General features: G+C 44.1%; 2 protein-coding genes across 3 annotated transcripts; one reads left to right on the plus strand and one right to left on the minus strand.

Annotated features, from left to right (window-relative positions):
- Positions 1 to 34,386: 34,386 nt before the first annotated feature.
- LOC129336735 (60S ribosomal protein L13-like) lies at positions 34,387 to 35,126 on the minus strand. Its single transcript, XM_054990038.1, has one exon. The coding sequence runs from the start codon at positions 35,077 to 35,079 to the stop codon at positions 34,444 to 34,446; it is 636 nt and encodes a 211-aa protein (XP_054846013.1). The 5' UTR covers positions 35,080 to 35,126; the 3' UTR covers positions 34,387 to 34,443.
- A 34,509-nt stretch (positions 35,127 to 69,635) lies between these two features.
- Positions 69,636 to 210,517, plus strand: GABRA2 (gamma-aminobutyric acid type A receptor subunit alpha2). Of its 2 annotated transcripts, XM_054989924.1 has the most exons (10): positions 69,636 to 69,719; positions 73,864 to 73,976; positions 149,980 to 150,047; positions 177,083 to 177,303; positions 182,631 to 182,713; positions 193,205 to 193,348; positions 194,283 to 194,435; positions 201,125 to 201,327; positions 204,433 to 204,441; positions 210,137 to 210,517. In XM_054989924.1, the coding sequence occupies exons 1-10, from the start codon at positions 69,649 to 69,651 to the stop codon at positions 210,443 to 210,445; spliced, it is 1,374 nt and encodes a 457-aa protein (XP_054845899.1). In that variant the 5' UTR covers positions 69,636 to 69,648; the 3' UTR covers positions 210,446 to 210,517. The 2 variants fall into 2 exon arrangements, with proteins under 2 accessions (XP_054845899.1, XP_054845898.1); XM_054989923.1 differs by lacking the exon at positions 204,433 to 204,441.
- The last annotated feature ends 77,841 nt before the right edge of the window (positions 210,518 to 288,358 follow it).

The following is a 288,358-nucleotide window of genomic DNA, read 5'->3' on the forward strand; positions in this document are numbered from 1 at the left end:
CTATTCTGCTGTATCTGGAAAGAAATGGGTGAAAAGGCAGCTTCGTGGCTGCAAGAAAGGGGAAGAAAGAAGGGAAATTCTGCCGTAGCATACTATACTACATTAACTATAATTAACATACTGTAGCCACACTATTGTTCACCCCATGATTGGCTAGCTTCATTCTCGTGCAATATGCAATATGCTCCACCTAAACCCAACTGTCTCCTGGTCTTGCTTGGCTTGGACTAAGTGGGTTTGTGCTAACTATAGTCCTGGCTTATCCCTGGACTGATCTTAAACGTATTTAGAAAATATAGTCATTTTTTCAGGGCGCTAGGGCTGATAAAAAATGACCACGTGGAGCTCACGTTCGCAAATGAAAGGCAGAAAGAGCTAAGGAGCAAACGAAATAAAACGGGTTCTTCTGGACACTTCCAGTGTCAATGGCAAGTAGAGATGGGCACGAACAGGGGAAAAAACCCCAAACACGATGTTCATTGTTCGTAGCCATCCAAAAACAGGGGTTCACGAACATCGACGGACATGACATGTTCACGAACATGTTTGTAGTTGGAGGTTCATGGGAGCCAGAACAGCCCCCTTGGGACTTAGCTGAACTTGAGTAACGGAAAGGGGAGTCCGTGGGTCTCCCCCTTTCATGTCATGTTCTCTTCACAGTGGCAAAAACTGGGCTGTCTGCTGGAAGCTACTTTGAGGGGTTACAAACTGACCTTCCCAATGTCCAACACCCATTCTGTCCTCTGAATGCCCTCAAGCATTATAAATTTCAAAAACAATAATACACGTATTTGTAATTAAAAAGGAGCAAAAACGGTTAACTCACAGCAGCCTATTAAAAAGCTCAAAACCAAAAATGGTAGCAGCCACTTAAAACAAAATAAAAATGACCAGTGAAAACTGAAAAAGGGGAGAAAGAGTGACCAAAAATATTGATCAATAAATTAAAATCCAGCCGAAAAAGCAAGGTGGTTTTGGAAAGCATCCATGGCTGCGTGATGGCTTTGCTTTTGAACTGTCTTCAGTTTTAATTATTCAGATGTTACCTTCTGAGAAAGAGGCAATCACCTCTGCCAAGCTTGAAGGTTCCAGAAAATCGTAAGGAGGAAATTCAATTCCCCCTGTTTTCAAAGTATTTACAGCAAAATACCTTGAGGTCTGACGTCGGAAGATCCCTTCAGACCAAATAGAGATGCATAAGCCTGTACATTTTTTCTATCCTTTTAGGGTCCACTTATGTTCAAGGAGCCTGCATTCTTCTGGACTGAATTCTTTTAAAATATTGAATTTTTCTGTTCCACCAATTTTTAGACAAGTGTTTTTTCCCCTAGATACATTTCATGCCTTACCAGTTTATTGGAATGTCTCCTGATACGTAAACTGTGCCTTATAAAGGGTAATGTGTTACCAAGCGATTATCTCCTTAGAAATCAAGATAGTTGGATGCTGAGCGGTTCAGAGCATTTGCTTTAGAAACAGCAGGCCTGGGTTCAACCCAAGGCAGTTAAAAGTATCACTTCACTGAATGCAATATTGGAATGGGCATGGCACGTTCTTTAGGGCTTTCTCTTTTAGGTGCATAGATTTTGCTGTGTCAAGTGTTTCCTATTTGATACTAATGATGCTAGGAGGTTCAATATCCATGCCCTTTCTCAGAAGCTGAGACAAGATATACCATGGTTCTCTTCCAAAAAACCATTAAAGTCAACGGAGAGACATAATGGGGATTTGGATCAATCCACAGTAGTGGGTTTATATATACCTGAGCTTTGTTATCCATTTTACAGGCTTGATATTCTACCAACATTTCTCAGCAATCCCATTTACAGAGCAGAACATTCTAAATGGAAACATTCTCTTTTTTTCCTGAAAGAGTTGCGAGAAGAAGTTTATGCTAGTAAAAGAGCATACTGGGGACTTGGTTAATTAAAATATGGCTCTGTTCAGACCCAACATGGAACCATGTCTTGTTTTAGATATGGTTAGCTTGTGAAAACCAGGACACAGCTCATAGACAATCACACAGACTCTGGTTTGCTTCAAGATATTCAGGGCTTTATTTCCTTCATTCTGTAGGCTGGTAGGATGTCTCCAGAGAACAAACACAGATTAAGCCAGGTAGTCTGCACTCAGACATTATATGAAACCATTGTTAAAACTATACTTAATAAACTATATTCAAATTCTGGCTTGATGACCCTAACTTACAATAGTTAGTGGAGGGGTCTGCATTAGAGGTGAGCACGAATCATAATATGAAGCAAAAAATGCATGAACCAGGCCGATTCATGGTTCATGAAAATGCAGTTTGTGGGACCACGTTTTCCATAAACTCCACGACTTTTTTGACCCAGTTCATGCGAGTTATCAGCGGTTTGTAAAGCCAGACAGGCTGACGCTGCTGATCGTGTGTGAAACTGTCTGCCCCATTCTCCTGCCACTCAGGCGGCGGGAGAATGGGGCTGTCAGTTTTACAGACCCGGTGCGGGCTGAATGAAGCTGACAGCCCCATTCTCCTGCCGCTCAGGCAGCGGGAGAAAGGGGCTGTCAGTTTGACAGAACCTGCGCCAGGTTCAGCCCATGGGCTGAGGCCAGTGCAGGGTGAGTGAAGCTGACAGCTCCCATTCTCCTGCCACCCTGGGCAGAAGGCAAATGGGGACTGTGTTTGACAGACCCCATGCCAGGTTCAGCCCATGGGCTGAACCCGGCGCGGAGTGAGTGAAGCTGTCAGCCTCCTCCTGCCTCCCGGAGCTCTCAATTTGACAGACCCCACGCCAGGTTCAGCCCATGTACTGAAGCCCGTGCGAGGTGAGTGAAGCTGACAGCCCCCTTCTCCTGCTGCCCAGGTGGCAGGAGAACTGGACTGTCAGTTTAACAGACCCTTTGCCGGGTTCAGCTGATGGGCTGAAGCTGGCATGGGGTGAGTGAAGCTGACAGCCCCATTCTCCTGCCGACGGGGCTGTCAGCTTCACACACTCTGCACCAGCTTGGGGTGTGTGATAGTGACAGCCCCATTCTCCTGCTGCTGTGAGTAGCAGGAGAAGGGGCTGTCTGTTTCAAATGCCCAGCATCGGCTTCAGCAGCCAGCATTGGGTGTTTAAAATTCCACGAACCGATTCATGACTTGGGAAAAGGTCATGGAAGTTCATGGTTTCTGGTTCATGGAAAGTGACGAACCACGAATCACATGGTTAGGGGTTTTTTTTGGTTCATGCTCATGTCTAGTCTGCATTCAGACAATCACACCAACCAGAGTTAGTTTAATGAAACCAGTTAGAACTGAACCTATTTCTCCAAAAAAGAGAAAGAGGAAGAGGAAGATTCACATGAGGACTGAGAAGATTTACAGCAAAACTGCTTTGCAGCAAGGAACCGAATTTATGTAGGATTGGAAAATTTATTGCAACAGTACTGGAAAGGCATTTGGAAGGCGGGGTAATAAAGAATACAGGGAATGGACAGGGTACTGACAATGGGAGCTAACAATACAAAAATAATGTTACTCCTTCGTGCAAGTGGTTTATGACACAGAATAAGACACAGAATAAGACTGATCTATTAATTAGATTTCTGTCCTGCTTGTCAGCCATAAGGTCCTCCATAGAAGTTTTCAGTATTTTGACAATCCAGTCCCTTTATTCTTTTTTCCTACTCACTTTGACCCCATATATTAGCTCCCTGTTTTACTGCCTGAGATGTTATCCCATTGGTGGCTTCAAGACAGAAGCAGCAGACTGCCAAACTTCTTCTGGCCAAGCGTTGAGGTCTTGAATGTTGTGGAAACCCAGTGTCAGGTTCTGGCAGTTAGATCCCCATAGTACTCCATTGCACACTTTTGAGTGCATGGCTTAAAGTTACTTTATTAGAGATCCATCCACATCAGCAAACACAGACAAGGGCATTGGCAGAAGTGATGTGTAGAAGTTTGGAAGGGTTAGTTATAGGGCAAGTTCCTGCCTGTAGGATATGGACGGTTAGTATTCTGGTGCGAAAGAGCCAGAAAGAGGGGGAAGGGGGGTTGAGACAGGAGGAAAGAAGAACTGGAGGAGAGAAGCAAATACTGAAGTCATTTTTAGTTCCCAGACTCAAGACTCAAGACTCAAGACTCAAGGACACATTCTCGAGCGGCTGCAAAAACAAAAGTAGACACCACAGTAGGCACCTGTAAGATAAGCAACTCCCAGCCAAACAGGCCACTGATATGCAGCTTCATATACTCTCAGAGGATCAGTACAGAGCACAGAATACAGAAAAATACTCATGGCAGATATGAAGACAGACATATATGACATACTGCCTCCCTGAAGATGCTCCCCCCACCTCATGAGGGGCCAGGTTTTTCAGGGTAGGCTTTATGAAATCTATGTACAAGATTAGGAGCTTTTACATTGGAGGCTTTTACCCATTCCACATTACTTTCATCCAAGTGAACTCATTGAATCAAGTAAAAAAGTTCTCCATGTTTCAATTTAGAGTCCAGATTATGTTTGACTTCATAATGTGGTTGTCCATTCACCAGGAAAGGGGGGCCAACTCGTCTGTTCGGGTGCCATTTGTCAGGGGTGGGAGCTTTCTTCAGGAGGCTGAATTGAAATACGGGGTGAACTTTTCTCAGGTTCTTTGGTAATTGTACCTCTACAGTTAACCTCATTGATTACTCGCTTTACTGGGAAAAGCCCTAAGAATTTCCAACCATTTTTTACTCAGTTGCTCCCCCCTCAGAATCTTTGTAGATATATATACATAGTCCCTTACATGCAACGTCCATGGATTAGACCTCTTTTTGTCCACTTGTTTTTTATAGTCCTCTTTTGCTTTATCCAGAGTTTTCTTTATCACCTCCCATTGGTTTGTTAGTTTGGACTACCATTCTGAAAAGTCTCCAGGATTCGTGTTAGGGGGGTTCTTGACAAACGGCACTGCGGTGCCCTCATAGCCCTGAGCAATCATGAAAGGGGAAGCCCCTGTTGAACTATGCACTGAGTTATTGTAACAATATTCTGCAAAAACTAGGAAGTCCGTCCAGTTATCCTGTTGGTAATTGTTATAGCAATGCAAGAACTGTTCTAACACTTGATTAACCTTTTCCATTTGGCCATCGATCTCAGGATGATGGGTAAAGCTAAGTCCCTGTTCAATCCCCACCACTTTCATTAGCTCCCACCAAAAGTTGGCAATGAACTGTATTCCCTGGTCAAAAATTACTTTCTCTGGAAAAGAGTGCAGCCTGACTACGTGCTGCATGAAGAGGGTGGCCAGTTTCTGGGCAGTTGGGATTTTGGAGCATGGGATGAATGGGCGTGCTTGGAAAATAAATCCACCACCACCAGAATCACAGTTTTCCCCTTAGAAGGGGGGAGATCAGTAATAAAGTCATAAGAACATAAGAACATAAGCAAAGCCATGTTGGATCAGGCCAGTGGCCCATCCAGTCCAACATTCTGTCACACACAGTGGCTAGAAATCCAGTGCCATCTAAAGGACTGTCAGTGAGGCCAGGACACCAGAAGCCCTCCCACTGCCTTCCTTCCAGCACCAAGACAACAGAGCACCACCTCCCCACAAAGAGAATACCATCTATCTCCTGTGGCTAATAGCCACTGATGGACCTCTGCTCCATATATTTGTCCAGTCCCCTCTTGAAGCTGGCAATGCTTGTAGCTGCCACCACCTCCTGTGGCAACGAATTCCATGTGTTTATCACCCTTTGTGTAAAGTAGTATTTTCTTCTATCTGTTCTAACCCGACTGCTCAATAATTTCATAGAGTGCCCACGAGTTCTTGTATTGTGAGAAAGGGAGAAAAACACATCTTTCTCGACCTTCTCTAACCCGTGCATTATCTTGTAAACCTCTATCATGTCTCCCCTCAGTCGTCTTTTCTCCAGGCTAAAGAGCCCCAAGCGCCTCAATCTTTCCTCATAGGGAAAGTGTTCCAACCCTTTAATCATTTTAGTTGCCCTTCTCTGTACTTTTTCCAGTGCTATGATATCTTTTTTAAGGTGTGGCGACCAGAACTGTACACAGTACTCCAAATGAGGCCTCACCATCGATTTATACAGAGGCATTATGATACCGGCTGATTTGTTTTCAATCCCTTTCCTAATAACCCCTAGCATAGCATTAGCTTTTTTTATGGCAGTCGCACACTGTGCTGACGTTTTTAGTGAGTTATCTATCATGACTCCAAGATCTCTCTCTTGGTCAGTCTCCGCCAGTTCAGACCCCATCAACTTGTATTTATATTTTGGATTTTTGGTTCCAATGTGCATTACTTTGCACTTGGCTACATTGAACCTCATTTGCCACATGGATGCCCACTCTTCTAGCCTCGACAGATCCCTTTGGAGTGCCTCACAATCCTCTCTGGCTTTCACCACCCTGAACAATTTCGTGTCATCTGCAAATTTAGCCACTTCACTGCTTAATCCCAATTCCAAATCATTAATAAACAAGTTAAAAAGCATTGGACCCAATACCGACCCCTGTGGCACCCCACTGCTCACCACCCTCCACTGTGAGAAGTGCCCGTTTATGCTCACTCTCTGTTTCCTATTAATTAGCCAGTTTTCGATCCACAAGAGGACTTGGCCCTTTATCCCATAGCTACTGAGCTTACTTAGGAGCCTTTGATGAGGAACTTTGTCAAAAGCTTTCTGGAAGTCAAGATAAACAATATCTATCGGGTCTCCCTTGTCCACTTGTTTGTTCACTCCCTCAAAGAACTCTAACAGATTGGTGAGACAAGATCTTCCCTTACAGAACCCATGCTGAGTTTTCCTCATCAGCTTTTGGTCATCAATGTGCCCACTAATTTTATTTTTGATAATAGTTTCCACCAACTTACCCGGTATTGACGTCAGGCTGACTGGCCTGTAATTTCCCGGATCTCCCCTGGAACCTTTTTTAAAGATGGGGACAACATTAGCTACCTTCCAGTCCTCAGGAACATTAATACTGTTTCCCACTGTCTGGAGGGGGTTTCCAAGCGTCATGGTAGTCCGGGCCCAGTGTTGCAATCGAGGGGCCGCCATAGTGGTCACAGCTTTATTTTCATTCAAGAGTCCAATTAATAGTTTATGATCTGTGACAATCACGAAGTTTCCCATACAGACACTGATGGAATTTTTTTACACCAAAGATAATGGCTAGGCCCTCTTTCTTCACTTGTGAATAGCCTTGCTCTGCTTGATTGAGTGACCTTGAAGCATATGCTAGAGGCCGTTCATTGTTATATCCCATGTTGTGTGACAATACATCCCCACGTCGTAAGGTGAAGCATCACAACACAAGATCAATTCCAGTGTAGGGTCAAAATGGACCAGTACAGGGGTGGGCAATTGTTTTGGCTCTGGGGCCACTTTGTGGGAGCGGAGGTTAGCGGAGGGCTGCACCTTTTAAAATGATTGCATTCATTAGTTAACTTTGCATTTCAGAAAAGGTATAAATTGTATCATAAAAATCAATAAATATAAATTAAGTAAAATAGTGGTCGTTTTATTCAATTTATTTATTGTGCTAATTTCATATCATCTATAGCTGCAAGCACATTTAATTTTAGAATAAGTTTAATGAGACAAATGTACCCTATCACACTTTTCTACTGTCTTGGTGGGCCACAAAAAACTCTGTAGCGGGCCGCATGTGGCCCGCGGGCCGCAATTTGCCCACCCCTGGACAAGTAGATCTAAAGATTTCAGCAGCTTCTTAGATTTTTGAAAGGCTTCTTCTTGCCTCTGTCCCCAGTGCCAGACAGTCTCTTTCCTCAAGAGAAAATGCAAGGATTCAAAGATGGATGAGAAGTTTGGAAGGAATCGATGATAATAATTCAACATCCCCAAACAGGCTCTGAGTTCTGTTGCATTTTGTGGTTCTGGGGCCTTTTCAATAGTCATTACTTTATCAGCCAGAGGCTGCACCCCTTCTTTGTTAATTGTATATCCCAAATACTGTACTTCAAGCTTCATAAAAAAGCATTTGTTCTGTCTTAAGCACAGGCTGGATTCCTCCGATCTTTGAAGTACTCGTTCAAGTGTAGAAAGATGTTGTTTATAGCCTGGGCCAGTGATAAAGATATCATCAATTCTAACCACTACCCCAGAAATCTCCTTCAACAAATGTTCCATAGCTTTCTGAAATATGCCCGGGGCTGAGAAAATGCCATAGGGTAGTAGGTTGTATTGGTACAAGCCTTTATGAGTATTTATTGTGGTGAATTTCTTGCAATCCTCTTCCACTTCCATTTGTTGGTAGGCTTTGGACATGTCCAAGTTGCTAAAATATCGACCTCCTCCCAACACAGCCAGTAGGTCCTCGGGACGTGGAATTGGGTAGTTGTCTAATTTTGAGGCTTGATTTGCCATAACTTTATAGTCCCCACAAATGTGAATGGTTTTATCTGGTTTGACTGCAGGGACTATGGGAGTTGTCCTCTCTGAAAACTGCACAGGAGAGATGATGCCTTCCTTCTCCAGCCTTTCCAGTTCCACCTCAGTTTTGTTCCAAATTGCATAAGGAACAGGCCTAGCTTTAAAATATTTTGGCTGAGCCCCCTCCTTTATATATATGCTTGCTTTAACACTTTTTAAGGTCCCCAGTCCTTCTTGGAACACTGCTCACGACTTTTTGTACTGCTGGCATTCCCTTCAAGTCCAGTTGACATAGTTCTTCCCAGTCTAATCTTAGTTCTTTTAACCAGTTCCTGCCTAGTAAATTTGGTCTATCACTCTTTATTACTCTGGCCTGTAAATCTCACCATTGCCCTTTATAATTCGCGGGGATCCACACTGACCTTACTACTGGAATATTTTCCTCAGTGTATGTCTGCAATTTTACTTTTGCATTTTCCAAGGCGTTGGAGTCTATTTTACTCTGTTGATAAGTCTTTTCATTAGTCGTTGTCACTGAAGCTCCTGTATCTATCTCCATGCATACAGGTTCATTATTCAGTTCCATAATGACTGTATAGGGTCCCATTGTCATGACTGTGTACAGCCCTGCCATGATTGTTATGTCACTAATGCCACAGTATATTGAATGTCTAATGCTAACCTGTTATATTCTCTCCCTAGCCATGTTCTTTCCATATTATAACTGTTATTCCTCCAGACAAGATGGGCCCCCTGTTATCTCACAGAACTCTAAGCTAGATGACCTTGGAGACGCCAGGCACCTGCATTTGTTACTTTACCCAGATGGTGGGAACTTAGTATTGTATACTCACTGCATAGTCATAACTCGAGATGGGCACGAACAGCAATATGAACAAAAAAAAGCCACGAACAGCCCAATCTGCTGTTCGCAAGCTAGCTGTTTGTGAGGTCCCGTTCCTGGCGAACATATGTTCGTTCCAAGCCCTCTTCATGGCGTTCATCAGCCATTCATAAAGCCAGACAGTCTGGCGCCTTTCAATCAATTCCCCGGGCAACATAGGCATGGACTGTCTGAACTTTGTCTGAACTCCTTCTGGCTTTCCTTCTGGCTTGTAACCCCTCAAAGTAGCTTCCAGCAGACAGTCCAGTTTTTGCCACTGTGAAGAGAACATGACATGAAAGGGGGAGACCCACGGATCATGGTTTTTCCAGGGTCCAATCTCTCTGAAACTTGGGGGGTCTTCAGAGGACAGGGAGGACTATGTCCTCTGCAAATTTGGTGGGTATTGGACATTGGGAAGGTCAGTTTGTAATCCCTCAAAGTAGCTTCCAGCAGACAGTCCAGTTTTTGCCACTGTGAAGAGAAAATGACACGAAAGGGGGAGACCCACAGACTCTCCTTTCCCCGGCTCAAGTTCAGCTAAGTCCCAAGGGGGCCGTTCTGGCTCCCACGAACCTCCAACTTCAAACATGTTTGTGAACATGTCATGCCCGTCGATGTTTGTAAATCCCTGTTTTTGGATGGCTACGAACAATGAACATTGTGTTCGGGTTTTTTTTTCCTGTTCCTGCCCATTTCTAGTCATAAATATAATGGGTTCTCACAGAACCAGAGCAATCCTGCGTGCCAAAATGTAACCGTTGCTGGAACGTGGGAAAACTCAAGTATAACATTGACCTTTTGTTTTGAACTGTTACTTCTATCAAGCTCCGTGATGGAGTTCAGACTTGAACTGTAAAATCCTGAATAAAGCCTTTTCTATTGGAACCAATGCGTGTTCACTGGGGACGGAGGGATCTACCTGCCAGGAACTGACACCCTTTATTCCTCCCTTTATAGAATACATTGTGTGGACAAGGCTTTCTTCCCGTTCTGCCTCTTCGAAATGGCAAGCTTCCAGCTTCTTTCCTTTGTCTTTAGGAGGATGTGTGTGTGTCTCTCTGGGCCTTCCTGCAAACTCTGATAATTGCCTCTACATTTTCTGGCTAAATGTCCCACTTTTAAGCATTTATGGCATTGAGATCCTTTATGTCGACAAACCGAGGCCAAGTGACTGCCTCCACACCTGTAACATCCCTCTAGGACTGGAGTCGTTTGCTTCTGGCTTTGGATTTTATTTAAGGGGTTCACCTGAATGTCTTTGGTGTCTAGTTGTAAACCTTTAACCTTTTTCACTGCTGCCTCCATGGCTGTCACCAGTTTCACAGTTTTGGCCCAAGTCAGGTTCCCTTCTGACAATAACTTCCTTTGAAGTTATAGTAGAGTAGAAGAATAGTAGAGTTCTCTCTACATCCGTCTCCCCTAAAATTCAAATTTTCCAATCCGATTCAAAGTTATTAGCCTAGATCCAATCCTGTTGCATCAGAGACGCTGTCCTCCTTTCAGTGCAACTAGAGGTGCATAAAAGCCACCTCTCAGCCCCCAAACTTGTCCTATTTCCCCATTTTCTGCCACATTTATACGGCTCCATTTGGAATGAGAATCGTTTGGGTTGATATTTTCTGGGTGTTGTTAGGAAATGCGCTATTTGCTTGTGCTTTGTTTTAGTGCCTGCTAGTATTTACTTAGAATAAGTTCCCCCCTTCCTAATATTGTACCCAATCCCTCAATAAACTCCATATTTCTCTCTAAACCTTTAACATCTGTTTCTGTTGTCCATTTTCTGCTGAATCACTCTCCTTACAGTTACTCACAGCTACTCCTGGTTCCCACTCCCTGCACAAACTAGCAAACTCCCTGCACAAACTATCCCAGTTTGAATATGCATGTTCATATCTGTGCCGGGATGTGCTTAGGTGTTTTGGTGGAGGGGCAGTATGCAAAAGTCTTAAATAAATAATCAGTATTTGCCTTGGGCTGTATTAGGAATATTAAAAGCAAAAATTCCTCTCTAAAACTGCCTTTCCAACCCTCCCTACAGGGCTGAAGCTATTAGTTGTGAGAAGGGAGATATCCATCAAGGTTGTGGTAGTGGACAGCAGTTCTGAGGCTCTTTACTATACAGGTTTGTAAGCCAGGCAGTCTCTGGAGTAAGCATCAAACCTGTTGAAATAGTACAACATGAAATATTTTGATGAAATTATCCTGACAGAAACCCCACCATTAGCACCATTTTATTTTTACAAATTGTTTCATTATATCATGTCTGGGCCCCATCCATGCCAATGCTAATACTGAACCAATGTTTCATACTGTAACTTAAAGTCATATTGTCAATGCCATAATTGTTTCTTTCACAGACTTCGTGCAGATGCTTATTTAACGGACTGTAGAAACGTTCAGTGCTCATGACCTTGTAGACTACTCACTCCCAGGCATTGCTATGTATCGACTTTGATCTTTTGCTTTCTCAGTGACTCTAACGGATAGTACAAATATGCGAGATGTTCTCACATAAAGTGCCCACCAAAATTATGTTTATTATTGGGAGGGGGAAGGAGAAAACATATGTGTTGAAAGGAAGGGTTTTTCCACAGATTCCCATTCCTGCCAATTTCTTGCTCTCACTGCTTAGATGCTTACCTTGCTTCTGAGTAACCCTATGGACATATCTGTGGAAATGATTTGATTTCTAAATAAAACCATTTAACCAAGAGCCTGGACTTCTTGCTGCAATGGTACAGGGATCTGTCTGCCATATCCTGTCATCCATAGACTGACACATTAACTTAAAAAAAAATCAAACTATGGAACATTAGCTGTTAAAAGATGTGCACTGCAAAGTTGTCATTTTCGGGGTGATTTATACTACTGGGATGAATGTTAAATTAATTGTTGTCACTTATAGAATAATTAATAGATATTTTCCTTGTAACACCTTAATCAGTTCCAGCACAGTGATTATCATTTTAATGTGGATTATTCTAATTATCTTTTAGAAATACTAAAATATTATTAATCCATTATCATTAGTGATGGCATTTATGGCATGTATGTTTTCTCTTGGGCTTTAATGTCTGACTCGCTCAGAGGAATTCAGAATTGTACTCCCACCTGATACACAGTGCCATATAAAGCAGAATTATGCCCTTCTAAATACATTAAACTTCCATGGACTTGTATAGAACTCTGCTTAGTATAGAGATTTGATTTGTCCCACTTACTGTAATTGCCAACCCAGATGCCTGGATAAGAGATCCATGACTGGATTTTCCACAATTTTAAAAAAAAATGAACAGCACAAAATGCAAAAGTTCGACTAGAACGCTCCTCTCTGATACGCTATTTGTTTAATCACCGGGCATTCTTTTACATGGAAGAGTGTTAAAATCATGACTTGTTGCATTTGTAGTTTGTAATGCCATCCTTCCGTCTCAATAGGGTTGCTGGTCCCCCGGTGAGGGTGGGGGATCCCCTGCTCCCAGCCTCCGCCTCTCATCCGTCACCACTCACCTGGCTGGTAGGGGAAAGGGCATGGGAACAGGCCTCCTGGGGCCAGCTCCTGACACAGCATGACAGTATCACGCCCAGGAGTGAAGGCATTGTTCAGGCCCCAGGAGTGCTCCCGGGCTTCATGCTGGCCTGTTTTTAAAGAGTCAGCCTATTTGGGGCCCATGTAGGCCTGGTGCAAAGTCCAGGAGCACTCCTGGGGCCTGAACAATGACTTCACTCCTGGAAGTGACATCATCATGCTGTGCCAGGAGTGGGCGCATAGTTTGACTGTACATGAGGAAGTCATAGAGGTCAGTTCTGTTTCTCCCCACCTGCCAGGAGGGTAAAGGGATCTGGCAACCCTACATTGCAAGACTTTACCACTGCATTCTGCTGCATATGTAGACCAGGCCACAGTAAGATTAAAGTCACATTTTAAATTCTGAGTTCTGGTCTATATCACTTGTGATCTACCAAGCCAAGCACATATACAAAGGGGCCATATGTGATGACTATCAGGGTTTCAGTCCCTTGTCTGTCACCCATCTGGGACAGCAAACACAGAGGTGTTGGCAAGCATCCGGCAAAACACAATATATGGCAAGTAGATTATTTTAAACTCAGTGTGTTATAAATTGTCCAGAATGGCACTATTGTGAACTTTTTACATAAATTTGAACCAACCATTATTTAAATAAAAGCCTTTTAAGATCCTACTTTTGTCACTAGGAAAAGTGTTTTGCACTGCTGCACAGGAATAAATTAATATCATTCTTACTGGGATTGATAATTTCTCAAGGTTAAATTCTTCCCTTGACTTAGCAGACTCTATAGCTTACTTTGTGCAAGAAATTTATAGCATGCCTTATCAGGTCTCTGATTTGCCCTTAGGTACTGAAACATAGAGGAAAGTAAATGTTACCTTTTTTAAAAAAAGGAAACAACCTCCCCCCCCCATGTCTTCTAGCCACATTTTAATTATAATTTTGAATTTAAATTTAAAATACTTTACATGCTTACTGTAATGAGAAATTTTAATGGGAAACACTTTATACACTTACTGTAATGGGGTTTAAGGATGAATTTCTTCTCTCCTGCGCTGATATGAAGTGTGATAACTTTATGAGGAGAGAAGAACTCAGTTTAAACTTTCCTTTGCATTCTCCCTCAGTGTTCACTTGTCTAACAGGTGGGCTATCATATTTTTATCCCACCTTTCCTCTAAGGAACTCAACATGGGCTGTTCCCTCCTCCATTTTATCTGCACAATGATCATATAGGGTAGGCTGAGAGAACGAGAGTGGTCCAAAGTCCCCAACCTTCAAGTAGAATCTGACGTCCCGGAATTAAAATTGATTTCCAGATAACGGAGGAGTTAGCCGTGTTAGTCTGTAGTTACAAAATAGTAAAGACTCCAATAGTATCTTTAAGACTAACCAACTTTATTGTAGCATAAGCTTTCGAGAACCACAGCTGCCTTCATCAGATGCCGAAAACAAACCATCTTGCATGCATGCCTCTGACAAAGAGAGCTGTGGTTCTCTTTTATAATCCATGTTTCCTACGGAGACTCAAGTCGGATTACAACATTTAAAAAAACCAATTTAATCAGACAAGAAGTTCCTTCAATAAACAATGGATCATTCTCTGGTGGGGGAGGAAACCTTTTCAAAACTCACCTGCCGCACTCCCCCTCCCCATGATCAGAACCACCTGCATCCCTTTAAATGAGATCAAATTTGACTCACTTGTAAAATGAGAGTTAAAGGAAATAGAATCTAGCTTAGACTCTGGTTTACATGAAATTATTGAGGCCAACCCAAATGACACAAAGCATTCTATAGAATCCTTCATCAGGCAGATGTTACAAAAATTTAAAAAATGGAGGAAAAAAGCAAATGTTCCAGGTACAGAGCTGACACGGCCAATACATATTGTCCTACGGGGTCACCACAAATTGCTGGTGGCTGCTCCTGCCAAAGAACAAGGGCGCTGCCCATCAGAGTGAAACACACTGCCAGACAAACATCATCCTTGTGAAGTAGGCATGGATCAGCTGAGTTCTGCAAGTGGCCAGACAGACTCTTAACCTTGCTCCCTTTGCTCTAACTGACAGTGGCTCTTTGTTCTAATGCAGATCTTTGCTTTCTTGGGAGTCTTTTTAAGTGGAGAGGTCAGAGTTCATGCCTATGCCTTTGATATGCAAATTGTGTTCCCCAGCACTGTAGCTTGGCTTCTCTACTTTTTTTAACAAAAGTCATCTAATGTATAGGTTGTATTAATTCCCCTTAGACAGCAGCAATGCTTTATTTAAACTATTGACCTCACAGGTACAGAGATAATGGGGCTAAATTGCTGAGGATTTCTGCGACAAAAAAGTTTCTTTACCTCTTAAGTTTTGTGAACTCTCACTTCAACTATTCTTTTTCAGATGTAAATTACTTTTTTTGCATATCCAATGGAAAACAAGCTCTATTATACTTTATGACTTGATCCAGCTGTAAACATAACTCAGATATTCAATATAGATTGCAATTACTCTTACACAAGGGAAGAGCTTAGCCCAGAGGCCAATCTGGTGGCATATATCTGTCGCCAATTATCAATTTTTCTTTATAGTGTATGGTTAGGAGCTGAAGGGAAGCTAATAAGATGTTAGAAAGCTGAGAGAAATGCAAAATATTAGGCCATTCAGTTTCATTTTCTCAGGAACTGAACACTTGATAACTGACAAGTTCACATGTCCAGTTAAATGAATCTTTCTCATATTTGTTTCACAACTACTACTACTACTACTACTACTACTACTACAGCAGCAGCAGCAGCAACAACATTCAATTTATATACCACCCTTCAGGACAATTTAACACCCACTCAAAGCAGTTTACAAAGTATGTTATTATTATCCCCACAACAATCACCCTGTGAGGTGGGTGGGGCTGAGAGAGCTCTGAGAGAGCTGTGACCAATCCAAGGTTACCCAGCTGCCTCCAAGTGGAAGACTGGGGGATCAAACCTGGTTCTCCAGGTTAGAGTCCCACCACTCTTAACCACTACACCAAACTGGCTCTCAGTTTGGTGTAGAATAGAATCTTCAATTGAATAGAATCTTCAGTTATGGTTTCCATAACTGCTTGTCATTTAAATTCACTCTGTTTATTTCTCATATTTGCATTTCATCTTTCCTCCAAAGTACTCAGAGTTTCCACCACAATCCTGTGAGGTAGCTCAGGTTAAGTAGGTAAGTTACAAAATTTAGTTTTTGAACAATTTGAACTCACAGCTCTCTATTCTAAATCCAACAGGAATATACCAGCCTGACTCTCCATTTGGATGGGAGCTAGTTAAATAGTACTCTTGTTTTCCAAACCTGATGATCACCTAATTGATTTTTATGTAATATATTCAGTGCTAGCCTCTTTGCCCTGCTGCAGCCATTCATAAAATGTTGTAAGCATTAAGCTTTGATTTAAGGGATGTTATAGTGAACATATAGATGCTTAGCCTTTGTATGACAACTTGTGAAAAATCACAAGTTGTTTTATGTCTCTTTAGCCCACAGATTAATGGACAACATCTTAGCCCATTACTCAACAATTAGACTGTTTAGGATCTGGACTTTTATGAGAGTTATTAGGCTCTGAAAGATGTTCTGGTCCTTACTGTGAAAACTTTAGTCCTTGGCTATTAAAAGCAGATTCACACATCCATCTTCATCACTGGATAACTCATCAATTGAAAACTCCCAACTGAATATGTGAAATCACTCCATAATTATTCCATTACCTGTGGGCCTAAGTTATCATCATGCACAAGAAGGTTGCTACACATGATTAGCATTCTGAAAGGCTAAACTGGAAGACAAAAACCTCCCATCGGCCTTTGAAGATAGATGAGCGTACAGAACTCCACCCCACACCTGCAACACGAAAAGGATATTGTTTACGTACCAGTGCACATTCAAGTACATCTACATTCACCTCCTCTTAAAACTCTACTTCCGTGCATAGATCTCCTTTTCTTGATCAGAACCAGGGTGTTGTAGTGGTCCGTGGACCCGATAGGACAGAGAGAGACTCAGGTTTGAATGCCAACTCTACTATGGAGGCTTGCTGGATGATTTTAACGCCAGTTGCGTTCTCTAGGCCTAATCTACCTCACAGGGTTGCAGTTGTTATGAGGATAAAATTGAAGCAAAGGGAATAACATTGTGTGACTATAAGCCTCTTTGAGTTCCCATTGGGAACAAAAGAGGGGTATTAATAAATGTCCTTATCATGAGACAACATGAAACCTCTGTCTATAGAGTTTGATTTTCTGAAAAACTGTTTTGTTTCGCCTAACCAGTCATGACAAGAAATCAAGTCATGAACAAGTGTAAGGACAACCAGGGCTTTTTTCAGCTGGAATGTAGTGGAACGGAGTTCTGGAACCTCGTGAAAATGGTCACAGGGCTGGTGGCCCCGCCCCCTGATCTCCAGACAGAGGGGAGTTGAGATTGCCCTCCACACCGTGGTGCGTCACAGAGGGCAATCTAAACTCCCCTCTGTCTGAAGATCAGGGAGCGGGGCCACCAGCCATATTACCATTTTCTCCGAGGGCAACCCACTGAGTTCCACCACCTCTTTTCCCAGAAAAAAAGCCCTGAGGACAACAAGTCTTTTTCTTAATCCTCTTCATGTTCTTGTCCAGTCACTTTCTACCAGGGGGCTCTCTTTTGCCATCTTTCCTCTCACCCTCATTCTGTTGGCTTCTGTCAGGCTATCCATATTGGCTGAAATTAGGGGTCTTATTAAATTTCGTGAACACAGAATTTGACAATTTGAAGCCCCAATTTCTGATAAGCTTTATCCTGCTCAAGACGAGCCTACAGTCAGCTTCCTCCACCCCCTGAGATAGCAAGTGAAATTTGATAGAATGATTATAATTAAAAGTGAATGTTCAGGAGGGCACCATTATAAAGGTAATATGATAATATACTAACAGAATTACAATGATATATGATAGTGATGATATATAATAATAATGATATACTGTATAACGGAACAGTTCAGAAAGCAATTATAAAGGGAAAGGAACTGTACTGTTTCTACTGTATGCATTTTCTGCAGCACATATTGTTCTTTTCCTGTCATTGGAAAAAGAAATAGACAAGCATAGCTGGACAAACTCTGACATTATTTATGCATGGTCAGACTGACTTACTTTTTGAAAGTTAAAAGCTTGACTGGTATGGATGATTGGAGTCAAGCTTTGGAATGTATATTAACTCTATACTACGTATGACTTGATTAGGATTTAATCACTTGGTTTTTTCCCCCTAAGTGCTTATTTATTTGAATAAAACAAAATTAAAAAATAAAATAAGGGAAAGGGGCTGTGGACTGTGCATAGGATTCATTATCTGAAGAGCGTATTCATTTCAACTTTCCACGAATAATCCTCATCCCCCCTTCCTTTCCCTCCTCTGTTCAGTCTTTCTTCAGAATCCTCTTTTCTCACACAAACCCGTTCCTGAACTACCTCTCTATCCATATCACCTAAATCTTCTCTATTTTCTCTACAACCCCTGTACTATTTTTGATGTTGTTTAATTGTCTTGTGGTAGCTTATAATATACATTTATGGTGTTTTGATGTATTTTTAAAAATATTTTTTATTGAAACAGTAATAAACATACAAAATATCAAAAAAGATTATTCCAAAATTAAATCATAAAGTAATAAACCAGTTATGAAAGGACTAATCTCATACTTTATCATTCAAAGTCATGGGCAGCTCAATCCTAAGGGAGGGGTGGAAAGCACTCAGGGAGTGAACCTGATACCACACCCATTGATACCACACCCATTGGCCACTGCCCGCAGGCCATGTGCTTTGCCCCGCCCACTAGGCTTTTTGGTGCTCCTGCTTCACAAGTCTGCACCGTAGCCACCACCCCCGCCTCAACAGTAAGTGGCTGCAGGTGCCCATCCAGCGGCGCCTCTGCTCCGCCTCCACAACCACGCTGACGTCACTGCCGAACATAGGATTGTGCAGTAAAAACAATGATTATTTCTCAAAAAACTTACCTGACAGTGCATTAACATCTCTAAAACTTCTACTCGGGTAAGTTAATTTGGGCTGAAGAGCAACTGTCCAAATTCTCTAAATTTGATCATTTATGGAAGGATTTCCATGTGATTTCCAGCAAGACACAATGCATTGTCTGATGGTTGTTAACAAACAAGAAATGAATTCCCTCTCGGTAGCATATACACAATCAATATAATTTTTAGATGTAATTTTACGATGGGTTACGACAGGCTGCAATTTGAAACAAAGGGCTCACATGTATTGCTCACTCATGCTGTGTTGCTTCCTTCACTGTTCAAGCAATCTGCAGTTGAAATGATAATATAATGCAAGAATCTCTCCTGATGTTAACAGTGTTGTTGGATCAACAGACATTACCTGGTCCTGACAAATTGCACATCCAATTAACAATGTTAGTCATCATTTATAATCAGAGTCCCATTTAATATCCTCTTGAGGCAATACTGTTTCAACTTGGAAACCTTGTCTGTGAACTCAACGTTGTATGCATTAATCATTTCTCTTTAACCACGCTTTTGGATAAGTGAACATTGAACCAAATAGGTGCTCAGATGTTTTGCCAATATTTTAAATTGGTTTGTTCATTAGGAAATATGACAACACTTTACAAATTAAAAAGTTTTACTACTGCTTAGTATTTTTTTTTAATGTTTAAAAATTATTTATTAGTGAAAAAAGAAAAAAAAAACAAGAAAAGCAATATATTGTCGAAGGCTTTCACAGCCAAAGAACATTAGTTGTAGATTTTCCGGGCTGTATGGCCGTGGTCTTGGCATTGTAGTTCCTGACGTTTCACCAGCAGCTGTGACTGGCATCTTCAGAGGTGTAGCACCGAAAGACAGAGATCTCTCAGTGTCAATGTGTAGAGAAGATGTTAGCAGGTAATTTATATCTATCAGGAAGGTGGGTTTGGGCTGAGTCACCCTGTAAGAATTTCCTCGGGTGTAGAATGCTAATGGGGGGAATCTTCACTGTATCCTGAGGAGGTTCTTTTGCATATGGATTGGTGGTTGATATGCTAATCTTATCTGCAGGGCTATTGTAAGATGTGGAGTATTTTGTTAGTCTGGTGTTTTTCAGGACTGGAAATCATGCCCTATTCATTCTTAAACTCTCTTCTTTCCTGTTGAAATTGTGCTTATGCTTATGAATTTCAATGGCTTCCCTGTGCAACCTGACAAAGTAGTTGGATGTGTTGCCCAGTATTTTAGTATCCTGGAATAAGATACTGAGTCCTGTTTGAGGTAGGCTATGTTCAGCCACTGCTGATTTTTCAGGTTGGCCAAGTCTACAGTGTCTTTCATGTTCTTTTATTCTTGTCTAGATGCTAATCATCTAAACCAAGCACTTCAAGCAAATGGCTACTCCAGAAATGAAATCAGAACAGCGAATACTGAATACTGTTTGTAGGTTGTGCTTTTTCATAAGTTTCCCCATCTGATCAGTGATTCCTTTGATATATGGCAAAATGCTTTTCTTGTGCGGGACTGTTTTTCCTTAGTTGTTTGATTTATCTTTGGTTTAATCGCTCTTCTGATTTCATTTCCGGAGTAGCCATTTCTTGAACTGCTTGGTTTAGATGATTAATTTCCTTGTTGAGAAAGTGCGGTTCACATATCCATCTTGCACAGTGAAGCTTCCCCCCATTAGCATTCCACACCCAGGGAAACTCTTACAGGATGACTCAGCCCAAACCCACCTTCCTGAGTAGATATAAATTACCTGCTAACAACTTCTCCACACATTGACATCGAGAGATCTCTGACTTTCAGTGCTACACCTCTGAAGATGGCAGTCACAGCTGCTGGCAGAACTTCAGGAACTACAATGCCAAGACCACGGCAATACAGCCCGGAAAATCTACAACAACTAAAGAAAAACAATGCTGGCAACAAAAACAAAAACACTGTTAGCAAATCTATACATACACATCTATAAAAGAGTTCCAAATATTCCAAAAAATAAGTTAATATGCAATTACCATTTATAGGTGATATGTTCAAATAGTGATAAGTTTATAAAGTCCTTAATCCAATGAGTTGCAGGGAGCTTTTTTCTTTCCAATGTTGTAATACAAGTCTTTCAGCAAGTGTAATGGCGTAGAGGTTCCATTGCTGTTGTCCATCAGTTAAGTTCCAAGAGTCAGGCAAATAGTTTAAACTACATTAACATCCTCAAAAATAAATTAGTATTCTAAAACAAAATCAATATGAGTATTGACTTCCTCCCAAAAGGGCCAAATATCTGAACATGTCCAATACATATGCTTACAAGACACATCTTGTAAGGTACACCACCAACAATTAGACACTGTACTTAATCCTTTAGTATAAAGGCACTGTGATGTCCAATATTCCCTAAACATATTTTTTTGCTGAATAACATGTAGTTTAAGCAAGAAGTATAAGGCTTAAAGCCGTATCCTATTGCTTTAACAGAATTGAACAGTCTAGGTCGTCATTTCATTTATCTCGGAGGCTCTGAGTATCATATTTATTGACATACAGCAAATATTTACAGGAAAAAATTGAGGTTTCATTGTCTGTCTTGATTCAATAAGAGTTTCCAAAAGTGGAGAAGATTCTAAAGCACTCAAAGCTGCCAGACCATATATGAACACCAATAAATGTTGCAATTGTAAATACTGCCATTCAGCAGAAGTTTATATATGAATATAATGAGGGAGTCATGGTAAGAAGAAGAAACAAAAGGAATAAACCATTGTCATAACAGACTATAATAGATAGTAACAACAAATAACAACAATGTAACTTATAATAACAAAATAACAAGGTTATAATTAGAAAGTTACATAATTCTCCCCATTGTGCACATTTATTACATATAAATATTCCTAAGTACATTCATAATACAATAGTTTATAACAATTTCCGAAACATGAATACAATTGGCAAAAAAACCCCAAAAAACATGGCCAAATGAAGGCCGGAAGGGCTCCAAAAGACCCTTTTACAATGAATCCCAAACCACAAAACCTCGAGTTATAATAAACATAAGCACTAAAGTCACTGCCAAGATATCCTAAGCCTCACACAGGCAGCTGTTGATTGTAAATGGCTGTGCAAAATCCCCAAAGCCTGCTCTGCTGACCTTATGGTCCTTCTAACTGAAAAATCTAAGCGAGAAAGAGATAAGATTAATACAGAAATTAACTCACTTGAAGGTACTCTCAAAGCAGCTAATATACCAGATCAGTTTACTAGTTGCCTGTATGAAATAGAAGCAAGTGCACAATGTTTTGAACAGGAAGTGAGAGAGGTGACGATTAAACCCATTTCTCCAGATTAGAGTCCTGCCACTCTTAACCACTACGCCAAACTGGCACTCACACCAAACTGGATACACATGCATTGCTATGGAGACAGAGTACACTTGAATATATAAAACCATACAGAAAGGAAGTCACCTGAGTGTCCCTGTAGAGGGGCTCATGCGCTCATCCAAACCTACCTCACAGCATTGCTGCGAGGATAAAACGGAGAAGGGGAGAATGTTGTGAGCTCTTTTAGGTCCCCACTGCGGAGAAAAACGGTGAACAGGATTTGAGCTGAACCAACTGATGTTCATTCCTAGGATTTATAGATATCTAGCATTATTTAGGCACGGGCTGCATTTCACAGCCACTTCACACACTTTGCCGAGGGAAACCCAACGTTGCAATTAGGCTCCACGGAGCCCCTTCCCCTGGATCTCCCCATCCCTCCCTTTCCTCCCTTCTGGCCTCATGACCCACCTGTGAGAGAATCACAACATTCTTTTATGTTCTGGCCCGCAGTTTGTTTATTTAATAAGTTTTGCTCAACCCTTCCTCCTCGGAGCCCAGGAAGGCGTACATCAGGCTCCCTGCCTCCATTTTACCCTCACAACAGCCCTGCGAGGTAGTTTGGGGAGCTTCATGGCAGAGTGGGGATTTGAACCTGAGGCCCCAGATCCTAGTCTAACACTTTTGCCACTGACACAGATGAACAACTTAAACCTTTTTACCTTTGTCTGTCTGTCTGTCTGTCTGCCTGCCTGTCTGTCTGTTGGTCGGTCGGTCAGATGGTTGGTCGGACGGTTGGTCGGACGGTCCGTCCGTCCATCTAGTTTGTACAGCTCATATGGCTGTTGACTTAAGCAGAAATTAAAATGGGAAGAACCTTACTTAATGTCAAGTCTCTTTTATTTAATTATTTCCCCTATATATTTTGCCACAGAAAGAGTAATGGAATCATTTGTATCCGATAGCAACCATGTCACCTGCACTCTCTGAACATCAACAAATAAAATATCTATCGTCAAAAGTTGCAATTTTTACCCCAGTACCTGTGGGGTGAGGTGACATTTTGCCTCATCTGCTTTTTATTTTGCTACCTGCCTGAGTCTGCAGAAATGGGGCAGACCACAGGCTGTGTTTGACTTGATGGGTCACCAATTGTGCAGACCAGCTGTTGAAAGATGCAATCGGCCTGGGGTGCAGTTGTGTACTTTGATGCTGGTGTGATGGCATATAGCTCTGCAATGCCTTAAAGGAAGAAGGGATGGATTTTTGCCGAGTCATGCTTACTTAAAATCTTGGAGCATCTTGCAGCCAGTGAATTACTGAGCTTCAGTTGCTGGATGTGCTTTGATACCATATCTTTGCCTGAATATTGGAGGGTTGGCAATTGGAATGCAGAGTAATCAATTACTGGAAACAGAACAGATGCATCAATGCAAAAGAGACAGTTCTTTGAACCTAATCTTGAGTCAGCTCACCTCCCCCCAGCCCCACTACAGCCAAATTAAATCTATGATGGATAAAGACCAATAGACTTGTACACTGGACTTGGAAAACAACGGGCGGAAAGGCTAAACAACTGGCCTCTCATTCTTGTGAAGGCATTAACACATGAAGGCAAAGCAAATGCAAAGAAAATGAAGTAGAGACTGGCACCAAATAACTCCTTTACCTAGAGGTAATTTTCTTGGCCAGCTTGGGGTACTGATTAAAGGGCTGGTCTAGGATCTGGGAGACCACGATCCAGGGTTAAATGGGAGAAGGGAGACCAGTATATGCCACTCTGAACGTCTTGACGGAAGTGTGGGATAAATATGGTGGTAGAGAGTACCCTCAGGTAATAGCTGACTTATGGCGACTCCTCTTATTGCAAGAGAGCAAACAGGTAGTTTGCCATTACCTGTCTCTGCAACCCTGGACTTCATTGGAGGTCTCCTATCCAGGGCTTTTTTTCAGCTGGAACGCGGTGGAACCGAGTTCCGGAACCTCTTGAAAATGGTCACATGGCTGGTGGCCCCGCCCCCTGCTCTCCAGACAGAGGGGAGTCGAGATTGCCCTCCGTGCCGCTCAGCGGTGCGGAGGGCAATCTCAACTCCCCTCTGTCTGGAGATCAGGGGGCGGGGCCACCAGCCATGTGACCATTTTCAAGAGGTTCCGGAACTCCGTTCCAGCACGTTCCAGCTGAAAAAAAGCCCTGGTGCACCTAGAGATACAGTGAAAATCTGGCTCCTTCACATTCCTATCAGTTCCTTATGACACTAAAAGTCTGTTGAATGTCCTTGTAAATGAGGACATATTGAAAAAGGAACCGGCAGGCAGTGTATCACTCCTGGACTCCTATTTTGTTAAACACAAGGGCACGAGTTCAGGAAAGTAAGGGAAAGGGAGGTGATTTCTTTTTAATTGAGACAAAGCTGAAGGCAGGGCTTTTATGAGGCTACTGCAGTTAGAGCCAAAGTAGGAGAGGAGAAAGGAGTTGTCAGAGAGTGAAGGAGGATAATAATCATCCTAAGTGCAACAACAGGAGTAATAAAATGTATTTGCCATAGTCAAGAGGATGGTAATTCATCCTGAGCTCTTGGAAAAGTGAATGCATCTGAGTCATGAGATTAGCACAAATTATCCTCCAAAGACCATCACATTGAGAGCTTGCATTTAAGTGGGAGGACGTTTTCTGCCATACCCTCTTCTTCAATCACTTTAACACTAGTCCTCAGAACAGGGTAAGACCCCAGTGCTGCTACAACCAGTCTTCAGAAGATCACTGGATATGTTGGGGTGGGCTTGCTGCTCACAGAACTTACGACCTACCAAGCGATATGCAAGCCAATAGCCAATAATGGTGGTGACCTTGCAAGTTAAAGAAGAAATCTCCTCTTCTTCCTTCCCGTGTTAAACATCCCTCTCCCCTGATTCCATGAGCTCTAGCACCAGCCATGCAGAAGAAATGACCTTTCTTTTATTGTGCCTGTGATCGTTGAATGTGTAGATTTAGGACCAAGCTACATATCGTTGTGACTGGAACTTCCAACATGTAATTTTGTATTAAAAAGCAGAAGCAGATTGGAGAAAGGAGATTACCAACTCTGTACCCGTTCACCTGAGATGCTTCAAACCCTAGAAGGAGGGAAAAGACACATACATCTAGGATTACCAACACTGCTTAAGCAAATGCGGGGGGACAGTTCCTGGGGCAGGTGGAGTTTGGGGAGGATGTGATGTCATTTCTGGGTGATGCTATAGGAATTTCCCCTAATATTTGCTGTAAAGACCATAGAGACTAGGGAAAATTCTTGGACCATCCCTATGGAGATAATTTTTTCTCCCACTGCTCAATTGCTTAAGGAAAGGAGACTGGAGCTGTGGACAGGGAATTCTCCACGGGGCTTGGGCAGTTGGGAAGCTGAAGTACATGGTGTGCAGAACAATATTACTTATCAAATAAAAAAACAGCCTTATTCCTTATTATCAAATAAGGAAACATTACACATTAAAATTGTCAAAAATTATCTAAAAACAGAGGGGTAGAGGAGATAAAACTGGGCTGCTCAAGTTTCTCATATTTTGCATAGTTTGGATGCACACTGTTTCTCCAAACTTTCCCATATAGGAGAGGAAGAGGAGGCTAAAAGCTCTCCTTTTTTGCACTGTACCGCTCAGGTTTGGGGCTTAGAGGAGTGGTGGTGGTGGAGAGTGCCCTCAAGTCAGAGTTAACCTATGGCCACCCCTGGTGGGGTTTTCATGACAAGAGACTAATAGAGGTACTAGGAGTGTGCAAAACAAAATAAGCAAGCTGGAAATAAACATATAAATTGCTGTTTTACTTCATTAAAGCAGCTTCCAAAATGGAGAACCAAATCTGGGAAACCAAACTATAATGAAACTCTCCTACCCAAAAGTTTGTGTGTTTTGTTTCAGTTCTTACCTTGCAATGGTGGCAGAGGCAGGCAGGCAAGCGCTGGGCCCCATAATCTAGAGAGCTGGGCTTGATTCCCCAATCCCCACTCCCCCACTTGAAGTCAACTGGGTGACCTTGGGTCAGCCACAGCTCTTTCAGAGCTCTCTCAGCTCCACTCACTTCACAGGTTGATTGTCATAAGAATAATAACGACACACCTTGTAAACCGCTCCGAGTGAATGTTAAATTGTCCTGAAGGGCAGTATATAAATTGAATGCTGCTGCTGCTGCTGTTGTTGTTATAAAGCACAAGAAAACATGGCTCCAACAGCCAACAGCAAGAGACAAAGGTAATAATTTATTGGCACTATAGAAAAAAAGTGAACATAAAACAGGATTGTTTTTAATGCCACAGCTGACCTGCTACCCCTTTGCCAGCCAGTTTCTCACCATAGGGTGCACCTGCCAATGCTCACCTTCTTCGGGGTCTGTTGTTGTGTAGATGTGTAGACGAGTAGCTGTGTTAGTCTGTCTGCAGCAGTAGAAAAGAGCAAGAGTTCAGTAGCACCTATAAGACTAACACAATTTGTAGTAGGGTATATGTTTGAGTAGAGTTTTGAGCCTCTCCAGTCCTAGACTAACACTCTTAACAACCATACCATCCTTGCTTTCGGTGCTACACCTCTGAAGATGCCAATCACAGCTGCTGGCGAAACATCAGCAACTACAATGTCAAGACCACGGCAATACAGCCCGGAAAACCTACAACAACTAAAGAAAAACAATGCTGGCAACAAAAACAAAAACACTGTTGGCAAATCTATACGTACACATCTATAAAAGAGTTCCAAATATTCCAAAAAATATCAAGCTGATCAAGCAAGTATTTACTTGTAATTAACAGAACAGAAGATATCGCCTCAACTAGAACCAGATCCACAATATTGGTGCATGCCATCAAAAACTGTTCTATCACCATACACCATATTAAGACAGGAACAGTGGCCAGGTAAAAATTGGTGCTGCTTGGATAAAAGTAACTGCTTCTTGAAAAAGAGAAACCAAGCTACAGGTTGCTTGAAAAGCAGCTTGTTTATTCTTTCTAGCTGTCTATGGTACTAGAGGCATGCATTAAAAAAAATTTCCATTTCAGTTTCAAATTTGGGATTTCCAAATGAACCGTGTACCATTATTGTTTTTTTTCCGGGTGGGGCATTGCTGGATCAGATCTAATCTGTTTGGGTTTTTTTCAGCCTTGTTCTTTGCAATGAAGGCTTCCAGGCTCTTAGGGGCAGCTTTTTTTTGCACTTAATGGCACCAAAATCACACAGAACACACTCCTCTCTCTAAACCATCAATCCAAGGAGTTTCTCGACTTCCGGCTTGGGATCCATGGAGGTCTAACGCAGCTCTAAGTGCAGAGCTGACCGGGCTGCCGTTTCAGCGGCCGGAGGGGCACAAATAGCCCCCGGCCACCTGCTCTCAGGTGGAGAACAGGCAAAGAACGCTCAAAGACCTCAGGGCGCGTTGATCTCGGGCGAGGGGGGGGTTCTGCGCTAAGGATTCTCTCTCGACCCTTGAGGTCCCACCCTTTGACAGGTGGGCATAGATCTCTGCGACAGACCCGGGGCCAGTGCGGCTGGCATAAGACCTTCGTGCCCAAGCTTCAACAGGGGGAAAACAAACGGAAAGAGAACTTAAGATTGAAGCAGTGATTACAACCCAGAAAGACGTTTGAAAAGGTAAAGATCACTATCTCCTGAATTGGGATGGATTGTTAAAAGTAACGAAGTTTTAAAAGGCCTTTTTAAACTGCAACAGACTTACTATAAGGAGGGGGAAACCCGGCAAGAAATAGATTCCAAAAAGGACTAAGTAAAAAGAAGTAATTTCAGAAAAGAGACATTTGTTTATCATACCTGTGGTTGAGAATCGATAGCAGGCTGTGGGAAAACTTCTACCATCACGAGAGCTGCAGCGGAGAGTCGGGAAACAGGAAGTACGTAATAGTGATAGAGTCGCCAGAAGGAGACGGCCCCTACTGGAAGACAGGAAGAAGGGCATCGCCATTTTTGAACAGGGAAGGGCTTTGGCTTCAGCAAGGGCGGAAGTAGGACATCTTGGATTACAAAAGGGTACAGAGAAACCATAGAGAAAAGACGCCCGACATTTTGGATTTTTGAAGCGATTTTTGTTCATTTAAAGGACCGGGACTTTTAAATTAATTAAAAGGACTACCAATTTGGACACCACGGAGCTAAGAAAACGTGCAGACTCGTGGGAGCGAGGTAAATCAAGCCCCACGATGTCGAAGAAAGAGTGGCAAGCAGCCATAGAGAACTTGGACAAAAATTTTTGTGAAATGCTAAAGGAGCTTAAAGAAACAAAATTGGAGTTGGTGAAAGAAGTCAAAGATGTCAAAGAGACAGTTAAAAATGAGCTGGCAGAAGTAAAAAAGGGAATGGAGACGATACAAACCGACCTGCAGGCAGCGCAGCAAAAAGTTAACGATGTGGAGAAGGCGATGGACAACCTTACAGAGACGCAGCGAACGGACATGAGAGTAATGAGGGGAAGAATGGCAGTTGCGGAGAGTAAATATATGGAAAAGCAGCTGAGGTTTCGAGGTTTGTTGGAAGTAGAAGGAAAGACAGCACAAGAACAGGTGACTGAAGTGTTAGCTGAATACCTGGAAAAGGAGGAGGAGGAGGTTGTGGCTTTCCTAGATGTGGTGTACCGAATAAATTCCAGATTTGCGACCCAGAGAAAGGTACCAAGGGATGTGATAGTGCAATTTACGACAAGGAATGTAAGGGAAATGATAGTGACTAAGCAATTTCAAGATCCATTGATAGTTGATGGCAAGACAATTATCATCATGAAGGAGTTACCCAGATCGGTGCTCTTGGACCGGAAAAAATACAAAGTGTTAGTCCAGACTTTGAAAGACATGAAAGTAAGATACAGATGGGAATTACCGGAAGGGATATCTTTTGAATTTGGAGGGGTAAGAAAGCGCATCAGATCTGAATTGGAAATGGAAAGGTTCATGATGGACAATGAAAAAGACTTACCAACAACAAGGCTTTGAATATGGAGTGCAAAGTTTTATCGTGGAATGTAAATGGACTTAACTCACCTAATAAGCGAAAAAGTATTTTCCACTGGCTATTAAAACAGAAATGTGATATAGTTTGCTTACAAGAGACTCATATTAGAAATCAGGATGTAAAATACCTTAAAGTAAGTAAATTGGGCATTGAATTTGTAGCGGCCTCAAAAAAGAAAAAAAGGGGAGTGGTACTATATATAAAAGAAGAGCTGCAACCAAAGGTGATAATTAGAGATGGGGAAGCCAGATTTATAGCAGTGGAATGCATTTGGAACTTAAAGAAAGTGTTGGTGATTGGAATATATGCGCCTAATGGAGCTAAAGAGTGCTTTTTTGAGGATTTAAAGAAGCAACTAGATGAACTTTCATATGATCAGTTAATACTTGCAGGAGACTTCAATGGAGTTACGAATTTGGAACAAGACAAGAAATCAGCCACTACACAAAAGAAAAGAGGATTATTACCAAAGACTTTTTTTGGATTAATGCAACAGGAAGCGTTGGAAGATGTGTGGAGAACGCAGAATCCCACAATCAGACAGTATACCTTTTTCTCTGCAAGACACTCTACCTTATCGCGTATTGATATGATCTGGGCCTCAAAGGACTTAGTACTTTGGACTAAGGAAGTAGAAATAATGCCTATGGTAGGCTCAGATCATAACCCAATTATGTGGAAATTTGGAAAAAGAACTAAGAGAAAAGGATGGAGAATAAATGAGGATTTGTTGCAAGAGGGAGAAAATATGGAAATGTTGAGAAGGGAGACTAAATTCTTCATACAGTACAACATGAATCAAGAAGTACCAACCAACAAGGTATGGGACACGTACAAGGCAGTAATCAGAGGTGTATTAATGGACTTAAATGGAAGACTCCGAAGGAAAAAAGAGGAGAAGAGACAGGAGATTATGGAAAAAATAAAAGCCAAAGAAATCCAGTTGAAGAAAAGACCAGGGAAAAAGAAAATATATCAGGACATTAAAATCCTTCAGGAGCAGTTGACGGCCATGAATAATAAAGAATTGGAATGGAATCTGAAAAGACTGAATCAAAAGTCGTTTGAAGGGGTGAACAAACCTGGGAAATTTTTGGCATGGCAATTGAAGAAAAGAAAGGAGAAAAAGATAATAAATAAAATATGTGATGACAATAAAGTACACCTGGAACAGGTCGCTATTAGCAGAGCCTTTTATAAATTTTACGCTAAATTGTATGATAAGAAAGAAGTGAATAAAGATGCGATAGCCGCATATCTGCAGAAAATGAAGCTGCCAGTAATGTCCAAGGAGTGGAGAGTTAAACTAAACAGTGAAGTAACAGAAGAAGAGATAAGGAAGGCAATACAGTCAACAAACTTGGGAAAAGCGCCAGGGCCTGATGGACTCACAGCTAAGTTTTACAAGGCAATGGCCAATGAACTGGTACCGTTTTTAAAAGAGGTGATCAATGGTGTTATGAGGGACCAAAGGATCCCAGATACCTGGAGTGAAGCAAATATATCATTGATCCCCAAAGAAGGACAGGACTTGACCAATGTTAAAAACTACAGACCTATCTCTTTACTTAATAATGACTACAAGATTTTTGCAAAGATCTTGGCGGAGAGAATAAAGGGGTGGCTAGCCGAAGTTATTGGAGAAGAACAAGCAGGCTTTTTACCAAATAGACAAATCAGAGACAACCTAAGGACAGTCATAAACGCTATAGAATACTATGACAGGCGATGTGATAAGGAGGTTGGTTTCTTTTTTGTAGACGCTGAAAAAGCATTTGACAATTTGAACTGGGACTTTATGTTTGCCACCATGGAACAGCTACAAATGGGGGAAAGGTTCATAAGAGCAGTGAGAGAAATTTATAGAGACCAGAGTGCAGCAATTGTGGTGAATGACGAGCTGACTAAAAAACTGATTATTGGAAAGGGTACAAGACAAGGTTGCCCGCTATCCCCATTGTTGTTTATTTTGGTTCTTGAAATTTTGATGATGCAGATTAGAGAAGATAATACAATCCGTGGTATAAAGATAAAAGACTTTTCCTATAAGGTCAGAGCGTTTGCAGATGATATAATGTTAATTGTGGAAGATCCAATTGAAAACATGCCTAAGGTAATAGAAAAAATAAAAGAGTTTGGAGACTTGGCAGGTTTCTATGTAAACAAAAAGAAATCAAAGATTTTATGTAAGAATATGATTAAACAAAAGCAACAGTTATTAACGGAAATAACAGACTGTGAGGTAACAAGTAAGGTGAAGTACTTGGGAATTGAATTGACTGCAAAAAATATAGATCTATTTAAGAATAACTATGAGAAATTATGGACTCAAATATAGCATGATTTGATCAAATGGAATAGGCTGAACTTGTCATGGTTGGGAAGAATTGCAGTAATCAAGATGAACGTGTTACCAAGAGTTATGTTTCTGTTACAGACGATACCAATCATTAGGGACTCCAAGCAATTTGATAAATGGCAGAGGAAAATATCAGAGTTTGTGTGGGCAGGCAGGAAGCCTCGAGTGAAAATGAAAGTGTTACAGGATGCAAAAGAAAGAGGGGGAATGCAACTGCCCAACTTGAGACTTTATTATGATGCAATCTGTCTGGTATGGTTGAAGGATTGGATCACATTGAAAAATCGCAAACTGCTGGCCTTAGAGGGATACAAAAAATTATTTGGATGGCATGCATACCTATGGTATGATAAAGTAAAAGCAGATTCTATGTTCCTGCATCACTATATTCGGAGAAGCCTCTTCACAATTTGGAAGAAGTACAAAGAATACCTGCAAGAAGGAATTCCCTCCTGGGTGGTTCCATATGAAGTAATAGATCCAAGAACGGTCGATAATGAACAACAGTGTTTAACGTATAAGGAGATAACTCAAAGAGAATCCTTTAAAATAAGAATAAGAACGCAACAAGAGATGTCTCCAAACTACGACTGGTTTCAATATAGACAAGTTAGAGATCTTTATTACTCAGACTGTGCGAAGGGAGGGATAAGGATGGAAGACTCAGAATTAGAGAAAGTAATTTTACAAGAAGACCAAAAGGAAATTTCTAAGGTCTACAAAGTGTTGTTAAAATGGTATACTGAAGATGAGACAGTCAAAGTGCAAATGGTGAAGTGGGCTATAAACTTTAACAAAGAAATAACAATGGAGGCGTGGGAATACTTGTGGAAACATACATTGAAAATCACGACATGTACCAATATTAAAGAGAATATTTACAAAATGATTTACCGTTGGTATCTGACGCCAAAGAAGATTGCGCTAGGGAACTCGAATATGTCTAATAAATGCTGGAAATGTAAAAAACATGAGGGATCAATGTATCATATGTGGTGGACTTGCGAGGTAGCTAGGCAGTACTGGGGGGAAATAATAAGAGTAATGAGTGAGATTTTACAATTTCAAGTTAACAAGAACCCAGAACTCCTGCTACTGAACTTGGGAATGGAAGACATCCCAGCACAACATAGGACATTGATATTCTATATGACGGCAGCAGCCAGACTTTTGTATGCGCAGAAGTGGAAAGTACAAGAAGTGCCAACTACTGAGGACTGGATTTACAAATTGCTGTACATGGCGGAGATGGACAAAATGACAAGAAAACTGAGAGACCTTGATCCAGGGCAGTTTAACACGGACTGGGGAAAGCTGAAACAATATTTGGTGAAAAAATGGGAGGTGGGAGGAGAACTGTGGCAGTTTGAAAATTATTGAGGTACACAGGAGGAGAGAAGTGACTATACCGAGGGGGTGGAGAGTTAATGGAAAAATTCTAAGCAACTTTATATGATTTTTAAGTATTATATTAAGTAGCAATAGCGTTGATACTATGAGAATTAATGGGATAGAAATTAACTAATCTATATTTTTTGGAAAGATAACCGTATAACATAGAGTGAATATATACATACATACGTAAATTCAAAGATAGGTCTAATTGTTAGACTTATGGTATATGTATAGATAAAGAACAACATATAGAACAGAAGCCTAAGCAAATGACAATAAGTGTGTATAATAAGTATGTGTATAGAAGTATTGGAATTGATGTATAAAGGGGGGCAAATTGTTTGTCCCATATTGAAGAGAATAGAAGGAGTAAGATAAAACACAGGTTATCAAAATGAATATTATTAGTAGTTTTAATGAAGAAGATAGATTAAGAGGATTTTATTTATATGACAATTTATATGACAATTTATATGTGAAAGGAAGTGGAAATAGTGCTTAGAAGAATCTGAAAGTATATTATAATAAACAAATAAAATAAATATGAAGGAGTAGAGCGAAAGTGGATAGGGGGCTGGAAAACTGTTGGAAGTCAATAAAAAGGGGGGGAAAGGGAGGGGGTTAGAATTAGAAAAAATTAAAGAATGTGATTATAATTGTTATTATATGTTTCTAATCCAATAAAAATTCTTTAAAAAAAAAATCCAAGGAGTTTCTCCCTGCATATACAGCAAGAGATACGAGCAAAATTTGTGGGAGGATATGAGCTTTTGTGAGTCACCACTCACTGGTATCTGAACTGGTCACATCCTCCCGGCTTCACCTGCCTCCATGCCTTATTGTGCAGATAGCATCAGTAAAGGGCCATGTAGGCCACCTTGAGAGTCTAAGAGGAGGGGAGGGATAAAGTTGCTGTAGACAGATATGCCATAGAAAGGCAGCTTAACTTCAGTACTACTTGAGAGAAAATGTGCAGTACTATTTTAAGCAGAGTTACATACTTGTAAGTCCACTGCTGTCAGGTGTTCACCTGTCATACCCAACAAGATGTTGTGTAATGATTGTTTGTGCTCTGATGCTATGGGCATAACTAAAGGCTGAAGCTACTTCTTGACTGTGATATGAAAGTATGCAAGGGAGGGGCTGTCTCTACTGTTACCTGAAGGTTCTCCTACACTCCTCTTGCCTGAGCTTGGGAAGAGGTGCTTGCACGGACCCCCACCACCCTGAGACTTTTCCCTACATCAGCTCTGCTCTTTCCTGCCTAGAGGCTTCCTCTTGAACTTAGCTGACCGTAACCTCAAGGGGGTGAGGATTTGGGAATTCACCCACGCTTAGAATCCTACATATGTCCTGTGCTTGTAGAGAAATGCCATTCCTGTCAAAGATGGAGTAAGATCCTGAAACGTAGCTTATAAATAAAGTTCTTTAACTCACGCAGTGGAGTCTTTTTGAGAGTTATCTGGCAGATCCTTACAACTGCTGTCAGTGGGCTTGGAAGACAATTTATTTATTTATTTATTTTTTCAATTCTAGCCTCCTTTATTGAGAGAGCAAAAAGTTTATTTCTTCTTTTCCACATCTTGTTCGGCTGCTTCCTTAGCTCGCTTAGCCCAGATGCCAAAGAGCCGGGCATTTGCCCGGGCCATGCGCAGGCTGGCAAAGGCTTTGAAGTTCTTCTCTTCCTCGGAGATAACCCGGGCCTTCTCCTTTTTGTAAACGTTCCTGATGGGCATAACTGGTCCAGAGAGCTGTGTGGCCATTTTGAGCTCTTCTGCTGAACTGTCCCCTTTCTTAGGAGCAGAGGGTTTCCGGGGAAAGAGGATGAGCTTGGAGCGGTACTCCTTCAGCCGCTGCACGTTGGCTTGCAAGGCTTCCGTAGACTTGTTACGCCGCCTGGGGTCCACCGAAATACCGATTGTCCGTGCAAACTTCTTGTGAATGCCAGCCATTCTCAGCTCCTCTAAGCTGAATCCTCGACCAGCGCGGACTTTTGTGTGGTATCGCACGGTGGGACATCTCACAATGGGTCGGATTGGTCCAGATACCGGACGGGGAGCGATACGCTGGGCCTTTGCCTGCCGGGCCTTCCTCCTGCGGATCTTCCTGGCAGGCTGGTTAAACCACGTAGCCACTCGTCGTTGCCAGTCTTTGTGGAAATGGGGCTTTAAGATCATGCCATTCCGGCTGGGCGCCATGGCTGCTTAGGGCCCTCCCGCGACAGAAAATGGCCGGCCGGAAAAAGAGAGAGCTTGGAAGACAATTTATGACTTCACTTAGGATGGCATCTCTAGTCATTTATATATGGAGTTCAATGGCCTTGTGTTGGAGGGGAGGGATTCCCAATTATTTATTGTTCAGGGTCCCTGAACTTGTATCTCTCATCATACTTCAACCCATCACAAGCCTAGAGGTTTCTGGGCATACGTGAACATGGGAAAAGGAAGTAGTAAATGAAACCTCAGATTATTTATTTATTTATTTATTTATTTATTTATTTATTTATTTATTTATTTATTTATTTGTTTGTTTACTTCATTTATACCTTGTCTTTCTCTCCAGTGGGGACCCAAAGCAGCATACACTGTTTTTCTGTCCTCCATTTTATATAGTGAAGAAAGCCATCAGGTGAGGTGATATCAATGGATCTCATGCAACAGCTACTCAGCCTGCAAAGACCTGTGCTGGATGGCATTGAAGTCCAGTGCTAATGATTCCTGTTTTCTCTTTTTCAACTGGTAGACAGAATAGTGTTGCCTTCGTGGTGCTCCCGGATGCCACAGTGAATATATAGTCTTATTCTCTTGTGCATTCAATGATTAATGGTCTCCCTTTGCATTTTGCAGGTACGCAGGATCCAGGAGAATCTAGTAAAGTCTGCCCAACAGGCTGCTAGCCGAAAGCCTGTTTCGCTAACCCTTTTCAAGGCTGTCTCTGACTTCAAAAAACATCAACTCTCTTTCCTTGGGTGTGAATGCCACCTCTGAAGCTGTTGGTGACCAATTACCGTTATCATTAGCATTGGACTTCAGGGACACCATTTCATTTGCCTGGACTGACTTTTTGATATTGTACTCATTGTATTTCAGGTTTTTATACTGATGTATTTAATGTTATTTATTGTAGTTATTTATTGTACTTGCTAGGAAGGGTATTTTCCATTGTGAATGCATATTTATCGCACCAAAGCACTTAAATTTCATTGCACTATTATATGAAAATACGGATATCTTATTAGTCATATTGTTGATTGACTTTTTGACTTACACCACAGGAGGGTTTTATACCCTTTCGTAGAGGTTGAGTTTTACCCACGGTAGCCTCTCTTTGCATTTTGTACTGGATAGCATTGAGTCTGAAATGCCACCATTTCTGTATTATGTTCCATGGGTGTTTCAAGCTGGTTAGTTACTGTTTTTATAACTGTTCCCTGCAGTGATGTTGAAAATCTAGTTGCAGTGTTAAAACCATTTCATTGTGACCTAAATGTTGCTTACTTCATACAAAATTATGTAATTTCTATATTAAAAAGGCAATCTCATTTTAAACGGTTCCTGTTCAGTAGGAGGTCAATGTAATCTCTGAACAGCTCAACCGAGGAACATTATACTCCATATTACCACATCCTAATAGCAAACATGTTCGCCAAAGAGAATTGCAGCAATTTCTCTGGATACTTGAGGGACAGAAGATGCCTGCTGGGTCACTATGACTGATTTGGCCAAATGAACTTATTCAGACTTAAAGAGAGAAGACACAAAATGTACAGCATTAATTCTCTCTTTTTTTTTTTTGCATTGGGTTGTATCTTTTCTCAAAGGAGATCTCATGATATATCCAAGGATACCAAATCAATTCAGATATTCTAGTGAATCATCCTGACTCTGAATAATCACTAATAATTAAGGAAGAATGAAGAGGGGAAAACTGGTGACTGAGCATACTAATATAAATCTAGATGCTCGTGAAATAACCTTATAAATTAGTGGTTTGTGTGTTGGAAGACCCCAGGTTAGGATTCTAACTCTGCCTTGGAAGTTCACTGGATGACCTTGGATTAATTACTCTTTCTCTCAGCCTAACCTACCTCACAGGGTTGTTGTTGTAAGCATACAATGGAGGAGGGGAGAGCAATGCTGTAAGCCATTGCAGAGAAAACTTGGGTATCAATAAATGAATGAATATATACACAACAGGGCTGTCCTTTGCTCTCTATATTAGATATTTTCTTACCCTTATTTTCAAAAATATGACTCTACATGTTAATAGATAAATCCTTCCCCTCAGGTGTGTACAATGTCTACATGTTATAAAGAAAAACCATTCTAACTTAAACATTGACTGGATAGGAAGGAAATAAACCTTAAACGGACTATGAATGATAGCTTCTTTGATAACTTCTGGAACAGTTAGTGGCTGGTTGGCACCTCTTTTGTGATGCATTGTGTGTGGTGACTGCATGGCTTGGGCTGCCACTGAATTTATTTGTGGCATGGCCCTGGTGTGTTAGAGGCAGGAGAACTGAAGATAAAGCCCCCCTGGACTGAATGCTCTTCAGTGACTCCTGCACTCCGGTCTCTACTTTCCTTCCGTTTAAACTCCAGCCACCACAATATCCAGAAAAAGGGGGAGACAAGCTTTTATTTACTGGCTGGTAGTGTGTAACTTTGTGTTCCCTAAAGGGCTTTTATTTGAGCCCCTAGTAATGTGGTACTTGGTACTGAGGCAATCAGAAACCCCTTTCCCATAGTTATTTTGACTGGACAGACACCACACAAGTGAACCAGAACAACCAACAATTTATTTACAGAAAATAAGGCCGTTTCCACATGTCCTAAAAAGAGTGCAAAACTACCTGCATCCATTTTGGAAATGGAGACGTCAGAAATCCCACAAAAAAGCTCCCAGCATTCGGTGTGGGATGCTCTTTTTAGGGCCTAAGTTACAGAAACAAATTACAGGTTTTTTGTGGAATAAATAATAAGACAGATGTACAACTGGTTTGCGATCCCACTCCAGAGAGCTTATGCTTCCCCCGCACTGAGTGTTAACTGGTCGAATTGAAGCCTAAATTAACAACACAAATGCTGAGGGGAAAAATTAATGATTTCCCCCCAGACAGGGCTCTTCAGCAAGTAAGTTTCCTTTGTAACTACTTTACCACAACGAACATGCTTTTTATCAAGTACTAGGCCACTCTTTTAAAACTTCAGAGAAAATGCCAAAAAAGTTAGATTTTGAACAGGTCCTTTATGAGATGCTTGTTTAATTCCCTACCCCCACCCCAATATTCTGCTCCCAAATCCTAACCAAAAAGCTCAAACAAGAAAACCTAATTCAGCTTATGTTCTTATCCAGGGCTACCAAAAGCCCTGTCCAAAGACAATGTATTATTTCTCTCCTTTTAAAAGCTGAGGTTGCTGACTCCCCCCCCCCCAGGGCTCTGATTGGCTGGGTAGGGTAACCAAAGAGATTGGGACAAAAGAAAAAAAATTAAGTATTGTCATATCTCTATACCTTCTTGGTGTTTGTGGGGAGAACTAGGCACTTACCTAAGGGCAAAATCTTGAGTGTGCATGAAGCACACGCATGTACCTGGTGCCAATGTGATGGCATCACTTTTGGGAAGTAACTTCATCGCATTGGCACCAGGCTTGCTCCTGTGCTTCATGCAGGGACAATTCAGCCCATATGGGGTCAAAATTGGACCTTCTGAAGTACTGGAGCATACCTGCCAAATCAATCTCAATAAAAAATTTATCATGAAAAAATATGTCAAATTGAAAAAAAATAATATCTAAAATATTTACCTCACATAGCCAGGTCAAAAGTGGACAGATTCAAGATGGAGTTCGGAGCACCAACCAGAAATGAAACAGTGACATCCTCACACATCCCAACTATGTACTGTGGAAGGGGGGGGGGGAGAGCATTCTGCAACAGTAAAGAGTTACAGTGAGGTAGTGGCCAGCCCCTGAAGAAAGACTGCATCTGCTCAAAGAGATTTCACCCTGCTATTTTGCAGCCAACTATACCCAAAACAGATGTCCTAGTATATAAAAGGCTTAGCATGTTCCAGACAACTCATGTCCTACCCTGGTGCACCACCAGAGGGTGTTGCCATGGAGGGAAGATCAGAAGAGGCAGCCCGTGCCTCCAGAGAGCCTCCAGGAAGCCCACGGTGGGATCAGGCACGAAGAAGGCGGCAATGCCCACCCCACACCTTGACCTAGCTGGGATCAAGAGTGGAGTAGGTGGCAATGCCCACCCCCTGCATTCACCCAGCTGGGATAAGGAGTGGAGCAGGTGGCAATGACCGCTCACCAAATTCACCCAGCTGGGATCTGTCATATATGCCTGTCTGCATATCTGCCATGAATGTATTCTGTGTTCTGTACTGGTCCTCTGAGGGCATGAGAAGTTTCTTATTGATGTTAAGGCAGTAAGTTATCTCGCAAGTATTTACTTTCTCTTTCCCCGCTGCCTCCAGCAAGTGTCCCTGAAGGCTGGCTGCAGCTGGCTTGAAATGTATCCTTCTTGGGAACTGAGATGATTTCATTCTTTGTTCTGTCTAGCCTAAACATAGCTTCTCCCTTTCACCCCCCCTGCTCCTTCACGCCCAAACTTTAACGGTCACTATCCTGATGGCGTTAACCTCCCCTATAACTAACACTACCGACCCCATCTACGTCACTTCTGCCAATTCAGTTGTCTGAGCACCTTAAACCTGATGGATCTCTAATAAAAGGAGCAGAGCAGGTGGCAATGCCCGCCTCCAGACTTCACCCAGCTGGGATCAGGAGTGGAGCAGGTGGCAATGCTTGCCCCCCTATTCACTGTCAAATGCTGGCAGCACCTGCCATACTCATGCCTGAGGGCCGGGGGCTGGATGTTATGTTTTTCTGTTACAGTTAAGCTGTATTGTAAGCTGTTTCTTCACTCTCATGGAATGTGAATATGTTTGTTCCTGAAATTATCTCTCCTAGACTATGCTTGCTTCTAGCCTCTGAGAAAGGAGCCCACATAACCTTGAAACATTGTATGTCCTCCCCTGCCTAGATGTTTTCCAGTGGAATTACCCAGCCTCTAGGGAAGGGGGGGTGGTGCTAGCCCATGAATGATATATGTTCTTGATATTTGCTTGTACCTCATTCCTGACAAAGAAGCCAGGAAGATCATGACACTAGCAACTTTTCAGTAAAGCTTTACTAACCACAGTGGAGTCTTTTGGAAAGTCATTTGGCAGATCCTTACATTCACCTAGCCGGGATCAAGAGCAGAGCAGGCGGCAATGCCCACCCCCCTTCACACGGCTGGGATCAGGAGCTGAGCAGGTGGCAATGCCCCCCCCCCCCATCTTCACCAAGCTGGGATCAGGCACAGAGTATGATGCAATGTCCAACCCCTCTTCACCCGTCCGGGATCAGGAGCGGAGCAGGTGGCAATGCCCCCCCCCGACCTTCACCCTGCTGGAATCCAGCACAGAGCAGGAGGCAACACCTTCCCCCCTCCACCGGCCAGGATTAGGAGCTGAGCTTGAGGCATTTATTTATTTACTTTATTCGATTTATATTCCGCCCTCCCTGCATCAGCAGGCTCAGGGTGGATTACAATTAGTACACTAATATAAAATACAAACACCTTTAAAACCAATAAAACTCCTTAAATATTTAAAAATACACAACAAACAATGCAGCAGCAGATTTTAAAAAGATATATAGCAGCAGATTCCTCCAGGAACCACCACCCAACCACCTCCAGAAATATACGGCAAAGGCTGGGTGGTAGATACCCTTTGTAGGGGCACAGTTACCTCTAGGTGGCCGGCAGGGAGGCCCAAGGCATCAACCATATGCCTGGCGGAACAGCTCTGTCTTACAGGCCCAGCAGAAGGACAGCAAATCCGGCTGGGCCCTGACCTATTTAGACAGAGCGTTCCACCAGGTTGGAGCCAGGACCGAAAAGGCCCTGGCTCTGGTCGATGCTAAACAGGCCTCCCTGGGGCCAGGGGCCAGTAACAGCTGTTTATCACTGGATAAAAGCATCCTCCGGGGTTCATACAGGGAGAGGCGGTCCTGTAGATACGCTGGTCCCAGTCCACATAGAGCTTTATAGGTTAGTACAAAAACCTTGAATCTGATCTGGTACTCCACCGGTAACCAATGCAGCTGACACAGTACCGGTGTTATATGTGCAGTGCAAGGCCCTCCGGTGATGACCCGCGCCACCGCATTTTGGACCAGTTGCAACCGCCGGATCAGGTTCAAGGGAAGCCCTGTGTAGAGTGTGTTACAGTAGTCTAGCCTAGAGGTGACCATTGCTGGGACCGCTGTAGTTAAGTCAAAAATCGAGAGATAGGGGGCGAGTTGCCTGGTCTGTCGAAGATGGAAAAACGATGACCTGGCAACCGCCATGATCTGGGCCTCCATTTTCAAGGAGACATTCAGAATCACCCCCAGGCTCATACAGGGAGAGTTGGTTAGTCTTGGTTAGTCTTAAAGGTGCTACTGGACTCTTTACTATTTTGCTACTACAGACTAACATAGCAAGTACAACAATGGCCGTTCCCGCAACTACTGGCTGAGAAAAAAAGGGGGGAGGGAACCCCACAGGAACAAAACAATGCGTGCTCTCTTCAACAACTTATATATTAAAGTGCAAGTGCTAATTAATTTATCACTGCTAGAAATATCAAAAATACAAAATTCATAGTAATTGTATTACAATAGCATAACACAGTGATTCTTATGCAATATTGGCAGCAATCCAATCCAGTAAAGTCCAAAGAGCAAGATACAGCTTATTGATATCCTATAAACATCCGGGTGTAATAAAGAGTCCTCTCTATTTGAATAGTCCTTATTCTGTTCCTTTACATCATCCTCCCTCGACGTACTCGAAATGTGGAAGAGCCGTGAGTGTGTTACAGTAGTCTAGCCTAGAGGTGACCATTGCTGGGACCACTGTATTTAAGTCACGAATCAAGAGATAGGGGGCGAGTTGCCTGGTCTGTCGAAGATGGAAAAACGATGACCTGGCATCCGCCATGATCTGGGCCTCCATTTTCAAGGAGGCATTCAGAATCATCCCCAGGCTTATACGGGGAGAGTTGGTTAGTCTTGGTTAGTCTTAAAGGGGCTACTGGACTCTTTACTGTTTTGCTACTACAGACTAACACGGCTAACTCCTCTGGATGTATGAAAGTGGTTTACGTCATTCTCCTCTCTTCCATTTCTTACTCACAACAAGTTTGTGAAGTACATTAGGGTGAGTGTGTGTGACTGGCCCAAGGTCACCCAGGAAGCTTGAAGGCAGAGCAGGGATTCAAACCTAGGTCTCCCAGATCTTAGTCTGACGCTCTAGCCACTACACCACACTGGTGATCTCTGGTGGCTAAAGGGGAAGCTTCATACTCAGAGGCAGTAAAGCTCTCAATGCCAGTGCTGGGAAGCAAGGCCAGAGGACAGCCTTGGCCCCTACGGTCTGTTCATTGGCTGTCCAGGGTAAGTGGATGGTCAATGCATAAAACAGGATGCTGGACTAGATGGACCGCTGGTATGACCCAGCTGGGCTCTTCTTATGTCCTTAACTGGGTGTGGTCTAGGAAGAGAAAATAATCATAGATCTCAACATCATTCACTTGTAGCTTCATCAAGGGAACTGGTAAATCAGAATTTAAAAGATAGGATAGTAACATTTTAAAAAGCTAAAACAGCAGTTTAAAAATTTAAAAATAATGTACCATCAATTATTAAAATGCTTGTCGATTACAGTCCTGAGAATGTTATGAGCAGGTGCACATACACAGGAAATCTTTTCCATTTACAAGCCCGCCTCCACATATACCCCACCTGTCATAATAACTAGGACCAGGGCTTTTTTTCAGCTGGAATGTGGTGGAACGGAGTTCTGGAACCTCTTGAAAATGGTCACATGGCTGGTGGCCCCGCCCCCTGATCTCCAACCATGCGGCGTGGAAGGCAATCTAAATTCCCCTCTGTCTGGAGATCAGGGGGCGGGGCCACCAGCCATGTGACCATTTTATCCGAGGGCAACCCACTGAGTTCCACCACCTCTTTTCCCAGAAAAAAAGCCCTGACTAGGACAGCTAACCTCCATACAGGCAAGGATACAGGAGCACATCTTTAGGATTAAAAATAAGGTGATGGATGCTCCAATAGTAACACATTTTGTGAGCACCACTCTAGGGAGAACGAGTTTGGATATAGAGTTCTGCAGGTAGCGAAATGTGGTCCTAAACAAGCTGTACAGTGATATTTATTTCAGAAAGAAGCACAATGGATTATCTGAATGCACTCCCCAACTCCTGAAAGGCTAAATAATGAACTAGATTTTGCCGGTTTCATATAATAATAAGGGACTCTAGTCAGTATTATGTCTTTAACAACAGGTATATATACAGCTAGACATGGGCATGAACCTCATTACGAACCAAAAAAACCCATGAACCTCCTGATTGTCTGTTCGCGATCTGGCGGTTCGTGAGGGTCCATGGCCAACGAACCAGTGAACCCTCCCTGGGGGGAGGGAGGGGAGGTGGGTGTTCTGTAGCCATGGGCACTCCAATCTCACCCCTGCAAACCCTGATAGGCAGTTCTGATGTCCAACCCCTTGTACACTGGGCCAACGTCAACTGGTGGCTCTAATTGTATCGAGTGGGAGTTTACCTGGGGGCCTCAGATTGAAGAGGGTATAACTCCAAGATCCCTATTTCAATCTTGACCAAACTTGGGTGCTGGCTGGAGGAGAGCATGCTAAACACTCCCTGTGAATATGGGCTCTGTAAGTGCAACGGGGGGGGGGGCGTTCTGACGCCCACGAACCACGAACTGTGAACCGGTTCAGTAACAGGAAATGTTCATTATGGTTCGTTTGTTTGGGGTTGTCGGTGGCACCGAACCATGAACCCCAGGTTCATTAATTTTTTTGGGTTCGTGCCCATGTCTATATGGAGCTATGTCTTTAAGAGTAGTCTGCAGCTAATTGAGAAGATGTTTAAATGTTGCACAATGATATGGGATAACGAGGAGAATGGTTGTCATATTAGTTCTTGCTGGAGAGTCATGAGTGTGAGACTATTTGGGTTGGGGTGAGTAAATGGACATGTTTATAATGCAATATCATTCTTGATATGGTGGACATGCAATAAATGTTGTTGCTATATATTTACTTTATTATTACAGGATGTATATACACTCTTTTTGCCCTTGAAAAAGTGGAAGTGATTAAACAGGTTGAGTGAGCTGGCTTCTGTGTTGGGCATTTAGGGGATCCATGCCCCTGGGATGAAGTATCCGACCTGTCAAGAGACAAACACAAAAAGAGGACATTAGCAACTACTTTGAATTTAAATGTATTTACCTGGCTTGTCCACACTTTATCTCCACTCGTCACTTTAAGATCTTATCCCGAGGGCTCTGCAAGAGATAAAGAAGATGGGCTATTTATTCCTATTGGACAGTGAATATTACATTTGGAATTATTGGGTCATTGTAATGTAGTTGAAATGTGGTGATTGTAATGTATTTATATTTATATTTATATTTATATTTATATTTATATTTATATTTATATTTATATTTATATTTATGAAGATTGTATGAGATTATATATTGTTGATATTTATTGACTGGGCACTTTAAATAGATTGTTACTATATTTTCAACACTGTGATTTATTGTCCCCTCCTCCGGTGCAGGGGGCACCTGCTCTTTGCTTAATCTCCAGGTGGTGGCTGGAGATCTCCTGGAATTACAATTGATCTTCAGGAGAAAATGGCTGCTTTAGAGGATGAACTCTATGGCATCATACCCTGCAGAAGCCCCTCCCCTTCACAAACTCCGCCCTCCCCAAGAATCCACCCCCAAATCTCCAGCCCTAATAGTAACAGATAATTTCCTCATATTCAAATAGCAGCCTCTCTCAAATATCAACAAGACTGCAATCCTATAGGGGTGTGTACTGAGAAAATTTTCATTTCCATTTTGAATTCGGGATTTCCAAATGAACTATTTGCTGTTATTGGTGTTTTCCAGGTGGATTGTTGCCAGTGTCAGGCTATGGATGACAGGATATGGTAGACAGGTCCCTGCACCATCGCAACAAGAAGTCCAAGCTCCTGGTTAAATGGTTTTATTCAGAAATCCAAACTTTTCCATATATATTTCCATAGAGTTACTCATAGGCAAAAAAGCATCTCAGCAGTACATGCTTCCTTGATAGGAATAGAGACTCGAGGAAAGTACAACTCTAAATACCCACTCATTTCCCCTCTCCCAGCTAGACCACAGGTTTGCGTGGGAAAGGGTCTGGGAATGCATGAGAGTAAACTGTAACATTTCAGACAGTGCAAGGTCACTTGCTTCAAAGAAACGAGATAACACAGCTGGGTTCTCAGGCTGTTAGAGAAATGGAAGTGTTGGTTAGAGCATTTGCAAAATGCAAACAAGGTACAGCGTTAGCAATGGTTCAACACATAGAACAATGTTATGATGTAGGGGTACAGACATGACAGCCAGTTCAGATCTAATCCTTTTGGGGCTTTTCAGTACTGTGAGTTTTGGCCCCATTCTTTGCAAAGAGACATTCAAGGCTCTTTGGGACAGCTGTTTTTGCATTTAATGGTGCAAAGATACATACGCCCCCTGAAACAGGTCTACTCAGATGAAAGTCCCATGTTATTCAATAGTGCTTACTCTCAGGGAAGTGTCTTTAGGATTGCAGCCTATGATTGAAGTCTTCCAGGGCTTTTAGCAAGTTTAATTGATTGTACTCTGCCCAGCGACACTTTTCTTCACAGTGATCGACCGTCCAAGTGTTCTGATGGGGGTGGGGGAGACACACCAGTGCCTGGGTAGCACTACCAAAAATCCCAAGCAAACATGATGCACATTTCTCCTCTCCACCACCAGAGTTAAATGAACGTTTCCAAAACTAAGAGGCAGGGAGGGATCTCCCCTTGCAAAGACCCGATTGGTAGGGAGAAAATGCCATTATCTGGGTAGCATTCCCCCACCCTAAAAGCACTCCTTCACATTCTGCACATTCCCACTTCCCAAAGTTAATTAGGTGGTGTCATTGCCTGGGTAACACGGAAGGCGGGGGGAGATGCGCTCATATACGTTGTGCACATTCCAGCCCACCGAGTTAATTGGGTGCTATGAAATAATGTAAGGGCTCTCTCCCTTTGGGATCCAGTTGATGAATGCTATTAAGGAAAACAGGATGCTGCCTGCCAGCCCAGAGCCTGCCTGCCGCTGCTGCTGCATAGTAAGAACTGAAACTAAACATGAAATTTACAGCTGAAGGGTGCCATATAACTTGGTTTCCTGGATTTGGTTCACTGTTCTGGAAGCCACTTTCAGGAAACAAAACAGCAATTTCCATGTGTATTTCCAGCTCATTTGTTTCATTTTGCACACCTCTATAATCCTACACATACTGCTGGAGCCAGGGTTTCTGGACTGTGTGATGACATCACATCATCATGTGATGACATCATCATGCAGTAAAGGCGGGGCCATTGGCTGGCAGGTGGCTGGGGCGGCACGAGGAGGCTGCCCACACTCCACACACCGCCCCGGCCGCCTGCCGTCCCTGGCCCACGGCTGCTGCACCTGGCCAGGGGCGTGTGGCAGCGGCGGCGGTGGTGCGGGGCTGGCTGGCGGCAGTGGTGGCATGAGGCAGGCATGCCAGCTCTGTGGCACATGCCTCCGCCTCCGGCACCCCGTCCGGTGCCCCCTCTGGCCCCGCAGTGCCTGCAGCCCCCGCCTCAATGGTGGCGCCAGCCTTGCCTACACACACTTACTGGGACGGAAGCAACACTCCAACTCAGCAGGAGTTACTTCTGCAGAAGTATCAGAGGAGTCCGTCTCCCATCACATGCAGAGCTGGTTGTTTGGCCCAGTTCGACATGGTGGGTGTGTGTGATGGAGGAAGAGGTTTAGGGCAATCTCCATTTCAAGGATGCCACTTCTGGGCAACATAAATTAAAAGTTTTTTTTATCTGAGATGCATGCAACAGGCCTGATAAAAAGAATGTATCATTATGACTTTGCTTCATTTTTGGTGGGTAATCTCATTTTTTTATATAAAAAAGAACACAAAATTAAACACAAGTTAAATTTCATACATATTTTCTTCCTGGTGTCATCACAAAAATCACTAGTGATGGTTTGTTGCTTGGACATCACAGAAGGTATAAAATCCTGTCTATGAGCCAAGCTACAAGTGACGCCTGACACAGGTTGGACACTTGTCAGCTTCCCTCAAGTTTTGATGGGAAATGTAGGCGTCCTGGTTTTACAGCTTGGCTCTCCATTACAGCTGCAAGACCAGGACGCCTACATTCCCCATCAAAACTTGAGGGAAGCTGACAAGTGTCCAACCTGTATCAGGCATCACTTGTAGCTTGGCTCTATGTTTCCTGATAAGTTTTAAGTGTGACCCTCACCCTCACATCTACACTCACACAAACCCATACTGGAGTCTGAAGTAAAATGGGGGAGACGATGCACGGACCTGCTGTGAAGGACTTTCTTTCCCGTTCTTTAACCCAGGGCTGAAAGTTTTAATCAGAAAAGCCCAGAAAAGACTGAAAGTCTTCCTGAACATGGTGGAATTCCTCTTGGCCACACATACTGGGGTCCTCCTCAATGCAGCTCTCCTTCAATAATTCTTTATTAATTCAAATTTTCACCTTAATTTGCAAAATCTGAGCAGCCAGGGATTTGGATGCTGGAGGAAACCCCTCCCTTCTCAAACCCGTATGTGCATGCCCCCATGGATGTTAGTTGCTTGCCAGTCTTTCCTTGCACTGTGTGTAAAAATGCACAGAAATGGATTGGTGACACCAAAGGCCCCATGCCTTCCACTGCTTCCCTTCTTGGCGCAAAGCAATCTTTTTGTGAATCAGTCCTTACTAGTGACTCAATGCCAATGCACAGGAAGCTCCCAAGACAAAATGCACGCGTGCACGATGCACCTATCCCCCTTCCTGCCAAAGGAATTATGTTACGCTAGGGCTCAGTCTCCCCCCTTGGGATCTGATTGGTTGGTTGCCGTTAAGGAAAACAGTTACATATGCTGCAGCCTGTTACTGCTGTCCCAGTGCCTGCCTTCCTGTCTTCACTGCCACTGCTTGATAAGAACTGAACCAAAACACACAAACTTTTTGGTTGGGGAGAGTAATGGTAATAATAATAATAACATTTGATTTATACACCGCCCTTCAGGGCAACTTAACACCCACTCAGAGCTGTTTACAAAGTGTGTCACTATTATCCCCACAACAAACACCCTGTGAGGTGGGTGGGGCCAAGAGAGCTCTGAAAAGCTGTGACTGACCCAAGGTCACCCAGCTGGCTTCAAGTGGAGGAGTGGAGAATCAAACCCAGGTCTCCAGATTAGAGTCCTGCCACTCTTAACCACTACACCAAACTGGCTCTCTTCTGGGCAGACCTACTTGGGGAACTGCACAGAAGAACACTCGATGAACAACAGTTACAGGCAGGTGCAACCCTGTTATCTGTGCCAAAAATAGTATGGCAGTCTGTGGGGTGTGTGTGAACCTGGATCTCCAGATTAGAGTCCTGCCACTCTTAGCCACTACACCAAACTGGCTCTCACACCAAACTGGCTCACCAAACAGCATAATTACTTGGATTTGTTTCAGTATTCTCGAAGCTGCTTTAATGAACCAAACCAGCAATTTCCAGGTGTATTTCTGGAAATTTGTTTCATTTTGCATACCCCTGATCAAGATGCATATTTTCCTCCTACCATTGGTTCATTGCCTCTATTAGACTGCAATAGAGTGTAATATTCCTTTAATTTACAATGAAAACATTTTGCATGGTAGGCCGCCCTAGATATAAGTGCCAAGTAAGCATCATTCTTGAATCTAGTTCACTGTGGTACTTAAAAGAGCTTTTAACCTGAACTCAAATTCCCAGTTAGGATTTTCTACAAGACATTTTACAGTATAAAGCTTGTCATCTCCATGGTCAGACTCATTTTCAATATCAGCTCAAAGTCCCCTGTTGATAAGAGAGATTAAATAAACTTGCAGCATATAGGATTTTTATGTAAGGCCTTACTGTTATTATAGCTACAGTGTTAATGGTTTGTAACTAATCAGTTTTAAAATCAATCACAAAAGTGACACAGATTAAGAAACTGCAATGTTCATAATATTGGGAAGTTCTTTCTACAGCACTTATTGAACTGTAATAGCTGTTTTCTAAGGGAAGAATGTAATGATTTTATAAAATTTTGAAAAACCTTGTAATGATATGCTGTTTGTTTTAACTTTAAACCTTTGGCTTTGGACATTAAATTCACCTCCTCCTTACATTACCTTAAATTACCTAAAACTCAAGAGGACTCCAGTCATAGCCAACAAACTTTTAAATTCCTCTCACGCAGAGCTTCAAGTGTTCTTTACTTTACCCGAGCTTTTACTTCATGAACACCTTTCCTTCTGTGTTTGTGTGACCTGTATATGGCTCCCTCAAAAAGTTTTTGCCGCACCGAAGGCTTTTGCCTTAGACCCCCTTGGTTTAACTTGTAATATAGGAAGCCTTTTTATAAATGGTAGTTTAACAGAATGCTTAGCGAGTGAGGGTGGTTGTAGGGTTAAAGAGGGATTTTTTTTCTTAAACAATAGAATGCATTTGTAATTACATAAGCTTGATGGTTGCAGAGCTTTGATAAGTGTATTTGCAATAATAACATAGACAAAACGGTCATCCCATTTACCTATGACTGTACTTTTACTGGAGTGAGAAATATAAGTGAGCCAGTTTGGTGTAGTGGTTAAGAGCAACAGGTCTCTAATCTGGAGAGCAAGATTTGATACCCTACTCCTCTACTTGAAGCCAGCTGGGTGACCTTGGGTCAGTCACAGCTCTCTCAGAGCTCTCAGTCCCACTCATCTCACAGGGTGATTGTTGTGGGGATAATAATAACATACTTTGTAAACTGCTCTGAGAGGGTTTTAAGTTGTCCTGAAGGGTGGTATATAAATTGAACGTTGTTGTTGTTGTTGTTGTTGTTGTTGTTGTTGTTGTTGTTGTTGTTGTTGTTGTTGTTGTTGTTGTTATAGATTGGCTTTTGTCTGATATTCCAAGATGTAATTCCAACCTTCTATTTACTTTTAAGAGAGCAAAAAAAATCTTTAGTATATGCTGTTCATGAGTACACTAAAGGAACGTACTTTAGATAATACTTTTTTTTAAAAAAAATTTTTATTGGTGAGTATAACATTCAAATTTAATACATACAATCACTTAATAACTAATTAACCCTATCCCCCACCCTTTTCCTCCCCCCTCCCTATCGACTTCCAACAGCTTTCCAACCCATAACCCCTCTTATTACTTAATAAAATCCCTTACTCTAAGCACATTCAAAATTTTTTTCCCAGATATTCTATCATTTATATCAAATATACTATCAATATAGTACACATCTATCAATTATACTATCAATATAGTATATATCTTATAACCCTTAATATAGCAGACCAGTATAATATAGCATGACATATAACAAAAATCTTAATTTAAACATATTCTATTTCTTTTAAACTTATATTCTATCAAATATACTACTATCAATATAATATGTATTATAAAACCCTTACTGTGTGCCATGCCACCAATGTGGCACAACACACAACACCATATTACATAATCATTATATATTATACTTTAGATAATACCTTGACTGGGGAAAGTGGAATTCCAAAAGGTAACTTTTTGTGTGGCAGTTATACAGTATGTGGTCTTTGTCATCAGAAAAAAATGTTTCAAAATTCTTCAAAGACCAAAAGTTACTATATTAGATCTTTTGTTAATTGTAACTCCAAGGGTGTTATTTATTGTATACAATACATGCAATTTGCTATATGTAGGACTTACAACGCATCCAGTACAGATAAGGATTTTGAACATAGAAGCTGCATCAGGTAGAAGAAATTACAGTCTCCACTGGTAAAGCAGTGCCCTTGGGACACTCTGGGACACTCTGAAAAGGAATTTAAGTTCTGGGTCATAGAAAAACTACTGGTGTGCTGTTCACAACAGTTTCAACTTCTTAGGAAAAGGGATCTTCACACTGGAAACCTTGGTGCTAATAATAATATAATAATAATAATATTTGATTTATATACCACCCTTCAGGATAACTTAATGCCCACTCAGAGAGGTTTACAAAGTATGTCATTATTATCCCCACAACAAAACACCCTGTGAGGTGGGTGGGGCTGAGAGAGCTCCAGAGAGCCATGATTAGCTCAAGGTCACCCAGCTGCTAAAGGTCCAAATGAAGAAACTGGTTATGTGTATGAAGGAAATAGTTGACAGGTTCTTTTGGTGTTCATGGCATATTTTGTTATTTTATATATTACTAGTAACATAGCCTGTTGTGGGAAAAAATGCAACGGGCTCTAGAAAGGCGAGGGCAGGCGAGCAGGCATTGCCGCCACCGTCTCCATGACTAATCCTGGCCAGGTGAGGGGTGGGCAGGCATTACCCACTAGTATGTGGTGTACCGCAGGGGGCAATACTCTCCCCGTTATTGTTCAACATGTTCAGTACGCTGATAACACCCAGCTATATCTGCTGATGGACGGCCAGCCTGGATCGGCCCCGAAGGCCCTGGAGCATGCTTTTGAGGCCGTGGCTGGATGGCTGCGGCAGAGAAGGCTGAAGTTAAACCCCTTGAAGACGGAGATCCTGTACTTGAGTCGCGGGAACGTGGATTCAGGACTCCGGCTCCCTGTACTCGATGGGGTGGTGCTTACACCAACCCCAAGAGTGAGGAGCCTGGGGGTTAGTCTTAAAGGTGCTACTGGACTCTTTACTAGTAAACCACTTTGGGGGGGAAAGGCAGGATACAAATGAAGTAAATAAATAAATAATGCCTAGCTGCCATTGAAGTATCATGCATCTTGTTTAACCCTCATTTCAGAATCACAGAATCACAGAATGGGAAGGGGCCATACAGACCTTCTAGTCCAACCCCCTGCCCAGTGCAGGATCAGCCTAAAGCGTCCCTGACAAAAATTCATCCATTTCCTTTTTCTCCCTTAGCTTATTCTGGAGCTCTCTGTTCATCCACATCGGTTTCTTGGAGCCCTTCCCATGTTTCCATCTTGCTGGAATAGTGAGGGCTTGAGCTTGCAAAAGCTCATGTTTGAGAAGAGCCCGCCTTTCACTCGCTCCTTTCCCTTCCACCCCACTCCCCCATGGAATGACTCTCATCAAGCCTCTGAGTTCATTGAAGTTGGCCCCCCACAGCAACTGGAATTCAAGGAGGACATGGTCACTTCCCCCTAAGGTCCCCATCACCTTCACAAGTACTTGTAAAATACTTGTGGCCATTACTACCCCCGCTGGTAGCGGATTCCACCATTTAGGGAGCAATCCTAAGCATGTCTACTTAAACGTAATTCCAAGTTTATTCAGTGGAACTTACTCTCAGGGAAGTGTTATGATTGAGGTCTTAAATACTTATTGAATGTGTGCCTGTGAGCTCCTTTATTGATCTGGGTTGAACTTGCCATGCCTATTCTTCCCAAAGGGTTGCTATTTGGATTGGACCGTTTTCATTTGGTTGTGTTCTTTATTCCTTTGTGCTCAGCAAAGCAGTGTGATGTGCCTACCGCAGAGTCTCCTGCATCATTTGCTTTTGTGGCCTCATTTTGTTAAAAAGACAAAACAATTTTACTTTTCCTCCTTTTCTCCCAGTACCGTAAATTGGCAGCCTCTCAAGTTTTGCTGTAAGGAGGCACTGGCAATAGCTGCTCTCAAAGAAATAATTATCTGTTTGAAGGTACTGTTGGAGCAAACTACTGCTTTTTTAAAAAAAAAATTGATTTTGACCTGCATAAGTTGTTATATCTTAAGCACAATAATAAATTGCTCATTAAATGATCAAAATACATGAACTCTATCAACTTAATTTTGTTATATTGTTGTCCGATAAACGTAAACCAGAATTTCTCAAAGAGGTTTACTTTTGGTCCCCTTTCTTTTACCAGCATCCCCTACCTACTGGTTGGTTTTCACATGGGTCAAAATGTGTCCTTATCACATATGGAGGAATCAGAAATGGCCCTCTACACCCTGAATGCAAAGCATAAGCCCTGGAAAAGATCATCCCTTGCAAAGATGAATTTTAATGAAGGCTGATTTCGCACAGGTTGGATAATGCACTTCCAATCCTCTTTATAGGTCATTTAGAACGGATTTTTTTTGTGTGTGGAACAAAAAATCCACCTCAAACGATTGATAAAAGTGCATTGAAAGTACATTATCCAACCTGTGCGGAATCAGCCAAAATCTAGCAAGAGGAACTGCTGGGAGTGGGGGGCACTGAGTAAGAAGCTGGCTCAGCTCCACCACCTCTCCTTGTGAACCTACTTTACTGCTCCAAAAGCATTGCTAGAGCTCTTTACTTACGTTAGCACCTGATGAGTAAACATCTGAGAGTTTCTACTCCAGTTTTGAATGGTTAGAACTCTGACTCTGAATGGTTATACCAAATGCCATAGCATTGGAATGAACTTTGCATTTCAGACAAATTTATATTCCAAGTCAGGTCATTACAAACTGTTAGTGTGTGCATGTGTTTGTGTGTTTCCAAATAAAGGAAAGGAAAATGATATGAGCCACTGTGGATCCCCACTGAAGAGAAAGGCAGGATATAAATGAAATAAATAAATATTCTACAGATACAACTTAAAACCTGGGCTCCCAGTCTTGATGTCCCTCTAGGATGCTACACCTGCAGCCAAAATGAGATGGAATGACAGAGAGCAGTCCTGAAGCAGTAGAATAGACTGCCACATCAGACCACTTGGAATGCTCCTCTAGGTACTAAATCCTGAAAGTTTTTTCGGGCACCTTTCTCCCTGACACAGTAATTTATCTTCGTGCAGTTCTTTTGACCATTGGAGATCATTTATCTATTCTACCACTCAAGATTCTGCCTCATCATTCTGGTCTCTGCCTAGAGAAGACCCATTAATGGGCAGCTGATCCTGGCAGAACCGGTCCCTCCATTCTTCAACCTGTCTTAGGTGCTAAATAGTTTTGCTGACTTGAGAGATCTTATCAAAAGGAGATGGAGTGGTCTGCAGACCTTTAAAGATGAAGCTTTTTAACCTTACTGTTCACAACACGGATAGTGAGCAGCACCAGATGTCTGGATTATTAGATTGCTTCCAATTTCTCCTAATATTAACATATGCTAGTAATATGGATAATAAAATCACTTGGAGAATCACAGAGTTGGATACAGCCAGCTTTTTCACTCAGTCTCACTCAGTTCCCTACGGCTTCCATCCCATGTAGCTTTTCTCCATGCAGGTCCCATCATCCGTAGCAGAGCCTTTTTGATAGTCGTCTTTTTTTCACCAGTGGAAAAGTTGGTTGGGTCCAACCAATAGTGAGGAAGCACATTCCTCTGCACTAGTGATGCTAGGAAGTTAAAACCATATGAATGAGAAATTCCAGAAGTTCAAGCTGGATGCCGAAGAGGCACTAGAGATCATATTGTAAATTCAGAATGGTTAATGGAACACACCAGAGAATTTCATAAAAATATCAACCCGTGCTTTCTAGATTACAGAAAAGTTTTCAGCTCTATGAATCATAAAAACCTATGGATGGTATTAACAGAAATAGATCTGCCACAGCATCTGATTGTGTTGATGCACAACCTGTACTCTGGATAAGAGGCTACTGTTAGGACAGAAAATGGGGGAACATAATGGTTTCCCATCAATAAAGGTATCAGACAATGATGTATACTATCTCCCTATCTGTTCAACTTATATGCAGAGCATATCATAAGGAAAACGGGATTCGATTAAGAAAAAGGTAGAGTGAAATTGGTGAAAAGAACATTAACAATTGGAGACATGCAGCTCATACCACATGACTGGCAAAAAACAGTGAAGGCTTAAAACGACTACTGATGAAGGTTAAGGGAGAAGTGCCAAAGCAAGTTTATAGCTGAAGATCAAAAAGACAAAAACAACAACTACTGTAGAATTACACAATTTTCAGGTCAACAATGAAGAAATTGCAATTGTTAGATTTTCTATTCCTTGGCTCAATCACCAACCCGAAGAGAGGCAGCAATCAAAACATCAGAAGGAGATTGAGACTTGGAAGGGCAGCCATGAAGGAACTAGAAAAGATCCTTGAGGATATGTCACTGGGGACGAAGATCAAGATTATTCATACAATGGCTAACTTCCTGACAGTTAGAGCGGTCCCTTAGTGGAACAGGCTTCCTTGGGAGGTGGTGGGCTCTCCTTTCGAGGTTTTTAAGCAGAGGCTAGATGGCCATCTGACAGCAAGGCTAATTTTGTGAGACTGGGCAGATCATGAGGGGGAGGGCAAAAGGGGTTGCATCAGTGCTTGGTTTTCATGCCCAGGGTGGTGCCAATTGCTACCTTGGGGTCGGGTGGTGGTTTTCTACAGGCTGGTTTGGCTATGGATCCTGGAGGTGTTTCGCCATCTTCTGGGCATGGAGCAGGGGTCACCAGGGCAGTTGGGGGAGGGTGTATTTGTGAATTTCTTGCATTGTGCAGGGGGGTGAACTAGATGACCCTAGAGGTCCTTTCCAACCCTATGATTCTATGGATTCTGTAATTCTATGATTCTCTATTACTATGTTAAAGTTGGACGATGAAGAAAGCTGACAAGAAAAGTGTTGATTCATTTGAAATGTGTTACTGGAGGAGAGTTTTATGGCCACCACAGATGGCCGAAAAGACAAATAAGTGGGTACTAGATCAGATCAAGCCTGAATTCTCCCTAGAAGCTAACATGATGAAACTGAAGCTATCACACTTTGGTCACTTCATGAGAACACAAGACTTATTGGAAAAGACAATAAGTCTAGGAAAGGCGGAAGGCAGTAGGAAAAAAGCAAGATCCAAGATGAGACTTAACTCAGTTAAGGAAGCCACAGGTGCCAGCGTATAAGATCTGAGCAAGGCTATTAATAATAAGAAATTTTGGAGATCGTTAATTCATAGGGTCACCATAAGTCAGAAATTACTTGATAGCACATAACACACACAAGGCAAATTTCCCCTGCTTGTTCTAATTCTTATTGTTATAGTCAGTCAATCCTCCCTTGTCCTCAAACTATTATTTCGTTGACAATTACAATAGTGCATATTTTGAGCCTTTTTGGTGTCTGCATAGCTGGTATTCATTAGCCTATACTGGTACCCACTGCTGGTACATGCTCAGAAATTACTTTAATCCTTTACCAGGTTTTCGTCAAACTGATCAGAGAGCTGAAACTGAAGCTTGTAAATATAATTGTAAGTTGTAAATTCTATTGACTGCTCCTATTGCTTCTCCCTCCTGCCACTGGGAGATCCTTGCTTGGCTATATGAATCATAAGGCCTTAGTGAAGCATGATGTATGCAGAAGGGAGTATTGCCGGGACAACGGGCTGTCTTCCCCCACATGTGTAGTTTCCAAGCTGGAATGCAAGAATGCACATGTACAAAGGCAAAGCAAGTCAAATGACAGCCCTTGATAAAAAAAGACACCACCACCCCGCCCCCGTGTCCACAGATGCTCATAAACTGAAGGCAGTTCACATAATAATATCTGGTGTTATGTTTTGGTAAGCTTTCCCTGTAAGATTACAGACTATTCTTCCACCCAGGTTTGTCAAACCAGCGAAAACCCACCAGACTCTAACAGGAAATCACAACAAATATGTGAACCACAGCTCAGAACACATGATTTGCAAGAAGAACCCCCTAATTTCAATCCTTGGTACCTTCCAACTTGGCAAGTTGGAAAAGACCTTTGCCAATCCGAGTCGACAGCACTAGGGGAGATGGGCTACTGATCTGACTTCAATTGATATCACAGATTACTAAGTACATACACATCAGGAGCCTGGCACTGCAAAGTTAGTGCCCTTCCATTAGCAAAACTCTTCCATTAGCAGAACTACATAATTTATCTCTTTAAACACAAAGTGGCCACTGCTTTGGCTGTTGCTGGGGGTGGGGGTAGCAGCTTTTACCTCCTGGCACCGTGACGTAGGGGCAGGTGGCCCAGTTACTTTACTATAGGCCATCATGAGACCTGGCACTGCTGCTTCCAGCACAATGCAGCTGCTGAATGGTTGCAGGCTTTGGAGTGAAAGCTGGTTGGTCATCATGGGAGCTGCCATTGCCACCATGTTGAGGGTGTGACCATGGCCATATGGAACTTTATTGCAAACAAGCGTTCCAATTGCCAGTTTGGTGTAGTGTTTAAGAGCAGCAGGACTCTAATCTGGAGAACTGGGTTTGATTTCTCACTCCTCCACTTGAAGCCAGCTGGGTGGCCTTGGGTCAGTCACAGCTCTCTCAGAGATCTCTCGGCCCCACCCACCTCACAGGGTGATTGTTGTGGGGATAATAACAACACACTTTGTAAATCACTCTGAGAGAGCATTAAGTTGTCCTGAAGGGCAGTATATAAATTGAATGTTGTTGTTGTTATTATCATTATGTTGAACTCTTTAGGTTCAAAGTAGAAAAGCATACAAAATTGCCATGAAGTGAGTGAGTTTTTAGATGCTTTACACATATGCTGGTTACCTATTGTCAGACTATGGCATTCCAGACACGAGAGTCTGCCTTACTCCCTTCTGCAAGAAGACAAGGTCTTTTGATTTCCAAAGGTTTTATTTTGAAAGACAGCATTCAGGCCCAGACGTCCATATTCCAGGATTAGAGATCCTGGCTGAAGAAAGCATTGTTAGGAATGAGATACAGAAAAGAAGTTGTTACATTTCACACTCTCAGAGCCCAGCCTCCCCCCAGAGTTCACATAGCAGGAGAGTTCTCGGTGGGAACACTAGTCAAGGTCGACTCGGCTTGCAGAAAAGATAAGACAGTGTCTTCTCCCATGGAAACGGCTCCTCGCAGGTGGGGCCTAGACGGAAAAGAAGACTAAACAACGAAAGAATTAAACATGGCGTTACTCAGGTTGCTTCCTTTCAGGCAACATACAAACAGACCCTGACACCTATGATCTCCCCGAATCCAACAAATAACATTATGGAACAGATGCCCACAACCAAAGATAGGAAATCTATGTCAGGACTGTACCACTTGACATGGGAGCTCACATCTGGCAAGACTACCTACGCAAGCATTCCTTCAGCATAGAAACTAGAGTCAAGAGTAAAGGGTTTTTAGTATTAGCTTTTCCCTAATATCTATGTGGAGGGGTATTCAGAACATATAACCTAAACACAGGTATAAAACCTCAGTAAGAGCGAAGCCTTAAACCAGGCTGGGCTCCATGTAAGTGAAACTCTGACAACACGAAGAGAGTTTAGAAGCAGGATAAGATTTCATGATGGCCCCCAGATGAGGTAGTGGAAATAATGAAATCACAGATAACAATGGAAGCCATTGGTCTCAAAATACATCATGGGTTTATTTCCACCAGGGAAAATCCTCTTCCTAATGCTGTAGTATTACACTGGAATATCTTTTTCTGTATGGGCTGTTTAATTGCAATTCTCCACCTGCATTTGCTATGCAGGTATGAAAAGTAAACCAAGAAACATTTAAAGGAAAAATATTTAAAGAAAAAAACAGATCCGCATACTCTCCCCCCCCCACCCCCCTGGTGCCTTACAGTAATTACATTTGCAAAAATCTAAGAGTTTCAGCCAATAATATTTTACTACACTTCACAGAGGGGTGTGTGCATTTGTTGCAGCACCCTCTACTGCACCGAAGTTTCATGATTTTAATTCTATTAACACTCCTTGGTAACCTGCACACTGGAACGTCTTATAAGTCTCTTTACTGATAACTGCCAATGAAGATTCTCTCTTGCCTCGAGGTAGACATGTCCAGAAGAGATGCTGAGCCTTGAAAACATTAATAATGTGCAATAACGCATTATACCTTCTGAACTCAAGAAGAATGGATTATTTGTTGTAGCAGAACCGACCTCAGTAACGTCATTACATACATATGTTTTATTTCTGGAATCAAAGATTTAAAAGGGAAAAAAACCACCAGGATGCCTATACAACTGAGAAATTTAAATGTTGCATTTATCATCTACCCGTGAAGCTAAATACGCCCCAAACCAGAGTCTGGTAAACTTTTCTTTTAAATTGCATTTTAGTAATATAACAGGCCTATATAATTTAGCATCAGTATATAATTTAGCATTAGTAATGTATTTGCTTGGATCCAGTGGAGTATTTCCACCGGTGGCCAGACAGTTTTCTTCCTGCAGAACCTGCCCCTCTTGCTGCAGCCCAAATCCCTCCTCCCAACGCCGCCTCTGGGAGCAGCATTTTCAGGGGCATACGGGACTGCTGAGGAGGGCGGAAGGAGAAAGAAAGCCAGACTCCGCAGACAGAAATACTTCCACCCATGGAAGCACACCGCTGGATCCCAGCCAACGTCCAACTCTTAGAAGTTCTGATGTGTTTCATATATGTTTTATTTTTCTGCCTTTTATTCCACTACTTTTTTAAAAAGTTGTATCCAGACTGTTCCTTGGTATTTCATAAGAGCTTTAAAGAAACCCATTGATTTGTTTAGGAATCTTTGTAGTTGTATTGATTCTCCTTCACTCCATTATGTTTCATATATATTTTCTACCTGGCATAAAAGGTTTTGTAAAAGATGGGAACAATAGCCGTACCATTTCCAAAGTTTTAGTCGAGTTAATTATAGAGCATTTCTTTTCTACCCAACATTTTGGTGTGTTTTGCACAGTGACGTACGATGTCAGGCTACAGTTGAAGTAATAGTAGTAATTGAATAGTACTAACAGTAATAATTGAAGTACTAACAGTACTAAGAGTAACTGAAGTGCTAATTGAAGTACTACCAGTACTGAAGTACTAATAGTACTTGAAGTACTAATAATACTTCATAGTATTTTGCCTAGTCCCTAATACTGGGCTCTAACCCAGTTATAAGGACCTCATTGTAGTACAGAATGGAGAGTTCACTACTATTAAAAGGTCATAATAGTGGTTCCTTTCTGTCCCGTGTTAATACATCATCCCCTTCACTGGCAGTTTTCAAGAAGAGGCTGGATGAATATTTGCCAGGGATGCTTTAGGCTCCTCCTGCATTGGGCAGGGGGTTGGACTAGAAGGTCTGTATGGCCCCTTCCAACTCAGTGATTCTGTGATCATCCATAGCCTTCATGTCTCTGTGCCATAACCAATCCATTGAATAACTGGACAGGCTCCGAATATTCCTCCCCTCCACACTCTTAGATTTCAGTGCCTCACCAATTCAAAAGAATCATCCTAACTTATCAGAATGTTGCAGTGAATGGCAAACATGTTTATTTCCATTTTTCAACTTGTCTTTTCACTCGAAGGGCACTTGAGGCAGCTAGTTATGCAAAGCATGAAATATTCTTGAGTCTCTTGCCTTAAGTGCCAGCAGCAGACATGTTGTTCTCCTTAATTTTTTAGTAAGGAATGCTTCAGTAACAGGAGCAGCAACAGCGAGGGTTCTTTGGAAGAGGCCTCTAAAGTAGAGTTGGGAGAACAATGGCCCACGGGACGACAGGCCCAGGAAAAAGAGTGAATGAAAACTAAAAGGTATCTCAGAGCTGGATCTGCAAGGATTGTGTAGGGAGGCTTTTGAACCTGCTGCCAGTGTTTACGCAGTCTTGCCTATATTCAGGGCTTTTTTTCTGGGAAAAGAGGTGGTGGAACTCAGTGGGTTGCCCTTGGAGAAAATGGTCACATGGCTGGTGGCCCCGCCCCCTGATCTTCAGACAGAGGGGAGTTGAGACTGCCCTCTGTGCCGCACCATGGCGCGAAGGGCAATCAAAACTCCCCTCTGTCTGAAGATCAGGGGGCGGGGCCACCAACCATGTGACCATTTTCAAGAGGCTCCAGAACTCCGTTCCACCCTGTTCCAGCTGAAAAAAAGCCCTGCCTGTATTGCCAAACAAGTTACTCCTAAAACTCAGGAGCGCTCAGGGAGTCTCCTCTAACTACATGTTATCTTTCTCCCGGGTCATCCCTGGCAGAACAGTGCTGTGGCTCGGTAAAGCCGTTGTTTGGCACGCAGAAGGCCCTAGGGTCAGTCCTTGGCATCTCTTGTTAAAAGGAGCAGGTAGCAGGTGACGGGGAAGGCCTCCGTCTGAGACCCTGGAGAGCCACTGCCAGTCCGAGTAGACAAGACGGACCTTGATGGACTTATGGTCTGATACAGTATAAGGTAGCTTCATGTGTTCATGTACGCCTGGAGTTCCATGCTGGGAACCCAGTCCCATATGGACCTCATGCATATCAAGACCACGGTGTGTGAGAACAAAGGGCTTCAGCCTTCCTCTGGACTCTGTTTTCCTAACCAGAAACAGCCCCAGCGGCCCAGCTGGGGAAACTTCGCTGTACCCCATCAGTGCATGTGGAACTCCAGTTGGGCAAATAGTGCCCCCCCGGGCCATTTATGGTGTATTTATTTATTTATATATGTATTTATTTTGATTTATACCCCGCCCTCCCCACGAATAGGCTCAGGGTGGCTCACAACATTCATAAAATCAGGGCTTTTTTTCAGGGGGAACGTGGGGGAACAGAGTTCCGGAACCTCTTGAAAATGGTCACATGGCTGGTGGCCCCGCCCCCTGATCCCCGGACAGGGGAGTTGAGATTGCCCTCCGCGCCGCTCGGCGGAGGGCAATCTCAACTCCCCTCTGTCTGGAGATCAGGGGGCGGGGCCACCAGCCATGTGACCATTTTCTCCGAGGGCAACCTACTGAGTTCCACCACCTCTTCTCCTAGAAAAAAAGCACTGCATAAAATACAATGCGTTAATCATAAAACTATAAAATCAGTAATAATCTTAAAACAATAATTAAAATAGTCCAGGCGCAGGCTACTTAAACAAACAGTCGGGAGTCCGTATATGGGCATGTATATGGGCGTAGTGCATGGGTGAGGGCAGTCCCAGAAAAAGTGGTGGTCTTTGGTGGAAGAAGGGGGACACCCGCTGCCCCTCAGCCAAAGGCCCAGCAGTTGGGAAAACAGCATGGGGGAAAGACTGAAGGTCTCCCCCCTCTCCCTCGCAGCCATGACGAGTTGGATCTGCACACATCTAGAATCTGAGTCCTAGCATGAACTCGAAACACATATCTGTGAGAAACTGGCGGTGGGGGAATCTAAGGTCATTACCCCCCCCCCCCAATGAGGCTGCAGTCAGAGAGAAAAAGGTGAGTCCTCAAACCTGTGTTGAAATGCTACCTGTTTTGAAAGAACTCTTTGGATTCTGGCCATTGTGGTCATATATATATCACTTAAGAGTTTTTTTGTTCATTCCCTTTTGTAAGTGGTCTATTGACCACAATATACATATGTAAAAATCAGATTGCATCATTATATCCCACTACATTTACTTGGAAGTAAATGCCATAGTTTTCAATGGAACTTCTAAGTAAGGCATTCAGGACTAGGTGTGGAATCTGCTAGAAATGTTTTCTAGCTGGCATCAGAAGCTGTTCATAGTAAGCGTACATAATGCTAAATGGGATTTTGTTGCCATTTCTGTTCTTAAAATCTTGTCGAAGAAAAGGCACTTTTGGGGTTCTTTTCAGACATCTAAAATGCCAGTTTAATTGCCATGCATACACATAGCTGTTTAGTCAAGCTATATGCCTGCACAGCAATTTCTATGCACTCGGACAGAATGGTTATTCACAATCCTCTTAAATAGCATAAACAGGGTGAAACCAAAATGAACCCATTTTGCTTGAAAACAATTATTCCCCCCCCCCTTACCCATGTGTAGTTTCCAGAGCTACACACATGTGCCATGGAACCCTTCCTTGTTCCACACAGCCAAACAAAAGGTAATTGCTACCCTAATTATCTACTGCTAAAAGCTCCCTATTCATAAACACGTCATTGTACTTGATTTCGTTTTGGTCACAGCTTAATATCCTTAATATCAAAATACAAGCAATAAAGCTCCTGAAGCCGTACGTGGCATACAACCACCACTTCTCTACCCCCCTAGAACCCCTCTTGGTGCAACCGTCAAGAACCACACACCAATGCCAAGACTGCAACATCCAGAATTTATTTATTAATATGTTTATATTTGTGGATATGGTAATCCTTGTCAGGTCAGAAGTTTATGGAAATATGGTTACCTTTTATTCACCATTGGAATTAGCATAATTTGCCCTGTGGGGATAGAGCAGCAGATGCTGGAATGTATTTAGATTTTTTTTCCCCCTTTGCTGGTTTTGAATGCTTTTAAAATGATGTCTTGGGTAGTCAGTGTTGAGAGAATAATACACTATTGATATATTAAGAGAGTGTTTCATTTCTGCAAAAGTGGAATTAAAATTTTGAATTCAGAAGATAAAAAAGTCTAAAGTGTATATTTATGTATTAAACATATTGATACCCCACCTTTTCCATGTGGCTCAACACGCAGCAACTTAAAAAGAGGGCCTGACCGGAGTCCCTTTACCTGAGGTTTTTCTCCTGAGTTGCCAGGATACAAAGTCCCATTTAAAAGGACACACTTTTTTGAATGTCAATTAGACCATGATAATAGGCAAGCAGGGGAAGGAATATTAATAATCCAGGAGCAAAATCAATGAGGGACGTATTATGTATAAAGCAGAACAAAAGCAAAAAACAAAAAAAGTGGAAGGAGGAGGGTTTTTAAATGTAAGTAATAGCATTTTGGACATTTATAGCCCAATCCTGATAACATAATTTATTTTGCACTTTTACTTACTTCATTTGTACTCCACTTTTCTCCCCAATGGGGACTCAAGGTGGCTTACATAATTCTCCAGTCCTCCATTTTATCCCACAGTCCTCCGATCTACCCCTGTGAGGTACATTAGGCAGAGAAGGTGTGACTGGCCCAAGGTCACCCAGCAAGCTTCCATGAGAAAGAGGGAATTCGAACCTGGTTGTCCCACCATCTTACGCTCTAGCCACTACACCACACTGATTCCCTACTGCACCGGACTGAAGATCTGTCTAGGCTAGTATATTGTTTCCTACAGTTGCCAGCCAGACTCTCGTAGGAAACCCAGTATCAGGACAGGGAGGCACCAGCCCCCCTTCCACTTTCTCTACAACATTTAAATTTAACAGCGGCGTGGTGTGTGTTTTTGAGTCTCAAGATTCCATTCTGTTATCATGACTAACAAGCCACTGATGTATCCTCCATGAATTTGTTCGTTCTTTTTCTAAAACTTTACCAGTGGCCATACTAGGGGATATGTACCTTAAAAAAAAATTGGTATTTTTGGATTCTGGTTCAGGAAAGGCGGTTCCATTTTGGTGTTCAGAACAGGGCTGTTATTTTTTTCAGAATCCCAAGATTTTGGATTCAATTGTTCCCTACGGAGGATCCTTTCTGGAGGACACCAAAATTGTAGGGAACTTAGTTCCGCCTGTCCTCTAAAGACTCCCCTCCCCAGTTTCAAACAGATTGGATCAAGGGGTCTAATACTTCAGGCCCATGAACAAGGTGCCCCAGCTATCCTATTTGTCTCCATTGCTTACTATGGTGAAAACAATTCCATAGTTTCTCCAAGGTAAAGAAGCCAACAGCCAATCACTGGCCAAAAACCTCAAACAGAACCAAAGTCAAACCAGAGAATCTCAGCAGAATCACAGGCCAATGTGGCAAGCCCAACACAACCAATGCCAAACCAGAGAATCTGACTTAAGTAAGGGATACTGTTGCAATGCCAACATAACCAACGTCAGACAACAGAATCCAGCAGAACTATGGGCCAATGTAGCAAGCCCAGCAGAACCAATGCCAAACTAGAGAATCCAAGTCAAACCAACTTAAACAAGGCATGCTTTTGCAAGCCCAACAGAACAAATATCAAACCAGAGAATCCAAGCAAAATCTACCTGGCAGGCCTGTTTCAAGACCTGGAAAGAAAACACTGACACAGACACACCACAACAGTCAGAAAAACAGTCCTGGGAACCTTAAAATGCCAACCCTGAATATTATTGTATATTCCCAAATATTTCCAGAATTTTTTGGGACCTGTTTACCAGTATCCTGAAAAATCCCAAATACCATCCAGATCCCTGAATATATCCAAAAAATACCAATAATTGTTCATATATATATTCGGGCCAGAAATATCCAAACCCACATCTCTAGGCATCAGTATATTTGACAGTGAATTCCTTAAGATAAACTTGCACTATGTGAAAAAAGCATTTCCCGGTCATATCTTGAATCTACTGTACATCAGTTTACAGAATGACCCCAAGTTTCACCATTATTATGAGAGAGGAAAACATTTCTCCAACCACTTAAGTCTCATCAGCTTTGTAAACATCAAGTCCCCTCCTTGTCATCTTTTTTTTTTAATGAACTGAAACACTCAAACACTCCAATGCCTAGATAATTTTGTTGGTCCTTTTCAACACCTTTCTTGCTGTATGGAATCAGTAAAAAAGTTGAGCAACTCTTTGATCTTCACAGAGAAGTATGAAAAAATTAGAAATATATTCCCTGCCTGAAGCCAAATTCAACAAGTCTGGGGGTAGGAAAATGTCACTGAACAGAATATATGTTTGAACTGTTGGAGGTCAATGTTACAGACTGCAGAATGAGGCTTTCCCCACCACGTCTAGCAGCACCATCTCCCCCCGCCCCCAACCTACTATAAAGAAGAGTTCTGGTTAGCCTGAATGCATATTGAAAAAGATCCATAGTAAATAGAGGGGTAACATCATACAATATGTCGACAGACATATTGTATGATGTTACCCCTCTATTTACTTTGGATCTTTTCTAATGAACAGATCTGGCTACTTGCAAGTTTTGTCTTTTTGTATGTTAAGTTAGGATCACCATAAATATACACAGTATTCCAAACGCAGCTGGTTTATATAAAGGCATTATGATATATACCATTTTTTCAGCACTTTTTCTAAGAATCTCTGGCAAGGATTTTCCTTCCCCACCAAACACTAGCATACATGACCCCAAGAACTTTTTCTGGGTTAGTTTCAGGAAATTCAGATTCCATCAGAGTACATACGAAATAGGTGTGCGTGTGAACTAATGTGGATCACTTTATACCTATTTATATGGTATCGCGTTTACTATTTATTGCCTTTTCAAAATATCTTTGAGAGCTTTTAGCCATCTCTTTGGCCTTTCACAATCCTGAGTATTTTGATGGCACCCACAAATCTGATTAGCTGCTCAGTCCTGATTATTTATGAATGTCAAATAGCAACAGTCCCCATACTAATCTTGATGGGAAGATATTACTTATTCAAATTGTATTTCATTTATTTATTTCATTTGTACTCCATCTTTCTCCCCAATTGTAAAAGCTGTCCATATGTTTATTAAGTAACTTTGAGAAGGGACTTGCCATTTTTGGAATATAATGTCTGCTGTATTGCCCTATTTGTAGGCTTATTGAGACTGTCAAAGAATTCTAAATTATTTGTAAGGCAGGCCTTCCATTTGCAGAAGCCAAGTTAATTCTTCATCCACAAGGCTTATTCTTCATTATGTTTAATAGTTCTAGCTTTAAGAATACTTTGCAATAGTTTATCTGGTTCAGAAACTGGGTTAATTTCTCAAATTACTTTTTAAAATGTGCTGTTATGTTGTTGGCTGCCTTTTCCTATCCACCAGTAAGGACTTCAGTGACACTGCTTATTTTTTAAAAATTATTGTCTATTTCAGATTTGAGTTATTCAAGAATTCTTAGATCCAGAGGAGTTAGCCCTGTTAGTCTGTAGTAGTAAAATAGAAAAGAGTCCAGTAGCACCTTTAAGACTAACTTTATTGTACCATAAACTTTCGAGAATCACAGCTCTCTTCATCTGATGAAGAGAACTGTGATTCTCGAAAGCTTATGCTACAGTAGAGTTGGATAGTCTTAAAGGTGCTACTGGACTCCTTTCTATCAAGAATTCTTAGGTGTATGCTTGCTAAACCCAGCAGCTTGTTTACTTGTCCTTCAGCCATTAGCCTTCAGTTTTTCTGTGCAACAATAATCCAGTGCAATTGTTTCCAGTGCATTAATTTCCTAGGCCCTTATTTGACTTAGTTTTTCATATGCCATCCTTAAAAGGGTGGGTGGGTGCAGAATGACTCCCTTCACAGTGATGACCAATACAAATAATTCACAGAACGTCTCTGCAGTCTCCCTGGTCGTCTTTAACAGTCCTCTACACATTTGTCTCTTTAACATCATAACAACCGTGCTCATATACTGTTCAATAGTCTTGATTTCAACAGGCTTAGACTGGAGTAACTCTTCATAGGATTGCATTGATAATCCCCTATACAAAATCTGAAGATATTTACTCAGCAGTAAATCTTACTTCTTGCCAAGTTAAGTGTGATTAGGAGATTGCAGCCTAAATCCAAAAAGTGGTAACTGAAAGGTTAATAAAAAGATATTCAAAATAAAAGAGAGTTCATATATAGGTAACAGTAATGCTTTATTTATTTACTTCATTTATATTCCCTGTTTCTCCCCAGTGGGAACCTGAAACAGCTTGCATTATTCTCCCTCCTCCCTTTTGTCATCACAACAACCCTGCGAAGCTGAGAGTGAGTGACCTGCCCAAAGTCACCCAGCGGGGGTTTGAACTTGGGATATTCCAGGTTCTGCCCTGGCCTGGATAGCCCAGCAGAGCCTGAACTTGCCGGATCTCGGAAGCCAAGACGGGTCGGCCTTGGTCAGTAATTGAACGGGAGACCTCCAGCGAAGACCAGGGCTGCAGAGGCAGGCAACGGCCAACCACCGCCGTCAGTCTCTTGCCAGGAAAACCCCGCCGGGGTCGCCATGAGCCGGCTCTGACTTGAGGGCAGGGTTTCGGTTTTCACCCCCGACTCCGGCGGGAGGTCCCACCCGCCACCCTCCCGCCGGTCCTCAATCCAGCAAATCAGGGGCGAAATGGACCGGCGTGGAACAGAACTTCTGTCCTGATGCCCATTCTCACGGCAAGGCTTGTCCAAAGACGAGCACGTCCCACTTGGGCAGTTGGCAGCTGGCCGGGCAGAGGGGAGGGCCGGGCCGGCGGGAAGGCTCACACACACACACACACACACACACACCGCGCAGCGCAGCGCAGCAGGCGCGGGGCCACGAGCGAGCCCCGGTGGGGCGCCGGAGCGCGGGGCGGCCGGCGGGCGCGGCAGGGCGGCCGGAGGAGGAGCGCACGTGGCCCGCCCGGAGAAGCGGCTCCCTTCAGCCCGGCTCGCTTCGCCCGCAGCCTCTGCGAGCGGCCGGCGCGGAAAGTAGCGCGCCGGCCAGGCCTCTCCGCTCGCCCGCGCAAACTTCGGGAGGGGAAGAGCCGCCGGGGAGGCGCCGCGCCGCCCCCGGCCCTTCTGCTCGCGGGCGCGGCAGGGGAGGGGCGCCCGGACCCCCCGCGCCCCAGGCCGCCCGCGGCTCGCAGGCCCTCCCCGAGCGGGCGAGGCGCGCGGTCTGCTCGGCTCGGCGGCTCCGCGAGCGGCTTCTGCGGCGGCGGCTCCCCCCGCGCGCTCCCTCCTTCCCGGAACCCCCGGGGCGCGTGCCAGCCGCAGCTGCTGCCTGTGCGTGAGGGCGCGCGCGTGCGCGTGCTCTCCCTCCCCCGCTCCTCGGCACCCGCGCAGGCTGCCTGCCCGCCGCGCCGCGCCGCGCCGCGCCTCTCCGCTCGCCCCGCCTCGCCTCGCCTCGCGCGGCTGCTCTCCCGCCGGCGCGCGCTCCCGCCCGCCCGGGCACACACCCGGCAGACCCGCTCCGGCCCGGCTCCGGTCCGCAGGGCTGCTGCTGCTGCTGCTGCTGCAGTCGCCTTTAAGCGCCCCCCCTCCCCCGCTGCTTCCCCCGCTCCTCAGCGCTTGGCGAGGGAGGACTCCCTCCTCCCCGTTTGCTCCGCCGCCGCTTCGTTCGAGCGCCTCCTGGTGCTCCTCAGGTAGGCACCCCGCTTCCCCATCGCCCTCGCGGGCAGCTCCCGGGCGCCAGCGGCTTGGCTTGCCGGGCTGCCAAGCGCAGAAGGTGGGGTGTGTGCGTGTGCGTGTGTGGATGTGCGCGCCTGTGTGTCGAGGGGGAGCGCTCGGCATCGCCCCCCCTCACCCCCCAGCCGAGACCAGCCGCCTGCTTTTTGCCTTCCGAAAGAAAAAATAATAATAACAATTCTGCAACTTTGCACGGCGCCCTGACTGGCTTCTGGTGGCGATTGTGTCGATCTGCCTCTGTGGCAGTTCTTCTGCCTCAAGCACTGCCAGACATGCTCAGCATTGGGAAGGAGCTGGACCTGCTTTGCTTCACAGCAGTGTCCAGGAAAAAAAACCCTCCTTCCCACATTTGGCATTTTAGAGGATGTAGCAAAACCGAGCAAAGAATAAGCAACAAACTGGCTGTCTTTTTTTTTTAAGGGTAGAAAGAGTTGGATTTTATATATCTGTATCTATATAAAAATTGGGTTGGAGAGAAAAGAAATATTTGATGCATCTGCTCATCTGTCAGTTTTGCCTATCAGTTTTGTGTGTTGCATATAGAACCCAAGATCTGGGAAGATTTAATAAGTTGCTAGTTTGGGGGAAACTGCTTCAGAAACCCAATGCTTTAAAATAATGTAAGTGACATCTTACGTTGGGTTACAGGGAAAGTACAGGTCAGTGGAAAATGACTCTGAGCTGAATGTTCCCCCCTCCCCTCTTTGCATCATTAGATTTTTCAACGAAGCAGCTATGAAGAGGAAACTGATGTCCTGCGTGGTGCAGTTGGTTCTTCTTGTTTTCCTGATGTGCCTGCCCGCAAGGTGAGAGAAAGTGCCGCTTTTGGGTCAACAGCAATAGAGATTTAGTCTCGCCTGTTCGTAGTTAATTCCCTTAGTAGGTTTATATACGTTTGGTATATGCACAAAACCTGTTCTTTAAATATTGCAGTACTCAGAACAAGCAAAGTAAAGGAAGACGTCTTGAGGTTGGTGAAATGGTGAAACTAATCCAAAAAAACTTTTCCAAATAGGTTTATGTTTACCACTAAAACGGGGGGGGGGGGAGTATTTTCCTGCCTTCTATATAACCCTAGAACTATAACTATTTGTTTTTATGAATTACGTCTTTGTCTTTTACATTGTGCCTGCTCACTCAGTGAATAAAAAATAGGCACTTCCAAAGTCTAGTAGTAAACCAAAACACTGGCAGCAATGGGGTATTTTTCATTTGGATTTCTGTATTGGGCAGGGGATGGTGGGGGGAGTATTTTTGGCCAACATAATAAAAACTTGAGACACTTAATCTTTAATCCTCTAGGTGGGGATAGTATACAGTTCCACATTCTTGTAAAATAAAAAAATAACCTGATTTATTCATCAACTTTTTAATGTTGCTTGTAGAACGGTGTTTCTAAAATGACAGCATCACAGAAAGTAACTTAAGATGCATCACTGGATTGTGTTAGCTGGTCTCCATCTTTCTGCATCCAATTAATGGTGATTTGTAGCATCATTTCACCTGTAGCCTGGTAGTTTGGGTCCCCTGGCCAATGTTTCTGTATCTTCTTTTCCTCAAAATGACCTGAGTCCCAAGGCTTACAATGTGAAAAAGCGAAGCAACTGAATATTTGGGCCAAGCAGCTGGCTACGTGTTGCAGAGTGACCAGAGCTAAATTCTTTAAAATGTGTTCAGTTTTATCTAACCCTTGTGAATGCTGCAGTAGTAGGTGAATCGCTGTGGGCCTGGTCCACTATTCTTACTTAAGTGAGTAACAGTGTGGTCCTAAGAATGCTTTACTGGTGACGGATTCTGAGTAGACCTGCTTATTTTTGCTCTCCTAAGCGAATTTACTGAGGTCAGGTTTTCCCCCGGTTGTTTTTACTTAGAGGAAAGCGCTTTAGGATTGCGGTCACTCTTTCTTTTAGCATAATTTTCATGATGAGGCTGAAAATGATAGGATGGTCAATGTTGGGGTTTGACTACCATTTTTGGCTACAAACGTTGGTTTTTCTTTCATACTTGCTTAAATATCTGGTGTTGTGTATCATGCAAGTATGGAAAAATAGTATTTAAACCCGGAATGACAGGCCACCTCTGATTATAGATTGTGGGAGACACGTCTTCAGATCCACAGACTGCAATAATTTACATTTAAATGTTTTGTCCGTACTGTCAAGTAGCCGGACAGAAGGAACGTTCTGGTTTTCTTAATTGTTTGATCCTTTTTTCCTCACTGTTTAAAAATATTATCTCACACAATGATTTCTTTTTGTTTAGTTCAAACCATGACCACATTATAGTAATTAACCTCATGGAAGAGCAGCATTTATTATTCATTCTGAATGCAGATCAAAAATATATCTGCAGATGGTTTGAGAAAATTGACATTAATAGTATATGCTTTTGTTATTATAATACTGTTTGTATAAAAATTGTTTACTGTCATATGCATTGCATGCATTTCTGCACAAAATTTGGTTGCACATGCTAAGTAAGATGAGAAAGGTACGTGCAGTAGAATTAATTCCCCAAAAGAAATACTTGAAGGCCTAGGTAGGATTTCTCTAGCTAGGTGTAATAGCTATCCAGCAATTCAGCTTTAGCTGGGCAGCAGAATATTTGGTGCTTTTAATAAAAAGGGTGGAGGAAGAGAGTTGAGTAAAGTCATTTTTTCCCTCTCTGGTATCTTTTAAACTAAATTTTAGATGACTGTTTTAGTAAGTTTCTACCCTTGCCTATCTTTATATGATATTTCTTATTCTGGGAAATTGGTTGAAATAATTGTTTGCATTCCTGTGATTATTGCAAGATATTTAACAGGAATTGTTATTATAAGACTGTAAAGCGATGAGTTTTTAAACAAATATTTAAGATTGGGAGTCTACTGCTTCTCTGTTTTACCCAACATGCTATTTGCAGATATATTGATCGTGATAAATTTCCCTCATGGCTTATAAGTCCCAATGTCTATGTAGAAGAAAGCTGCCCAAGATGGCAGCAATGAAAAATTTTACCTCCTGATACTCATCTCTGTGCAAAAGTTAATTTCTAAAGCAGTAGTAGTAGTAGTAGTAGTAGAAGTAGTAGTAATAATAAAATTAATCGATTTATATACCGTCCTTCAGAACAACTTAATGCCCACTCAGAGCAGTTTACAAAGTATGTTATTATTATCCCCACAACAACAAACACCCTGTGAGGTGGGCTCCAGTTCTCTCCAGAGAACTATGACTGACCCAAGGTCACCCAGCTGGCTTCAAGTGGAAGAGTGGGGAATCAAACCTGGCTCTGCAGATTAGAGCCCTGCCGCTCTTAACCACTACACCAAACTGGGTCTAATGATGGCCTCCAGAATTGAACTATGTTGCAGAATTTCAGTATTTTGAACAGGGCTGCCTCTGCCAGTCCAGCTCCTGGTTACCCATGTCTCCTCTTGATCACAATATACTATATGCTCACATATTTTAATTCTGCTTTATTATCTGACATTACTGCCACCAGTTGTGTAAATAGGTAAATTTATTAGCCCATCCCATTTATACAAGATTATTATCTAAATGGCAGGTCACTGGGATAGGTGAGTCTGTAATTCATAAAATTAATGACGGGCAACTTACTCCTTGCTCTTGTTGCAATAGACTTGTTTTATTTGAGCTTTCAAAGAGAACTCTTGGAAAAACCCAGATTGTTGTTGGGAGTTATCCCAGAGAGGCACTGGAATGTCGGCAGCCCTGCCGAGCTCCTTGCCAACCCTTTCAGCTCACACTCCCTTTTCCAAACAAATGTACGGTTATGAAAAGGGGAGGGAAGTCATAGCAAAGAAAGCTGGCTAGTGATAGTAGAGGCTATCAAGGACGTGAAAGCTGCTGTCATGGTCGAGAACTGTAGTTTCTTGTACCTTCTAATCGAGTTGTTCATTGAACCACTGGAAGCTATATGCTGCTTCCATGCATCCCTGTAGCAACGGATGAGTCTGCCAGTTAGATTTCCCTGCTGTTTATTCCCCCTGATCATAAGGGCAAAGAGCCCATTCTGAATTTTTATGAAGTTGTAGACTTCTTTTGATCACAGTATGCTATATTTTTATGAAGTTGTAGACTTCATTCATAATAGGTTTGGAAAGCAGAGGCAAACTGTTGAATTTGCTATTATGAGCTTTCTTCTTACAAACTTAGGCGAAAAACTGCAAAAACCAAATAAAACTCTGTTTTCCCTAGTTTGTTTTCAACATGTCAATGGCAGTCTCTGTAAGGTGGAGGAAATTGAACTGGGGCTGCTGCTACCTGTTTTTTTAAAAGCTATTTTTTAAGGACTTAAGAACTGAAGTTGAAGTCTTGTTTAGCAACGAATGATGAGAATCTCTTGGCTAGGCAGAAGTCCAGAGAGGAAAAAAGAAGAATGGGGAAAAATCAGGGCTTTTTTTCAGGGGGAACGCGGGGGAACGGAGTTCCGGAACCTCTTGAAAATGGTCACATGGCTGGTGGCCCCACCCCCTGATCTCCAGACAGAGGGCAGTTTAGATTGACCTCCGCGCCGCCAAGTGGCGCGGAGGGCAATCTCAACTCCCCTCTGTCTGGAGATCAGGGGGCGGGGCCACCAGCCATGTGACCATTTTCTCTGAGGGCAACCCACTGAGTTCCACCCCCTCTTTCCCCAGAAAAAAAAGCCCTGGAAAAAATAATATTGATGCTTAATGGTGAGGTTAAGTGGTAGGTCCCAGTCTGAAAAGCTGAACACAATTTATTCAGTAAAGGTGGTATCTTTAGTGCGTTAACAGTAGCATCCTAGGAAGGTCTACTCAGAATCCTACTTAAGTCTATTCGTTGGGGTTTATTCCCAAGGTGTTTTTAGGATTGCGCTGTAAATCTTCATTGAATACTCAGAGGCAAGAAATAGTATTATTTGCTTATTAAAAGCATGTACAACACATTTATCTAATTTTTTTTTAAAACAATGTTTGTTTAGATTAGTGTTGGCTGACCCCAGTGAAGACGAAGCAAAAAATATCACCATCTTTACAAGAATTTTAGACAGACTTCTGGATGGTTATGATAATCGTCTAAGACCTGGATTAGGAGGTAATGAATAAAATTTGATTATGTAAAGAAAGAAGACTCCAGAATATTTGAATGTCACATAGGTACAGACTGATAACTCTGCATGCCTTTCCTCAACTCTGTACAGGATTAGAGTCTAACATTTTGATCCTAGCTTCAAGAAAGTTGATTCATGCATCTAAAAATGCGAAATATCGTCCTATTCATGATAATGCGAACTTAGTTGTGTGGGGTTTTTTTTCTTCATGATGGTCATTATTTTGATTGGCTCTTTTGGAATGGGTTTAATAGTATGTCTGAGGCCAACAAAGCTGCATCATCCTATACAAATAGTGTGTTAGTGTGTTCACTGGAAGGGTCTGGTGTAGTTTCTTTCAATTCTGTCGGTTATAGCTTTATGATGAGTAGCCTACCACTGAGAGATTCTCAGTGACCTCAGTGGAAAGCGTTGGCATCCTTTACTGTATAACTACCTTCTGTCAGGGCTAAAGGTAGCTCCTCTTTCATGAATTACCTTTACTGGACCATAGGTAGGTCTTGAAGATAAACCCGCACAAGCTTTTTAGATGCATATCACTCAGGTCTTCCAAAATGACTTTTTTTCCTGCTTGTGCTAAACTTAGATTATTACTGTTTTGCAGTATCCTGCCTCATGGAAAAGAAATGGGCTGGAGTAGCCAAGCTGCTTGGTTGGGGAAGAGTAAATATTATTTTAGCTGCATCTTGTGGGATAGCCGTTCTTGCTCTGGAGAGTGGGATTGCCCAGAAACAAAGCAAATTCAATTTAAAACACACACAAAGAGACAAACCATCTAGCATGATATCATGGTTGGGAAAGTTAGTTTGCTGCTAGGTTCCTCTGGTTTTGTAGTTGCATTAAGGGCCATATAGTAAGGGCTACAGCAAAGAAGTGGTCGGCTGCTAAAGCATTTTAAATCACTGAATAACGAAGGGGGAAAAAATCACAATGTGATTTGGGAGGACTTGTTGCCCGTGATGCCACAGTCTCTGTCCATGATTTTCATACCATCGCATTCCATGTAGCACTCCCAAGCAGAAGGGATTCAGTAAGCCAGGGGTGGTGAGAGAAGCCACAGAGTTGCGGTGCTAGCTAAGTTAAGGGATCCCCTGGAAAATATCTGACTATCTGGATCCCCTGTGCAGATAAATAACAACCATGCATTTATCTGGAGGTGGAGATGATACAGAAATCACTTGTGGTACACTCCTTCACTTTTTAATTTATACCCGAAAAAGACAAAATATGGATAATCTTCACTAAGAAAAACTCACCGTACTGGTAGATCCCAAATGCTTCTGACACGTGAAGGGAAGGAGTCGTGGAAGGCTGTTTGCTTTTGTGTATCGGCTGATGGACATGGGCAGAATGGACTCTTGAAAAAACCAACAGATTTGGGGGCAGTGACTGAGACAAAGACCGATGGAGCCTAGACTGGCTTCTCTTTCTATGAAGACTATGTAATAATTTCCTAAGTGGCTTAGACTGGAGTAACTCTTCATAGGATTACACTGTACATCCAAGCAACTGGAAAAAAACTTTGTGTGTCTGTGTTATGTGTTCATGCTAGGAGTTTTTCATTTGGTTTGTTTCTCGAACCCAATTTGCAGGGAGGTTGGGGTGTTTCTTGATGACCTACGTAATTAGCTATGCAAATCATTGAATGGGAGTGTGTGAAGAGAGAGCTCCTTTGAAAAACACTTAATATGCCATTTATATTTTCACTTCTCATTAATCTGAGGAAATAATTTTTCATTGAGCATCACCTCACTGCAAAAAAAAAAATTATGGAAAATGATAGAAAGTGTTGCTCCTTGTCAAGACCCCACAACTCCAAGGGGCGTTTTCTATGTTAACAGAGAACCAAGGGAAGTGGAAGGGGGTCTCCTCTTTTTCCCTGCTTTCCTGAAAGTTATCACCTGTCTGTAAGACTAGTTAATGGTTACTGATGTTTCGGCATAACAGATCTTTAGAAGACGCTTCGATTTCTCATTTTTTGAAATTTTATATATTGTTTAAAATGTTTTGAGGTAATGTAAAGTCAATATAGTCGAGATACCATTTAGTATACTCAATGCATGAAAATATCTAATGCGGAATCAAAATGTTTCATGCATATACCCAAATAACAATAATTAACTAGGGGTGTGCACCAAAAGGAAAAAAAAATCTGGGAAATCCAGATCTGAGATTTGGGAATCCCGCCCCCCTCCCCCGGCAAAAAACCCCTTGAATTCTCAAAATTCAGGAAAGATTCTCTGATCCGTCTCAGACAGATCAGAGACTCTCTGATATATTTGGCCTTTATTCCTTATGAGGAAAACTATCGGGGGGCTACCCAGGGGACTAGGGCTGGCACTTTTCAAGCAAACTCCACCAAATTTGAAAGCAAACTACTCGTGTGTGTGTGTGTGTGTGTGTGTGTGTGTGATGTGCCGTCAAGTCGCCTCTGACCTGTGGCGACCCTATGAAGGAAAGACCTCCCTAACATTCTGTCATTGCTCAGATCCTACAAACTGGAGGACGTGGCTTCTTTTATTGAGTCAAGCCATCTCGTTTTGAGTCTTCCTCTTTTCCTACTGCCTTCCACTTTTCCTAGCATTATTTACTTTCCCAGAGAATCTTGCCTTCTCATGATGTGACCAAAGTATGATAGGCTTAGTTTTGTCATTTTAGCTTCTAGGGAGAATTCAGGCTTGATTTGATCTAGTACCCACTTACTTGTCTTTTTGGCTGTCCAAGATATCTGCAAAACTCTCCTCCAGCACTACATTTCTAATCCATTTTCTTCCTGTTGGCTTTCTTCATTGTCCAACTTTCACATCCATACATAGTAATGGGGAATACCATAGTTTGGATTATCTTGGTTCTCAGAGAGACATCTTTATCTTTAAGAATCTTATCTAGCTTCCTCACAGCTGCTCTTCCACGTCTCAGTCTTCTTCTGATTTCTTCATTGCAGTCTCCCTGTTGGTTGATGACTGAAAGCAAACGATTCTTGAATGTCCTATAAATACCACCCAAGGTTCAGGAATATTGGAACCTGGAGTCCGATTCTATGGGCCCCTGATCAAGGTGCCCCTAGCTACTCTATTTTTGCTTCTGGGGAAAAAGTCAAAGCGAAATCTCACTGCAGAAACACACTTGGGCAAGGTTGCCACAGCTAAGGCACACTCCCAAAATCAAGCTCCACACACAGAAAGCCAACAGAACCAAACTGAATCAAGGGATTGGACCCCTCCCCCCAGAACCAAGGTGAAGCAAGGAGACTAACGTCAAACCAGAGAAGCAAATCCATTTCACCCAAATCAAACTGAAGCAAGGCACATTTTGACACTGAGAGATCTGTGTCTTTTGGTGCTACACCTCTGAAGATGCCAGTCACCGCTGCTGGCGAAACGCCAGGAACTACAATGCCAAGACCACGCCGATACAGCGTGGAAAATCCACAACAACCATAGTTCTCCATCCTTGAAAGCCTTTGACAATATATTGAAGCAAGGCACATTGTTGCAACGTAGCCGAATGGAAGCAGTGTCATTAATGGCAGTCAAGCAGAACCCCGAGCCAGTGGGGAACACCGCAGAACAGAACCAAGCAAGTATCCAGCTGCTAGCACGAGGCAACAGCGAGCAAGCTCAGTTGCTGTAGAAGATGGATCCTGCTTGACCTTATGCTGAAACTGAGAGTGAGGGGTTATTTTGGGAAACCCAAGTTCTCCTCTCTCTCCGCAGCCACTCTCACAGGGTCAGAGGAACCTTGAGCTGCAGGCTATGGCAGCCCTTCATCATCTCCCCAAGAGCCACATGAGGGTAGCCTGCTGCTCTACAGAGTGCTTGAGAATGGCATTGTCGTGTTTGACTGTGCCCATTAAATCAAGCCAATATTAGATGCTTAATTGCCTGGTATAATTCCATTTCCTGTTGCCAGTGTTCTAGTGGGTTCTCACACGTTCCCAGGTGGCTGTTGTCTGTTTACCACTTTGAACCTTTCTTCCGGACTGTGATGTGTCTTCTCTCTTCGTGGTGTGATAGCACAAATATGCACAACGTTCTCACACAGAAAAGAACAACAATGAATTGTTGGGCATTGGGAGGGGGAAGGAAAGTCAGGTAGAAAAGGGATGTGTTTTTCCCATGTTGCCATTCTTGTCAAATTTCTACTAGCACTACTTAGCTGCTTACTCCTAAGTAGACCTTTGGACCTGAATATGGAAAAGAGCTGATTTCTGAATAAAAGTCATTTAACCAAGGACCTGTGTCTTGCTACAATGAACCAGGGATCTGTCTGCTGTATTCTGTCATCCAGAGCCTGACAGGCATGGGTGGAGTGACATCATCATGAGTGATGATGTCACTGACCAGGTGACGCTGCTGCATGCCTGTCCTGGCCTGCAGTTGGTGAGTTGCTTTGACGCTGAGCAAGAAGTGACACACGAGGCACTGGCACTTCTGGAGGAGACACTGGAACTCACTGCTCATGGGATCCTCTGCAGGTTCCTCAGAAGAACTCAGACCCAGTGCATACTTCACTCTGAGGTGAAGTTTGTGGGCCATGTCGTAAATGCTCTTGAGGCCTGCTTGTGCTGCTGCCGCCTTCATTGTATATGCTGCCACCTGTCACCATGTATCCCTTGGTGATGCCTCTGTCTACTCAGTCCGATAAGTGTATCTCGATGGTGGCAGCGATGTTGCCTGCGATGTGTATCTCGTCGAGAACCTCGGTGTGGGGCAAAGCCTTGCCGTGAAGTGCACACTTCTCCCAGCAGCGCAAGAGAACTGTTCCTGTACATAATCCTTGGCAGCCCTGTAAAGGGAGTGCAGCATGTTCCTGCTCAACGTGGTACAAGCAGGGGGCATATTTCAAGGACGGACTTCTTGGAGAAACCCATGAAAGCCAATGTCTTTAATCTTGGATGGTGTCCATTTACAGAAATAATCTTGGTGATGCACCAAGGGACGTTCTTTGATGCTCTCTGGATCCCCCCTTCTTGGCCACCAACGCCAAACATTTTCATCAGAGATGCTTGACATTCCTTCCCTATGCAAGACCTGAGGGGAGAGCGCCAGAAGTGTTTATGGAACAACCTCCTTGCTGGCTTGCTGGCAGCTGTGCCATGGCAGTCTCTCGCTTCTTCAAGTGAATCCTGAGGTTAATAATAATAACAACATTCAGTTTATATACCGCCTTTCAGGACAACTGAATGCCACATTCAGAGCGGTTTACAAAGTATGTTACCCTGTGAGGTGAGTGGGGCTGAGAGAGCTCCGAGAAGCTGTGACTGACCTAAGGTCACCCAGCTGGCTTCAAGCAGGGGAGTGGGGAATCAAACCTGGCTCTCCAGATTAGAGTCCTGCCACTCTTAACCACTAGACTAAAAACAGAAGGGGTTCCCCCCCCTTGCCAGGCCTATTACATAGCTGAACCACAATCAATCAAAGCTAATATCTCAAACCAATTAGAAATTTATAAAGATTTTTATAGATTTTTATGGTATGTAAACAGTGCAATAAAGTGCAAAGTGCTCAAAGTGCTCCTACAAATTTCTATGAACAGGAATTCCAAATCACATTACAAGAGTCTCACAATAAATATTTTAAAAACATCATTTCAATATACATTTCAATAAATATAACAAGAATAAATTCATAATGGCCACAAGAACGGCCATATACCATCACGGTATATGTCAGTAGGGGATGCACCCTTTTGAATATTGGAAACAGTCAAGGCTGAATTAAATAAAGGATCAAATCTTTGCCTTTGATAAAGCTGACACGCGAAATGAGTCACTTCTGCTGGCATCTTGTTGGGAGGGGCTCTTGGCATCGTGCCCCAAGCATTTCATTTGTGATCCTACCTGAGAAGATAAGGAATAAGTTAGATTGTTACCTGAAGTTGGAATTTTGACGACTGGGTTCACACTTACCTTCTGCTATCGCAGTCTTTCGAAGAACAACTTGTTTTGGCAGACCTGCAACACAAAGATGAATGTTGATTGGTGTCAGTGACATTATTATTATTGCTGCCATTATGAATTTACTCTTGTTATATGTATTGAATATAGGATATAAAATAGGGCTATAGGGCTGGCTCCAGAGACCTGGCATTTGCAAAGAGAGGCTGGCAGGACTTGGCATTTGCAAAGGATCTACTGCCCCAACACTGCTGCTGTTCTTATTTTCATGGGGAAACTAGTTAGAAGGCTAGAGATAGTATAGAAGAATTTTTGGTTTATTCATTCTGTCTCTTTCAGGTTAAAGGGTTTTTTGAGAGTGCCTCGTCTAAGGCCCTCCAAAATCCTTTTGAATTCTTAGCAGACGAGCAATAGAAATTTAGTGGAAATATAAGAAATTTAGCGGAAATATGTTCTAATGAATATTTACTATTTATTTTGAGTTCTGTGTCTAAGTAATGTGTTTAAGAGCATTGCATAAATTTATATTCCAGAAAATGGCTAGTAGAACACAAAGTTGACTTAGAGCTACCTTGAATTCTTCATTGCGCACAGAGATCCATGTAACTCAATACTTTCTCATCTTCGTATCAATAGTTTTCAGAGAACCCTTGAATTCCTCTGAAGCTTCTCAGGAGCTTCTCAGTAAGAAAAGCCATAATGGTGTACAAGCATCTTTGAAAGACAAGTTATCCTCCAATACTGATACTGCCAGCTGGATAGCTTTGGCCTATTTCAGTGTGTTATGGGGTACATCTCAGGTGTCAATGGGCAGCAGTTAAGTATAAAGAATTTGGCCAGCACCTCCATTGAACAGAATATGAGGATTTTCAGGACTCTTAAGAATCCTTTGATATTTAAGGGTTCTCTGTAGATTATTATTATTATTATTATTATTATTATTATTATTATTACATTTCAATTTATAAACCGCCCATCCTCAGGGGCTCTGGGCGGTGAACAAGTTAAAATCAATAAAAACAAGAAAACAACAATTCTAAAATCAACATACAATAAACAACAATGAAATAAATTAACCAGGTGCAATGGTGGGGAGAACCCCCCCACCCCAAAGGTGGGAGGCTGACATGGCACCGCCCCCTTCAACCACCGAATGCCTGGTGGAAAAACTCTGTCTTACAGGCCTGGCGGAACAATAATATGTCCCGCTGGGCCCAGGTCTCCATTGACAGAGTGTTCCACCAGTCTGGGACCGGGACTGAAAAGGCCCTGGCCCTGGTTGAAGCGAAGCAGGATTCCTTAGGGCCGGGGACCACCAGTAAACATATATCTGCTGATCAAAGCGGTCTCCGGGAAACATACAGGGAGAGACGGTCCCGAAGATATGCCGGTCCCAACCCACTCAGGGCTTTAAAGATAAGAACCAACACCTTGAACCTGATTCATAATTAAACCGGAAGCCAGTGCAGCTGGTGCAGGACAGGTTGATATGTGACTGGTAGGATATACCAGTCAGGACCCGCGCTGTCGCATTCTGGACCAGTTGTAGTTTCCAGATCAGGCCCAGGGGGAGCCCAGCGTAGAGTGAGTTATAGTAATCTAGCCTGGAGGTGACCGTTGCATGGGTCACTGTAGCCAGGTCCTGGGGCATCAGGTAGGGGGCAAGTTGCCTGATCTGACAGAGATGGAAAAATGCAGACCTGGGCCTCCATCGACAGTGAGGCATCCAGGAGCACACCCAGACTCTTCACCACTGGCAGAGTTGCCAGTGGTGTCCCATCCAGGGCAGGGAGCTGGATCCCAACATCTGGCAGCCCCCGTCCCAGCTGCCGGACCTCCGTCTTCACCGGATTCAGTTTCAGCCTGCTCTGTTTCAAGCATGCCGTCACAGCCTCCAGAGCTCTGGCCAGATTGTTTGGGGCCGTGTCTGGCTGGCCGTCCATCAACAGAAAAAGCTGGGCATCATTTGCATATTGATGACAGCCCAGCCCAAACCTCCACACCAACTGGGCGAGGGGGCGCATGTAGATGTTAAATAACATCGAGGAGAGTATCGCCCCTTGCGGAACCCCGCACACCAAAGGGTGACAGGGTGATAGATCTCCCCCGAGCGCCACCCTCTGTCCCAGACCCTGGAGAAAGGAGACCAGCCACTGTAAGGCTGTCCCCCTAGTCCCCATGTCGGCGATTGCATTATGTGCATTATGTACCTTAATAGACAAGTTGATAAAATGGTTCCCTCAAAAAAGAAAGTTAGAAAAATATGCAAATTCTTATACAACTAGAGATGTGCGATTCGGGTTTGGTATTCTTTTTAAAATACCGAATTTTACCTGATTTGGTAAGATTTGGTATTACCAAGCTCAAAAGGGAATACTGAATCAGATTTGTTATTCCTGAACTCAAGTTTAATAATATAATAATAATAACATTTGATTTATATACCACTCTTCAGAACAACTTAGCACCCACTCAGAGTGGTTTACAAAGTATGTTATTATTATCCCCACAACAACAAACACCCTGTGAGGTGGGTGGGGCTGAGAGAGCTCCTAGAAGCTGTGACTGACCCAAGGTCACCCAGGTGGCTTCAAGTGGAGGAGTGGGGAATCAAACCCGGCTCTCCAGATTAGAGTCCTGCCATTCCTAACCACTACACCAAACCGGCTCTCAAACTGGTTTACCAAATTAATAGCAGCTGGGTTGTCTCTTCGGTGTCCTTTTGCTAAGGAACAGTAAAGGAACATCGTTTCTCACCTTTTTTACCAGATGAGAAGGGGGAGAAGGGAGGGAGAGTGAGGCGGGGGGAAGGGGGAAGGGAGTGGGGAGTGACTGGCTAATCCTTGCAGGGGCTCTCCTTTTCTGGCCGGTAGGATTCTCTGGAGGGAGAGAGACTTCTTAAAACTTCCCTGGAAGGAGTTAAATAGGCAGGCTTGTCTCAGTAGGCTCCATTTTGTGTGGTGTGTGCGCTCTGGCTGCCTGGAGAGATCTGAGACTCTGCCTGCTGCTGGATGTGGACTCTCTCTCTCACTTGTCTGACCTGGGCCTGGCCTGCTGTGGACCCGAGGTGGACAACTGGCTCCTGCTGCCCAGTGCATTCCTACTGTTGCCTGCTGAGGCCTGCCGCAGTACGTGGAGGACTCCTGCTGCTGTCTGATTTGAGAGCTATATAAACTCACGGGGTTTGTTCTCTCTTTAGGGGCAGGGAGTTGGCCTGGTGTCTGGGAGGGATAGAGTTGGGGGGGGGGGGGGGAAGGGAAACGATTTTTTTTTTTACTTTGCATTTTAAACACTTTTTTTTTTACTGTGTGGGGGTGCTTTGGTTGGGCTTTTGTGTGTGTGTGGGGGGGGGTTGGTTTGAAGTGGGTTAAACCAAAATGGCTGCTTGTTCTTCTTTGTTTTATCCTCTGTTGTGGGTGATTTGTTATTTGGTGGTATAGTTCCAGTTAATTTTATTAAATTCTCCTGTTTGGGGGGGGGGCAGCTGTTTTCCCCTGTTGTTGGGGCTTGAGGTGCTGTTTCTTTACAGCGTTTTTTGCTTCATGTTTTTTTCTGGGTTCTGGTTTTTGTTGCCATAAGTTTGGTTTGGTGTTCAATTGTTGTTTGTTGTTATTCTTCTCCAGCGGGGAGGGGGGGTGTTTGCTGGGGTGCTTGGTTTAGTTTAGTTTAAATTACCTAGTGATGTTTGGTTATAATTTTTGGGTGTCCTGAGAGGGTTGTGAATTTTTAAAAAGTGTTTTTAAGATAAGCTAGTTGTAGGTCTTGTAAAGCAAAACTTAATTGGTAGCTTTTAGGAACCAAACAGTGCTCCCCCCCCCCCTTTAAAGGCCTTTTGTAGGAATTAAGAAGAGTTCAGGTTCTACTCAAATTCTATACATAAATAGGCTGTCCATTAGTGACATTTAACTAAGCTTTCCCTGTCCACCTCTGGCCCCTTGGATCCAGGCCAGGCACATTAAAAGTAGATTTTTTTGGTCATAGATTGAAGTTCTGTGTCTTCATCTCCAGGTTTAGACCCCCAAAGCAAGCTTTCAGAGTGGGTAGGTCGGTATGTTTTAAAAGAAACTCTCATTTTTGGCTAGTTGCTTTGTGTATGTTGGTAAATTAACTTTTTAATAAGGTAAGTTACTAAGTGTAGGTCACAGGGGGCAGAAAAATGAGTGATAGGAGACCAGAGACAGGCCCTGTGGTAAAGAGGAAGGATAAATCTAGAGGGGTGGAGGGGAGGGGCAGCTCATCCCCCACTTGAGCGGAAGAGGCCTTTCCCAGCACAGCTGGCATTTACCAGCCTGGCTTCTGGTGACAGCAAGAGGGTTCGCAAGGTCCTCTTTGCCGAGGCAGCTGTTGAAGTGCCACCCCCAACCCAGGTGTCTGAGGCAGGGGCTGGCACTGGGCAGGGGCCTGCTGCTGAGGCTCCCTTCCTCCAGCTGTTGAGACCCAGCAGTGGGAGGGGGGGCAGCATGAGGAGCCTTTTGAGATGAGCTTGGGGAACGTGTGTTTTCCGTCCCTCACTCTCACCCCAAAGACTCAGAGGATGTTGGAGGGCCTGGGGGAGAGGTCCACCATTGATGAGACTTCCCCAGTTTCCCCTGAGGCCAGCACCAGGCCTTTCAGAATGAGTCAGGAGGAGAGGATGGTGGAGGAAGAGGAAGAGATTGTGGACATAGTGACCCCCACATCTCTATCTCTTAACCCTCAACCACTTTCAGAGTCCTGTGAGTTGCTTTCCACCAATCTGCTGAGCTACTGGGCCAAGAAAGAGGCAGTCTGGGCAGACCTCTCCCTTGAGGCTCAAAAGCTCCCCTCATGCCCTCCAGTGAGAGTGGAGAGCAAGCACATCTTTTCCCATGTGAGCAATGTTGACTGCTCACATTGTACTCACCTGTTCCCCTGGAGAGTTGAGCAGTTGGTCTCCCTGAAGGTCAACTTGCCTCTCTTCAATTTTCCAACTTTGGACTTCCAGAGTGAATGAGGTGAGCCCACTTTGTGGCCTGCATCCTCTGAGAGTCTATGAGGTGGGGATAAATGATCTTCCAAAGACTTAAAAGTTAGGTAGAAAACCAACAGGAGAAGGATAGTTGATTCAGTTGGCACAACAAATGCACATTGCAGTTTGGACCTCCTCCCTCCACACATGGCAAAACCACTGGCCAGTGTTAGCTCAAATTTCTGCAGATAATTAGGAAAAGGGCCCCCATTTCTCTTGCTGCTGGGATGGGAAGAGTCAGAGAGATATTAGGGAAAGTAGGGAATGACACACCACGTGTCACAGAGGGAAACCTACGAAACACCAAATGAAGCTACAGAATGCTCTTATGTATAATGTATGTAATATATTGTTCTAATGTTAACGTTCCTCATTGCAGGGATGGGAGGTGGCTGATGATGAAAGTGTCACAGAGAGAGGATTACTTGGGTTTCCCAAATACCTCATTGTCAGTTTCAGCCTGAGGCCACATGGGTGGGATCCATCTTATGCAACTGTGCTTGCTTGCTGTTACTTTGTACAGCTGGGTACTGCTTGGTTCTGTTCTGCAGTGTCCCTCCATTGGCTAAAACTGGTGCCTGGCTGCTGTGAATGACACTGGTTCTGCTGGGCTAAGTTGCAAGAGAGTCCCTTGTTTGGTGAAATGGGTGTGATTCTCTGGTGTGATGCTGGTCCCCTTGCTTCACTTTGGTTCTGGAGGGATTCCATTTCCAGAGCCAGTTTGGTGTAGTGGTTAAGAGCGTGGGACTCTAATCTGGAGAGCCGGGTTTGATTCCCCACTCCTCCACTTGAAGCCAAGGTGACCTTGGGCTAGTCACGGCTCTCTAGAGCTCTCTCAGCCCCACCCACCTCACAGGGTACTTTGTTGTGGGGATAATAATGACATACTTTGTAAACTGCTCTGAGTGGGCATTAGGTTGTCCTGAAGGGCAGTATATAAATAGAATGTTGTTGTTGTTGTTATTAATATTGCTTCAGTTTGCTTCTAGTTCCCATAGCACATATTACAAAGATAAGTTTCTCACCTAGATCTTCGTGAAATTTATTTCCATTCAAAACCCTGATTTACTCTCTGGGTTAGTCCTTTTTATATGTTATCTTATGCAGAAATCTAAGATCTTTTTCATGTGATAGCATAGATAAACTATGATTGGTTTAAGATTGAATTAATTATTCATATTTTCAATCATGTGACATTCCACCTTGCCAAAACGCAACACTGTGTCCTGCTGCAAGATGAGAAATATAAAGATGACAGGTAAAATTAAGCGAGCAGATTATCGTTGGTCCATTCTATGATTAGAGAACATTTATTTGATACTGTCCACTATTTTTAATTAACTGTCAAAGATGAAGGAGCACCTGTGTAGTTATACAATTATGCTATGAAAAAAAAACTACAGTTAAGTTCATACAGAGTTCATATACAGTTCACTAGAATACATGAGTGTCACTAAGTATGCTGTACTCTAATCCATATTTCCGTGACCAGGAATACTGAATATTTTTCCATTTCAGTATTACTGAACTGAATTTAATGATTTTTTTTCTTATGCACACCTCTAAATACAACAAAGCAGAATTGGGCAGTTCCTTCATGTGGCCTCTAAAATTAGGCACGTGTCAACAGGGACTTCATTTTAGCTCTTTTAATTTTTGCACATATTTGGGAAAATTGTTTTTTAATTACTTACTTTCTTTGGCAAATTTTCTGTTTTCATTCGTTTTTAAAATAGTTTTTAATGCAGTTGTTATGTTATCCACCGTTTATATACTGTAGCATTATATGCCACTTTTGTACTATTAATATGTAACTAATACAAAAAAGGCAGTATTTCTATCACATTTTATGAATATTGTTGGGGGAAGGAGCAAGAGTAGTTTTGTCCTGAGTCTCTAGAGAAGCCGCAAAGGAAACTTTGACTTCTTAATCAGAGTTGTTACAAATTTCAGTAATGTCCCTATTTAAAAGCAATTATCAGCCAGCACAGGCTTATGTTAATGTGAGGAACTCTAGGCTCACATTGCAGGATGGGATCATACAAAAGTCTGTAGAGTAATATTCCTACTTACCCCCTTACCCCATTGCAAAGACTTCCTGATGCTATCTCAAAACAGGAGGCGGAATTAGGAATCAACATGACTCGTTTTCCTTATGATGCAGTTCTTTTTTTTTTTTTTTAGCCCAACAAAAAGAGATGATGTGAATAAAACAGGAGATTAATGGTCAGTACAATAATTTCATCTTTGGTTTGGCTGGTGGTTTGAACATTTTAAAATATGTGGATAACTCTTCCAATAATACATTTATATAGGTTTTTAAAAATAAACTGTTTACTGTATCATCTCGTTAGTATCTCCCTGATACATAGTGGTGTACAGAGCTTTAGCAACTTTGTTCTGCAGTTGTCTTTTTTTTTCTGTTTGCTATTCTGTTTTGTTGTATTTCTGCACAAAACTGAATCACACTGGTAGAAATGCGAGTGCATCCTACAAAATATGTTAAGTGAATTTTAATAACAAAGTTATAAGACTATGGAAGTTTAAATTAACAGTGAATTTACATAGATTTATAGGTGTAGAGAGATAACTGAAGGCTTTATGTTGTGAAGGAGCATCAAATCATTACAGGAGTGAGACACACTGCTTTACTGTAGAGAGAAGTGTTCGGGTTCCTTACCGGTGTCCCAAGATTCCCACATCATCTCAATCAATTCAAAAAGAGAAAGATGATATGATGCCACACTAGATAGAGGCAGACTCCACTGGGCAAAGGGGTACTCTTAATGTAACCCCCTGCTGCTGCCTCAGCTGCAAGGAACCAGGTTGAGGGGCAGCTGAGTGGGATGTAGAATAACTTTTCAGCCCTAAGCCAAGGCTCTACCATGAATTTTCACCCAGATGGGCAAGTAGGAATTTGACAGAAAGAAGGAATCAAAGGATGTGGATGACCATGGAATGGTGGAGCTACATACGAACAGGGGTGCCGTTGTGCTGGTAAAAATTTTGTTAATGAACTATCCAACAGTAACCACAATACAAGTTCTTTAAAATACATAGTTAAGTTGCAAATATATCCAGGAGTAGATCTTCAGTCCTTGCAGAGAGCTTTGCCTTGCTATTCCCTTGAAGTCTGAAATGTATTGAGTTGCGCAGTAGTATTTCACTAAATGCTGGGTGAAGTGTAACACAAAGCTTAGAAAAGGTCCATAAAATCACTGGGTGATCTTTTAAGTCACTCTCTCTAGCCTAACATACCTTACATGGTATATTATTATGAAGATATATTTATTTACTTTATTTATATGCTACGTTCTCCCCAATGGAAACACAAAGTGGAATGCAGCATTCTCCTTTCCATTTTATCCACACAAGAATCCTGTGAGGTAGGTTATTAGGCTGAGAAGGTGTGACTGGCCCAAGGTCACCCAGCAAGCTTCCATGGCAGAGTGGGGACTTAAACAAGATGATAGCCCACACTGCCCTCAGTTCCTTGCAGGGGAAAGATGCTTTTCAACAACTACGTAAAGCCTCTGGGAGAGGTCATTTGGAGATTTGGGATGAATTGCCACCAATATGCAGATGACTCTCAAATCTATCTCATGCTTCCAGCAGACCTCAGGAAGGCTGTGGAAACTGTGAAGAGTTGCCTGAAGGTAGTTTTGGATTAGTTGAGGGTTAACAAGCTGAAACACAATCCTAACACAATGGAGGTACTACTTGTGGCAAGGGGAATGGGGCTGCCTCCTGTTCTGAATGGGGTTGCATTCCCCCCAAACGAGCAGGTTCATAGCTTGGGGGTGCTGCTGAATCCAGGCTTCCTGCTGGCTTAACAGGTGGCAGCAGTGGCTAGAAGTGCCTTCTACCAGCTCCAGCCCCTGGGCAGGAAATATCTTGCCACTGTGGTGCATGCCTCGGTAACATCTAGGTTAGATTACTGCAATGCACTCTATGCGGGTTTGCCCTTCAGAAGCTACAGTTGATACAGATTCAGAATGTTGAGACCAAAATTTTGACTTGAGTGGGTCATAGGGAACGTATCACTCCAGTCTTGTTCCATCTACAGTGGTTCCCACTTTGCCTCTAGGTTCAATTAAAGGTGCTTTAAAGCCGTATACAGCTTGGAGCCAGCAAACCCATATGGGACCGCTTTCTCCCATATGAACCTAGTCACCCACTCCAGTCATTTTGGGAGGTCTTGCTTCATATGCCTCTACCGTCTGATGCTTAGATGGGTGGCAGTCTGAGGAAGGGCCTTCTTGGTCATCATGCCTAAACTTTGGAACTCCCTCCCCAGGGAGATTAGTAAACTCTTGTTGTAATGGCCTTCCTCCCTGGTTGTGTTGTGTTTCTATGTCTATATGTTATTATTTTCTTGGTAAATATTTTACATACACATTTTAAACGTGGATTTAATGATTTAAATGTTTTAATGCCTTTGTGTTGCTGTCTTGAAGGGACCCTATTTGAGTGGAAATGAGGCATAGAAATGCGTTATATAAAATAAGATCACGTGTGTGTGTGTGTGTGTGTGTGTGTGTGTGTGTTATGTGCTATCAAGTCACCTCTGACCTATGGCTATCCTATGAATGAGAGACCTCCAAAATGTCCCATCATTAACAGACTTAATCAGATCCTGCAAACTGGAGGACATGGCGTCTTTTATTGAGTCCAGCCATCTCGTTTTAGGTCTTCCTCTTTTCCTGCTGCCTTCCACTTTTCCTAGCATCATTGGCTTTTCCAGAGAATCTTGTCTTCTCATGATGTGACCAAAGTATGATAGCCTTAGTCTTGTCATTTTAGCTTCTTGGGAAATTTTAGGCTTGATTTGATCTAGTACCCATTTATTTGTGCTTTTGGCCATCCATGGTGTCCACAAAACTCTCCTCCAGCACCACATTTCAAATGAATCAATTTTCTTCCTGTCAGTTTTCTTCACTGTCCCGCTTTCACATCCATACATGGCAATGGGGAATACCATAGTTTGGATTAACTTGATCTTTGTCCCCAGAGAGACATCTTTATCTTTAAGGATCTTTTCTAGCTCCCTCACTGCTGCTTTTCTGAGTCCCAGTCTTCTTCTGAATTCTTAATTGCAGTCTCTCATTTGGTTGATGATTGAGCCAAGGAATAGAAAATCGTGAACATTTTCAGTGTCCTCATTGTCAACTTTAAAATTGAGTAATTCCTCAGTGGTCATTACTTTTGTCTTCTTGCGGTTCAGTTGTAATCCTGCTTTGGTGCTTTCTCCTTTGACCTTCCTCAGTGGTAATTTCAAGTCTTCACTATTTTCAGCCAGTAATGTGGTGTCATCTGTGTATCTCAAATCGTTCATGTTCCTTCCACCAATTTTCACTCCACTTTCTTCTAGTTCTAATTCAGCTTTCTTTATGATATGCTTTGCATAGAGGTTGTACTGATAGGGAGATAACATGCATCCTTGGCTGATTCCAGACAACTAACCTGAAGGCGCTGCATGCCGCCATGTTCCAGATCGCGACGGGGAAAACGCGAAATATTGCGTTTTCTCACGCGAGTTTGGCGCGACGTCACGCCAAACTCGCGCGAGAAAACGCGATATTTCGCGTTTTCCCCGTCGCGATCTGGAACATGGCGGCATGCAGCGCCTTCAGGTTAGTCATCTGGAATCGGCCTTGTCTGACGCCTTTGCCAATTGGAAACCATTTTCTTTCCCCATATTCTGTCCTGACACTAACCTCTTGTCCAGAATACAGGTTGTGCATCAAAACAATCAGATGTTGTGGCACCTCCGTTTCTTTTAAGACTTTCCTTAGCTTTTCATAATCTACACAGTCAAAAGCTTTGCTGTAATCTATAAAACAGGCTGATTTTTTTCTGAAATTCCCTGGTTTACTTCATTAGTTATCGTAAATTTGCAATGCAATCTCTAGTGCCTCTTTCTTTTCTGAATCCAGCTTGAACATCTGGCAAAATCACTTATTGTGTACTGACTCTTAAGATCAATTCATTGCTGCATACAGGCGGTTTCTATCTCAGTAACCTTAAATGCTCATTTGGAATGATCCTCTAACTCTGTAAGGGTGTGTGAATTTATACGTACCTTGCAATATTCTAGGTGGAAATTATTGCTATAAAACATCAACAGAAAAATGTAGTCTTTTATCCTTAATGAAATAAACAGCTGTAGGACAGTTCAGCTAGATTCATTCGCTAAACATTAGTCTTTATGTTACTACTGGACTCTTGGTTTATTTTGTTGCTTCAAAAGATACTACTATTCAGAAATTATCATCTTGTTGGATAGTGTCTTCTTTCTCTGATGAAACTTTGTATCAATAGGGTTGCGAATTCCAGATTTGGAGGTGGAGCCTGGAGAGGGCAGGTTTGAGGGATGGGAGGGGCATCAGCAGGTTATAATTCCATAGACTCCACCCTCCAAAGCAGCCATTTTCTCCAGGGAAACTCAAGATGAGATGCAATTCTAGGAGATCTCCAGGCTCCACCTAGAAGCTGGCAACACTATTTATTTTTATTTATTTTATTTATTTCAAATTTCTATTCCGCCCTCCCCGTGAGCGGGCTCAGGACAGATAACAACATTGTCTGGGGTCAGCAGCCCAGCCCCCGGACTTGCTGACAGGCAGCAGCGGGGGGCAGCCAGGAGACAGTAGTTCAACCGCTCTGACTGGCAAACAGAGCCAGAACCTGCCTACTCCAGGGGGAAGGGGCGAAAGGCCAAAGCCTCAGAAGGCTGGAGGGAGCAGGGAGAAGAGAGGGGGCTAAATAGGCTAGAGGGGGGCTAAATAGGCTAGAGGAAAAGGGCCAAGGCAGGGGGAATAGGGACCCAGTAACAGCCCAAACAGAGCCCTTACCAGCCAAGGAGGAGAAGCAGCCACTACAGCCCAGAGCCACACCCTGGCTAGAGGACAGCAGCCTGGCTCAGGAGTGGCTAGGAGCCAAGCCCCTCCAGGTGGAGCTGCCACAGGCATTCTGGGGGAGGAGGTGGGTAGCCCCGCCCAGCAGCAATGATCAGGCAGCCCAGAAGCTGGCCAGGGCAGCTCCTCACGAGCAAGGCCAAGGAGACCTCAGCTGGGGATGGCTTGCATTCAACCCCACCCTGCCAGCAAGGCAAGGAAGCCAGGAAGGGATTAGTGGTAGGAGGGAAACACCTGAGGGAAGGCACAGCTGGGCCAAGTCAGGAGAGGGAACGAGCCTAGAAGAAGGGTGGGGCGGGGAAAGGAAACCCTATATAAGGTGGCTAGGAAGAGCTCTGAGGTGGTGGGTGTGAGTAAGGAGTGATGGTGTGGAGTGAGAGCAGTGCAGTGCAAGAGTGGAGGCTTGGAGGAGAGCTCTGGGAGGAGGAGATGATGGAGGACGCAGAGGGTAAGCAGGCCAGGTTGAGCAGGCCAGCGAGTGGACTGAGAGGGAGTCTGGGTGATGTATACTGCCTCTCCTTCCACAGAGCAGGGTCCTGCAGTATCCCTGGTGCCCCTCTGACGTCAGGGCCGGCTCAGCTGGGGCTCCGCCCAGCGGCGGCAGCGACAAGCCCTGGCAAACATATTAAAATACAAAATACAATAAAAACAACATATTAAAATCCATGCACATTTAAAACAGGATGGTGGCCAGCCTTCACAGGGAGGGTTAAGATTTTATACACCCCTTTTTGTTTTTTCAGGCTGGCGGAGGCCCAGACCTCAGCCATATGCCTGGCGGAACATCTCTGTCTTGCAGGCCCGGCAAAAGGATAGTAGGTCCTGCCAGGCCGTGATTTCAGCAGACAGACTACCTATAAATTAAGTCAGAGTTATAACTATGGAGGGAAATCAGAGTACGAAAAGGCATGTGTGTGAGAGAAACAGATTTAATACAAAACTCACTGTTTACATTTTGAATATTCTAGATACTTTTTCTGATCTTTGAGTACCATATAATAGAAAATGTCTTCCACCATACTTTTGGACAGTCTCTTACTGTGATTTTCTTATGTGGTTCCTTAATTGTGTGAGTTAATACACATAATCCACCGAGGTAGAGAATAGGAATTTGTACAATTGTATGTGTGGAGGATTGTTCATTTTATATTTTTAAAATTATTTTTTTCTTTGTTTCTGTCTGGGGTCTGAGGCTCAGCCCCCGGACTTACCAGGAGGAGGGGTCAGGAGACAGCTGGGAGCCAGTTACTCAGCTGCCTATGCCAGGACCCCGGAGACCCCCCGGGCAGAGGGACAGAGCAAGGCTGCCACCGCCAATGTGGCGGAAGTCAGAGGGGCGGTGAAAGAGGGCAACGCCATGGCCAGAACTGTTTCTGACAGGGGTGCCCGGCAGCTGGATTGCGCCGCTGGAGCGGGCCCCGGCCCTGGGGCTCTGCCTATCTCGATAGCCAGGGGAGGGAAAGAGATGCCCAAGCCACAGTGAGTCAGATGAGGCAGGTGGAAACCAGCCAGCCCCACCCTCCAATGGGATACTAAGAGCCCAGGTAGGGCGAGAGAGGGCAGCCAACCCCAGGAGGGGGCCAGGGAGTCGAGGCAGTTGGCCGTCAAGCCTGAGGAAATGGGCTTCCTTGGGAATAAGGCAAGGCCAGGAGGATAGGGCAGGCGCCCCTCCCAGAGGCCCTCATAAAAAGGTGGGAGAAGAGGAAGATGGGGTTGGAGAGGTAAGGAGCAGATAGAGAAAGAGAATGAGTAGTTGAAAGCGTGAGAAGAAGAGAGAGAGGAGGAGGAGGAGGAGGTTGCTTCATATGGAAGGGAGTGGGAAAGGAGGCAAGAGGCCAGTGAGGCAGAGAAATGGACAAGAGGGTGCAAGGGTGATGTATACCCCCCTCCGACCATGGACCAGATGTTGGCAACGAGCCTAAAGGCAGCCTCCCAGAAGCATTCACTAGTCGTTAAGGCGCCTAGGGACAAGAGTCCAGCAAGGACGAGGAATGGACGATAGAGTGCAAGGGTGATGTATACCCCCCCTCTGTCCATGGATCAGACGCCGGTGATGAGCCTAAAGGCAGCCTCCCAGAAGCACTTGCCAGTCATTAGGGCGCCAAGGGAAGAGGTCCTCCCACAGCCAGGCAGGACCGCTTACCAGTGTCAGACTGTGGTTTACCGAAAGTTGCAACTTAGCCCACCTCTTGCAATAAGACAAAAGTCCATTGATTTCAAAAGGCTTTACTGAAGAGTGTCAACGACTGGAGTACATATTCTAAGATACATTGATCTTAGCTGAACTGTAGAATTGTTAGGAATGCCAAGCAAAGGAATAGGTACAGAATATGCATTTCCCCTCAGGCCCCATCGTCCCCCTTAGTTCTCAAAACAAACGGCCTGAGGGTGAGAAAAGGAAAGTTTCCCAAGGGCGGCAGGAAGGCGGAGGTATGCAGACGATAACAATCCCTCTCCCTCTGCTAGGCTCCCAGCAGCGGTCTTCCCACCTGCAAGAAGCACACTTGACACACTGACAAAGTTAAAATGGAGTCTCTTTGGCCTAAACTGAACCAGAACCTGACAACCAGAAGCCCTCGCCAAGCACGAGATCCTCCATTCCAAATTTGATGCAGATAGGAGGAGGAGGAGGAGGAAGCACCTGCATTTTATAGGCAGTTAAAATTCTCTTTTCAGAGTAGGCGCAAGTAATTTTTTTTTTAGCCAAAAAATCAAGTGGACACAAATACAAATTAATAAATAGTGGGATCTTTATCCATGCAATCCACCTATTCACATCTAAAGTGTGTATGTGTGTGGGGGGGGGTAGTGAGTCCAGTTTTAGACATAAACAGCGTGCATACCAGGGTGGATAAAAATAAATGATTTTTTTAAAACAAAAATTGGATTTTTTAATTTAAATCAGATTTTTAAAATTTAAGTTGGATTTTTTAAAAAAATTTTTGAGGAAAAATTTATCTAAAGATAGTTTTCTATTTAAGATACATTATAGTCCAAAGGTAATCATCATGAAATTAGGATTAGTTTTTAATTATGTAGCATGAGGATGTATATTCGTGCAATGTTTTAAATTTTTTGGTAAACGAATTCCATTAATCCATTCACAATGGCCGTTTTCACACTGCTCATCTTCCCTTGCAACGACCCGGAACATTGCACAAAAGATGCAGAAGATCGCATTTTCTCATGCGAGATTTGCGTAACGTGAGAAAACGCGATCTTCTGCGTTTTTGCGCAATGTTCCGGGTCATTGTGAGGGAAGGTAAGCAGTGTGAAAACTGCCAATGTCATGCTTTTCCAGAGGTTTCTGTAAGATTATTGGACATTTTTTCTATCTAGAAGATATTAATCACAGATGTTTGGTTTTACAGTTCTCAAAACTGTGAATTTGTGTCTGCAGAGATCATGTCTCTTCACAGCAAAAAGGTTATAAAATAAACATACCCAGCTGAGAAAAAGGCCTTAATCCCCTTGTTCCTTTGCACATCTTTGTACACAGAACCAACCCCTTACCTCTGAAGTGCCAAGTTTCAGAAAATTCAATGAATAGAAGATTGTTGGGAGTAGAATAGATCTGCACAAGAAGCTAAGTGTGAGGAGACTTTATGTAGAAAAGAATGAGTCTTTATGTAGAAAACCATGATTTAAATCTAGTCTTACTGATAAGTTATTTAAATCGATTTGATTTAAATCAAATCCACCCTGGTGCATACTAAGTCCTGTGCCTTTCCTTGGTACACTGGAATGTGAAACATCCCACACCTTACCCCTTTCACCCCCTCCCCCCCCCCCCTCATACCCCTCACACACACACACACTGCAATGACTGATTTGAAATGTAATTGAAGACTTAGGAAAAAATTTAAATCCTTATTACTGATTCCTTGCATCATACCTTGCGTCTTCATTTGTCATCAGCTCTGTATGGTCTTCCAAACAGCACAGCAAAGGAACATATGAAGCCACAACAGTGTTCTTTACCATCCCCACCCTACCATGTCAGGTTGTTCAGAAGACAGAAATGAAGGTTTTTGTTTCTGCTGCTACAGACAAACACGGTTACCCATCTTGATCTATGTCATCAGTAAACTTCATATGAAATTGAACAAATTTATGATATGCCAAACCTTACAGCAGAGGAATAGTTTAGGTATAGTGATACATGGATCTTTTCCCCCTTGGTGTGTAACTGCGGGCCTTTAAAGCAGAGAGACGGGTTCTGTGTTGTCTAATTTGTGCCACCCCCAGTGGAATTTCACCATAAAAAGCTGGTTTTAAAAAAACAGTGACCCAGAATAGACTTTGATGAAAACTGGTTTCATAATGAATATGTACAGGTTACTGAAAATGGTAAGGTGTCCTGGTGTGTAGAAGATTTGAGTGGCTGGCATGACAATTTATGCGGCCATGTTTCCAGAGTTACAGACAACCTAACTGGGGCTTGATGGCAGTAGCATTTGCCCAGTGCCGCTAAAACGATTCATTTGCCCAGTGCCGCGCCACTAAAACGATTCATTTGCCCAGCGCCGCTAAAACAATTCATTTGCCCAGTGCCGCTAAAACGATTCATTTGCCCAGTGCCGCTAAAACGATTCATCAATATCTTCAGTGGTTTTGATATTTTCTGAACAATCAAAACATTTTCTGAACAATCAAAACAAGGTCCTAGAACAAGACTCATGAGTATTAGTATCAGTGAATAAAGAAATGCACACATTAGATCTGCATGTGGGAGGTATATATTTTTAACTCCTCTACTAATGACCATGTTCTAAGAACAGAAATGCACACTTCTTAGCACAAGTGATTAATTCTGGCTCATTTAGAAACTGAACATTTTAATAAATTTAGGTTCCTTCTACCTTTCGTTGGATACATAAAGAAACTGCCTTATTTCTAAATAGCAGTTAAATTATCAGTGTTATCTTAAACAGATATCTATGTCTATCTATGTATTGCAATCCATATATGTGGTGCTTTATCTATGTATTGATCTATGTACCTAACCAATATCTATGTATTGCAATTCATGTACGTGGTGTTTTAACAACAACAACCTCAACTGTGCTTACGTACCATTCTTCTGGATAGGTTAGTGCCCCACTCGGAATGGTGAACAAAGTCAGTGTTATTGTTATTGTTATCCCCTAGTGCCCCACTTGGAATGGTGAACAAAGTCAGTGTTATTGTTATTGCCACAATATAGTTGAGGAATTGGGACTGAGAGGAGTGGCTTCCCAAGGCCACCTGCTGAGCTCATGGCAGTAGTGGGATTCGAACCAGCTAAGTGCTGATTCGCAGCCCAACCTCTTAACCACTATGCTACAGCAACAGAGAGGCTCTCTACATGAGACATCTTACATGGAGATGCTCAAGTGTAGGGAGAGGCAACATTAGCCAGGAAGTGTAGTTTAAAAGGCCAAAGGCTCTGTCAGTTTCACCTCTCTACATGAGGGTAGTTTAAAAAGACAGAGCTGACAGAGATCGCTCCTCCCAGTGTTGGTTAATTTCATCTTCACCCACCCTCCTGGAGAGAGATGAAATTGACAGAGCCTTTGGCTCTCTTTTTAAACTACGCTTCCCAGCTAACACTGCCATCTCCATACACTTGAGCATCCCTGTATTATTATTATTATTATTATTATTTATTCAATTTATATACCGCCCATCCCCAGGGGCTCTGGGTGGTGAACAATTAAAATCGATAAAAACAAAAACTAAAATCAATATACAAATAATAAAAAAAATGAACAAGGTGCAGTGGTGGGGAGAACCTTCCCCACCCCAAAGGTGGGAGGCCGGCATGGCACCGCCCCCTTCAATCACCAAACGCCTGGTGGAACAGCTCTGTCTTACAGGCCCGGCGGAACGATAATATGTCCCGCTGGGCCCGGGTTTCCATTGACAGAGCGTTCCACCAGGCTGGGGCCAGGACTGAAAAGGCCCTGGCCCTGGTTGAAGCGAGGCGGGCTTCCTTAGGGCCGGGGACCACAAGTAAATATTTATCCGCTGATCGGAGCGATCTCCGGGGAACGTACAGGGAGAGGCGGTCCCGAAGACATGCTGGTCCCAACCCGCTCAGGGCTTTAAAGGTAAGAACCAACACTTTGAACCTGATTCGGAATTCAACCGGAAGCCAGTGCAGCTGGCGCAGGACAGGTGTGATGTGTGGCTGGTAAGGTATACCAGTCAGGACCCGTGCCGCCGCATTCTGGACCAGTTGTAGTTTCCGGATCAGGTCCAGGGGTAGCCCAGCGTAGAGTGAGTTACAGTAATCTAGCCTGGAGGTGACCGTTGCATGGATCACTGTAGCCAGGTCCTGAGGCGTCAGGTAGGGGGCAAGTTGCCTGATCTGACGAAGATGGAAAAATGCAGACTGGGCAACCGCCGTGACCTGGGCCTCCATCGACAGTGAGGCATCCAGGAGCACGCCCAGACTCTTTACCACTGGCAAAGTTGCCAGTGGTGTCCCATCCAGGGCAGGGAGCTGGATCCCAACATCTGGCAGCCCCCGTCCCAGCTGCAGGACCTCCGTCTTCACTGGGTTCAATTTCAGCCTGCTCTGTTTCAACCATGCCGTCACAGCCTCCAAAGCTCTGGCCAGATTGTCTGGGGCCGTGTCTGGCCGGCCGTCCATCAACAGAAAAAGTTGGGTGTATAAGATGTCTCGTGTAGAGAGACTCAGAGTAGCATAAATCAAAAGGCAGATCTCTGTCCTGAGCCATTTAAATCTAAAGAAAGAAGAAAAGGAAGGAGGAACAGATAAGTCAAAACAAAGATGGAAGAATATGAGCAAATATTCGGACTTTCGGTAGATTAAGTGTTTGATGGTGAGGCATCTGCATTACTTGCAAGTTCAGTCCCTGGCACCTCCAGATAAAAAGATCAGGTAGAAGGGAACGTGAAAGCCTGAGACCCTGGGGAGCTGCTGCCAGTCTGAGTAGACAAGACTGACCTTGATCATCCAGTCTGGTATAGGGCAGCTTCATGTCTCCATGTGACTTGTCTTATGCTGAGCCAGACCATTAAGTCTTATCATGTTCCAGATTCTCTTCTCTGGTGGGCAGTGGCTCTCCAGGGTCGCAGGCGGAGTGGTCCTTCACATCACTGTCTGCTGGATTCTTTTATCTGGAGATTTTGGAACAGGTGGATGGGAAGCTAAATATGAGCAGTCAGTGTGATGCAGCAGAAAACAAGGCAAATGCAATCTTGGGGGTGTATCAACGAAGATGTAGCATCCAAATCACAGGGTGTCATTTCCCACTATATTTCCCATTGGTCGTGCCCCACCTGGAGTATTGTGTGCCGTTCTGGAGGCCATGTGGATAAAATGGAACGGGTGCAGAGGAGAGCAACCAGGATGATAAGTGGCCTGGAGACCAAGCCCTACGGGGAAAGACTGAGGGGCCTGGGGCTGTTTGGTTTGGAGGAGAAGAGGTTGAGGGGAGACATGAATGCTCTCTTTAAGTGTTTGAAAGGCTGTCACTTAGGGGAAGGAAGGGAGCTGCTCCTGTTGGCAACAGAGGATAGGACTTGCAAAAACAGGTTTCAACTACGGGAGGGAAGGTACTGGCTGGATACGAGGAAAAACCTCTTCACGTTAAGAGCAAATTGAACAGTGGAGTTGACTGGCAATGGATGTGGTGGGTTCCCACTCAATGGCAGTCTTCAGGGAGTGGCTGGACGAATGCTTGTGTCAGGGATGCTTTAAGCTGTTCCTGCATTGGACCAGATCATCTGTGAGGCCCCTTCCAACTCTGAGACTGAACCTTTGAATGCAAAGCAGATGCTCTGTCAAGGAGCCATGACACAACAGAGGTAACCTTGGCAGCATATTGAAATATATGCTAGCATGTGCTTTACATTCATCTAGATGGTCTTAAATAAAAGTGGCATGCGTATCTGCTTAACTATTAGTTAATCATCATGCCCTGAATCCTTTGACGTTAATGAGAGCCCTTCAGATACACAAACACAATAATAGCCATCAGCCTATTGTATGATTTAGCAAGCACATAGACCGAGATTCTTTCTGACCGAATAATAGTTTGAGTCCCCAGCATACGCCGTTTCAACATGGTTTGTGTGATTCAGAGATGGGAAAAATAAGAAAAGAGTCTGGCTGGATTTTTTAAAATGTAAATTGTAATTTGTGACAAACATTAAGCATAAGGAACTTGACAGCATCAGCCTCTGGCTGTAACCACCAGTGAAGTCTGAGGCTCGTTTCCTCCAAATCTGTTTCCATTGAAATCTGCCAAGAACAAATACTTCAGGATATGTTAATTTACATTAAAACACAACTGCATAATGAAGAACAAATCAGGAAAGTAGTGGTGAGTTAAGATGGCAGTTTGCCAGCAAGTGAGGTTATTTATTTATTATTCGTTTTATTTTAAGTAATTATATCTTAAATCCCTCAGTCAGACTTGATTCTCAGGGTAACAGCGTGAGTGGCTAAATGCTAAGCAAGATTTACATTTGCAGATTGGTTTACATGTTGCTTTCTACGTATCTGTTTCTCCAAACTCAGCATTGCATGAACCAACCTGATTCATTATCAAGAAGTAGAGATGTTTTATTTATTTATTTAAAATATTTATAAGCCACTTTTCTACTTTACTGCATTCAAGGTGGCTTGTCCAATGTAAAAATAACAAAATAAATAAAAATCAGAATTTAAAAATTACAATTTTAAGATTTCCAATAAAAAGAAAAACCAAATTAATCAAATGCAAACCTAAATAAAACTGTCTTCAACTGCCTTCTAAAAACTGATGTTGAGTAGACCGTGTGCACTTCCCTGGAGAGGCCCTCTCTTATGGATGCACCAGACAAGCTTCTTTGGTGGATCGGACAGTCAAGAGGGCCCTCTTCCTGTTTTCCAAAGGAAGGCACATGCTATCTACTATGTAAACATAATTTTAAACTACTGTTTTGTGCAATTTATATTCTCCCAAAGTAGTACTCTAAGCTTGTGAAATTACGTCTGTAGAAATAATTTTGCTGAAACTCTGGCTATTTGAATATAGAGAACATTTAAGAAAGGGTTTTCCCATTTAAATTAGGTAGAGATGCCAGGTCCCCCGACCCTTACCTCTTTGTTGTTCCTGTAGACTAGAGGCGGGGGGGGGGCAGAGGGAGGGAGTGGGGGATCCCCCACCTCAAGCAGGGGAATGGCATTCCTAAAGTTGGATTGTCCTAAAACCAAGTCACTTCCCATAGATAGTCCTTCTAAAGGGACTTCAGGAAAAATATCATGTATAAAATATGCCCATTTAATAGGAATAATTTAAATTTTTCTCAGTCTCGCCCATTATTCTAAACAGCTGACTTTACTGATTCTGACTTCAAGCTGACACCTTACTTTCACAATGGGTACAGAAAATATTATGTATTGCTTGAGTAGAACGAAGGCTCCTGAGGCCTACAAAGCTATTGGTGCTTGGGTGCCGGCACGGCCAATCAGAACTGTTGCTTTGTAGTCCAGTCGCTGTGCTCAAAAGTAGATACTTGTATATAGTTCATGCAGACGAAGGATTCGAGCTGCTTACATTGTATTGGTTGTTGTAAAAGTGGGAGTGGTTTCTACAAGTATAAATTGGTTACTGTTGAGCCTGAGTCTTCAGTCTGTCTGCTTCCAGTCTCCAATAAAGATGTTTATTATAATAAAGAGCTGTTAATCTCAATATATAATAGAAAACATTCTGGTTTCTGGATACCGTGGGTCAGTTTAGGTCCCAAATGGGCCTGATTCGGCTCCAAACGGGCAGAAATTGGCCTGCTGCAGAGTGCAAAAGCCCTCCCAGGGACAGCACAATGTCCTAGAATCATAGGGTTTGAAGGGACTTCCACTGTTATCTAGTCCAAATCCCCTGCACAATGCAGGAAATTCACAACTACCCCCTACACCCCCAGTGACCCCTGCTGCATGTCCAGAAGATGGCAAAACACCGTTAGGATACCTAGCTGAACTGGCCTAGGGAAAATTGCTACTGACCCCAAGGTGGTGATTGGCATTACCCTGGGCATGTAAGAAGGGGCCACAAGAACTAAGCACTGTTATAACCTTTTCGTGATCTGTGTGATCACATCCTAGAAGTGATGTCATCATGCAGCCAGGGAGTGCTCACGTGCGCATGAGCACTACAGAAAAGGTGAGTGCCAGGTCTCCCGCCTCCTGCTGGGAGGGTAAAAGGACCTGGCAACCCTATCTATAGCAGACCCCCACCATAATATCACTATTATTTCTTACTCCTTTTATTGTGCTGTACACAAGTGAGTCACTCAGTGTTCACCAGAATGTCATGGATATATCTAGAACCAGGGTTTTTTTCAGCGGGAACACGGTGGAACGGAGTTCCAGAACCTCTTAAGAATGGTCACATGGCTGGTGGCCCCGCCCCCTGATCTCCAGGCAGAGGGGAGTTTAGATTGCCCTCCGCGCTGCTGCAGCGGCGCGGAGGGCAATCTCAACTCCCCTCTCTCTGGAGATCAGGGGGCGGGGCCGCCAGCCATGTGACCATTTTCTCCAAGGGCAACCCACTGAGTTCCACCACCTCTTTTCCCAGAAAAAAAGCCCTGTCTAGAACTATAGGAGAACAGTTGCTGTATCTGGCCAAGAAAGTCCTAGAAGATACCTTTGCACACTGAAACAGGGCTAACCCAGCCCCATAACTAGATATGACACAAAAGGAGCCTAGAGGCCTAGAATAGGACAACCTTGGAGAGGAGCATGAAATGAAGGAGTAACACAGGTGTATGGCTTTGTGTAGATTAGAAGAACCTTGTATCAACATATACCATGTATTACGGCCCATGTGCGGAGAGTATCTGAGAATGGCAGTATTGTTTAACTTCACAAAAATTAGAGATATTACTCAAGGAGGAATGTATTGGTTGAGAAAATTTGTATTGGTTGAAAAATTTGTAATCCTTAATGCTACATAGCCTTTGTTAAGATAAGAAGTAACAAGAATGAACTATTTTTATATATTTTAAGAAGATATTTCAAGTAGGGATAACCTTGTCTGGTATTTGAAGTTGTAAGATATTAAGTTAGCCAAAAAGGTATGCCCCTTTGATGCAGGAGAGGGTTCTGAAAGCCTATAAATAAGACAAGCTGAACTGATAGGGAGATTCTTCCTAGTTGGGGCTACTTGCCTGTGACCTTCATATCTTTGGGTAATTGCTCTCCTTCATGATGTGTAGTTATACTGACTAGTATGATTTTCTGTTGATTGAGCTGATACGAAGAATGCTGAATAATTACATTGTAATAATAAAAGCTTTGAATGGAAGCAGAACTTTTCTGTAATTGTGTACAATATTGGTAACAAACCTAAAACGTTATCTGCGGTGTACCTCCTGCCGTGAGTTAAATGATTTGATACAGGAAAGCTACTCGGATGCTCAGGGCATCTTAAGTGCATCCCTGTACAACAGGAGACTTTAGAAGATGTATGGAGAAGAGAAAATCCTAAAAGTAGACAATTTACTTTTTACTCTTCAAGACATTGTACACTATCGAGAATTGATATGATCTGGGCCTCAAAAGACTTAGTGTTATGGACTAAGGAGGTAGAAATAATGCCGATGGTAGGCTCAGATCATAATCCAATCATGTGGAAATTAGGGAGGAGGAGAAAAAGGAAAGCATGGAGAATAAATGAGGACTTGTTACAGGAAGGAGAGAACGTGGAGATGTTGAGAAGAGAGACAAAGTTCTTCATACAATATAACGTGAATAAAGAAGTACCAACTGACAAAGTTTGGGATGCCTACAAGGCGGTAATAAGGGGCATACTAATGGACTTAAATGGCAGAGTGAGAAAAAAGAAAGAGGAGAAGAGAAAAGAGATTGAGGAGAAAATAAAAGCCAAAGAAATACAGTTAAAAAAGAGAACAGGGAAAAAGAAATTACATCAGGAAATTAAAATACTTCAAGAACAGTTGGCAGCAATGAATAATAAAGAATTGGAGTGGAACCTTAAAAGACTGAATCAGAAAGTGTTTGAAGGAGCAAATAAACCTGGAAAGTATTTGGCATGGCAATTAAAAAAGAGAAGGGAAAAGAAAATAATAAACAAAATATGTGAGGACAATAAAACGTATCTGGAACAGACTACCATTAGTAGAGCCTTTTACAAATTCTACGCTAAGTTATACAATAAGAAAGAGGTGAATAAAGAATCAATAGCGACATATTTGGAGAAAATGAAACTCCCAGTAATTTCGGAAGCTTGGAGAAATAGACTGAATAATGAAGTAACGGATGAGGAAATAAGTAAAGCAATACAATCTGCAAATCTAGGAAAGGCGCCAGGGCCAGATGGACTTACGGCTAAATTTTACAAGACAATGGCCAATGAACTGGCACCATTCCTAAAAGAGGTGATCAATGGAGTTTTAAAGGATCAACGGATTCCAGGTACTTGGAATGAAGCGAATATATCATTGATCCCTAAAGAAGGCCAAGACTTGACAAACGTGAAAAATTATAGACCTATATCGTTACTTAATAATGACTATAAAATCTTTGCGAAGATACTGGCGGAGAGACTGAAGGGGTGGCTTTCGGAAGTTATTGAGGAGGAACAAGCAGGCTTTTTGCCAGACAGACAAATTAGAGACAACTTGAGGACAGTGATAAACGCTATTGAATACTATGACAAGCGTTGTGATAAGGAGGTTGGTTTCTTCTTTGTTGATGCTGAAAAGGCGTTTGATAATTTAAACTGGGATTTTATGTTTGCCACTATGGAAAAGCTACAAATGGGAGAAAGATTCATTAGAGCAATAAAGGAAATTTACAGAGACCAAAATGCAGCAATTGTGGTGAATGATGAAGTGACTAAGAAATTAGTTATAAGTAAAGGAACAAGACAAGGTTGCCCGCTGTCTCCGCTGTTGTTCATTTTGGTATTGGAGATTCTGATGATACAAATACGACAAGATGAAGAAATCCGTGGAATAAAAATAAAGGACTATTCTTATAAGGTCAGAGCATTTGCGGATGACATAATGCTAATTGTGGAAGACCCAATGGAGAACATGCCAAAAGTGATAGATAAGATTAAGGAGTTTGGGGACTTGGCAGGTTTTTATATCAATAAAAAGAAATCAAAGGTATTATGCAAAAACATGACTAAGCAAAACAACAATTGCTAATGGAAATAACGGAATGTGAAGTAACAAATAAGGTGAAATATTTGGGAATTGAACTGACTGCAAAGAACATAGATTTATTTAAAAATAACTACGAAAAACTATGGACTCAGATAGAGAGAGATCTGATCAAATGGAACAGATTGAATTTGTCATGGTTGGGAAGGATTGCAGCAGTGAAAATGAATGTGTTACCAAGAGTAATGTTTTTGCTACAGACAATACCAATCATCAGAGACTCTAAGCAATTTGAAAAATGGCAGAGGAAAATATCAGACTTTGTATGGGCAGGCAAGAAGCCTCGAGTGAAAATGAAAGTTTTACAAGATGCAAAAGAAAGAGGCGGAATGCAACTGCCCAATCTAAGACTTTACCATGACGCAATCTGCCTAGTGTGGTTGAAAGAGTGGATGACGTTAAAGAATAAGAAATTACTAGCCCTAGAGGGATACAAAAAAATATTCGGATGGTACGCATACCTATGGCATGATAAAGTAAAGGTGAACTCGATGTTCCTGCATCATTATATACGGAGAAGTTTATATACAATCTGGAAGAAGTACAGAATCTATTTACAAGAAGGAACCCCTTTGTGGGTAGTTCCATATGAGGTGATAGACCCGAGAGCTGTTGATAATGAGCAACATTGTTTAACTTACAAAGAAATAACTAGAACTGAAGCATCTAAACTCAGAATAAAGACTCAGGAGGAACTATCACCTTATTATGACTGGTTCCAGTACAGACAGATTAGAGATTTATATAATTCGGACTCTGTAAAGGGAGGTATACGAACAGAGAATTCGGAACTAGAGCAGACCCTTCTTAAAGAGGACAAGAAAAGAATATCCAAGGTATACCAAGTACTGTTGAAATGGTATACTGAGGACGAAATAGTTAAAGTACAAATGGTGAAATGGGCCATAAACTTCAACAAAGAAATAACAATGGAGACATGGGAATACTTGTGGAAGACAACAATGAAGATAACGACATGCACCAGCATTAAAGAGAACATTTACAAGATGATTTATCGTTGGTACATGACACCAAAGAAGATTGCGCTAGGGAATTTGAATACTTCTAATAAATGCTGGAAATGCAGGAAGCACGAGGGCTCCCTCTACCATATGTGGTGGACTTGTGAGGTAGCTAGGCAGTACTGGGGGGAAATAATAAGAGAAATGAGTGAGATTTTACAATTTCAAGTAAATAAGAACCCAGAACTCCTGCTACTAAACCTGGGAATGGAGGGAATTCCAGCCCACCATAGGACGTTGATATTTTACATGACGGCTGCAGCTAGACTTTTGTACGCGCAAAAATGGAAAGTACAAGAAGTGCCAACTATTGAAGATTGGATTTACAAATTGTTGCATATGGCAGAAATGGATAAAATGACAAGAAAACTGAGAAATCTGGACCCAGGACAGTTTAACACAGACTGGAAGAAGCTGAAACAATATTTGGAGAAGAAATGGGAGGTGGGAGGAGAACTGTGGCAGTTTGAGAACTATTGAAATATAATAAAATGTAGAGGGGGGTGACTTTACCGGGGGGGAGAAGAGGTAAAAATGAATCTCTAAGCAGTTATGTTACTAGATTGATATATATAGAATAATAAATAGAATATTGATAGAAAATAACTAACCACAAGGGTTAACTATAAGGATTGACTAACTAATAATATTTTCTTTTTGATTTTGTACAATGTACCAAACTGAATATGGTAATATGAAGGTATATATGAGTCAAATTGATTGATATCATATATAAAATATTAACGTAAACTAATATAATTAAAACAGAAAGAAGAAAATAGAATGAATAATATATAGAGTATAAGTTAAGTTGGTTGATATATATGATTGTATGGCTTATATAGTTTATATAGTTTATGTTATTCAGAAATATTTGAAAACGGAATTATGGGATAAATTGTTTATCTATTATGGGTACAGAGTATTAAAAATAGTCAAAGAAGTATTGCTTAGAACAAAAGGAGAATACATATTTGATTAGATAGAGGAATATATAAAGAGTAAGGGAAAAGGGACAAAGGGCTGGAAAACTGTTGGAAGTCAATAAAAAGGGGGGGGAAAGGGAGGGGGTTAGAAATTGGTAAAGGGGAGAATTGATTGTAATGTGAAAATAATTGATACTAACCCAATAAAATTTTTTTCAAAAAAAAAAAATTAAGTGCATCCCTGTATCTGAATCAGACCTGACCGGAGTCATCTGGAACTGGAAGGTGGCAGCTGGTGCATGAAATGGCTTCTTGTTAACTTAAAATTTGTGTATTGTCGAAGGCTTTCACGGCCAGAGAACAATAGTTGTTGTGGGTTTTCCGGGCTGTATTGCCGTGGTCTTGGCATTGTAGTTCCTGACGTTTCGCCAGCAGCTGTGGCTGGCATCTTCAGAGGTGTAGCACCAAAAGACAGAGATCTCTCAGTGTCACAGAGATCTCTCAGTGTCATCTCTCAGTGTCACTGTGACACTGAGAGATCTCTGTCTTTTGGTGCTACACCTCTGAAGATGCCAGCCACAGCTGCTGGCGAAATGTCAGGAACTACAATGCCAAGACCACGGCAATACAGCCCTTAAAATTTGTGGTTTATATTTTACTAATTGCTTGGATGGGGGCTCACTTCTTTTTATTGTGCTTTCATGAGTAGATATTGGGGGGCAATTCCTGAAGGACACAATAACCACTTTGAATTTATTTTCTATACTATCTATTTTAATGCTTCAGAAGAAAAGTTCAGTGTGTTCTCCAGATGGCTAATAATCATCACTTGTTCCTTATATCTGTAAATGCGTCCTGTTCCTTGCCTATAGTTGGCTACAAAACAGTTTTTTCTTCAGCAAATGAAAGAGATCATGCTTCAAAGTAAGCAGCTGGAAATGTCAGATTAAAGCAGTTTAAAGAATCTACCATATGTACGGGTTATAAATTTATTTAAATGTTTTTCTGTTAAGAATTTTGGACGAAGGCTAATCAGACTTTAAACAGTTTGGTCAGATATATATTGGTCTATTCTTTGGTTTGTTTGGCAGTTCACTGACTTGGCATTTTGGAATAAAAATACAAAATAGTTGAATCACTTATAATGATAAGGAGCCCAAGGTCTGCCTTCTTCTATAGTTTAAAACTGGATTTTGAGAATCAGCTATCTGAAGGAAGATTACTTATCCTACTATATACAGGAGTAAGCGTGTTCCAGACGATTCGCTTCCTACCCTAGTGTGCAGGGCTTTTTTTCTGGGAAAAGAGGTGATGGAACTCAGTGGGTTGCCGTTGGATAAAATAATCACATGGCCGGTGGCCCCGCCCCCTGACCTCCAGACAAAGAGGAGTTGAGATTGCCCTCCGCGCCGCTCAGTGGCGCGGAGGGCAATCTCAACTCCCCTCTTTCTGGAGATCAGGGGGCAGGGCCACCGGCCATGTGACCATTTTCAAGAGGTTCCGGAACTCCGTTCCACCGCATTCCATCTGAAAAAAAGCCCTGCTGGTGTGACACCAGAAGATGCTGCTGCAGAGGGAAGCCCAGGCAAGGCAGCCTATCCTTCCAGAGAGCATGCTGCGGCAATGCCCGCCCCCTGCCATCAACCAGTTGAGACCAGGAGCAGAGCAGGTGGCAATGCTCGCTCCCTTCACTCAGCTGGGGTCAGGAGCGGAGCAAGTGTCCATGGCCATTCCCTGCCTTCACTTGACCGAGATCAGACATGGAGCAGGTGGCAATGGCCACTTCCCTCTTCACCCAGCCGAGATAAGGAGTGGAGCAGATGGCAATGCCCGTCCTCTCATCCCACCAGAATCAGACTCAGAGCAGGCGGCAATGCCCTCCCCCCTTCACCCAGCCAGGACCAGGCACGGAGCAGACAACAATGCCTGCCCCCCTTCACCTGGCTGGGATAAGGCATGGAGCTGGAGGCAATGCCCACTCCCGTCTTCACCCAGCTGAGATCAGGAGCAGAACAGGTGGCAATGCTCACCCCTCCTTCACATGGCCAGGATCAGGAGTGGAGCAGGCGGCAATACCACCCCCACTTCCACCTGTCTGGATTCAGGCGCAGAGCAGGAGGCAAGACTGCCCCCCTTCACCTGACTGGGATCAGGCATGGATCAGGAGGTAATGCTCATCCCTCTTTCTACCAGCCAGGATCAGGAGTGGAGCAGGCGCCAATGCCACCCCCACCCGGCTGGGATCAGGTGCAGAGCAGAGCAAGAGGCAAAGACTGCCCCCCCTCTCCCAGCCAGAGTCAGGCACAGAGCAGAAAGCAATGCCCACCCCCCTTGACCCATCTGGGATTGGTCACGGAGAAGGATGCAATGCCCGCCTGCCACCCTCCCCTTTCTAGAGCCCATTGTATTTTTTTCCCACAACGGGCTCATTTTCTAGTTTCCATATTTTTTTTTATCGTTTCAAAATCCAGGTTTGTTAAGCAAATTAATGGTGCTAGAGATGCCCCAAAGATTATTTGAAGGTGAATAACATCTATGGCTTTAATAGCCGGTTAGAATGTGCACTTCCCAGGGAGTGTTGTTGGCCACTCTCGGAGATAGTGCTGAACTCTTAGTTTGGTCCAGGGTGGGAATTCCTTGTATGTTTCCCAGACCCTGGCAGATGGTAACCAGTTGTGCACCTGGCACTGTGCATGAGGATTTACTTGTTAAACATGTAGTTGATGTTGCCAGCTCAACAGGGTCTGTTGCTTGCAAGAGGAATTGGGTGCCTTTATTAAGAGCTTGCAATTTTCAAACAAATTAGCAATACCAAGTCAAAACTTGGCAGTTCATATTCAGCAGGAGGACGTAACTTTAAAGAATCCTGCAATTTGGATCCACTAGAGAATTTTATTGTGCAAGGGAGCTATTTCTGCCGCTTCCCCCCTCCCTTGGCTGCTATCTGACTCCTCACTCATGCTGCTCCCACGAGTCCCTTGTCTAGGATATTTGGAGGAACATTTTGGACCGCAACGAGAGGGGGAGATGGGGAAGTTGCTCTCCATGGATGGAAACCTCTTCTGTTCATGAAAATCTTACAAGGACCCAAGCCTGTAACTTCCACCCCTTTTGTACATGTGAATCGCATCTCAGCATTCTACAAGCACTAATTACTGCCCTGGGGTTACTGTATCTTGTGATCTCCCCCCCCCCCCCCAGTCTTGACACTTTTAAAATCCTTTTCTTGGTATCTGTAGAGCGAGAGGTGTAGCATGCCATAAAAGATGGTCTTCTCCTGTTAACTGGTCAGATTTACAAAAGGTCTTTGCCAGTATTTTCAGCTGTCTTTGAGCTGTTAAATACATTCCACCTTGAACTTCATAGTAAAGGTCTGGGACCTTTATTCTTTAGAGAAGGACTGTTCGGCAATAATCAAAATCACATCAGAATAGTAGTATTGCCTGCAGCCATTAAGCGACTAAAACACATAAGTAAAACATAAACAATAAGTGATAAAACTACAATGTTAAAAACACAGAAAACAACGCCTTTGATATACACAGATAAAGGAGTCTCAGCCATTAAGCACAGCTTGAGTCCAGATTTTATTAGCTGCCAGGGCAAACTGTGTTGCTCTGTAAGAGATGTATGGATCCAAATCGTGTTAGTTTTTCCACTACAGGAGAAGAATCAGTGTTTTTAAAGATTTCATCAAGAAATTTATTTCTGGGCTCTGTACACAGAGAGCAGAACAAAATATAGTGTGGAAGGTCTTTGAGGACTAAACCTCCACAAATACAAAAAAGGGCAGCATTTGTGTATAATGACTGTCTAGAATGGCTGAGGGCATGGTTTGAAACCTCAGAGAAGTTAAAGCCATTCTAAAACTAGGAAAGGCTCCACCACAGTCCCTCTGGAACAACTTGAACCAGAGAGAATATTTGGAACAGAAGTATCCCACGCAGCATCGATCTTAAAGATCCAGTCTCGTATATTGAGACCAGTAATAGCCAGATAATTTCAATGGATGAACTGCATGTTTGTAATTACAGCTGTTTGCTCCCATAGTTGACTGAGTTCTAAATAATTTAAATACCGTTTTAAAGTGAAAAAAGACACCTGAGATGGCAAGGTGTTGTTGCAGTAGGTGAATAGTAGAATTTATAAGTTCTACTATCCACCTACTATCCATAGTAGAACTTACTACCTTTAAAATTTACTTTTAAAAAGCTAGTTTTAGGTAGGTAGCCGTGTTGGTCTGCAGTAGAACAGCAGGATTTGAGGCCAGTGGCACCTCGGAGACCAACAAGATTTTTCAGGGTATAAGTTTTTGAGAGTTAAAGCTCCCTTCTTTCTTCAAAAACTTATATCCTGAAAAATCTTTTTGGTCTCTAATGTGTCAATGGACTTAAATCCTGCTGTTTAAAAAGCTAGATGGATTATTGCATATAGCAGGTCCAAGGAGATGCCTGAGGTAAGAGCCCTCTGTGAAAAGGCTCAGTTATGTTGACAATTTCTGCTTAAATGTCCGCTGCAAAAAGTAAAATAGAAGAGTCCAGTAGCACCTTTAAGACTAACCAACTTTACTGTCGAATAAGCTTTCGAGAATCACAGCTCTCTTCGTCAGATGCATCTGACGAAGAGAACTGTGATTCTCGAAAGCTTATGCTACAGTAAAGTTGGTTAGTCTTAAAGGTGCTACTGGACTCTTTTCTATTTTGCTACTACAGACTAACACGGCTAACTCCTCTGGATCTATGATTGCAAAAAGTGTAGCTGTTCTCAACCAAATGTTTCATTTGTCATTACAAATGCTTGATTAAAGCAAGACAAGTTTTGGAAATACTTATTTACAAAAAAATATGTATTCAAAGTTTCCCCTGTTCTTTAACAGTTATCCTTCCAAATAGTTCATGATTTTTTCTTCCCTCACTTTTGAGATGCCACTTCATAAACAGTCTTCATTGATCTCAGGTTTTTTCCCATCAATGGCATCCCACAACAATCAGACACTTCTAGACTGGGCTCTGGACAGAACATCCATAGTCTAAACAAAGGGGTTTTGGTGCCATCCGACAATGGAAATAAAACCTCAGAAGTTGCTGAGCTGAATCAGATCAGCATTTCTACTGATGAAAAATATGAATGAATATCAGGCATGTCTCTGGAGTAGAGATGGGCACGAACTGCAAGATGAACTAATGTTTGTTACGAACTGGGCTGGTTTGTGCTTCGCGAACTAGTGGTTCGCGGAAGCCCATTTTCCATGAACTTCCACGATCTGCAGACCAGTTCATTTGGTTCGTGTAAAAGCTCAATACCCCTTTCCGTGCCGCTGTGAAGCGGCACGGAAAGGGGCATTTAAACCCCCTGATCAGCTGTTTGTCAGGGATCTCCCCAACAAACAACTGATCCAAGCCGGTGGGGGGTGAAATGCCCCTTTCCCTGCTGCTGAGAAGCAGCACAGAAGAGGCATTTAAACCCCCGTACCAGCTGTTTGTTGGGGATCACCCAACAAGTTTCTGACAGGTCATGGTTCGTGGTTTGTACCCTGAAATTTTAGTGAATAGATTTGTAAATAATATGACTTACCATGACTGGGTTGTATGCTATTATTGTGTGGTCTGTGACCGTAATAAAGATTGACTGACTGACTGGTTCGTGGTTTGTGAAATGGGACGAACCATGAACCCCATGGGTTTTTTTCCTGGTTCGTGCCCACCTCTACTCTTGTGTAACCCTGGGATAGCCCTCAGAGTGGAGCTAAATCAGAGATCTCTGGAAGCTTTAGCATGGCAAAGATCATTTCTGTTAGACTGAAAGATTGAAAGATTAATGAGGGGCTGCTAAGTTTTATTAGAAAGGATCTGTCATTGACCTCTTGGAAAAAGGGCATCGAAAATAGGATTCAATTTCTGGGCTTTAACTCTAGTAATGTATATGATACAAAAGAAATAAAGTTAACTCTGACATTAGGGTTGCCAGGTCACCTTACCCTCCCAGCATGAGGTGTGGGGAACCCTCACACTCACCTTTGGAAGGTTTTTGCGAGTGCACAAAGTGCATGTGCGCTTCCGAGGTGATGCAGTTACATGACTTCCAGGAGAGACATCATACAGGCTGTAGGAGTCCTCGCTTTGCGGCCAGTGCAAAACGTAGGAGCGCTCCTGCTGTGCTGCACTGGGAGCTCACCCCAGGAGACCTGTTCCCCCGCTTTCCCCCCTTTCCAGTCAGGTGCCTGGTGGCAGAGGGTGGAGGATGGGAGAAGACGATCTCCCGCCCCCATTAGGGGAATGGTAACCTTATGTGACATCCTTAGATTTTAGTAGCACGGCATGTATGCTCAGTGGCTGCTCATGGCTTAAACCCCTTCAATTCTATTCCACAATATGTTTTTTACTTAACAGTGCCCCACTATGGAAGGGCATTTATGCAGGGCTAGGCTAAACACCTTTCCATGGTTCTGAGGGCCGCTATGCTGGTATCCCTTATTCGGATAGATTGTGTAAATGTGGAGATGGTCAGATTGAGACTTTGGAACATATTCTGTTTTTTTGTTGCTTTGGGGAGGACGAAATATTAAGGGCACTTTATATTTTATAAATTATCTCTTTCATGGCAGAGATTAATTCAGATATTATTATTAGGTAATGATAAAAGGATTAAGTTGTTGGTTGCAAAAATTCTGTTGGTTGTAATTAACAGGGGATAATAAAGGGTTGGTTTTGCGTGATGTTGCTTGTGGCCAGTTGTCTGTCAAAACAATATCTTTTAAGTAAGTGAAAAGAAAACCTCAGAAATTGCTGGGCTGGATCAAATCTGCTTTTCTACTGCTGAAGTGAAAAGTGCTAATAATAATTGATGCCAAAAATTAGAGTTTGGCTCTTCTCTTACTTTGTTCTTAAGCTATATTTAAAAGAAAAAACCCCTGGGTAAAGATTACCATGCTGTGCCTAATAGTTATTTCAACCACTTTCAAGTGGATTAAAAAGTTGTTTTAGTAGGGACTACTGCCAATATTTTATGATCTCCATCTTTTGCAAAAATGTTGTACATATAATCCCCCCCCCCAGTATTGCCAGTATTATTTTTAACAGAAATGAAGCTAGCTTTAAAGGCAAATGTTTTAAAAGCCTAATCAAAATATCCTTGTACGATGATAATATTGAATACTGTGTTGAAATCGCTTTCCTGCAGCTATGCAACTATCTCTGAGTTTTGATACACTGGCCAGAACAGCGTCCATTTCTGATATGTACTAATTAAAATCGTTTGATTTAAAGGACCTGTATCATCCCCCACCCCCATCACTGGGATTACTTTAATTAAGTAGGATTTTTCATCTTATGTTTGCAGAAGGCTTTCTAATGGTGGCTTTATGTCTGGAAAGGCTGTGCCAATTGCTGTGCTGACCTCTAGTGACAGGAACTCCTACATGTGAATAGTTATGATAAGGCAGTACGGGGCTTGTAATAATAATATAATAATAATAACATTTGATTTAGGTACCGTCCTTCAGGACAACTTAACGCCCACTCAGAGTGGTTTACAAAGTGTGCTATTATTATCCATCCTCAGCAGAAAGTGGCACAGCTATAGAGAAGCTATGCCCACTAACAGCCACCAGATAGCATTTACATTTCCTCCAGAGAAAGACCACCAGTGAATTGGCCGTCTTGCGACTGCTGCAACCTGATTGATTGCTATATTGTTTCGAAGCTCTGTGCAAAACTCGACACAACGTTTTTTAAAGAGGCTGGTCTGGGTTTCCTGGACCCAACTCACTTTCCCCGAAGATACACAACAGCTGCAGAGAATGTCATTTTAAAAATCAGCAGGAGCCCAATTAGGCTCAAGACTACAGTGTGGGGGGAAGACGGGCCTCTGCGCCCCCCCCCCATTTCCCCTATCCAAAACAGTACAGGAAGGAGTTATTTTCCCCTTTGGCAGCTGCATGTGCAGTGCTAAAAAACATCAGGTGTAGTTTGGCCCTATGATCCAGGCCCATTTAGTTCTTCTTCCTTGCTTTGTGTGCTTATCTGATATTTGTTGTACACTGACCCCATGTCCAGATATCACCCCCATGGAACACCAGCTGCTCCTCTCAGTTGTCGAATGGGAGGCAAGAGGTACGCAGAGGGAACGAGGGAATGGGACGTGCTGGTAGTCTACTTTGAGTGGGGGGGGGCATAATTATTGCTCTTACCCTAAGACCTAGAAAACTGATTATTTGGGGTGGTTTTATTTTTTTAAAATAAACACATAAAGCCATAGCTGGAGAATTTGAAAATGTGGATAGATTATTCTGATCGTAAAATAATATCTTTTCAATATAAGTACAATATAAAGTAAGACATGGTCCGTGGCTCAGAACACCTCCGTCCGACTCTGTTGAAGCATCCCTGTTACTTCTGAAATTCCAGTGTGGCAAAATCGTGCATACTGAGCCCTGGACAAATCTGCTTTCAACCATCTCGCTGCATCTTAGATGAGCTGAAGTTTTGATTTCCAAGTCAAATCTGACAAAAGACCATATAGCAGCAGGAGGAATGATAAATGTTTGGTATACGTCTCGTTGCACAGGTACCCACCATGAGCAAATACATTTCCACGTATATTATTTGTTTGCCAGTCTAAAGTTTCATTTAAGAAGGGCGATGACATTCCTCATGTTGCCAACAGAGTAGACACACTGATTTGTAAATGTCATACTTGGTGGAACTCAGATTTATTTCAGATTTACACCATGATCCTCAATGCATTTACTGGAGTTTAAGAAGGTGTGTCTGATCAAATATTCTTATTTATTTAAAATATTTATACCCTACCTCCTCTCTCATACAGATCCACAGTACAACTTAAAAAAATCATTTCAAGTCAAGGCTATGTTTAAGCAGTTAGGAATTTCTCGAGTATGAATGCACCTAGCTTACATATCACACAGCATCCCACTACCCTAAACACCTTTCAGGAACATGCTTTAGCAGAGGAATACCATCTTCATCACTAGTATAAACTATCCTGTTCACTTCATATAATGCTTCATTTGCTCGCTGTTCTCTAATCTCAAATGTTACAAAGTGATAAAGATGTCATTTGAGGTTTATTCTGGTATTCTTTGATCTTGGGCCTCTGCCATGTCATGTTTCTTTAATTAACTGTATTCACAAATTGATCAGATGAGAGAATTGCATGGTGATGCAGGAATGGGTGTGGGTTGGTACGGATTAAGCTTACGTCACTTCATCTATGCAGTTCTGGAGTTTTATTTTGGGCAAAAATTTTCACTGCCTTTGAACCTAGTAAAGTGCAGGGCTTTTTTTCAGCTGGAATGTGGTGGAATGGAGTTCCAGAACCTCTTGAAAATGGTCACATGGCTGGTGGCCCCGCCCCCTGATCTCCAGGCGCGGAGGGCAATCTGAACTCCCCTCTGTCTGGAGATCAGGGGGCGGGGCCACCAGCCATGTGACCATTTTCTCCGAGGGCAACCCACTGAGTTCCACCATCTCTTTTCCCAGAAAAAAAGCCCTGGTAAAGTGTATTTCTGGAGATCACCTGACAATGCTGGAACAGTGTCACAGCAACTTAAATCTTCACGCAAGTAAAATGGCATGAAAATTGGGAGTTTCTGCAAAAGCTTGTAAGTTTGATTAGGTTTCTCCAGCAGTCATGTTTTTCAGAATTCTGGTTCTGTCAAATGAATTAAAAGAGCCTTTCTTACCAAGTTGTAGTGTCAGGGTCACGGCCCCTGCCATAAGCCAAGCTTCTTGGTCACTCCCTGCTGTGCTTTAGACTTAATGTTAACAAGTTGGGGTTTGATATTCATTGACATGCTGAGTAAAATCTTGTGTGTAAAAGATTCTGTTAGCTGACACTGCTCCTTATCTGCAAACAGGCAGAGAAACTATGTTGAACTTTTAGCAAGAAAAGAACCGTTGTCATAGATGCATAACCTTGCATTCCTGTAGCTATCTACTGTAGCTAGATTCCTTCCCATATTCACTGTAGATAGAAGAGGGGTTGGGAGGGGGGAACGGGGCTGTGCTTAAATGTCTATATATGTTGGGTGTTGGGAAACAGATTTTATTCCTAACAAAGAACGTTTTGGGATGCTGAACTGGGGATCATCAATAAATCTTTAAATCATGCAGTCTTGGACTCTTGCAGTGAAGTTATTGAGATTCAACTGGCAGATCCTGACATGTAGCTCAGAATTCTCCCATAAAATAATGCATATTGGGGAAGGGCCCATAATGTGCAAGCTGTAATGTAAAGTCTCTGCTTATAAACAGAATAGTAAAGAGTCCAGTAGCACCTTTAAAACTAACCAACTTTATTGCATCTGACGATGTTATAGGATGAAGTCCCCACCCCCAACATGGAAACGGCTCATGAGGAATTTTGGCAGGTAAAGTTTGAGGAAGGAGCCCCGTGGTGCAGAGTGGTAAGCTGCAGTACTGCAGTCCAAGCTCTGCTCATGACCTTAGTTCGATCCTGGCAGAAGCCGGGTTCAGGTAGCTGGCTCAAGGTTGACTCAGCCTTCCATCCTTCCGAAGTCGGTAAAATGAGTACCCAGTTTCCTGGGGGTAAAGCATAGGTGACTGGGGAAGGCAGTGGCAAACCATCCCGTAACCAAAGTCTGCCAAGAAAACGTCGTGATGCAACGTCTCCCCATGGGTCAGCAATGACTTGGTGCTTGTACAGGGGACTACTTTTACCTTTACCTTTAAGGTTTGAGGAAGGCCTGGGAAGAAGGGAGGAGGGGAAAAGGAGTTCAGCTTCTCCAAGGCTGAGTTCCCAGTGTGGCAGGAGCTCGAAATGAAAACACCTCTCCTGTAAGATAAGCCATTAGTCACAGCACATTAGAAATCCGCTTCACTCTGCACTTAGTCAGGAACCCATTACCACAGCAGAACAATTCAAATGCAAATGCAGCTACATGGCAGATATGCAGGGCATATCTGACAATTAGGTGCAGAGCAGGTGGCGATGCCTGCCCCCCGCCTTCACCCAGTTGGGATCAGGAGCAGAGAAGGTGGCATTGCCCACCCCTGCCTTCTCCCAGCAGGGATCAGGCATGGAGCAGGCAGCAATGCCTGAACCCACCTTCACCCAGTTGGAATCAGGAGTGGAGCAGGTGGCAATGTCTCGTCCCCCCCACATCACCCGGACGGGATTAGCAGTGGAGCAGATGGCAATGCCCATCCCCACCTTCACCCAGTTGGGATCAGGCACAGATCCGGTACCAATGCCCACCCCCTGCCTTTACCCTGCTGGGATCAGGAGTGGAACAGGTGGCAATGCTCACTCCCCGTTTTCACCCATCTGGGATCAAGCACAGAGCAGGTGGCAGTGCCCACCCCCCTCCATAACCTGGCTGGGATCTGGCACGCAGCAGGAGGCAATGCCTGTTTGCTCCTTCATTCAGCCAGGATCAGGAGGCATTGCCACCTGCTCCACTCCTAATCCCAGCATGGTGATGGCAGGGGGTGGGCATTGCCACCTGCTTTGCACCTTATTCCAGCCGTTTGAAGGGGTGGATGGTGTTTTTGTGGAACACTCTGGGCGCTTTGCATTGGAGGATCGACATGGACATTATGATCCTGAAAATTAATAAGAAGAGCACATTTGTGTGTTTGACTTTCCATCATTTGAATTTCCCACACCAGCAAAGACTTTACAACTCAACACCCCTTATCTGAGCCAATATTATTGCCCAGTTTGCATACTTTTCTTTTTTTTTTTTTAATAAAATTTTATTGGAATTAGAATAATATAATTTCACATTACAATCAATTCCCGTTTCCCAATTTCTAACCCCCTCCCTTTCCCCCCTTTTCTTTTGACTTCCAACAGTTTTCCAACCCTTTGTCCCTTTTCTCTTACTCATTTTAAATTCATCTATCTAACAAACATATACTTTCCCTTTGATCTAAGCAATAATTCTATAACTATTTTTAATACTCTATACCTTATCTTTGAGTCCCTTCTTCCATATTAGACAAACAATTTGTCCCTTTTTAACATAATTTCATAGTTTCCTGGTTTCAAATATTTCTATAAACCATATACCATATAAACCATATAACCCATGCTTTTGTATAAGTCAACCAATTTAACTTATATTCCGTATATTGCTTTGTATAACTATCCTCAAAAGTTATCAATCAATTTGATCCATATATTTCTTCAGGTAGGCTCATTCAGTTTAACATGTTACACATTTATACCAGAAACAATGTTAATTAGTTGGTCCTTATAGTTAATTATTTTCTATCCATTTTCTATATATTTTTCTATATATAACACTCTAACAAAATAGCTGCTTAGACATTTTCATTTCTCTCTCTACCCTCCGGTAAAGTCACCCCCCTCTACATTTTGTCATATTTCAGTAGTTCTCAAACTGCCACAGTTCTCTTCCCACCTCCCATTTCTTCAGCACATATTGCTTCAGCTTCTCCCAGTCTGTGTTGAACTGTCCTGGGTACAGATTTCTCAGTTTTCTTGTCATTTTGTCCATTTCGGCCATATACAGCAATTTGTAAGTCCAGTCCTCAATAGTTGGCACTTCTTGTACTTTCCATTTTTGCGCATACAAAAGTCTGGCCGCTGCTGTCATGTAAAATAACAGTGTTCTATATTGGGCTGGAATGTTCTCCATTCCCAGGTTCAGTAGCAGGAGTTCTGGGTTCTTATTAATTTGAAATTGTAGAATCTCACTTATTACTTTTATTATTTCTCCCCAGTACTGCCTGGCTACCTCACACGTCCACCACATATGGTACAAAGAGCCCTCATGTTTTTTACATTTCCAGCATTTATTAGAAGCATTCAGATTCCCTAGCGCAATCTTCTTTGGTGTCATGTACCAACGATAGATCATTTTGTAAATGTTTTCTTTAATATTAGTACACGTTGTAATCTTCATTGTGTTTTTCCACAAGTGTTCCCATGCCTCCATTGTTATTTCTTTATTAAAGTTTATGGCCCACTTCACCATTTGTACTTTAACTATTTCATCTTCAGTATACCATTTCAACAGTACTTGGTATACCTTGGAAATTTCCTTCTTATCCTCTTTTAAAAGTGTCTGCTCTAGTTCCGAATTCTCTGTTCTTATGCCTCCCTTTGCACAATCCGAATTGTAGAGATCTCTGATCTGCCTATACTGGAACCAATCATAGTTGGGTGATAACTCGTCCTGTGTCTTTATTTTAAGTTTGGAAAATTCTATTTGGGTTATCTCCTTATATGTTAAACAGTGTTGCTCAGTATAGACAGCTCTTGGATCTATTACTTCATACGGAACTACCCACATGGGGGTTCCTCCTTGTAGGAAGTCTCTATACTTCTTCCAGGTTGCATATAGGCTTTTCCGTATGTAATGATGTAGGAACATAGAGTTCACTTTTACTTTGTCGTACCATAGGTATGCATGCCATCCGAATATTTTTTTATATCCCTCTAGGGCCAATAATTTCTTATTCTTCAACGTCATCCAATCTTTCAGCCACACTAGGCAAATTGCGTCATAGTAAAGTCTTAGATTGGGCAGTTGCATTCCACCTCTTTGCTTTGCATCTTGTAAAACTTTCATTTTCACTCGAGGCTTCTTGCCTGCCCAAACAAAGTCTGATATTTTCCTCTGCCATTTTTCAAACTGCTTAGAGTCTCGGATAATTGGTATTGTCTGTAACAAAAACATTACTCTTGGTAACACATTCATCTTAACTGCTGCAATCCTTCCCAACCATGACAAATTCAATCTATTCCATTTGATCAAATCTTGCTCAATCTGAGTCCATAATTTTTCATAGTTGTTTTTGAATAGATCTATATTCTTTGCAGTCAGTTCAATTCCCAAATATTTCACCTTGGTTGTTACTTCACAGTCCGTTATTTCCATTAACAGTTGTTGTTTTTGCTTAGTCATATTTTTACATAATATCTTTGACTTCTTTTTGTTAATATAAAACCCTGCCAAATCTCCGAACTCTTTGATCTTCTCTATCACTTTTGGCATATTCTCCATTGGATCTTCCACAATTAACATTATGTCGTCCGCAAATGCTCTAACTTTATACGAAAAGTCCTTTATTTTTATTCCGCGGATTTCTTCATCTTGTCGTATTTGTATCATCAGTATCTCCAGTACCAAAATGAATAACAGCGGAGACAACGGGCAACCTTGTCTTGTTCCTTTACTTATAGTCAGTTTCTTGGTAGTCTCATCGTTCACCACAATTGCTGCATTCTGGTCTCTGTAGATTTCTTTAACTGCTCTTATGAATTTTTCTCCCATTTGTAGCTTTTCCATAGTGGCAAACATAAAGTCCCAGTTCAAATTGTCAAACGCTTTTTCTGCATCAACAAAGAAGAAACCAACCTCTTTGTCACAACGCTTATCATAATACTCAATAGCATTGATCACAGTCCTTAAATTGTCTCTGATTTGTCTACCAGGTAAAAAACCTGCTTGTTCCTCCTCAATAATTTCCGAAAGCCACCCCTTCACTCTCTCTGCCAATATCTTCGCAAAGATTTTATAATCATTGTTAAGTAAGGATATAGGCCTGTAGTTTTTCACATTAGTTAGATCTTGGCCCTCTTTGGGGATCAGTGAAATGTTGGCTTCCTTCCAGGTATCTGGAATCCGTTGATCCTTTAATACTCCATTGATCACTTCTTTTAGGAATGGTACCAGTTCGTTGGCCATTGTCTTATAAAATTTAGCTGTAAGTCCATCTGGCCCTGGTGCCTTTCCCAAATTTGTTGATTGTATTGCCATTTTTATTTCCTCATCCGTTACTTCATTGTTCAGTCTATCTCTCCACGCTTCCGAAATTACTGGGAGCTTCATTTTCTCCAAATATGTCGCTATTGATTCTTTATTCACCTCTTTCTTATTATACAATTTAGCATAAAATTTATAGAAGGCTCTTCTAATGGATGTCTGTTCCAAATACATTTTGTTATCTTCACATATTTTGTTTATTATTTTCTTTTCCTTTCTCTTTTTCAATTGCCATGCCAAATATTTCCCAGGTTTGTTTGCACCTTCAAACCCTTTTTGATTCAGTCTTTTGAGATTCCACTCCAATTCTTTATTATTCATTGCTGTCAGCTGTTCTTGTAATATTTTAATGTCCTGGTAAATTTTCTTTTTCCCTGGTCTCTTCTTTAACTGTATTTCTTTGGCTTTTATTTTTTCCATAATCTCCTGTCTCTTCTCCTCTTTCTTTTTTCTGGCTCTTCCATTTAAATCCATTAGTATGCCCCTAATTACCGCCTTGTAGGTGTCCCAAACCTTGTTGGTTGGTACTTCTTTATTCATGTTGTATTGTATGAAGAATTTTGTCTCTCTTCTCAGCATCTCCATATTCTCTCCCTCTTGAAGTAAGTCCTCATTTATTCTCCATCCTTTCCTTTTGCTCCTTCTCCCCAATTTCCACATAATTGGATTATGATCCGAGCCTACCATCGGCATTATTTCCACTTCCTTAGTCCATAACGCTAAGTCTTTTGAGGCCCAGATCATATCAATTCTCGATAGTGTAAAGTGTCTTGCGGAGTAGAACGTAAATTGTCTGCTTTTCGGGTTTTGTCTTCTCCATACATCTTCTAAGGTTTCCTGTTGTATCAGTTCAAAAAACAACTTTGGTAGCAATCCTCTTTTCTTTTGTGCAGTTGATGATTTTTTGTCTAAATCCAGATTTGTCACTCCATTGAAGTCTCCAGCAAGTATTATCTGATCATATGAAAGTTCATCTAGTTGCTTCCTTAAGTCCTCAAAGAAGCTTTCTTTTGCTCCATTAGGTGCATAAATTCCAACTACCAGCACTCTCTTTAAATTCCATACGCATTCCACTGCTATAAATCTGGCTTCCACATCTTTCATTACAAACTTTGGCTGCAGCTCCTCTTTAATATAAAGCACTACTCCTCTTTTTTTCTTATTGGAGGCCGCTGCAAAATCATTGCCCAATTTTTTTGATTTTAAATACTTTACATCTTGTTTTTGAATATGGGTCTCTTGCAAACAAACAATATCACATTTTTGTTTTAATAGCCAGTGAAAGATGCTTTTTCTCTTATTCGGTGAGTTAAGTCCATTTACATTCCAAGATATAACTTTACACTCCATACTCATAATCTTGTTGCTGGTAAGTCCTTTTCATTGTCTCTTATAAATCGCTCCATCTCTCGTTCCGATCTGATGCGTCTTTTGGCCCCTCCAAATTCAAAGGACACTCCTTCTGGTAGTTCCCATCTGTACCTGATTTTCATGTCCTTCAAAATCTGAATTAGCGCCTTATATTTTTTCCGGTCCAATAACACCTATCTGGGTATTTCCTTCATAATGATAATCGTCTTGCCGTCAATCTCCAATGGATCTTGAAACTGTTTAGTCACAATCTTCTCTTTCATATTTCGGGTCGTAAATTGCACAATCACATCTCTTGGTAGTTTCCTCTGGGTCGCAATTCTTGAATTTACACGATATTCCACGTCCAGGATAGCCACAACTTCCTCCTCCTCCTTCCCCAGGTATTCAGCTAACACCTCCGTCATCTGTTCTTGCGCTGTTTTTCCTTCCACTTCCGGCAAACCGCGAAATCTTAGCTGCTTCTCCATGTGTTTGCTTTCCGCAACCGCCATTCTCCCCCTCATCAGCCTCATCTCTGTTTGTTGCGTGTCAGCTAAATTCTCCACCGCGCCTTCTACTACTTTAACTCTCTGCTGTGTTCCTTGCAATTCATTTTGCATTATTTCCATACCTTTCTTTACTTCTGACAGCTCACTTTTCACTGTCTGTTTGACCTCTTTGATCAGCTCTGGTTTCATGTCCTTAAGTTCTTTAATCACTTCTAAGAGTTTTTTGTCTAGGTTCTCTATTGCCGATTGCCACTCTTTTTTCGACATCGTGGGGCTTGCCTTGGCTCGCTCCCACGAGTCCGCCCTCTTCCTTAACTCCGTGGCGTGAAATTAAGCGTCTTTAATTTTTAATTTAAATGTCCCAGTCTTTTTGCAAAGAAAAAACTTTTAGAAAATCCAAAATGTCGGGCGTCTTTTCTCTATGGTTCTTCTATGGTTTTTGTAATCCAAAATGGCTTACTTCCTCTTCCGCTGAAGCCGCGGCTTTTCCCCTTTCAAAGATGGCGATTCCCTTCTTCCTGCCCTCCGGCAGGGGCCGCTTCTCTCCAGCAACTCTATTGTTATTACGTACTTCCTGTCTCCCGACTTCCCGCAGTAGCTCTCGCGATGGCAGGATTTTCTCACAGCTCCATAACCGCAAGTATTCAAAACAATAGTCCAAATTCTTTAATAACTTCTTTAAACTTAGTCTTTTTTCTGTTTCGACTCTTGCCGAGTCTTCTCCTCGTTATAATTAGCCTGTTGCAGTTTTAAAATCTACTTTTAATCTTCTTTACTTTTAACAATCTGTCCCGTATCAGAAGATAATGATCTTTACCTTCCCATTCACTTTCCGTGGGTTGTAATCACTGTTTCAATCTTCGTTTCCCTCCACTCCTCTTTCCCCTATTGAAGCTTGGGTACGTAGGTCTTATGCCAACCGCATTGGCCCCGAAACTGCCGCAGAGATCTTTGCCGACCTGTCACAGGGTGGGACCTCAAGGGTCGTGAGGGGGCCCGTTGCGTAGAGCCCCCCCTCGCCCGAGATCAACGCACCCTGAGGTCTTGAGCGTTCTTTGCCTGCTCTCCGCCTGAGAGCAGTCGGCCGCGGGCTATTTTGCCCCCGCCGGCCGGTTAAAACGGCAGTCCGGTCAGCTCCGCAGTTGGAGCTGCGTCAGACCTCCATGAATCCCAAACCGGAAGTCGACTCAGTTTGCATACATTTCTATGGACTGAATTTTGTTAATTGGAAGGAATATTCATTGTACCATTGAGTTACAAAGTACCTGTATTTCTATATATACATATATTGTCAATGAACTTGAAATAATGATGTACGATATAGTTATAAAATTTAACTATTTACAAGTAGTCACACCTCTGGCTAATTATAATACTATAGTTGCTGTTGATAGATGTTAAAAAATTTTGTATTATAGAAATGATATGATGCGCTTAGATTTTTGAGCACCTTGCATTTTAATTGAAAAACTAAAAAATATATTTTTGATAATATTTATAGAGTTGATATTATTTACAGGGACGTAAATTCATTAGCATGGAATTAGGAGCAGAGCAGGTGGCAATGCCCGCCACCCTCCATAACCCTGCTGGGATTAGGCATGCAGCAGGAGGCAATGCCCACTTCCCCCTTCATCCAGTTGGGATCAAGAGCAGAGTAGGTGGAACTGCCCACTCCTCCTTCAACCTGCCAGAATCAGATGTGGAGCAGGTGGCAATGCCCGCCCCTTTAACCCAGCCAGGATCAGATGTGGAGCTGGCAGCAATGCCTGCCCCCCTTCACCTGGATGGTGTCAGGTGCAGAGCAAGAGGCAATGCCTGGCCTCCTTCACCTGGCCGGGATCAAGCGTAAGAGCAGGTGGCAATGCATGCCTCCTGCCTTCACCTGGCTGAGATCAGTCACAGAGCAGGAGGCAATGTCCAAGCCCTCTTCACCTGGCCTGGATCAGGAGTGGATCAGGTGGTAATGCCCATCCCCCCTTCACCCAGCCAGGATCAGGTATGGAGCAGGCAGCAATGCCCACCCTCTTTCACTTGACCAGAATCACGCCCGGAGCAGGAGGCAATGCCTGCCACCCTTCACCCGGAGACCCGTCTTCATGTAGTGGTTAAGAGCATGGGATTCTAATCTGAAAAACCGGGTTTGATTCCCCACTCCTCCACTTGAAGCCAGCTGGGTGACCTTGGGTCAGTCGTAGCTTCTAGGAGCTCTCTCAGCCCCGCCCACCTCACAGGGTATTAGTTGTGGCGCTAATAATAACATACTTTGTAAACCGCTCTGAGTGGCTGTTAAGTTTTCCTGAAAGGTGATATATAAATCAAATTTTGTTATTATTATTTTTCACCCAGCTGGAACCAGGCATGGAATAGGAGGCAATGCCCGCCTCCCTTCACCTGGATGGGATCAGGCCCAGGGTAGGTGACAATATCCACCCCTCCTTCACCCAACCGGGATCCAGAGCAGAGTAGGTGGCAATGTCCACCAACCGCCTTTACCCAGTCGGGATCAGGCATGGAGCAGGAGGCAATGTCCAACTTCTCTTCACTCGGCCAGGATCAGGCGCAGAGTAGGCAGCAATGCCTGCTCCCCTTCACCTGTCCAGAATCAGGTGCAGAGCCGGTGGCTATGTCTACCCCTCTTCACCTGGCTGGAATCAGGCCTGGAGCAAAAGGCAATGCCCACCCCCTTCACTGACCAGGATCAGGTGTGGATCAGGAGGCAATGCCCGCCCCCCTTCACCTGGCCAGGATCAGGTGTGGAGCAGGCGGCAGTGCATGCCCCCCCTTCACCCATATGTAATCAGGTGTGGAGCAGGCGGCAATGCCCATGCCCCCTTCACCCAGCCGGAATCAGTTGCGGAGCAGGTGGCAATGCCCACCCACCCCCTTCACCCAGCTGGAATCAGGTGCGGAGCAGGTGGCAATGCCCACCCACCCTCTTCACCCAGCCAGGATCAGGTGTGGAGCAGGAGGCAATGCCTTTCCCCCCTTTATCTGACCAGGATCAGGAGCAGAGCAGGTGGCAATGTCCGCCCCCCCCCCCGCCGCCTTTACCCATCTGGGATCAGTCATGGAGGAGGAGGCAAGGCCTGCCTGCTCACCTTGCGTTTTCTAAAGCCTGTTATATTTTTTCTCACAATGGGCTTTGTTTGCAGAATACGATCTGGGATGCTACAATCAAACTAAAACGTAATCAGATTGGGATCGCCCTTGATGATTTAGCTTTAGCTGACAAATCTTACATCTTTAAATCAATCAAGAAATGATTTATAGATACTGAGCAGCAAAAACTGTATCCAGCTCAACCTAGTATTTGTTCACCCGCCATGCTTGGCCTTGTTATTCTTCCAAGCAGGATGGCTTATTATCTTCATGCTCTTGATATTCCCTCTTCTTATTGGCCAGGGTTAATACATTCCCTTCCAGGATGCTGTCCGGCAGGTATCTCTGGATCCCGAGGCAAGAGCGTCTATGTCCGTGTGGTCTCAGTTCCTTAGACACAATTGACCATATAATTTTAGATTGCCCTTTTTATGAGTCTGCTCGGGAATGTTCGCTTTCTGATTCATTACATTCTAAAAGACATCTGAGTAATAACCTTAAATGTCAGTTTCTTCTAAATGATTCGGTTCCTGAAATTACTGAAGCAGTTGCTAAATTTCTTGTGGGAGTTCTTAAACTTAAAGGTAATTTAAATTAGTAGTTTGTATAGATTTTTATTGTTGAAAGTTTTTGTATGTTATGGATCAGATACCTTATCAATCTTGTGATTGTTGTTATGCCAATAAAGGTATATGGAGATGATAATAATGGGCTTTGTTACTAGTGCTACAATAAAGTTAGTTAGTCTCAGGGCTTTTTTTCAGCAGGAACGGGGTGGAACGGAGTTCCGGAACCTCTTGAAAATGGTCACATGGCTGGTGGCTCCGCCCCCTGATCTCCAGACAGAGGGGAGTTTAGATTGCCCCCTGCGCTGCTGGAGCGGCGCGGAGGGCAATCTCAACTCCCCTCTGTCTGGAGATCAGGGGGCGGGGCCACCAGCCATGTGACCATTTTCTCCGAGGGTAACCCACTGAGTTCCACCACCTCTTTTCCCAGAAAAAAAGCCCTGGTTAGTCTCAAAGGTGCTACTGGACTCTTTGCAACTACAGACTAACATGACTAACTCTTCTGGATCTATGCTTATAAACACCATACTTCATTAGAAAAAAAACCAGTGACCCAGTGTAGTTCGGTATAAAGAGAGCCTGTATTATAGTTTCCAAAGCTCTATTACCTGTGTCTCATCTCATACCAAGAAAGGTGGGAACAGTCTAAACATTGATATGAAAGCTTTTCCTCATCAGCATGAGTATCGAAGAGGAAGAATACAAATGGACAAGGAAAGGGATCCACAAAGGAATTCAATTATTCTTCCCCGTTCTAATTTCCTGCGGCTGCAATTCTTCTCCCTCCCGTGGGTTTTCCCAGCTTTTTTCCTTCCAGGGCTCTTCTCTTTCCTCTCTCCTGACCTGTACTGCCCCCCTCCCTGCCCGCCCACCCAAGCTGTCCTTTTGCCATCACTGAATTGGCTTCCCCTCCTTCACCTCAGCCAGTATTTGCATGATATTTGGGTTTCCTGCACTGCCAAATTCTGACCTTTTCTTAGCATGACATCTGCACGTATTCAAATACCATTATCAACTTTTGGGGACTTCCACTTAAGGATTTTTTAAAAATGAGATTTTTCTTCCAAAGCCCTGTGGGAAATGCCGGGTTTATAGAACCTTAAATCATAACACAGGCTGATTTTTTAAAATTGTCTTTTTAAAAGTTCGCTTCTAGCCTGAGAACTGTTTTATAAGCCTCATTTTAGGATGATTAAATATTTTATGCTGTATTTATGCTTTGGTTGGGTTTAAAGTGTTAATTTTTGAAAAAATTATGGTGTTTTATGTGTGGTTTTATTAGGTTTGACTTTTTAATCCCTGTTAAGGAAATTCTCTGGTGAGGCACTATATAAAATTAGTAGAGAGGTAGATAGATATGGCAGTCCCTGTACAGATTTACTTATCAGTTCTGAGGCCAGCCCTTGGCTATTGCTTTGTTGAGTGATATTTGTGGAATATATTGGTTGGATCCAGACTAAATTCACAATTTTCACTGATTTACAATCATAGGAATATACAGCTGGAAGGAACACCAAGGGTCATCTAGTCCAACCCCCTGTGCAACGCAGGAAATTCAGCTATCTATCCCTCCGACTAGCCCTAGTGACCCCTGCTCTGTGTCCAGAGGAAGGCAGAAAGTCTCCGAGAGCCATGACCCATTTGGCCTGAAGGAAAATTCCTTCCTGCCCCCGAAGTGGCAATTGGCATTACCCTGGGTATATAAGGAAGGGCTGCAAGAGCCTAGCATAGCTTTTCCCTTCCTGCCCTCCTTCTCCCGATCTACATACATTAATATTGAGTCATAGAACCATCATTGCAGTCAGGTGGCTATCTAGCCTCTTCTTAAATATCCCCAAGGAAGGAGAGCCCACCACCTCCCGAGGAAGCCTGAGGAAGCTTTTTACCTGTCAGGAAGTTCTTCCTAATGTCTAACTGAAAACTGCTTTAATTTTAACCCGTTGTTTCTGGTCCAGCCCACTAGGGCAACAGAAAACAACTCCGCTGCATCCTCTGTGTGACAGCCCTTCAGATATTTAAAGAAGGCCATCATGTCGCTTCTCAGTCACCTCCTCTGCAGGCTAAACAGCGTGGAATAGAGACAGAGTCTTAAAGCAGTAAAGAGCACACACACACACACAATTACAAGGTGCAAGGCAAAGCAGTGATGGGAAAAAAATCAAATTGTATCACTGTACAACAGAACTGCAGAAATCTTTATTTTTAAAACAGTCAAGATAGGTACCTTCATAAGTTTACATATAAAATTGGGGGTGGGTGGGGGAGTGATCCTACTTTTAAACAGAACTGGAGCACTCAGCCATGAGGAGCTTATCCTCTTCCCTTGGTCTTACCTTGCTGTACTCTCCTCTTGAATGCATATTTTCACTTGGCCTGGCTTTGATAAGAAATGTCAGCTAGACTGGGAGAGAAATGCAGAGGTCAATGGAGCATGGACGTGTGTGTGTGTCTGTGCGCGTGCATATGCGCATATGGGGAATTTGGCTCCCCTGATCTGTGCTCTAGTTTTTTGTAAAAGAAATCTGGCTCCCCTCTCCCCGAAGAATCCCAGGAAGGAGGGGGAAAGCTGATTCCCGTGCTTGCCCCCACCTCCCACTGGGCACAGAATGGGCAGCGAAAAGGAGGATTTTAATTGTCTGTGGGACACAGATGTTTGTTTCTTGTTTGCCTGAAATCTGAAAGGGCAAATTCCTTTGATGAAGAATACAACCACTGAGGATTTCATCGCAAGTGGGAGGGATGGGGGAAAAGTGATACCCAGAAAATGTTCTCTCAGGCTGCTTCTATACCAGGGTGATTTTCCATGGTAGTTTGGTTTCTGATGTGATTCTGTGTGAAATTGCCTTCGCAGTGAAGGTTCCAGACAGCCCAGGGTAATGTGTTTTCTCTTCAACTTCAGCAATGTTTTCCCTTTCAGACCTAATGTGCTTTGAAGTCCCCTTGCTGTGTTCTCACGTGACCCTCAGGATTCTCCAACCAGTTCTTTTTAATTTTTTAATAGCATGAGTAACACAGTGCTGCATAGAAATAATGTAATAATACTTATTTTTTTTTAAAAGCCTCTGCACGTTTGTCTCCAACGATCCCCTCCTCTACTCCCTAAAAGACAGGCTGGGCTGTGAGTTATCATCTTCTTCTTCCTTTTTAAGGAGCATGAGTAACGCAAGATAGGAATAACACAATACTTTTAATATCCTTTTTAAAAAAACATTTGCAGAGCCTCCAGTAACCCCCTGCCCTCTTTCTAAAAGAGACGGTGATTCTCTTTTATCATGCTAATTGCTGCAATTGCCCCTTGCAGTCATAAACAAATGGAAAAAGTAATTGACTAGCCCATCAGAGAAGACCTACAATTATACTGGTTCCCTTTCAGACACCAGAAACCACTCATGCTGATAGTGTCCTGCCCAGGAAATACCATTTTTAGGGGTTTAAATTAAAGGGTTTTTCTTTTTCTTTTTGAGGACAAATAGAAGACAACACCGTGTGGAAACATGGCGGCGGCGGGGGAGGGGGCAATACCACTTGGTTGGCTGAGACATGGGAAATCTTTGACAGCATCGTCAGTGGAAACTGCTGTTGGGCTGATTTCCTAATAGCTTTATAATTTAATTAAGGAATCCAACTCAAGTTTTTAAAATGGTAGAACCACCACATCTGGATATGAGTTTTTATTCTTGCACATCCTAGTAGGGACTTCAGTGGTATGAAATCCAGTAAAAGAACACTTAATAAAAAGAAGGGAGGATAATAAAGCCAAGAAAAATGATATTCCTAACTACTCCAATCATTTGAGAACTTTTACAGATATTCCTGAGGACCCAGACATTCAACATGGACACTTACGGTACTCTTCCAAATGAGATGTTAGGAAAATGCATTTGTGATAGGAAAGCCAAGAAATCGTTTCCATGCCTCAAAGTCTGACGTGCAAAGGGTTCGCCCATCTCTGTTTCCATTCCCAACAATATGTGGCCTTTGTGTTAGCTTAACAAGCTTTCCTCCTTCAACGGCCGATGGTGCCTCTTGCAAAAGGAGTAAGTACAGGTAGGACCTTCTCACTTGCTTACTACCACCTACTGAGGGCCTGAAACGAAACAATAAATATTCAACTGGTGGCTATTAATCATTACTGTCTCTTTTTCTCTCTTTACTCTTTGCAGGCAGACTTTCAACAGGTGCCTCCCACTCCTAGGGGTGACCATAACAACAAGCTGGAAAAAAAAAACAAGCTGAAATTTCACACAGAACTTACTGTTTCAGCTCAGTCATTAAAGCAGCTTCAGGAATGCTTTACCAAATCCGGGAAATGAGGCTGTAACAAGTTTCTCCTGCCAAAACGTTTGTGCATTTCATTTGGGTTCATCCAGTAGCAGGGAGGCACTGGGCTTCCTTGTAGATCCCACACCAGCTCTGGATCTACTGCAGCTCTCATTCTAAAGTTCTCATCATATGGTAGCCCTGTGGACCCAGCATATTTCACATAGGCCTGATGGATGATATCCTGACATTTGGCTAGTGCAGGGCTCTTTTCCAATTTGTCTCTCACTCTGTCTCTTTTGAGGCAAATAGGTGAGGGGGGATGAAATGGTTGGGGGGGGGGTCGCTAGCTAAATGACCAACTAAACCTGGACTAAAACAGCCAAATCTCCTCAGCCTTTCTCACTCACAGCACCTCAAATTACACAAAGCCCTGCACAGTTGCAATCTCAGAGGCTCCCAATCTCTGTGGCAAAAGCCTACAGACAGAAGGGGGCACCTAGAGACATCTCTTGCTGCTAGAGTTTTTAGGTCTCTTGAGTCCCCTGGTGGGAGATTGGGAGCCTGGCACGTGCCTTGCTGGGTTCCTTGGTTGATTCTTTGCACGCGCATGCTCCCGGCTTGCACGATGATGTCATCATGTGGTCAAAGGGCAGCCCTGTGGGTCAAGGGTGCTCCCCGTACCCCCTGAGGGGCTGAGTGGCCCACTGCGGGGCATGATTCGGCCTGAAACAGGCCTGCTGTGAGGCACGATTCAGGCCACTGTGGGTACAGGGGTGCACTGCACTGCCCAGGGGAGCACCCTGGGAGCATGCCCCCCCCACCAGCCAAGTAAGCGTGTGCGGGGGAAGGTGGTAGCAGGGGATTCCCCGCCGTGGGCAGGGGAATGGCACCCCTGAGTCACCTCTTCCCTGTCAGTCAGGCCTCATGCCATATTTAGTCATGTGGGCTGAGGCAAACTGGTCCATGGCTTAAGCCATGAACCTTACTTTGAATAAGACTTTCTGAACAGCCCCAAAAGGAGATTCTTATTTCTGAGGAATTCCTTGAAATATAGAGTGGAAGGAAGCAAGCCTTTGTCATTCTTTTGGTCATCCTCAATGCTTGTTGAGGGAAGGATAATCTGTCTCCAAAAAGGAGATGTCTGACATCTTGCATGTTTTGGGTACCAAGAAGACGTACTTTCATTTTGGTTTCTGCAATCTGTAGTTTCACTTCTTAGTTTCTTCCGTTGGCTTATTTGCATGTGTGTTAATTAAAACCTTTTTTCCAATTTTTGTTCTTTTACTTCTGAGGAACTTTCTTGTATTTTTTGGTTTTGTTCTGATTTATTTAAATTTTATCTTTCTGTTTTGTAAGCCACTTCGAACCCTCACTAGGGTTAAAAGCATGGTAAAAACAATAAATTATTTCATCACGTGTAGGCTGTTCCAGCCACTCTGCCAAACTGAGTGAAAAAACAGGAAGGCCGGAGCCTTTTTAAATCTCACTCATGCACCGAGACTACATTCGAGAGGAGAATCATTAACAACAGTGACTACACCTGAGAGGGAATCCCACAGAAATAACCTTAATACAAACATGGGATAAATGTGATCTGTAACTTGAGTTACATTTGTTCTGGTGTGCACCTGTGATCCATAATGTAGATTTTGAAGAAGCAGTGACATTTTAAAGCTTGAATATATAAGGCTGTTGGATTATGTAAGGGGACATAAAATGCTTCTGTTTTTAGAAATAAAAAAGGTAGGAGAAGTTTTCTTTCAGGCATGCCAATCTGCTCAAACTAATTTTTAAATCTATTTTAAACAATGCCAGTTGGACTTATTCTGCCCTTTAACAAGATAGAATTTATTTTAGTTATACCTGAGACTCAAGAAGTTCTTGTTGCTAAATTGCGTGCTATTTTGGCTGGTTCCAAGATAAAAGATTATACAACCAAAATCAACCAGGGAAGATATTTATTAGTTGAGATATGATATGAGACATGGTTAAAAACACATAGGCACATCGCAAACGTTTCAGTGAATTTTTGGAAATGCTCTGAACGTGATGCACAGATGGTAGTACTATCTAGTAAGATTAGCTAAAATTTCCTTAACAACTTCAAAGAATTGTTGGGGATGTAAGGTAGCTTTAAGTGGAGTTGGTCTGCATTACAACAGTAGGATTTGAGACCAGTGGCACCTTGGAGATCAACAAGTTTTTTTCCCCTCCCCCTCCTTTTTTATATTAAAAAAATATTAAAAATAATAATAATTTAAAAAAGAGACCAACAAGATTTTCATAGTGTCAGCTTTCAAGAGTCAGAGATCCCTTCTTCAGATACTAATAGGAATAGAGATCCCTGAGCCTTTATATCCTATCCAAAAGATAAACAAACTACTCTATGTGTGGCGAAGTTTTTGGTAGCTGTTGTTCAGTTACATGATAATTAATTTTTAGGGTTTTTTCCTGTGGGATGAGGTTCTGGTGTTTATGACTCAACGTTTAAAGACAGTAAGAAGTAAAGTGATTACTATAGGCTCTGTAGACCTCTAGAGTGTTTTTGACTCAGTGAGTAGGACAAAGCTTTGGGAGAAACTGGAGGGCTCGGCAATTGATGAAAGACTACTCTGGTTAATCAAGATATTATATACTAACACCACTGTTCGGGTTTCTGTGGTCGAGAAGGGCAACTTTCAGAAAGCTTTAGCTTTGATGGGGGTGGGGGTAGACAAGGTTGTTTGTGTGCCTCATTTCTTTTTAACCTATATTTAAACGATCCGACATTGCCGCTTTCATCTCCAGATATTCATGCCCCCACACTGGCATTGAAGGAATTATCATTGTTGCTGTATGCTGATGATTCTGTCTTTATATCCCAAACTAAGATTGGCTAAAGAGACTATTGAGACATCAAATTATTGCCTAGGTGGATGAATTACAACAAATTCTAAAATCTTGGTTTTCTCCAAAAATAGCAACTGAGGTCCAAATGGACTCTAGCAAATTTTTGATATCGAGCAAGTTAAGTGGTTTTGTTATTTGCTAATTGTTTTCTCCTTAAACTATTCTATGCTCCCCCAGTGTAAGTTTGCACTGAATAATATTAAGCATATGGCTAGAGCGATATCACAGTTCTTTTTTATGGGGGGAAGGAAGATATATTCCAGGTATAATTCAGGTGTTTAATTCAAAGATAATCCCATGGCTACACTATGGTTGTTGCTATTTGGATCTCAGTGATTACAGAATCTTTCAATTATCCCCATTTGACAATTCATACATGGGATAATAGGCATTCCTCAATGTGTCTTAAATGTATCTCTTAGGGCTGAATTAGGCCAGGAGTCGCTGGGAGCTAGAGCATGGCGCAGTGCTTTTAAATTAAGAAAAAAGACTATCTTCACCACAGAAACAGGTGGTTTGCTGTTTTTTCTTAAACAAGATGTTTACTATTCTGTTTGGATGAAGATTGTTGATGCCAGGTTATGACAATTGGGGCTCACAACTGAAGACATTCTTGTGCTCGGTAAGGCAGAGACCCTCTCTACTGTTAAGGTCTTATTGACCTTGATTATAATAGTATAGTGATACGAGCTCATAGAGTTTCCTTGACCCAGTTTCTTGAAATCTTACCTCCATGGTTCTTACCATCCTACATGAGAAATTTAACGGCTTTTCATTATGTTCAGCAGGGCTTTTTTTCTGGGAAAAGAGGTGGTGGAACTCAGTGGGTTGCCCTTGGAGAAAATGGTCACATGGCTGGTGGCCCCGCCCCCTGATCTCCAGACAGAGGGGAGTTTCGATTGCCCTCCCTGCCGCCAAGCGGTGTGGAGGGCGATCGAAACTCCCCTCTGTCTGGAGATCAGGGGGCGGGGCCAGCAGCCATGTGACCATTTTCAAGAGGTTCTGGAACTCCGTTCCACCGCATTCCAGCTGAAAAAAAGCCCTGATGTTCAGGCATTTTCCCTAGCTCGATTGAAAGCTAACACCTCTGAAGTACTAAATGACAGATTTTATCATACTCCATACTCAGATCGCCTTTGTTCTTGTGGTCAGGGTTAAGATTGACACTTTGTCTCGGAAAATATTCGAATAGCCACTTTTTACTGTTTTTAGGAATTGCTGAATTTGTCTTTTTAAACTTGTGCTCTGATTAATAATTCTCAGGGGGAGAGTCTTCCCTATCTGATGCTAGATAGTGATCCAAATATAACGTTAGTTGCTAAATTTCTGTTTAGCATATTTTCCTTTAGAAATTAATTAATTATTTTTTTTAGTCTTTGGCTTTGCTCAAGATCATTTGGTCATAGGAGTTCTGAAAAGAAAAAAAAAGAAAGACAATAGAAATGAAAAGTACTAAGAAAAAAAGTCCAGGTCTGGAGTCTATATCCAATCAAGAGTTCTAAATTTAACTCAGTGTTCACATTATTGTTATTACTTTTTTGTTAGTATAACAAGAAGTTTAAAAAAGATTACTCTATTTTCTTTTCTTTGCATGTAATTGTTAAGATGCATTATGAGTACTTCCTAAAAATTTCATAGATCTATGAGCTTTGTTGTCTGCCCCCCTTTGTCATTTGCTTACTTTTCTTGGCTCTTTTTGTCAGGTACCTCTTTAGAAAGGCTTGTTCTATTGAGTGTCAAACAGATGAGAGAAAATCTCTATACTTCCAATATGTATTTGTGATCTCTATTTGGTATGTACCAATATTAACGCTCTTAGAATCTTTGGGAAATAAGCTCAGCTTAGCCTGCCCTTGCTGGAACTTAGAAGCTAAGCATGGTCAGCCAACAAGGAAGTTGCTATGTAGAGGAAGACAATGGCAAAACCCTCACCTGTTCATCTCTTGCTATGATAATTCCATGGTGTGGAGCTTGCTATGAGTTGGCTGAAGTTGAATGCCCCGTGGCACAGAGTGGTAAGCTGCAGTACTGCAGTCCAAGCTCTGCTCACGACCTGAGTTCGATCCTGGCGGAAGCTGGGTTCAAGTAGCCAGCTCAAGGTTGACTCAGCCTTCCATCCTTCTGAGGTCGGTAAAATGAGTACCCAGTTTCCTGGGGGTAAAGTGTAGATGACTGGGGAAGGCCATGGCAAACCACTCCATAAAAAAGTCTGCCAAGAAAACGTCCTGATGCGACGTCCCCCCATGGGTCAGTAATGACTCGGTGCTTGCACAGGGGACTACCTTTACCTTTACCTACTAAGGTTTGTAAGTTTTGTGGGGCCCTTTATGGGAAAGCATTGGAAAGCCTGTATCTGTAAGCTTATTTTTGTCTGCCTGGAGGAGGGGATTGTTCTAAAATTGTTCTTAAGGAAACAGCAGCTCATCCTATACCAGACTGCTTAAGAACTCATCACCAAAATCTTTTTTCCTATTTGTCCTTTTGATTACCCCATCTCAAAAAAAAAAAAAAGACATCATAAAACTGAGAATGGTACTGAAAAAAAGCATTTCTTATGATTGGGACTTGTACTTCCTTGACAAAGAAAATGATTTGAGATTTTTAGTTTTGAACAAAAGAGGGGGGGGGGAGGTGAGCAAAGGAATTAAAATGGGGGATACTTTAGATGCAGAGAACACTTATTCTCTCACGATGCTTGAATGACAATTCTTAATGAGGCGATCTGCAAGTCGTAGGAAGCGTTTAGAATCTGCGGGTGCAAAAGGAGAGTCTCTGGGGCTTTAGGGAGCCCCTCTCCCCTAATCGCAGTGGCCTTATATCGCTCACCCCAGCTACCCCCAGTGTACAAGCCAAGATTATAGATTTCTCCTCCAAGTCTTTAACAATGACACACAGCAAGTAGAAGTCAAACCAAATATTGAGGAGATGGTTGATCGCCATCAGAAACGGGGGCCTTTTTAGAATGTGTGCTTGAGAATGTGCGTCATAATGCACAAGTCATAAATGTAACTATAAAAATAAAGATGCATTGCCTGGAACACTGGTTTATATCCTTATTTTTTGCTTGTGTTTTGGGCTGGCATTCGGTGATGCTTATTTGGTGGGAAGTAGTGAATAAAAAGGTCATGAACCATAGTAAGTACAGCTTGGGGTCCTATAGCTGAATTATTACTGTAAGAGTCAGTATAAGCAAGAAGAAAAATCTTCATTCCAAACATACTGAACTGATAAAATGAAGTGATCCAAGGCAGTGAGGTAACCATAAATTTAGGCAGTTTTTTAAAGGATGGCCAATTAATGGAGAATATTGGGTTATGTCTATCAATTTATTACAAAAAGAATTTTGTGTTCCCAAGCAGTCTCTCTCTGATTGCCAGGTGCTGGGGTAGGCGTGGGAGCAAACAGTGTGAAATAACAATCTCCAGCATGCTTGGTCTGTGGACTTCTTAAGGGCTTCTGATTGGCTGGTGATCGAGACTGAATGGACGGACCTTTGACTTGCCCCATCCAAGCTACTGTTATGTTCTTAGATACTCACATTGCCCTGCAGAGGGCAGGGGCAGGGGCACACATATCTATTGCTATATTCTTTACAGCCCTATGTAAAGAGCTTGTTTTTAACAATGGCTTTTAAGAAAAACATATATTATGGTTTGTGTTTCTAATGTAAACATCACAGTAAATGGTTTCTGCAGTAGAATGGATCAACAAAGAAAATAAAGAAAATAAAATCTTATCAGTCAAAACCTTTCCTGAACTGTAACTCTATCCAAGAATTAAAGTGCAAAGTATGTATGAAAAATTGTGAAACAGCAGAGAGCATATGGCAGAGGGCAGAAACGAGTAAGAAGGAGTATTCTTTGACTATTGCATTTGATTTTTATGTAAGAGCATTTATTCTACATTTCTTTTTCTTCTTTTTTTTGATAGAAATTTTATTTTTTAAAAAAGATATGAAAATAGAAAGTGCGTAGTAAAAGATTATACAAACACCACATGCGAAATTAAACTGAGACTTATTCAAACCTATGTAAACTACATTTGGAATTAGTTTAAGACTTATACAAGTACTGCTTTAAAATTAGATTGAACTAATATAAAAAAAAATGCAGAATTTGTCATAACTAAATATCATTGTATAATAGCTTTCCTCCCCCCTCCTTGATTACTTATACTTACACAAACTATAATATCAACTTTTTGATTAATCATTTCCCTGTTTTATCTTCTTTATATTATGTTTCCTTATTTAAAAAGATAAGATGTAAAAATAAAAAGTGCTAATAAGAGATTATACAGATATTAGATTGAAAATTGTGTTGAGACTAAAAAATCTTGCAAAAACCGTACATACAGCATGGTTTTAAAAGTTAAACAAGCAATACATTTAAATTTACATTGACCTAATAAACAAAAAATATTCTAAATTTATTATACTTAAGCATAGATACATCATAATTCTCCTTCCCTCCTTCCCTCTTCTTGGTTAGTTTTAGTTTTGCAAACTTCTATATCAATTAATTTCTGCCTAAATAATTAAAAAGGTCCTTTCATTTCCCTCCAGATTCGGCTATCTTATTATGTAAATAGGCAGTCAGTTTAGCCATTTATGCATATTAATAAATCTTATGTCTCCGCTCTAACACATCAGAGCAGATACCTATTTTCCATTTTGCTGCAAATAGTACTCCTGCTGCCATTACCATGTAATGAAAAGGTCTCCCTGTTGTTTTCTAACATTAGTTGGTCGGATATTTAAGAGCATACTTTTCGGATTTAATTGAAATTTAAGTTTAAAGGTCTTTTGCATCTCTTCATGTATCTTTATCCAATATCTTCGTGATTTCTTTCAGGTCTACCACATATGATAAATTTGTTGCATCCATACTCTGAAATTTCCAACAATGTCCACTATAACCCTTACTGATTCTCACAATATATTTGGGAGTATTGTACCATCTAAAGAAACATTTTATACCAATTCTTTCTCACTGGCAGTCTGTAAATTTGATGTCCTTAGTCCATAAACTTTCCCATGTCCACTGAGATAGTTTCTCTGAAGTTCTGCATCCATTTTATCATACAAGTTTTTACTTACTCCGTTTCTGTATGGTATTGCAATAATATTTTATAGATCTTCCGCAAGAGATGCCTCAGATCTAGTTTTCCCTCAGCCTGCCATCTTCTTTAAGGATTTGTTCCTTTAATCTTGATATCATTTGGTAATATATTAGGCATGAAATGTTTTTGCCTTGAGCTTGAATTTCTTGCCAAGTTTTTATGTTTCCTTCTTTATCCATCATTGGAATTAATCAATCCATAACTGGAATTAATCAATACTATTTCTCGTGGCTACATCATAGTAGGCATTAATTGGAGACATCAGTGGGGAGATTGGTGGACTCAGTCTGTTTCTACATTGGAACCATATTTTAAGCAGTCCATCCTAGTTTATAAAAGGCTAAGCGTCTTCTAGACAACTCACTTCCTACCTAGGTGTGCCACCAGAGGGCGCTGCTGTGGAGGGAAGCCCAGAAAAAGAAGCCCATTCCTCCAGAGAGCGTGGCATGGCAGGAAGCCCACGGCGGGTTCAGGTGCAGAGCAGGCAGCAATGCCCACCCAAAGCCTTGACCCAGCTGGGATCAAGAGTGGAGCAGGTGGCAATGACCACCCCACACCTTCACCCACCTGAGATCAGGAGCGGAGCAAGTGGCAATGCCCGCCCTCAGACTTCACCCAGCTGGCATCAGGAGCAGAGCAGGTGGCAATACCCACCCCCCACCCCGCCTTCACCCAGCTGGAATCAGAAGTGGAGCAGGTGGCAATGTCACCCACCTTCACCCAGTTGATATAAGGAGTGGAGCAGGTGACAATGCCCACCCAGCCTTCACCCAGCAGGGATGAGGAGCAGAGAAAGTGGCCATGTCCGCCCCCAGATTTCACCCAGCTGGGATTGGGAGCTGAGCAGATAACAATGCCCCCCCCCCCCGACTTCACCACACTGGAATCAGAAGTGGAGCAGGAGGAAATGCCACCTCTCTTCACCCAGCTGAGATCAGAAGTGGAGCAAGCGGAAATGCCCACCCCTCACCTTCACCCAGCGGAGCAGGTGGCAATACCCACGTCCACCAACACCCAGCTGGGTGAAGGCACGGAGCAGTTGGTGATGTCTCCCCCCGCCTTCACTCAGTTGGGACCAGGAGCAGAGCAGGGGGTGATGCCCACCCCCCCTTTATCTAGCTGTGATCAGGAGTGAAGCAAGTGGCAATGCCTGCTCCTGCTTTCACCCAGCCAGGATCAGGCATGGAGCCAGAGTAAATGCCTGCTCCCTCCTTGACTCAGCCAGGAACAGGAGTGGTGCAGGTGGAAATGCCCATCCTCTTCAATCCCCTGGAATCAGATGCGGAGCAAGTGGCAATTCTCATCCCCCTTCAACCAGCCAGGATTAGGTGTGAAGCAGGCTGCAATTCTTGCCTCTTTCACCTGGCCAGAACCAGGCGTGGAGCAGGAGGCAATGCCCTCCCTCCCGTCACCCAGCTGGAATCAGATGCAAAGCATTTGGCAATGAGCACCCCCCGTTCACCCAGCTGGGATCAGGAGTGAAGCTGGTGGCATTGCCCACCCCCTGCTTTCACCCGGGCGGCATCAGGCACAGAGCAGGTGGTAATGCCTACCCCCTTCACCCAGCTGGGATCAGGAGTGAAGCAGGTGGCATTGCCCACCCCCTGCTTTCACCCGGACGGCATCAGGCACAGAGCAGGTGGTAATGCCTACCCCCTTCACCCAGCTGGGATCAGGAGTGAAGCAGGTGGCATTGCCCAACCCCCTGCTTTCACCCAGGTGGCATCAGACATGAAGCAGGTGGCAGTGCCCGCCCCCTTTACCCATGTGGGATCAGATGCAAAGCAATAGGTGATGCCCATTCCCCACTTCACCCAGACTGGATCAGGAGTGGAGCACGTGGCAATGCCTGCTCCCCCTTCAATACGCCGGAATCGTGCATGGAGCAGGGAGCAATGCCCGCCCCCTTTCACCTTGCCAGGATCTAATGTGGAGCAGGCAACTATGCCAGCCCCCTTCACCCAGATGGAATCAGGAGCAGAGCCAGTGGCAATGCCCCCCCCCAGTCTTCACTGAGCTGGGATCAGACGTGGAGTAGAATGCAATGTCCAACCCCTCTTCACCCGTCCGGGATTAGGAGTGGAGCAGTCAGCAGTGCCCACCCCCCACCTTCACCCTGCTGGAATCAGGCTTGGAGCAGGAGGAAATGCCTTCCCCCCTTCACTAGCCAGGATTAGGAGCGGAGCATGAGGTAATGCCCATCCCCCCTTCACCCGGCCGCAATTAGGCATGAAGGAGGCAGCAATGCCCACTTGCCCACCGTCCTCTTTCTAGAGCCTATTGTTTTTTCCCCTCGCAACGGGCTTTGATACTAGTCTCTTATAATATGGGTCCCATCCTGTTTATGAATGTTTTCCCATGATTTCTTTATCCATAAATAATTATGAATGCCTTCTTTGGCGTCCACTGTCTCCAGTTTGATTCTTCTACTCCTTGAATTTGTAATCCAGTCTGTTGTCCAAATGATCACTGCTGCTTAATGGTACAATTTAATATTTGGTGCAGCCTATCCCCCTCGTTTTTTGTCATCTTATAATACTTTGAATATTATCCTTGGTTTCCTTTTTTCCATATGAAGTCATTTATTACTTTCTGCCACTTGTTGGAGATCTCTTGTTCTATATAAATTGAGATCATTTGAAATGAAAAATTCAGTTTGGGTAAGATATTCATTTTGACAGCTGAAATTCTTCCTAGCCATGAAATATTTAATTTTTTCCATCTCTACAAGTCTTCCATAATTCTTGTCCAAACTTTTTGATAATTATCGTTATAAAGATTCTCATTTCGTGATGATACATTTATCCCTAAGTATTTTATTGGCTTTGTAGCAATAGCACAGTCCATTATATTTCTGATTTTTTCACTTTCCTCTTTCCTTGTCGAAAGAAACAATATCTTTGTTTTCTTCTTATTCAGTTTGTATCTGGAATGCTGCCCAAATCTTAATATTTGTTCCATTACATAAATCAGAGAAATATGTGGATTTGTCACTGATATAACCACATCATCTGCATAGCTTTTCATCTCATATATCTCTATCCCCGTCTTTATTCCAGCAATTCTGTGATCTTGTCTGATTCTCACTGTCAAAATTTCGATCGCAATGATAAAGAATAGTGAGATTGTGCATCCCTGTCGTGTTCCTTTTGTTATTTCAATCTTCTTCGTAAATGAACCGTTCACTATGATTGCACCTTGTTGTTTGGTATAAATACTTTGAATCCAGTTCAGAAACTCATTCCCACAATTCATTCTTTGCAGTGCTTTCATAAGAAACTTCCAAGAAACATTGTTGAACAATTTTTCAGCATCAAGAAATATAAATGCAGTTTTTTCACCTTGCCTTGAATATTTAATTGCACTGAGGAGATATCTAATGTTCTCTTGCATATGCCTCTTAGGGACAAAACCTGTTTGGTCTTGATGTATTACTTCTGAAATGCATCTCCTCAATCTTTGAGCCATTATTGTTGTAAATATCTTGCAGTCCACATTCAATAAAGAGATAGGCCTATATGATTGTGGTATTAATGAGCCATTTCTGTCTTTTTGTATTAAAGTTATATTTGCTTCTTAACACGTCGGTGGTAAGACCTTCTTGCTTTGTATCTCGTTTGTCATTGCAAAGATATTGCCAATATATCCTCAAAAGATTTATAATAAGCAGCCGTAAACCCGTCCAGACCTGGGGATTTTGCAGTCTTCAACATTTTAATTGCAGAGTTTATCTCTTGTGCCATTATTGCTTGATTTAAAATAATTCTATACTCAGTCATGAATTCTTTAATTGGTATCTCTTGTAGATATTTCCCCATCTCTTCTTGTATTGCCAGTTCTTCTTAAATGCTCTTGATCTTTTGGAGGGAGAGTTTAATCCATTCACATTGGCTGAAATTATCCTAAGCCTATTCATTTTTCTTCCTTCCCCCCCCCTTTTTCTTCTTTTTCTGCTTCTGTTTGCTTATTGCTCCTTCCTTCTCTCTGTTTGGGGAATTGGTGTCGTCTGAGCTCTATGTTGGATTGGTTTTATCTGATTCCAATTCTTGTAATAGAGTTTCTGCTTCTGTAGCTGATATTACTGTTTTTTTGCCTTGACTCAGGAATATTTCCAGTCCACAAGGGATTTTCCAGTGGTATCTTATTTTTTTCTGTTGCAACATTGTTGTCAGGGTCCCAAATTCTTTTTGGTTTTTTTATTGTTTTTGGTGGTAAATCTTGAAATATTTGTATGTCTTTCCCTTCTACTTCCAGTGTTTTTTTCCTATGTTGTTGAAGAATGGTGTCCTTTATTTTCTTCTGTGAGAAGGTGACTAGTATGTCTCTTGGGAATTTATGTCAAGCTGTGTATCTCGAGTTGATTCTAAGGATTTGTTCAGTTTCTGGGGAGCCTCTTTGGACTTTCAGATAGTTCTGAATCAACTTTCAAAACTCGGTCTCAAGATCTTTGGTCCCTTTTGATTCTGGAATACCACAAAATCTCAAATTTTTACTCCTTAATTGGATTTCTAGCATCTCTATTCTTTGTTCAGCACCTGTTAAGGACAGTGCCTGTTGTGCTTGTGAAGCTTCAAGATGGTCTTGTGACTCCTTCAGTTCTTTTATCTCTTGAATACTTTGTTTTCCTCATTTTTTTTGTTATTTCTTGCAATCCAGTTGAAATCTGTCTTTTTAATTTTATATATCCTTTCTAATTCCAGAGAATGTCTCAACTGTTTTTTGAAATTGTGTTGACAACTCTCGGACTTCTTTCTGGATCCCTCCTACTATATCTTTAGTGTTTTGTACTAGTTCTGTCATCAGGGCCTGTGAGATAGACGATAGAACCTTATTTGCTATTAATTCAATTTCATCTTCAGAGCATAGTTCAAGTTTGGCTATCCTCATACCTTTGGTCATTCTCTTGACTTTAGCCAATCTCCTTGGTCTTCGAATAGCTGCCAATAATCTTTCCATCCAGCAATAACAATGTACAATCCCACCAGCCCTCAGTCCCTCAATTAAACAATAGAACATTCAACCCTTGAGTATTTGATTAAGTCTTATAAACTAATTTTGTATAGTAAAATACATATTTTTAAATATGCACATAACAAATCAGATTAAATGCGTTGACAAGATTCTACATTTCTGTTGCTCTACTATGCAAAGAAGATATATACATGGTAGTTTCTTTATTGGTAGTTTATTCTTATCAGAACATAAAGTTTCAGTGTCCAGCCTTACTGAATTTCATATCTTTTTCCTATGACAGTACCTTACGTCAGCCATATTATGAAGTATTCATAATTATACTTTCTTCATATAATTGTGTGTCATGGATCTTTGTAAGTAACAGATGAATAACATATCCCTCAATTTCCTTGTCACCAATAAACCACACAGTGCTTAAAGCATTACAATGACTTCTCTTGAAAGGTGTTATCTGGGACAACTGGATCCACATGTCTAGAGGGACTATCTGGACTTTAAACTTCCTCATGCTTTTGTGATTATGGAAAAACCTTAAAGTTCAGAAGCTTAAAATCTGATTGATTTCTAGGCTACTTTATTTTCTGTAAGTCATGCTTTCTTACTCTCCAATTGCCCCAGTTCAATTAGGGCTGCTCTAATGTGTAGAGTCCTGCAAATATTCAAGTCTTAAAGCAAGTTCCTCTCCCTCCCTTTTCGCTCCGTATAAAGTGTCTGTCAGTGGAATCTTTAAATGGCTTCCCTGAAACTAAACTCCATTGAATAGGCATAAGTTGGATTCTGAGTAAATCTACTTAGGATTGCTCTCTATGGTAGCTAAAGCATAGAATAAGTATCACAAAGATGTTTCTTCCCTGAGTAGTATACATGCACCTGTGCTGCCCAGATTGTCATAACTCACAAGAAAGCACAACTTTACAATTGTTCATCACATAATTATACTATTTGTTTATCTACTTCATTTATATTACACCTTTCCCCGCAGTGGGGACCCGGTGTGACTTTGTTCTCCTCTCTTCCATGTTTATGCTCACAACAACCCTGTGAGGTAGGCTAGGCTGAGATGTTTTCTGCATGTTTTTTTGTCAGTTCTGTCTCTTGATTTCTGCATGCTTCTTTTTTTGCCTTTAGTTTTCACTTCAAGTTCTACTGCTTTTCCCTACTCCCCCCCCCCCGTTCTTTTGAGACTACTTTTACCTGAATCTTTTCTGGAAGCTGATTTTGAGTCAATTTTTAACTCATGCATAATGTTTCTTTCAATTTCCTTTGTTCTGTTCACGCCTATCCACTTCCAACACACTTTTCAATGATTGGACATCTGTCATCATTAACCCCTCCCCGGTTTTGTTTTCTGTTTTTTTTTAATCATCATATTCATCTCAGAATATGATGCAGAAGCCCTGGTGGCACAGAATTTTGGGGGGGGGGGTCGGGAGCAGTGGCCCCTTCTGGCACCAAAATAATCAGTGAAGTTAGAAAAGCAGACAGCTGCTGCTACTCTGGGGCTCTGTCCCAGTCAGTTTTCCCCACCAGTGCCACCTTCGCCTCCTGGCTCTGAACCAGCTCTGGTGCTGCTGTCTGGTTTGGATTGAGTGGGGAGGGAGAACTTAGTTATGGGTGGCAGGGCTGCTCCTCTTTCAGGCTTTCCCACTCAAGGACAGGCTGGGTGTTCATTTTCAATCTTTTAAAAAAAATTCTGCCCTTTTATCAATACAGTGGTATAAGCATGCACAAAAATAAAGAGGGGGGAGTTGCTGTGACATCACCGATGATGCCATCATTGATGACAGCACTCTCATTTGAAAATCCTGATTATTTAAGGCACGTGTAGAACAAAATAATCAGACTCTACACCTGTCAAAATGCTGAGGGAGGGCAGATGTGCGGAAGAAGCATACCCAAACTGATTCCAGTGCTTGAGGATTGACTGCTAAGAAAATCAGAAGTAAGTTGAGTGTGAGGAAAACTTTCTTGGGAGTAATCCCCATTTAATAAAATGGGCTGAGTAAACCTACTTAGGATTTGCTAACTAAGTCATGCAAATAAACTTGCGTAGATAAATTTTAAGTGAATTTGCTAATTTGATAAGCCTCTGAACTCTCCATCCAAAATATTAAGTGTAAATAAGATACATTTATTGTTGGCTGCTACTTTTTCCAGTCCACTGAGATTGAATAAACTAAGTAGGGGCTACAACAGAAGTTTCCAAGGATGGGGAATGAAGGAGAATAGAGGTTGGTGAAAGGTTTTTTTTTTTCCCAAGATGCTATACACAGCAAATAAACATTATGCATCTGAAATTTCTTCTATCTGTGTACTGATAAATAGTTTTTTAAAATGCATCTTTGTTTTGTGAAGTAGTTGAGACAGGTCAAAAAGAGAAAATACAAGGAGCGGATGGGAGAGGTTTCTGGAAGGGATATCTAGCAATCACTTGGACTCACCTGTGTCAGAGCATTACTTTAAATAATCACATGGTGATTCAACCCTCTTTGACTTAATTAAAGCAATGCATTAGCAACTAAGTCACAGCACTGCTTAGTAACTTTGCAGGGGGCAGCCTCCAATCCTTAAGGGAGATATTGAGGTTTATATATTTGTTCCAGGTTCAAAGTAGAGTCCTGTATTTCCTAGTCAATAAATATATTAATTGAGTTTTTATTAAAAATAATATGATCACTCTACATCTGATAAAACCAAACACTGATTAATAGATACACAGAACATTGACATACCCCAGAGAAAACAGTCCTATATAAGCTTACATGTCACTCCCATTCTACCTGAGTTGACTTTAAGAAAAAATGTCATATTTCAAAGCTTCTTACCCAGAGCTTTGCCAAAAAAAGGGGAAAGCAGATTTCACTGAATTCCAAACCTTAGAGATTCAGAGGTTATAACTATTTATTTATTTATTTGATTTATACCCCGCTCTCCCCACAAATGGGCTCAGGGCGGCTAACAGCATTAATAAAATACAGTACATCAATCATAAAACTATAAAATCAATAATAATCTTAAGATAATCATTAAAATATCCAGGCACAGGCTATTTAAATAAATAATTGAGAGTCCATATATGGGCATAGCACATGGCCGAGGGCAGTTCCGGAAAAAGGGGTGGTCTTAGGTGGAAGAAGGGGGACACCCACTGGCACTCAGCCAAAGGCCCGGGGGAACATCTCCGTTTTACAGGCTCTGCGGAACTGTAACAGGTCCTGCAGGTCCTGGATCTCCAGTAGGAGAGCGTTCCACCAGGCCGGGGCCAGGGCAGAAAAAGCCCTGGCCCTGGTTGAGGCCAGACGGATGTCCTTTGGGCCGGGGACCACCAGGAGTTGCTTGTCTACAGAGTGCAACACCCTGCAGAGGATGTAATGGAAGAGGCAGTCCCACAGGTATGCGGGTCCCAGTCCGTGAAGGGCTTTAAACACCAAGGTTAACATCTTGAACCAGATCCGGAACTCCACTGGGAACCAATGCAGCTGGCACAGCACAGGATAAATGTGTGCTCGGATTGGTGTTCCAGTAAGGACGTGTGCCACTGCATTCTGGACCAGCTGTAACTTCCAGGTCAGGCCCAAGGGCAGCTCAGCGTAGAGTGAGTTGCAGTAGTCTAGCCTGGAGGTGACTGTTGCATGGATTACTGTAGACAGGTCCTGGGGCGAAAGACAGGGTGCCGGTTGCCCAGCCTGTCGAAGATGAAAAAGGCAGACCTGGCAACGGTCGTGACCTGGGCCTCCACTAAAAGTGTGACATCCAAGGTCACACCCAGGCTCCTCACCATCAACAAAGGTTTCAGTTGTACCCCGTCGAGGGCTGGGAGCCGGGTCCCCAGCTCGATCACCCCACGTCCCAGACATAGAACCTCCCTCTTCAGGGGATTCAGTTTCAGGCAACTCTTACGTAACCATGCCATCACAGCCTCAATACCCTTGGCCAAGGAATCCGGAGCGAGATCAGACTGGCCGTCCATCAGCAGATAGAGCTGAGTGTCATCTGCATACTGGTGACAACCCAGCCCAAAGCTGCTGGCTAACAGTGCGAGGGGGTGCATATAGATGTTAAATAGCATCGGAGAATCACCCCCTGAGGGACGCCGCATACCAAAGAATGGCGAGCGGACATCTGTTCCCCGCGTGCACAACTAGGGCTGTGGCCAGTTTATATTGATGCTATCACATAGGCCAACCCCATGCTCTTCAAAGCCTGCTCCAATTGACAAAATTTTCACAATGGGATTTCCCCCCCTAGGCATTATTTCTTTGTGTCCAGAGCTAGTTTGGTAGAAAATCAGACTTTTATAAGTCGTTCTAACAATGATCAACACATCTCATTCATTTTGGCCTTCTTGTTCAAGGATGAAGAAAGGAAGAGTAACTTTTACAACCTAAAAACCCGAAAAACTCTATCAGCATGACGTGGTCAAGCCTTGCATGTCACCCGTATTGATAAATATCACAGAGGAGCTGCATAGCATACATAGCTGATACTGCATGCCATCTTACCTTTGTAAACCTCTCTGGTTAGAGGCAAACTGACCTTGAATTGTATGTATATGGAAAGGCATAGAACTGCTGTTAGGGGGTGAGAAAAATACACTTTGCAGATGCTCTCAGGTGCTTTCCTTCCTGAGCTCCATTATCGTGTGGAAAACAGTCTTTTGGACAAAGCCCTGCTTAGGTCACCACAAACATTAAACGATTTAGGGGGAACTGGGGAAGAAGAGGAAGTGTGTGGGGAGACTTTAATTCAGTAGTGAGAGAAAAGCACTCGGCCCATGCTTAAAGATGCTTTATTGTTATTTAACTGTTATTTCTGCACAAGAATTCCATGCCGCAGGTTCAGAAACTGATGTTGGACTAATCACTTATTGCTATGCTTCAGTGTTCCTCTGCAGGCCAGTGTCCCCCAAATGGAATAAATGCATGTGCGTTGGGGATATGTATTGTATGCCTTTGAATTGTCTTGCTGCTTTTGTCATTTGGACCTACCTCCTTGCTTGCCGTTTATTGCCTGCTTACAGTTTGAGTCTGGATTGACTCTACTATTGTCTGCCAGACTCTCCCACAGCCCTATCCACTCGCACAGTGCAGTGTCCCCATTTTTATCTGCAACATGTTAGAAGGCATATTACCCTACTTTTCATGTTTGGAGTTAAAGACTAACAGTGCAATCCTAAACGGAGTTACTCCAGGCTAAGCCCATTGAGTAGCAACACCAGACAGCAAGCGTGACATATATCCAGGTTCTGATTTTGTACCCATCCATGTTCAGGCAAAATGATATTCCAGTTACGTTAATTGCCTGCAACACCAATGGCATGGGTTTTAACAGACTCCCCATTTACGATATCTTTCTGAAGTGGTCATCCATGCTGAACAAATTGCTTATATTGTGATACGACAATTGTTCATGTTATACTTAGTGACAAAACCTCAGTCGGCACAAAAGGAAGGAAAAGCACGTTCTCATACTTTGTTTTTCTTTTCTTATGCCAGACAGCACAACTGAAGTCTTTACAAACATCTACGTGACCAGTTTTGGCCCAGTTTCAGATACAGACATGGTGAGTTTCCCAAGTAAGACATTATATTAATTATTGCTTATATGCCCTGTGATTCTTCCACCGCAGATCTGTCTGAGGTACACACTTCCCAGTAATTCTCCCATCCAGCCTTGTACCTCCATTGCTTTAGCAGGAGCTCCAGACTATGTTAAATCATTGACTGTGAGGGGTGGAGGCTGGGGTGAAAGTAACTGAAATTTCTGATGGGTAATCTTTCAGGGAGCTTGAAACAGAAGGCAAGTCATTCTCTTACCACTACTACTACCACTCTTACCACAAGAAGTATGCTTCACTTTTTTCCCTATGATGTAAGCTCACAGAAAACACACACACACACACACACACACACACACAGACACACACACACACACACACACACACACAGCGGCTCTTCACAAATAAATTTTCTTGACAGTAATTTAGCAGTAATTGAATTGCAGTCCCCACCACCAACTTTTTCCAGCCTGAAAATGTTTTCAAAGGAAGGGGTAATTGGCAATTTGAAAAATTAATTTAAATTTTAAAATTAATTTAAATTTTAAAATTAATTTAATTTTTTTAAAATTAATTTAAATTTAAATTTAAATTAATTTAATCTATGGCATGGTTGTAAAACACTGCCTTAGCATTTCCAGAAATTGCACAAGATGGCAATGAAGTAGCATTTATACAGAGTAAATATACAATACTTAATTTCCACAGAAATAATGAGCATTCTTTTATCGTATCAAGAGTCACCACTATTCGTCTAGGATAAGGCACGTGTCTTAAGATACCAAGGTAGCACTTACGGATTTGTTACAGGTAGTAATTACTCTTTCAACCTTGGAAATGAAAATTCCAGCCTGACCCGGTGTCAGACTAACAGAATCCAATTATAGCCGCATGGTCCGTCAGGCACAGTTGAAGACAGAAGACCCCGCAGACGCCATAGGACATGCCTTTTAAGTAAACTGCAACCCAGCAGTTCGAGAAGGTTGCCATCGACGAGTCCATGAGACTCAAGGCCAATTATAACACTGTTCCCATGAGTGTCACGTGGAAAGGTAAAGTTAATTTCCAAGTGGGTTAAAGGTTTAATTGAACGTGCTGATAGACAAAAGCCATCCACACCGTATGGTATGCAGGAAGAAAATATAATAACCATTTACTGACAATAAGAAAATATTTAGAGTTAACAAACGTCTTCTCGGGGACGGGGGTGTTTAGTATAAGGACGGAAGCCTTCTCTTGGTTAACATACGTATGTAGCCTGCTATTCAGGCCCTATGTTTTTAATTTGTTTTTAACTTCATGTACACTGATAATAAATACCTATTTTAATATTTTACTCTGTAACTTGACCTCTTTATTTTTCCATATGTTTAGGTTGAGTCTGTGGGATTCTCCCCTCCCCAGCCCCTCCCCCCCCCAATATCTATCAGACAAGCTAGTAGACCATGCCACCTTCAACTAAGTTCTCTGGCAGACATCGATGGTCATCAAGAGGGTACTCGGCTAGCTGAAGAGGTGGTCCCAGTGCCTGCACCGTATGGGAGGCCAGTGAGCAATGCAGCCCATAGTGGTCGCCAAGCTCATGGCTGTCTGTGTCATGCTCTGCAGCATCACTACCCAGCAGCAGCTTCCACTGCCCCTGGGGTGGCTTCCAGGGGAGAGACCAAGGGAGGAGCCCTGCGATGGGGACCCAGCCAGTGGCTCACCTGAGCCAGCAGCAGACCGCAGTGACAGGCATGTAGGGAGTGGGTACGGAAGCGCCTTTGGCATGGCAGCCGTTGAACAGTGTGGCCGTTCCATGATGGAGGGGGGACATTGCTGGTCCTCGCAGCCACATCCCCACATCCTCCTCATGGGCTTGGGATGTGGGGGCTGGACTGGTTACAGGCCCATGCCCCCTGGCATTCTCAAGGCCACTGAGCCACCTGGACAGGTCCAATTAGGAATGTTAACCCAGCGAGTACTGACCAAGAGTGGGTCATGCTTGCCCCACAGCATGTGCACTCTGATCTCCCCAGACCAGTATTCCATGTGGCTGCTCCAATCAAGGGGGGCTCTGGCCCTTCCTCCACCTCCCCCCCCCCTCAGTACTCTCTAGGTGTTAATGGTCTCATTTGGAACAGGGGACTGACAGGCAACCCAGAGCCAAGGATCATCCTCAGGGGTGTAATGCAGGGCTACCCTACGGTGGACTGAGAGTTAGAGGGGCTAGTATCAGCCACTGGTGAGAGTTCTTCTTCTACACAGACTTTATTGAGCTGCCAAGAATGGGGTCATTGTCTTGAGAGCTCCTATGGGATGGGAACTGTGGCTGCTCTCACATCAGTCAGAGCTGGGAGAGCCTTGCCTTGCACAGGTGTCTGGGGTCTGAGGTGTGGCCAAAGGCTGGCTGTGGGTCCACTCCTTATCCTAGGCTGTAGAGGCATTTGTCATGGGATGTTGCAGGGCGGGGGGATGATACAGCCATGAACTTGGCAACAACCTGCATGGAAGGGGAGAAGGGACATGTGCATGGCGAGCCGTGACCTCAGCCATGCTCCAGTCATGGCAAGGGCTGACACACCAATGGCCGGGTGCAGGGGCGAGCTCATAGTCATCCTGGCCCACAGCCACTCTCTTGCCCCTGTCTGGGACTGGGATCCTACCACGAGTGGTCTGAGTAGGACCCCAGCATGGGCTGCAGGGTGCCCCCTGTATACTGGAGTTGTGCATGGGTCCCTGGGTGGCTGCCTCTGCTGTGGGCATGGGTCATGCTGGCTCCTGGGCACGTGGCACACACCCCCTCCAGGCCTTGGCCATGGAGCCATGGGACATTTGGGGGGGGTGCTTTGGGGGGGCTCACACTGACAAACAACCTGGGGCAGCTGGCTCCTCAGCTCCTTCTTATTTGTCAGTGAGCCCACGGGCCTCAGCGAGCCATGGCTCTGGATGGGTTAGCTGTATAGGAATGTCAGAAGGGATTATTAGTCTGATGATCAAGATTCAGCTCTCATCCCATGTACGAGTGTGAAAGACACCCTGGAGTTTATAGAGTTCCCCCTGCACACTCTTGCACAGCCCCCTTGCCAAGCCCTTGCCCGGTTACACCCACGCCCAGCTGGCATGGCTGAGCACTGGCAGGGAACCCAGGAGGAATGGTGCCAGGCCACTGTGCCGTTGTAGGGGGAGTTACGATGGCATCAGTCCAGGATATGCTGTCTTAACTCCTAGTTGGCTTCCTGGGCATTTTTGGTCCCCTCCTCCTTAGAACTGCGCTGTAGGAGAAGGACCTTTACCAAGAACAAGTAATGGATTTATAATAACTAGGTATGAGTGGATTTTGTCTCTATACCATTTTGGAAGCCTGTTGTGCCCTGAGTTCTGCTCATCCTTAATTTCAGCATAGGCAGGTAGAACTTTTAACATTAATACTAAAACTAGAATATGCGCAGTTTGCACAGTACCACAAACTGGCCAGTTTCAATTGCTGGAAATGAAAGAGTGGATCTCCCACTCCCTAGCACTGTGGCCTGAATCCACAGCTGGTTGTCCTTTTTGCTTGCTTTCGGAGGGTGAGGTGCACATCAAGGAGCTCACAGAAACACACACACACACACACACACAGACAGCGGCTCTTCCCGTGTCTGTGCGATGACATCACTTCCGGGAACTGCTGTCATCATGCAGGCTGTGGCAGGGAGCACTCCCACTCTCCATGGGGGCCCCAATTCAGACTAGATAAGGCTAAATTAGGCCCAGATCAGGTCTGAATCAGCACAGAACGGGCTGCTGCACCATGGGGTAGTACTCTCTTCCTGGCAGCGGACCGAACCTGGCTGTTTAGGGTCCAATCCGGGCTGTTCGGGGCCCAAATTGGGCCAAAACAGGCCCGAAACAACCGGGATCAGGACAGAACAGGCCGCTGCCACATGGAAGAGCATTCCCCTTCTGGCAGTGGCCTGAACTTATCTATTTAGGGCTTGATCCTGGCCGTTGATGGCCCAAATTGGGCTGAAATGGGCCTGAAATGGTCCAAAACGGCCTGGAGCAGGCTGCTGCCACACGAGAGAGCACTACCCCATTAGGCAGCAGCCCGATCCTGGCAGTGTTGGGCTGAATCCTGGCCATTTTGCGCCTGAGTTGGGCCCAAAATGGCCAGGATAGGGCCGCTGCCGGGTGGGGGAGTGTTCCCCTGCCCAACAGAGGCCTGATCCTGGCCATTTTGGGGGCGAACTTGACCAATTGGGGCCAAAGTGGCCAAAAGGGGCCCCAAATGGCCAGGGTTGAGCCCCAAATGGTCAGGATTGGGCTGCTGCCGAGTGGGGCAGAGTTTCTCTGCCAGGCAGAGGCCCCATCCTTGCCGTTTCAGGCCCGATCCTGGCTATTTTGGGCCCTGGCCCAAAATGGCTGAAAAGGGCCCAAAATGGCCAGGATTGGGCCCCTGCCAGATGGGGAAGTATTCCCCCACCTGGGAGAGGTCCGATCCTGGCTGTTTCAGCCTCGATCCTGGCCATTTTGGGCCCCATTGGGTCCAAAATGTCTAAAAGGTGCCCCAAAGGATCAGGCCCCTGCCGGTTGGGGGATCCTAGCTGTTTTGGGCCTGAAATGGACCCAAAATGGCCCAATCGGGTCTGAAACGGCCTGGATTGTGCCCGAGTCGGCCTGGAACAGGCCACTGCTGGGTGGGGGAACCCTTCCTCTCTCGTCAGCGGCTTGATCCTGGCCGTTTTGGGCCCTAAATTGGCCCAAAATGGCCACAATAGGCCTGAAACAGCCCAGATCAGGCCCAAGTTGGTCTAGAATGGACCCAAAATGGCCAAAACAGGCCATTTTAAAAATACCCCCCAAAACTCCTGCTGTTAACTATCACCTTCCCCAAAACTGCTTTCTCCCATTTTGCTCCCTGGTTTTCTCTTAGTCTTATATGTGTGCTTTGAGTGCTTTGTGTGATTGCTCTTTTTTTCTTTTTTAATTAAAAAAAAACCTTTCCAGTTGAACATCTGCCTGGCCTATTTTGATAGTTATCTTAAGAGAATAATCCCCGTAAACATATGTGGAGAATCCTAGTTACCCCCTCCTGCTTTCTCTTTTAAGCTAATTCTTCTAACTAATTAGGAGACTGCCTATTTGAGTAACACATCGATGGTCCCTAATACAGCTCTGTACTACATCTAGTCATTAAGTTAGTCACATGTAGTTTTTGTTACAAAATGGTCTGTTCTCTCTGTGTGTACAGAAATGCACGTATTTAATAACCGTATAAGTTCCTTTTCATTACTCAGGTGTGCTTGTTTTCACCTGACAAGCATTAAACGGTACACTATTTCAATTTGTGCAAGGTAGTTTTTGCTATTGGAAGATTCAGCAGTCCCTGCTGAAACAACGCATACTGAATTTAATAAGGCATTTCAAATAGAATGCTGGCTGTTGGAGCATATGTAAAGTTTAGTTTATGCAAAAAAAAATAAAGATAGCAGGTTACTTAAGTGATATGGCCTTTTGGGGGCCAGTTTGGTGTGGCAGGACTCTAATCTGGAGAACTGGGTTTGATTCCCCACTTCTCCACTTGAAGCCTGCTGGGTGACCTTGGTTCAGTCACAGCTCTTTCAGAGTTCTCTCAGCCGCACCCACCTCACTGGGTGATTCTTGTGAGGATAATAATAACACACTTTGTAAACCACTCTGAGTGGGCATTAAGTTGTCCTGGAGGGTGGTATATAAATTGAATGTTATTATTAATGTTATATCAGGATTTTCTCTATGTGACAATGCATTGCATTTATTTTAATAGACTCGTTGATTGGGAACAGTTGGCTCGATTTTTCCAATGCATATAAGTGTGAAACTTTTTTTTTAAATCTAGAGAGATAGGTGGAGAATGCACTTGGTGGCATTTCACACATGTTTTGCTTGGGTGTAAATGGGCCCAAAAGAGAGCAATGGAGAATGTAATCCTGTTTAGCATTTACAAAAACAAGAGCTCTCAAGAGGACCCTTATGGGAATGAAATTCTGCCTCAAAATGACAGCCACAACCATTAGTTGCAGGACTGTTTGCAGATAAGTATTCAGCTATAGAAAAGTGTTCAATGTGTTTACCAGTCTTAGTGATTCATAATAGCCCTAGCACATGCCTTTTATTTCTATTTTTTAAAAGCATTGTACACAGACAATGTAGAATAGCCTGTTTCTAAAGCTACAGTGCAAAACTGTAAATTATATGTAAGATATATCTTTAATTGAGAGAACTGAATTCATATGTAGATTGCACACAAATTTAAAAATGGGATATTAATACCTTCAAATAGTTCCTTTTCTCAATAAATTCATGTTGCTTTTCTTTACAGTGGGAATGCTGTATGTTTTTCTAGGCAACTCCATTTTGTCCTTTTTAATAGGAAGTTTTGCATCATATGCAGCAAGACCAGTTATATCAGAGAACCTTATATATCCTTAATGCGAATTGTTTACAGAATAAAAGAATTACATTTCCCAGGATACATGGCACTGAGTGACAGGAGAGTCAGATCTTACTGTAATATAAACATCTTAAATACTTGGAGCCACACTTCTGTTACAGGTTTGGAACCTCTCTGAAAAATTCTTCTTCCAAGGCTACAACTTAGTTGCAAAGTAAAAACGAGACAATGTTTACAGTTAGAAGGAACTTTCTCGCCTCACTGTAGGACCAAGTTGACCTGCAGCTTAATCTCTAAAATGTGGGAGAAAGAATTTGCCTACGAAGGCAAACTTCACCTCCTGTGTGGGTGTTCAACTTCAATAACGCTCACATAGATTTTTAGGAGAGGAGTCCTCAGAAAAACCCCTCAGCACTTACCTCATGTGGTGCTGAGAATCTAAAATACTGCTCCAAGGAAGGGTGGGTGGTTCATATATAACATAAATAAAGGAGGACATACTATGGCAAGCAACAATTGAAACTTACACCAACAATGCTGTTTGATCCCCTCAAAACACATTTTATAGCTGGGCAGTATAGCTCTCAAAAAAGCAAGGGGCGGGGGGCGGGACAGGGCAAAATTTTTCTCACTGCAGAAACAGCAGCTTTTGAACTTCTTCAGCTCCGTCCTATTTTGGAGCCTGCAGTTAGGTATAGTAGTGAAGAGCGACAGGACTCCAATCTGGAGAAGTGGGTTTGATTCCCTCTCCTCCTCTTGAAGCCAGCTGGCTGGCCTTGGGTCAGTCACAGCTTTTCCAGAGCGCTCTCAGCCCCACCCACCTCACAAGGTGATTGTTGTGGGGATAATAGCACACTTTGTAAACTGCTCTGAGTGGGCATTAAGTTATCCTGAAGGGCGGCATATAAATTGAATGATGTTGTTGTTCAGTATGTCCTAAGAAACTCAGAGAGAAGCATTGAAAATAAGCTCCACTATTTTCCTATCCCTGCCTTTTCATTTGCATTGTTTTAGCTCTTGATTTTAGTTTCTGGATCACAGAGCAATGTAACAGAGATGTGAAAAGAATCCACAAACTGGATTTTGTATCAGGTAAAAGTAGACCTCACAATAGCGCTTATCCAAACTGAAATGGCAATTTCCTCTGATTTTTGCCTCCTGCTGCTTCCTCCCCACCCACCCCCCACCCCATGTCAGCCCTCAGGGCCCCCTGTTCCCCAATTTAGTTTAGTATTTAGTTTAGTTTAGTATTCAGTCCAATGGTTTCCAGTGCTTCCAACACTCCTAGTTTGGTCCTTAAGTGATTTTGCTCATTTCTGTTGCTCTTTCCTCTCCTACTCATCAATAATATGTGGGAAATATAGAGAGTTCTTGTTTGTCCACAGTCACCACAAAGGAAGATGATGGATGCTGTGTGTTTTTTAGGTAAGGCAACCAGCCCTCTGCTGGAAAATCCCAGGAGCATTTGGGGAGCAAAGCCTAGGCAGGAGGAATGTCACAGACCCTGTGGTATCACATCTAATGATCACCTGGAAGTGATGTCACTGCACCTGGGACACTCTAGGATTTCCCCAATCTCTATGGTCTTAACCAGAAGCTCACTCTAATGTGATGATACAGATTCCCCCCTTTTTCCCTCCTGCTGCTCCATAGATCCAGCATCAGGTAGCCTGATAGGCGTATCTTACAGAACAGTGTGCTTTAATTATATCTAAATAATGTACTGAGACCTAAATAAACTCTAACATAGACTTGTGGAGATGAATTTAACATTTTTAATGGGATAACAATGACTGCACTTGTATACTGCTCCTCTATGAGGCTGAATTTTAGCAAACAACGCTTAGAGTTATTTTAGTAACCCAAATAGCCAATTTTCTCAAAGAGCTGTTCAAAATGGAAACAATATGCTTAAGCCCCCCTTTCAGTCCCCATTTCCCTAGCTTCTCTCCTCTCCAGTATTCTAGAACACCACAAGGAAAAGAGACTTGGGGATGAGTGGGTACAAGGAAAAACAGACTGGTGGGGTTATAGTTAAGCCTTTGCTTCCTCCTCCTCTGAAAGTGCACATTACAGGTATTCTACAAAAGATAAGTGGCTGTCAAAACTTCATTACACCTGGCCACAGGGGGTAGTATGCAGTTTGCCTTTCAGACTCTGCTGAAACCCCCCAGGTATCTCCTTTTGTTTCCAAATCCAGACTTCCTTTTAACAGCTGCGTTGCACGTTTAGGGAAGTGCATTAGCAATAATGTGTTGTGTCAAAGGTGAAAGTTGGGAGAGATACAGTGGAGATGATTTTTCAACTTCATTATGTAGAATAATGGGCACTAACAAAAGGAAGCCAAAGAGCAAGAATAAAGCAGATTGCACTTTTGGAGATTCAGCTGTCTCACGGCTGTTTTTATGAAATGTGTAAGCTCGGTGTTGTGATGAAAAGCCCTAAAGAATTACAAAGAGGCCAGTGATGTAAATTCATTGTGACATTAGCTGGAGAGGAGAAGCTGTGTCCACTTAAAAAAAAGAAAGAAAACTGTTCCTTTCCCTAATGCGAAACTACTGAAAAACAAGACAGCAAACTCTAAAATTGTTAATCACCATGATTGTAAGTAGACACATGTAACATTAAATACCACTTTAACATTGTAATTGCAGTATTTTTCTGTTAGAAAAATTTATAGCATTTTTTTCAAAATATGGATAAAGGGGTGGTGGTAGTGGATATTGTTACGACCCTTTACTTCCTCATGGGTAGATTTTGCCTTTAATCTTTCCCTTGACACCCTCTGGGTAGTTTGCTGCCACCAGGAATATTATATTCCAATATTTTTTATTTAGGTTTTCCCTTTGGTGACGTTCCTAAGCGTCAGGCTCCTTCGTGGTTCTATGTGGCCCTGAGGATAGGAATGGGATATAGCAATGACAGCTACACTGGGATATAACAAAACAAAATAAACTTTTATTTAGTCAAGAAGTGTATCGGTTTGATAGTTCACGGTTCTTAAAAGTTACTTCCTATAAACTCATTCACACAGATCTCTTCCGAGGCTTCACACACAGTTAGCCTCTTTCTCTAGGCTCTATATTTCTCTCACAGAAATGCTTAAAACTCCTCAGGCAGCACACAGCTAGCCTGCTTTCCTCTGGCTGCTATTCACAGAAATATTAAATATTCACAGCCGGCCTCTCTTTCCCTGACTGAGTGTCCTTTCACAAACGTGCTCAGTTCAGGTTCCACACAGGTTTTATTTCTCTCATAAATACTTCAATATACTCAGGCAGCGCACAGCCAGCCTGCTTTCTTCTGACTATTTTGCTCTCCACTCTCAGTCTCAACTGCCTTCACTCCGCCCACACTCTGTCATCAACCAATCATATCACTCACTCATCCCTCTCTTTCACCCCCGCTCTTCACCTATCTCACACCAAGCATTTAAAGATACATGCACACATTTACTTGAAATCATTACAGATGTGAACACAGTTTGTTTGTTTTTCCAGTATATATTCTCTGTTGAAGTTGCCAAGAAATGGGAATTAAGTGTTACCAAATTACTATTGGTTAATGGCTATGAAATTTACCATGGAAACACCTTTTTTTCAACCATATGGCGGCTTCTAATAGCCACACAGGTGGGTAGAATGTTAAAGATGGAGAAAAGTTCTACTCCCAATGGAATCTGAAGCAAAGGACCATGGGTTTTGGAGTCTGATTTGTGCATTCCGTTTGTCCATCAGTCTCAGGATGGTACGCTGAGCTAAGCCCCTGCTCAATCCCTATTACTTTCATAAGCTCCTGCCAGAAGTTGGCAACAAACTGGCTCCCACAGTCAGAAATTATTTTATATGGAAAAGAATGTAAATGCACCACGTTCTGCATGAAAAGGTTAGCCAGTTTTTTCACCATGAAGAGCTTAGAGCAGGGTATAAAGAGGGCTTGCTTGTCAAACAAGTCTACCCCCACCAGAATAATAGTTTTCCCTCTACTAGGGGGGAGTAATAAAATCCATAGAGATTGTAGACCAAGGTCGAGGGTGGGGCGCCATTCTAGCGGTTGTAGCAGTCCCAGGGGTTTACCTCCCTGCTTCTTCCCCATCAATCAGACCTGACAAGTAGTCATGTATTGGGAGATGTCTTTCCTCATTACCAGCCACCAGAATTGCCTTTGGATTAAATGCAAACCCAAAATGTCCAGCCAGTTTGTCATCTTGTCACTTTTTCAGCAGCTCCCTATGAAGGTCTTCTGGTACATACAATTTGCCATTTCTATACTAGCATCCATTCTCCCCCTTCACAAGAGGATCCTGCAAAGCCTCTTCCCCCTCCCTTTCCAGTTCTGCTTTGACTTTCTCCAGCCAGGAGTTGGGCAGGGTTGAAAGGTGTTCATGCACTTGTCGTTGTGTTATCACCACTCCTCTCAGCTGGGCTGGTGTGAACATAGTGTCTATAATCTCCTCTCTCTGACTCTCATGTTGTGGGAGGCATCTGCCAGAAAATTTTACTTCCCTAGGAGCTGCTTAAACTTTGAAAATAACTCTGCCCACCGGAGCTGTTTCGCACCCAACCTTCGGGGGGATTGGAGGGCTTCTAGATTTTTATGATCAGCCCACACCTCAAAAGGTACCTTTGCCCCTTCTAGCCAGTGTCGCCAGGTGGAGGGTGCTGGTTTGATGGCTGCTGCTTCTTTGTCCCACACCGACCAGTGCGTCTCCACCTCTGAGAATTTCCAAGAGACATAAGCACAGGGGTGCAGCTTGCCCTCTAAGCCCTCTTGTAAAATCACCCTCCCCATTGCCACGTTGCTGGCATCTACTTGTACAATATTTTTTTTTAATTTTCATCTGGGTGGCACAGAATGGGCTCGGAGGTGAATAGAGCTTTTAATCTTTCAAATGCCTGCTGGCACTCATCGTTCCAAGTGAGTTTAGTGCTTTGTTTGATCACGTCTGGCCCCTTTCCCTTAGTTTTTAATAGATCAGTCAATGGCAGTGCAGTCTGTGCAAAGTTCTTAATGAAGGGGCTGGAGAAATTGGCAAATCCCAAGAATGATTGTAATTGGTGTCTTGTTTTAGGAGCCCAGTACATCCTGGATTTTGGTGGGGTCCATTCCCAGTCTCCTCCGGGAGAGTCTGTAGCCCAGGAGGTCCAATTCCTTCTTGTGGAACTCACACTTAGACAGTTTGACATATAGTTTGTTCTCATAACGAGTACTTCACATGTGAGTCATAGTTATCAGAATAAATCAGCACATCATCAAGATAAACAACCACTCCTTTGTACAGGTACTTATGTAAAACTTCATTAATCAGGTTTATGAAGACCCCAGGTGCCCCCTGGAGGCCGAACGGCATAATGAGGTACTCAAACTGTCCCAGAGGAGTGTTGAAAGCTGTCTTCCCTTCATCCCCCTCCCTAATGTGCACTTTGAAATAAGCATCTCTTAAATCTAGTTTTGTAAAGATTTCCCACTTAGCCACCTCCCCAAGCAAGTCTCTAATAAGGGGAAGAGGGTAGGCATTTGACATGGAAACCCCTTTGATTACTCTGTAATCAGTGTACAGCTGCAAGCCCCCATCCTTCTTTTTGCAAAACAATACCGGGGCAGCATGAGGGGAGTTTGCGGGCTGAATGAAACCCCTCTCCAGATTTTTGTCAATGAACTTGCGAAGCTCCGCTTTTTTGGCTGGGCTTATGGAGTGCAGCTTCTCCTTGGGAACATCTTGCCTGGGGATTAGTTCAGTGGTGCAGTCTGTGGCTCTGTGAGGGGGGAGCTCATCAACCTCCCCTTCATCGAAGACCTGGCATAGATCTTTTTTTTTTATATAAAATTTTTTTATTGGATTAGAAGTCAATATTATGCTCATTACAGTCAATTTCCTTTATATATTCCAATTCTAACCCCCTCCCTTTCCCCCCCTTTTGTTGACTTCCAACAGTTTTCCAACCCCTTGTCCATTTTCCCCTACTCATTTCAAACTTATTTTATTCTGTTAAACATATACTTTCGCTCTTTTCTAAGCTTATCTATTATAACACAGTGTTATCTCTATTCCCTTTCCCACTTAACTTATCCACTAAATATTACATTCCTGGCATATATTCTTTAATAATAATAATCTTTTATCTAATTTTTGTACTCTATACTCTACCTTACGCATTCTAATCTCATCAATGTGGGACAAACAATTTGTCCCTCATTCTACATGACTTTAAGTACTTCTATAAACATTATATGCGTTCAATATAAGTCAATCAATTTAACTTATACTCTATATGTTATTCTTTACTTCCTTCTACATATCTTATATTCATTCTATTTGGATTATATAGTTTCTCCGTTATACAGTTATCTGCCAGAAATAAAATTAGTTAATTTCTATCCTTATAATTCTTATAATAACACCTCTAATACTTAATACTATATATAATAGTCAGCTAAAATAGTTGCTTAGAATTTCTCCTTTAACTTTCCTCCCCCCGGTAAAGTCACTTCCCTCTTCTTTTATTGTGTTTCAGTAATTTTCACACTGCCACAGTTCTCCTCCGACCTGGCATAGATCTTGGTACTCGGGGGATTTCCTCGATTTCCTCCCTTGTGAGTCACTGTTTCAGGCACGGGAGTGGGGGTGGCACCCCATTTCAGCTTCCACATGTGTCTCCGACAATCCTCAGCTGGGAAACACAGTCGGCCCATCTTCCATTGTATGCATGGGCCATGGTCATAGAGCCAGCAGACTCCCAACACCACAGGGAACTCTGCAGCAGGGCTTATTACAAAAGCTCTCTCCTACCAGTGACTCCCCATCCCCACTGGGGTCAACTCAGTCTTGTAAATACAGGGGGTTCCCTTCATGGGGGCCACGTCCATTTGCTCAAACCTGAGAGGCTCTGGCAGCTTCACCAGGTCAAGTCCCAGTCCCGTAACTAGGACAGGAGCAATAAAATCTCGACTGCATCCAGAATCAATCAAGGCTGAAACTCTGATATGGGTTCCTTGTTGTGGGTGCACTAGGATGACAGGGAAAAAAATAAAGTTCCTTTTGGCCTCACCGTAGGAGGCACTGGCTCCTCTCAGACATGCTGGCTGGTGCCCTTCACAGAAGGTCTCCACCATTTCCCGCCGGCTGCTCCTCTTCTCCCTCGCAGCTGGATGGACCCCGAACTCTTGGGTCCTCCCCTCACTCCTACCACTGCCACCTCCTCGCTGACTTGCAATGCTACTACTTCTGGCTTAGGACAGCCAGGCAAGTCTTGCTTGGGTCCTGTCTTTCTCTCGGGGAGAGCCTTCTTCATGCTGGGGAATTCCATGACGAAGTGGCCGGCACCCTCACACTTTAGGCACAGACCCTGTTTCATTCTCCTCTCCTTTTCAGCCAGAGTGGTCGGCCCTTTCTGTTGAGGCTTGTCTCCCCCTTTTACTCTGCAATTCCTCACCGTTGGCCCACTTGATGTTGGAGACGGAGCACATTCATGACCAGCTCCCTATTTTCAATCTTGCACGCCAGTTGAATCCACTCCAGAAGGGTGCACAGGTCTTCTTGGACAATGACCTTGGCCACCAGGTCTGGGTTCAAGCCAGCACAGAAGAACTCAATCTTCACCGACTCAGTCCAGTCTCACACTTCGGCTGCATACGCCTGGAATTCTGCCGCGAAATCTCGCACCAAGCGGTTTCCCTACCTCATGCACTTCAGCTTAGTTCACACCCTCTCTTCCTCGAGGGGGTCCTCATACTGCTCTCTGAGTGCATGCATGAAGGCCCTCATGCTCCAGAGTTCCATGGCTCTGGTCGTGTAGAGAGTCACATACCACTTCACTGCCACTCCTCCTATCTGGGAACCCAGATAACTCACCCGGCTGGCTTCATCTGGAAAGGTGGGGCCCCATTCCTTCAAAAACTCTGCCACCTGCATTAAGAAGTGCCCCAATGCCTCTGGGTCCCCATCAAAGTGGACTTCTAGCTTGCGGATCCCCAGTGGCTGTTGTGGTTGAGGTCCTGGGACTGGCCCTGCCAGGTCTTCATATAGGTGAACAGGTTGGTCTGGTGGCTTCACCGGTGCTTGGCCCCCTTGATCATCTGGAGGAGGGATAGGTTGCTGGTCCTGATGTGGTTGGGTGGCTTGATCTGGCCAGCCTCCATCATCTCCCGGCTGATCAGTTTGGAAGGCAACCCACATCATATCTTGGATATTGCCCATGAAGGTGTGCATGTCGCACCTAAGTTCCCCCATCTCTGTAGCAGGCGCCACTCTCCGGCTTGTAGGAGATAAGTGAGATATGTTGTGGTAAGTTTAAAACGCACGCTTATGAGACTTTGGTATATGATGCTCATCTATTAGTTTTATTGTTAGTCATTTTTGTGTTCAACCTTTTTATGTGTTATGTTGAAACACCAGCCCTCTTTGAGCGGCTGCCCTTGCATTTGTGGCTAGCCACAGATCTCCTTGCCAGTCCAATGCCTGGCATTGCAAAGAGTTTTGTTCAAGGTGCACAGCCTGTTCTTCATCCAGTGCCAATAAAGTTTAGACCAACTGGGGGGAAAGTTAGTAATTTTTGTATTTATCTATCCATCTATCTATCCATCTATCTATCTGACTTATAGTCTTCTCTCCCCACAATGCAGGCTCAGAGCGGATCACAACCCGATTAAAACACAATACAATATACAATAAATAACATATAGCTGAAAGCAATTTAAAATTGGCAGCAAAATTTAAACAGACAGCGGATTTCACAGCCCTGAAACATGACTGGGTCTACAGAGGCTAATACGCAGCACTGAGCTAAAAATTAGGAGTGGGCAGTCTTCCCCCCCTCACTAGGAGGCCAAGAGGAGGCCTGCCCGCCTCAACCACCAAAAGCCTGGCGGAACGTCTGTCTTACAGGCCCAGGGGAATGTTAAAAGATCCTGCTGGGCCCGGATTGTCTCAGACAGAGAGTTCCACCAGGTTGGGGCCAGGGCTAAGAAGAGCTGGGCCCTAGTTGAGGCAAGACAGATCTCCTTGGGCCCAGGAATCTCCAAAAGATATTTCCCTTCTGGGAGAACTGCCCTCCAGGATATATAGGGCGAGAGGCAGTCCTGAAGGTATGCTGGTCCCAGTCCGCTAAGGGCCTTAAAGGTCAAGACCAGCACCTTGAACTTGATCTGAAACTCTACTGTGAAGAGGGCGACAGGGCAATCTCATTGATAGCTTCGGTGAGATGGGCATGCCAGTCCTCCACCAGCATATCTAACAAGCCACCAGGAGGTATCGGATCCCACAGAGTGTTCTGGAAACCAATTGGATCCATCAGTCTCTGCAGGTGAGCATAAATCAGCTTGCTGTCCAAGGGTGGTGCGTACGTGGGTGGGTGGGTATGCCCAGGCAAGCCTTCAAGACGAAGTTTATAGAAAGCGTTGCAGTGGACAGAATCCTTGCCACTGAAGAAATCTTTGGACGAAATCTGTGTAACAATAGCCAGCCCCAGTTAGAGCTAGGAGGGCTTGAAACTCTTCCATCCTCATTGTCCACAAGTGCAGCTGAAAAAGAACAACAAAAAAAAAACGTTAGAGAGCATAATATTGGAAACCTCTTACCTGTTGGATATTCTCCCTGGAGCTCTTTCCCCAGCGTCTCCCTGAATGGTTCAAAGGGACATTCGTTGGGGTTAAGCAACACAAGGACTGTGTTACTGGGATATTAAATGCTGAATTGCGGCCATTAATTTATCTTGTATAGTTTTCATGAATAATATTTATTGTATTGATTGAGCTGTGATGAAATATTTATTGATTGTATTTATATGATTGTATTGATATGTGGTAGAGGAATACCTGATGGAATGTTGAGCACTTTAAGATATGCATAATGCATGTAGTCACTTTAAATATTATTTGATAAAAGGTCATGTTATGAATAGAAAAAGTTAGTTTTTCCTCCTGGCTGGGTGTTTCTCCTCTTGTATTTTTTTGTTTCTAACCAGGGGCGCCTTTTCGTTTGTCGTTAGTCTCTGTAGCCGGCATCCCTTTGGGGAAAACTGGTGCGGAGCCACACTCCAGCTCCAACCAGTGTGTGCATGTTGGGCCCCCGCACATTCGTGGGGTCTTCGAGTTTTTCCTCAGTCTTCTCTGCAGCACCCGTATCCTTGTACCCTTCAGCTGCCATGGCACGGGTGTCAGGATTCTGCGTTTACTCAGGTCCGAGGAGAACGTGATTCCTGGCAATCTGTAAGGCTCTGTCAAGCAGCTCTCAAAAGACTTCACTGCAAGCAGTAAAAGCACTTTATTGAAAAGCTGCTAATGTCATGAGCTTACTCCATCTTTGCCAGGAATAATGTTCACATGCAAGCACCAAACATATATAGGTGTTCATGGACAAATTCTAAAATCCCCTCCCCACAGTCTAGCGGTCAGCTAGGCTCAGCGGGAAAACACCTAAGTGGGAACTGATGTATGGGATTTTCAAGGTCATGGTGTCTGTGCAGTTCAGAGGAGTATACAGATAACAGCAGGAACAAACACCTCCCTTGCATAGTTTCGCACCGAGTAACATTTGCAGTCCAGTCAAAGAATATCCTCAGCATTTAACTGTACCCATAACATCAAGCATTAGAGTACAATCCTAACAACAAGGTGTAGCTGGGTGCGACAGGTGTGTTAAGCACCTGACAGTTTGCTTCCCTTGTTTTAGTTTGGTTTTGGTGGGATTCCCTTCAGTTTGATTCATACTATATACACTAAGATTTAATTAAAATGGATGAATGTAATAGACCTGTTGGTTCTGTTCTGCCTTGCTTCTGGTTTGATATCGGTTTACTTGCTTTAGTTTGGTTTTGTTGGGCTTTGTTGGTTCATCCTGCTTTGGGAGTGGGTCTTTTGCACTGGGACTGACGTTTCGTTTCAGAAGTTCTGCAGGAACATTTCCCATGGTTTTTAGCTGAAGCTGTTCAGAGAGAGAATGTGCATCGGCTTTGGTTCCCCCTCAGGATTAGAGGCAATACACCGCAGGATCACATGACAAAATTCTTTTTTTTTTCAAAGACTATAGATTTTATCTTTCAGAAACAATCAACAAGTATTTTGAAATTTAAGTATCAGGAATCCCAGACCTGAATCTTTCAGGATGTGAGTGCTAAAACTTTGATCCATGAAAGTAATATTTTGCCCAGAGAGGCTTAAAGAAGCTAGTCTAAAATAAAATGGAGGGGGGAAGGGCCATAGCACCTGCCTTTAATTCAGAAGTTCCCAAGTTCAGTCCCTAACGTCTCCAGTTAAAAGGATCAGGTAGCAGTTATTTGTGAAAGATCTCCATTACCCATCAGAACAGAGTAGATGATACTGATGGATCTGACTCAGTATCAGGCACATTCATGTACTAGTATCATTTGCCAGTTTACCACAAGAATGAGATGTGACAGAACATCACATCTAAATATAGACTCCTCTTCATAGAGCTCTACCTGAAAATCAATTCTCTGCAAGATTGCTAAAACAAAACAAAACCCTTCTGCTCTAACTGCCAGTCCACTGTGACTACAGACCCTTTGGCTTCTGCCACCAGATGGAGGGCTGGGCCCTCGCACTACTTCCACTCCAGCAAGAACGTCAGCCAGGGAAGATCAGTATTGTTCCAATTGCTAACTGCTCTTTGTTTTCACATTGTCAAGCCATGGTTGCCATGTCCCCCCAAGTCAAAACCCGGGGAATGTGGGGAACGACAGCTACTCACCTGTGCATGCATACAAAGTGTGTGTGCACTACATCTTCCAGCAATTTTGTCATTTCCAGCATGCCCTGGAAGCTTTCAAATCATGCTGAAAATGATATAATCACCAAGGAATGCCCTTTCTCGATGCCCCCCCCACCCACCCACTGGGCAGGTCAGTAGTGGTGAGTGGTGCCAGCTGGGGACAGAGGAGCCCCCACCATAGTGGGGGACCTGGCAATCCTATTTATTTATCATTTACATTCAGCAGCTATCACCATCGTTGTGTTTGGAGTTTGAATTGGGGAACAATTTTGGTCTGAAAAGCAGAATCATAGCCATCATTACAGGACCCGCTTGTGTTACACTTCAGTGGTATAGCCTCATGCACAATGTGCCTTTAGAAGCCCGTCATCCTCTAAGAAACAACTGAGTGGACTTTGATCTGGATCCAGAGGAGTTAGCCGTGTTAGTATGTAGTTGCAAAATAGTAAAGACTTTACTGTAGCATAAGCTGTCAGATGCAGGCCTTTTTTTCTTCCAGAACACACTGGCACAGCATTCCGGCAGCTCTGCAAAGTAGTCATGTGTTCAGGTGGCCCTGACCAGCTTGTGAGGGAAAGGAGCTCTTTAACCCCCACTCTTCAGCTGGTTGGGGGAAGGCCCCCCCCCCAACAGCTGAAGGGGGAGGGGGTTAAAAGAGCTACTGTTTGCTTGGCAAGCTGGTTGGGGGAAGCCCCAAATGAGCTTTAAACTTCAGCTGAGAGGAGGGGAATTCTCCTCCTCCCAGCTGAAGCTTTTCTTCCTTCCTCCCTCCCTCCCTTTCTCTTTCCTTCTTTCCATGTCTTTCTTTCCTTCTTTCCATGTCTTTCTTTCTTCCCCTCCCTCCCTTTCTTTCTCTTTCCTTCTTTCCATGTCTTTCCTTCCTCCTTTCCTTCCTTTCTCTCTCTCTCTCTCTCTCTCTTTCTTTCTTTCCCTTCCTTCCTCCCTTCCTCCCTCTTTCCTTCTTTCCATATCTTTTCTTCTTTCTTTCCCTTCCTTCCTTCCTTCCATCCATCCTTCCTTCCTCTTCCTTCCCTTCTTTCTTTCTTGCCCTTCCTTTCTCTTTCTTTCTCCCAGGGGGCGGCAGCCACACTTTCTGCGATGACATCAGTTCCTGAAAGTGACATCCTCACACGGACCCAGGAACACGTGTGCTTTGCGCGCACACACATGTACTGACAGGGTGCCACCTCCTGCTGGGAGTTGCCCTGGGTGAGAGATCCCCCACCTCTTTCCGCAGAAAAAAATCTCTGATGCATCTGACAAAGAGAGCTGTGGTTCTTGAAAGCTTATACTACAATAAAATTGTTTAGTCTTAAAGGTACTACTCGACTCTATATGACTTTGATCTGGTATTTAAAAAAAAATCAAACAAAAACAACTTCTCTTAACCTATGAATCTAACCACATATCATACAGTGAGCTAACACTGAAAATGTTCTCATTTAATGTGTTATTACAACATTACCTATTGCAGAATTTCACAGAAAGGATGGAAGGTAAAGAGTGGAAGGGATGGATCTTTTTTTCCCTTTTATTAATTTTATTAATTCATTTATTAACATGTGTGTCTATACAGCTTGCAGATTTTAGACAATAGAATTGTCCGGGGGCGAGTACCCCAAGCACCCCAGACTTGCCACAGACCCCTTACCCGCAGACTGACAGCACCCCAGAAGCAGACGCAGAGAGCCTAGAGGAGTTGATGCAGCCCCAACCAATGAAGAGGGAGGGAGGGAGGGAGGGAGGGAGGAAAGGAGCCAGCTGGGGAAGCCAGCCAGGCACACACTGCCCAGCCAAGCCTTAAAGGCACACACGCCTACCTGGGAAACTGACGCCAGGATAAATGGGCTAGATGCCCCTGCCCAAGTCCTGGGGGGAACCAGCAGCCAAGTTTACCCCAGGGAACTGGCCAGAGCCCAGGAGGCCACGGTGGCTCCTCATGAGCAGAGGCAGCCAAGCAACGTTGCCTGGAAAGACCGGGACAGCCCCATCCTGCAGGGAAGGATAAGGAAACTAGCAGAAATGTGGGCAACCTCCCACAGGAAGCATTCCTGTGGGAGGTTGCCACGTTTCTGCTAGTTTCACTAGGAAGCAGCCATTCTCTTTATTTGGGAAGGATAAGGAGGCAGGGAGGAATGAGAGGAGGAACACCTGAGGGTGCCACCAGCTGGGTTACATCTAGCCCCACCCTGCAAGGAAGAATAAGAGAGCAGGGAGAGACTGGGATGAGAGAGGAAACACCTGAGGGCATACCCAGCTGGAGGGCATCAAGGATAGGGCAGAGCCTGGGAGGGAGGGGGAAGTTGGGAGAAGCCCTATAAAAGCAGGCTCAGTAGGGAGCTCATGGTGGGTTGTGTAGGAGTGGGGACGGGGACGGGGACGGGGACGGGGACGGGGACGGGGACGGGGACGGGGACGGGGACGGGGACGGGGACGGGGACGGGGACGGGGACGGGTTGGAGACAAGAAGCAGGGGTGGAAGGGTGTTCAACAGGTTGAGCAGGCCTGCGAGTGGTAGAGAGGGAGTAAGGGTGATGTATTCCTCCCCTCCTTCCACAGACCTGGAACCTGTGCTGTCCCTGTCTGTGCCTGGGAGCTGTAGTTCAGGCCCACTGGTGCTCTGCATAGCTGCGCCCATGCCAAAGCCTGACAAGAATGATATATAAAATGCAAAAATACATAAAATAAAGGTTTTAGGTTAAAAGACAAAACCAAACCCCGAAGCTAAACAACCATACAGGCTTTTGTGAAGGAGCTTTTCAGGTCACTTTATCACCACAGAGGCTTCATTGGCTGTTTCTGACAGGATTTGTATCCCTCATCTTCAAGGAGGGATCAAGCTTCAGTAGAAAATTTACACCCCCTCACATTCGCTCTGGAGAGTTTCAACCAATTCCTCACCCATCGTCTCACTACTGAGGTAAAGGTGTGAGGGTAGGAATGGAGGAAATCTTGCCCGCCCGCCCTTCCCCATTGTTTCCTTTTACTGCTCTTTTAGGTAACAAGCACCTTCCTGTTTGTGGCCAGCATTCTTTCATCTCTGTTCATTCAAGGGACAGATGTAGATGCGGTTTCTCTCATGGGCTTGCTTAGCTCCTGGTTAGCACTTGCTTTCCAAACATCCGTCTTGTGTTTGATTGTCTGGCATTTGGAATGCTCTGTCATATTCCCTATAGTCCTCATGGATATAATGTTTTCTTCTTGACGCATGGAAAATAAGGCCTGAATTATTAACAAGCAATGTGAAAGGCTGTCAGTAAGGAGGAGCATCCTGAGATTCTAGTGCTTAAAGTAATTCACAATTCTTCTGCTGTCCTACTATATAAAAGGCAAGCCGTGTTGGCAATGACTCACTTTTTATCCTCGCGCAGGCATATTGCTGACAACTCTGGCCTCGAGGCCACTGCAAAGCGCCTGCTTGCTGCCGGGAGGGGGCCGGCTGAATCAATGGCCTAAACTCTTCTCCCTACACCTCCCCTGAGTGCCCTCCCACTCCGGCCTCCAGGCTGCTGTGAAGCGCCTGCTTGCTGCCAGGAGGGGGCCCACCAAGTCAGTTTTCTACAGCCCCTTGTATTTTTTCACACAACAGGCATTGTTGCTAGTTCTTATATAACCGAATCCACCTTGGTTTAATGAAAAGTATTTCACTTATGTATTTAAAATATTTATATCCTGCCTTTTCCCCATCCAAAATGGCCCAAGTAACCATTAGCATATAAAACCTCCAATACTGACAGTGATTGTAAAAAATGGCAGGCTCACAAACTGTTTGCCATGTGAGAAATATAAATCCTGGTATCCAACTTCCCATCCACAGATCAGTAAAGATTCATTATCAAATCAACAAAAAATCCTCTGAAACAGAACAAATTTACTTTAAAAGGTAGTAAAAATTATTTTTGCAACTACTTCTGTCTTTGAGGATTAAGACTATTCTTGGTCCAAAAACAAAGTACTTGTTTATAAAAGGACTGAGGTCAATAATAAACTTGGGGGTCGTGTTTTGTCCCAAATGGCATCAAACTCAATATCTGAACATTTTATTTCTACCCTTGACCAACTTGGAGTAGAGAAATTCATGTAATAGGAAAACCAAAGAGTTCTTCCCTCTCTTTTATGCTCACAGCAGCCATTTTGAGACAGGTTAGACTGAGAGTGAGTGGCTGGCCCAAGATCATCACTCACGGTCAGGGCTTTTTTTTATGGGTAAAGAGGTGGTGGAACTCAGTGGGTTGCCCTCGGAGAAAATGGTCACATGGCTGGTGGCCCCGCCCCCTGATCTCCATCCGCGCTGCTCAGCGGTGCGGAGGGCAATCTAAACTCCCCTCTGCCTGGAGATCAGGGGGTGGGGCCACCAGCCATGTGACCATTTTCAAGAGGTTCCAGAACTCCGTTCCCCCACGTTCTGCCTGAAAAAAAGCCCTGTTCACGGTGTCATCCTAACTTCTCCTTATTTTAGTTTTCATATGGAGATTAGGCACAAAGAGAGCAGTGAGGAGTAATTTGCTAGTGAGTTGACTTGAAGGAGTCACTCTACTTTTTCCCACCATGTCTCGACAGTATATTTGTAATAGTAGGCACGTGTGTTCCAAAGACTCGGGCACGAGTCAGAAAAGACTGCTTTTGAATAGTCTGCTTTGAGTAATTCCTTTTGGGGGGGAAATGGCGTTCACATCAAACAACTCCTTTGGCTTCATTATGGGCATGTTTTTGCCCCTTAACTGCATATTAAATACAGCTTTTAAACTAAAGCAAAGTACAGCCTTATGTCCAATCTCAGATATAAAAATAACACAGAATAACTGTGCTTTTGAAAATGTCATGAAACCACAGTTTGTAAATAAATAATAAAAAAATGTCTGTGATTGCTGAAAGTAGAATTGGAAGGTCACTAACATCAGCAGGAGACTTTGGTGATTTAACTCACTTACATGCATGCAGAGTTATCTGTCGTTTGTGTAAATTGACAAACATCTGGATTGTCTTTTCAGGTGTATAAACCATTAGGGAAGGGAAGAGAGCACGTTACAGTAATGTATATGCTCACTCTGCTTTTCCAGTAGGCCAGTATGTAGATACATGAAATGCAATCAGAGCTTGAATTCAGGATATGCTTTATCAGCTTCAAGCTCCTCAGCTGGAGTCCCATCTTGAAGCTTTTATAAAATGTGAACCCTGAATTTCTTGGTGAGGCCGCCTGGATTTCATAGATTCCCATTGTTTCTTTTAGAGCACCTTTGCCCTTGAACACATAAGATCTTAGGATATTTGTTCACTATGGACAGAAGGCAGCATATGAGAAGAGGTGGTGGGCATGCCTTGACCCTGTAGCTTTCTTCTAGACCTTGTGCTTTCCGGGTCCAAGATGGGCTACAGACAACTTCTGCTGCTTGCCTGGTGGCCAGGGCCACCCCGAGAGCTGGTGCCCCTCTTTGCACTCAGACTTTCTCTGCTGAGGTCCAGGAACTGGAAGATGTTGGGTGTTAAAGTTTGTTGAGCTGGCCCTAATTTGTAGAAGAGGATCTTGAGCTGCATAATTTATAGTGAAAGAAAAGAATGAGAGGGATTTTTTTTTGGTTTACTCCTAACTGAGTTACTCTTATTCTGGAGATGTTTTCCTTCTTTCTAGACAGCTGAAGTTGAAGTTCACAGTTACATAACTAGAAGTAGCACAGTGAGAATATAAACACACAGTGCTTTTATGCATGTGCTCATATTAAAAGATAATGTTTATGCAGTACAAATTAAAAAGAAAACCCCGTTCCCTCACTTTTTGCAATTAGTCTTCTGTTCATTAGAAAGCCATTCATTTCCCTAGCAACTGGCAAGGAAATAGAACTGTAGGTAACTTTGAAATACTGAAAAACCACTGGAGAAGAAACACATTAGCAGGCAAAATGTAGTTATGTAAGTTTATCACTGTGTGTATATTTTGGAGAGAATAAATTCAAGCAATGGCAACTTTTCACAGAGCTTAGCAAGATTTTTTTGTGTACTTATTGTAAATGATATGCTATTAAAAGGGCCTTTAAAATAAAAATAACTCTTAACATTAATAAAGATGAAAAATTTCATTAGAGTGAATTAATTGTGGCAGACAAATAATTATGTTTATATGATTATGAGCAACACGATGTATATGTGTGTGTTCTATTTTCCCTGCGGATGTAAACAAAGCAACATCAAGAGTGTGTGTGTGGGGGGGGGGTTTCCACATGGGGTGTTTTCATCAGTTCTGGTCCCATACTGCATTGATTTCTCTTCAGACTTCTGCTTGCATGGTCAAAATACCCCAATTCAGTCTCCAAACTGCTTCCCAGACTTTTTTGCATTCCACATGGAGAAAGGCTGCATCTGTCGCAGAATCAGTCTTTTCCTGGCTGAATTCCACGGCAGAAATGGGGCATTTTTCTAGTGTTAAAAAAAACGAAGACCCAGATACCACTTCAGTTCAACTCCCTCCAAGTGTAGAATTAAAGAAGCAGTATGGGTGAGTAAAGCGGATCCAGTCCTCATGGGTTGACTACGCAGAAAGCCTGACGTAAAGGACTTCCATAATGGTCCCCATTTGTTTGTCTGTTTTGGAGCCAAGGACAAGGGCCACAGAGCATCTTCACAGACCCTGTCACGGTGGATTGTGTCGGCCATTACTAAGGCCTATACTCTGGCTGGGGAGGCTTGCCCACTTCGGGTCAGAGCCCATTCCACACGGTCTCAAGCAGCCTCTTCGGCACTCATCAGGGGTGTGCCGCTGGTTAATATCTGTAAGGCAGCTACGTGGTCCTCTGCTGACACTTTTGTCAAGCACTATGCTATGGATGTCAATGCAGAGCAAGAGGTTTCTGTTGCCAAGGCTGTCCTTCACTCCCTTTTTTCCTAAAGGGATACTGGGGGGTATTATTGTAATAACTGACAGTACACATGTATATATGTATATTTATTGAACAAGTTAAATGTTACTGTACAATTATTTATTTATTTATTGGTCCTGGTACTAGGACTGTTGTTATATAATGAAATTGAGTTGGATTTCACCCCACCTTCCTTATTGTGTGAAGCTTGGTACTCTCCCATGTGTGGAGGCACAGAAGAACGAAGATGAAAACAGGGTTAACATACCTGTAACTTATGTTCATCGAGTTCTTCTGTGCTGACACACATCCCTCCCTCCTGCCCCGCTGTGAATTCCAATGCTGAATTACAATAGGTACGATAACAATGATAAGAATTGGTGATTTGGACGGTTATGCCTATGTGTATTGGATAGCGGCGGCAAGGGAGAACTGAGGGAAGGGGCCGTTGGTCGCTGGAAGGACATGTGGCTGTTTGGGCGGGAAAACAGTCGCTGAGGCGCGCGACAAACGGCCCCTTTGGAGCTATGGAAGCAATAAAGAATTCTCCGGCGGAGAATTTTTCTCACTGAGACTCAAGGTGGATTACAGTGTAAGTGAATATGATCAATGACTGGGACATTCAGTAAACAATACAATAGAGTACAGATTGCAGAAATTTGAAAACCAGCGCAAATCCGAATACAGTTCCAGTTTTTCATGGAACTCTTCATGATTTTACTGACTGGTGATCCTGAGCTGCAGGTGGAATTAAAATAAATCCATTCCTTACTTCAAGGTCTCACTTCAGCAGGAGTCTCCTCTCCCCTGCTGGCTTTTTCCATCACTGTTTAGCTGAGTGGTGGAAGAAAAGTGGTGGGTTGGGGGGTAGAGAGACCAATTGGTATTGTGGACAATGCAGTAATGTTACCTCTTGGCAGTACTGGAAGCTATATCACCCACCTGCGTGTAAGAAAGGTACTAATGTGTTTTTATCATTATAGTTTTCTTGTTTATCATTCATGTTTTATTTGCTCGATTGTGATGGCCTTTGACCACACGTAAAAAACATTATTCTGAGTTCTACATCATCATGTTTCTAGCAGTGTTCTGACATTCAGCCAAAACTCACGGGCTCCCACTCAACTGGTGATTTTCCAGATGGTTGTCATCCTTGTGCTGGGAGCCCTAATATCTACTCAGAAGTAAATCCCGTTCAACAAAGGCCTTGCTTTTCCCTGTAATTTCCATTTTAGGCCCTTATTTACAGCCTGATTAATTATTTCCTGTTCTCTACTAACTGATAACTAGTTTTTCTGTGGTGCTCGTGAATAAACAATGACCAGTTTTTGGTACTTTGGGAAGGTTGCAGGAGCAAGAGTCTTAATACTGCTTTCTACTTTGTAGGCAGCCAAAATCATTGATTGTATTTTTATAATATTGTTTTTGTTGTTGTTCCTTTTGTTATAGCAGTTATATTAAAAAAGAGCCTCTCCTTTCCCCCAAAGGAAGAGTTGATAATTTACAATGAGTTCATCAATGACCTGATAGAACTGCAGGAAGGAACAAGAAATAACTTAGAAGGAGAAAAACAATATTTTAAAGGGATGGTTGCCCTGGATGGTTGCCCTGGAAAGCACTTGGACTGACCACATGGAATAGCACCATGCCAAAATTTTATTACAAGTTTTCTTTAAAAAAATAACTACAAGTCAAGTGTGGAAAAGATGAACGAAGAACACTGGAATGCAGTATGTTGACGGCAGTGTCATCAAGGTTGTTCATACAAATTGAGTGGAACAGTCATGTCAGTCTACTGTGGAACCAAACTAGATTTCCAGAAAAGAAAATGTACTTCTGGTTTAGATTTGGTTCTGGTTGTTCGCAAATACATGTATTATGAAATTGAAAGTATTAAGAATTTTCTCTGCAAAAATTATGACTTTTTATTTGTTTAACAATTAAAGTATTTCTCCTTCCCCCTTGTTTTTCATGATTACTCAAAGTGGCCCATGTGATGCTCTTTCTATATTTAAACAGTCTACGGTTAATTGTGTTGAAGACATTTGTATTTTTTCCATTACAGGAGTATACAATAGATGTTTTCTTTCGCCAAAAGTGGAAAGACGAGAGGTTAAAGTTTACGGGTCCGATGAACATTCTCCGACTAAACAATTTAATGGCCAGTAAAATCTGGACTCCAGATACGTTCTTTCACAATGGAAAGAAGTCAGTAGCCCATAATATGACAATGCCAAACAAGCTGCTACGAATCCAAGACGATGGGACGCTTTTGTATACCATGAGGTACAAATGTTCATCTTTCTGTATTCATTCTCTTGGCAGGCTGCTTATCATATTCGTTTCAAGTAGGGGTGTGTGATCTCTGGATCCAGGCAGTGAGGGGAAAAGCTGGATGTATGCTGATCTGGTTAAATCCATCCCTCTGATCTGGTTAAATCCAAATTAGAGAATCCCAGATTTGATCCGTGAACCCAGGTCAAGATCCCTGGAATAGTCTGGGTTAATCCAGGAAACACGTCTTCAGCCTCTTGCGTGGCTGTTTCCCTGACTTCTCCCACATTTTTCCAAGAGGGGAGGGGAAGGAGGGAGAGGAGAATGAGGCCAAAGCACAAGGGAAGGGAGAACAAAGCAGGGAGAGGGGAGTGAGTGGCTAATCCATGCAGGAACAATCCTTGTCTGGCCAATGGAAGTCAACGAGAAGGAGAGAGCCTTTTTCAAACTGCCTGCAAGGGAGTTAAAAGTAGCTTGGCTCAGAGCAGCCTCCATTTTGTGTGGTCGTTTCTTGAAGAGAGACTGCTGCTGAGTGCCGCTCGCTCTCTTGCCTGGCATGCTCTCTTCTCTTTGCCTTTGGCAAGGGATTTACCAGTGGATTTGCAGCTTGTCTGCTTGCTGCCTGCCTACTTTGCGACCTGCGCTGCTTACTGGAGGAACTGATTTGATAGTCATAGGCTCATTGGTCGTTCCTGCCTTTTGTTCTTTTATTTGCTGATTGATTTTCCTGGCTTCTGTGAGTGACACTGGTTCTGTGGGGCTAAGTTGCAATACTGCCCCTTGCTTCAGTTTGGTTTGGGTGGAATTCACTGTTTTGACATGATTCGCTGGGTTGATGTTAACCCCTTGATTCACTTTGGTTCTGCAGGGATTCCATTCCCTTGGTTCAGTTTGGTTCTGTTGGGTTTCTCTGGGTTGAGTTTGCATTTGGGAATGTGCCTTTGGCCAGTGACAGCGTTGCCCCTGTGTGTTTCTGCCTGAGAGCAGAGTGGCTGCGGCATACTTTGTTTTGGAGCAGTCTTCTAAAGATTGGGAGGGGGGTGATCTTTAGTGGACTGTCAGGAGTAGGTTCTCTGCAAATTTGCTTGAAAAATGCAACCCCCCTCCCAGCCCCCGATATCCTCCAGATAGTTTTCCTCATAAATAATGGGCGAATAAATTTGGGATTCTCTAATCTTGCCAAACAGGATTAGAGAATCTTACCTTGAGTTCAGGGATCCTAGATTTTGGGGGGGGGGGAGGATCTCTGAGACCTGGATCCAGATAACGTGGATTAATTTTTTTGGTGCATACCCCAGTGTCAAGTCATGAACCTCTTTGCTCAATCTTTCACTTCATCCATATCACATTTTTCAGAAACCAGTGTTCATATATGTTAAGGAAACGCCCAGAATGACACAGCAATCTGTTTTTTCCACATACATACGGGATAAAGCGAAACATTCCATTCCCCAAGGCTCTTAGAAGTATAAGGCACACACATACACCAAGCATTATACACCTACTATGTAAAAGGCTAAGCATGTTCTAGACAACTCACTTCCTACACTGGTGTACGACCAGAGGGCACTGCCATAGAAGGAAGCCCAGATGAGGCAGCCTGTTCCTCCAGAGAGCACGGCACAGCAGGAAGCCCACAACAGGATCAGGTGCAGAGCAGGCGGCAATGCCTGCCCCCCTCTTCAACCAGCTGGAATGAGAAGTGGAGCAGGTGGCAATCAGGAGTAGAGCAGGAGGCAGTGCCCACCTACCCACTCTGCCATCACCCATCTGGGTAAAGGCACAGAGCAGGTGGTGATGCCTGTCCCCCACTTTCACTCAACTGGGATCATGTGCAGAGCAGGAGCAAAGCCCACCTCCCTTCACCCAGCTGCGATTAGGAGCAAAGCAGGTTGCAGCACTTGCCACCACTTTCACCCAGCTGGGATTAGGTATAGAGCAGGAGGAAATGCCGCCGCCCCCCTTCACTCACCCAAGATTAGGAGTGGAGCAGACTGCAATACCTGCCTCCTTAATCCAACCAGAACCAGAAGTGGAGCAGGCAGCAATGCCCATCCCATGCCTTGACCCAGCTGGGATCAAGAGTGGAGCAGGTGGCAATGCCCTCTCCACATCTTCACCCAGCTGGGATCAGGAGCGAAGCAGGTGGCATTGTCCACCCCCTGCTTTCACCCAGCTGAGATCAGGAGCAGAGCAGATGGCAATGCCAGCCCCTGCCTTCATCCAGCTGGGATCAGAAGCAGAGTAAGTTGCAATGCTCGCTCCCCAGACTTCACCCAGCTGAGATCAGGAGCAGAGATGGTGGCAATGCCCCCCCCCAGCTTCATCCTGCTGGAATCAGAAGTGAAGCAGGTAGCAATGCCACCCCCCTTCACCCAGCTAGCATCAGGAGCAGAGCAGGTGGCCATGCCCACCCCCACCTTCACCCAGCTTGGATCAGGAGCAGAGCAGGTGGCAATGCCCATCCCCGCCGTCACCCAGCTGGGTGAAGGCACGGAGCAGGTGGTGATGGCTGCCCCGCCCTTTCACTAAGCTGGGATCAGGTGCAGAGCAGGGGGTGATGCCTGCCCCCAATTCCACCTAGCTAGGATCAAGCATGGAGCAAGAGGAAATGCCCTTTTCACCCACCCACCCTTCACTCAGCAGGGAACAGGAGTGGTGCAGGTGAAAATACCCCCCCCCTTCAACTCACTGGAATCAGGTACATAGCAGGCGGCAATGCCCGTCCCCCTTCACCCAGCCAGGATTAGGTGCGGAGCAGGCTGCAATGCCTGCCTCCTTCACCCAACCAGAACCAGGCGTGGAGCAGGAGGCAATGCCCAGCCTCCCTTCACCCAGCTGGGATCAGATGCAAAGCAGGTGGCAAAGACCCCCCTTTCATCCAACTGGCATCAGGAGCGAAGATGTGGCATTGCCCACCCCCTGCTTTAACCCAGATGGCATCAGGCACGAAGCAGGTAGCAGTGCCCCCCACCTTCACCCAGCTGGTATCAGAAGTGAAGCAGATGGCATTGCCCACCCCCTGCTTTCACTTTGGTGGCATCAAGCATGGAGAAGCTGGTAATTTTATTTATATACTTAATGTTATTTATATCTGGATACCCATCATTTACCGTGCTCAGTTCAAAGTATTAGGTATTACATACAAAGTTCTTCACGGCTTTAGTCCAGCATACCTACGGGACCGCCTCCCTCCCTATATCCCTCCACGGCAGCTTCACTCATCTGAACAGGGTCTCCTGCAGGTTCACAGGTGAAATCAGCAGCAGCCCGCACAAGGGCTTTCTCTGTGGTGGCCCCTACCCTGTGGAATGACCTGCCTGAGGAAGTCAAAAGAGCCCCCACTCTCCTGGCTTTCAGTAAACGATGCAAAACCGAACTATTCAAAAAGGCTTTTTACTCAAATGGGAGGGCTGTATTGTAGGGATGGGGTCTCAGATGCTTCACTAACAAGTTGGAGATCATAGACTTAATCACCATTTTTGCCTCATATATTATCTGCTGCTTTAAATATGTACTCCTATGTACAACCAGCGCTCCATGTTGTCTAATGTTAGTCCTAGAATAGATTCTGTTTTGCTTCAGTATCTCTACGCGGTCTTGGATCCTTGCTAATGCTATGTCTTTAAACTTGTATATGTTTACCTTATGGTATTGTATTGAAATGTACTTACTTGATACTGATTGTATTAATCTCATACTGTGTAATCCGCCTTGAGTCTCAGTGAGAAAGGCGGACTATAAATAATGTAAATAAATAAATAAATATTCTGCCTTTCTCACTGAGACTCAAGATGGATTACATAGTGTGAGATTAGTACAATTAGTGGCAAGGACAAGGGCAGGCATTTCCATACCGTGTCAAGAACATTTCCATAAACAATGTCATTGGGTAAAAGAATATAAGTTTACAAAGATATAGTATTAGCAATGATCCAGTATGGGGTTGAGAAATTGCTGAAATGGAACATAATCAATTCTAGGGCTTGAATTGAACAATGTAAAGCACAGGTAGGATAATAGGGGTACATATTTAAAGCAACAGATAATATGTAAGGCAACATAATGGTGAAATCTATCATTTCTAACTCATTAGTGAAACATAGAAGGGATCAAGAACGGAGCAGGTGGCATTGCCCACCCCCCACCTTCACCCAGGTGATATCAGGCATGAAGCAGGTGTCAATGCCCACCCCCTTCACCCAGTTGGGATTAGGTGTGAAGCAGGAGGTGATGCCACCTCCCCACTTCACCCAACCTGAATCAGGAGTGGAGTAGGTGGCAATGCCTACTCCCCCTTCATTACGTTGGAATCATGCACGGAGCAGGGAGCAGTGCCTGCCCGCCCCCCTTCACCTAGCCGGGATCAGATGTGGAGGAGGCAGCTATGCCAGCCTCCTTCACCCAGATGGAATCAGGCGCAGAGCAGGAGGCAATCCCCGCCCCCCCCCCCATTCACCCAGCAGGGAACAGGAGCAGAGCTGGTGGCAAGGCCTCCCCACACCCTCCCAGCGCGCCTTCACCCAGCTGGGATCAGACATGAAGTAGGATGCAATGTCCAACCCCTCTTCACCTGGCTGGGATCAGGAGCGGAGCAGGCAGCAGTGCCCATCCCACACTTCCATCCTTCTGGAATCAAGCCCGGAGCAGGAGGCAACGCCTGCCCCCCTTCACCGGCCGGGATCAGGCACGGAGGAAGTGGCAATGCCCGCTTGCCCACTCTCCCCTTTCTAGAGCCCGTTGAATTTTTTCCCCACAATGGGCTTTGTTACTACTTACTAGTAGCCTATATTTTGCAAGTGCACAGTGAAATTCATTTATGCGGTGCTTCTCTTGCAGATGTTCAGCTATCTTCAACACTGGAAAGAAATAAGTATAGATGTTTGTAAATATACTGTATTTCTACTAGTGGAGCGGGTAGCCTGAGGTAATGACAATAGTTTTTTATGGCATTAATTGAACATTTGTCTCAGCTTTGATTCACTTATTTGTGGAGAATTGATTGGTTCAAATAACCAAAACTAAATTGTTCATTCATTTCTTCTGAAGGCATTCTACACCTGAGAGAACAGCTCTGTATTCCTATACCAGCCACTCTAGAGCTTCACAATTATTACATTCAAATGGCTTTTATACTTTTGAGGTCAGCTGTTCTTTCAACTTTTGATGTGACGTGGCAGAATCCTGTATAGGACAGTTTAATATAAAAGGGATAAAGTAAAGATAATTTAAATTTAATTTGTTTCATCTCTGAGGCCCGCGTGAATTCTGCTAGTTTCTGTTGAATTGTTTTTCTTGACCTCTCAGTTGCAGACTGACGTGAGTGTTTTACCTTCTAGGCTTACAGTCCAGGCAGAATGTCCAATGCACTTGGAAGACTTCCCTATGGATGCCCATTCGTGTCCACTGAAATTTGGCAGCTGTAAGTAACATGGCTAAAAGTGTGGCCTCTAGCTAGTAAATACCTTCCGTAGTTTAATATCTCTTTGGTTCACTTGGCCTTGCTCAGATGAATGTATGCTTCAGTAATGTTAAACACATGATATGTATTCTGAGGTTTGTATTTCTCACTCCTTTTGATCATATTGCTAACTTCCTGTTTTCTTGCTTTTTCAGAAGAGGTTGTAGCCTAATTCATCACAAACTTTCTTGAAATTTATTACCCGGATTTAATATTAGGACAATGATATAGCTAAGAACCTAGCACCAAAATAAATGCATTTCAATACCTGATGTAGAGTGGGTATAGATTGAAATAAAATATACCTTCCTTCAGGCCAGTGGCCAGGAATTTAGTGAGAGGGCATGAATACACTGACTAAAGGAACTAGGTTTGCTTTGTCCCGTCCTAAACTCTGAGACTCATTGAGTTGGGCCTGATGATATCATAGCTGGGGTCCTGTGATGCCATCACATTGGATAGTGGTATTCAACTTTGTATATACAACTGGGCACGCTAGTAGTCCTAATAGTATCGTTTCAATAATATTAGTATTAGTAACAGTAGTCTTATAGTAGCCCTTCCACACCCTGCTCAGTATGCACCACAAGATATCTGTGCATAGCTTCAATGTATTTGCATTATAATATAACATCAGCTCCCTATGAAAAAATGATTTGCTTATGATCATATTACGAGTTCTTTGTTTTACATTTTGTAGCACAGGGGGACCTCAGTCTTGTTGATCCTGTGGGCACCACCACAAAATGGGCAAGGCCAATCATGGCATACTGGGGTCAGTCACAAAATGTTTGACAGTGTAAAGACTAACTGATAAACCAAGCTCTGATTCACAGAAGCTTGGTAGTCTTCAAGATGCCACTGGATTCCTGTTTTATTGGGGCCCTGACCTCAATAGCCCAGGTGAGCCTGATCTCGTCAGATCAGAGAGCCAGTTTGGTGTACTGGTTAAGAGCGCGGGACTCTAATCCGGAGAACCGGGTTTGATTCTTCACTCCTCCACTTGAAGTCAGCTGGGTGACCTTGGGTCAGTCACAGCTCTCTCAGAGCTCTCTCAGCCCCACCCATCTCACAGGGTGTTTTGTTGTGAAGATAATAATAACATACTTTGTAAACCGCTCTGAGTGGGTGTTAAGTCATCCTGAAGGGCGGTATATAAATCAAATCTTCTTGTTGTTGTTATTTCAGAAGCTAAGCACGGTCGGCCTTGGTTACTAATTGGATGAGAGACCTCCAACAATGACCAAGGTTGCAGAGGCAAGCAATGGTTGCCATAGATCAGCTATGAATTGAGGGCACTCTCTACCTCCAATGACATTGGGATGCTGGGATCTTTTAAAAATCTACTTCTTCTTTGTCACATTTGAATGAATCCCTTTAGCCTTCTTATATTAACCTATATCTTTTCTAACTTAATTCATGGTGGATATTTCAGACAATCGCTTACTGGCTTTAAAAAAGTACCTTTCATGATCATTTTTAGTACAGAACTTGTATTTTTCACTATCACAGAACACTGATTTGACAGTTTCTACTAAAATCTTAAGATCTCTCTCTATACATGCATCATAGTTATAGCCAATAAAGCTATCAGCAAAGCATATGTAGGAGTATTTTTTCAAAGGTATTATCATATTTTATATGCCATAGAAACTAGCAAAGTTTCATAAAACAAAGTTGTTTGTAGGTTAACTGGAACTATGCCCCTAACTGGAACTATGTCCCTAATAGTTAACTGGAACTATGCCCCTATGCCCTGAAGAACTTGAGCCCATCTAGAGATGGTAGTAAACACGACAGGACACCTGGGGGCTAGTTGCCACTGACAGAGAGGCTGTGGAGAGGCACCTGGCTGCACTGGATGAATAAAAATCCCTTGGGCCGGATGGTGTGCACCCAAGAGTGCTCAAAGAACTTTCTAGAGAACTTGCAAAGCCTCTGTCCATCATCTTCAAGGCCTCCTGGAGGACTGGGGATGTACCACAAGATTGGAGAAGAGCAAATGTTATCCCAATCTTTAAGAAAGGGAAGAAGGACGATCTGGGAAACTACAGGCCGGTCAGTCTGACTTCTGTTGCTGGGAAGATATTAGAGCAGATTTTAAAAGGATCGATCTGTAAGCATCTGAAGGACCACTCAGTGATCCGGGGAAGTCAGCATGGTTTTGTCCCCTACAGATCTTGTCAGACCAAACTGGTTTCCTTCTTTGACCGAGTGACGAGCTTACTGGATCATGGGAACTCTGTCAACGTGATTTACCTGGATTTCAGTAAAGTTTTTGATAAAGTTCCCCATTACATTCTAATGGGTAAACTGGAAAACTGTGGACTGAACTATAGGACAGTTCGGTGGATAGGGAACTGGTTAGAGGACTGTACCCAAAGAGTGGTTGTCAATGGCGTTTCATCAGATTGGAGGGAGGTGTCCAGTGGAGTGCCACAGGGTTTGGTTTTAGGCCCGGTACTTTTCAATATTTTTATCCATGATCTGGATGAAGGGGTAAATGGGCTACTCATTAAATTTGCTGATAATACCAAATTGGGAGGAGTGGCAAACACCCAAGAAGATAGAAATAAAATTCAACAAGACCTGAATTCTCTGGAGAAGTGGGCAGTTGTGAACAGGATGCAATTCAACATAGATAAGTGCACAGTATTACATCTGGGCCACAAAAATGTGAAGCACAAATACAGGATGGGGGAAACACTTCTGGGTAGTAGTGTATGCGAAAGAGGTCTTGGAGTAAGAGTGGACTGTAAACTAAATATGAGCAGTCAGTGTGATGCGGTGACAAATAAAGCGAACTTAGTCTTGGGTTGTATCAAAAGGGCCATTGCATCGAATTCGCAGGAGGTCATAGTCCCTCTCTATAGAGGGACTATAGTCCCTCTGCCTTGGTCAGGCCGCCCCTGGAGTATTGTGTGCAGTTCTGGAGGCCTCACTACAAAAAGGATGTGGACAAAATTGAGGGGGTGCAGAAGAGAGCGATGAGAATGATCAGGGGTCTGGAGACTGAGCCTTACGAGGAAAGGCTGAGGGCCTTGGGAATGTTTAGTTTGGAGAAGAGGAGGTTGAGGGGGGACATGAATGCTCTCTTTAAATATTTGAAAGGCTGCCATTCAGAGGAGGACAAGGAGCTGTTCCAGTTGGCAGCAGAGGATGGGACTCAAAACAAAGGGCTTAAATTACATGCAGAAAGGTACCGGCTGGATATTAGGAAAAACTTTTTCACGGTCAGAGTAGTTCAAAAGTGGAATCAGCTGCCTAGGGAGGTGGTGAGCTCCCCTTCACTAGCAGTTTTCAAGAAGAGGCTGGATGAATATTTGTCAGAGATTCTTTAGGCTCATCCTGCACTGGGCAGGGGGTTGGACTAGAAGGTCTGTATGGCCCCTTCCAACTCTGTGATTCTGTAATTCAGTGTTCGTCATGCACTGCAAAGAGATAGTAGCAACAACTTTGCAACTTTATGCAAGTTCTGGAAAAAAGGCAAGCAGACAGACAAAGAGTTCTTTGAGCAAAACAGAAACTGTGCTCATGACTATATGTAAGAATATTTTTTACCTTCTCTCACAGTAGTTTCTCTAGATTATGATTAATATCTTTTACATTTGTGATGTGTTACATCTATATATATAAAGACAAGTGTCCTGACTTACACTTCCCTGTGTGGCTGGGAGGCTGCTTATCCCCCCCCCCCCCGCCAACTGCCAACTCAGCCACTCTGCCCTGAGGTCATTTGCATGTGCGGCCTTGATTGGTCATCATCCCAACATTTTAAACAGTATGCAGGACACATGCAGTACTCAGGACACATTCAATGACTCCCAGTCATTGAACGTGTCCTGAGGTAAAAATACGCCTCCCCTCTAGGGTTGCCAATCTCCCTGTGGGGCCTGGCTTTCCTGTGTGGCTGGCAGGCTGATGGGTCAGCTGTGGAACTCTGTGTTCTGAGGTAAAAGTTAAGTCCAGGAAACTGCAGACAGTTGAAAAAAGACAGTACAAGACTCCTGAAAAGGGATTTTATATAAAAGTCAGTACGGCAGCTGAGTTTTTAAATGTTCATGGGGAGATAGTGCACGACCTTTCTAGGGGTCATTTCAATGTGAACCTTTCACATGAACCTGCCGAAGGGCCCACCATACCACCCCTCCCTCAGTCCAACTCCACCTCACACCTCTTGCAGCCATCACCTCTTACTGCCCCCAAGAAGCCTCCTGGCAGATGTTGTGCAACATATACCGATGCTAAAAGGAGGAAGCAACTTAGAGATGCGGCAAAGAAATAAGCACATCGTACTCCTGCAGTACACTGAGCAGCAGGGGCCAAGTACCAGAAAGTCCTGAGTCCAAGGGAAAGGTGACCATCCCTGCAGGCCTGGGCACAGCAGTGACAACGACCCTAGCAGACCTAACAGCCAAGATATACCCTGATATCGTCACTATCGTGAAGAAGTCCATGGACTGGCTGTGCAAGCGTGCCATTCTGACCCCCAAGAACAACATGGCTGCCATCATTAATGAAACACAACTTAACTCCCTCGAAGGGGCAGAAATGGAGTACAGATCTGTGGACTCAGAGGTGCAAATGGATGATGCGGTCCACTACCCTGTGGAGTTCCTCAACATGCTCAACCCTCCTGGCCTCCCAGCCCACAAGCTCCTCCTCAAAGTGGGGGCTTCAGAGTGGGGGAAAACCACCAATGAGGTCTACAAAGAGGTCCTTCAGTAGAAAAATAAGGTTGTACGTATTTTTCACTTTATTTACTGCACTACAATCTTTTCCTTTTAAAAATCTCTTCAATAAATGTTACATTTCAAAATTCACTTCATTCAGTTTCAACATGCTTCACTTTATTCAAATACTTTTGTGAAGCTCGGGTACTATGCTATTATATTACAAAACCAACTCAACCCGCCTCCCCCCCCCAACCAAAAACGTTACTTACCGTGGAATTCAGGATTTGGTTCAAGGTGCTGGTTTTGACCTGTAAAGCCCTAAACGGACTGGGACCAGCATACCTGAGGGACCACCTCTCCCCGTATATACCCCAGAGAACGCTCCGATCAGCTGGAAAACATCTGCTGGTGGTCCCTGGCCCCAGGGAGACTCGGCTAGGGCCAGGGCCTTTTCAGTCCTGGCCCCAACCTGGTGGAACTCTCTGTCTGAGGACACCGGGCCCATCAGGATCTTGTATCATTTCGGTGGGCCTGTAAGACAGAGATGTTCCACTAGGCATATGGTTGAGGCCAGCATGAGATCCTTACTGAGCCTCCCACCGGTCTCCCACCAAGTGTGGGGTTATACAGTGTCCACTGGCCGGCTGCCCAGTGTATGGGTACAGCACGGGGCTATGTAGTGCCCTTCGTTAGCTGACCCACATATGGGTTGCAGTACGCTATCTGTCTGCTTCCCTCCCCCTGTATGTTGATGGGCAGGAACCTGGAATTGACCCCATCTTGGGACAGTTATTATCTTTGGATTTTATGATATGAACTGTTGCTTTTATGAACTGTTGTTTAATATTTGTATTGTATTTTATAACTGTTGTGCCTCACCCTGATCCCACTTGTGGGAAGGGCGGGTTAGAAATGTAACAAATCATAATCATATTATAACTGGATTTAAAGTAGTTAAATACTGTAGCAAAGCACGGGCATCAAGCTGGTTGTATATATATATTTCAAGTTGCAAAGACTGCATTATTTTGTTGGTTAGTGTGCACATGTAAATATTGTTACAGACTTACAACTAACCATGAGTATTTTTTTACAATGCAACTCAGCAGAAATGTAAATACAGTTGAACCACCAGACTTATTGCAGAGCTGTATTCGTACATAACCAAGGGTTTATCTGTTTCTGCTGTCTGTGTCTATGTTTTATTAGTTTGCATTTATAGTAATGGCCTATAGCTGTCTGATTATTTCCAACTAATCTGGTGGATTAACAATTAATAGTTATCAGGATGGGGAGCAAGGTTCAGGGTACTGCCCATAAAGATACTTTAATCTGCTCTTCGTTTTAACTTTAGTGGACTTGATCAGACTCATAATTTCAGAGCCAAGGCTAATCAGGTTGCCTTGTTCTAATGACTTTCCAATATAAAATAGTGTCACCATATGGTCTTTTACGAAGGAAAGGGGGGGGGAGTCTGTAAGAATTAAAAACATAATCATTTTTTTAAAAAAAAATTTTTTATTGGATTAGAAATCACTATAATATCCATTACAATCAATTTCCTTTAAATATTCCACTTCTAACCCCCTCCCTTTCCCCCCCTTTTGTTGACTTTCAACAGTTTTCCAACCCCTTATCCATTTTTCCCCCTACTCATTTCAAACTTATTTTATTCTATTAAACATATACTTTTCACTCTCTTCTAAGCTTCTCTATTATAACACAGTGCTATCTCTATTCCCTTTCCCACTTATCAACTAAATATTACATTCCTGGCATATATTCTTTAATAATAACAATCATTTGTCTAATTTTTGTACTCTATATTCTATCTTATTCATTCTTGTCTCATCAATATGGGACAAACAATTTGTCCCTTATTCTGCATAACTTTAAGTACTTCTATAAGCATTGTATACATTCACTATAAGTCAATCAATTTAACTTGTACACTATATGTTACTCTTTACTTCCTTCTGTCTTATATTCATTCTATTTTAGTTATATAATTTCTCCATTATACAATTATCTGCCAGAAATAAAATTAGTTAGTTTCTATCCTTATAATTCTTATAATAACACCTCTATTACTTAATACTATATATAGTAGTCAAATAAAATATTTGCTTAGAATTTCTCGTTTAACTCTCCTCCCCTCGGTAAAGTCCCTTCCCTCTTCTTTTGTTATATTTCAGTAATTTTCAAACTGCCACAGTTCTCCTCCCACCTCCCATTTTTTCCCCAAATATTGCTTCAACTTTTCCCAATCCATGTTGAACTGTCCTGGATCAAGGTCTCTCAGTTTCCTTGTCATTTTGTCCATTTCCGCCATGTACAGCAATTTGTAAATCCAGTCCTCGATAGTTGGCACTTCTTGTACTTTCCACTTTTGCGCATACAAAAGTCTAGCCGCTGCTGTCATGTAAAATAACAATGTCCTGTGTTGTGCTGGAATATCCTCCATTCCCAAGTTCAGTAGCAGGAGTTCTGGGTTCTTATTAACTTGAAATTGTAAAATCTCACTTATCACTCTTATTATTTCCCCCCAGTACTGCCTAGCTACCTCACAAGTCCACCACATGTGGTACAAAGATCCTTCATGCTTTTTACATTTCCAGCATTTATTAGACATGTTCAAATTCCCTAACACAATTTTCTTTGGTGTCAAATACCAACGATAAATCATTTTGTAGACGTTCTCTTTAATATTAGTGCATGTCGTGATCTTCAACGTATTTTTCCACAAGTATTCCCACGCCTCCATTGTTATTTCTTTATTAAAGTTTATAGCCCACTTCACCATTTGCACTTTAACTGTCTCATCTTCTGTGTACCATTTTAACAACACTTTATAAGTCTTAAAAATTTCCTTTTTATCCTCTTGTAGAATTACCTCCTCTAATTCCGAATTCTCCATTCTTACCCCTCCTTTCACACAGTCCGAGTTATAAAGATCTCTAATCTGTCTATATTGAAACCAGTCGTAACTTTGAGACAACTCATCTTGCGTCTTTATTCTTAGTTTAGAAAATTCTATTCGTGTTATCTCCTTGTACGTTAAACACTGTTGTTCATTATTGACAGTTCTCGGATCTATTACTTCATAAGGAACCACCCAGGAGGGAATTCCTTCCTGTAGGTAATCTCTATACTTCTTCCAAATTGTGAAGAGGATAGTTAATCATTTTTCACACTTAAAATGTATTTTGATATTTGATCCTTTTCCCTTCAATGAGGACCCAAAGTAGCTTTCATCTTTCTCCCCTCTGCCATTATTTCGTCAAAAAAAAACCAACCCTGAGAGTAGGTTAGGCTGAGTGACTGACCCAAGTTTATCTACATGCTTCCTCGGCAAAGTGGGGATTCAGACTCAAGTCTTAGTCAGACACTCTCTCAAAAAGAAGGCTCTAAAGAAGATGGTATAATTAAGTCTCAAAGTCTGTTAAAGCTGGCCTTTGCTTACCTTTTAATTTATTTTGTGCACTTTTATGGCCTTTTGGGGGCCAGTTTGGTGTAATAGTTAAAAGCAGCAGGACTCTAATCTGGAGAACCAGGTTGGATTCCCTGTTCCTCTACTTGAAGCCAGCTGAGTAACCTTGGATCAGTCCAGAGTTCTCTCAGCCCCCCCCCCCACCTCACAGGGTGATTATTGTTGTGGGGATAATAATAACGTACTTTGTAAACCGCCTTGAGTGGGCGTTAAGTTGTCCTGAAGGGTGGTATATAAATCAAATGTTGTTGTTGTTATTTCCACCCATATAGGTAGCTAGCAGATCAGAAGGTAAAAAATACAACAAAACAGATTAAAAAAAAAACACAGAAAAAACTTATAAAACAGTAAAATCATAAAAGGGTCATATATCACGCCAAACAAGAGCATTTCTGACTCTTGAAGAAAATATTCTGTTACCATGAATAACATCTAAATGTGGAACCCTCCGGATCATGATGGAGAACTCAAAGTCCATCTGGGTCCAGAGCTGTGAGGTAAAATCCAGTGATTTTATTGAGGCTGTGAATGGAGCTCATTGATATTTTGGCAGATTGAGGCCCAAGCTGAGAGGAGAGCCCAGCACAAAAGATGTCTTTTCACTGGAGTATGGGCAGAAAAACAGTTGAAGGGGAAAAGTCATCTTTGGCACTTTTCTGGCACTGAACTCAAAAGCAAAAACAAAATAAAAACACTTTGTCTTGACTGACTACCAATCCTGTTGGGTAGCCTTGTGTGGATTGCAGAACAGAACAAAAAAGGGGAGTGTAGGAGGGAACCGAGTATCAATACTTCAAAGTTTTCAAAGGAGTAGGAAAGAGAGTTTTGGGCTCATGGTCACCAATATTTTGATGCTTTTATTAAACCGAACTCTTAAATTCTTCCTCAAGTTAGGTAACTCTCGGTGTGAAATCGAATGAATTTTCTCCACGCATCACCATTCCTGGAATCCTTGTCCAGGATACGTGCCTAGCTCCATCCCATTGGAAGGCTGGCTAATACTTATGTATTTGTATGCTGCCCTCCAGATCTGCTTGAGGAGACTTGCAACAGTAAAACAGATGATGTGTACAATAAAAACAATAGCAACAAATCACACCTGAACTGTACACCCTCTTTGTCACTAAGAGCAGCACCAGCTCTTAGATCAGCAACCTTTTATTGGCATTCAAAGCACCAGCTCTTACGCATCCTCTTTTTTAATTTCTATGGCATTTATATCCAGGAAAAACCATACCTCGCTGCTTTCCCCTCTTTCTAAAATGCTCACTGGAACTATGTTCTCATTAACATCAAACACGTCTCACATTTACATTAGCGACATGTAAGTTTTGCAACGGAGCCAACAGCGACTCCACTGGACGGTTTGTAGATGCAAAAACAGCAGGAGGAAGAAGCTAAATCTGCCTCTCCCTGCTTGCTTTGGTCACAAACAGAAAGGAGGCGGTGTGTGTCTGGGAGGCACAAAACTCTTATTGCACGTGTTATGCAAACTCCTCACATTGTTTCCCAGCATGCAGATTTGTAATGTGTAGATGGAGCTTCACAGTCCCCTGTTCCCCATCAGCAGCATTTCATAGGGATTACTGGGCTGCTGCAGAACTGCAGGGGGAGGTGGGAATATTCTGTCCCATTGACAAAAGTGCATTGTGTGAGCAGAAAATACAGCTTTGGGGAATGCGGTCTAATGTTTTAAATAAATAAATATCCTCTTTCCTTCCCACATCTCCTGCTTGGCAATGGTGATCAAATGGCGAGGTCCATCTCTGGATGGCAGAGGAGGCGAGAGAGTGGAGAAGAGAAAGTCCAATTTACAGCCCTTGCCAGTTCCTCATTTCAGCTCACCAGGAGTCCCCCTCACTCTCTGCCTGCCTTGAACTATCTAATGCGTTGGTTCATGCTCAGCATACGAGGAGCCTCTGCTATCTTCTCTCCACGTCTGAGATTGGATCCAGCACAAAATTTCCACTTGCACTAGAGCTCCTATCCAACCAATTTCTGGGCACTATAATATTTAAAGAGAAAAGTGCTAGGTATTGTACAAGATGTTGCACAAGAAGAATGGTGCTAAGTCTGTTTATGTTTCCATTTCTGGATCCAACCCATAGAGAGCAGATTTTTCACCCTTCACGTATGTTCTCATATAGCCAAGACAACTTGAAATGTCTAAAGGTTAGGAACCGTGCTTAATCTAAAGGCTTTACTAATTATCCTGGGAGAGTCGTATCAAATACTTTCTGTCTTTGGGCCTGTGACAAAGTGTCGTCTTAATTTTCTCCCCTGCAGATGCATATACAATTTCAGAAGTGACCTACAAGTGGACTTACAATGCATCTAATTCAGTAGAGGTGGCCCCAGATGGTTCAAGATTGAATCAGTATGATCTTTTAGGTCAAACAGTTGGACAGGAAACAAGTAAATCAAGTACAGGTTAGTACGAAGAACAAGAGCCCGAGACTGGTAAAAATAATTATTGTTTAATTATATAATAACAGTGTCAGGCTATGCATGTAGGCTATGCTGTGTCAGACTCATGTAGATCTTCAGTCTCTACATATTTATATTATTATTAAGTTAATATGTTTATTGCTTTTCCGGCCGAAGCCATAAGCCATACAAACACGAACAAAATATGAACTGTACACTTGAACATACTACATATTTATATTAGGTTTCAGAAGTTGTGGGGGGGGGGCTTTATTTTCTACTTAATGTGGTGTTGTGATTAGTTAGTGAGGAAAGAAAATTATAGTACTTTAGCGGTGAAATCCTCATCAGAGTTACTCCAGTCCAAGCCCGTTGATTTCAGTGGGCTTAGGACGGAAGTAACTCTGATTAGGATTTCACTGTAAATTTACTACTACAACACGCCAATCTATTTCATCATGAAATAATCTTGACAGTGCAATAACAAAGCAATATTCAAAAACAAGGTAAATGCTGAGGCCAGATTTTTAAAAACACGCAATTGATTTGGGGCTCCCAATGAGAGTTTATTGTTTCTCAACAGCCTCACTCTTCTGTGAGTCAAATGAGTTTTGCAACTAATGGGGCGGGGGAGGGGGGGATCTAAAATGTGGCATGTGGGTCTGCTGTCCAAAAGTTTAGAAAAATATCCAGCTGGTAGGCACACACAAGTCTTGAGCATGCATTAAGAAGCTTTTTTGTATTTTGAATTTTGTTTAGATACCTTAATTTAGGGTGTTTTTAAAAAAAAATCTACAGCATTTTTGCTTTGCTAAATTAAATATGTCTTTAAATTGCTGTTGTCTTTTTTCTTAAAATAAACTTCTAACTGAAGAGGTGTCCATAATGATTTATGCTATTATTCGTTATCTGTTCCTCCCCCCGCCCTCCCTTCCAGGTGAATACAAAGTGATGACAGCCCATTTTCACTTGAAAAGGAAGATCGGCTATTTTGTGATTCAGACCTACCTCCCCTGCATCATGACCGTCATCCTATCCCAGGTGTCGTTCTGGCTGAACAGAGAATCTGTCCCTGCAAGGACAGTCTTTGGTGTGTATTGTGATGGGCACTTGGATTTTGTGTTAGCACAAATATACCCTGCTTCTCAGGTACCAGCAGCAGCACATTTAGTCCATCTCTCTTTGTTCTCCTTTAACAATCCTTGTGTTTGGGATAGAAGTTCACTGGGCCAAAATGCTGCTAATTCTTACTAATACGACTTCATTTATAGGCTAGAGTGTTCCAGGGAGTTGTGCTAAAATTGTACTTTTAAATTAAGGTTTTTTTGTATGTATTTGTATGTTTGTTGTATGCCACCTTGAATGCTATAATGTAGAAAGGTGGCTAATAAATGTTTTAAATGAATAAATAACACTTCAACCAAACGCACCGCCCTCACTGCTGTCAAAATCCTAAATGACTCCTGCTCCCTAGACCACAGCTCCTGTTGTCTGCTGGAGCCCATTTTCATTGGTGCCTCGTTGCTTGCTCAGTGGCGTTTCCTTCTCTCTGTGAAGGACAAACTAGATGCAATATATTGAGATCCCCGAGCAAATCTCCCAGTGGACTTATTTTTTAGTTAAAAGCCATTGCAGATTTACAGGTATCTAAGGAAATCCTGGCAGCTTTTCCAAGGCTAGCAAGTGAGTCAGAAACTGGTCCAGGCCCCATTACTAGGAGAACAGTTGTACGAGGTATATTCAGGCATGTGAGGAACTCTCTGAAATAAGATAAGGGCCAAGTGTGAACTCTTCTGTACAAATCTCCTATATGAAGTGCATGAATAAATGCCCTTTTTATGTTAGATCACATCCAGTGACAGACTTAAAATATGCTAGGAAATCAAGTGTCTCTCATCTCAGATCTGTTCTCTTTCCATTCTCCGTATTTCATTCTGTGTACATAATGTATTTCTAAGCAGTAGGCTATATTTAAGAACTTGGGATAATGAGGCAGTTTTAATAATCAGGCTCTTCAGTTCCTTTCATTTTTGACATCTGTTTAATATGGCTGACCTACAGTGTCCGTGGTGAATTGTGACGGAATGATTTGTTGTCTTTGCCTTGCTTTAAATTAGCACATGCAGAGAGTAGTAAAGGAATGTTATTAGGGGGATAACCAAAGACGTTGCACCAAAATAACACATTAAAATGTAACTATCAAAACAATAGCAATCAATATATAGAAACATAGAGCTGGAAGGCACCCCAAAGTCATGTAGTCCAGCCCCTTGCACAACTCAGGAAATTCACAGCTCCCCCCACCCCAGTGCACACCTCCCTCAATGACCCCTGCTTTATGCCCAGAGGAAGGCAAAAGAACCTCCAGAATCCTTGGCCAATTTGGACTGGAGGAAAATTCCCTCCTGATCCCTAAGTGGCGATTGGCATTACCCTGGGCATCTAAGAAAGGGCCACGAGAGCCAAGCGCCAGCTCATCTCCTGATCTGCATACTATCATATTGATTCAGAGAATGATCATAGCTGTCAGATGGCCATATAACCTCTTCTTAAATACCTCCAAGGAAGGAGAGCCCACCACCTCCTGAGGAAGCCTGTTCTACTGAAGAACCGCTCGAACAGTCAAGAAGTTCTTCATAATGTTTAGCAGAAAACGCTTTTGCTCTAATTGTAACCCATTGTTTCTGGTCCAACCCGCAGGGGCAACCATAAACAACTCTGCTCCATCCTCTATATGACAGCCCTTCAAATACGTGAAGAGAGCTATCATCTCACCTCTCGGTTGCCTCCGCTCCAGGCTAAAGTTACCCAACTCCTTCAGCCTTTCCTCATAGAACTTGGTCTCCAGAACCCCCACCATCTTTGCTGCCCTCCTTTGGACACATTCCAGCTTTTTAACATCCTTCTTAAACTATGGAGCCCTAAACTGTACACAGTACACAGTACGCCAAATGAGGTCTAACCGAGTAGAGTAGAGTGATACCATCACTTTGCATGATCTGGACCCTTGCCATCTGCAAATGTAATGAGCATCCCCTCCATTTCTTCATGCAAGTCATTTATAAAGATGTTGAACAACACAGGGCCCAGGGCAGATCCCTGAGGCACTCTTCTCCAAGAGGATGAGGAACCATTCACGAGCACTCTTTGAGTACGATCTGTCAACTAGTTACAAATCCATCTAACAGTAATAGAATCCAAACCACATGTTATCAACTTGTCAACTAGAATATCATATGGAAGCTTATTAAAAGACTTCCTGAAATCAAGATAAACTATGTCCACAGCATTCCCCTGATCTACCAAAGTAGTAGTAACTCACTCAAAAAAAGATAAGTTTAGTCTGACATGACTTGTTCTTGAAGAACCTATTCTGGCTCTTAGTAATCAGACCTGTCTTTGCTAAATGCCAAAGGACTGATTGCTTGATGATTTGTTCCAATACCTTTCCAGGTATGGATGTCAAGCCAACAGGTCAATCATTACCCTTTCCACTTCTTGAAGATGGAGACGACATTTGCCCACCTTTAGTCTTCTGACACCACACCTGTACTCCAAGAATTCTCAAAGATGATAGACAGAGGCTCTGCAGATACACCAGCAAGTTCCTTTAGTACCCTAGGGTGCGATTCATCTGGTCCTGAGGACTTGATTTCATTTAAAGAAGCTAGGTGTTTATGTACCACCCCAGCATCTATCCTAGGCTACAATTCCATTTCTTGCTCATGTGTTCCTCTTTTCCTAGGGTGAGCACAGTTCCCCATGCAAGTGAAGAACAAGGCAAAGTAGAAACTGAGTAGTTCTGCCTTCTCTTTATCACCTGTTAAAATCTTACTTTCCTTGGTTATACAGCCCTCCTTCCATTTCTTAAATATGTCTTTTTCAGATCTTTAGAAAGCTGTTTATGGAGCCACCCTGGCTTCTTTAGGTACCTCCTATTTTTCTTTCTCATTGGGATAGTTTGTGATTGTGCCTTCAATATCTTGCTTTTAAGAAATTCCGACTCATCTTGAACTCCTTTCTCCCTGAGTTTTTCTGATCATGGGATTCTCCCCAACATGAATTTGAGCTTGTTAAAATTAGCTTTTCCAAAATCCAATCGATACATCTGACTACATTCAGTTATTCCATTACCCAGTATCTTAAACTCTTAAAATTACATGGCCACTCCTACTCAGGGGGCCCACTACTTTCACCTCATCAACCAGTTCATCCCTGTTGGTGAGAATCACCACGTTTCAGTAATGCCTAATAAGACATAGTTACCTTCCTGTATTAAGACTTCAAGTTCCTCTTGTTTGTTTCCCATACTCTGTGAGTTAATGTAGAGACACTGGAATCCATGGTTTATGTGTCTGGACTCTGGAGTACTTCATATTTGTCCTAACTCGCTGATCATTAGCGCTCTTATCACCAGTAAACGATACCATACTAGTTTGGGTTTTTTCTCTCTCTCCTCTACAGGGTTTGGTTTAAAGCCCTTATCAGATTTTCTAGGTTCCTGCCAAACACAGGACCCTGGTGAGGTGCAAACCATCTCCCGACAGAAGTGCTTCATCCCAAAAGTGTAGTCCAGGAAATCAAACCTTTCCTGATGACTCCATCTGTGTAGCCAGTTATTTATGTCCAGTATTCTGCTCTTTCTTCCTAAATCACTGCCCTCAACAGGCTTTTTACCCGGAGCCTCATAGTCCCTTTTAATATGTTCTGGACTGTGCCAGGCAGTATCATTTGTTCCCATATGGATGAGCAAAAAGGAGTAATAATCTGTGGGCCTGATGAGTCTTTCCAACCTTTCTGTCACATCCCGGGTGCATGCTCTGGCAGACAACGTAGCTCTCGAGATGACAGGTCTGCTTGGCGCACTGCAGCCTCTAGCCCTCTCAGTAGGGAATCCCCAATCCCCACCACATGTCTCCTAACGTGGGGGGCAGAAGCACAAGCCCTCTCATCCAAGGGGCCTGTGGAACCTTGGGCAGCCGTCCTTGTTGCAGTAGTCTGATCTGATGAGAAGTCCAAAAAAGGAGGAACCCCTGATTTAAGAATAAAATCCAATTACACTGGATTTCAAGTTCTGTACTTGTGTTAGTCCCATGCAGTCTGCAACAAAAAGTCATCTCACCATTAGTAAGTGCGCCTGCCATGTGCAAATATGCTTGTTGGTAAATTGTTTCTTGAGGTCTGGCAATTATTTGAAAAATCTGTTAGTACAATAAAAGCTTTGCTATCCAGCATGCTCAGTTAACTAGCATTGCCTAGATAGCAAGCTCCTCCTCCTCAGCCACAAGACTCCTGTATCTTCAGGCTCATGTGTGTTCCATTCCCACCTCTCCAGATATCTTGAGTAGGGATGTGCGCTTCGGGATTCCGATTCAGGTTAAATACTCAAATTGGGCCCAATTCAGGAAGATTTGGTATTTCTGCTGGCCCCGATTCAGAAAGACCGACGTAGAGCAACCTGAAGTAATTAGAGTTGCTTCAGGTTTACCGGGAGCACTTTGCTAGCCTGTTTGCATTTGCAAACAGCCAGCAAAGTTCTGCAAAATGCAAGCTTCCCACTATTTCTTAGCAGAGGGGAGGGAGAGAAGGAGTAAGTGACTCACTACAGCCTCCTCCTTTCCCCTCCCATCTGGTAAAAAAAGGCAGGAAGCTTGAAAGCAGCACTTTCCTAGCTGTTTGCAAAGTCCCTCTTTTAATAATTTAATATTGATGTAATAAATGTTAATATAACATTAATGGCTGCTGTTACCATAAATCTAATAAATTAAATTTATTTAAATTGAATTTCTGTTGGTGTGATTCTCTGATGTGAAGGTTGGTCCTCATAGAGAACTATGGAAAGTGGCACTGGCTGGCCAGCCTGCTCTGAGGGTTTCTGGAGCATTTGGTTCTGTTTGGATGTCCCAGGGATGTGTGCATAAGTGCCCCTGAGAAAATAATTTTTAAAAATTCCCATTATAGGGAATAATGGAGACTGGCTGGCCAGCCAGTTCTGGGGATGCTGGGCTTTTGGGCGGCTTTGGTTTGGTTCTGTTGGGCTGCCCAGGCTGTGGATGGTAAGTGGAAGTGCATTGCTTCCACAATCCATGTGTTTACTGTGTGGGAATTTGGATTTTCCCTGCAACAGAAACAGACAAGTGGGGTGGCTGGGATGGTCAACCTTCTTTGGGGGACCATTACATGACCCCTCGAAGTCCAAGCTCCCTGATGATAGGGGGATCTTCAGAGGGCAGGTAGGAGTAGGTCCCCTGCAAATTTGGTGCATTTTGCTTGCAAAATGCCACCCCCACAGCCTCCTAGAACAGCCCACCAGTTTTTGCCACATGGTTTGGGTTGAATGCAATGGATGATTCTTTGGAGTGAAGTTGTTCCCTTTTCATCAGTTTGGTTGTATTGAGGGGGGTTGTCCAGTAGTTTACTTATAGTTGCACACTCATTTGCTTCATATGGGCCGATTCCAGACGACTAACCTGAAGGCGCTGCATGCCGCCATGTTCCGGATCGCGACAGGGAAAACGCGAAATATCGCATTTTCTCGCGCGAGTTTGGCACGACGTCGCACCAAACTTGCACAAGAAAATGCGATATTTCGCGTTTTCCCCGTCGCGATCCGGAACATGGCGGCATGCAGCGCCTTCAGGTTAGTCATCTGGAATCAGCCATGGTATAGTGTATTTTTAATCAAATTTTTCTTATTGAGATTCTCCGGTGTGGTTGGTCCTCATAGGGAATAATGAGGCTGGGGGGACCTTCTTTGGGGGGCCATACCATGGCCCCCTGAAGTCCAATCTCCCTGAAACTTGGAAGGCCATGAGAGGAAGGTTGGGAGAGGGTTTCTTGCATGTTAACTAGCCTCCTGGGAACCATCCCCCCCCCATTTTCCCCATAGGGAACAATGGAGATTAGCGGCTGGGGAGACCTTGGTGGACCATAACATGGCCCCTCGAAGTCCAATCTCCCTGAAACTTGGGAGGCCATGAGAGGAGGGTTGGGAGATGATCCCCTGCAAATTTGATATTAGGGAAATAGCCCCTCCCCAAGCCCCCAGAAATGGCCGAATCTTCCCTAATAATCTCTAATCGTCTTAAATACCCAATTTTTTTTTCTTGCTCTGGGTAAACCAGAAGCAGGAAACCTGAATCTTTTGGGGGTGCACACCCCTAAGCCTCCGTCTGTTGCTAGGCTTCTGATAGCCGTTGCTCCAAACTAATCTCCCTTGTCCTACCTTGGGCTGTCAGGAGCCAGTTCTGCTGGGGGGGGGGGGCAACTGGCCTCTTGGCTCACGTGAAAGGGGAAGGTTCCTTCCGGGCATGGGGGTTGTTGCAATGATGGTCTCAACAGGGTGGGATTCTATTACTGAGGATTCCTCCTGGTATGGAGCGGGGCAGTGCAATAAGCTTGAGTATCCAATACATTTGATTAACTGGCAATTCCCATTCTGAATGAATGGCAAATAATACCCAAACTTTAAGAGCCTCCATAATAAATGAGACTTGGTTGTAAATTTGAGTTCTTTGCATGTATTTGGACTGTAGTTACGTAATATTCCTTGGAGTTAATCTCCTATGATGCTCCTGTCATTTGTAATTTTAGTTCTCCTTGACTCTTTTTCGTTGAAGTCTACATCAGGCTTATCCAATGTCTTTATATTAATCATGTTCGTATTTGTGATTTGTGTTCATGTTTTGAGCTCCCTTTTATAAGCATCCCTTTTCTAAAACTTTCTGAATTACCCTAGCCAATTTTGGGGTTTCCCCCCTCCCATTTTTTTCCCTGCAGGAGTAACTACTGTACTGACAATGACAACTTTAAGCATCAGTGCTCGAAATTCCCTGCCCAAAGTCGCCTATGCCACAGCCATGGACTGGTTCATAGCTGTTTGTTATGCATTTGTATTCTCTGCCTTGATAGAATTTGCCACTGTAAATTACTTCACAAAAAGAGGATGGGCCTGGGATGGGAAAAGTGTAATCAACGATAAGGTAAGTGATAATGAAATGTGTTTAAAGTTCCTTCCATTTCTAAGAAATCAATTTAGCAGCATCTACTTTTGATAGCTTTCTATTACAGAAAAATAATTGAAGTCTTAAACCAATATAAAGATGGAGTAGATTAAAGCAAGAGAAGATAGGAAGAGAAATAGACAGTTTGGGTGCACCCTTCAGCAGAAATTAAATTGGTCATATGGATTCTTTCTCCATCCGCTCCTTCCTGAAGAAGCAAATATTGTCCCAAGGCATTCTACAAATTAAACAATCGCCCATTTATGCCTGTTAAACACCCAAAATAAACTTGCAGCATTTCATTATCCTCAGCAGTTCTTTGTGTGAAAATGAACGAAGCTAAAGCCACTTCCCAATGAACAATCTTAATGTAACCGAACATTTCATATTACACTCCACCATTTATACGGGTATTGATAGCTCAACATATCATAAAGTCCCATTCCTGATTTTGGTAACCAGGGCCGATTCCAGATGGCTAACGTTCACGCGGAACGTCGTGCCTCGTTGCGGGGAAAATGCGAAATACCGCGTTTCCTCGCGCGAGTTTTGTGCGACGTCGCGCAAAACTCGCGCGAGGAAACGCGATATTTCGCATTTTCCCCGCAACGAGGCGCGACGTTCCGCGGTGAACGTTAGCCATCTGGAATCGGCCCTGGGCAAGTGTCCAGCAGGAAGGAAGTCACCTTATTCTTACCTTGTGAAGCAGCTGCAAAACTATTCTGAATCTTACTTCAGAGTCCAGCTGCAGCTGTTCTCCGAAAGCTTTCCACTTGAAACAGATTTGTTAATTGGAATAATACAAAACTAATTATTCTGGGGTGCATGAACAACTGCCTATTATGTGGTCATTTTATATTCTTCCCTTCCTCCAAGGAGTTGGGGCAGTGTACATAGAACAATCCAGTTTTCCTCACAACAAACCTGTGGCCAGCAGCTGGCCCAAATCTAGACCTAGAAGCTACTTCATGGTTGATCCAAAATTAGACCCACGTCATTCTGAGATCTAAGTCCATCCCGCTAATCATTAGACCATATCAAAGGGTCCTTTCCTGGCCTTCTATACAACCTGTTAGCTTTCTATATTCATGCTTTCTGTTCCAAGTAATCATCACAGCCTTAATGGATTAGATGAACATCAACAACTCAGTTCCGAGGCCAGTATGGAGGGACACACTTGCATTGTGCTTATAGCAGTCACATGGTTTTTAAAAAGTTGATTGATTAATCATCCAAGTTTTACCTGATTATCTTTGCATAAATTTGCATATAAATAATAGTTCTGATGAAAAACAATTTTACTTTCATTTTATATTATTCCTGTATCAGTTTACACACCGTTTCAGGAGAGACATTTCCCCTTGTAGTCTAAGATGTCATCTGTTTCCCATATTTTTAATGTTCAATACAAATCTAACAGTGTTTTTAAAAGATCCAACATGTTGTATTGGTTGGATTAAGATCTGAGAGGCCCGGGTTTGAATCCCCACTCTGCCATGGAAGATTGCTGTGTGACTTTGAATCAGTCACTCTCTCTAAGCTTTACCTACCTCACAGGGCCGTTGTTGTGAACATAAAATGATGTTGCAAACCACTTCAGAATTCCATGGAAGAGAAAAGGTATAAATATCCACATATTTTTTTTAAAAAAAATCTGTTTCCTTTATTAATCAAAGATACCTTTTAAATTGATTTTTAATCATTTACACACAATCCTCAGAACAGTTTTCTGGGATTAAGCTCCATTGAATAGATCTGAGTAGCCTATAGAATAGACCTGCTTAGGATGGCATTAACACACTCAGTGTTACTGTTTTAAGGGTTCTTGTGCACCCAAGAAAATAGTCAGCAGAATCACAGGCCAAGGAATGTAGTCAGAATCACATGGTACAAATCCAACCTTTTCTATATACATAGAAAATTGGCCAATCAGAGACAAGGCTATGCTAGAGTCTTTCCGTGACTCTGTCCTATCCTATATAGAGTAAACACATTGATTTCAGTTGCCTTAGACTAGATAACTCTACATAGGATTGTGATGTTTGTATTAAAGTAGTTGGTCTAGCAAGAACTGAACGGGACAATTCTGTATATTTGGATTTTTTTCCTTCTAATGCAAAGGGCTGGATCCTGTGGTTGTGCAAGTAGAAGTTGCTCACAGTGACAGATCTTCTTTCGCCTGCCCAAAGCAGCTCTCTGGAATGCCTGAAAAACCATTTCCAAAGTTTGCCAGGCTCCCATGCTGCAAGGCATTTTGTGTATGTATTTAGAAAATGTATATGCCCCCTCTCCAGAGACCTGCTCGAGATGGCTCACCAGGAAACTTGTACAATAATCTCATTCAGCAAGGGGTGCCTCTTAAAGCTGCCAGTGCCCCCCCCCCTTGCACCTCATGGCCTTGGCCTTTCATAACTGTGGGAGTGCCCCCCTTCCTGTGCTCCATCACAGCAGCTTTGCTCATCTGGACAGGGTCTTCCGCAGGGGAAAATTGCATTCTTTGTAGTGGCCGCCACTTTATGGAAGGGCCTTCCTGAAGAGGTCAGGAAAGCTCCCAGTCTCCTGGCTTTCTGTAAACAATGCAAAACTGAATTATTTAGAAGAGCATTTTAACACAGGCGATATGGCTGTGTTGTAAGGAAATAGTTAAAGAGATGCTTCGATAAAGGGATAGCGACAGCAGACTGCTGTTATGCTGTTGTTTATTGTACTGTTATTGTACTTGTACTGCTGTTTATTATGCCAGATCAAATTGCTTACATTTTGTTACAGTGTTGTTTTGGTTCTGTATCGGATTTCAGCTTGTTGCAAATGTTTGCAATCGAAACCGTATTGTATTTATTGAAAGTCTCAGCTGTTGATCATATTGAATTGCACTGTGTAATCCACTTGAGTCTCAGTGGGAAAGGCGGACTATAAATAACATCCATAAATAAATAAACAGAACCGCAGCATAGAAAAACCACAGCATGAAAGCAATCCATAAACAACACATAAGAGCCTGTAGGTGAAATCACCCTCAGTCGCTTTTGTGCTAATGGAAAGCTTGTTGGGGAAAGCTCAGTGGGGCTAAAACTCCATGGACAGAAGAGCAAGGTGGGGCAGTTTCACCTGGATCCCTCTCCTCACTCCTGACTAGACATGGGTACGAATCGAAATACAAATCAAATTTTGTGCTGAATCAGGATGATTCATGTTTAGCGAAACATGTTTCATGGGGCAGCAGTTTTCATGAAATTCATGACTTTTTGGCTGATTCATTCGATTTGTTAATGATTCGTGATGCCAGACAGGCTGGCGCCGATCCATTGATTCCCTAGAGAACATAGGCCCAGAGTGTCTGCAGACCTTTTGTTGCCATTGGAAACCCCAATCTTAGCCCACATAACCTTGATAGGCAGCTTTCCCTGCCAACTGGAGAGCTTCCAGTCTGCCCTATACAGCAAGAAGCAGGGGTGTTAACCCCCTAGGCAACTGAGGAGATGGGCCTTCTGTAGCCACGGGAACACCAATCTCATCCCTCCAAACGCTGTTAGGCAGGTCTGTCTGCCAACCAGAGACCTCCTGTTGTGCTCTGTGTAAACATTTCTTATATAAGGCACCGCTCTTTGCCTCATGCTTTTCAGTTCCAGGAGGGAGAGGAAGAGGGAGGACCTGTTGCTGGGATTTGGAGTGAGAAAGTGGAATTGGGAGCATTTGGCTGGATTTGCTGCTGCTTTAAAAGAGACTGAAAAGCCTCTTTCTTATTTTCAGCTCTTGGCCTTGCTGGGAAGGTCATTGGATGAGGGTGCCTTCTTTCCTCCACCCCACCCAACCCCAGTCTCAGGGCATTGCCTGGCCCTGGGGCCTAGCTTGACTGAGGCCTACCTTTTTTCCCTTTAATTTTCTTTGCTTATATTCTTATTTAGAGCATTTGTTCTTGCTGGCTTGTTGGGTGAGGGTGGGTAGAGCAGAGCCTGCTGAAGTCCCCTGCAAGTTTGGCATCTCTGGGTATGAAGTGGGCCATTGAAGTGCCCTGGGTCCTGACGAATCACAAAACTAACAAATCATTTTGCGAAACGGGACAATTTTGTGAAAGTTCGTGATTCGTGGAATGTAACGAAACACAAAATGCTCGTTTTGTTTTTTCTCATTTTGTGCCCATCTCTACTCCTGACCCTGCAACTCTCAACCAGTGGGTTTTTATCTGTGGAACCACTGGCAGTGTTTTTTTCAGGGTAAATACTGATTTGTGCCAGTATCCAGACAACCAGGAGTACTGCTCTGTTTTGTAAGGTGGGGAATATGTATGTATGTTTATGGAAATGTCCTTGATACTGTATAGAAATGTATTTGATATGGATTGTACTAATCTGTGTAATCCGCCTTGAGTCTCAATGAGAAAGGCGGATTATAAATGACATAAATAAAATAAATAAAGTGAAACAGAATGAATGCAGGTTCTGAATGAGTCACCTAAATCCCTATATACAGGTACTGGAGGAAATAACCCAAGGGGACAATTAACTCTGAGCATACTCAATATCTATGGATAACAGAGGGAAACTGGTAGCACAGATGGAAGCTTTGGGCAAAGCGGCAGCAGCCATGCCCGCAGCACTTTTCTAGCTGTTTGCATTGCAAACAGCTAGAAAACTGCTGCTTGCTGTCAAACCTCCTGCCCCACCACTTTTTTCTCCCAATGGGAGGGGGAGGAAGTCAAGAAAAGTGTTGCTTTGCGCTTCAGTGTGCTCCGTAAAGATTCCCTAATCTTTATGGAGCATACTAAAGCGGTTTAAACATCTGAATCCCAAAGCGGCTTGCCGCTTCAGGATTTGGGTTATTCTAAATTGTTTCCCCTCTTTGGGTAAACCTGAAGCAGGAAACCCAAATCTTTATCAGGTGCATACCCCTAATGTTGATACAACTCCTCTGCTACAGATTGTCTTCCTACCGGGTCCTTCCCCTTTCATGATAAGTCACAAGCTCACCAAAAAATCTTTCAGGGAATGTCTCTAAAACTGTCAGATAAAACCTAGAAAAGGCATGTGAAGCCAGATTCATGACAACATTTGTTCCAGGCAGTGAGCCCTCTGGAATGATCCATTCAGCAAAGTATATCCAAAATGAAATCGTTCCAAGAGGACATACAAGAATCTCAGGTGGTTTTGGAATACAACCCCTCTCTGTTCCATAAGATATCCTTAAAAACCAAGAAGAAAATCACACACTCCCTGTTTCCTCAAAGAACCAGTGCATCCTAAAAGTATGCCTATGATTTTTAAAAATATATCTTTCCTTGGCCTGTAAGCCCATAGGCTACCTATTCTTCCCTTACATGGATGTTTGGTTGCTGCTAAAGAGTTTGGAGCCATTAATGATTTCATAGTTTTCTCCAAATAGCTCTTTTTATTGCACATATGCCTTTTGTTAATATTTGATTAAAGCAAAGAAGGTTTACGCTGGTAGAAAACTACCTGGAATAAGAAATAAGTAGACCTCTAGGGCCAAAGCTGGAAGTTTTGAAGCATCTTGCATTTTATCTGCTGTTTCAGTTTTTTTCCCACTGGTTAAAGGATGTGGGACTCTTTTGAAAAGCTTAACAACAAATTCTTCCACGTACACAGAAGACTCTGGGCCAAGCTAGAAGTGACGAATTACACTTGAACGGCAAGTGAACAGACTCACGAGTATTCGTGTATTCACTGTTCACTTGCACAAGTGGAGCGCAAGTGAACAGGGAGGAATACACGTGAGTCTGTTCACTTGCTGTTCAAGTGTAATTTGTCACTTCTAGCTTGGCCCTCTGAAGCTAAAAGAGCTTCAGTACAGAACTTGAAATTACAGCTTTAGGTGTATGTAAAATGTAACATTAATTAAGATTTAAACATTGTGATCCACTTACCAGCTTCAGCTACGGTTGCTGTCAAAGGCAATTCATGTGACGTTTTATTTATTAACGTTATTTATAGTCTGCCTTTTTCACTGATTACACAGGCTGATTACATAGTATAAATCAATACAATAAATGACTGGGACATTCAACAAGCAGTATAGTAGCAGAAATTTGAAAACAGCAGAAATCTGATACACGGCTGGAAAAAATGCTGAAACAAAGCGTAAGCATATTGATATGACATCTTAAACAATGTGGCACTATCCAGTAGCAGCAACAGATTGTACACAATAGGATACCTGTCCTTTTACCAATGCATCTCTCTGAACCATTTCCTTACAGCACAGCTCTGTTACCTGTGTAAGAAGGCCCTCCTGAATTATTCGGTTTTGCACAGTTTGCAGAAAGCTAGGAGAGTGGGAGCTTTCTTGACCTTTGGGGACAGGTTGTTCCACAAGGAGGGGGCCACTAGAAAGTTGGCTTAAGTCATTTATGGACAGAGCCGCCAAAGAAAAGGGGGGGAAATCATCAGACATATTTCTTATACATAAAATCTTCAGATGTGCAGATCTGTGATACTGCAGAAAATGGTTTGTACTAACCTTGCTGCATAAGGCATTGCTGAACAATAAGCCATGGGGAGGCAAATTTGTCTCTGTAGACTGCTCATTGGTTGCTAACACCTGTAGAAGATTGGTACAAGCGATCAGGCACTTGTGACCTGAACGTCCACCGGATGACTGTTAATCAGGCATCCCCAGGAATTCACATCCTCCTTTTGCCGTGCTACATTTCTGTCAGCTTCTCAGCCAGGTAAGGCTTTGGTACTTAGTGCTTCATAAGGATGGGATCGTTAAATACATTTTATAAAAATGATTACTTAAGAGTTGCAGTGAAAATTTGTGAGTTTCAACTTCAGCTTCTGCTGCTCCAGTGCCTTGCTTTCCACAGCTGCTCCTTCATTTCTCCTTTCTGAAATTGTCACATAGGAAATCCAGCCCTGTAGCCTTGCAAGCAATGTGATGATTATGAAAGGATGACACTGGCAGACTTCAGTAATAAATTTATAGCCAGTCACATTTGGTTGTGTTATTGAGAGGGAAATGCGACTGAGGACAAGTGAAGAAAAGATAAACAAATATACAAACATTTTTTGTAATGAGTCCCAAAACAAGAGGTGCATTTTTCAGGGCTGCCACCAAAGATCCTGGATAGCAGCAAGTAATTTCGGCTTGGCATTGTACTTATGTTTGCGTAGACTTTAGTTTATGTATTTATTTATTTTATTTAAAAGATCTTTACCTCAGCTTTCAGCCCAATCAAGGCCACCAAGGCAGTTGACTATACACAGAGCACTATAAAAATTATATATGTGCGTGTGTGTGTATTGAGAGCATGCATATACTCCTCCTTGCACAGATAATCAATAAAGGAGTTAAACTGAAAATCCTCTTGCAAGTGACCCAAAAAACACCACCATAATTTATGATAGAAGCCAGTTATGCCAAAGCTTGGGATGTTAAATTGTGTGTAAGGAGAAAACCTGTTTATATGCATATGTTTTCTGTAAGTTTGTACATGAAAGATGATATTAAAATCAAAACCTGAACACAGGATAAATGTGCATGTGTTAGCATGGATTAAAATCTGTGGCCTTAAGCCTATTTAACTCTAAAGTGGATTATCACTAGGGATCCCGTTCCCCCAGGGGACAGAGGGAAAGGTGCAGGAATTAGTTGAACCCCACCCCCCCCAAGCGGGTCCTGTGCACTCCAGATGGCATCTGCATTGTGCCAGGAATTATGTCATTCTTGGCATGGCATGGAAGCATGGGATTGCTCCAGGGGCCAAATGGGTCAAAATCAGCCCCCAATGCTAGACTGGGGCCAATTTTTACCTAACCGACCCCTGGTGTGACCTGTTGCTTCTGCTTCGTGCTGGGAATGATGTCCTTCCTGGTGCGACATGGAAGCGATCAGGAGCGTGTGCATGCACAAGGTAGGTCCTCCCAGTGTGACACACACACACACACACACCCCGCAGCCCCTGGTTTGAGCCTTTAAGGGAACAGAGCCACGGGATCCAACCCAATGTCTCTATCGTGCCTCTTTCTGCTCTCCCAGAAATTATCTTATCTCTCAATTGCACTTCTTCTGTTAATAATAATAATATTAGATTTATATACTGACCTTCAGGACAACTTAATGCCCACTCAGAGCAGTTTACAAAGTATGCCATTATTATCCCCACAACAATCACCCTGTGAGGTGGGTGGGGCTGAGAGAGCTCTGAGAGAGCTGTGACTGACCCAAGGTCGCCCAGCTGGCTTCAAGTGGAGGAGTGGGGAATCAAACCCGGCTCTCCAGATTAGAGTCCCGCACTCTTAACCACTACACCAAACTGGCTCTCATGAACTGCACCAGTCCTTGAGCCAATCATCCTACTCTGGTGTAATTCTAATTCATCTTGAGGTGTCTAAAGAAGGGAGCTCTGGATTTTGAAAGTTTACACTCTGGAAATTTTGTTGGTCTCTAAGGTGCCACTGGACTACAATCATAATGTCCAAATTCATCGTGTGTGTGTGTACATGTGTGTGTGTGTATATAAAATGCCTTCAAATCACAGCTGACTTACGGGGACCCCATAAGGTTTTCGAAGCAAGAGATGAACGGGGGGGGGGGGGTTGCCATTGCCTGCTTCTGAATAGTAACCCTGGACTTTCTTGGTGATCTCCCATCCAAGTATGGATCAGGGCTGACCCTGCTTAGCTTCTGAGATCTGACAAGATCAGACTCACCTGGATTATCCAGATCAGGGCCCCGATTCATTGCACGTGTCTTATTTGTCAAAGGTATGGTGATATATTGACACACACACACAGCCAATCTCTTTTAACTGCTTACCATCTTTCAACAGAAAAAAGAAAAAGCATCTGTAATTAAGAAAAACAATGCCTATGCAGTGGCAGTGGCCAATTACGCACCAAATATCACCAAGGACTCAGTTCTCCCGACAATCTCCAAAAGCGCTACCACTTCGGAGCCAAACAAGGCAAAGCCAGAAGCGAAGCCACAGGAAGCAAAGAAAACCTTCAACAGTGTTAGTAAAATCGACAGGATGTCAAGAATAGTCTTTCCAGTTTTATTTGGTACTTTCAACTTAGTGTACTGGGCTACATATCTCAACAGGGAACCTGTCTTACACGGGTTTGCTCCAGCGCAATAAGACCTTAATTTTCTGCTGAGGGTGTATAGCATCATTATAATCAGATTTGTTTTCCTTTGTATAGCACGACTAATAACTGCTAATCTGTGAACCAATATGTACAGAATGTATATAGATACTATATCTGTGTATCTCCCAAATGAGGTAGGCAGAGTTTATTCCTGCAATCTTTAAACAGATAGCACCCATGGCAAATATACTCCTCTCTGCTGTCCATGTGAGTTCGCCTTCTAAACTGAGGTCAGAATGTGCTGAATTATATCCATACAACTATATATGGTCCTACATGACTATTTAATAACACTATTTTTTTAATTTAAAGTTTAAGATATTTTTCTATAAAATGACTGATTCTACTTTAATGCAAAGAAGCTATCATTTAAAAGAGAGGGATTTTTTTAACAAAATAATATTAATAATTTCTTATGGTAGCCATGCCCATGTAAATATTATAGATGTGTGATGAGCTCAAGTATTCTCTTATTCACAATCATTAGGAACGCTAGCTACATTTCAGAGCTTTTGGAATGTCCGGGTTAGCTTTTCCCCCCCTTACTTTTGAGTTGAACTTTGTGGATCAGTAGCATGGTTGGTGCTAGAGGGAACTTCTGCCAGTGCAAGATGACGCATGTCAACATTAGTCCCGTTGTCAGTGCAGCAGAGCCAATGACCGTTGCCAGGGCTTTTTTTCAGGGGGAACGCGGGGGAACGGAGTTCCGGAACCTCTTGAAAATGGTCACATGGCTGGTGGCCCCGCCCCCTGATCTCCAGACAGAGGGGAGTTGAGATGGCCCTCAGCGGCACGGAGGGCAATCTCAACTCCCCTCTGTCTGGAGATCAGGGGGCGGGGCCACCAGCCATGTGACCATTTTCTCCGAGGGCAACCCACTGAGTTCCACCACCTGTTTTCCCAGAAAAAAAGCCCTGACCATTGCTCTAAGAGCCACCTTCTGTTGGTCCCGTGCCCAAGTGTCATCTACAAGCACTTGCACAATACTAGTGTGGGAAATGACGAAAACTGGGCATCATCCGAATCAAGGCCACCATACTACAGAGACAATCAACATTGCCTGTTGAAAATAGCTGTGTTGCACCAAAGTAAACAACATATAACCACTGCTACCCTTGATTACTGATAATAATTCCAAAAAAACCCCAGCCCCTTCCCAGTGTTCTGCTTATATAAACCCCCTGATGCGTTTTGGATTACGCAGCCCTTTGTCAAGGGTAATAAGTGTCAGTCTTGCAAAGAGAAGCTGTGCTGATTAATAGCAATGCCATCTCACCTCACATTCTTCTTGTTTTCCCTTAACCGCTTTATATGAAACTTCCCATTTGGCATTCTAAAGCTGTTTAGTTCTGATGGGTGCAAATGGACAGTGGCATTTGTCTGACACGTGGAGAAACAGTGGCTGCACCAGAAGGCAAAAAAAAGGGGGGGGGGAACCAGATGTAAGGTGAAAGAATTTATTAAGATTTTTTTATCCCTGTGCATTTTGCTATTGAGCTTTGACAGGAGATCTTTTAAGGAGTATTTCAAGTTTCTATCGTTTCAGGTGAAACTTGAAATACTCAATAGCGATAGCAATAAAACGCATAGCAATAAAAAAAGTCTTAATAAACTCACCTTGCGTCTGGTTCTCTCCCCCCCCCCCCCGCTTTTTTCTGTCTGACAGGTGGGACAGAGCCCCCTGGGTAGGGTATCTCATTTTCAGGGCAATGGTATAAAATCAGAAGAATTTACTTCCAAATGACAATTCAGAATCAGGGGTGTAAATAGTAAGAGCGAATGTTTTTAATCAGTTGGTGTGCAGTAAGAATACCCTTCTCTTCAAATATTATAAATTTTGAATTTTTCATGAGAGCAGGCTCAGGACGGCCTTATGCATGCATGTACATCTCTGTTCTTAATTACTGTGCATTGGATGACTTGCTGTGGAATGTATAAACCGATTCACTGAAGAGTATTGCTTTTTGAGGTGATGCGAGGAAGTTCATTTGGCAGTGTTCTACCTGTGATGGGTCACTCATGCAGTTCATTCAGTCAATGAACCAGGCCTTTTTTTCAGCTGGAACGCGGTGGAACGGAGTTCCGGGACCTCATGAAAATGGTCACATGGCCACCAGCCATGTGATGATTTTCTCCAAGGGCAACCCACTGAGTTCCCCCGCCTCTTTCCCCAGAAAAAAAGCCCTGCAATGAACAAGTTCACTAGAGCTGATTAAGAAAACATAACTTTGAGATCTGGGATGATTTGTCATAAATACTAGATTCAAGCGTATCCCTGTTGTATGAATGACTCGTGTGAACAATTTGCTTCTCAAAATCCTATGAAGAATAGCATACCAAATGCTTGATACAGCCTAATCTCAGAACAAATGACACCATTCATAAGGCAATTTCCAATATATATCCATCTTGTAAACCCTTTTGATAAGCAAATGTCAGGAACAAACATTCAAATATTACTCAGAGTTCGGTACATTGGAAATATAAGAATTCCTGATTCACATTTTCCAAGTTACAGTTTCAGAGAAATCTGCCTTAAATCTAAAGAAAATGCTTCCTTCATACCGTTTATATGTCCATAGAAGCTACTGGAAATAGTGTTTTCTGATTTATGCTTCCTGAGGGCATCCTTACGCATTAAATGATTACTGCTGCTTTTGTAAATTGCAACTTTACATTTTGCTGGCATAAATTTACAACTTTATATATTAGAAATGATTTTGCTAAGAAGTGAACATTATTTTTTAAAAACTTCAGTGTGTCATCGGTACTTAAAATACAAATGGAAACAAAAAAATTGAGCTGCTATTTGAAATTTTTTGTATGACATTTAATACTTATCAATTAACTATATCCCCAGGAACCTTTGCAAATGTTCCTTATGCCCCTGAAAGAACTGTAAATCTTATCACCAACATTGTATACTGTATTTAGATTTTAATAATGTACTTGCCCACTCAATAGTATTTTGACTCACATACATATTAGCAGTTATTAGTTGACCTTTTTAAAAAAAACAGATACACCTTTGCAACGGTGTCTTTATAGTAGAAACCAGTGTAGTCGTATAGTGTCATTTACTGCAGTTTTGTACAGTACTTGAGTATAGTGCATAAACTAGATATTGCAGAACTTTAGCAACACTGTATAAATATTTCTAAAACAAATTTTAATTACCTTAAGATGTGGAAACAACACCATGCACAACAATCAAACAGTATTTTTCCTTTGCTGTTTTGGTTTTTCTGTATTTTCTTTGTTTCTGTCCGGTGTGATTTCTGGTCTTTGCTTTGCATGAGAAATATCGATAGCAAGGTCACAAATTATTGGTGAGGAGACAGTTCTTCTGATGATGAAAAAGGGTATTCTCTTATGATGAGATAAGGTGGAAAGGACTGAACCGGTTGGTGTATTCCTTTAACCCCCTCAAATGAATTCCACTGATTTTCATCAAGGGTAGTTGAAAAACAAGCACTTTATTTGAAACATGAATATAGAAAAATCCTTATTTTCATACCTATTTATATATAAATGTAGATCTTCTGCATAATACAGAAATGTGTGCAATAGTGTGATAAAACTGTATGAGAATGAAAGGTGAGCAATAAAAAGAGAACTTCATGGTATAGATAAAAATATCTAAAAATGTTTTGTTTGTAAATTATAAGTTTACCCTTTAATGCTACACTGTCCAGGTACAAATAAATATATAAATATGTACATTTGTAAATAATGGTAATGTAGAAAGTTTTCTTCACTATTATCTTCCCTTTTGGACCAAGGGCTCCAACCAGGATGAGTTTACGGAGGGCCCATTGTGCTTTCATTGTCTTGTCCTTTTTAAGTGTTACGTTCTCAACCTGCTCTTCATGGGGAGGAAACTGAATTAACTATAGATGGGCCGCATTTGGGGAGTACCCCAATTTCTCCCTAGCTACCCACTTTGAAGACCCTCACACTTCCCCAAGACATAGCAGGCATTCAGGGAGACCTGTTCAATTAATGAGATAATCGGCTGGTTCATAATAGGTCTGAGAGTCAGAGAGGTTCAGTGGGCTGAGACATCTGGGAATGTAACACTTAAACCCTACTTGGAGCGGGCTGCTAGGCTGTACTGTGTGGTTATTTAGTGCAAACGGCTCTGTGTTCTCATTAATTTCCACGGGAATTGATAGTTCTCAGCACTTGCAAAATATTAAATAAAGAGGAGGATTGTATTTTATATTGTTGGGTCCTATCAGAAGAGGGAACAGAGGCAGTTTGACTCCCTTCTCCCTCCTTGCAGGCAACCTAAGTCAGAAAGGTCTTCTAGAAATGGGCTGGGAGATGAGGAGACATGAGAACTATATATGGGATACATGATCTTAAAGACACCATACCCATAAACATTACTTATATACCTTGCACATTGAAGCCTCTGTTCTTACTTTGGACCAGTGTGATACCATAAAGTAATTCCTGCATGAGGATAACTGTTCTGTAAACGCTGCTTGCACACAGGACCTAATCCCGGGCCAACTGAAATGATCAGGAGCTTTGGGAACAGACACAAGCCAAAGTTGTCAGTTTCAAATCACTCTTTATTATATCTAGACTTGTGTAACACTAAAATGGCAGTTTGATGCATTTGATCCGGTAGTTAACAACGTTTGATCACATGGAATTTAATAAGCTTGCATAGAGTAGGCTTCACTTCTATATTGCATATACTTGCAACACAAATAATATTTAAATGTACCATAGTAAACCACTATCAATACATTAAGGAAGAAAGGATGAACCCTATCTTTCATTATGTCCATTCCATTCCTGGTTAAGCGAATGGGGTGGTGGATTGTTTTTTGAAAAAGCATACCTCAAAGAAAAATATTTGCCTCAAAATTATATAATAATAACCTGACTTGGGTAGCTACAGCCAGATAAAGGTGGCTTCACCTTCCAAGCTATAGCTGTGCCCTGCGTGCTGTGAATGGTATGAATCCATCCTGGGCTGCTGTCCATGAACTATGGTTGTGTATAACAGATTATTGCTTCATATTACTCTCTGCAGGTAGTTGCACTGATATTGCAGGCACTGATGTATAGCATATTGTAGATGTGAAGCAAATAAGTATTAGTTTCAGGGGTTGTATGGATATGGTTAATCTGAATTTATGATGGTCTTTAGCTGATGCATTTCCCCAGGTTCTTCTTTGGCACTCATTACTGTGTAACAAAAGATGCAGACAGAAAGTGGGAGAGAGCTAAGGATGAATTCCCTCCCGCTCGCAGGGAATACTCTTGTCTATGGAAGGAGGCTTTTGGATCTAATTAAAGAGTTTGTTTCTGGAGGTGATAGGAAAGAGCTGTTGTACTCTGTGCTACACACCCATCATTCGTTTTCTCCCACTATCATCTAGTCAAATAGCTTTTGAATTTAATACTACATAAACTCTGTTTGTCTCTTGCCTTGAAAACCCCAGCAGGGGTCACCATAAGTTGGCTATGACTTGACAGCACTCTCCACCAGCCATGCCTGGGGAGATTTGGAGGGCAGTGGCTGGAGAGGGTGGAGTTTGAGGACAATGCTGTGTCATTTCCCCAGGAATTGCCCCAGTCTCTATGGTAAAGATATCCTTAGAACATCACTATGGAGGCCATTTTCCAGCCATTTTTTTCTCCTGCACCTCCGTGTCTCAAGGACAGGAGCTTACTCACTGTGAGCAGCTAAACGGCAAGCCTACCTCAAAAGAAGGAGGGAAAAAACCCCTCATCCAGTTCCAGCCCACATAGTCTTGTGTGATACAGCGCTTTTGTATCTGGTAGTGATCGCTTTTGTAAAGCAGAGCAGTTGTGAACGCGGAGGGAGATCACTTAAATGGCTGTACTGGCTTAGGGTTATAACACTCTTGCTAAAAGTTTCTTTGTAGGTGTGGCAACTCATAGGGCCGAGTAAGGCTTCTAGTTCTCTGAACGACTATTTTTCAAACAGGATGCAAGGGTTTTCTACCTCCTTCCCTGATCATTTTGAGTGTTTTTAATAGTTTATTTTAAAACTGGTTTAAAAAAAAATGACCTGCCTATGTTACAAGCATGAAATTTATGTTTTAAATAAATGCACTATCATATAAATATAGTACTCACTTTATTTACCAGATTTATTTCTGCAGTATTTGGCCAAAGTTTAAGCCCTGGTTATAAAAAATTAATAAACAAAAATAAAATATGGTAAATAAAAAGGTTTCACATAATTGTCAGTAAATATTATGGTTGGACAATATGTATGAGCGACATTTCTGCCCTACCATTAATGCCTAAAAGACAACCAAGACAACCAAAACTATTTGGTATCAGATTTGGATTAAGGCTATTAGGCTTCCCAGAACGGCATTAAAAATAAGAGCCAAGCTACAAGTGACGCCTGACAGGAGTTGGGCATGTGTCAGGTTTCCGAAAGTTTAGATGGGAAATTTAGGCATGTTTTCTTACTACTGACGGCTCAGGAAGCTTCCCGCTCCTGCTTCACAGCAGCCACAGCCCGGCCGGCCTTTGTGGGCTCTTCCTGCCCCTGCTTCATCGTCCAGAGGAAGCCTCTGCAGCTCCCCTCCCGTGGGATCAGGTCTGCCTGCCTCTCTCTGCCAGTGCCTGGCTCTCCGGAAGCCCCCCAGCAGGCGAAGCAAGCATGGGGCATGCGAGGCACGGGAAGCTTCCTGAGCAGCCCTGCCTCCTGCAGGATCTCGTGTGGCTCTCCGGTCCGAGACAGAGCAGGGGGAGAGCAGCAGAGGCTGGAAGGGGTGCACTGCCGCTGGCAGCAAACTAGGGGCGGGGCTCCCCTCCTGCTTAGGAAGCTTCCCACGCCTCGCACACACCATGCCTGCGTAACCTGTCGGGGGGGGGGGGGCTTCTGGAGAGCCACGCACCGGTGGAGAGAGGCAGGCGGACCTGATCCCATGGGAGGGGAACCGCAGAGGCTTCCTCTGGACGATGAAGCAGAATCAGGAGGAGCCCACAAAGGCCAGCCGGGTTGCAGCCGGTGCAAAGCAGGTGCAGGAAGCTCTCTTCCCATATATTCCCCAGAGGACGCTCCGATCAGGGGACAAACAGCAGTTGGTGGTTCCTGGCCCCAAGGAGGCCCACCTAGCCTTGGTTAGAGCCAGGGCCTTTTTGGTCCTGGCTCCCACCTGGTGAAACACTCTGTCTGCTGAAATCAGGACCCGGCAGGACCTACTATCCTTCCACCGGGCCTGCAAGACATAGTTGTTCTGCCAGGCATATGGCTGAGGCTGGGCCTCCGCCGACTTGAAAAAAGGGGTGTATAAAATCTTAATCCTCCCTGTGAAGGCTGTCCACCATCCTGTTTTAAATCCTGTTTTAAATGTCTATTAATACACTTGTTTTAATGTTTTAATGTAGATGTATTTTTTATTGTATTTTAATATGTTGTTATCCACCCTGAGCCCGCTCGCGGGGAGGGCAGAATAGAAATTTGAAACAAATAAATAAACAAGCAAACAAATAAATAAACAAACAAATAAATAAATAAAGATCATGGTAAGAGTTAGCCTACGGGTGACAGGTGTATTAGCCAACTGTTGTTTATTTTCATTGTTCAGTGGATTCTTGGACGAGGTGCTGGTTAAAAAGATTTTTCTTTGCATGCAACACCATGTGGCATCTTTAAGATCATATACCAAAGAACAATTTAGAGTTAGACCCTTGCTTCTCCACTCGGGTCGTTTTTGCTAGAATAACGGATAAAAATGGGAAACTTTAGGAGAGAATTAGAAAGGAGCTGAAATCCTGGGAAACTGCTGAAAGAATGCTTGGAGATCTTCAGCAGATTTTACATCTTAGCAAAGAATGGCTATTATTTCATATATACATATGGAAAGAGGAGGACGGGCATATTTGTATGACTTATCAATATATTACTGTTGAAAATTGTGGCACGTTATTTATTTTGCTAATGTAATGTATGGTGCAGATTTTATATTTCATTTTTACTGACAAAAATAGGAATCTGCATTCTGCATTGCTTCCTCAGGTAACAAAAAATAAAAATGTCCTAGTTGCCACAAGTTCAGCTTGTTTTCTGTAAAGCATTTTCTTCTTAGCCTGTTTCACATTTTGCCCAAACTGGGTACTTAGCTGAAAGACGTGTCTGAATTTGGTAGGAATCCTGTTAACTTCCCTCAGGTTTCATGAAATGTCCAGAGAGCACCACAGTGCAAACATGTATCCTGTTTAAAATTACTGAGTAGATTTGTATTGCTCCTATGCATGTGGACGAGTGGCACTTTTCATGACAAAAGAATGGCAATCGTTGGCACTTTATAAAGTTTGCTCTGTGATGCACTGTGACTTTTGGGACTTGTATTATGATATCATGCAGGGCTTTTTTTCTGGGGAAGGAGGTGGTGGAACTCAGTGGTGGAACTCAGAACCGGACAATGATGTCACTTTGGGTCAGCTGGAACAAGAGGGGAGTTTTTTAAAGTTTAAATGACCCTCGGTGAAAATGGTCACATGGCCAGTGGCCCCGTCCCCTGATCTCCAGACAGAGGGGAGTTTAGATTGCCCTCCACGGCACGGCACAGAGGGCAATCTCAACTCCCCTCTGTCTGGAGATCAGGGGGCGGGGCCACCGGCCATGTGACCATTTTCAAGAGGTGCCGGAACTCCGTTCCACCACGTTCCAGCTGAAAAAAAAGCCCTGGTATCATGTAAGGCAAGGAGAGCTCTGAGTGGGTTTCATTCACCACTACTGGAAAGGGCCTGGATTTAGTGTTAGAATGTGTGTTTTGTATGTGGAAGATCCCAGGTCTCTCTAGTTAAAGGATCTCAGGGAACATGGAGAAAGTTGGAAAGGTTTTATCTGCCTCTGTCCCTGGTGAGCCATTGCCTGTTGAAATAAACAGGACTGAGATAGGTAGTCTGACTTGATGTAAGTCAGCTTCATGTACTTGTGCATAATTGCACAGAGCACAGTTTCATTATATATTGCCATCGGTACAAATTTTAATCGGTGTTATCAGTTCCTGACACTAAGTGGATGCCTGTATTTTCAGTAGCTCTATGGCAGGGAAATGCTCAGCAGGTACAGTGTCTGCTGCAAAGATTGCAGAAATTACACAACTACTAACCATCAAACATTTAGACAGTCTCAGGGCTATTTTGTGCATTACATTTTTTTAGAGAGTTCTTTTAAGTGTACACCTAAAAATGTAAATAGGAAACATTCAAGAGTCAGAACTGGTTGCAGTGCCTTGTGGAGTGTACACTTGGTAGTTCCAGGTTTCTTGTTGTGTAATGTGTGAATTAGCCTTCATCAGAAGACTGTCTATAAAAGACAACTCTGCATGAAACAGAGATGTTCAGAGTTCTACTCTTTAAAGCACCAAAGATGGAAATACCTTATTAACATTATTCTGGACGGGTTGATGAAGGAATGTGGCTCGTATAAGGAGGCTGAGAACACATTTTTAACATGGATTTGAGTGCAAAATTACAGATTTTACAACATATCCTAGAAGTATGAAGTGCTTTATAGTGGGAAACCATCTGGATACATACATGGGTCTTGCTAAAGGTAAAATGAGATGTCAGAAGTTTACTTAAGAAGAATGTACTCAAGAGAAACTGCTGTTAGCTAGTCATTAAAATAAAGTTAATTAAAAATATTTCACAAAGATCATTATCTTAGAAGCCTAATAATAGATGCAAATAAACACATTTACTTCAGAGCAGGGCTTTTTTTTCTGGGAAAAGAGGTGGTGGAACTCAGTGGGTTGCCCTCAGAGAAAATGGTCACATGGCTGGTGGCCCCACCCCCTGATCTCCAGACAGAGGGGAGTTGAGATTGCCCTCCGCGCCGCCAAGCAGCGCGGAGGGCAATCTAAACTCCCCTCTGTCTGGAGATCAGGGGGCGGGGCCACCAGCCATATGACCATTTTCAAGAAGTTCCGGAACTCCGTTCCCCCGCGTTCCCCCTGAAAAAAAGCCCTGCTTCAGAGTAATCCTGTTAAAATAAATGGTGTTTCACCACTGTAGGTGTGTTGTGGATGTAGCCAATGTATCTTCTATTGGGACACTATTAATTTGGAGATGATAATGTTCCAGGTTGCTTTAAGTATCATTTCTGACCATTTATCTCATTTTTTCAGATGTCTGATTATTGAATCTAAAGCTTAAGAAAATGATTTTATATTTAGTTTTTTCAGAACCCTATTTGAAGTCTTTTTTTTTGTTAGATGATGTTTGCTGATAGGATTTTATTTGTATTAACAAAATTAGAAATCCATATATCATATGGGAAGCTACTGTTGGAAATGGTGAATAAGTTGTCATTCAGACAATGATAAGGGTGGCGGCATTTATGTATGAACTCTAAATTCGTACTTTCTTTAAAAGCAAATTCAATTGATCTTTGGGATATTTCTAAGGAAATATGTACAGAACTATGGTAAAATTCCTGTTGATTTCAATTACTTTGTGCTTACTGATTCATTGAAGTGCCCTTTAAAGAGTACACAAACTGTGGGAGGCACTTCTTCATGGTTTCTTCTTTTTTTAAAAAGATTTTATTTAAAAAGAAAAGATAAAACAATAGAAAGTGCATAAGAACGTATACAAGCACTACATTTGAATTTAGATTAGGGTGAAGGATATAGTCAGAGTATATAACTACACAACTAAATTATTCTAATAGGTCTCGTTCCCTCTCCTTAGTTGCTTATACCCAAACTTTAGTTTCAATAATTTTTAATCAACCATTTCTCATGTGTTTTATCTTTGTCTCAAATTACCTTAATTTGTCTTAGTTTTAATCTAATCTTTCAATTTTTTCCAGGATTCCGCAATTGGTCTATTGTGCACATAAGAAGTTAATTTGGCCATTGATGCATATTCATAGATCTTATCTATCCACTCTGGCGTGTCAGGGCACAATTCTGTTTTCCATTTTGCTGCATATAATATTCTTGCAGCTGTTACCATGTACTGGAAAAAGTCTTCCTGTTCTTTTGTAACATTATTTGGTAAAAAGTTTAGTAGCATATTTTTCGGATTTAGCTCAGACCTGAGTTTGAGAAACTTCTGCATCTCTTCATGTATCTTTATCCAATATCTTCATGCTGTTTTACATGTCCACCATATAAGATAAAATGTTGCATCTGTGCATTGACATTTCCAACACTGTCCACTGTAGTCCTTATTAATTCTTGCAATGTCTTTTGGGGTAGTACACCATCTAAAGAACAGTTTATACCAGTTCTCTCTTAACAACTGACAATCTGTAAATTTAATATCTTTAGTCCATAGATATGAGCCCCGTGGCGCAGAGTGGTAAGCGGCAGTATTGCAGCCCAAGCTCTGCTCACAACCTGAGTTCGATCCTGGTGGAAGCCGGGCTCAAGTAGCCGGCTCAAGGTTGACTCAGCCTTCCATCCTTCCGAGGTCGGTAAAACGAGTACCCAGTTTCCTGGGGGTCAAGTGTAGATGACTGGGGAAGGTAATGGCAAACCACCCCATAAAAAGTCTGCCAAGAAAACATCGTTTCTGGTGGCAGCATCACAATGAGCGTTCATTGGCGACATCAGTGGCGAGATTGGTGGGCTCAGTCTATTTCTGCGTTGAAACCATGTTTTAAGTAGCCCATCTCTTAATATATGGCTCCTGTCTTGCTTTTGAATGGATTTCAGTGATTTCTTGATCCATAAATAATTATGAATGCCCTCATCTGTTATCTCCAATTCATGGGTTCTTCTTGTAGCCCTGTGTGAATCTTGTGTGTGAATCTTTACTCTGGAATCAACATCCTACTGGAAAAGATTCTCCCATCATGCTCCTGTAACTTTCAAAGAGCCACTGAGAACAGTACACTTGACATGACAGTCAGTGATAGGAAAGTTTAGTTTCAAGAATCACCTCTGCAATCTCATTTAGACATATATGTCATCATTTTGTGTTGCGGTAAACAGGTGTTGACTGCATCCATGAACTATCTCAGAGGTATATCTTCCTAGCACTTACAACCAATGTTTTAGGAAATGTATGTGCTAAGTATGTTTAAAGCTTGGTATGGTTCACTTTTTAGGGTTTGAACATTCATATGTCTTGAGTCTGCATTATCAGCAACTCAACCTGAGGTTCTTGATATTGGTGTTCAGAACTGGTGGCATAACTTGTGTTTGCACTTAGATCCTGCTCCAGTAGGGTCAACTATCAAAAGTCCTATCTGTTGTATGAGCTTCAGTTCTAGAGCCTCTGCATACCCCTTCTCATTCTTTGTATCAGCAAACTATTTCTATATGACTTTTAGCCATATCTGATGGGTGGAAGCAGCACTGTGCCATAGGAAAAGGTGACATGGCAACAAACCTTTAAATGAGTAAAAAGAGAAGTCAATGGGAAGCTCCCTGCTGACTTGCAGTCTTGGCTGGTTCTGTTTCTTTGCTTGCCCAGTTGGGTTCTTGAAACAAAAGGAATCAATATAAAATGGACCATGCTGGTACATGTTTTGTTGTTGTTGTTGTTGTTGTTGTTGTTGTTAAATTTTATTGCAACAGATGTACATTTAAGAGTATCAAGGGATCACTATGTATTTTGGCTTAATATATTTCTGAAAAATGATTACGAATATGTATTTTTTTAAAATGCACAAGATAGTTTGTATCTTTGTCTTGGTAGACAGGACATTTATTTATGCTCTTGGCTCTGGAACTTGCTTATCATTTGCATTCAAATATTAATTGCTCAACATTGCAGACCTTTGAAGCTTCCAACTGGCCTGCTGCTCATGCAGCTTGTTTTCAAGGTGCTCAAGAAAGTTTTGTTAATTATGTCAGAAAAGATGCGCTTCCATGAACTCATCACGAAGAGGTCTTCTGGTGCATTGGGCTTCTTTCCCACAGCCCCCCTCATAAATTGTCCAAGGAATTGCTTTGATCCATTGCCTTCGGGCAATTGTCTTTTAGATGATTATGTTAATTGTTACAGTATATTCAGTTTTAGCACTGTCTGCAGCAGTGCTTTCCCCCCATCAAGATACATACATACAGTGTGCATATATGGTGCATCAATAGTGGGCAGGGGGAAAGAACAGCTAAAGAAATGAAATTTGTGCTAACAAAAAGGAAGGTGATTTCCACCAATTACCCCTCCCACTGCAGTTCTACAACTCCTCCCTCATTTTGTTCCTGAGGACCCCCTCCCACCCAGGAGCAGCATTTTAGGGGCATCCCCCTCCTACTGCAGACTTTTATCCCCCAAAAGTAACATTTAAGCCTGAAGAGAGAGGCAGGAAGTCTTATGCCTCTGATGGAAATCCTTTCTATTACAAGATCTCTCCCCACAAGATCCAACCCATAGTCATTTTGTGGAGAATAGTTAGATGCCACTTCAACAGAGGGAATAGCACTGGATCTTAATTCACTTTTGTCTAAAAGAAGGCAACGTTTAGTATAAAGAAATGATTGCTAGGTATTGCTTGGTTAATTGAAGACAACGATAAAACATGTTTCAACTGTTTAGCCTGCCCCGCACACCTTGTAACTCAAAGATCACTAGCTTTTTGTTTTGGTTTGTTTTGGCCTTTTTTTTTTTTTTAGGCCTACGAGAAGCTTGCCGGGGGCAGGGGAATCCCCCAGACCCTTTGCAGTCTCAAGCAAGCTGAACCTCTGATACGATGGTTGTCACACTGCATTTGGGTGACAAGTTGGGCGTGGCTGGTTTAGAGCCAAGTTTCATATTTCAGTAGGTCCCCGAGCTTTGGAGACAGATGGCCCCTGATTCACAGGACAGTGAGCCCAGCTGCTGGCCAGGTGCACCTAGCAAGCACTGTCAGGGGTGACGTGGCTGCTCCTTTGGTGAGGGAGGATTGGGACCTGAGCAGGGTATTCCCGTCTTCCCAAACACTGCACTTCCATGCATGCTCAGAATCTGTTTAGAATGGAACCCTGGGACAGGGGTCTTTTAAAAACATCGGTTATTCCCTTTGTGAGAGTGCCAAAAACATCTCTGAGGCACTCCCCTTGTTAGGTCAGGCTGATGTAAATTAGGATTGAAAATAGAAGACAGAATACACACTCTTTTGTCTTTTTGGCCAAGTAACTTGGAATACCAGGAGGTGAATTGTTTAGTTTTCTAAAGACCGTTAAACACTTGCACAATTTTTTTAAAAAATCTGCATAATAAACAGTCTCTATAATTTTGAACATCAGTGACATTAAAAACCTGTGGGTGATGGTTCACTTTTTAGTGTTCCGTAATTACACAGCAAACAACAACAAAAAAGCAAAAAGGGGGTTATCATATTTGTGACCTTGTTTTAGCTGGGGGGGGGGGCGTTGGAATTCTTGCTTTCATGAAAGTGTAAAAAGAAATGATTTGACCACTATTGGAATGTGTCTCTTTGCTTGCTGTTAAAGAATATTTATTAAATCCCACACAAAATATTGCTTAACATTCTCTCTTTCTCTTTTGTACCAATTAAAAATTAAATACATTACATTTTTTTCTTGTTTTGGCTTGGATGGCATATTTGCTCATTGTCTGTGTCTTCTGTTAGTTGTACAAAATGAAACCAAGGTAATGGATGATCAAAACATCTATTGGGCAGAAGGACTATTCTGTGTTCTCTCATGCTGTTTACTTTATTCCTTAGGTCTTGGTGTTCTTCTATTGGACCTAAACCAGAATCTGTTCCTGGGCTCATTAACTGGCTAGATTTACTACTGATGCTAGTAAACCAGTAGTAGAAAAAAACAAGGGGCAGAACCACATAGTAAACTTACAACAGTAAAAGGAAACCTACAGCAGTAAAAACTATTCTTATGAATCTTTAAAGTGCACCACGCAACCAAAACTGGAACCACTCAGAATAGTATGCAATTTGAAGAGAAATCCTCTCCAAATAGTAAACAAAATGTTAGTAATAGTAAAGTGCAGGTGCAGGTACTAATACAATGTTATCTTACAACACATGAATACTTGTAAGGAATGGAACTAAAGAGTCCACCAGTGAGTCTACAGACTAAAAGTCTTCCTTAAGATACTTGGAGCAATGCTCTTTTCATTTGTTCAACAAGTAAACCCGACGGCGTGAGCAAGCCAGGAAGCCGACTCCCGGGCGGGAGATACTGTTGCAAGGTGTGAAACACACTGGGGAAGGTGCAACTCCCAACCTCTCAACAGGTCGCAAGCTGGACTCCTGTTTCGGGAATTCTTTCTCAAGAGCGTGGAAGGACAGCAATAATACCTATACACATAATCATAAAACATTCAGGAATTCACAAACATTTGTAATACACTCCATTCCAATAGTACTTACAATTAATAAAAGTAACTTACAGTTCCAAAGTAGTGTACAGTTTCACTTCTTACCCAAAATGGGAAACCCAGATGCCAGGTAGCATGCAGAGTGGGCGTGTCATATATATATACCTACAAAGTTACAATGATTTAAAGGTACAGCGACAAAGGCTTAATTGTAGATAACATTTAAGCAGACACACACATATATATCACGAGATGACAATTTATGAATAACAAGACTAATCCAACAACTGATTCAAACCTTTTGGAACCAGAGAACCTAGTTTGAAAATCCATAAAAGCTCCCTTCGCAGCAACTCCCTTTGAATATCTCCCATGGTGGATGTTCTCACAACTTGTAACACCGAGAATTTAAAGTCCCTAGGATCTCTACGGTTATCCGCAAAATGTTGCACAAGTGGTGCTTCTAACACCCTATTCTTAATGCGGGAAATGTGTTCTTGTATGCGAACCTTAACAGGTCTCGTGGTGTTACCTACATATAAGAGGGCACAGGAACATTCAATAACATAAATGACACTGGACGTGTTGCATGTAGAAAAATCTTTCAGGGAAATAATCTGTCCAGTGGAACTTGCTCTAAAGGAATTGCCTTCACAAGCCAGGTCACAAACATTACATCTTCTACACTTAAAGTGCCTCTCTGGTTGTGATTTGATTGGAATGTTACTCTGAAAAGAAGATATAACTAAAGAGTCACGAAGATTCTTGGTATGTCTAAAAACTACGGAAGGAGCCCCCTCACAACCCAAGATGTCACTAATCAAGTGCCAATGGCGTCCAATGATGTTAGCAATATCTTTAGCAAGTGGGGTATATTCAATGGACCACTGGAGGGTGGAACATGCTTTTCTATCCCTCCTAATAAAGAGGGTATCCCTCGGAGTCTGAGCGACTCGGATGGTCGCAGCTGAGATCACATCTCTTGGATAACCCCAAGAGCTTCCTGGCTTGCTCATGCCGTCGAGTTTACTTGTTGAACGAATGAAGAGAGCATTGCTCCAAGTATCTTAAGGAAGACTTAGAAAGCACTTTCACATGCACTGAATAAAGCACTTTCAATCCACTTTCAATGCCCTATGCTGCTGGATTTTACTGTGTGGAATGGGAAAACCACTTGCAAATGATTGCTAAAGTGCATTGGAAGTGGGCTGAAAATGCTTTATTCAGTGCATGTGAAAGTGCCTTTAGTCTGTGGACTCACTGGTGGACTCTTTTGTTCCATTCCTTACATGTATTCATGTGTTGTAAGATAACATTGTATTAGCACCTGCACATGCACTTTATTATTACTAACATTTTGATTACTATTCTGAGTGGTTCCAGTTTTGGTTGCGTGGTACACTTTAAAGTAAACCAGTAGTGGCAGGACAGAGTACTGGTAAGAAAGTGGATTTCCCACCTGCTGCTTCAAGATGCCGAAGAGATACTGTACTGGAAAGAAGTGTAGATTAATTTCACCCCTGGATTTACTTAAAGCTATACATTGAGATGGCTCAGAGCTGAAATGGACCAGATTCTTTCTCCCTCTCCCTCATACTGCTTCATAACTTACTAGTTTTAAGTAGACTACTAAAATATAATCACATTTAAATGGTTGTGAAAATCAATCACAAGCACATAAAGTTTCGGAACTGGAAGAATTATGGGTCTACCACTACCTTCTAATAAAAGAGGCAATGTCTGCATATAAATTAAAAGATTTCTAGCCTCAGAAAAAATAGCTGCATTCAAAAGCCAGGTGATATGGAGTGTCCATACTACCTACAGCACAGTCGCATAATCTGTCAGAGTATGGTACCCTACAATACTGGTCTTGCAAAACTCTAGATGGTAAGGCCTTTAGGCATGCCAACAGAAAGGCACGCCTATACCAAGAAACAGTCAGATATGAACAATTGTCAGGAAGCTGGCCAGATGGAAGGATACCAACAACCTGGGTAGAGCAAACATGTGCTCTACAAATTGTTCTGTTATAAATGTACCTAAATAAACAGTTCTTAATCATGCTCATAGTTTCCTGTCTAGTGACTGAATGGAGGGAGTTCAAGGAAGGATTAAGGAGCTGAAGTCGTTGCTGTACACGTTTCTTTCAATGGGAAACAAAATAATTCTCTCTAATCAAGCCAAGGTAGCCCTCTTGGATGTCAGAGTGTATGGTTTTAATTTTTAGAGGGAAAGCCTTCATCGAAGCCTGAGCTTCAGGAGATGATTGCCCCATTTGGGCTCAGAGGGCCATCCCCACAACACAATCTGGAATTCCAGAGATGGATCTTAGGACTTTAAGAATTGAAACAAGAGACTTGCCTATTTTATCAATTCAAATAGCCACCCTATATAAATGTTGCGCAGCCACCTTGGCATTGAAGGGTTTAATTACAGCTGCAATATATTGAGCCTCAGATGAATAAAATAAGAGACAGATGACGTTTGTTGCTACTGTAGCCAATCTTTTTACATGAGCAGCTTACACTGACCAAGTTAATCTTTGATCAACTCTAACCCCTAAGTATTTAAAACAGGGCACCTCCTCAATGTTTTTACCATGAATTTGCCACTTACAGTCTGCATGAGATTTTATTACTGAAGACAACCATCTTGGATTTTTGATCCTTAACTATCAGGCTTTTTTCTAGACAATAACAGACAAAAGCCTTTATCAGAGAGGACAGTCCTGAAGTTGTTCTTGATAGGACAACTGCATCATCAGCAAAGAGTAAAGCAGGCACTTTCACATTAGCGATAGGTGGAGACTAGCAAACCTGGATGGAAGCAGCAGAACTCCTATCATTGATATACAGATCAAACAATAAAGGGGGCAGCACACACCCCTGTCACACTCCCCGCTGTAGGGAAATTACATTGGAAAGTTGTCCGTCTAATCATAGCGCAGTTGTGCAGTGGGGTTAGAATACAGAATCTCAATCAAAGCCAAAAGTCTCTTGTCAATAGATGTTGATTTTAGCTTATGCCACAATCTGGCTTGGGGTACAGTATCAAAAGCCACTTTCAAATCCATGAAGGCAGCAGCAGGAGTCCCCTAGCTCTTGGTTGTATATTTGCTGATTAAGAACTGTAGTGTCAAACAATCATCTTCTATACCAGCCTCTCACCTAAAACCAGCCTGTTCCCTTCCCAGGATTTTATTTTTATTAGTTTCCAGACAGTCCACAAGTTGATAATAAAGAGATGGAGCACAGACCACTGGTATAAGGCCAATTGGTCGGTGATGATACCATGTCTCCAAACAGATAGCATGACTCCTATTGCATTTATCTGGGTGAGAACAGTTGCCAATATATCATTCCACCAAAGATATTGGTCTTAAAAAGATCAAGGGGAATTAGATCAGCACCGGGACCCTTCCCATTCTTTATTTGAGAACTTAGAAAACTAATTTCAGATGGTCGAACAGGGTGCCACTTGGATAGTTCAACTAGATTCCAGTTATTCGGATAATCGTGGTCACTGCAAGAGCTGGCAAAAATATTAACAAAGTGTTCCTCCTCGGTATGTGAAAGAATATGGAATAAAAATGGACTCCTAGGATTTAAAACAGTACTAACCAACTTTCAAAATTCACCGAGATTTCTATTATTTCTAGCCACTTTTGCCAATTATTAATGCAAGCTTCTTCTTTAGTCTTGCATATTGCTTGTCTATATGCCTTTTCCCAGAAAAGAAAAGCTTGTAAGACAATTGTAGAGCTAGCACATCTATATTCCATAAGTGCCTGATAACAGATTTTTTTTTAAGACAGTTACGCTCCAGGTTGCACAAGCTATTTTTTGTGAATTTCAAGGCCTTGTTTCAATAAATTGGTTTATAATAAGCAGGCAGCAAATCAGAATAAATTTGGTCTAACTTGTCTTGCACACAAGAAGATCCTAAAGTGATTTCTCTGTTAAGGGTGCAACATTTATCTGAGAACAACAGAGTTCTACACAATCACAATTTATGAATCTCCATTTTACTGGGGCAAATTTGTTTTGATCTTGCAAGTGGCTATGAAATGACTATTTTGGATGTACAGATTATTAGGTAAACTTATTAATAAAAGTAAGGACATAAAAGTAAGGATCACTGGCAACAGTCTTCCCCACTTAAAGATAGTCTACCAGATCAATCAAATCAGCAGAAATAAGAAAATAGTCTATAACGCTTGTCCCAAATTTGTTCAAACAAGTAAATTCCCCATAGTGTACTTTCTCCTTAAAGCTATTTAAATTAATCAGTTTTCTACTATCTACTAATGTAGCCATTAATTTGCCAGATAGGTTGATCTTATTATCCTTAGATGATTTGTAAGGATAATTAAAACAGTTTGTTTCCTCCATTGATATTCCTGTAGATACAGAATGAAAGACTTCTAGGGGAGTACCAGTTTGTGCATTAAAATCACCAGCAAAGATAAAAGATGTCCTGGGATATCTACTAGTCAAATAGTGTACATAGTTATCAAACTGATCCCAAAGAGCGGTAATGGACTTCTTGACTCACTGTGGGGGGAAGTAAACATTTATTAAGACCACTATTAAAGTGCCTTCCCCTGACGGCCTTCCCTTGCCAGCAGACTGAACAGCATCAAGTGAATAAGCTTGAAATTCAAAGAACAAAATTTTATCTAGGGCCCAAGTCTCCTGCAGAAACACAAAATCATTTTTATCAAGAATTCTTTCATTTCTGGGGAGGAGCTTTTAAGTTGCCATCCTGCAGTGTTCCAGGAAAGAATTCTCAAGCGCTGGCCCTCTGGTGCATTTGACATGTTTTCCAGCCATTGACTGGTGTAAGTTTGTTGAAAAGAGTCATTGCAGGGTTTCGTTTGTCCAGTTACAGGACTAGATTGTTTAACCGTTATCTTCGGTTCAAGTGGAATAGAAAAATTCTGTTCGACACCCAAAAAGGTCGCTTGATCCTCTTGAACATCCACCCCAGAGCCAGAGAGAACATTTGTAATAGCCAGACAGCCCTGTGTTTCTTCAAGAGGAGCTTGAGATTTCTACATTGTCCGCGGCTCAGCGGGGCCCTCCAACATTACCAGTGACTAATAGGACATTGGGCAAGCTCAGAGGAGTTAGTGTCTACCTTAGAAAAAGAAATTTTTTCCAAGGTTCTCTGTAGGGTTTTCAAGTTTGCTCACCAAAAGGTAACGCCCCAAATGATCCAATCAAATTTGTTTTGATTGGCTCAAAATGAGATCTCGTAACTGCCTTAGCAGCCTCATGTTCTGAAACCTTTGCCTGATAATTAGTAGAAAGTGCAATGGGTGCAGCCACTTGCCGGGAAGGCGAGAGATAATCCATGAGCAGAGGCTCTTCGCAAGACGTTTTTCTTTCCAGACTTTGCCCTAGTTTAAAAGACTTACTAGGAAACAAAGGAAATAGCCTCTGTGAATCAAAAGCTCTGACGGGATATATATTGTATCATTTAAAATGTCATGATTTAGAGCATATTAAAGATGGCATCCTTAAAGAATAGAAATAAAGGGCTATATGGTCTTCATTGGTCTTCATAGGTCAAACTTGGGATCCGTTCCTCATATCACAAACCAATAGAACTTAAAGGCTGGTTCAAAAGGAAAGCTAAATGCTGCTTTTCTTCTCATTTGTTCTTCCAAGAGATAAATGTACCATGATAAGGAAATATATTTAAAGAATCATAAGATTGTAAGGGACCTCGAGGGTCATCTAGCCCAACCCCCTGCACAATGCAGGGGGAAATTCACAACTTTCTGACTCCTTCCACACACACCCAGTGCCTCCTGCTCCATGCCCAGAAGGTGGCAAAACACTGTCAGGATCCCTAGCCAAACTGGCCTGGGGAAAACTGCGACCTGTATTGGCATTACCCTGGACATGAAAGAAGAGACCGCAAGAACTAAGCACTGATGCAACCCCTTCTGCCCTCCCCTTCATGATCTGCCCAGGTTCACAGAATCAGCATTGCTGTCAGTTGGCTATCTAGGCTCTGCTTAAAAACCTCGAAAGGAGAGCTCACCACCTCCCAAGGAAGCCTGTTCCACTGAGGGACCGCTCTAACTGTCAGGAAGTTCTTCCTAATGTTTAGCCGAAAACTCTTTTGATATAGTTTCAAGTTGTTGGTTCTGGTCTGACCTTCTGGGGCAGTGGAAAATAACTCTGCACTATATGACAGCCTTTCAAGTAGTTGAAGATGGTTATCATATTACTTCTCATTCACCTCCTCTCCAGGCTAAACATACCGAGCTCTTTCAACCTTTCCTCATAGGACTTGGTTTCGAGACCCCTCACCATCTTCGTTGCCCTCCTCTGGACACGTTCCAGCTTATCTATATCCTCCTTAAATTGTGGTGCCCAAAACTGAACACAGTACTCTGAGTAGAGCAGAGTAGAGAGATACCATCATTTCTCGTGATCTGGACACTATGCTTCAGTTGGTACAGCCCAAAATCACATTTGCCTTTTTAGCTACCACATCACACTGCTGACTCATGTTCAGTGTATTTAAAACTATTTTGCTTTTATTCAAATGTAGAGGCCCAAGGTTTACAGAATTAGCAGAGAAAGTTTGCTTTGATTTAAACTTTGTGGCAGCAGAAGTTGATTCTTGCCTAACATTACATGCTGTAATCGGCAAAGAACGGTTTGATTTCTCATTTAACTTCTTAACAATACCTAAAAATTTGCCATCTTGTTTCCGAGCATCACACTCTCTTAAAGGTTGAGAGTAAAAAACAAGCAGTTGTTTAAAGCTGATCTGTGAGGTCATTATTATGTTTTCTTTCAAGTGTCTTACTGAATAAAGACTTTGGAAGGTCAAGCGCAAGGAGAAGAGGGCGACACCAAAGACAGAGCAAACAAATTATTGTAAGAAACCCAATGCTGCAGTTGGCAAAAACAGTTCTATTATATTGCCCCTAAGAATTTCACCTACACTTTTTGAGAAGGATCTGTATAATAGTATCAGCAGTTCCCATAGCAACGTATCACAGAACAAAACGCTTAGGGGCAATAGAACAGAATGAAAATATGTTTTGCCCACTTCACCATTGGGTTTTGTTGTTGTTGTTTGCTTGCTTTTCCTCAAGTGCTTTTCCAGTAATGGTGGGGAAATATGTGCTTGTGTTTGAATTACCCACGCGCATATACAAATCTGCCACAGTCTGTACTATCATACGATGAGCATGCATGCTCATGCCATACATGGAGGTTTTCAAGAGGCACCATTCATGAGGTTGTGGCCACCAGCCTGGGAGGAAGGCTCTTGCCTGCCCCCACAAGACTTGACATCCCCATTAGGGCAACTGATTAGGAGGTGCTGGAGATGTCACTAATTGAGAATCACAGAATCACAGAGTGGGAAGGGGCCATACAGACCTCCTCGTCCAACCCCCTGCCCAATGCAGGGTGAGCCTAAAGCACCCCTGACAAAGATTCATCCATATTCATAGGAGCCACAAAGTGCATTGTTGTGTAATTAGAAGGGAAGACAGAGGATTGGGCTCCAGGGGCTGCCTTGGGTTCTACAGGCAACAAAGTTCAACACGGCACCCCATCACGAAATGGGGGGAGGGGTTGGTTTCAAGGAAAGCTGCTTCATTTCCCCGCTGTAAGGTAAATGTGTCCTTGGGCTTCCTGTACCAGGACAACAAAAGTCTTCAAAGGCTGGATTTTTTGTTCCGCACACACAAAAATCCATTCCAAATGATCTATAAAGAGGATTGGAAGTAGAGATGAGCATGATCCTCATTACAATAGAAAACCCCCCACAATAATGGTGATCGCGCGATCTGGACCCAGCGGATCGTGCTCAGGCACGACCAACGATCCAGCGGTCAGGAGGGAGGCTGGATCGGGGCTTGATCGGGGCGATCATGCTCAGATTGGGAAGCCAGACACTCAGGCGCCAGCAATCTATTCCCCTGGCAACGGAGCCAGGGGAATGCCTGAGCTGTGTTTGCCCCCCTTCTGTCGCCTTGGAAACCCAAATGGAAGCCCAGCTTGCCTTGATCAGCAGGGCTTCCTTCCAACCACGGAGCAGCAAAGCAGTCACCAGCTGGGAGAAGACACCCAAAGGAGGGAGGGGGAAGGGGGTGTTCTGTAGCCATGGGCACTCCAAGCTCATCCCTGCAAACCCTGATAGGCAGCTCTGACAGCCAAACACAGACAGCCAAACACAAACACAGATGCCACTGGCATCAGCCACCGTTCCTGTATCGCTGGGAACAGCGGGGCGCCCCTCCGCTTTGGCCTCCACGATCCACGATCCACGAATCGGAAACGGGAGATGATCAGTGTGGATCGTTAATTCGGGATCGTTGCCGGTGCTGATCCACGATCAGCTTGATCGGCATTTTTTGGGGGATCGTGCGCACCTCTAATTGGAAGTGCATTATCCAACGTGTGCAGAATCACTCAAAGCTTCAACCTGTACAATACGGATGCTGCAGAGAGTTGTTTACTATTCAACTGAATTTGAAAAAAAATCTTTCAGGGTGATGTGCAGCTTCAGGCTGAGTGAATTTCCAGCTAGCCTGTTATTAACAGGCTACAGTCAGCAGGTTTCAAAACCAAGTAGAATAATTAATTCATGTAACATGCTGCAGTTTGTGTCAATAAAAACAATTCTGCTGCACTGAATGCTCATAAAATAAATATAACCCCGCAGTCTGTATACTTCCACTTCCAGAGGGTAATGCTGCCTTCAGCGCTGTTGGTTTCCCGTGCTCCAATTGCTTTTGGCTAGATGGAGATTTTCAGTGCAGTGCTTTGTGCCTGGGGTGCTGTGTGGGCAAGAGAGAAGAGAGCCCCTTTCCTCCAGTTGCGTCCAGCATCTCTATGACATGATGAGTTGCAGCAACCAAATGCCACCTCAAAGCAATATCCCCAGGGCTTTTTTTCTGGGAAAAGAGGTGGTGGAACTCAGTGGGTTGCCCTTGGAGAAAATGGTCACATGGCTGGTGGCCCCGCCCCCTGATCTCCAGACAGAGGGGAGTTGAGATTGCCCTCCGCACCAGCGGCGTGGACCGCAATCTCAACTCCCCTCTGTCTGGAGATCAGGGGGCGGGGCCACCAGCCATGTGACCGTTTTCAAGAGGTTCCGGAACTACATTCCCCCGCGTTTCAGCTGAAAAAAAAGCCCTGAATATGCCAATTTGGAGATTTCTGTTCAGGCAAAACTCCAAGGAATTTTTGGTGAAGAATTCTATAAACTGGCCTAGTAGCTCAGAAGGTTTTTGCGCATTCCAAAAATGAGCAGCACATGACAACCCCCACACATGATTTTAACTGTCAGTTGATCCATATTCCAAGTACTCTCTTATATTTTAAAGGGTGAAGAGGCCACACTCACAACATTCCCATTGGAGCTGAGCTGAAAAGGGGGGTGGTTTTCCCAACATATTTGGTAGCATCAAAAAATAGCCCCCTGCCCCCATTTTGATAAATTTTCCAAAGACTCCTTTAGAAAAGGAGAGAAGTGTTCATGCATCTAAGAAGTGTTACAATTTTGGTGATCCAGCCACACATATGGGAAGATCGTGCACAATGCACAATCCAATTGATATGTGTGAATAGGGCAATGTGTGTCTTTTCCCACTATGGTATGAGTGATCAGAAAACACAGATTTGAGCTCAGGGGTGGTGGTGGTAATGTGTGTGTGTGTGTACTGAATCTGGAAAATATACACGCAAAATGGAAAGTGTATGTTATCATGAGAAACCCGAAGCTTAAATGTGCCTTAGAGTAACACAGGCTTATCTGTGGTGTTAGCCTGTGTGCTGGTCAGGCAAAACAGTTTACCACAAATGGATCATTTAAGGCTTAGTGTCATGCCTGGGCCCCATCCATACCATTGTTTGATGCTGACCTGTTATTCTGAACCAGCATTTAATGCAGTATCTTGATGTCATATTGCCAGTGCCATAACTGCGTTGCTTTACCTTCACAGGCTTACTGAAGTTGCAGGTGTCTTATTGAACGGCTTTGGGAGCTCTCAGTGCTTCTGACCTTGTACGCTGCTCGCTCCCATGAATTACTGTGTTTCAGCTTTAATCTCCTGCTTTCTCAGTGTCTAGACTTGATAGAAGATCTCAGGACAGGTTTGCGCCAAGTTATGTTTTACTGATGGGAGCGGGGAAAGGAGTAATTGTGTCCTTTAAGAGGAATGGTTTTCCCACATGTTGCCATTCCTGTCAACCTGTTTCCACTGCTTAGTTGCTTACCTTGCTTCTGAGTAATCCAATGGTCATATCTGTGGAAATGATCTGATTCCTGAATAAAACCTTTTAACCAAGAGCCTGGATTCTTGCTGTGATGGCACAGGGGTCTATCTGCCGTAGCCTGTCATCCATAGCCTGACACTTAGGGAAGGAAATGAACTTTTCTCCTGGGAGAAAAGAATGGATCATGAAACAGTATGTACGTTTTATGTTATTTTTATGATATTTTATCAATGCATAAGATTGACAAGAGTTTCGTCCCACCAGTCCATAATTCACCAGTTTCCCTTTTACTTTAATTAATACACCAAGCTTATCTTAACTACTACTTATCTTATGCTTATGACTATAATCCTATGCAATACACAGTTATGGTGCCATGATCTTACCGATTGCAAAGAGAGGGAGAGAGAGCATGTAACCTTGCAAAGAAATGGCCTAGCCACATGGAGAATCCTCAAGTCAGCAAGTTCCTGGCTTCCTCAAGAAGGGTTGGAGAAGGTTCCCTGCAAAAAGAAGTAAGGTGTGCACCTATACCATACCCTCCAAAAGCAGACCTGTCTATCCCTTGGAAACTACACACATCCTCTGTGCTCTCAGAAGGTCTATTTTTTATGCCAGGTCAAGTCAGAAAGTTCTGATCTTACGCTGGGTCAGAGAGATAGCTGATTCAGGACTGTTTCTGAATCCTGATCTAGCACAAGCTCAAAATGGTTTCTAACAAGAGCCATCTTAGGAATCTACAATATGAAAGCTATACTTACAAGCCACCATCCCAGAAGGTATTTCTCTAGAGTCTCTTAACTAGATTCATCAAACAACGAAGCAAACATCAACAGAGACCAAAATCGTAAGAAGGATGTCTACAAGTACAGAGATCTTGCAGGCACAGAAGGGAGAGCAAGTTCTATTTTACAATTCCAGATTCCATTAAAAGACAGTTACTAATAACCCAAACAGCTCTTTATTATGCAACACTATCTGCATCTTCCTCTGAAGTCTTGGACATCAGAGATTGAAATCTCTATTAATTCAGTTATTCAGTTCTGCTCTTTCTTAGCTCAGTTCACCAATATCACATCACCTTGATCATAGAACCTTATAGAATAGGGTTTTATTACTTTAAAAATAGTATTTAAAATAGAGTTTAACACACATGCGTTTCCAAGCTTTGAGATTTGAATTTTTAAAAATGTCTTTATGGGATTACAAAATTTTGCTTTGGCAGCCTTCATGGTCTAGCTGTTGGACTTTCCCTCTGCTCAAACTTCATCATTAATTATTAATTACTGGAGCTTAGGATTCTCCTGCCTTCTCTTAAAACTGCCTAAACATTCATATATGCATACATAGTAAATCATCTACGATAGTTTGCACATTTTAAAAAGCCTAGAAGGGCTGTGCACACACAGCTGCAGGACTGTTATGGGATAATCCCTCACAGAAACAGAGAGCTTTGAGTGACAGGCTACTCCAAGGCATCTGATTGGGTAGCATGAGATGGAAAGAGGAGGGTCTGTTTTCAGTCCTAGCAGAGAGACTGAGTGTGAAGAGTTGGGAGACAGAGTCCTAATGGAGAGCAGTTTAACACAGACAGAAGAACTGGAGTAAAGTTGGCAAGGAAGTTTGGGAAGTAGGTGCAGACTCCCATTCAGCCACAGAAAGGGGGTAGATCTTCTAAAGAGAGGAGATTTTCCCTACCCAGTCAAACAGGGAGGTAGCTCTGGGGAGTGAAGAGATCCCTGGTCAGGTGTGGTTGGAAACTGCCTGTGGAGATCTTCAGATTCGGTTTTTTAAAAATGAAGGAAAGCACAGGTGTTTGAAGTATATAGTCACAGCTTCTAGGAGCTCTCTCAGCCCCACTCACTTCACAGGGTGATTATTGTTGGGGGATAATAATGACATACCTTGTAAACCGCTCTGAGTGGGCATTAAGTTGTCCTGAAGGGCGGAATATAAGTCGAATGTCATTGTTGTTATTGTTACTATTATAAAAAAACCACCCTAACTGCCATATTAAGAACAATCCACCAAAACCAATCAGCTAAAAATATAATGGTGTGATACTTAACCAGAAGATCAGAATATGCCGATCATCCTCTAGCATTTAAATCAGGGCTGACAGCAGATGCAAATAAAAATTTAAACAACCCAGACAAAATATGACTAAGAAAGGTTAGGTTATACTGTTAAATGTGACAATCAATTCTTCAACAACTTTGCCTGGCGAGATCTGAAGGGAACAGATTTTAATGGCTTGGGAACAAAACATGATTACTTTCATCAGACAACAGCATATTTATGCTGGCTGAATCACAGATGTCTATAGATCTTTCAAATAGTGGAAGAATATACACAGCATGAATTTCAGTATACAAGGGGCAACGAAAAAATATATGTGCCGTTGCCTCTATCTCACCACTGTTGCATGGGCAGAATCTCTCTGCCCATGAGATCTTCCAATATCTGCCCTCGATGATTGTAGATGGCAGAGCAGAAAATCTAGCAAGAGTGAAGGCTCTTCTTTGGTTATTATTTTCCAGTGTGTATAAATAGGTAGCTGGAGTAACAAGGTACCATTTAGAAGGTGTTACAATATAGTTAGGAGATCTTGAAATATCAGATTGATGTTCAATGTCTTTACTCTCTGCCTCAGAGCTTGTCTAGCTAAGACTCCACCCATCTGGAGGAGAGCAGTGGAGGAGACTGTGAGCTGGGCAATGCTCACTTGGACTGCCTTAAGCCAGCTAGCTCAAAAATCATCTAGGAGGATAAGTGGAAGAAGGCTGCAAGGATTTAATTTAAGCAAGAGGAAGAGCAAGGACAGTGATATTCTGGCAGCAACCTTTAAGGACGGGAGGGAGAGGAGAGGTCATTTGGAGGGGTCAGAGTGTTCCAGAGAGGGAGAGGTTCAAAGAGGGATGGTGAACTTGTCAGAGAGAGACGGGCAGAGGGTTACCACTTCCTGGCCGCCTTGTGGAGCAGGACGGGGAAACACCCAACCATTTGTGAGCCTTCATCTTTGAAACCCACTGATCTTGTCAGTGGCAAAAGCAGCCATCACCCACCCTCCTGCCTTCATGGAAAGGACGGGATGGAAAGGGCAGGAAAGGTCATTAAGAAGGGTTGGAACGGTTCCAGAGAGGGCGAGGTTCGAACAGGGATGGGGAACTGGTCTGGGAGAGGAGGACAAAGAGGACCCCAACATTCACCGTGTCGGATTGTGCAGACTGCTCCAGCAGAGGTTTGTCCGCCCCTCCTTTGTTGCAGTGGAGGCTGTCACCAGCATCCCTCACCTTCCTGCCTTCACGGAAAGGATGGGATGGACAGGACAGGAGAGGTGGTTGGGAAGTGTCAGAGCAGTTCCAGAGAGGGAGAGGTCGAAAGAGGAAACATGGAAGTTGACAGGGAGAGGAGGACAGAGACTTCCTGTCTGCATTGCGCAGCAGGACCAGGACGGGGGACCCCAACATCCACCCCGAAGGATTGCACAGACTGCTGCTGGAGCGGCTTGTCCGCCCCTCCTGTGTCAAACTGGAGGCTGCTGCCAACATCACTCACCTTCCTGCCTTCGCGGAAAGGAAGTGAGTCATGGGACCCATTCCCCCCCCCATGCACAGCGGCAACAGCAGTGCCCATGGATGGGGGTGCACCATGCAGCACAACCGTATCTGCAAAAGCTTTTTAGCTGCCCCTTGTGCCAAGAAGCAGCGGCAGCAGCACAGCACCCACCTTCCCGCCTTCGTGGAAAGGGTGGGAGGGACCCATTCCCCCCTGCTCAGAGGGGACAGCCGGTGCCATTGACAGGGGGCCCCGTGCTGTACAACCCTATCAGCAGCAACAGCAGCAGAGCTGTCTCTTGTGGTCAAAAGCGGTGGCAGCTGACATCACCCACCTTCTTGCCTTCACCAAAAGGACAGGATGGGCAGGACGGGAGAGGTTGGGAGGCATCTGAGCTGTTTTGGAGAGGGAGAGGTTGAAAGAGGAACCGTCAGGGAACATGTCAGGGAGACAGGGACAAAGGGTTACCGCCAGCTGCATCGTGGAGCAGGATCCGGAAGACCCCTTCGTTGGCAAGCGATGCACCGAGAAACCCACTGAGTTGCGGGGCAGCAGCGGCAGACGACATGATACACCTTCCTGCCTTTGTGGAAAGGACGTGAATAGCAGTGTGGGACCCATTCCCCCCTGCTCAGCATGGACAGAAGGCACCGTGGATACGAGGCACCGTGCGGTACCAACCACCTGTGCAACAGCAGCAGAGCTGTCCCTTGTGGCCAAAAGCGGCGGCAGCTGATATCACCCACCTTCCTGCCTTCACGGAAAGGATGGGATGGGCAGGGCAGGAGCGGTCGTTGGGAGGGGTCGTACTGGTTCCATCCAGAGGGGGAGAAGTTGAAAGAGGAAACGTCCAGGACCTTGTCAGGGAGAGGAGGACAAGGGGTTGTTTGTCACAGCCGCATTGCAGAGCAGGACCGGGAAGGCCCAAAGGAGGTGGCAGTGCCATCGTAGTCCACCGTGCACAAAGGCAGTGGCAGCTGACATGACCCACCTTCCTGCTTTCCCGGATGGGATGGGCAGGACAGGAGAGGTCATTGGGTAGGGTCATTCCAGTTCCATCCACAGAGGGTGAGGACGAAAGAGGGTCCGTCTGGGAACTTGTCAGAGAGAGGACGCTATAGGCAGGACAAGTTGTGGGGAAGGGTCGTATTGGTGCCATCCAGAGAGGGAGAGGTTGAAAGAGGAAGTGTCCCGGAACTTGTCTGGGAGAGGAGGACAACAGGTTACTAGCTGTGGAAGCAGCCCTGAGAACCGGGGAGGGCTGGAGCCTGCTGCACAGGAGCTTGACCTAGAACCACAGTAGACTTGGGGAGGCTCAGAGCTCAGGTAGTTCCAGGTCCAAGGAGGGATACCCAAGGAGGTTGAGGTTGACCTTGACGAAGGTCAACATGTCCACCAGGTCCGGGTGCAGACGTGCGCGGTGGGGATAGAGGAGGTTTCCCAAGTGGGAGAACACCCACTCGCTCTGCACGCTGGTGGGAGGGCAGGACAGGATGTTGGTTGCCACAATGGACAGGTCCGGCCATACAGCAGATTTACTCGCCCAATACTCCAAGGGGTTGGAGTGGGGGGGCTAGGTGGGCTCCACGATGTACTCTCGCACAAAAGCCCCCACCAAGTCCTCCACTGCGAGAGATGCACCCGCTGTGCTGCGTCCAACCACACAGCCCACCGACGAGGCCCAGAGATCAAGTGGGGCCATTTGGGTGGGTCTCTCCTGGCCTGGCTCTCTTCCCAACTCCCCCCACCCCTCCTCCTCCTTCTCCGCTGCCCACCCCTCGCCCCTGCCCGGTTCCCTCAGGCCTGCCTTCTCTTTCTGATAAGGGAGCACCGCTGTGCGGAGCTCCTTCTTCCAGCGCTGCATCTGACCAGCCCACATGGCGATGCTGTCCTTGATCCGGGGGTCACAGAGGGAGGCCATTTGGTACGGCACCTGGTGGCGCAGAGGATGCAAGCGCTCAGCCACGCTTGCCTGGATCCTCCTCACAAAGTCCCTGACCCTGGGGAGCAGCTCTTTCTCGTGCTCGAGCTCCTTGGCCAGGAACTGGTTGAGCCCGTGGATCAGGGGGATGATCTGACCCAGGCTGGCCTCATATGAGCACAGGAGCTCGGTGGCCTCTTTAAAGGGTTTCAGCATCCGGGACATCTGAGCAAGGACTCAGATGCTGAGGTTCAGCTCCTCTCCCCTCCTCAGAACATCTGTGGATGACAGGATGTGCTGCAATGGGCCCCTCTGCTCCACCAGACGACATATCATGTCGTAGGTGGAGTCCCAGCGGGTGGGCAAGTGTCATGTCTGAGCCCCATCCATGCCAATGTGAATGATCCTTCTGTGCTGAACCATTATATCCTGCTGTAACTCAATGTCATTTTACCTGTGTCATAACTATTTCTTTCACAGGCTTCCACAGGTGTTTATCTGATGGACTGTAACAGCTTCCAGTGTTTTTGACCTTGTACTCCCTCTCAGCCTTTGCTATGCCTTGCTTCTTAGTGACTCACTTTGATATTACAAATATGTGGAACGTTCTCACACAAGGAGAGCGCCAAAACTTTGTTTATGATTGGGAGGGGGGAAAAGAGCAGGCTTGAATGCTAAAAGAGAAGTCTCTCACACATGATGTCATTCCTGTCAACTTCTACTCTTGCTGCTTAGATGCTTACCTTGCTTCTGCGTAGTCCTATGGACATAAATATGGAAATGATCTGATTTCTGAATGAAAACCATTTAACCAAGAACCTGTGTCTTGCTGCAATGGTCCAGGGATCTGTCTGCCGTATCCTGTCTTCCATAGCCTGACATTAGGGGGGGGGGGAGGAAACCCTTTCTCATAATAGTGTAATTTTTCAAGCTTACTAACATTTATCTCTTCATAATGCATTGTGCTGGGTTCTGGGAAGCAGCATCACTTCCAGGAAGTGTGATGTCACTTCCAGGAGTGGCGTCACTTCAAGGAGTGGTGTCATCATGCTTTTCCGGGAGCATGCACGCAATTTGCGTGGGCACATGTGGCACTAGAGAGTTCCACCACCTCTTTCCCAAGAAAAAAAAGCCCTGGCAATCTGCATATTAAAGGACAGTCAGAGCAGTAAACAATAGTAAACAGAGTACCCTGAACTTTCTATCTTTCTAACTCTTTGGCTTGTCCCCCTCTGAAACCTGAGAAGAGAGACAGCACTGGATCCTCCTCTTCCAACATTCAAGCACCACCAACCCTACCTCAAATCTAGATAAGGATTTTTGGGCTCTAAGGCAAAGAATTAGATATTATTCACCCTGGCTGTTATGACAGCTTGACCAACTGGCAAAATGAAAAGAGGTTTCAGATTGCTCCAGTTAGCCCATAGATGATCATAAAACAAACTTCCCCTTCCTGGGATGCAACAATAGTACTTCTATCTCTGCAGATGTGATGTTGTTTGTCCCAAGGCCCCTTTCCTCCTCTCACTACAGTGGGAAACTTTGAGGACTGGGATGTAAAAGGTCATTGCTGATCGTTCCAGAACTGATTCCAGGAATGACATCCATACAGCTTTGGCTTGAAAGGTTTGCCCTGCTCTGCTTTTATTGAACAGAAAGCTCTAATCTGTGGGTAGCACGTTCAGATGCCAGTCATAGTATATTATTTGGGAGGAAGCTGAAAGTTTGCCTCCGCTGTTAATTAGCAGCAATGGATGTTCAGTTTTTGACAAGCCGAACTCCCAAGCGCTTCTTAAATATTGCATGGCATCAGAAATTATACAGAGCTAAAGAGAGAGCAATTATCATCTAAGTCCATCAGATTTGTAGAAATCCTCTTGGCCAAAAGGCCTTTTCACTTTCTTAAAGCTGCGGGTTAAATTGTTCTACAGAAATGGTTGTAGAAGCTGGAGAGGGGGGAAGCTCCTTTCTTTGATTTCTCGAAGCTCTTGCCTTAAAATGTTTGTTATCAGAGGTCTGCTTGCAATCTGCTTTGTAACATACAACAGAAAAATCGTATAATCTGATGCAAACACTCTGCATCCCCATCCCATCCCAGTCTAGGGAGGTGGGGGACTGGCCCATTAACTTGCTGGGAAAACTCCTCTGGAGGGAGCCACTAAATGAACTGAACTGGACAGGAGGGAAGGTGCTACAAACAGCACACAGACCAGTTTTAGCATTCTGCTATATAAGAGGCTAACCGTGTTCCAGATAACTCACTTCCTACCCCGGTGCACTTTCAGAGGGCGCTGCCATGGAGAGAAGCCCAGAAGAAGCAGCCCATCCCTCAAAGAGCGTGCTGTGGTGGGAAGCCCAGGCCAGGATCAGGAGTGGAGCAGGTGGTAATGGTCACCCCACCAGCACCCAGATGGAATCAGGAGCAGAGCAGGGGGCAATGACAGCCCCCTTTACCCAGCTGGGAACAGGAGTGGAGCAGGTGGTAATGCCCACGCTGTCTTCACCCTGCTGAGATCAAAAGTGGAGGAGGTGGCAATGCCTGCACCCCGTCTTCACCCAGCTGGGATCAGGCATGGAGAAGGTGGCAATGCCCCCCCTTCATCTAGCTGGGATCAGGAGCAGAGCAGGTAGCAATGTCCACTCCCAACATGCCCATCCCTGACATGCAGGGCTAGTAAGGAAACCTGATGTTTCATCAAAAAGACCTACTTGGGGGCAATTCTAAAGTCCACCATTGTAAACAAATTCACACATTAATGTTACAAAGCACCTTGGAAATGCCTGCCCCCCTTCACCTAGCTGGGATCAGAAGAAGAGCAGGTGGCAATGTCCCCCTCCTGCCTTCACTGAGTTGGAATCAGGCATGGAGCACATGGCAGTGTCCACCCCAATCTTCACTCAACTGGGATCAGGAATGGAGCAGGTGGCAATACCCACCCCCCGCTATCACCCAGCCGGGATCAGGAGCAGAGCAGGTGGCAATGCCAGCCTCCCTTCACCCACCTGGAAACAGGAGCAGAGCAGGTGGCAATTCCCACCCCTGTCTGCACCCAGCTGTTCCACGCAATCCATGGTTCAAATGTCCCTCAGCCAATTCAAAGAAGAGACAGATGCAGAGTCCTGTGAAAGAAGCAAGTCTGCTACATTTATTAAACATGGAGAAGCGTCAGTTACATGGAGAGTAAAGAAATCACACATGCCCAATGCTCATCAAAGCTACAACAGCTGTCCAAAGCATACCCTTTAGTTCATTACAATGTTGGGAGTCCCATTGGCTCGAACATAATTGTGAACCCCATTGGTTTGTGTAAGTGACAACCTCCAATGATCCAGTGGTCCCTTATTGGAAGAATAACTCCGGTCAACAGCGTAATTACAATATTTCCCAATTAGCATTGCTTATCACATTAGTGCATTGTTTTATCTTTTCAAGGAACATCTCTCTTCCTCTCTCATACTTTCCCATTCATAGATCTCTTAGTATTTCCTTCTCCCTGAGCAATGTAATATTTTGCCAAGGGCACCTTAGTGTTGCTTCAGCAACCTTGTATCTTTTCAGGCAGAGATTGTCCCTTTGAGTACCATGGGAGGGGAGCTCTTTCCCCTCCTCAGGAATTTAGTAGAGACTACATTGGGTGTCGGGTGCCCCTTTCTCTCTTACTTGGGGCTTCTTGCAGCCTTGAAGAGTTTGGTTAATCTAATTAGCTTGAAGCCGGTTCAGTTCTTTTGCTGAGTGGTTTATTGCCCTCTCCTCATCCAACACTTTCCTGTCTGAAAGTAGCCATTCAAATCCTCACATTTGCAGCTGGCTTCTCGTGTCTACCTCTGGCTATTCTATGGATACATTTAGCATGAATAGTTTAGAAGGAGATTTCCCTTATCAGAATATAAACCTAGCATAGTGCATATTGAATACAGGTGCATCTTTCTGGCAGTAAGCTTGCTTGATAAGCATATCTAGTAGTTACTGCAAAACAACAGGTATTTTGCAATAATTGGTCTCAGCATTCCCAGTGCATAGTATACATTCATGTGTTTCCAGTGTTAATTCTTCTGCATAATGTATTAACCTACTTCAATAGTACCTGAGAATAAAGCAAAATTGCATAGAAACAATAAAGGCACATAAAATGTTCTAGTTGATTAAATTCACTTCCATCACAGCTGAGATCAATGCCCACCCCTCCCCCCCTTCAACCAGCTGGGATCAGATGTGGAGAACGTGGCAATGTCCACCCCCTTCACCCTGCTGGGATCAGGAGCAGAGCAGGTAGCAATGCCTGCATCCTTTCACCAGTTGGGATCAGGAGCAGAGCAGGTAGCAATGCCTGCCCCCCTTCACCCAGTTGGGATCAGGAGCAGAGCAGAAGGCAATGCCCACACACCCCCTTCACCCAGCTGGGATCAGGAGCGAAACAGGAGGCCTTCACCCAGCTGGGATTGTAGGAATAAAGCACTGTGGTCTCATTTGAACGTGCAGGGTGTTTGCAGAGTGAAGGGCTTGATACTCTGTATATTTTGTTTGTCTGTAGCTCCTGAAGTAGCCCCTCCCTGCTGTGAATGAAGGTTCTGTTCTGTCTGTGTCAGTTGTAAAATGTCTGTTACAGAAACTGTCTCCCTCTCTCTCTTGTATAAGTGATGAATATGTGTCTCTCTCAGTTTGTTGTATATATTATTGTAAATAGTTCTTAAATGAAACTCTTCTTTAACTAAACAAACATCTTAAATTATATTTCTTCTCACTGGGCTTGACCGTGTGCTCTGCTACACACATTCACATGTGAGGAAAGGTGGTATATCCTTCACCAGGTGAGTGCTGGGATATGCCCCATATGGAGGGTCACAGAGGTATCTCTCCCCCCTCACAGAGGGTTACGGGCCCAGCCAGCCACCCAGCCAGACAGCAAAGAGAAGTAAATATATTTAAGAGAAACAAAAGAAGAGACATGCCACATATACAGTCAAATCGCTAGAGCCTCCTGTGCCTGTTCTAACCTCCAGTAACAATCCTTTATAGAAGTTCAGAATGGAGAATGAGCTAGTGAAGAAGGATTTGTGGGAAACAGTGGAACAAATTCCACCAGAAGAAGAAGCCCAAAAAGTGAACTGGGAAAAACAAGACAGGAAGGCAAGGGCAGAAATGGCAACGTTCTTAAAGGGCATCATGCAAAAAGCTAGATTGTCAAAAATACTCTACTATCTAATTATCAAAAATACTTAATTTATATAAAGTGCTGGGTGCTCAACAGATCACAACTGTGAATTTTACAATACTTAGTTCACTTCCAAAACTCATAGGTATAGCAATACCTTAATATGCATATGTAAATTTCTCATTCAAATGAATAATTGACCTTAGCCACCTGCAAGTCCCAGAGTCACCAAAAAGTCCTTCCTTGAATAATTCAAAACCAGAGAATTCTCTCTCTTCCTTGTTCTTAACAGCTGCAGATCCAACCCAACGGCCAGAGCTGGTGCAGTAGCCACCTCCCAGGTGGGAGAATCCACTGGAGGAGACACAGGACTTGCAGGGAAGAATCCATGGCCACCAAGAAGAAACACTCAACAGGGTGCTAGCTGGACTCCTGTTTCAGGAAAGCTTTCCCAAGAGCATTCAAAGACGGCAATATTATTCAACTCCGAAAATGCAGAGATACAATTCACATCTCCAAATGCATACTGGGAACCCAGATACAATATACAAAATATACACATCAAACACAAGCCACCAATATTCTCAAAGAGTAATCGATATCTAGTCAATTTTTAATTTCTCTTTCCCCTGCTTCCTCCAGCAAATGTCCTTAAAGGTTGGCTGCGGCCAGCTTGAAATGTATCCTTCTTGGGAACTGAGATGATTTCATTCTTTGTTCTGTCTAGCCTAAACCTAGCTTCTCCCTTTCACCTCCCCCCCGCACCCGGCTTCTTCACGCCCAATGCTTCAACGGTCCTTATCCTGATGGCAGGAACTTTCCCTATAACTAACACTACTGACCCCATCTACGTCACTTCTGCCAATTTAGCTGTCTGAGCACCTTGTACTTGATAGATCTCTAATAAAGTTACTTCAACCAAATCACCTGTGTGTTTGCTGTGGAGAACTTAGGGATTCTACCTGCCAAGGACTGACAGTAAGTGTTCTAAAGTCCAATGTTCAAATATGTCCAAAGAAATATATTTCTTTTCAAGGGAGATGCCATCAATGTCAGGATGTCCAGAAGACATTACCCACCTGCCCGACATGCAGGGCTGGTAAGGAAACCTGATGTTTCATCAAAAAGACCTACTCAGGAGCGGTTCTAAAGTCCACCACTGTAAACAAATTCACACACTAATGTTACAAAGCACCTTGGAAATGCCTGCCCCCCCTTCACCTAGCTGGGATCAGAAGGAGAGCAGGTGGCAATGCCCCCCTCCTGCCTTCACTGAGCTGGGATCAGGTGTGGAGCAGGTGGAAATGCCTTCCCCTCACCATCACTCAGCCAGGATCAGGAGTGGAGCAGGTGGCAGTGCCCGACCTGCTTCATGTAGGCTGGATCAGGAGCAGACCAGGTGGCAATACCTGCCTCCCCTTCACCCTTCGGGATCAGAGGTGGAGCAGGCAGCAATGCCTGTCCCCCTTCACCCAGTTGGGATTAAGTGCAGAGCAAGAGACAATCAAGCACCGAGCAGGAGGCAATGCCCACCCACTGCTTTCACCTGGCCAGGATGAGGCATGGAGCAGGAAGCAATCGCTGCACCCCCTTCACAGGGTGAAGGTATGAAGGAGGCAGCAATGCCCGCTCTCCCTTCATGCTCCCAGGATCAGTAGCGGAGCTGGTGGCAATGCCCATCCCCTTCACCCTGCTGGAATCAGGCATGGATCTGTTTGCAATGCCTGCCCCCCTCCCCTTGCCAGGATCAAGTGCAGAACAGGCAGCAATGCCCATCCTCCCTTCATCCAGCCGGAATCAGGCACAGAGCAGGAGGCAATGCCCGCCCTCCTTCACCTGGCTGGGATCATGTGTGGAGCAGAGGGCAATATCTCCCCCCCTTATGTTCACCCGGCCAGGATCAGTCACGGAGAAGGAGGCAATGCCCACCTGCCCACCCTTCCCTTTCTAGAGCCTGTTGTATTTTTTCCTATAAGGGATTTTGTTACTAGTTACTTTTCGTAAATGTAGAAATAGCCTTACAGAATTCAGAATCAAGGAAGAACAGAATGCAGCAAAGGGCAAACTTCTGGAATATTAATGAGTTCAGAGGGAGGAAACCCTCCCGTTAATCTGCAGGCTGTCTGCCAGGGCCAAAGTAGACATTATGGTGGAAGCTCCTTAACAGGATCTCTCTTATTCTTTTTGAATGGGTGTTGATTTGGATGAGGGAGAAGGCCTAGATCCTCCTCAAATATCGTCACCCACACCTCCACAAACCCCACAGCTACTCTTTGCCTTTAAAAAAGGGCAGAGGATCTAGATCTGCAAACAAGCACACACACACCCCATACACACACTGTTACCAGAACTGCTCTTTATTATAATGGGGAATTAGCTGCAGCAGTCTGTAACTATTAATATTAAGCGAGGATCATAACCTATGTTTACGGAGGTCCCGATCCCAGACACTCTAGTGAAAAAGAGGCAGACAAGGAGTAAGGTCCAAACACGTGTATTGAGTGTAGCGTAAGCCTAGCTTGCACAATCATACAAAGAACATACAAGGTCTAAGAAATACAGAGTAGGAAATACAGAGACGTTCGCATTAGCTGGTTCCCAACGATGATAGGGGGAATACTCACTTATCCTGGAGCGAAGCAGAGATACAGCAGCGAGGGTGGCCCAATGCCAGCACTGGAACCACAGACGGACAGCAAGGAAGTCTGGATAGGAATGGCCTAAGCACCGAGTGGTCTGGGAGACCATCTTAAATACCCCAAAACGTACCCTGGGGCTGGTGCTGTACTTGGTGGTTCTCACAGATTAAAACAAAGGGTCTAATGGGCTACTGAATGGCTTGGATGGGCCACTTTGGTAATCAGATTGTGATAAGTGACACCTCAGGAAGAGGGGACAAAAGAGGGAGGGGGAAATCCAAGTGGGCTGAAAGGATGTTCCAGCGGACAGGGCTTGTCCTGATGTCATCAGCTTTGGAATGCGGAGGTTTCTTTGAGATGCATTCTTTAAGTGCTTGGGATGGTCGGCACTTAGTTCCTTCTCCGGGGCGGCTCCTAAGATATGCAGAGCGGGGCGAGGTACTCTCGCTGCGGACGTGGTGTGCCCGCTTCGCCGAAATGGCTTCTCAAAGCAGTCTCTTCCTCTGGGTCTTCTGGGTGCCTGAGAACATGGATGCCGGCTGGGCATAGCTGGGGCTGGATAGCAGGCTGCCCGGTAGCGAGGGCAAGCTCGGCGACCGGCCCGCGGGAGGCTCCAGGCGGGAACTGACCAGGGAGCGCCTAGCCAGACTCGCTGGAGGTTTCCCCGGCAGGCGCCCGGCTGCTAGCAGCGGCTTGGGCCCATATGAGGCAGGCTTCCATGGAGGCAGCGGGAACAACACTTTAAAACACAGTCCAAGGCAGGGAACAGGCACGGTCCGTGGCAGATGGCAGTGCAGGCACGGGGCACACTTGTAACAAAGTCCAAACGCACACTGGGAATTCCAGACACAGGTCAGGGCAGGGCTGCCCAGAAAGAGAGTCCTTTTGTGCAGTTAACCAAACATGGAGTCAGTAAACTACACAGTCTATAGCAGCAGCAAGGTAATTGACACGCAGGCAGGAAACTGACACGTGTATCAGAACACACACGTGCAAAGCAGTCTTTGGTGCAGCAGTAAAACAGTAACGCAGGAAACTTTAGCACAGTTCATAGCAGGCTTCAAAGCAGGGGAGGGGGCCTACTTGGCAACAATTCCCCCCCTCGGAGACCCCGGGACGTCAGGCGCGCGGGTCTCCGAACTTGACTTCAAAGGCGAGGTGGTCGGCAATGTCCGGTGGTCGAGCTTCGAGCGAAGAAGGAGTGGGAAGGGAAGGAGGGGGAGGCGTCACTCAAAAATTTAGTTTGGAGAACCACCTAACCGAATAAGTGCAATTTAGATCAGCCAATGGGCTGCAGGTCTCTGGGTTCACACCAGGGGGTGTGCTAAGTGCAATTGTCAGAATAAATAGTAATAATTCATAGCAATAGTAATTCATAGTAATAGGCAGCAATGATCAATTCATGCATATAAACAACAACAATTCATGTTTGGGTACATTGATCAATTCATGGCGGGAGGTAATTCATACGGAATTCATGGAGGAATAAAACACTTAAAACCAGGAGCAATTCATATACATGGATTAATTCATAAGCATAAGTATAAAAGCAAAGGCAATTCATGGTTCAATTCATGAATGTAGGATTAAAAGCAATTCATACAAGGTAAAGTGAAATGTGCAAGCAAGGCATAATTCATTGAGGGTAGGCTAGTTCATAAATGGTTAAAATCATAAATACATAGATACATAGGGTTTAAAATGATAATTCAGGAAGTTAAAACCGATTTCATAGATGATAGCAGCAATAGTAAAAGCAAGTGCGGAGAAATAATTCATGGGGGGGTAAGCGGCGGAAGGGTTCATGGGGGCCAGAAAAATACACTCTGCAATTAAAAGACCAACTCATATAGTTAGATTAAAACCAAATTCATCGAGCTTAAAGTCAGAAATAAAATAACCTTTAAAAGAGACCGTTCAGGAGGGGTCCCGGTTAAAACCAAATTCATAAAATAATAGATATGCTAGAATTACCTCGGCGGAGGGAGTCGGGTTAAAAAGGCAATTCCTGAGGTTAAAATCAAATTCATAGGGATAAAGTTCATGGGCGCACTTGCAATAGATAGAGAGAGGGACTAGTTCGGGGCTAAATTCATGGGAGTTAAAATTCATAAAAGCAGTGGAGGGAAACTCATAAAACCATAGAGTAACAAAGATCACAGGCGGCTCAGTCCGCAGTACAGCTGCTGGACTGGGTTGCATATATACAGGAACAAGCAAACTTAGTCCATGTGTTCCAAAACACACTTCCACCCCCCCTTGCTGTCTGCGTCAATCCGCAGAGCAGGGTCGGCAGGCGGCGAGAAGGGCTTCAGGCACACAGTTCTAGTCCTCATGGAGGTAGTGCCGCTGGCGGTCGTTTGGAGACGGGCCGTGGGCTGGGAGGCAGAGAAACACGTCCCCCCCTAGTCCACAAGAGGGCCTCGGAGCGGTGTCCAGCAGCAAATCGTCCATGGGGCCGGTGTAGGATTCATACACATAATAAAATCCAAGCATAGTTCATAATAACATAAGCAAACAAACGAGGGTTAAAGGAGGGCGCCAAGAATAACCATTAGGGCAAGAGGAGGTCTGGATTGTAATGATCCAGACGGTAGGACAGTTGGAGTTGCTGGAGCTGTCGGCGGCTCCAACAGCCCAAATAAAGCAGTGAGGCGCACAACAGAACTTGAAAGGCCAAAATAACGATGATCGGGTGCAAAGCCAAATTGTAAATTCCAGTGGCAGTGGGGCTCCAGCCAAAGAGGGTTTCCCACCACGAGTGCTCGCCGGTGGTCTTAATCCGCTGGACAAGATCCAAAATCTCCTTTCCGTTGTGGGACACAACCAGAGCAGTGGTGTCCCCGTCCCTCTGGATGCTCTGGAGGGTGCGGTGGAGCTGCGGGTGGGCCAAGAGCTCGTGGATTAGCTCCAGACCGATGCCAAGGGAAACTGGCTTCACATAACGATAGATGGAGGGTGCCACCAGGATCTCTTCTTGGGTCCAGACCGGTACCGTGTAGGTGAAGTCGCAGGCTGCCACCGAAGACAGGTTGCAAAAGCAGCGGTTGACTCCCGGGATCACGGGCTTGAGCTGGAACAAGTTCAGGATCACAAAGTCGCAGGCCGTTCGCACGCAGGCACATCCTTTCCCAAGGTAGACCACAGCGGAGCTGTTCTCCCGGACGACCTCGAAAGGGCACTCATTGAGGGCGTCGACTTGCGGGGCTACACAGGGGTGATGAGGTGCAAAGGCTTGGTCCTGGCAAATGAAGCCGGTCTGGTCTCGATGCTGGCACCCTTGGAGGCTGACGAGCTGCCATCCGGTCGGGGTGAAGCGGGCCCAATGGTCGGGGTGGCGAGCGTAGAGGACTTCGGTGTCGCTGACTTGGAGTCCCAGAGGCACGACTGGATACACGTGGAATGACTCGTGCGCACTGGCCGTTAATAAAAATAATTTAAGCTCCTGGGTGGTCGGTGAGAATGAGGAATTTACGAGAGACCACCAGGATTCAAGCTCCAGTTCTGTGGGTGACAATTTGGGCATAATCAATCTTTTAATTTCCAGGGGCAAGTGCCCATCCATGGCTTGCCGAATTAGCCCCATGGCCACAGCCTGATTTAATTGTTGGGCTTGCATACATGCCATAGCTATTGACACGTTGCGTTCAAAAGACTGTGTCCCTTTGAGCAGCAGAGAAAAATCTCTTTCAATTTGACTCTCCCAGTTAACTAAAATGGAGCTGATCTCGTGTTGCCCACTCGAAATGGAATTTAGGGACTGCACCACCGGTTTACCTAAGTCAGAGATGCTAGTCGTAACATGGGCAAACTTATTAGCGAGAGTCTCAATGTTGACCGAATCCATGATTGCTAAGCCTCCGGCTGCTGGAGCAGTCCAGTCGGCAATGCTTCGTCTGGCACGCGAGAGAGAGGGGGAGGGATCGATCCACAGTTGTAGCCATGCATTCCAACCCTTGCTACCGGCCTCCAGATAGGGAGCGCACTGCGGCAGCCTCTGGGTTACATTTAGCTCAGCTAAGTCTATGCGGATCTCTTTTAAAGACATTTGCGGGCGGACTAGAACTCTCTCTCGAATGTCAGTTTTCAAAACATGGGAGCCCACTATATGCGTGCCGCCTTGGCTTAATTGTTCATTGCTAGCAATCAAAGGGTCAATTTGGATGGTGTGGGTCTCCTGGGTCCGGATCAGCAGGGAATAATTGCCTGGTTCGTGAGTCAAATTTACAAAGAGCAGCCCAAGCCGGTGAAATTTCTCTACTAGGGGCTTGGTTTGGCATTCGGGCGTCTGTTGAACCAGAATCCAATCGGGTGGGCCGTGTTTGGCTAGATCTTCCTCTTTTACAATCCAGGTCAGGTTCTCCCAGCGCTCTATAGCAAAGGAGAGAACTGCGCCTGAAGGGGGCGTGATAGTGACTGATGCAGACTCAGTGGTGGTGGTGCCTAGTAGGATGGTCATTCTAAAGGGGTCTCCTGCCTTCCATACTGCGGCCGACACTAAAACAACTTCACAGTATGGTCCGAAAGCCTCAGTGACAAATGGCGAGGTTTCGAAATTGGCAGGGGTGGTATATTTGTCTACCACCGGGACTGCGGTGGGGGCTGGCCTGATGCGGGGGAGAAACATACATGGAATCGGAGCGAGTGGTGACACTGTGTCAGTAGGCGAGTAGCATACTAGTTCCTGGGACATAGTTTTTACTCCCACACATAAAATAACAAGCTCTGGGGGTCGGATCCACTGCTCTTCACAACTGCGGAAGTTAGTGCGGTCCGTGGGGGTGGTCATATTGCTCTGCTGCACAACTTTGCAGACCATCATTTCATTCCCTGCCAGGGTATTGATGCATCTCCAGTGGGGGTAGGGCATTAATTTGGACGGGCGTCCCTCTATTAGGGTGCCTGCCAGCACGAGCAAACACAGAGTAGCCAGGTGCCTCATCTCCTGGCCTTCCTTTTCCTTTTGTGGTGAAAATATCCTGGGGAGACCTGCGGATATAAGTACAGGCTCCCTGAGTTTGTTGCAGCAAAATAAAGAATAAAGTAAAGCGTGGAAAAGGGAGGGCGTATTTCTGCCAGCACTGTATGTTAAGCGGGGTTCGAACGAGAAGTCCCGGAGCACTAAGCGAGCCTTCCAGCTTGTTGCTCTGGGGAACTCCTGTGCGGGGGCTTCTTCCTAAAGCGTGTATATTTCAGGGGGGGACGTCTTTGCGTCGAGCACGGGTCGGCTGTGCGTTAGGCGGGACTATGCAAACTCGCCCCAGGGGTCCCTGGGTGCCTAGACTATGTGGCCTTCAGGTGCCCCTTGCTCGGTGGCGGGCTACTTTTATTTTGCGGGCTGAGAGCTATCTGTCCGGCTCGGCCTGGCCTTGCCGTTTTAAAAAGAAAAGAAAACTAAAGAGCGGCTTACATTGACTATAAGGGTTGCTGCAGACGGGGGCCCTCGCTTTAATTTTTCAAAAATAGGCCTTCGTCATATGTTTGCAGGACTAGCAATTTTTGGAGGGACTCCCTCGGGAGGCCCCATTTTCTGGTTTAAAAAAAAAAGGTTGCACCGGGCAAAAAGAAAAATATACTGAGCAAACGAAAAATGCACTGAGCAAAAAAAAGGAAAAACACATGGAGCAAGAGGCATACGGGTGTGGGGTACTTTTAGGTTGCCCTCACTTGGAAGGCCTGGCAGGGCTTCATTATAACTTCAATATGTCTCCCCCCCTTCTTTTCCCTTATACGGTACGGGCAAGGGAAAAGATTACGTGGGGCGGGCGGCTGCTGGCGGAAAGGGCCGAAATGGAGCCGAAGGCGCTCGGCGGCGTTTATCGAAAAGCGGCGGAGGCGGCCGAGATCTGTCGGCGCCACTGGGTCTGGGTTATTTGGGGGTCATCTTGGCGCAGGGGATCCTGGCTATGTAAATGAGGCACGCTGCCCCTTGTGCGTGGCGAACGCACCCCAATAACATATTCCAGAGGGCACATATTTACAAAATACTGGCGGGTCTTTTACCTTTGCACTAAAGCGTACTGGCTGGTGGCGCCGTATAGCAACTCACCATGACGAATGTGAGCATTAGTAAAAGAGAGGTGTTGGGCTATCTGGGGGACCTTTTCCAGGGGAGGCACGGCCCTCAAAGCCAAAGCCGACCATCATGCGAAAGCGTGGGTCTGGCAGGTGAGACCCCGAATCTACGTAGATGCGGGATCTTCACCAGCACGGCGGGTGAAATGTTTTCAAACAAAGAAATCACCTTATTTGGTGATTTCAACGTTGGAAGACTGCATTCACTCCTGGGCCAAAGCCTCTCCAACCACCTCCACACACAGCAAATCTCTTTTGCCTGTGCAATTTTTTTTCCGAACATGCGGCTTATAATCCAATTGAGAATCACTTTCGGTGGTGGTCCTATTTGGCTTTGATTGCCGTGTCTTCTCCTAAGGGTCCCAACTGTGGGGCCCGCCTAATGAGGTCAAAGAATAGAACTGGAAAAACTTTTACCATTTACACCGATATCTACATATTCTATTGTTTCTTTTATTCTAAAGCTACAAAAGTCTGATCTAAGGGGACACACGGTATCTCTGGCCCAGGGTGGAGTGATATCTGGCGAATCACTGGGCAGAGGGGGGCTGGGCTGGTGGTGGTTCCCCCAGGATCATACACGGGGGGGGCGGTTTGCAGCGGCTTCCCTTTCCATTCTTTTAATTGAGAGGCATGAAAGTATTTTAGCCACGTTCCTCCTGTCTTTCTTTGGATGGCTACCTGATAGACAGCTGGGGAGACTCTTTTTGTGATAGGGACTGGGCCTTGCCATTTGGCTGCTAGTGAATGCGCCGTTTGCGAAAACTTCCTGTACAGAACGAGCTGTCCTTCTTCCCACTGCCTGGGGTTCCTGACCCATCCTAGTTTGCGGTCCATATCTTTCTGAGCTGTGCCCAACCTCTGGGCCACTTGCATGTGGACGGCGTGTATGGATGAGAGCAGATCCTGGACCCAAGCATCATTAATCACTACGGGCTGCATATCGGAAGGGAGCTGCGTATCTAGCCAGAAGGCTTCCGGGAGCTGCATTCTTCGCCCTGTCATTACCATATGGGGTGTGAGCCCGTGAACTGCGGTAGTGCCTCTAATGGCCATTAGGATTATGGGGAGTTTTTCATCCCAGTCTCTCCCGGAGGAGCGAACCATCTTGCGGAGAGCCTCCTTGAGGGTCCGGTTGGTTCTTTCTATGGCGCCTGAAGCTTGGGGGTGGCCGGCTATGTGGAAACGTTGCTGGATGCCCAGTGCTTTACAAAGCTCCTGTGTTACTTCTCCGATGAAGTGTGAGCCTAAATCAGAGTCCATGACTCTCACGATGCCCCATCGCGAGAAAACATTATTAAACAGTAATTTGGCTGTGGTGGCTGCATTGTTGCGCTTGCATGGAAACGCTTCGACCCATTTGCTGAAGGGGTCTATGACAGTGAGGCAGTAGCGATTGCCGCGAGCAGTGGGGGGAAGAGGGCCGATAAAATCAATCTGTATGCGAGCCCAGGGTCCATCAATTCTCTGATGCTGGAGGGGAGCTCTAGGTCCAGTGGGGTCGGCATTAACCATAGCGCAGGACAGACAGTTGTCCACCCATTGCGCTACTTCGGTGCGCATGCCAGGCCACCAACCAACCTCTTTTACCCTTTCCAGAGTCAGATCCTTGCCTCGGTGTCCCTGCTCGTGGACAAACTGAATTAAGTCAGCCCTAACTTCCAATGGCACTACCCAATGGCGTTCGCCGGCTGCATCTACTGCCCAAACTATGCCTTCCTCTTCTCTGATCATGAGTCTCCCTGTCTGATCCCTTCCTGCGGCTAGGAGGTCAGTTATTTCTGGGTCAGATAGTTGCAGTCGTGCTAGGTCTAGTGTTCCTGCGGTTCCCTGAGCTTGGCTGCGGGCTTGTGCCCGAGTGGTGACAGGGCGGAGGGGACAGTCGGTGGCTGATTCCGGTAGGGGAGCATTTTCAGTGGCGGCTGCCTTGGCTGCAAGGTCTGCCTGGTCGTTCCAATAAGCGGTCTCTGAATTTGTCTTCTGGTGTCCCTTGACATGGGCCACCTGTGTTGGGCCTGAGCGGGACTGGAGGAGTGCTGCTACTTGCTGCCATAGCTGTAGGTGGGCTACGGGTTTCCCATCGCTAGCTCTCCACCCCTGATTCTGCCATACCGGGAGCCAGACCGTGGCGGCTTTGGCCGTCCAATCCGAGTCTGTGTAAATGGCAAGTGGGCTTTCTGGGGGCTCAAACTCAAGCACTGCCAGAAGCGCTTGCACCTCAGCCGCTTGGCTGGAATGGGGGCGGGCTGGACCTTTGAGGGTATGGGCGTCGCTCACTCGCACGGCGCCGTAGCCTGTCCGAGGGGAGCCCCCAACGTGAAAGGAGGAGCCGTCACAGAACCAGCATGTGAAGCCGTTCTGTCGGGCTTCCTCTAGCGGGACTCCCCAAGTAACTGGCCAGACAACCTGTGGTGGCGGGTCCAGGGGGCACTCGTGCTCGGTCCCGGTTACCAATAGGCCATAGGGGGCTGGTGGCTCAGTGGTTTCCTTTTTGAATTCTACTCCGCGGTTGACTAGGGCCAGGGTCCACTGCGCTATGCGGGCGTTTGAGACTTGTCCGTCTTGTATTTTGCCAGACAGAATATATTTGAGAGGCGTGTGGGTAGTTTGAACTATTGTGCGGGAGCCTCCTATGATAAATTCCCAATGGGTCAGACTCCAAACTAGAGCAAGGCACGTCTTCTCGCATGGGCTAAACTTAGTCTCTACTGCGGTTAGGTTGCGAGAGGCATAGGCTACTACTCTAGCGGTTCCCGCTTGCTGCTGGGTGAGCGTGGCTCCTATGCTCTTGTCTGATACTGCTAACTGGATAAAGAATGGCTGAGTTACATCTGGATGGGCTAGGGCCGGGGCCGCGGCCAGGCTGCGCTTTAGCTCGGCTAAGGCTGTCTGTTGCTCCGGTCCCCACTCCCAGGGAGTGTTCTTCTTGAGGAGAGCATAAAGGGGGCGAGCTTTGTCTGCAAAGGACTCGATGAAGTCTCGGGAAAAGTTGAAAGTCCCTAGAAGGGCCCTGAGGGAGGGGACATCGGTGGGTGCAGGCAGCTTGGAAATGACCTCCATTCGCTGGGCGTCCGGGGTACGACCCTCGGGTCCCAGGGTCAGACCCAGGTACTTGACGCTGGTCTGAACCAATTGGGCCTTTTCCCTGCTTGCCTTGAACCCAGTCTCGCGGAGGAGTTCCAGGACTTCCCTGGTGATTTGGCGGGCTAATTCTTCCGTGGGGGCGTGGACTAAAATGTCATCCACGTAGCTCAGTACGTGGGGCCTCGAGGAGGGTTGGAGGCGTTCCCACATTTGAACTACATGGGCATGACAAATGCTGGGGCTGGAGTGGAATCCCTGGGGTGTCCGCTTGAATGCGTATTGCTGGCCACGGAAAGTGAACGCGAACTTGTACCAGCAAGACTCATGCAACCGGATGGAGTGGAAGGCATTGGCCAGGTCTATGACCGAGTAGAACCGGGACCCAGCGGCAATGGCCGTTAGGATCTCATTATACTTGGCCACAACCGGGGCAACTGGAGGGGTGGTGGCATTCAGGGCACGGAAGTCGACCGTCATTCTCCAGGTCACTCCATCTGCTTTCAGAACTGGCCACAATGGGGCGTTGCAGATGGACTGCATTGGGAGTATGACGTCCCACTCAAGGAGTCCTTCTATAGTCTTGGCTATCCCTGCCTCAGCTTCTGCTGGGTACTTGTATTGTCTTTGGGGAGGGGGGTCCTTTCCTTCAATCAGGACGCAGGCGCCCTTCACTATCCCACACTCGGCTTTATCTGTCACCCACACTTCGGGAAAGTCCTGAACCCAGGGGTCTCCTGTGATGGGGGCGAGAGGAAGGGGGGCCTTGAGGGCTGCACATCGATGGACTGCATTAACAAAGTCTGGGCCTCCCGGGATGCGCCACAGGAGCCCGTTCGCTAGGTCAATGGTCAGTCCCTCGGCACGGAAAAATGGCATGCCCAAAAGTCCATCGTCTTCTCCCCGGTTTGCGCATGCCGAAATCCGGGTGGCCAGGCTCCCAACGGAGAGGGGGATATCCTGCCAGACCGGGGATTCCTGCATGCCGCCTCCGAAACCGGCGAGCTGCATGGTTGTGGGGGTCTGGGTTCCCTTTGTGACTAAGGTGGGCCGGAGTATGTTAAGTGAAGCTCCGGTATCTATGAGGAGGGTGGCAGGCTTCTTCTTTTCCCCGGGAGTCCCGATCCCTGCCTTCACTGTCGGTCTCCCCCATGTGTCCGGCTTTAGTTTGGCAACTATGCCCACGGAGGGAGACTGGGACTCGGGGCAACCCTATTCTGATCCTGCACTCTGGTCGGTGGAAGCGGCGCTTCTTCTAAAGGGGTTGTTGGGGCTCGGGTGCTCTCGAACCGCAGCTATCGGGGGACTCGAGAAGGGAGGGTCTGGCGGCAAAGGAGGCGCCGACGGAGGTACTGGGGGCTGCTGCTGGTCTTCCCACTCCATGATCGCCTTCATTAGAACGGACGTGGGCTTTCCGTCGAAGAGCTCCATGTTCGCTCCAATGTTTTTGAGGCGCATCCAAAGTTCCCAACGGAGGGAGTCCCTGGACTGGGGCGTGCTGCCGCGGTTCCGGTAACCCTCGTGGTCGCCCTGCGATGCTCCCCAAGCATTGGACTGATCTGGAGGCGGGTAGACCTGATGGTGGTACGGGTGCGATGCTCGCGAGTGAGAAGGGGCTATGGGTGCATCCTGCAGTCGGGGCTCGTGGGGTCCTTGCTGGGAGGAGGAACTGTAACTCGGGGCGGGTGCAAAGGAGACTCCCGGGCGGTAGTCCCTCGGTCCTCTTCCCCGGTTAAAGCTGCCGCTCCTTCCCCTCAGGATTCCTCCCCTTGCCTCCGGATACGGGCTGCGTCCCTGTGGTCGGTATTGAGAGTGGGGGCCATGATTGGCATAGGTGACTGCACTTATCGGCTCGCTCTCCTTCCTACGAGAGGCCGGGGGCTTCACATGGCGGATGGCGCCGGTTTCTCGCAACAGGCCAGCAATGCTTCTGATGCGAGCTTCCAGGTCTCCCCATGAGATGCTCCCGGGCTCCACTCCTGCCAGTGCTAGGCGGGTGGTACTATTGAGTCCATCTAAGACTGCTCTCCTGAATTCTAATTCGTCAAAGTCGGGTACATCGCTTGCATCTAAATCTACTTCATCTGCTAGCTCAGCAAGAAGCTGCTTTCTGGCTAAATATGCCTCTGGGTCCTCTCCGGGTTTTTGAGACTCTGCGATGTACAGGGCTTTCAAACTTTTGGTGGGCCACAGGAATGCACAGATCTCCTTAATTGCTCCATACTGGCTGCGTGTGGCTAGCCTTCGGTTAGAGATATAGGCATTCAGGGCCGAGACTATTTCAGGGGCAGCGCATTGGCGGGCCAGCTGGGCCACATCGGAACCACTAGCGGAGGGCTGGGAGGTGGTCACATGGGTGAACCACTGGATGGCCGTGTCTCGGTTTAGGGGTCCCATACGGTCTGCTATGGCTTGGAGCTCATCGGGCCTCCAATTGCGGGTTTCTTTAACGACCCGGTCTGTTTTCCTGCCATCCTCGTCCATGGATACAATTTCCTTGGTGGCTATTGGGTGGAGGGGCTGTGGAGCTTCCGCAGGCTGGGGCGAAGGGGGTGACCAGTTGTCGGTACTACCTTCGGGGAGGGCCAAGAGAGCCGCGGGATGCACGGCGGAAATTACGGCCTGCTGCATTCCCAGGTGCTGCTTTAGGGCCTCTAGCTCCCTCTTACAAGCGGAGTGGTCTGCGGAGGTTACCTTGGAGTGGTTATGCTCTGCCATGAACTGGGCGGCATGGGTTAGCTTAGCGATTCTTTCCTGTCCCTCGACTACTGCATGTTCAGCCATGTCGGCACGAGCGGTGGCCGCCTCAGCCTTGTGCTGGGCGTCCTGGAGGGCGGTAGTTAATCCTTGTTTTTCCAATATGAGATTGACGCGTTCAGCGCGCCACTCAACTGCTTTCTCCTCATGGTCTCTTTCCTGTTCGACTAGTTTGGCCCTGAGACTCTGGATTTCTAGATGCAGGGCGTCCTGTTCTCGTTTGGCTTTCTCCTCTAGCTCCTTCCTCTCTCTGTCCTGGGCTGTTCTAAGCCTCTCTATCTCCTGCTCACTATCTTCCTGCGCTATCTGTAATTTATTTATCAGGGACACGCTGTCCTGTAAGGCAGTGAAAAGTGCCCAAGCTCCGTATCTGTCTTTTTTGCTCGACTTGGGTTTCTCTTTCTCACAAAAATCTTGGAAGGCACTTCTGACTATCTGGAGCGGGTCAGGTCCCTTGAAGGAACCGGCTTCCCAAGGGCAATCTCCCTTCTTAACTAGCCACTTCTCCAGGCGGGGCACGGTGGGGTTTGCCCGGTACATTTTTACTTTTTAGTTTAAGGCTGATCTCGGGGGAGGTTAAAGAGTAGATCAGCGACACCAGGGGTGGGGCGATTAAAGCTGCTCAAGGGTTTTAACAACTTCTTCCTCTCTATGTCCCTTTTGGGAGGTTTATCCTTCCCTCAGGTCCTCAAGGGTTTTTACCAGGGGGTTTTAAGGTCCTACTTTTAGGTTCACAAGGGTATTTTTAGGGTCCTACGCTCAATCCTTCTCCTCTGGGGGAGAGGGGAAAATTCCTATTCCCGTTTCAAGCTTGCCTACAAGCCACGGGACCAGGAAACGTTTACTGGCTCGGAGGGTGCTCTCAAGCTCTCTAAGCCCAAGAACAAAAACGCTCAGTGCTTCCAAGCCTCTGCTCAGAAGCTAAAGCTCAGGGGTCTCCCAAGCCTCTACTCGGAAAACCAAAGCTCAGGGGTCTCCCAAGCCTCTACTCGGAAAACCAAAGCTCAGGGGTCTCCCAAGCCTATGTGCTCAGAAAACCAAAAAGGGTTCCCAAGCCTCTGCCCGGAAACTGCAACTAAGGGGTCTCCTAAGCCTCTGCTCAGGCAACCAGAAATGCTCCCAAGCCTCTGCTCAGAAGCTACAAATGCTCTCAAGCTCTCTGCCCAAGAACTATACTCAAAGTGTCCCCAGGCCTCACGCTCAGAGACAAACGGTTAAACTGTCTCCAAGCCTCGACCAAAAGACTGAAAGCGCTCAAGGACTGCCTCTGCAAGTCCCCAAGCAAAATGGCTCAGGAGTAAAGCTTACTGTACTCCCAAGCGAGGTGCGCTCAAGAGTTCTAACAACTCCCAAGCAAAAGTGTGCCCAAGAGTCCCACTGACTCCCAAGCGAGGTGTGCCCACGAGTCTAACTTAAAACTCGCAAGCGGAAAGGCGCCCAAGAGTCTAACTTAAAACTCTTAAGCACGGTGCGGCCGGCTGCCGCGGGGCTTCAGGAACCTGGCTTTAGATTCCCAAAGCTAAACTGACTGAACAACCAAACGGACTATCGATCCCTTCACGTTTCCTCCGGAGCGGGGATTGAAGCCTAAGTGCTGGCAGGAACGGGGTTTGGACGGACTTAGGAGAGACGGGGGAGGGCGGAAAAGAGTTTTATATGTGCTGCTTCAGGATATATATATATCTATAGAGCCTACTTCTGGGATCCCACCCACATAGACGCGTTTAGGCGGCCCGGAAAGTGGCCAGGAACTTCACCAGTTCAGAGGTCCTCACCCACAGTACACCGGTTATAACGGCTGGAGGGCCTCGCGGTGCACCACAAAAGGCAAGTAGTCCAAAGCTGGCTGAAGGAGGAAATGGGGAAAAGCCAACCCACAAGATAGAAATGCTCGCTAGAGCCACACACACTCACACTTTTAATTTCCTGAGCTAAATTGCGCTCTTTACACTGAGGTCTGGAAAATTTTCCTCTAAGTCAGTTCGCCGAAAACACGCGTGTCGACTCACGTGCATTCACACGAACTGGGTTATGCCCGCATTCTCCACCAGTAAACTGTTACCAGAACTGCTCTTTATTATAATGGGGAATTAGCTGCAGCAGTCTGTAACTATTAATATTAAGCGAGGATCATAACCTATGTTTACGGAGGTCCCGATCCCAGACACTCTAGTGAAAAAGAGGCAGACAAGGAGTAAGGTCCAAACACGTGTATTGAGTGTAGCGTAAGCCTAGCTTGCACAATCATACAAAGAACATACAAGGTCTAAGAAATACAGAGTAGGAAATACAGAGACGTTCGCATTAGCTGGTTCCCAACGATGATAGGGGGAATACTCACTTATCCTGGAGCGAAGCAGAGATACAGCAGCGAGGGTGGCCCAATGCCAGCACTGGAACCACAGACGGACAGCAAGGAAGTCTGGATAGGAATGGCCTAAGCACCGAGTGGTCTGGGAGACCATCTTAAATACCCCAAAACGTACCCTGGGGCTGGTGCTGTACTTGGTGGTTCTCACAGATTAAAACAAAGGGTCTAATGGGCTACTGAATGGCTTGGATGGGCCACTTTGGTAATCAGATTGTGATAAGTGACACCTCAGGAAGAGGGGACAAAAGAGGGAGGGGGAAATCCAAGTGGGCTGAAAGGATGTTCCAGCGGACAGGGCTTGTCCTGATGTCATCAGCTTTGGAATGCGGAGGTTTCTTTGAGATGCATTCTTTAAGTGCTTGGGATGGTCGGCACTTAGTTCCTTCTCCGGGGCGGCTCCTAAGATATGCAGAGCGGGGCGAGGTACTCTCGCTGCGGACGTGGTGTGCCCGCTTCGCCGAAATGGCTTCTCAAAGCAGTCTCTTCCTCTGGGTCTTCTGGGTGCCTGAGAACATGGATGCCGGCTGGGCATAGCTGGGGCTGGATAGCAGGCTGCCCGGTAGCGAGGGCAAGCTCGGCGACCGGCCCGCGGGAGGCTCCAGGCGGGAACTGACCAGGGAGCGCCTAGCCAGACTCGCTGGAGGTTTCCCCGGCAGGCGCCCGGCTGCTAGCAGCGGCTTGGGCCCATATGAGGCAGGCTTCCATGGAGGCAGCGGGAACAACACTTTAAAACACAGTCCAAGGCAGGGAACAGGCACGGTCCGTGGCAGATGGCAGTGCAGGCACGGGGCACACTTGTAACAAAGTCCAAACGCACACTGGGAATTCCAGACACAGGTCAGGGCAGGGCTGCCCAGAAAGAGAGTCCTTTTGTGCAGTTAACCAAACATGGAGTCAGTAAACTACACAGTCTATAGCAGCAGCAAGGTAATTGACACGCAGGCAGGAAACTGACACGTGTATCAGAACACACACGTGCAAAGCAGTCTTTGGTGCAGCAGTAAAACAGTAACGCAGGAAACTTTAGCACAGTTCATAGCAGGCTTCAAAGCAGGGGAGGGGGCCTACTTGGCAACAACACACACACACATGCAAGATGAGGACTGATCAAGCTCTTTACTTCTCAGAAGCAAAAGAATGGTGGAGTGCTGTGGAGTTAAAAATATTAAATGTCTATCTTGTTTTCAGAATATAAAATAATATCCATGAATCAAACCGTGGGAAGAAGAAGGGGAAATGGTCTGCTCAATCTACCAGCAGCTTCTAGTGTTTTGGAAGATTAGGTGCATGTCTTCCAACTAGGGTTGCCAGTCCCCTGCTGGGGGAGGGGGATCCCCCACTCCCACCCTCCACCCCCGCCCATGCTTACCTGGCTGGCGGAGGAAAAGGCGGGGGAATGCCCCTCCCAGGGCGTGCTCCTGGGGGAAGCAGCATGCACCCATGCTCCACAGTGGGCTGATTTGGGCCCCAAACGGGCCCGATTTGGTCCCAAATGGGCAGAAATAGACCTGCTACAGAGTGTGGGAGAGCGCCCAGGAATGGCATGAGGCCCTGCGAAATGACATCACTTCCCAGAAGTGATGTCATTGTGCAGCCCAGGAGCGCTATGTGCACACACAAAGTCATCTAGAAAGGTGAGTGCCAAGACTCCTGCACCACGCCTGGAGGGTGAGGGGGCCTGGCAACCCTATTGCCAACCCTTCTGCAATCTTTCCCATACAGGAAACAAAGAGTAATAGAAAGACACCCTCCTCTGTGCACAGCATAAACGTGGTTGGGGGCCAAATAATCAATTTTCTGTTGACTTTGCTCCAGCCTATTTAATGACTTAACATTTGGTGTAGTGGTTAAGAGTGCAGGACTCTAATCTGGAGAACCGGGTTTGATTCCCCACTCCTCCACTTGAAGCCAGCTGGGTGACCTTGGGCTAGTCACAGCTCTCTGGAGCTCTTTCAGCCCCACCCACCTCACAGGGTGTTTGTTGTTGTAGAGATAATAATGACATACTTTGTAAACTGCTCTGAGTGGGCATTAGGTTGTCCTGAAGGGTTGTATATAAATCAAATGTTGTTGTTGTTGTTGTTGTTTTTGTTGTTGTACTTGACAAGAGTGGTTGGGGAGCAAGGGTTTGGGGGGGCAGTAATGAGTTTGCTATATTTTAAAATGTGTTATATTGGCTTTTAGAGCATTTGTAAGTTGCTTTGGGACCCCTTTGTAGGGGGAAAGGTAGGTTGCAAGTACTTCAAAAAAATTACATTTAATGATAATGTGCTTGGAGCTAGACTGCTGTGTTGAAGGTGAAGTGGGGGAACAGGAGATAAAATCTCCCACCCTTACAATTCCTCACGAGCACACACACACACACCCCGTCCCCATCTATTGCAATTTATATTGTGTCTAGGGGGAAAAAAAGCCTCTTTGAGAAGAATCTTAAGCAGGTCTACTTAGAATCCTACTTTGGTTTATTCAACTGGGCTTATTCCCAAGAAAGTATTTTAGGATTATATCATTCTGGATCTCCATCATGGCTACTAACATCACAATTAAGTTGATAACTTCAAAAGGAGTTCTTTACGAAACTGGCCCCACAAAAGCTGCTATAATTATTTATAAAAATATGAAGATATATGTCTCCAAAAGTTTCCTATATCACAATAGCTACATTGGCTCTGGCTTTAAAAAATCCTAGCACTAAGAAGTCGTAACAGTGGAAGTTCGTTATTTTCTAACCTACAGAGCAATAAAATTGCCAAAGGAATACCGAATGAATGGCTGGGAAGCCAAAGCCAGCACAGAACTATTAATATAGAGCGGTGGTTGATTAAATAATTAAATTTGCTAAACCAATTTAGGTCTAGTCTAGAACTTAGTTACCTGCTCAATTTTACTTTTCTGCAGCAGTGTCTTTGACTTGCAGATATTGCTCTTTAATGACTCCGCTTTTGTCTTCCTGAAAGGTTTTGATGCTGCCGTGCACTTCTACTCGGTAGAAAAGTAGAAGGGTCACTCTTCAAGACTTGCTTTTCCTACAAGGAAATCAATGAAACTAGCTCACTATGGCTGTGTAAGCGAAATCCAGAGTATAGCACTTGCTGTACCAAAGTATAGCACGTGCCAGGGGGCCTCAAGCTTTGGTTCAGAGGGAAGGGTATTAGGAGCTCTGGGCCTTTGGCGTCTGAGCCAAGAGACTGGGCCAAGAAAGAGTACTACTTTGTCAGTAGCAGGACATAGTGCTGACCTATCAGTATTTGAGGTGGCTGAAGCACCAACACAAGCCCATTGTGCGGGATCAACTACCTTTCTCCACGCAGAGGCCCTGAGATCAGACTTCTCTGTTATTGGGCTTACTTCCTTGCTCGCCCGCCTGCTTCTCTCCCTCGTTCTCCTCGGCCAGACTTAGATGTGCTCCAGTGCAATCATATGCAGAGTTACTCTAGTCTAAACCCATTGAAGTTTGTATGCTTAGCCGGAATGACTCTGGGATTGCACTTCCAGTTACTGGGCTGAATCCAAAAGTTCCTGATGTATATTTATTGTACCTAGCAGTGGGTGATCTTCTCCACACTTGATTCTGAAGTAAGCTGCATAGAGAACTGTTTTCCATTCAGATTCAGCTATGGAGAGGAGGAGTCACACCCAGCCTGGATTGTGCACTTCACTTCTATCACTTTTGCAACTGATTTGCATCTACTCCCCCCTCCCCTCACCACCTATATATCTCTAGCCAGTTTCTCCATACCCTCCATCAGGGCTTTTTTTCTGGGAAAAGAGGTGGTGGAACTCAGTGGGTTGCCCTCGGAGAAAATGGTCACATGGGTGGTGGCCCCGCCCCCTGATCTCCAGACAGAGGGGAGTTGAGATTGCCCTTTGTGCTGCACCACGGCACGGAGGGCAATCTCAACTCCCCTCTGTCTGGAGATCAGGGGGGCGGGGCCACCAGCCATGTGACCATTTTCAAGAGGTTCCAGAACCCCGTTCCACTGCGTTCCAGCTGAAAAAAAGCCCTGCCCTCCATGCATCTGATGAAGAGAACTGTGGTTCTTGAACGCTTATGGTACAATAAAGTTGGTTAGTCTTAAAGATAGAACATTGTGTTTCCTCCTGGATATTTCTTATACTTTTATCCCAGGATGATTAATATTTATCTGGATGGCTTGATAAATAATGGATATATTTTGAAAAGGAAAGGTCAAGAATCTGGGGAGTAAAGTTCAAGGGTGGAAATGGTAGCATCCATATCAGGTAAACATTTCAGGGAAATTTGTTGCAATTCAGAAAGCATTGGTGCCACGTAATAAATACCAGGGACTTGAGTTTGAACTATGAATAAGAAAAGACGTTAAGTGAGACGAGTGAGCAATGTGCCGCTTTGATGCGTTCTTGGCAATGAATTCATTAAAAAAATGCAGCTTCCCGGCTTTTTGCTTGTCAGTATTGACACGGCTTTCTTATGGATTGCTCCTTGTTAGTTTGGAGGTGCAAAATAGTAAAGAGTCCAGTAGCACCTTCAAGACTAAACAATTTTATTGTAGCATAAGCTTTCGAGAACCACAGCTCTCTTCAGCAGATGCATCCGATGAAGAGCGCTGTGTTTCTCAAAAGCTTATGCTACAATAAAGTTGGTTAGTCTTAAAGGTGCTACTGGACTCTTTACTATTCTGAAATACAAAGGAAGACTAATTTTTTTATACAACAGTGCCATCGAGAAAATTAAGGGGTCATCTTAAATTTGGATTCAAGTTACAGGAATGATCATACACTTTTTGTATAACCTTTTGAAAGGGTGTCATCGTCTAGTCAGGGCATATGGATCATCACTACCCTTGGGGAAAGAAGTATTAATGGTCAAACTGCAAAGGACATCCTTCATTCCCTTCATACATAAGGGATGCTAAGATTTGCAATTCATGAAATTCACAGCGCTTCTGTTTTTATATTTCTCATACAATTATGACATAGAACAGATTCTACCCAGACATTTTAGACAATATAGCGGCTATTACAGTTATCTGCAGTCTTGGATCATTATGAATCCTTAAATTATCCTCAATACAATTTCCTTCCACGTTGCCTTTTTGTAAGAGTTAACCCATATATTGCTCCTTCATATTTCATTTCTAGTTGCAAGTCATGCCTCACCTATTGCCATGGCTGAATGGGAAACAAATCCTCATGGTCAAATTTCACACATAAAGACAATCCCTTATGAATTATATTCATTATAAGCCTTTTAAAATATTACTAAAACACAGAACATTAGAATAATACCCCAATGAAGGACACAAAAATCCTCTTAATAATGGGTGGTCACAACATATATAATACTGTATAATGGGACAGCAGCATGAATTGACTCTAGAGAGGAACTACCTAAGGTGAGGGGATGACACTGTTATTTTGCATACCTCTATAAACTCAGTCTGGGGCCGATGGTAATGTGTCATCCTTGTGTTTTTCCTAAAAGATATCACATGTGGACCTGACCATGTGGATGTGGCTATTACCCCCAATTATAATGTTTTGTTTTCTCTTGTTCTAGTTAAAGTTGTCTAGCTGTTACCTTCTAGTTGTCCTTCCAGCTAAGGTTGCCCAGTTGGCATCAACTGGAACCCATTGCTCTTCACTACTGGTCCCCACTTTATGAGATGGCACCCTGAGCTGAGGAGGGCGCCATCTTTAGAAGTTTTTAGAAGAGGTTCTAACGCAGCTAGGATTCTTAATCAGATCAGATCTACAGGCATCTTCTTAGTGGGGGAAGTTTTAATAGGGTTTTATCTTATTATGGATGGTTTAAATTAAGAATTTTAAAAGCCCTCTTTTCCTTAAGCTAACAGCAGATTAGCATTGTCAAAGCTGACCCCTGTGTCCATCTGTTTGACATGATCATGTCATGATCATGTCAGGTCCAATATATATCTTAACTATACTGACTCCATTTTCTAATGCTTTTAGTGTTTAAGTATTTTCTCCTCAGGTGCACCAGTTCCCAAGCAGCATTCCCACCAGAGGAGACTGTTTTGTCTAACACCGTTCCACCAGGCATTGGCCTTGAAGGAGAGCAGCTTCCCAGGACTGAAAGATGTTGTTTTGAGAACTGTGGGGGGAGGCTGTTCCAGATGGGTATTGTTACTCTGTATCCTATGCTTGCTCTTCATTGGTAACAATGATCATGTACCATCCTGAGTCTCCTATTCAGGACAGTGGACTATAATGGATCTTTTCTGCAATAAAGCTTCCTTTGCCAGACATTGGACTTATTCTTGCTTCTAAAGGGAATCTTGCAGAGAGTACCTTATTTAGCCACAGTCTGACATTTTGTTACCAATCATGTCTGAGTCGGGCCCAGCGGAATCCAAGGTTGTCCCGGACAGGGATCCTTTGTTTGATCCGTATGCGTCTCCCGACAATCAACCGGTGCAAACCCAAGACTCCCAGGAGCTGGGAGCAACCGGGAACGGAACCGGAGCCTCCACTTCTACCCTGCCTCTCATCGACTTCAGTACTCGGAACGAGACCGAAAGCAACCTCGGGGCAAGGCCGAAAGCAACCGCTCTCCCCTTGATCTCGGTACCCACCCCGTCGGAGTGGGGAGCCAGACCCCGAGAAACCAGAGAGCGCCGGGCAGGTGGACTCCATCCACGAGTTTCGATGGACGGGCGCCGAAGCCTAGAAACCGTCCCGGAACTAGATAGCAGCCAACCATGGCGATATTGGAACAGGACGTTTGAGCAGATGGAGGGGGACACGTCTCGCCGAGGCGCCCTGAGTTGGGATTATTCCGAACTTGCCCCGTGGAAGGAGCCAACGGAAGTCCCTGAACAAAGTTGGGAGCAGATACGAGGTCGCACCTATGCGGTAGATACCAGCATCTCGGCCGTGACGGGTATGGCCAAGGGAATTCTAGCCGCGAGGTCGCGAATAGTCCAAGGGGACCCTCCTCCGTGGGGCCCTTTCTCCCCGGTGAGTACAGCGAATGAAGGTTCCCTGAGCGAACAACCAGGGCCAAGTCGTATACAACAATTAGAAGCTAAGCTGATGGATATGGAAGAAAGTTTGGCTCACGCCATTCATTTAATTTCCTCAATGGGGGCAGGGGAAAGACTGTCTCCTGAAGAGATGGCGATACAGATAGCTACCCTTCAGAGTGTCATCTCCTATCCGATGGAGGAAGTTCAGCAGCGGTCGTCACCTACCGGCGAGGGGGGCACCTATCCTGGCGAATCGGGAGAACAACCCAAGGAACTTCCCACTCAGCGAGAAACTCCACCGAGAAGGGATCACCCGGTTGTGCCATCCGGTGAGACTCCCATCGAACCTCCTATCACGGGAGGGGATGTGCCGCCAGACGAGACCCCCGTTGAGAGGCCTACGGAAGGGGAGGAAAAGCCAAGTGATACACCGGTGATACCCCCCCATACTTCCCCTAAAACGGTCCGGCCGGACCAAGCGGGAGCACCCGTGGCTCCATCAGGGGAGGGAGCCCCTGGTCAACCGCGCGAAACTGTTCCCGTCGGGCAACCTCCGGGAGATGGTCTACCAGCGCCAAAAGGCCAGCCGACGCTTCCCAGAACAACAACGCCTGGAGGGGCAAGCCCGCGCGGCCTTCCACCCATTCGGCCTTCGCCGCTGCGGCCCCTTCCGCTTCGACCACAACTAACCCCGCCGCTGCAGCCGATACTTTTGCCACTGGAACAGCCCGTAAGACCACCTCCGAACCAACCGATGGGGCCTACACCACTACGACCCCACCAACCCACCCCTCAGCGGCCGATTATTACTCCGCCGCACCGACCTCAACCGCAAGCACCTCAACCGCTACGGCCAGCACCTCCGGCATTGCCACCAGCCCAGCCGAGAGCACCACCACCAGCCCAGCCGAGAGCACCACCGCCAGCCCAGCCGAGGCCGCCACCCCCGGCTCAACCGGTGATGCCACCGCCAGCACAACCGGGTCCCCCCATACCTCAAGTGCCATTGATGCTTCCGGCGGACTTCTACCCAGCACCGGCTCCGAGGCAAGACCTCCCAATGGGTTGGGTGAAACTGGACGCCACTTTTGATGGGGATCCCTCCAAACTGGGCTTTTTTCTAGTGCAAGTCGTGCAATTCTTCAACCGGTGGGGACACCTCTTCGGCAGCGAGGCCAGCCAAATTGAACATCTCGGCTCCCGCTTACAAGGGAAAGCAGCGGACTGGTACGTAGGACTATATAATATCGGGGCCCCAGAACTCGATACTCTCCAGGGGTTGGTAGATGCTATCAGAGCACAATATGAAGACCCCTTAGAGGAAACCAGGGCCCGAACAGAATTGCAGGCCATTAAGCAGGGCAGCATGGCAGCGAGAGACTATATCACGAAATTCCGACAATTGGCTGCCAAGTGCCCCAGGTGTGAGGAGTCCACAAAAATTATTCTGTTCAAACAAGGACTTAATCCGAGACTTTTGGACAGAGCCCTCATGCAAGACAATCCCCCTACGCTGTTAGGTTGGATTCAACTTGTTTGCGAAGTGGAGAATCGCATTTTAGAAGTCCGTTTGGTTGAGCAACAACAACAAACGGGACAAAGAAGACCATTGACCTTACAGAAGGGAGCTCGGGGAGCTGGCTACGCCACCCGTGGAGCGAGAGATGCTAGATGGCAACAAGGGCTGTGTTTGCAATGCGGACAGGCTGGTCACTTTGCAGCACAATGCCCCTACCGGCCTGTGCAAAGACCTCCGCTCCAATTACGGCGCCCAACCCTTGCTCCGTTCCCTACGCTCCAACGCCCGACTCCAGCTCCACGAGCAAACAGAGGCCGCGGCGCTTCCCAAAGGCCAGCCTCAGAAAGAGGGCTGGAAGCGGAAGAAGTTATGGAATACGATCCCGCTTCCCCATCTGCAGAAGTCAATCCAGAAAGTCCCCAGTCGGGAAACGAGATGGATCTGTCGTAAAAGGGCCCAAACGACAGATCCGCCCCAAGCCCGTCCCTGCACGGAACCGGCCACCTGGGTCCATTTTATTCATGCCAGTGACTTTAATCAACCCAGAGAGAAAAATGCACATTCGGGTGCAAGCTCTTATTGACTCGGGTTGCTCAAGAGATATCATAGCCCCAGCTCTAGTCAATGGACTAGTCTTACCAACTCGGGAATTACAAAATCCAGTAATTTTTGAACAAATGGATGGTACCAACATGAATCCGGTCACAACTGAAACCATCCCGGTGATCACAGGCATGGGACAACATTGGGAAAAGAGGTCCTTTGTCATCAGCTCTACTGCCAAGTACCCGTTAATTCTAGGCAGCAAATGGCTATGTGATCACAATCCCTACATAGACTGGGCTCAAGGATGTATTACCTTCAATCATGCCAACTGTAAAATTCACCGTTGGAATCAAAACTGGGGCGAGGACCCAACTTACAAAGAAAAGGCCCTCCTCACTCAAGAAGAAGTCAACCAAATACCCGAACCGTACTGGCCTTTCCTAAATGCTTTCTCGGAGGAGGAAGCTGATACTCTACCCCCGCACCGACGAACGGACTGTGCGGTGGAAATTTTACCCGGAGCCTCATTGCCTAAAGGACGACTCTATCCCATGAGTCTCCATGAACGTGAAGAGCTCCGGAAATTCATCGACACCAACCTCCAACGAGGGTTCATCCGCCCAGCCTCTAGCTCCCACGCCGCTCCAGTTCTCTTCGTGAAAAAGAAGGACGGGGGACTCAGACTGTGCACAGATTTCCGAGGACTAAATGCAGTGTCCACCAACAACGCCTATCCTATACCGCTCATCCGAGACCTTCTCAACGTCGTGGCCCAAGGTAAGATCTTTACAAAATTAGATCTAAAAGATGCTTACTTCCACGTTCGTATCAAGGCAGGGGATGAGTGGAAAACCGCGTTTAATACGCCCCTCGGACAATATGAATACTTAGTTATGCCTTTTGGATTGACGGGAGCCCCGTCTGTATTCATGTCCATGATAAACGAAGTTTTACATGAATTTCTGTACAAAGGGGTGGTGGTGTACCTTGATGATGTTTTAATTTATTCTGACACCGAGGAAGAACATGTTCAAATGGTACAAAAGGTCCTGGCCACCTTGATGAAGAATAAACTGCCCATCAAATTGTCCAAATGTGAATTCCATAAAACCGAACTCACTTACCTTGGGTATTGTATCTCACAAGAGGGGTTGAAAATGGATCCAGCCAAAATACAGGCGATCCAGGATTGGCAAACACCCACCACCCGCAAAGAACTGCAATCCTTCCTGGGTTTTGCCAACTTCTATAGAGACTTCATAGCAAATTTCGCCCAAATCACACTCCCCTTAACAGAATTGCTGAAAACTAAAGATAAGGGGGACCAAGCCAAAAAACCCTCTGCTAAACTACAATGGACCCCCGATTGCCAAACGGCCTTCGAATGCCTTAAAAAGCAATTTGTAACGGAACCCATCCTCTCCCACCCCAACGAACAGTCCCCCTTCATAGTACAGGTCGACGCCAGCGATACGGCGATAGGGGGGGTTTTGCTACAGAAGGGGGAGGATGGGAAATTGCGGCCTTGTGCATTCCTGTCTAGAAAGTTCTCAGAGGCAGAAAGGAATTGGAATGTGTGGGAGAAGGAGGCCTTTGCAGTGAAAGCAGCTCTCACAAACTGGAGGCATTGGCTGGAGGGGGCGAGATACCCTTTTGAGGTCTGGACAGATCATAAAAATTTGGAGGCCCTCCGAAGCCCACGCAGACTGAATGCCAAGCAATTGCGGTGGGCGGAATTCTTTTCCAAGTTCAACTTCACCCTCAATTATCTCCCGGGCAAAACTAACTTTTTAGCGGACGCCCTGTCGCGCATGCCCCAACATAAGAGCAAACGGGCGGAGACTGTCGACACGGTCTTCTCGCCTAAGCAACTTGGGGGCGTGGTGACTACTCGCAGCCGTGCTAAGCAGCCCCTCCCGGCCGACCAAGAATGGAAATCGAAACTTAAAACTGAAGTGGAGAAGGAGGGGGATAAAGCTCCGCGAAACAAACTAACCCAATCCCCACAGGGGGATTGGCTAGCTGGGAGCAAGTTTTATGTCCCGGACAGCCTTAAGCTGGAAGTCTTGCGGCGCTGTCATGATGCTCCCACTGCTGGACATTATGGGTATTTGAAAACTTTACACCTAGTTCAAAGACAATTCTGGTGGCCGGGCATGCGCAAAGACATTTCCCAATACGTTAGTTCCTGCCCTGTTTGCCTCAGCGCAAAGACCAGGAAAGGGAAACCTCCGGGTCTCCTGCAACCATTAGAAACGCCGAACAGGCCCTGGGAAGTAATCTCCATGGACTTTATCACTGATCTACCTCTTTCAAAAGGACATAATTGTATTTTAGTTGTGGTAGATCTGTTCTCCAAACAAGCCCATTTTATCCCCTGTACTGCTATACCCTCCGCTCGAAAACTAGCGGATCTGTTTCTAAAACACATCGTAAAACTACATTCTTTTCCGTCCAAGGTGATTTCGGATCGCGGCGGACAGTTCGTTGCCAACTTCTGGCGGGAGCTTTTGAAAATGTTGAATATTGAACAAGGTATCAGTTCAAGCCACCACCCACAAACCGACGGGCAATCCGAAAAAACAAACCAAATATTAGAACAGTTCCTTCGTTGCTACATCAATTTCCAACAAGATAACTGGGTGGACCTTCTCCCTCTAGCCGAATTCTCCTATAACAACAGTGTACACGCTTCAACGGGAGAAGCCCCCTTCAAAATTGTATATGGGACTCACTTCAATCCCTTCCCATTGGACGCACCCCCTCTCCATTCCTCTAAATTGCCAGATGTATCCTCATGGTGGGGGGAGGCGGTGCAGCAATGGACTATCATTAAGAGACACCTCGAAAAAGCCAAACTGGATTACAAAAAGTACGCAGATCGCCATCGTGTGGCCGAATGGGAATTGCAACCAGGGGACCATGTGTATATTTCCACAAAGAACCTAAAGCTAGCTCAGACAAGCCGCAAACTCGCTCTGAAATTCTTAGGACCTTTTCCTGTGCGCAAGGTAATAAATAAAGTGACTGTTGCTGTAACATTGCCCAAGAACCTTCGCCATGTGCATGATACGTTCCATGTCAGCCTTTTGAAGAAAGCTCCCACAGACAACAAATGGCATATCAAAGCTCCACCCATTCCAACTTTAATTGACGACCAAATCCACTATGAGGTACAACAAATTTTGGACTCTAAAATCAAGAGAAATCAGCTTTTTTACCTCATTAGATGGAAGGACTTTGATTCTGGTTACGATGAATGGGTGAACTCTGCACATGTTCATGCTCCTAGATTAACCAAAGCTTTTCATACTCGCTACCCATATAAACCAGGGGGGGATCTATTTTAAGGGGGGCAGAAATGTCAGGTCCAATATATATCTTAACTATACTGACTCCATTTTCTAATGCTTTTAGTGTTTAAGTATTTTCTCCTCAGGTGCACCAGTTCCCAAGCAGCATTCCCACCAGAGGAGACTGTTTTGTCTAACACCGTTCCACCAGGCATTGGCCTTGAAGGAGAGCAGCTTCCCAGGACTGAAAGATGTTGTTTTGAGAACTGTGGGGGGAGGCTGTTCCAGATGGGTATTGTTACTCTGTATCCTATGCTTGCTCTTCATTGGTAACAATGATCATGTACCATCCTGAGTCTCCTATTCAGGACAGTGGACTATAATGGATCTTTTCTGCAATAAAGCTTCCTTTGCCAGACATTGGACTTATTCTTGCTTCTAAAGGGAATCTTGCAGAGAGTACCTTATTTAGCCACAGTCTGACAATCATGCATAAAATTTTCATGAGCTGAAGCACATACACAACTAACTACTCTGCACAGAGGTCTGTTCATCTGGTCCTAGGATAGTGTTGATTGATTCAGCAGCACCACAATCCCATCTGTCTTCTGATCGAGATGTCAAAAACTGGTTAAAAGAAGTTACTGTACTTGTCAAAGTGTGTTAAAATCTGCTTGCTTTATACTTTCAGATCTGTTTCCTAAAGCTCAATCTTACACAGAGTCAAAATTGTTTAAATTTACAGGTGATACAACCAGTGTTCCCGCTAATGTGAGCACGTGAGCAATTGCTCACAGATTCTGACTCCTCCGCTCACAGCTTCTCAGATGTAGCTCACAGAAACTAACCCTCAGGCAGCCCTGCCCTCCCAGTCAGCCAGCATCTGCAGGTGAGCCCTATAGGGATGGAGCAAGGATGGAGCCTCATCCCACTTCTCTCCTCCCTTCCTGGCTGTGGCTGGTTTGGCCCCCAGGGTGGTGCCAGAGAGCGCCTCCAGCCACTGCTGGCTCTCTAGCTGGGGAACAGAGCAGAGCTGAGTGATCGGGTCTGGCCTGACCCATGCAGCCTGAAATCGCTAGGATCCCCTCAGCCCCAGAGAGTGGAGGAGAGGAGGTAGCACCTCAGCCACCACCATGGTGAAGGCATCATTTAACTTGGCCTTGGTGCAGAAGGAGGCTGAAGAAGTAAGCATTGACTCGCAAAAGCTCATCTTGAAATAAACGTGCTAGTCTTTAAGGTGCCATTGCGTGTCTGCTTTATTTTGTAGCAACAGACTAATACAACTACCTCTTTGTAATCTGCATGGACATACCCATTTTTATACAGAAGTATACTCTGATTTTTGTGGCCCTTTCACCTAATGGCTTTTATTGTTAAATTGTTTTGATTGTAATCAAAACAATTGGATTGTAATTTTTTTTTTAAAGGAGGTGCACTCAAAACTTTAATAAAAGTTGTTGTTTTGGCTCACAAAGTAGATTTTTAGCTCACAACACTGCAAAGCTTAGAGGGAACACTGGATACCACCTCTAGGGAGACAGACTTTGAAAAGTTTGAGCTAACTTTCAGCCACAGAAGAATCCCACGTTTTAATGATAAAAAATAATCTATTGACAGATTATAGACCTAGAGGTTACTTTTCAATTTTTAGTTATAAAATACCATTTTAACTGATAAAAATACCTTATCTAAGGTAGCTCATATGATCAAATATAGAAGCTGTCTCTGTACTAGAGGCACATAAAGGTTAAACTGGTGTGACAATCAAACTGGAATCCTAAATTCTTTGTTATATTTCTGGATCATTCTGTGCTCCTGCATAGATGAATTTATTTCTTCTAAATCAAGCTGAAATGCCACTTAATGAGAACAGGCACAATGTGCCCACTTGACACTAACTAGTTGCCTGTCCCCGCCAATATTCAATCACTGAATATCAGGTGTCATGTCACAGAAACAGAATTCTTTCAAAACATTTAAAAGAAGCCTGCAATTACAGCTTTTTGAAAGATGACACAGAAGACAGGCACGTACATGGAAATTTTTATCTAGGATGGGATTAAGCTCACTTGGTTCGTTAATTGGGGAGTGGTGGTAGTTTGGCTTATTTGATTTTACAATGTGTTTGCAGTTGTTATTCTACTTTGAGGACACTTCCATTAGTTTCTAAGATAAACTTTTCTGCTTCCCATCCAAGAAGGGTCAAATTCTTAGCAGCTGCAGCCCTTACTCTAGTCATCCTCCCACCCAAATTTCAGGCTAGCAGGAGAATGTGCCTCTGTTGTAGAGCCAATTAACTTGCAGACTAGTGGGAAGAAAAACAAAATTTTAAGTGGACATGCACTCTGGTGGGAAGGTGGGAAGACTGGGGTTTGCCTTCCTAACCTGCATGTTCCACTTTTGTTTATAAGTAGGCTCCCCCACACATATAACACACCAATTGATGGACATATGCATATTGAGTCCCCCCACAACTGCTTGTTTTAACTACAGTTTAAGATATTGGGAAAATCTCATTCTGGTGTTGCCATGTTTAGGGAAACACATGCCCTCTCCTATTTCCCCTCCTGCTCATATTTATGTATTTCTGTGCAGTCTCACATGGGACTGTGCATGTGCAGGCCAACCACAGAGATGAAGACTTACTAGAGCTTTCCAAATTGTGCAGAGCGTTCCCCCTCCTCACAGCTTGAGCCAGCCTTCCTCATGCAAACCAGAATGTGATCTAGGAGGGGGGAGTGCTTCTCCATCAGTACTTCTTTCACCGCTATGGAGATCGGAGGTTTCTTTGCTTTCTGCCCCAAGATCTTGTCAGGGTTGGGTTTGAGTGGAGTTCGCAGTAAAAACTCTACTAAACTTTTTCAATGGTTCTGTTTTAAAAAAATTACAGAGTGTAGTCCAAAAATGGCCATCTCTGACAAACACAACTTGTGCCTCATGTGATTGGGGGCCACGATGTTTTGGCTTGTAAGAAGTGCTAACAATTCACCCCAAAAGGAAGCAAGAGTAAAAGCAACCTGTTACAAAAAGCCTTCTGAACAGCCTGCAAAGCGAGTGGATTACTGGACCTGCATCACAGACCTTTAATATTGGGTCTGTGGGCTTTGGGTCCAAACAAATGACATCTAGTTCTAAAGTCTTGGCCATTTTTTTTAACAAAACAAAATAAACTTTTATTTAGTCAAGAAGCGTATCGGTTTCATAAACATAGTTCTCGGTTCTTAAAGTTACTTCCTATAAACTCATTCACACAGATCTCTTCTAAGGCTTCACACACAGTTAGCCTCTTTCTCTAACTCAATATTTCTCTCACAGAAATGCTTAAAATCCTCAGGCAGCACACAGCTAGCCTCTCTTTCTCTGGCTGATATTCACAGAAATATGAAACCTGCTCAGGCAGCACACAGCCGGCCTCTCTTTCCCTGACTGAGTGTTCTTTCACAAACGGGCTCAGTTCAGGTTCCACACAGGTCATATTTCTCTCATAAATACTTCAACATATACTCAGGCAGCACTCAGCTAGCCTGCTTTCTTCTGACTGCCACCTTTTCTCTCTGCCCTGTACTTGGCCATTCTAACAAGCTGCTCAGAATATAAGATCATATGAGGCACCTGTAAAAAGAAACCACATCACAAAGACCAGCACAGGAATTTTTATTCTTCACCCAAGGAGTTCTTACCTTATTCTAAGAAGAAACAGGAATGGGGTTGGTGGTCCCCTGCAGTTAATAATGTGCTTTGGAGACACTGGAGACACTTTAATAAGAGACAATTGAATGAACTTTGTTGTAACATGATATGTATTAGTACTGTTGTACAATGAATGTTGCATTGTGATGTGATTGTTTTGTTTGCACATCATATTCTTTTTCACATTGATAAAGTTTATTTGTTATACACAACGTGGGATACCTATGTGTGTTAACACATTGTTGCTATTGTCTGTAAATGGGTATCAGGCTTGTTTTGCTTATCAGCACAAGCCAGGCAGGCGCAGGCCCCAAGATGCCAAGGGAGCCACTGGGGAAGGTTCAGAAGCAGCAGGGATGAGCCAGGCAGAGAGCAGACCAAATGCCCCACCCTAGGTGGGGATGGAGTGGGTGGGGCCAGGAGACTGCAGAGTCTACCCAGCCCTCCTATCAGATAGGCTGGGAGACGGGGTGACGATTGGGGCCAGAGCCAGGGAGGTGGGGCCAGGGGAGGCCTTTAAATTCAGGTTCCTGTGAAGGCCACGGAGGATTTTGCAGGGAGAGACAGCTGGAGCGTGCTGCTACTCCCAGGGCAGGAGAAGGAACAAGGTGGTGCAACCCCCTTCCCTGCCCATCGGAGGCTGGAGCACACCTGCCTGGAGAGCTGGTAGGATGGCAGGCCGTCAGGAGAGGGCGCCAGTGAGGGAGGATCCTCACAATCTCGCCGCAGTCCGCATCTCAGCCTTGCCCCTGGGAGCAAGAAGGAGGGCTGTGCGAAATGCCTTGGCTCCCTTTCCAGCCTAGAAACAAGGGCGCTTTTTCCAGTTTAATAAAACAAGTTGAAAAACAACAAACTTCTGTGTTTGCATGCCTAACTTTGTCCTTAACCCCTCCCCCAACACCCCCATCACACATTTCCACTCGCACATCCCCACAAATGTATCAGGCAGACCCCATTCAGCCTCCCCGCCCCCTTCCTTCCCCCAATGTAAAATCAGGCAGAGGGGTGGGAACTGAACTGTGGCCCATAAATGTCTGCAGGGGTGGGGGGGAGGCACTGAGGACTTTCATTCTCTGATAGGCTGAGCGGCTGGCATCTGATAAGCCAGGAAGATGGGGTGCAGGTGGAAAGCTGCTGCCAGCGGGGTGTGTGTGTGTGTGTTTGCAGAGGCAGGGATGGGCTTGGCATGGGGAGGGTCTTTCAGTTCACTCTGGGGGGGCATCTCCCCAGTACTGGGATATGGCTGTCAAGGTCTGCCCCCCCACTCTTGCTTTGTAGAGATGCAGTGATGTGTTCCCGTTGCGCGGCAGCAAGTCTGAGCGCGTTTATCATTCCCCTAGTTTCCAAATGGCCTCCCGGCCTCTCACGTGGTTCCCAATGGGCGTTCCTGTCACTCATTGGCGGCCCCACCTCCCCCCCACCTGCTTCTCTGGAACCTGGGTACTGATTAGGGTTGCCGGTCTCCAGGTGGTAGCTGGAGATCTCCCGGAAGTACAACTGCTCTCCAGGCAACAGAGATCAGCTTCCTACTGTCTGGCCCTACTTTTCAGGGGGGGGGGGAAACCTTTTTCTTTTGGTGGTGGCAGTGGAAGTGGGCATGTGCAGGCGCTCTGAGCTGCGGCTACTGGCCTGGCCCTCATCAGAAATGAGGGCTGGATGGGTGAGGGTGTGTGTGTTTAATCTAGACCTTCACTGTCACCTCTGCCCCCTCCCTGGCACGGATGCCTGCCCTCTGACGGGGGCCTATTGGTGGTGGCAGCGGCAGTGGGGAGATCATGGCCTCCCCATTGGCTGTGCCGCTGCTGTTCTCTCACCTGGATGTGAGGGGAGGGGTGTGGCCATTGCCTGGTGTGAGCAGGGTTGTCAGGGGAATGGTGGGTGGGACCTCCCAGGGGCTGCTGCATTTCGCCTTGCCACGCTCGGGCGCTGGCGGGACTATCCTGCAAAAGTCATTAGGGTGCCGTCCAGCACCGCCCCATTTACACCGGCGCACGAGCGATGGCACAGCCTGGGGGGTTAGGATTGCACTGAAAAACTAGGAAGGCTCCTGGACCTGATGGCCCTTATTACAAGTGCTTTGAGGATGAATTGTTATGACCCTTACAAATTACAATGAACTCTATTTTAGAGGGAAGTGAGATGTGGAAAGAGGCCAATATAACAAGAGGCCACTGTAACAATATAATGAAGGCATGTCCCTTGATATCCATCTCTGCCCCCAAGTGCCTCAACAAGATGGCATGGTCTACTGTATCGAAGGCTGAAGGTAGGTCCAGGAAGAGCAACAAAGAAGCATGGCCTTTGTCTACACTTAGGTGGAGATCATCAACTAAAACCACCAGAGCCATCTCCGTCCCGCAGCATGGCCTGAATCCAGACTGAAAAGGACCCAATGCACCAGAGTTATCCAAGAAGACATGGAGGTGGTCAGCTACTGCTCTCTCAATCACTTCACTCAGGGCCAAGCTACACATGACGAATGACACTTGAACGGCAAGTGGACTGAGTGGAGGGCAAGTGAACAGGGAGAAATACACTTGCCGTTCAAGTATCATTCGTCATGTGTAGCTTGGCCCTCAGAAAGTGTAGATTAGAGACAGGGCAGTGATTGGCTATATTATTTTTATCTAGGGATGGTTTTTTAAGACAGGGACAGATAACCACCTGTTTGAGTGGCTGAAGGAAGGTGCCCTGAGTTAGTGACTGATTTACGATACACCTCATGGACTCTGCAACTGATGCAGCCATTCACAGTGTAGGATGCCAAAAAATCCAGGAAGCAGTTTGGAGACTGCATTGGGGTATTTTGACCATGCATTCACAACTCTGGAGAGAAATTGAGGCAGCGTGGGGCCAGAACCAATGAAAAAGCCCAGTGAAAAAGCCATGACCTAGGTGTCTCAAATACCACATCTGAGATCATCTCTTCCAGCTCAGAAAAGGTGTTCAGTGAGGAGCTGGACAGTCAGTAAATAAGACGAATACCTAATCTCTCTCTTGTTCCCAATGAAAGGAATATATATTCTTGCGTATTGTATATACCAGAAGTCTGCAGAAGTTGAAGGACTCATGAAGAACAACGGCAATCCCATCCTCTCCAGCCGCCATTGCAGGCTTGTTGTAGGACACATAGCTGGACAAAGTTAGTTGGGACAGACACACCACATCATTTCCCTCTGTCCATATCTCTGTTATGCACAGTATTTACTTCCTCTTCCTGCAGCATCTCTGTAAGGCATGCCGATTTCTTCCTTACAGATCTGGCATTGCATAATATTTGTTAGAAGGGACTGGCGATGTCTCTTGCTCCGGCCTTTAGGACTGCCAGCAGAGAAGAAAGAAGGCAACAACCATAGAGTCAGTTAGATAGATAGGCTGCTGTCAGTCTCTTTCCTGCCAGGGGAATTTCCTTCCTTTCTCTCCCCCTCCTCTCTCTCTTCTTCCCTGCATGCAGCAGGAGAGGCAGCATGGGGTCTCCTCCTGAGAGAGATGGCCTACTTGCAATCTAAAGCCATCCTAGCTAGTTCGATCAGTTACCAGTTCTTTCTCTCCACTAAACTTATGTAAATATTTCTTTAGATAAATAAACAGTTATTGGTTCTCTAACTTGGATGAGAGCTTTCTGCATGCAGTTTGTTTAGTTAATGTGCCATAGCTAAAATCCAATAATATTAGTGTAAAGGCCTTCACGTTGTCAACTCTGGTAGAGAGATTAGGTAAGCAGTGACATCATCGCCTCTGTGACACTCTAGGAATTTTCTTAATCTGTAAAGACAACAGAGACTGGGAAAATTCCTAGAGCTACATGAAGGGTGTGATGTTACCTCCAGGTGGCGGCTGGGTATGTGTGTGACGTCAATTCTGGACAACACTTTAGCAATCCCTTATTCTCTATGGTCCTTACCATAGAGATCGGGGAAATCCTTAAAGCATCACCAACAATGCTATTCCCTCCCATTTTTAATCCCACTTCTCAAAGAAGATTCTTTGCCTGCTGTCAGTGGGCAAATGCCAAGCCTAATTGTACTGAATATATTTAACTTTGAGGGAATTTATATATAATCGTAGTACATCAGTAACTTTCCACAGTGTCTGTAGAATATTTATTTTTAAAAAATATTACATAAAGCATAGCACTGGCCTTCTGATGTGTTTTTTTTGCACGTGAAGAGGAAGACATTTAGTTTAAAGGTTATAGAAAATAGGCTATAAATAAATAACTCTTCATTGTTGGCTTTGTATTGGATTAAAAAAACCCAATTGCATTGTACCAAACTGTCAGTATGTTTACTCGAAAGGAATTCATATAAAGCTCTTATTTCCTACAGTTAAATACCATTTTAATTAAGATTTCATCCCTGATATATTGATTAGCTGCCTCAATTGCTTACATTCCTCATTAACATGGTTACTACCAGCATGGCTACAAAAACACTTATAAATTAAATGAAAAGTGTTTCTCTTTTTAAAAGAAGCACTTGGGAACTAAACTTTTAAGAACACAGTTCTTTTTATTATTTTGGCAGGCAGGAAAATCAGAAACAAATTGCATTGATAGTTACAAACATTTCTGTTGAGGTGTTTCTAGGCAGAGATGGGTATGAAGAAGGTAGGTCTGACTCTTGAAATCTTATACCCTGAAAACCTTGTTGGTCTCTAAGGTGCCACTGGACTCAAATCCTGCTGTTCCACTGCAGACCAACAGGACTAAAACTGTTTCAACCTTCTTTCAGCTCCGTATCAGATTTCTGCTGGTTTTCATTTCTGCCATCTATATCCTATTGTGTTGTTGTTGAATGCCCACGCTGCTGATCGTATTGAACTTCACTGTGTAATCCAGCTTGAGCCTCAGTGAGAAAGGTGGACTATAAATATCGAAAATAAAAATAAATAAATAACATTACTTGGGATGCAGTTCTGGGGAGGCAGGATGGGGGAGATGAAAACTAGGAGCACAAGGCTCCAATGGACAGGCTACTTCTCAAAAAACATGGAAAAGGCTTCTCGGGATTGATGTCCCTCCCCCTTCCCCCAACAGGAATAAGGCCATAGCAAAGTATCTAAAAATGTCCAAATTAAACAGAGGAAAGCTATGACTGTCTGTACTACTACAACAGTCAAGTAAAGAAAAACAAAGTGTGTTTGATTTTAAATGAAGCACAACAACCTCCTTGTGATAAACTTGGAGTAAGCAAACAAGTAAATTGTGAGCATCCCTTAACTTGGCCAGCTGCCAGGGCATTCATAACTTATTCCTGAGAAGTTCCATGGATTTCAGTAGAGGTTCTTTGAATTCTAAATTGCAATAATAAAGTCTCCTTGATAAGCCTGGGTTTTATGCACTTTGAAGCTTCAGGAGAAATCTAAATTCATAATTGACTCTTTATAAAATAATTGAACAGTGCATTTCTCCCCCTCCCTAACTCACCTTCCAGGATGACCTAATTCCAACATAAGGTTTTGTTTTCCATGCCATCTTTTGTCTCCTGTCAAACAGCAGAGTCAGAAAAACTGCTGCATGCGGAATTCATTTTGTGAGTATACTACAGAAGGTGTCAAAGGGAACACTTCCCTGTGCTGCAGCATAACTGTGCATTCGGAGTTTGTATATTGGGCTGGAGCTGCCCTCTCTACCATCTTCCTAACTCACCCAACAGAGAGAAAAAACTAACTTGCAAAGGACATACATTCCTTGGTTATACAAGCCCTACTGGAGAAGGGAGGAGGAACTGCATGGCTTTTCTTGGTCCCAAGATTACGTTCACCGAGAGCTGTGCGTTGGGCTCCAAATATTTTTCCCAGTCTTGTAGGGCTAGCTCGTTCTGAGTGTACACAAACCTGATGAATGTTGTTAAGAGATGAAAGCTGCTCAGTGCATACAAAACAAACACTCAAAATGTTCTGATTTTCATGATGCACGACCTGTATCCTATGGCACACGTCACTGAAGCAAGCCAGTCAACTGTGAGCATGCACCAAGTGTGCCTAGCCACCAGGGTGAATGTCACCCACTGCACATACGCAGAACCACTCAAAATACTGCATTTTAAAATGTGAACTTGTCATCAGCGTAAGCGTATCAGATGCTAAGCTCAAGAAAAAATGGGCTTTTCAAACAGGGTAGGTTTGATCTTCAAAAACACAGTGGAAAGGATTATATCATCAACGTGCAAAGGGCACATGAAGGCTCTCCGTGTTTCTCGCCTGAGTTTGCAGGATCTTTGCAGAGAAACAGCTGTGTAAGAGCCTTGCTACAAGTGACATTTTACACGTGAAGGATAAAGGATCATTTTTGCAAGTCTTTCTGGGAACTGAAGTTCCTCTCCCCCACCCCTTTTCCTTCTGTTCCTCCCCCTCGCTGCCTGAAGAGACAGAGAGAGCCTACAGCAACATCAGCTTTTGCAAATCATCTTGCTGGGGGGTGGGGGGGGGAATGCTCCGGAGAAAGCTGAGAAAGTTGCAGCTGCCTGCCCCAAAGATCATTGAGAGCAGGCTTGTGACTGGAGGAACGATTTGCAAAAGTTGCTGTTGCCGCAGGCTTTCTTTGTCTCTTCAGGCAGCGAGGGGAAGGAACGAAAGGAAAAGGGGTGGGGGAGAGGAACTTCAGTTCCCAGAAAGACTTGAGAAAATGATCCTTTATCCTTCACGTGTAAAATGTCACTTGTAGCAAGGCTCTGAGTTAGCGGGCTGAAGGGAGAAGAGAAATGAGGATGAAACAGGTCTCTTTACTCAGCAAAAGTGTGCTTACAGAAGAGCAGAGAACAGCGATTTCACTTCCTTGTCCTCATCACTCCATCATACCCCCCCCAACCCACACAGGTATTCCTCTGTGTGATCTCATGAACCCTCAGAATAACGATGTATTGTCGAAGGCTTTCACGGCCGGAGAACGATGGTTGTTGTGGGTTTTCCGGGCTGTATTGCCGTGGTCTTGGCATTGTAGTTTTAGGAACTACAATGCCAATACAATACAATGCCAATGCAATACAGCCCGGAAAACCCACAACAACCCTCAGAATAACTTTTCCGTGTATCAGAAGGGGCTGCAAAACCAGAGAAAAAACCAGGAAAATGAGGCGCTTTTTTACATAAAGGGATACTTGCCCTTGTTTCCCAAAGTGCCGGTTGGATGAGACGCTAAACGCTAGTTGGGTTGGGGGAAACCGCAGCCTTGCTGCTGAGAAGGGCCCTCTAGGTGTATTGCCAGCTTGTGGGCACCACATATTGTAAGATATTAATAGCGTTGCCAGGTCTAGGTTGGGAAATTCCTGGAGATTTGGGGGGTGGAGCCTGGAGAGGGCAGGGTGTCAGGTTCTGGCAGTTAGATCCCCATAGTACTCCACTGCACACACTCCAGTGTATGAGTTAAAGTTACTTTATTAGAGATCCATCAGTAGCAGCATACACAGACAAGAGTATTGGCAGAAGTGACGCGTAAAGGTTTGGAGGGGTTAGCTACAGTCTGTAGCCCCATGGGGGGGGGGGGAGTTAATCTGCCTCTTTTTCATCAAACACTTGCTTGAAATCATTGTATTCTGAAGGGATTTGCCCTTGCTCCTCCCGACTTAATGCCACCTCTGGGAGATGGGAGGCAGTTGGTCCCCACACTTTGTTCCGCACATGGTCTTGGCAGCTCCCTCCCGCAAAACATAGTTTGCCCGTCTTCCACCTTATATATGTGTCATGATCCCATAGCCATCGTATCCCCAGTACCATGAGAAATTTGGTGGTTTTGCTAACTATAAATCTCCTAGCTTCCCAATGACTCCCCATTCCCATGGGGGTTAATTCAGTCTCATAGCTGGGGGGAGCCCCTTTCATTTGAGACCCATCCATTTGCTCGAAAATTAAGAGGTGGGCTAATTATTACACATTTAGCCCCAACCTTGTAACTAGTACAGGGGTTATCAAGTCTCGAGTGCACCCAGAGTCAATTAGAGCGTGCACTCGAATGTGAGTCCCTCTCTGGGGATTGACTAGAGTCACTGGCATGTAAAGCAAAGCCTCTTTTGGTCTCACCTTGGTGGGTGCTGGTTCCTCTACGACCTGCCAGTGAGGCCTCCTCATGGCAGGTTGGTGGCATTTCCTGCTGGCACAGGGGGACCTTCCTCCTCCTTGGAAGGATCTCCGCTTGAAGGTTCCAGGTTCCCTCCCACATCCAGGCCGGTGGCGGCTTCACCTTGTCTCTTAGATGGTTTATGAGAGGTCTTACTCGTTGATGCTCCAGCCTTCCACACAGCCGTAGGTTTCTCTGGTGGTTCTCTCTCCCCCCCCCCCAGGGCAGTCGGCTGCAAAGTGGCCAGTTCCCCCGCACTGGAGGCAAAGCCCCCTTCTCATCCAGATGGCCTTCTCTGTCTCTGGAGACTGTATTTTCGGGAGCCTCTTCTCTCTTGGGGGCCCTTCCAGGAGGATTCTCCGTACCCCTGCTTGGTGTTGCATTTTCAGAAGTTTAACTACTTTCTCTCGGTTCTCCACCTCACACGCAAGTTGGATCCATCCCAGCAAAGTTCTGGGGTTGTCTTGTACCAAGGCTTTGGCCACCAGATTTGGGGTTCAGGCTGGCCCCGAAGAAATCAATCTTGATCTCCTCCATCCGGTCCTGCACCTTGGCCGCATACTGCTGGATCTCTGCAGCATACTCTCGCACGGGCTGGTTGCCTTGTTAGATTCGTTTCAGCTTGGTCCTGACCCTCTCCTCTTCTAGCAGGTCCTCGAATTGAGCTTGGAGGGCCCACACAAATGCTTCCAAATCATTCAGCTCTGGGGCTCCGGCTTCATACAGGGTGACGTACCACTGAGCCGTGAGCCCAAATGGCTT

The sequence above is a fragment of the Eublepharis macularius genome, chromosome 10 (assembly GCF_028583425.1).
Source record: "Eublepharis macularius isolate TG4126 chromosome 10, MPM_Emac_v1.0, whole genome shotgun sequence".
NCBI lineage: Eukaryota > Metazoa > Chordata > Lepidosauria > Squamata > Eublepharidae > Eublepharis > Eublepharis macularius.

Coding starts and splice junctions, on each gene's coding strand:
- LOC129336735 (XM_054990038.1), bottom strand. CDS start 35,079: ATGGCGCCCAGCCGGAATGGCATGATCTTAAAGCCCCATTTCCACAAA.
- GABRA2 (XM_054989924.1), top strand. CDS start 69,649: ATGAAGAGGAAACTGATGTCCTGCGTGGTGCAGTTGGTTCTTCTTGTT. Junction 150,048..177,082: donor CAGTTTCAGATACAGACATG/GTGAGTTTCCCA, acceptor TTTCCATTACAG/GAGTATACAATAGATGTTTT. Junction 177,304..182,630: donor ACGCTTTTGTATACCATGAG/GTACAAATGTTC, acceptor TTTACCTTCTAG/GCTTACAGTCCAGGCAGAAT.